Source organism: Paramormyrops kingsleyae, chromosome 8 (assembly GCF_048594095.1).
Source record: "Paramormyrops kingsleyae isolate MSU_618 chromosome 8, PKINGS_0.4, whole genome shotgun sequence".
Classification (NCBI taxonomy): Eukaryota; Metazoa; Chordata; class Actinopteri; order Osteoglossiformes; family Mormyridae; genus Paramormyrops; species Paramormyrops kingsleyae.
The window spans coordinates 8,175,747-8,425,469 of record NC_132804.1 but is presented as its reverse complement, the minus strand read 5'-3'; the positions used below and the strand labels follow the sequence as shown (position 1 = coordinate 8,425,469).

The following is a 249,723-nucleotide window of genomic DNA, read 5'->3' as shown; positions in this document are numbered from 1 at the left end:
AAATAAGAATTTGCATACACTGCTGAAGGAGAATTGACCGGGCAATGTATAGGATATCATTTTTAAAATGACATTGATTTAATTATATTTAAAAAAACTGCTGTAGCATCCATGTTTTACTCATTACAGTAAACTTGATTTGATGTGATTTCACAAATTCTTTCCTTTAAATCTTGAAAATATACATCTTTCTTTCTTTCTTTCTTTCTTGTCTGTTGCTTTAAAAAAACACAATAAATCAGCAATTGGATCAGAATCAGACAATTTTCTTGTAAAAACCCAGCAATCAGAATCAGCCTTAAAAAAATTTGGATCAATCCATCCCTAGGAATGACCTTTGTGTTTCCGCTTCAGAAAGGCCATTCACTATCAAATCTCACAGTCCATTACTTTTCATGACATCTGTGCAGAAACCTCTTGCATTGTCCCAGATTTCTGAATTTTGAATCGAATTCCACTGAACCCTGGAATTGGCTCCATGGGCTAAATTCGAGGCTTAACATTTATGTTTAAATATAACTATTCATGTAGCTTAATTTTGATTAATGTATGACCCACCTACAGGTCTAGGTTATTACCCACTTATCCACTTGCTATAAAATAATTCCTACCATCCAGAGCAAAAGACATCACAAATGATTACCCTAAAGGTCAAGTGTTCAGCACCCATATTTATGACTGCCTGGCCCAATCTGACCTGTGTGACCCAAGAGATGCTGGGACTGACCATGTGTCCCCTAGTACACATGCCGGGAGAGCATTAGAGGAGCCTCCGTTGTCATGGTAGCACTCCAGTTGTCATGGCAGCCAGAGGCACCCATATACATTACCAGAGATTCGGCACAGGGAAAGATTTGTTTGGTTTTGATCAAGAAACTGATCCTGCAACAGTCTCCTCATCAGGGTGGGGGTGGGGGGGGGGGGGGGGGGCAGGATGGGTCATGTCTCATTAAATTAAAGAGTTCTGAGAAATTATTTTCCACTTAGCAATTCCTTGGATGCTTCTACCCACAATCACTTGCATAACTAAAAATCTGTTTCATAAATCATAATATTCCACAGTAGTACCTTTTTCCATGGGTACAACAGTGGCCAATTGAAGCATCCCTTTTTAAGACTACTGTTGTATAACTAGTGAATCAGCAGGGAGTTACTAAGGTCTTCAGTATGACAGGAAGGGTAAGCATTTGGATTGATGGATGCTGTATTAAACATTGATTACAAGCTGCGAACAGCAGCATATGTGGAAGGGCTGTTTCAAAAATGTACACAAATGAACATGCAAATAAAATATTTATGTCAGTCCGGCCAGTGCACCTCAACATTCAAGTTTGCTGGCTTAATAAACTTTTAACATTATTTTGATTGACAGAGAAATTTTGTCCAAAAAAAAATCTGCCATCTAAATTTCTGCTAATCCATTTAGCCGTTTTCAGGGTATTACCCTCAGAGACAACACTGGATGACTACAGTAATTAATCTCAACTTTAAAAAAAAGCTTTATTAAATTCAATCAATTGCTGTGCACATTTTAATGAGAAGGAATCCATTTACAGGCTCCTGTCAGGCATCTCTGACCTCATCGTCTTTAACTGCTGAGAGTCTAAAGTAGCAACATACAATTGGAAAAATTTAGTGAAGTTGTAAGAAAAATTTGTGAATGTTACGTATTTCTGCTTAAACTATAAAATGACAACATTGTAGGAACCAATCATGCAGAAGTCCAGATAATTCCAAAGGTTTCACAATTTTCATTTGATGAAGGTTTGAAAATTATATTAATACAATAAGGTTAAAGCCACTTGGTGCCACCAAAAAGAGCCTTCACAAAACCGAGAGACTTCTCAGTGAACACCAGATAGGTCACGTGTTCCAGGCTCACTGCTCACATCTGGGCTCCGAGCAGAGCTAGTACTCGATAACTAGGATCTCTTATTGCTCATCAAATGTGTTTAGTAGGTCCTGTGTCATTCCATTATCTACCAAAGTCCTTTCTCGGGTTAGGGGGTAGAGAAAAAGTCACCTGTAATAAAAATGTAATAGTATAAAGCAGATCCATGGGATGACACTGAGACACAGAGAGCGAGAGAGAAAGAGAGAGAGAGGGACCAAGACCAATGGGCCAGATTCATTTGCAATACATTTGCCAGTTTGTCTTTGGTCTTTTTTATGCTTTACCTGACTCTCCTACCTATTTTATGCCAAGGCTACCTATGAGATCTTCCTAGCCCCTCCCATGCTACTCCTGTGTTGTGTGGACCTCCAAAGATAAGGTCATCTGGTGTAAATCTCATGAGGCGTGATCTTGCCCATCTGAATGGTTCTGCTAAGAGTCAGATGGACCATGGGTAGCCTGCTATTGCTAAGGGGACAGGGCAATGAAGGGAGAGCCAATGGCAGCTGTCATGGCAGCACCTCTGGGATGCACACGTGTGTGTCACTCCGGCCAGTGGGCAGGTCGGCGTATGCTTGGTGCAACTCGGCAACCGGAAGAAGTACAGCAGCTGCCACTTCATCAGGACCACAGCTTCCTTTAAAATAGTTAGTCTCCTTGAGCAGGCCTTGGGAGAAAGCTGGAACTTACTGCCCAAGCCACTGGCTAAAGTCTGGCTCTTGAAACTGGTGCACTCATTCTCCATTGCTTCATTGTTTCTGTTGTGGGTGTTACCCCTGCCTTTGTTTTCCTTAAGAAACACCTGAAGTTGGTGTTGACCCTTTACCCCTGGGAATTTTCTCAAAAAACTCAGCCACTACAGACCTTTTGCTCTATATCCTACTGTTGGCTGACTGCTTTTATTTAGATTAATCCTATAGCACAACACTGAGTCCACCCTGCTTATTATACCATCATATAGATCATAAAAATTTATAATGAATAATCAATCATAATTTCATTTTTTAATGTGAGTTAGGGATTTTTATATAGTTGCTTGAAAGTCCAAAGCTGCGTACCTTTACAGAAACGGCTCGTGCTTTTGTTTGGGAATATAGGCTGGCTTTCCCTTAGAGATAGTCATTCTACATAAGACGTGAAGAGCCATTTGATTCAATCGAGCTCTGGATTGTGTGTGTATGTGTTTTTTTTAAAGCATCAGAGCGCCCTCTTGTGGTAAGAAAAAACTGCGCCTTTCTCCTTAGGCATCGACGGTGTTCATGTTAAGTAGGATAGTGTTATTTTGACGGTGAGTATAGAATATCGTAATTGATTTCCTAGGATTGACTATTGTTTTAAAGCTTTTGCACAGAATGGGCGATCTGTCAAGTTACTTATGTTTTATGACTAGGCATAGCAGGGAAAAATCATGTGTAGGGGAAAATTCTTTATTAATTTTCTTTCGTTTATTTGGCTTTAAAAATTAAAAAACCACATACACACTCATAAAAACCATGGCTGTTTGTAATAAAGCCTGAACTCATAGTGCTTTTTACAGATTTTCAGCAATATGATGATTTTATAGGGGCAGTGTGGTGGTTAGCACTGCTTACTCACTCCTGTGGGACCAGGGTTTGAGTCCCTGCCATGATTCCATGCGTGTGGACTTCATGTTCTCTCCATGTCGTCATAAGGTTTCCTCTGGGTTCTCTGGTTCCCCCCCCCTCACAATATGAAAACATGCCAAGGTAAATTGAAGTTACCAAACTGCCTGTAGATGTGCATATGTGAGCGATTAGTGAGTGAGTGAGTTGTGAGTGAGTGAGTGAGTGAGTTGTGAGTGAGTACGCCCTGCAATGGGTTAACTCTCACACGCTCCTACAATAATTATACTGAGAAGTAACCTGACATGTGCCATTGGGGTCAATTTGACCCCAGGGTAGGCATGTGAGTTAAATGTGAAGAGAACACAAAGAGCAATCGACATAACAGATACGTTTCAGCAGCTATATTTCACCTACAGTTCAGACTGGGTAATCCATCTGAAGCTATGCAGGTTTGGGCCTGGCCAGTACTTGGATGCAAGACCAACTATGGAAGCTGGGTTTCTGCTGGAAGAGGTGTTGGTGTGGCCAGCAGGTTAGCCTGTCCTGTGGTCTGTGTGGGTCCTATTGCCCCAGTGCAGTGATGGGGGCACTGCAAAAATGGCGCCGTCCTTCCGACGACATGTAAAACCAAGGTCCTGACCCTCTGAGATTAAAAAGACCCAGGACTCCTAATCATCCCCTATATCTGACTGGTGAATTCTCTCCTGCCCCTTCACCACCTTAGCTACTGTGTGGGAGGCGTACTGGTGCAGAATGGCTGTGTCACATCATCCAGGTGGGGGCTGCACAGTGGGGGTGGCTGAAGTGGCTCCCCATTGGTTCTGTAATGTGTTTGGTTGTCTTGAAAAGTGCTGTATATTTGTAACATCCATTCATTGATGAAGAACAATTCTGACTCCTTCGTGGTATCTCGCAAAATAACTGGTAACTCCTCTATTAAGCACTTACCATGGTCAGGGTTTAAAAAAATAATTAATTGTGTTATGCAAAGATGCAAAGAGCCTCTTGCAGTGATAAAATATGTGTGTGTGTATAGAAATATTTTTAAATTTTTCTAGTGAGACCCACTCATCTTTTGTACATGCATAAAATTGCACTTGGGGGATCATAGTTATAACAGCAAACTCTTAAAATAGTGATTCAAGAAAGCACCAGTGCATAAGCATCAACCATTGTCAAAAAATCAGATGACAGCCTTACATTGTGTGTAGACTACAGACAATTAACTTCCAAGACCATGAAAGCTTTGATGTTTTAAAAGGAGCAAAGATCTTTTCTACTATTGATTTGGTGAGTGGGTACTATCTAGTTGCTTTTTCTGAAATGGACCAACACAAGAGAGCATTTACCTCCCTTTGGCATATAAGAATATTTTCGGATGCCATTTAGTGTTTGCAATATTCCGTCACTGTTCCAACACCTTATGCAGACAATGATGAGTGACATGTAGAGAGCCACCCACAGGACCAACTACAGAATCCAATCCAATCTGAATGCACATAGCTCCACCCGAGTGGCTCTTGGAAAGTTACTTATTCTTTTAGGCAAAATTAAATTTGACTCCATTATATTTAAAGAATTGTTTAGAATCTGTTAGTTATGATCTCTACATAATTATGATTGTTCTGATTACTTCTAGACTTTCCTTATTGTAACTAACTTCCAGTTTGTAATGCTACACAGGATTGGCTTTGGCTCATTAAGCAAATCTACCCATTCATTTTCTGAAACTGCTTATCCTGTTCAGGGTCGTGGGGGGTCCAGAGCCTACGGGCACAAGACAGGAAACAACCCGGGATGGGGTGCCAACCCATTGCAGGGCACAGTCACACACCATTCACTCACACACCATTCACTCACACACCATTCACTCACACACACACAATTTGGTAACTTCAATTAACCTCAGTGTGTTTTTAGACTGGGGGGTGGGGGGGGAGAACCCCACAAAACCACAGGGAGAACATGCAAACTCCACACCCATGGAACCCTGGCAGAGACTTGAACCAAGATCCCAGAGGTGTGAGGACACGGGGCTAACCACTGCACCTTCATGCCGCCCCTTAAAGCAAATCTATAAACAAAACATCTGACTCGTTTGAGATCTGCTCAAGGATTGAAGAGTGGCTACACAGTACCAGAATGCCATTTTGGTTGGTTACTTCAGCTCAGTGACTCAGTTTAACTGAATGATTCATCCCGGAGTCTCAACTTGTCTACGGGTTGCACAATAAGCTCAGCTGATCATAGTCTACTTGACTGACTCAACTCACTACAGGACATACTGTAACCAGTGAATCTCCAATTAATCAGAGCCAAATGATGGATGAAGAATCTAAAGTCATCCAGTGGTAAAGCACCACGCTCTTACCCTGTGGTCTAGTGTGTGTCTTGGTCAGCACTTGTAATAACCCTTCCCCTGGAATGTACAACAGTTAGCAATTTCAGACAACCAATAAGTAATCAGAACACAGTTTATCTGCTGGGTAAAACAACATACCAATCACCATTGAAAACCAAGATACAAAGATGAACCTATGTCTACTTACATAACTACATACACACACAAGACAACAATCAAAATAATGGCCCTTGAGGCTGTGTTGGTGAGCCCCAGGGGAGACCAATACCAAAGGACTCACCTTGGAGGATCACCACCTCCAAGTCTGAGGCTATGGTTCTCAACCAGAAAAGGTTTGATTGCTCTCTCCAGGTGGGGGATGAGTTGCTGCCTGAAGTGGAGGAGTTTAAGTATCTCGAGGTCTGGTTCACGAGTGAGGGAAAAGGGAGCAGGAAAAAAACAGTAGTGCAGACGCTGTACCATTCTGTTTTGGTGCAGAGGGAGCTGAGCCAGAAGGCAAAGCTCTCAATTTACCAGTCGATCTACGTTCCTACCCTCACCTATGGTCATGAGCTCTGGGTAGTGATCAAAAGAATGAGATCGCGGATACAAGCAGCCAAAATTAGTTTCCTCTGCAGGGTGGCTGGGTGCAGCCATAGAGATCGGGTGAGCAGCTCAGACATTCGGGAGGGACTCAGAGTAGAGCTGCTGCTCCTCTGCATCGAAAGGAGCCCGTTGAGGTGGTTTGCGCATCTGTCTAGGATGCCTCCTGGACAGATACCTGTGGAGGTGTTTTGGGCATGTCCAACCGGGAGGAGGCCCCGTCACAAAACCAGGACATGTGGGAGAGGTCACCTTTCTCGACTGACCTGGGAACGCCTTGGTATTCCCCCAGTGGAGCTGAAGGAGGTGGTTGGTGAGAGGGAGGTCTGGGCATCCCTGCTTAGACTGCTACCCCTGTGACAAGTAGCAGAAATTGGATGGATGGATGGATGGACCTGATTCATAAATATGTAAACGGTAACTGAATGACCATAAAGCATAATTTTTGTCCAAGAAGTACAGGAGAATAAATTTGGAATCACCATGCTCAGTATTAAGAATTAAATTACCATAATGCTTAATTTCCATCATAAAATTGGTTGAAACTTTGTTTAGACAAGTGCCAGGTCTAGCAGAATAAGGCCAAGTCAGATTGTGATATATTATACCTTTTCACAAGGACTTTAGTGAACAGTTGTGTCTTGCTCGTTGTCCCCAACACTATTGTGCTAACCATCCACACCTGCATTGTGTCAGCCCCTTCTTAGCCAGGTGTGGAGGTGCTTCCCAGTTCAGTAATTAATGTCAGTCCCCCTGATGCCTGTGCTTGAGTCCTTCTTTTCTCGTGTTGTGACACATACATTGCCCAGAGGACACGTGTTTGTACTGTCACGTCCTGCCCATTCAGCCCGTTATGTTAACCATGTTTATATCAACATATACACATAAAACAATAATGACAATGCATGAATACAACATAATACAGGGGTAATGCAATCTATAGTTCAAGTAAGTTGTACTTTTCAACAACCTTCATAAGTTTGACACTACTTTTACTTTTCAGGTATTTTAAAGTTTTACCAAATTACAAAAATTCTTTTTTTTTTTAATATAATCAATATACATATGGATTAAAAAATTAGCTAAAATGCATTGGTTATTAAGTAGATATTGAACATTACTTTCATTAATCCAGAGACCATATTTTACCTGATTATAGTCAGCAGGGGCATCAGAAGCATTTTGAATGTGGGGGGACACACTGGCATAAAACTAATATTTTATATTAAAGGTGGGGGGGTCCAAACAAATAACTGTGACATGTGAGGGGACACGTCCCCCTCACATTTAATGGCGGCGACGCCCATGATAGTCAGATATGTTTATTTTTAGAATTAATTGATTTTTTTTAGATTTATTGTAAGTCCCTCCATGAAATCTTCCCAAAAAACTTGACTATGGACAGATGTTCAGCCATTTCAATACCCTTGCAGAATCGACAATAGTTTCTGTCAAAATTAAATCTAATTCTTAAGAATTCAAAAGAAGGATAAATGTCATTAAGCTACTAGAAATGCAACTCTTTAGCTTTGGGTGAAATAGGGATTTTTAAATATTTTGGTCTTTATGCCTTAAATGGCATCTAAAACATCAAAAAAAACTTTTTTGTTTGTCAGGAAGATAGTTTGTCAGAGAAAAAGTCCCTTATATATTTATTTGAGCATCTGTAACAACATAATTACCTTGGGTTAACTGCAGAATACATCAAATACATCAGATACTTTATCAGATCTGAGATGAAAATGAAAAATGTTTTTCTGTTACCACTCATCAAAAATGCAATGTAGTACAAATCTATTGTTCCATATGGGGAAATTATGTGGAGTGAAATGATGTTTGTGGCCAAGTTTCCAATAGAGAAATAATTGTTTATGAAATTCACTGGTAGTTTGTTTGTATCATAATCATACTTCAATAAACCGAAAATGTAAAATCCTTCCTCATCTGCTAAATAAAAGGGGGCAATTCGGCCCCGCCCAAAATTCACGCAGGCGTCTCGGTGCGGTGCTTTATGGGTAATGCAGTGTTAAAGCCTCCTTGCAGTTCGTCATAGCTATAAGACACCATCAATTATTTGTAGACTCGGGATACTTTTTTCCTTGTAAGTAACTTTTCAATGTTGTTTTGTCTCCATCTAAACAGGGCACGAACGGGATTAAAGCGGGGATACTGGGCACGCAGGTTTTTATGTCGCTTTAATGGTGAATTAAAGGCCAAGCACATACGGGAAATGGGCCGCAGAGGGTGACCGTTCGTCTGAAATGTAAGGTCAGGATTCGTATAAAGAATTACTATTATATATATTTTCTTGCTTTCACTTGCACGAGTGCGTATTGAGGCGATTACTTCCGGTATCGCCGTAATCTCCCATTCAATATCCCGAATTTATGTACCCGAAACAACCAGTGGCCTGTACTACGAAGCGGGGTAACTTGTCGGATTTAAGGTAGTCTGGGCGAATATGAAGTCCAATTAAACTGTGGTACCTTAAATCCGACAAGTTACCCCGATAAGCCAGTAACCCCGCTTCGTAGTACAGGCCACTGATTTTTTAATTATACCATTACATCGTACATATGTCACGCACATTACATTCAACTTATGTTGTATCCATTGCGTATATTTATTAGCTACCTCTAATTTTTTTTACATAAAGATAGTTTTCTTTTTTTCCCTCCTACATAATTTTACTAAATAGCACTATTCCCTAACTGCGAAAAACAACAATAATAAATTAAATTATAGGCACTGTATTGTACGTAGGTTATCTTTATAGAGTCTACTTTATAGAATACCGTAGTAATAAGTAGTTGTCAGATCCTGCATTAATCATTTAATCGATTAATTCTGTTTCCGGATGCTCTATATATTCACATTACAAACGGTTCGTGCTAATTTTGTAATATACCCAGCGATGGGACATAACTTGTACGCAAGTACGCATTCGCCTTTAAAAACGATACGTGCGACAATCGATTGCTTGTAAAAGCGCAAATACGTACTTATTTTATGTGCATTTGCGCTGATATGAAAACAAAATATAATGCATTTTAATCTTTAGATGCTAATTCTATTTCATTTGCGGTATACAGGTTAAAATGCAAGGTATTTTATTGTCAGCGGCGCAAAATGCACATAAAATAAGTACGTATTTGCGCTTTTACAAGCAATCGATTGTCGCACGTATCGTTTTTAAAGGGGAATACGTACTTGCGTACCAGTTAGGTCCATCGCTGGATATATTGTTCCCAAACGCTGCAACCATGACACTTAAATTGTCATACATTTACTGAAACATCTTCGGAGATAAGTATAGAAAAAGAAGCGGAGCATTCGGGATTTCCGCCCTGTAAGTTCAGCCCGGACCCGCCCGTTCATTATTTCCGATTAGGCGAAATGATTACGGACCGGAAAATACGGGGGGGGGGCATGCTACGCATATAAACAGCTGCCAGGTACATCGCTCGTAATTTTTACTAAATTCTCTATCAAGCTTCTTTTCTTTGTTGCTGTTAATACATTTATGTGTCGACTCCCATATGTTACGCCGTGTCATTACAATCTCGAAATGGGGTCTGACACTAACTTTTTCGAAGCTATATAACGGATCTGGCGTGCGAGCAGCGTCCCTTCTTAGCCCCCCCTTCTTCTTCCTCTTCTTTCAGATCAATGCTCGAATATGTCACCGCGACTCCCAGTTGATGGCGCTCAGGCGGACGGCTTGAAGCCGCGCTGGGCGCGCCGTGACTGTGCGCAACGCCTGCTGACCGCCGCTCTTCTATGGTTCTTCGCGGGCTCCGTGAGAGGTACGGGCAGCCGGCCTCCGCTGCTGGTTATATCCTTTTAGGGCGCCTTTAAACAGTGACATCATTCTCCTGTTCATGTTTTCTTTGTTACCCGTGTGGCATCTCATCTCCGGAAGTCCGCGGTGCGAGTCGCTGCTCCGGCTCTAGCTGCGCGTGCGGAGTTTGCGTCTTTTCCCCGTTTCGTCACGGGTTTTTCTCCGGGTTCCCCCACAGCCCAAAAACATACTAGGATAGGGGTCACCAACATGGTGCCCCCAAGGACCACATGAGTCGCCCGCGGACCTGTTCTAAAAATAGCACAACTCACCAGTGAGCAGCGTCTAAATTTAATTTTTTTTAAACATTTATATACATTTGAAAATGACAATATCTAAAAAAAAACGTATTTATTATACATGAAGTTTAGATAAGTTTAGGAGGGCATTTCAAACTAGTAGCCCTTCGTATTACTTAGTACCTGTGAAGTAGCTCTCAGTTTCAAAAAGTTTGGTGACCCCTGTACTAGCGTGAACTGGAGTTGCGAGACTGGCCGTGTGTGTGGACGGGGATGTTTTGGCGCCTGTATTTTCCAAGACAGATTCTGTACCCTGGACAACTGGGTATGGTAAATGGATGGATGGAAATATGTCTTGCAGTTAGATTAATTAGTTAGATTAGTGATTTCCAACGTGTAGAACCAGCATTCTACTTATTACAACCACTTTTACTGTCACCGCGACTGTGGTGTCACGATGTCACATACAGTATATTTTACAGTCGCCACCCCGGTAGGTATAATCTTGTATGAAATGCGTAGATTCCCACATTATTTTCTTTGCAGAAGTAACTGTAAATAACTGCCTGGAGCAATTGGGGGTTATGGGCCTTGCTCAGGGCCCAGTGGTGACCTTACGATCACCTGCACAGTGACTTACTGACAGCATGCACAAAATACACATCTATTTTGCTTTCTGACATAACTGAAGGTGTTTAGGTACGTAAATGGCTGATTTACATGACATAATTTAGGAAGTTTGTCTTTGTACAGTGATCCCCTGCTATATCGCGGTTCAGCTATCGCGCCCCCGCTATATCGCGGATTATTCCCCGATGCATCACAGTTCTCTGCGTATCGCGTACCTCCCTTGTGGTCCGATTGTTTTCATTTTGTTTTAAGTCCTACGATGGCTCCCAAGCATCCTGCATCTTCTAAACCTTCTGGTAGCAGTGAGCCTAAGTGCCAGAGGAGGACCTTGACCATTCAGGAGAACGTAAAACTCCTGGATATGCTTCGGGAAGGAAAGTGTTACGGCTTGAATGAATCGACAGTACGCTACATCAAGAAGGATGAAAAGAATATAAGAGCCACCGCATCACTTTCGTTTAGTCCAGGGGTCTCCAACTCTGGTCCTGGAGAGCTACTATCCAGTAGGTTTTCTGTCCCACTTGGCTTCTGATGAGTCACACCTGTTCCTGGTATTTACCTGAGAAGAGTGTCCTGGACTACGAAGGGGGTTACTGGCTTATCGGGGTAACTTGTCAGATTTAAGGTACCACAGTTTAAATGGACTTCATATTGGTTCACTTACATTTTGCCCAGACTACCTTAAATCCGACAAGTTACCCCAACAAGCCAGTAACCCCGCTTCGTAGTACAGGCCCCAGGTGTGGCTCATCAGAAGCCGGGTATGATAGAAAACCTACTGGACAGTAGCTCTCCAGGACCGGAGTTGGAGACCCCTGCTTTAGTCAAACAGGAAAGAGGGTGGCATGTCCTTGGAATAAAGCCATCATTAAAATGGAATCACATACAAATGCATTACATGTTGTTGTTAATAATAATAATAATAATAAGTTACTCATATCCTTAGCCCGACATCCACATATCATATGTGTTTTAATAAGTTTCCATGTGTTTAAAGCATGTGGGAGGGGTATTTTGAGGCTTAAACTATTAAAAAAAAAAATAAAAAATTATATAGTCTTTCTATATCACGGATTTTCACCAATCGCTGATGGATCTGTAACTCATCTTCCATGATAGGCGGGGGATGACTGTGTCGCTTAGTAGCCGGTGTTACCTAACAACCACACCATTTGTATTTGTCTAAACAGTCCAAACAGTAGCTGGTTTATTGGAAGCTATATTTAACTGCCAATGCTAAATGCAGACTATACAAGTTAAAATTCTCTTTGCCTTTCTCCTTTTATAGCTGACTGCACTTCACCTGATGCCCAAGAAAATATGGTTTTGACTGGGGAAGCCCTTTTGAAAAATAACTTCCCTGAGGCTTCAACTGCTTCCTTTCAGTGCAGTATTGGTTATGTGCGGGCAAGAGGCTCAGGAACCACTTCCTGCATCGGAGGAAAATGGACGAAAGTAACCCTGAAATGCGAAAGTAATCTACTTCTTACTGTAGCTGAAATTAGCGCTGCTTTATGGACATGCCTCTTAGTAGAAACACTGTTTTATTTCACAAATTTATTCCAGAAAAATCCTGTGGTTCGCCTGGGGAGGTGCAGAACGGGAGATTTGATTTTACTGATGGGATTGAATTTGGTGCCATAGTTAAAGCAATTTGTAATGAAGGGTGAGTATTCCGGACATACATGAGTATTAATGATAATAGTAATAATTAATATTCTTTTTGTTATTTATTAGTGCCTGTTCATGTTAATGTGCTTCTGTAGAGGTTTGATACGCTGCTGTCAACACAGTGATAAATCCTATAGTCTGCCTTTCTACAGCACACATGATGTAAATGTAAATGATGAAATGCCAGTGCACAATGTGGGCCTTGGTTTGGTCACGTGTTGTTTCAGGATGCAGTATGAGGATACATGAGTAAACATGGTCTGAAAATGCAAGACGAAAGTGTGGTGCATACATCTCTTTGAATTGTCTTGTTCATCTTTTCAAGCTACGTGATTGTAGGTCAGGATTATAGAGAGTGTCTTGATAAAGGCTGGACTGGAAGAATTCCTACATGTGAAGGTAAAAGACGTTTGCTAATACTGTGTTTAAAGCTCATAGTTTTATGAATTAAGAATGAAATGCTCTCCATTGCTTTGATGTAAAGATGAACACAATTAAGTATTTTTAAAAATGTGCGCCAAAATTGTAAGATTACTAAAATGTCTGTCTTCATTCAATTAGTGGTACAGTGTGAAGAGCCTCCTGAAATCCCGAATGGAAAGATTGTATTTAGACCCTCCAGTGAATTCCCACAGTATCGGGATACCATTCAATACGAATGCAATGCTGGCTACACGCTTGTTGGGAAAATGCATATAATGTGTAATGCAACTGGGGAATATGAACCACAAGCTCCGGCATGCAGCAAAGGTGTGAATTTATTATTTTTTCTTAAACTTCCTACTGTTTGTACTCTGCAGTATATGAACTATTTATATGGCTGACATCATTTTTCATTGAATTCTGTTATTTTTTCCTCATTTAATATAAAACGTGTTTTAGATGAATTGTCTGTAAAATATTTCTAATCCACCAAGTGTTTTTAAGCACAATTTTACTATTGTGATACTCATTGCCAAGAACTAGAGAGGAGATGAAGATTTTGCGTCTTGTCAGCCATGCTGGTAACTCAGAGACACTGTTTCTTTTTCCCGTCTGTTTTGCTGGTTGTAGCCTCTTCTTATGACACTGCTGCAGAAATAAGAATGTGAGAGTTTGTTCAGGCAGCAAAAACAAGTGTGTCTTTGCATCATCTGAACATCTGGTTAATTCCATTTCTCTCTCTCTCTCTCTCTCTCTCAGACATCATTTGTGAAACTCCTAAGGTTCCCAATGGCCACCGGATTGGTGGAGCCCGGGCACCTTATAAATTAGACAATTTTGTCACATTTGAGTGTGACAATGGCTATGAAATGGACGGCAGGGCAGAAATGACATGTACAGTAGATGGCTGGTCACAAGGGCCAACCTGTAAGCCAGGTAGGTGTTTATTTCCCTCTTTGCCAATGATCCAAGAATCGGAGCACGATTAGAGACGAGGGGCTTGAAAACTCAGGGTGGGGGTGGATTAGCTGTGCTCTTCCTTATCCTTTTTTTTTTTTCCTTTTATTCGACTTTGAACTTTAAACAATAACATGATACAAAAGGTACAAATGTTGGTGCTGTTATTAATTCCCCCACACGCATCCCACAAAATAAAATGACATAGAGTAAATAAATAGCATTAACAATGAAAATATAGAAATAAATCTAAATAATTGAAAATAAATTAATGAATAAAAAATAATTATAAATAATAATTACTTAAGAAGAAATAAATCTAGTGGTCTGTATAAATTACTGTTATAATTATGAGTATTGGGTTTACAGATTTGAATGTGTTGATGTGGATAAGCAGTACTAAGGATCAATGGTCAGTCGCAGATTGTATTCAATTTCTTATTTAACAATTAATTAGTTAGTTAGGGGGAACTAACTAATTATGTACTCTAGGGTTTTTACCTCCCCATAAAAAAGATAATCATATTATCAACTGACTGGAAGAATGATTTTGGAAGAAAAATTGGGAGGCACTGAAATATAAAAAACTTGGTAGAATATTAATTTTGACACAATTAATTCTGCCAGTAAGAGATAAGTATAATGTATTCCACCTTTCAAAATCCAGTTTTATTTTATTAAGTAGAGGAGTAAAGTTCTCTTTATGTAAGTCTGTAAAGGCTGGTGTGATATTGATACCTAGGTATTTAAAGCCAGATTTAGACATTGAAAAAGGCAAGAGGTTTTCTGGTATCTGTAGGGTTAAACCGATAATAGGAAAACATTCACTCTTCAGAAAATTTAACTTATAGCCTGAAAAGATGCCAAATTCACTTAATATTTGTATTACTTCAGTCACATTGTTCCCTGGATCTGAGATACACAACAGATCATCAGTGAGACTCAATGTTCTGTTCCTAGCCTTTTAATTCCTTGTAAAGACTGTGATGTTCTTAGCTTGATGGCTAGAGGCTCTATGGCTAGAATGAAGGGGAGAGGGCTTAGTGGGCATCCCTGTCTGGTGACCCTGTACAGCTGGGAAAATAGTGAGTGCAATGTTCTAGTAACAACTGATGCCTTAGGAATGGAGTACAACAGCTTCACGTAGGAAGAAAACTTTGGGCCAAAATTGAACTTTTTAAGTACTGCAAATAAGTAGTTCCACTCAACTCTATCAGATGCTTTCTCTGCATCTATAGAGACAACTCCTTCCAGACTATCTGTCAGTGTACTGGAGTGTATGACACTTAGAAGTCTGCGGACATTAGTAAAGGAATATCCTCCTTTAATGAAACCAGTTTGGTCAGATGAAATAACACGGCGTGACGGGTTCTATTCTACAGGCTAGAAGTTTTGTTAAGATTTTGTTCAATAATGAAATTGGTCTGTAAGATCCACATTCAAGTGGATCTTTTCCTGGTTTCAAGAGGAGTGTAATGGATGCTTCTGTTAGTGTCTGTGGAAGTTTTCCCTGTTCCAATGAATATTCAAACATTTTCAGAAGCGAGGGGGCAAGTCTATCTGAAAAAACTTTATAAAACTCAACTGGATAGCCTTCTGGTCCTGGGGTTTTAATGCTGTGCATTGCTGTAACGGAATCTTGTATTTCCTTTATTTGAAGTGGTTTTTCCAGTTCTTCTTTCTTAACGGATACCGGGATATTCAAATTTTCCAACCCTATCCTTTTTTGAGTGCTGTTTTGTTAGCCCCTGCTAAGTTAGTAGTGAGCATTGCTGGCTCATTTTGCATCATAAAAAAGGCAACCTATCCAATATTACATACAAAGTACAAACAGACTTTTGTAAGCATGTCATTCTGTAAAGAGATGTCCCTGTTTTGAGGAGCCTCTGATCATCAGAACGATACCTTTGTGGAATCTTGTGTTTTTATGTTCGATTAGGATTTGCCGACGTAATGATGATAATCAGACTAATTTAGGAAATGCTTACTGAACCCAGATCTGGGATGTGTGAGAGCTCATGGCAACTCTTCTGCTGCTCTGTTATGCTCTTTATTCTGGTTTTCTGTTCTGCAACTTGGAGTCTCACTAAGATTTTGAGGATGAGCCAAGAACCCTTTTTGTACCAGTCGGCAGAGTCACTGGTATGGAGTTAATTTTGTGCCAAAAGTATTAATCAAAATTTTGAAAACCGCAAGCAAATCATTAAGTATCAGAATGAAAATATGTTTTCAAATATCAAAAAAGTTGAATAAACTTAATTTTTCCTTCTTTTTCTCTAATTTGTTTTGCTTCTGGAATGCTTTTCTTTGCTTTTGAATTTTTTTTTTTTGCTTCTGGAATTTTTCTGGAAAGTGTGATTAAGGCCGTGCACCATGGGACAAAGCAAATGTACCGCAGCTGAATTGCTTGATTACGTGTTTCGTCACATTTAATACATTAGCATTAAGCTTTAGTGTGTTGCCTCAATGGCATGTAATATGGATACAGTGCACTAATTAATACCTGTTAGAGAGAAAATTATTCTGAAAATGTAAGGGGTGTGCATTGTCCCCCAGGTTCCCCTGATCAAGGCAAACTTCAGCTGGAAGCTAGAAGCTTTAGCTAGAAACTTCCCTGGTCAGCGCGTTGGTGGAATAGCGAAAGTTACTGAACTGGATGGGTTGGTGACATTTTATGAACGCGAAATATGTGTTGCATAGACCGATTCCTAATAAAAGTACACTATTATAGAACTACAAAGATGCAATTCCATGCTGTAAACTGGCTCCGGAGCTTCCCGCCATGTTGCGATGTTCTGAAGCGTCATGGAGTGGGCGTGCTCAGATGGTTAAAGGCGTGTTCACTCCAAATTCCAGCTGACCAATAGACGTGTAAGCTGCTAAGGCCCGCCCACCCGTTAAAACAGTGCCAAAAGTCAGAAGCAAAAAAGCATTCCAAAAGCAAAAAAAAATTGCAGAAGCAAAAAAAAAAAAAATTCAAAAGCATTCCAGAAGCAAAACAAATTAGAGAAGAATGAAAAAAATGATTTTATTCAACTTTTTTGATATTTGGAAAACATATTTTCATTCTGATACTTATTGCTTGCGGTTTTCAAAATTTTGATTAATACTTTTGGCACAAAATTAACTCCATACACTGGCCTCTGTAAACATGTATCTGATGCGTGCAGGTCCTGAGCACCTTGTCCTCTCCGTTGCTTTGATGTAAAGATGAACACAAACCAGTATTTTGAAAAATGTGTGCCAAAATTGTGAGATTACTAAAGTATCTGTCTTTATTCACTTAGTCAAATGTGGCAAGCCTCCTGAAGTCCCGAATGGAAGGATTGTATCAAAACCCCCCAGTGAATTCCCACAGTATCTGGATACCATTAAATACGAATGCAATGCTGGCTACATGCTTGTTGGGAAAATGCAAATAACATGTAATGCTGATAGGAAATATGAACAAGCTCCAGAATGCAGAGGTGTGAATTTTTCTTTTAAACTTCCTTTTTAAACTGTTTGTACTCCACAGTATATGAACTATTTATATGGCTGACGTTACTTTTCATTGAATTCTTTTGTTTTTCTCATTAAATCTAAAACGTGTTTTAGATTAATTGTTTGTAAAATATTTCTAATCCACCAAGTGTTTTTAAGCACAATTTTACTATTGTGATACTCATTGGCAAGAACTAGAGAGGAGATGAAGATTTTGCGTCTTGTCAGCCATGCTGGTAACTCAGAGACACCGTTTCTTTTTCCCGTCTGTTTTGCTGGTTGTAGCCTCTTCTTATGACACTGCTTCAGAAATAAGAATGTGAGAGTTTGTTCAGGCAGCAAAAACAAGTGTGTCTTTGCATCATCTGAACATCTGGTTAATTCCATTTCTCTCTCTCTCTCTCAGACATCATTTGTGAATCTCCTAAGGTTCTCAATGGCCACCGGATTGATGGAGCCCGGGCACCTTATAAATTAGACAATTTTGTCACATTTGCGTGCAACAATGGCTATGAAATGGACGGCAGGGCAGAAATGACATGTACAGTAGATGGCTGGTCACACTGGCCAACCTGTAAGCCAGGTAGGTGTTTATTTCCCTCTTTGCCAATGATCCAAGAATCGAAGCACGACTAGAGACGAGGGGCTTGAAAACTCTGGATGGGTGTGGATTAGCTGTGCTCTTCCTTATCCTTTATTTGAGTGCTGTTTAGTTAGCCTGTGCTGGGTTAGTAGTGAGCATTGCAGGCGCATTTTGCATAGACTTGCATCATGAAAAAGGCAAGCTATCCACTATTACATACAAAGTACAGACAGACCTTTGTAAGCATGTCATTATGTGAAGAGATGTGCCTGTTTTGAGGAGCCTCTGATCATCAGGACGATACCTTTGTGGAATCTTGTATTTTTATGTTAGACTACGATTTGCCGACGTAATGATGATAATCAGACTAATTTAGGAAATGCTTACTGAACCCAGATCTGGGATGTGTGTGAGCTCATGGCAACTCTTCTGCTGCTCTGTTATGCTCTTTATTCTGGTTTTATGTTCTGTACCTTGGAGTCTCACTAAGATTTTGAGGATGAGCCAAGAACCCTTTTTGTACCAGTCGGCAGAGTCACTGGCCTCTGTAAACGTGTATCTGATGCATGCAGGTCCTGAGCACCTTGTCCTCTCCGTTGCTTTGATGTAAAGATGAACACAAACCAGTATTTTGAAAAGTGTGTGCCAAAATTGTGAGATTACTAAAGTATCTGTCTTTATTCACTTAGTCAAATGTGGCAAGCCTCCTGAAGTCCCGAATGGAAAGATTGTATCAGGACACTCCAGTGAATTCCCACAGTATCGGGATACCATTAAATACGAATGCAATGCTGGCTACATGCTTGTTGGGAAAATGCAAATAACATGTAATGCTGATAGGAAATATGAACAAGCTCCAGAATGCAGAGGTGTGAATTTTTCTTTTAAACTTCCTTTTTAAACTGTTTGTACTCCACAGTATATGAACTATTTATATGGCTGACATTACTTTTCATTGAATTCTTTTGTTTTTCTGATTAAATCTAAAACGTGTTTTAGATTAATTGTTTGTAAAATATTTCTAATCCGCCAAGTGTTTTTAAACACAATTTTACTATTGTGATACTTATTGCCAAGAACTAGAGAGGAGATGAAGATTTTGCGTCTTGTCAGCCATGCTGGTAACTCAGAGACACTGTTTCTTTTTCCCGTCTGTTTTGCTGGTTGTAGCCTCTTCTTATGACACTGCTTCAGAAATAAGAATGTGAGAGTTTGTTCAGGCAGCAAAAACAAGTACATAAGAACATAAGAAATTTACAAACGAGAGGAGGCCATTCGGCCCATCAAGCTCGTTTGGGGAGAACTTAACTAATAGCTCAGAGTTGTTAAAATCTTATCTAGCTCTGATTTAAAGGAACCCAGGGTTTTAGCTTCCGCTATACTAGCAGGAAGACTATCCCATACTCTAACTACACGCTGTGTAAAGAAGTGCTTCTTCAAATTTGTTTTAAAATGTTCCCCCGCTAATTTTCACGTATGGCCACGAGTTCTAGTAATTAAACTAATATTGAAATAGCCATTTGGCTGAACAGCATCCAGACCTGTTAGAATCTTATAGACCTGGATCATGTCCCCCCTTAGTCTCCTTTGCTCAAGGCTAAACAGATTCAGCTCAGCTAACCCCTCCTCATAAGACATTCCTCTAAGACCAGGAATCATTCTCGTAGCCCTCCGTTGCACGTTTTCTAAGGCAGCAATGTCCTTCTTAAGGTATGGTGACCAAACCTGCACACAGTATTCTAGGTGGGGTCTTACCAAGGAATTATATACTGTAAATGTAACATCACCTCCCTTGACTTAAACTCCACACACTTAGAGATATAACCCAACATTCTATTGTGTGTGTGCATCACCTGAACGACCTTCTCATGAGGTCTGAGTTGTTTCATTCCTTTATCTCTCTCTCTCTCTCTCTCTCTCTCTCTCTCTCAGACATCATTTGTGAAACTCCTAAGGTTCCCAACGGCCACCCGGTTGAAGGAGCCCTGCCACCTTATAAATTACACTATTCTGTCACATTTGAGTGTGACAATGGCTATGAAATGGACGGCAGGGCACAAATGACATGTACAGTAGATGGCTGGTCACACTGGCCAACCTGTAAGCCAGGTAGGTGTTTATTTCCCTCTTTGCCGATGATCCAAGAATCGAAGCATGACTAGAGACGAGGGGCTTGAAAACTCAGGGTGGGGGTGGATTAGCTGTGCTCTTCCTTATCCTTTTTTTTTTTCCTTTTATTCGACTTTGAACTTTAAACAATAACATGATTCAAAAGGTACAAATGTTGGTGCTGTTATTAATTCCCCCCACATGCATCCCCCTTTAATACAAATTAAAATGACATAGAGTAAATAAATAGTATTATAAATAGTAAATAAAGGTGTTTATTTTCCTCTTTGCCAATGATCCAAGAATCGGAGCACGAATAGAGACGAGGGGGCATGGAGCCTGAGAGCTTTTTGGGTGTGGATGCTCACACATTGGCCGTGAGATACAGGCATTTTGACCAGTTCACACACTCACACACCACACTTTGTGTTTCTCACACTGAGAAGTAAGAAATAACGCCCATCGGGGTGTCCTGTTATGTAGAATTAAAGGACAGTACGCAGATGTACGGAGTTGTTTTCCGCCGAGTTCATAGCTGTCCCAGTTAAGTTAGAGTTACCTACCAGCCAATCAAAAAATAGCATTTGTTGCATGTGATCCCGCTGCAAGCAGGTTATTACATGGATGTGCACACATATGTTATGAAGACTGCCATGAAAGGGATGCATCTTTTACTTAGCTTGCTGTGTGATTTTTGTTTTTGTTAAATCACATAGTGACCAAAGTTCAACTGCTTTCTAACTGATTACAGTTTTACATGACTTCCAGTGAAAGCTGGTTTGATACACCAGGTCTAGCTTCAAATAGTCTCACTGACCACTTCATCTGTTCAACTGTTTAAGCACATATCTAATCAGCCTGGCATATGTCAGCAGCAAAATGTTTAAAATCATGGAGATACAGGCCAGCAGCTTCAGTTAACGTTCACATCAAACACCAGAATTGGAAGAAAGGTCATTTAAGTGATTTTGAAAGTGGCATGATTCTTGGTGCCAGATGGGCAGGTGAGTATTTCAGAAACTGCTGATCTACTGTGATTTTTGACACACAATCTTCTCTGGGATTTACAGAGAAAAGAGGGTTACAGAGAAAGAAAAAACATCCGGGCAAAAATGCCTTGTTGATGGTTAAGGTCAGAGATGAATTGCCAGCCTGGTTCAGGCTGATAGAAAGCCAACAGTAACTCAAATAACCGCTCATTACAACCAAGCTATGCAGAGGAGCATCTTTGAATGTACAACACATGAAACCTTGTAGCAGATGAGCTACAGCAGCATAAGACCACGCTGGGAGCCTGCTGTGACATTGATAGTAGGGTCAGGGTTTGGCGTGAACATCATCCAAGCATGGATCCATCCTGCCTTGCATCAGCAGTTCAGGCTGGTTATGGTGGTTCATAGTGTGGTGGATACTTCTTGCTCACCTTGGATCCCGTAGTACCAGTTGAGCATTGTTTAAATACCACAGCCTGCCTGAGTATTATAGCTGACTATCCATCCCTTTATGACCACAGAATACCTAGCTTCTAATGGCTACTTCTTGCAGGATAACGCACCATGTCACAAAGCTCATATCTCAGACTGGTTTCTTGAACATGACAGTGAGTTCACTGTACTCCGATGGCCTCTGCAGTCACCAGATCTCAATCCAGTAGGCTACCTATGGGATGTGGTGGAACAAGAGATCTACATCATGAAGGGGAAGTGGACAAATCTGCAGGAACTGCGTGATACTATCATATCATACTAGCAAGCTGTATCTAATAAAGTGGCCACTGAGTGTATAATGTACTATGATCAGATGAATGAAAAAAGGATTTACTTCGGTTTTTTTTCTTTATATAAAATATATAATTTGCCAGAGTACTGTAAACTACTACTTTTTTGTACATATACATCAGTGTTTCAATAGTGTTTCAGTCCTAGTGGAAATTGGAGACTGGTAATACTCTCTCTTCTCTTTCAGGCAACAGCAATTCTGCTGTTATCGGTCTCGTTATTGGTGTTGCTGTTCTTGCTGTTCTGACTGCCATAGGAGGTAAGTGAAGCTTAACAATAACTGTGTTTGTGTGTGTATACATGTACTTATGTATATATTCTGCATTTGGGAACATTTAACAAACTCGTTTAAGTAGGCTGACAACCTCGGTTACTGCACTAACATTTAGGGAGTTATTTATGACTTTGGGTTGTGTACATGATCCATAACAATGGATGATCTTGGTGCAGTAAGTGACAAACATAGTGAAAGGTTTCACTGGGAAAACCGGTATCAGCGCAACTGGAACCCATCAGTGCTGCCTGACTCAGCCACTGACATGGGAGGCATCAGATGCTGAGTACAAATGGAAATCTGCTGTCAGGATCATTATGCAATTAAACATATTGTAATCAGTAAAGGTTATTTTAATGTTTTTCCAAATTCCTACATGATAAAGCAAATCTGCAATCCCCATGTTTTTTTTTTTTGGTTTTTTTTTTTAAGCAAACATTTTGAGAATTTTTTGTCCAGTGTTATTGATGGTCTCAACCCAGCTGACTATCACAGACCTTGCAGTGTGACTGTTGCATTTGCATGACATGAAATATTGATATTAACATTGCACACTGTGCATTCTTTATATGTGTGTGTGTGTGTTTTATATATCTATATCCAACTCTGACAACATAGCCAGAAAAAATAGTGCTGATGAAATTAACAGATAATTTACTTGAGCAGTTTTATACATTTCTGTAGCTTCATGTGAATTTTCAAGGAAATCTCATTTGTTTTCTTTCTTCCTATCTTAGGATGTGTGTTATATGGAATACACAAAAAGAAAACTGGGTGAGTGGGCTTATTTTAATGTTTTAATATTTTTCTGCTTCACTGCATTGTCCTTTATTTCTGCTCGGTCTCCCAGCAGAAAACCCTCCATCCATCCATTTTCTACACTCACTTTCTTCCTGTCTTTCTGCTGAAAAGCAACCTCTGTGGTTTTTCCACTGGCATACAGGTACTGAGCCGTACCCCGAGCCGTACCGCAAACAGACATTAGAGTGCGGTTCCAGTTCGCTTCGGTTTTCCACTGCAGAAGGGTCAGTGCCGGGTTTGGAGAGCGACAGTGATGTATAACCGGAGACGCTTATTTACTGTTCACACGGTGAACATTGTGATTTACTAAGATTTACTGTGTGCAATCCGTTCAGTTCAGCTGTTCTATATTGCTTTTTAAAGCAGGTGGTTGGAAATTTTCCAATTCTGTGTTTCCTGAATGCATCACAATGTGCAATACTACTAAAAATGAATAATATATAGAATATACACCTTTTCCTTGCGCAAAACACCGGTATCTCCATGCGACCAAACAGATGGTGGTGGTGATGTAACCAGCTCAGTTTGGTCACGCTCTCGGCCCTGCTAATCAGCCAGGCCCTGTCAGTGCAGTCACGGCTCGGGTACAGCTCACATACTTTGTGGTGGAAAAGCTCCAGTTCGAGTTACGGCCCGGTTCTTGGTGGCAGTGGAAAAGCGCCACTGGACTGCTGACTGGCTAGCTGAGACACGGTTATGAAATAAACTATTGGAGGATTTCCCTTGGTAAAGTTTTGAGGGAGATTAAAGGTCTTGGGTGAACTTTAAGATATGTGCCTTCTTTTCCACTAGTTTTACTTTTAGGATTTGCACAACTAGAAGTTGGACCTTTGGAAATTTTTAAACAAAGGTTTGTGTGTGATTCCAAAATGCGGAGGCTGTAGAGTTGCCAAGGTGCTGTTTTCAGACAAATTGTGCCTGATTTAAGCAGGTGATGGATAGTTAGCTTACAGTAGTGGGTCTTCTTTAGACCAAAGTAAACACTGAGGAAAAGAAACAAATGCATAAATGAGGCATGTTGTTTACGGTGAGGTTAATAATAGTGTGACTTCTGTGATCCTTTGGTCCTGCGGCTGTTCCTGTTTTCAAGCTTGCAGCACTTTGCGAAAGGGGGCTTTGTTTACGCATTTTTGCATTTTCTTACATTGGACTGATGGGGGGGGGGGGGGTGAAATCTTTGGCATGTTTACCAGGCCAGACGGCCTGAAGTGTTAGAAAACTGAGAGTATTATATATATGGGCGAAGAACAACAATTTTAGGCATAGTCAGCATCTGGAGGCTGGTCCCCTCAGAGCTGTGGAAATGAAAAGAAACCAGGAAACCTCAAAGTTCAACAAGACGCAGATTGTGCCAATATTTGTGTACAGAGGAAACTGGAGTCTCTGCCAACTGTAAGGACTGTGTAATTTGCTCCTTACTTGCACGGTGACAAAAGTAGTCTTGAGAGTCATGTAAAACCTTACATTTCATAAAAGGTAAATGATGATCACTGGTGTCAGTGTGGAGGAAGGGCAGCTAACCCAGTGACCGGTCTCCCATGTGCTCCGCCAGACAGTGCAGACTTTAAGAGGCCTTGATTAATTCCCTACGGCTTCCTTTTCCTTGCAAGCTTTGTCATCTTGCGGCTTTTAACACAGCTGTGTTTCGTTGTAATATAAGTGGGCAGGACAGAGCATTGACAGAACTGACTGTATTTCCCCTATCTGAACATGCTGTGCAGTGATTACCACACCAGAGAGGAAGAGCTGCAGGTTATGGACATATCTTAGGGTTTGTTCTCAGATTCTTGCTCAAGGTATCAGCAGACCTCTGTCATCTCTTTAGTGTCGTGCTCCTCCTGCACACATTCTTATGAAGTCTTACAAAGCCTTGTGATCTCTCTCCTCTTCCAGCACGAGGGATTATCAGTCTGCCGTTCGTTCTTAGCATCGACCCATTTCTCAAGAAAGAATCATCTTTTTCAACCCGCCGTCTTTGGTCAGAAATTAATTTGTGGTTGTTACTTTTTTTTTTTCCTCCATGGCTGTTTATGTCATTAGTTTTGAATGGGAAATATCTTCTGTGCCCTAAAACGGTGATGCAGTGTGTGAGAGAGATGGAGTATTCATTATGTACATAGCTATATGAATATTTGCCTTTCAGTCTTAAATCTTTAGTTTAAATAATGGTATTTATTTTTGCACCTCACTATTCAATCTGGGTAAAGAAGTGAGGTTGTGTAAAAATATATATATATATTTTCTGTCTGATAAAGCGTGACAAGTTTCGTCGGAAGGGCGGTTGTGACATGTTTTTGCATGGAGGAAGCTGTAATGGAAGGACAAATGCAATGTGTGAAACGATACCAAGCTGAAATGCACAGCTGAACTGTGAAAAGGGGTCAGATTCCCTTTGAATTTATATACCAGTGGCAGCCTATTTTGGCTTTAATACTCCTCCTATTTTGTTAGGCTGAGGTGACATTCTCACTGCCTGAGACCAAAGGAACCATCAACGCTAACATTTGTTCACAATGTTTTTATACTTGCACCTTACTGTACATTTAATCAGCACTGTGTTCTGAGTATCTTATGGCATTTCACTGTGTTGCATTTTATGTAAAGCTGAAAGTTTTAATGCACTTGTTACAGATGAAAATAAAAACAACTTGATTTACTAGAATTCAAAATATTCCAAAAATGTATGTGACTCAAAAAGAAATTGAGTTGCTGTTTTATGGTGATGCTGTTTCGCTGAGAGCCTGCCTTGATGGTAAACACAAACATTCCTCTGTGTTTTATTACCTGCTATGTAGATAGCTAAGTAGCTTTATAAGCTTGCAGAAGAACAATTGTTGGCTACTTAAAGAGATTAGCCTTATCTCCTATGTTAATACCTCAGATTGTTGTCTTGAAATAAAGATCCACTGTCAAGATACGAGTTGATTTATTATTGATTTATCAATACTCTGACAAAAATGGGCAATCACCAAACAAAACTGACTCTGCTTGCTCACCTATTTTATCAGCTGTCACATGGAAAAGTGACATTGACCAGCGACACACCTCTCTATAAGAATTCTCTCTTGTTAAGGACAGTACTTTGGAGACAAATACAATGACAGAAAAGTATTAAGTGGGTAAAGTTCAATTCAATTTATTTTTATATAGCGCCTTTCACAACAAAGTTTGTTGTTAAAAATAAAGTAATAATATCTGATTTGGAGATGTATTTATTGTAGAAAAAGTGACCTCTTGTCCGTTTGTGGTTTCTGAAGGGACGGCATTTGGGTTTAGTTTTAGTTTAAAACAAAGTTGTGATTCAAATCGCTGGTTCAGAAATTTAAGAAATCACACAACTTGTTTTTAGTTTAAAACCCTAAACTGTAGTTAGGCTAATGACAGCAATTGTACCATGCAGTTCTGCTAATTGGTGTCTCTAAAGTTTTATCTTTAATTGTTTTTGAGAACAAACAGAGTGGTGTTTTTCAAAACCCTTTATGTAACTGAAGAACTATCAGCAGAACAGATGCAATTGTCCCGTTACTAGTGTTACTTACGTTTTAGTCACTGACTATCCAGTGCAGTGCAGTGGTGAGGCTGGAGCCAAACCCAGGAAATGATAGACAGCTTATGAAATATCGCAGTCGGTTTAGAATGATTCATAAGGCGTGACGGGGACTGCAGCTTCCTTGCTACCAGCATCACACTCGTTTGGCGACATAGACGTCCTTCAGTCCCCAAGTGCACAACACAGAGTCTGCATTAAAGATGCAGTATTAACTATATGTTTGCAACTGTTACCATGGTAAGTACATTTACATTTACAGCATTTAGCAGGTGCTCTTATCCAGAGCGACTTCCATTTTTATAAATTCAGGGACAGTCCCCCTGGAGCAAGTTGCGGTTAAGGGTCTTGCTCACGGACCCATTGATGGTATTGCCAGAGGTAGATGGGGGGGGGGACCCCACCAGTCACTAATGAATTGAATGAAGTCATGGATTCATGCCACAAAGATGCGTCCCCAAACGTCAACAGCCTACTTCCAGTGTTTGTCACATCGCTTGTTACAGGCTGCTCAGTGGAACGCTTGCTTTCTGTAGTGTATGAAGACGAACTCGCGGAGGATCACGTCGCCCACATAGCATAGAATTAATAGGGATTATTCACTGTCACCCTATCACTATTAGGTACTGGAAGGTTGTGATTGTTCAACGCCACTACTCACAGTTTGGAGCACACATCTACTCACAGCTAGCAGACATACATTTGAGGTGATTGAGGTATTGATTGATTCTGATTGTGTATGGACTAATCATCCTGAAATTCTAATACGTTGTCCATAATTCACCCATAATACTGTTATGCCAAGGTCGAACTACACAAACATGTTTTTCACTGATCACTTTTATAACTTGTTTTTACCAATAATTAGTTTTGCAGAATGCTTATCTCGTCCTAGGATACTTATTTTGGTTTTGGGGAAGAAGAAACGGTGTCGCTCGAGGACGCTTGCCTTAAGAAGGGGAAGTGTTGTCCAAGGATGCTTTATTTTTCTAGAAATTAAAAGAGAAAGTGTTTAGGTATGTTCTGCGGCTGCAGGCCGTTTCACTTCACTTAGATGAGAATTTGGAAAATTGAGAGCGCCTTGCCTGAGGGGAGGAGGGAGTCTGTGATGGCCCTTAACAACAGACCTCTGACCCGAGGACAGGCCGCTCTGATGCCATTAAAAGCACAAACAGTAATGGTGGAAAAGTGTGGTGAACAGCCCATTAAATTTTGGTTGATCCACCCAGAGGCAAAACTGCCGACCAGTGCGCCCCCCCCCCAGTTCAGCTGGACTGGATTTGTTCTGTGTGGAGGCAGCGGTGTTACTGCCTCACACCGTAACAAAGATTAATACAGGCATAGGGGTACAATGTCCGATGGGGCACTGTGGACAGTTTGCCTTTAACATAGTCCTAGCAGGAGTGATTGATTCGGACCATCAAGGCTTTATCCAGATGGTGTTCGAAAACATATCCAATGAATCGCTAACAGTAGAAAACCATGATCGAATTGCCCAGCTGTTGGTTAAACCCGTCCACATCGGCACCGTGGTGGACATTCCACGACCACGACATGTTACTCAGAGAGGAGAAGGAGGTTTTGGGCCCACAGCTGTGAGTGGAGCAAAGGTTTGAGTTCAACAACAAGATGGCCCACCTAAGCCAGCAGAAGTGATGGCTGTGGGACAGGATTACACCGTGGCTGTCATGGAGCCTGGCGCCGAAAGGTGGCGACACGTCCCAGCTAATAAATATTATTCACGAGAAAACTAATGTGCATGTGAGTTCCTCCTTTATGGGTACAGGTGGTTCGGGTGGACGACGTGGCCGGTGCTGCCGATGACCTTCAGCTATGCTGCAGTCCCAGGACTGAGCTGGAGCACATTTCCACCTTCAAGCTTCGGTGGAAAAACAGCACAGATACTCGGCAGCAGGACAACTTCACCTGTCCAGCCAACCAACCCTGCTTCATCATGGAACTAACCCCTGTGAACGGGAGCGAGATGTACGTCTGTAGGGGATGCCACAATGGGAAAGAACATTTCCGTCCTCGCCTCTGCCGGAGTGCCCCCTCAAGTGGGTGTGGGGGTGTGACCTACCTCGATGGATGAATTGGACTGAATGTACTATGGCTATGTTACATGCCAAAATACAACGAAGTGATATTCAAAAAATGTTAATTACATTTAATTGTAGTGCATGGAAGCAATTCTGGAATACAGTAAAATCCCGTTATAGCGGACTCGCTTATAACGGACCAACAATTTGGTCCCCAGGGCTGCTTTTAGCTGTTACAGTTTTGTTCGGCTATAACGGACATGCAGACTCCGCCTACAAGGCGCGTGGCATGCCGGTGATATCCAGTGCAGATACGTAGTCGGGATTATTAATAATCATGCATCTGGTCAGGTTAAGTTGGATTACTGCATGTACAATATAATAATCTATACCACAAGTGTGTCTGCCGGGGTGTGACATGAGTAAATGGTGTCCTGTAGTTGTGTTCTGGGCATACAGCAACTCTGGATATAACGGACTTTGGATAAAACAGACTGTTTTGCCAAGTCCCTCGAAGTCCGTTATAACTGGATTTTACTATACTAGTTCTACTATGTGGTTACATCTAAAGCCTAAAATGACCCAATGTAATGATATTTTATCTACTTGACAATGGGAAATAATAATGTATTATAATGTAACTACTCACCAAGCTCTATGTAGATTCCACGTGTTGCCCATAATAGCTTGGAGGGGCATACTGGACTTTACAGGTAAAGGAAGAACAGCTAGATACCTATACTAACAAAATAAATGGTATACGAGATAAAATGTGATAAAACTGATAGAGGATATATATGTTCATTACGAACAGGTTGTGCTAACGCAGTGGTTCCCAAACTTTCTCTGCAGGGCCCCCCTTTTCTAAATAGGAACATTATTGAGACCCCCCCCCCCCATTCAAACTACACAGGTTCAGATTCAAACTTTATTTGAAATACAACTATCTTTTCTAATTGGGCGAAACAAATGCAATTACAAATGGTGCAATTTCATCACTGGGAGAAATAAAGAGCATACTGAAGTTATAAACAAGAATAAACAACTGTCTCCACAAAAATGGCTGGGAAAATTAACCAGTTCCCAGTCAGAAAAAAACTTAAAAGGTGATCATCTCAAGTCTCTTTCACTGGCTGGTGTGGGCTTGCTTTGTGCTGCAAATCTTCTCAATTCGGGGTTGCAGCTGGGAAACAGCCACTCTTAGTTCCTTTTCAAGGTCCAGTTTTGATCTGTATTTTGTCTTAATAGAGGCCACAGAAGAAAAGACCGACCTCACATAGGTAGGATGTAGCAAAAGGAAGGAGTGTGCCCACAGCTTTCCCTCCTAGCACTGGCTAATCCTTCTCCACTCCAATCCAAAATGCAGCCAGTGTTTTAGACTCAAACTGCAGCCTCATTGATGAATCTGAGGTGACATCAATGAACTGTTCCTCCTCTGCAGTGCTGAAATCCTCATGTGGTGTAGCACTGAAGGGGTCTCGGATCCAGTCAAATTTTTTAGGATCCTGCGTTGGGAAATACTTCTGGAAATATTTTTGTAGGGTGGAGAGGTGAGCTTTAATGCATGGGATAATTGTGTTCTGAAGCTTGTTGAGCTCAATGAATGTTTTCAGGTTCCCAAATGAGTCTATATTTCCCTCAGAAACTCGCTGCTCCCACATCTCCAGTTTTCTTGTGAATGATGTGATCTTATCTGCCAGATGTGGAAGGTGTGTGTTGGTGCCTTGCATCTGCGGATTTAGTACATTGAGTTTCTGAAACATGTCACTCAGGTATGCCACTTTCAGGAGGAATTTGTCATTTTTAAACTTATTGGAAAGCTTATCTTTATGCTTAGGGTGTGTTGTCTTCAAATAATGTCTTAATTTGTTCGGCTTCAAACTGTCAGCAGCGAGTATTTTCAGACACACAACACACTGTGGTCTCTCCTCATTACCCACCATTGTCGATGTGAAACCTAGGACCAGATATGACTCATATTTTCTCTTCTTTGCTTTGGGGCTTGAACTTGCAGCAGATGAAGAGTCAGCCTCTGCTGGAAGCTTGGCTGGGTACACAAACTTGTCCATGCTCGAGTGGAGCGTAGGCTATCCCATTGGTGCGCCCCACTGCAATACCTCTGCGCCCCCCAGTCTGGGGACCACTGTACTAACCCATGTTTTGATATGAAGGGAAGCGTGTGTCAATGGGATTATTCACCCCCTCGCGATATGCTATTTGAAGTTGGCAAAATGCCTGGTGGAGCATATTTGAAGGATGGTCTCCAAAGACCCGACACTTCCTAGATGTGATCATACATCCAGGACTAATAGTCTTAATTGTCGTTATACTGTTAGATACTGTATATGGAACACCTGCTTATGAATCTATACCCGTAGGTTATGTCATAAACCTTTTTGCACAAAAGATATATTGGTGAATCATGGCCGAGGGACCGAATGTATTAAGATGAACACACGGACGATTACATCGCCCACATAGTATACAATTAATAGGGATTATTCACTGTCACCCTATCACTATTAGGTACTGAGAGGTTGTGATTGTTCAACTCCACTACTCACAGTTTGGAGCACCTCCAACTCCAGCTAGCAGACATACATATGAGGTGATTGAGGTATTGATTGATTCTGTTCGTGCATGGACTACCCAGATAGCATCATGTTATTGTTTCAATGTTGAAGTATAGTTAAATGCCTTGAATTATGGTCAGTGTTAAATTATCAATGTTGAAACTGAATTGATTTTTGGTCAGATGTTCAATATTGAAAAATTGATGGTGACAAAACCTTGATTCAATGTTGATATAAAGTGACTTTTTCAACATTGAAAATAATGTGCCGAGTCAACATCGATATTACTGAAAATATTCAACATTGAATCAATTCATGCTCGGGGATGATCAATCAACATTGATTCATGGTGGGTTCTTCAAAACTTGAAGTAGAAGGAAAGTCAGGTGGAAATATTAAGTGATGGGACAAACTGATTATTTTACAGTGGAATGCAAGAAGTCTCATAGCGAATGGACAAGAGTTTAAAGGCTTTATTAATGGTCTCAGAAAGACCATTTGCGCTGATATGAAAACAAAATAGAATGCATTTTAATCTTTATATGCTAACTCTACTTCATTTGCGGTATACAGGTTAAAATGCAAGGTATTTTCTTGTCAGCAGCGCAAATGCACAGAAAATAAGTGCGTATTTGCGCTTTTACAAGCAATCGATTGTCGCACGTATCGTTTTTAAAGGCGAATGCGTACTTGCGTACCAGTTATGTCCCATCGCTGGATATATTGTTCCCAAACGCTGCAACCACGACACTTAAATTGTCATACATTTACTGAAACATTTTAGAAAAAGAAGCGGAGCATTCGGGATTTCCGCCCTGTAAGTTCAGCCCGGACCCGCCCGTTCATTATTTCCGATTCCGCGAAATGATTACGGACCGGAAAATGCTGGGGGGGGGGGACATGCTACGCATATAAGCAGCTGCCAGGTACATCGCTCGTATTTTTTTACAAAATTCTCTATCAAGCTTGTTTTCTTTGTTGCCGTTAATACATGTATGTATGTGTCGACTCCCATATGTTACGCAGTGTCATTACAATCTCGAAATGGCGTCTGACACTAACTTTTTCGAAGCTAAATAACGGATCTGGCGTGCGAGCAGCGTCCCTTCTTAGCCCCCCTTCTTCTTCCTCTTCTTTTAGATCGATGTCCGAAAATGTTACCACGACTCCCTGTTGATGACGCTCGGGCGGACGGCTTGAAGCCGCGCTGGGCGCGCCGTGACTGGGCGCACCGCCTGCTGACCGCCGCTCTTCTATGGTTCTTCGCGGGATCCGTGAGAGGTACGGCCGGCCGGCCGGCCTCCGCTGCTGGTTATATCCTTTTAGGGCGCCTTTAAACAGTGACATCATTCTCCTGTTCATGTTTTCTTTGTTACCCGTGTGGCATCTCATCTCCGGAAGTCCGCGGTGCGAGTCGCTGCTCCGGCTCTAGCTGTGCGTGCGGAGTTTGCGTCTTTTCCCCGTTTCGTCACGGTTTTTTCTCCGGGTTCCTCCACAGCCCAAAAACATACTAGCGTGAACTGGGGGGTATTCCAGAAAGCTTGGTTAACTTACCATTTGGTAAATCTTAACCTCTGGGTTGATATACCCCAAACCCGCATACCATGAGTATGTCCAAAACACCTGTTCCAAAACACCTGAGAAGAGTAAGTTCAATCAACCTCCTATTTGTTACCCAGAGTTAATGCGCGTGCACCGTGCATACATAAAAACTTTTTCAATTGATCGCCGATTTCACGAGTCAGAATGGAAAATCAAAGTGAAAAAAAGAGAGCGGCATTATTCACAGAGGCGGAGTTGGAAGTTTTAATGCACGCATATGAGGAATTCAAGCCAATAATAATGGAAAAAAAGCAATACGGCTGCATCGGCTAAAGAAAGAGTTGGCTTGGCAAAAAATAACGGACAGAGTAAATGCGTGTGTATTAAATTGCAAATTTGACATCGCCTCCCCTTTTATTATAATGCAAAATAATTAAGCACGTAACCATTCCGCATCCTTTTGACTGTTAAATCAATATGAAAGCATTTACTTTTCCTGCCATTCATTTCTTTAGGTTAAAATAACAATGTGTATCGACTAGGAATATATGGTTTCTTATTTAATAAGGTGTAATCCTTCTGGAGCCAGAAGAACTTTGAGCCAAGTCAAAATGAAACACAAAAACATTCTGCAAAAAGGTAATTGATTACACGATCACTTAACTATTTATTAAACACGATTTAGTATATTCTTTTTGTCGATCATGTAGCTAATAGAAAAAAGGCCCACCACCACCTCCCCTCACCCCATCTGAGGGCAACCAATGGTAACCAGCATTGTACTGTCCTGTAATGATTACCTATAGTTAGTGGAAAAAAGTAATGAGTTTGATGATTTTAACAAGGCAAAAAATTAAGGATACAAAATCAAGTTACCTGCACATTGATACTATGAATAGATTTCCTCCGCTATCTCGCTGTACTTGTATAGTGACAATAAAGACATCTATCTATCTATCTATCTATCTATCTATCTATCTATCTATCTATTAACATAGTCTCCCTCATTTATTGAAGGAGCTTTAATAGGAATGTAGGTGCCATCAATGCACCCAATTATGAATGAATGAATGAATGCCTTTTATTGTCACTATACATGTATTACATGTATTCCAAATTACATTTGGAAACCCTGAAATAGAAAGTCATATATGGAAGTATCAAGTGTGTGTGTGTGCAAGATGAATACATGTAGGCTATAGATATAAATAGTATGACTACATACAGGGGCGCTGCTAAGGATTTTGGGCCCCATGAAAAGAATCTTGACAGGGCCCCCAACACAGCTGAGACTTTTTTTGGGGGCTTCTCTGAGCCCCCTCTCAGTCATGGGCCCCGAGAATCGTCATCGTTTACCCCCCCTTTACAGCGCCCCTGACTACATATTAAATATGCATCATAGATTTTACTACAAAGGACAAACCTACCACTCTGTGGAATTCCTCTTTAATAACACGCAGAGCTTTATGGACAGGGAACTGTACAAACGTGTGTAAGAAGCGTTAAGTACCAGACATACTGTGCGAATGGCTCTACACACAGTTGCCTTTCCTACATGCTCTGCGTCGCCCATATTGTACAAAAAATGCCCTGACGCAAAAAACCGAAGTGCTATGCACAGAATGTTTTCTGTGCTAAGCGCAGACCCGCGGTTTGGGTTTGTGACATTTGCAATATGCGGTTTCAAGAGATGTTAAGTAAATGAACGATTCTTTTGAAAACTGATAACGCTTTTTCAAATAATCATCAGGAAATGAAAATACATCAATACGCGGTCTTATAACTCTCTCCTGGCGAAAAAAACCTCGTATAATTTGTGCCTCCACATCCACAGGATCGTCATCAAAAGGGCACGCCATGCTCAGTAACCTTTTGAAACAAACTGACCCTGGAACATAACCTGCTCAGTAGCAGGTTATCTTCAGAGAGTAAGCTGCTATGGTTACGTACATACCCAGAAAGTTAACCTCCGTTTTTGGAACCGAAAGTTGAGGTTATCCACTAACTTACCCTTAAACTTACCCGGGTATGTCACATAACCTGCTTTCTGGAATACCCCCCTGGAGTTGTGAGACTGGCCGTATGTGTGCACGGAGATGTTTTGGCGCCTGTATTTTCCAGGACAGATTCTGTATCCTGGACAACCGGGTATGCTAAACGGATGGATGCATGAATGGATGCATGGAAATATGTCTCGCAGTTAGATTAGTGATTACCAACGTGTAGAACCGGCATTCTACTTATTACAACCACTTTTACCGTTACCGTGACTGCCGTGTCACGACGTCACATATGGGTTAAATGCAGAGGACGCATTTAGTTGTGCTCTGGTGTGTCAACAATAATAGTTTAGGAAGTTTATCTTTGTGTCGCTTAGTAGCCGGTGCTACCTAACAACCACACCATCTGTATTTGTCTAAACACTCCAAACAGTAGCTGGTTTATTGGAAGCTATATTTAACTGCCAATGCTAAATGCAGACTATATAAGTTAAAATTCTCTTTGCCTTTCTCCTTTTAAGCTGACTGCGCTTCACCTGATGCCCAGGAAAATATGGTTTTGACTGGGGAAGCCCTTTCGATTTTAAATGTCATTTTTAGAACCTACTGTACTTGCAGTTAGTTAAGTTTAATGTGAATAATGACGGTTGATTTTCTGACTTTTCCCACCTCTTTTGACAGCAAGTTGCCCTAGACCTGAATCCAGTGCAGATATGGTCTTGGCTGGGGAAGCCCTTCTAAGGCTTCATAAGAATGATTTCCCTGAGGGGTCAACTGCTACCTTTCAGTGCAGTGTTGGTTATGTGCGGGATAGTGGCCAGCCAGACATCTCCTGCATCGGAGGAAAATGGACCGAAGTAACCCTGAAATGCAAAAGTAATTTATTTCTTCCTGTAGCTGAAGTTAACTGCTTTATGGAAATGCCTCTTAGTAGAAATGCCATTTTATTGCATGAATTTATTCCAGAAAAATCCTGTGGTTCGCCTGGGGAGGTGCAGAATGGGAGATTTGATTTTACTAATGGGATTGAATTTGGTGCCGTAGTCAAAGCATTTTGTAATGAAGGGTGAGTATTCCGGACAAACATGAGTATTAATGATAATAGGAATAATTAATATTCTTTTTGTTATTTATTAGTGCCTGTTCATGTTAATGTGCTTCTGTAGAGGTTTGATATGCTGCAGTCAACACAGTGATAAATCCTATAGTCTGCCTTTCTACAGCACACATGATGTAAATGTAAATGATGAAATGCCAGTGACAGTGTGGGCCTTGGTTTGGTCACGTGTTGTTTCAGGATGCAGTATGAGGATACATGAGTAAACATGGTCTGAAAATGCAAGACGAAAGTGTGGTGCATACATCTCTTTGAATTGTCTTGTTCATCTTTTCAAGCTACGTGATTGTAGGTCAGGATTATAGACAGTGTCTTGATAAAGGCTGGACTGGAAGAATTCCTACATGTGAAGGTAAAGGACGTTTGCTAATACTGTGTTTAAAGCTCATAGTTTTATAAATTAAGAATGAAATGCTCTCCGTTGCTTTTATGTAAAGATGAACACAATTAAGTATTTTAAAAAATGTGCGCCAAAATTGTAAGATTACTAAAATGTCTGTCTTCATTCAATTAGTGGTACAGTGTGAAGAGCCTCCTGAAGTCCCGAATGGAAAGATTGTATTTAGACCCTCCAGTGAATTCCCACAGTATCGGGATACCATTCAATACGAATGCAATGCTGGCTACACGCTTGTTGGGAAAATGCATATAATGTGTAATGCAACTGGGGAATATGAACCACAAGCTCCGGCATGCAGCAAAGGTGTGAATTTATTATTTTTTCTTAAACTTCCTACTGTTTGTACTCTGCAGTATATGAACTATTTATATAGCTGATATATATAGATGATTTTTCGTTGAATTCTTTTTTTTTCTGATTGCAGCAAAGCGTGCTTTAGACTAATTGCTTAGACTAAATTTCAAATCCACCAAACGTTTTTAAACACAGTTTTACTATATTGTGATATTCATTGCCAAGTACTAGAGAGCAGAGGAGCTTGGATGTTTCTTTTAGGGTGATGTTTGTGGGGAGAGCCTATATGCTTTATGCGAATACGGGGAGTATAAAGTGTTTTGAATGTGGGGATATCGGGCATAAAATACTCGCCTGCCCTCACAGGGTCGGGAGTGGTGACCTGCTCGGGAGATCAGGGCCTAGCGCTGTACCTGCGCCTCCTGCAGTTGTGGATTCTCCTGAGCACAGTCTGGGGGAGCTACAGGTTGAGGCTGGTTGTGCAGAGGAGGGGGCTGGGGATGGTCTAAGTGATGAGTCTGTGGAGGCTGCTCAAAGTAGTGAGAGTGTGCAGGATAGTGTGAGGAGTGAGGTGTTTGTCGGGGAAGCACAGAGGGCTCGTGGGTTTCTGCTGGAGGCTGGTGAAGCTGGTGACAGTGTTGGTGGAAATGAGGTTCAGGTTGAGGTGACATGTTTCTGCTATTGAAGGTGGATCTTGGTGATGCTGTAGAGGATGTGGACGATGATGCTTTTTATGCAGGGTTACTTTATTTAACTGCATATGATGTATAGGCTACTGTGATCTTAGTTGTATTACTTTGACATGTTTTTTTCCTGCATTATTGGTTTTTCTTTAATATTGAGAATTTTGTGGGTTGTATTTTCTTATAGATACTGATAGAGGGATTGTATTGGACCCTAGAGAAAGAACACCGTCTGTCACAGTTGTAAGTGTTTTGTTGTCAGGTACCTTTAGTTGCTTTTAGATATTCAGTTTTTTTTCCTTTTTGCCAGATAATGTATTCTTGCATATTTCCACTGAAGGATGAAGATGAAGAGACCACATCTGCTGTGACAGAAGTGGACAATGCTGGTAGATCCACTGAGGTATGATGCATACCATTATAATGCATGCCCCCTTTTTACATTAGAGTAACAAACTGTCATTGTCCTTTCACAGTACATACCTGGGGATTTACCCACAGATGAAGGTCCTTCAACCTCAATGCGCGATCTAAGCAGTATAAGATTTTGTGTTAAGTTGTCCATATTTTAATTTTATTGTCTGACAGAATCTCATTTAATTATTTTTGCCTTCCTAGTTGCCAGCAAAGGAGCTGTATAAGGTCCATCTTCAAAAACAAATAAGAAAAAGTGAGATGGAGATGGACCTTATACAGCTTCAAATGGAAGAGAAAAGGCTATCCATTAAAAAAGCAAAACTAGAAATTGAATTATTGGAGCATCGCCTTAAGGTGAGAATTATGTGAATATTAATCTGTTGCATGTTACAAGTGTTGTGTATATAAAGCAATGTAATACATAAAAAAACACATTTTATTTCATTTTACTTTCATTGTTTTTCAGGAAATAAAGAAATGAATTGCACAGCAGACCAGTGCAAACAATTTAATAAAAGTAATTTTGACAAATCCTGTCTCTCAAAAGTCTTCCATCTCTGTGTGCACAAATCTGTAGGGGTTCCTCTGGGTCATCTTCTTCAATACAAGGAGGGTGGCTTTCTCCTCTTATAGTGGCAATGTTGTGAAGCACAACACAAGCCACTATGATGGCATCGTGCACAGATCCTGGCCAATTTGCCTCAACATTAGTAATGATGTGGGTTGCCTCACATATTACCTATAGTTGAAAAGTGGAAAGTAATGAGTTTAATGATGTTAACAAGGCAAAAAATTAAGGACACAAAATCAAGTTGTTACCTGCACATTGATACTATGAATAGATTTCCTATTAACATTGTCTCCCTCATTTATTGAAGGAGCTTTAATAGGAATGTGGGTGCCATCAATGCACCCGATTACATTTGGAAACCCTGAAGTAGAAAGTCATATATAGAAGTATCAAATGTGTGTGTGTGTGTGCAGGATGAATACATGTATAGATATAAATAGTATGACTACATATTAAATATGCGTCATAGATTTTACTACAAAGGACAAACCTGCCACTCTGTGGAATTCCTCTTTAATAACACGCAGAGCTTTATGGACAGGGAACTGTACAAACGTGTGTAAGAAGCGTTTCAGTGCCAGACATACTGTGCGAATGGCTCTACACACAGTTGCCTTTCCCACATGCTCTGCATCGCCCACATTGTACAAAAAATGCCCTGACGCAAAAAACCGAAGTGCTATGTACAGAATGTTTTCTGTGCTAAGCGCAGACCCACGGTTTGTGACATTTGCAATATGTGGTTTCAAGAGATGTGTTAAGTAAATTAACGATTCTTTTGAAAACCGATAACGCTCTTTCAAATAATCATTAGGAAATGAAAATACATCAATACGCGGTTTTATAACTCTCTCCCGGCGAAAAAAACCTCGTATAATTTGTGCCTCCACGTCCACAGGATCGTCATCAAAAGGGCACGCCATGCTCAGTAACCTTCTGAAACAAACTGACCCTGGAACATAACCAGCTCAGTAGCAGGTTATCTTCAGAGAGTAAGCTGCTATGGTTACGTACATACCAAGAAAGTTAACCTCTGTTTTTGGAACCGAAAGTTGAGGTTATCCACTAACTTACCCTTAAACTTACCCGGGTATGTCACATAACCTGCTTTCTGGAATACCCCCCTGGGGGTGTGCGATTGTTTCAGAAGTTGACGAGTGAAATGAGACGGTGTAGTAGTGATTGAGTCCTTGTGGTGGGGGGAGACTGGGCGTATACGCAGATACTACACCTCCGGGATGTGGAGGGGAATGTCACGACAGATCCTGCGGGGATGAGGACACTTGTAGTGTAGTCTGTACAGCGCAAGTGAGTGTGACACATCACACGCTGCGGAGCTTATGCCTGGCTTGCCTACACTAGGAGGAGCTTTTGCCTGGCTTGCCTACACTAGGAGGAGCTTATGCCTGGCTTGCCTACACTAGGAGGAGCTTATGCCTGGCTTGCCTACACTAGGAGGAGCTTATGCCTGGCGTGCCTACACTAGGAGGAGCTTTTGCCTGGCTTGCCTACACTAGGAGGAGCTTTTGTCTGGCTTGCCTACACTAGGAGGAGCTTTTGCCTGGCTTGCCTACACTAGGAGGAGCTTTTGCCTGGCTTGCCTACACTAGGAGGTAGAGGTGGGCGATAAATCGATTTTATCAATTAATTTGAATTTACAGTTCAGGACAATGTGTTTTTATGAAAATCGATTTTATTACTTATTTTACACGCAAGCGCCAAAAGCAGAACTAATGCGACGCACCATTCTTCACGGGTAAATTAGCGTGGCGCGCCCAAACACTCGAGCGGATTCAGAAACAACACGGCAATGGTTCGGTTTTGCGCCGTCGGGCACAGACCAAACTAGTCCTCGTTGCAAAGTCTGTTTAAAAACTGTTGCAACCAAAGGAAGCAGCACGACAAATTTATTCCTGCACCTAAAGCAGAGACACACAGCGGAGTGGGAGAAGTGCAGCTCCCAGCAAAATGAAAATACACACAGCACCAGCACAACATCCAAAGTTAAGCAAGCAACCGTCTCTGGCACGTTTTCGAACTGTGTGCCATATGATAAGAATGGGGCACGATAGAAGGCGATAACAAACATGTATATTCTGTTACGGTCCCCAGTCTAGGGTTGGACATGGTCTTGCAAAAGACATGGTGCCCATACATACTGTGGAAAATCCGTGATTCATTAACATGCTAAAAGTTTTTACAAGTTTCTAAAAGTGTTTTTCAATGGCGTGGTCTGCCATCTCACTTACAAACATCTTTCTTTGGCTTGTCAAATTGCACTTTAACTCTAACTCTAAAGTAAAAAAAAAAAAAAAAGTTAAAACTTGTTTTGAACCATTTATTTGTCATTTGTAGTTTTATTTTGAGTAGGGGAGGGGAAAATCGGATTTATTATGAAAAAAACTGAGATTTTATTTTTAGGCCATATCGCCCAGCTCTACTAGGAGGAGCTTTTGTCTGGCTTGCCTACACTAGCAGGAGCTTTTGTCTGGCTTGCCTAAACTAGGAGGAGCTTTTGTCTGGCTTGCCTACACTAGGAGGAGCTTTTGTCTGGCTTGCCTACACTAGCCGGAGCTTTTGCCTGGCTTGCCTACACTAGCCGGAGCTTTTGTCTGGCTTGCCTACACTAGGAGGAGCTTTTGTCTGGCTTGCCTACACTAGGAGGAGCTTTTGTCTGGCTTGCCTACACTAGCAGGAGCTTTTGTTTGACTTGCCTACACTAGGAGGAGCTTTTGTCTGACTTGCCTACACTAGGAGGAGCTTTTGTCTGGCTTGCCTACACTAGCAGGAGCTTTTGTCTGGCTTGCCTACACTAGGAGGAGCTTTTGCCTGACTTGCCTACACTAGCAGGAGCTTTTGCCTGGCTTGCCTACACTAGGAGGAGCTTTTGTCTGCGGACATTAGCCTTCAAGAGCTAACCGTGGCTGTCATGCAGCTGTCTGCGGGTCGTGACCCTGGGATTGATGAATTACCTGCTGAATTTTGTAAGCAATTTTGGGGCATGCTGGGATGGGACTTATTGGATGTTTTTAAGTTTTCTTTCTGTTCTGGGGTGTTGCCTATGAGCTGCACTACGGCAGTCATATCCGAAGAATGGTGATTTGGGACTTGTGAAGAACTGGAGACTTGTGTCTTTTTTATGCACGGTTTATAAAATATTGCCAAAATGTTTTTCTAATAGGTTGAAAAAGCACATGGATCAATTGGTTCATACGACTCGGTCGTACTGCGTGCCTGGCTGTACCATCATGGATAATTTATTTGAGTTGCGTGATGTGATCGACTTGTCGCGGTTATCTGCATGGGACTTGGGTCTGTTGTCAATAGACTAAGAGAAAGCATTCGATAGGGTTGACCACGGCTACCTCTTCAATGTGTTGAGGGCGTTTGGGCTTGGGAATATGGTGGTCTCCACCGGGTCCGTGGATGAGAAGAGATCACTCGAAGGCATTGATCAGTTGCCAAACAAACTTTATTCCAGCAGATCGATCTGGGAACTCTGCAACACACCGTACCCCCACAGAGTTCGACTTCCTTGTTGTTCACCATTTTTCTTATACCCCATCTACAAGCAGCCCCCGCCCCTGTCAGTACATTTGCCTTCTCTGGAAGTTTCTTCTTATCTGGTTATTGTGGCAACCCTATATTATTTGCCTAGCCACTGTCACCGCAGCCTGCGTCAATAGATTAACTTTGGCACGCACAGAGCCTCCCTATATGTTGCAATCTAACAAAACATTTTGCACGAGCTCGGTTTGCCTGAAGGTCTGACATGAAGTGCCGGGGTGTTTATCTGGGTACTGCAGAATTCCAAGACAGGAATTGGGAGGGCATGGTGGATAAAGTGTGCAATAGGTTGTCTAAATGGACTTGGGTCCTCCCCCAGCTGTCCTATAGGGGGAGGGTCCTGGTTACCAACAACCTGATTGCTTCCATGCTGTGGCATGTCTTTATGGTATTGGAACCCCCAACAACACTGGTGGAAGTATTGCAACAAATATTGGTGGATTTTTTTTTTGGACTAGAGCTTCTATTTTATATTTGCCGATGCAAGAAGGGGGGCAAGGTCTTATAGACTTGCGCAGCGCAGGATTACGGCCTTCCGTTTGCAGGCGGTACAGCATTTTTTGTTCGGAGAGGACTTGATGTGGACAGACACTGCGTGTGCTCTCATGAGGCGAGTGGAGAACATGGGGTACGACAAGCATTTGTTTTTGCTTACCCTGGGAGTGATAGACTTTTCTGCAACGATGCCTTTTTATCGATCAGTTTTAAGGGCGCGGTCTTCCGTTTCTAAGGTAACCAGGGATCTTCGGCAGTATTTAGCTGTTGATGAAGAGCCTCTTTTCTACAGTCCCATGTTTCCGGTTGGAATCCTCAAATCTCTGACTATGCAGGTCTGTTTCACGAGGGCGGGTCTGACGAAGCTGGGGTCCCTCAGGGTCAGTGGGTCCTAGAGAACGTTGGATGACCTGAGGGCTGTGACTGGGTAGGCCTATAGTGATTTCTTCAGAGAGCTCCCCGGTTTCTTTTCCCCCTGATAAGGGTCTCTCCTGCTGTAGAGGGTCATCGGGAGGAGGTGGGTTTGCTGCTCTCTTTCGTGGCTCTTCAGCAGGTGGCTCTTAGGGATCTGTCTAAGAAAGCTCTGTACCAAGCTTGTGTTAAAGTGCTGCATTTTCGGGCACTGAGTGGACTGGCGGTTTCTAGGTGGTCAGATTTGTTGGGGCCTGGATCTTCCCCGTGAGGACGTTGGAGGTCCCTGTACTGTACAAGCCCAACATTGGAAATTTTGATTCTGTGTCCATTTAAGAAGATACTGTAATTGATTTACAAGAAAGTAATAATGGAAATTTGGAGCTTCTAGTCCGCCCTGATGTTTGGAATTCTGTAGAGTGGCAAGTGCGATTCTTGGTGGTTTATTTTTCCAATAAAAGTGAGTTGTAAGTGAATCTAGAGTTTTGAACCAATGGTCTGTGGGGGTGGTCGGGATCATCGAGAAGAGGTAGGTCATTTGTGGAGGGGGTTTCATTTTTACTGCTGCTATTCTGCCTATTAGGGTGAGTGGGAGTTTGTTCCAGCGTTGTTTCTTGTTTTTTTATTGTACTTTTTTTTTTGTTGGTTTCTTGTTTTTGTCTCTTAATTCTTCTTTTTTTCCTTTTTTTGGTTACTTGTTTGTTTCCTTTGTTTGGTTTTGTAGCAACGACCCATCTTACTAATTGCGGTAGGGTTTCTTTCTGTTGTCGACTGGTTTATTACTAGTGTAGCGGAAGCTGAAACCCTGGGTTCCTTTAAATCAGAGCTAGATAAGATTTTAACAACTCTGAGCTATTAGTTAAGTTCTCCCCAAACGAGCTTGATGGGCCGAATGGCCACCTCTCGTTTGTAAATTTCTTATGTTCTTATGTTTAATAAAGGCTGGTGAAAGTCAAGTCTCTCTCTCTCTGTCTCTCTCTCTATCTCTCAGACGTCATTTGTGAGACTCCTAAGGTTCCCAACGGCCACCAGGTTGATGGAGCCCGGCCACCTTATAAATTACACAATTTTGTCACATTTGCGTGCAACAATGGCTATAAAATGGACGGCGGGGCAGAAATGACATGTACAGTAGATGGCTGGTCACACTGGCCAACCTGTAAGCCAGGTAGGTGTTTATTTTCCTCTTTGCCGATGATCTGAGAATCGGAGCACGAATAGAGACGAGGGGGCATGGAGCCTGAGAGCTTTTTGGGTGTGGATGCTCACACATTGGCCGTGAGATACAGGCATTTTGACCAGTTCACACACTCACACACCACACTTTGTGTTTCTCACACTGAGAAGTAAGAAATAACGCCCATCAGGGTGTCCTGTTATGTAGAATTAAAGGACAGTACGCAGATGTACGGAGTTGTTTTCCGCCGAGTTCATAGCTGTCCCAGTTAAATTAGAGTTACCTACCAGCCAATCAAAAAATACTGTAGCATTTGTTGAATGTGATCCCGCTGCAAGCCGGTTATTACATGGATGTGCACACATATGTTATGAAGACTGCCATGAAAGGGATGCATCTTTTACTTAGCTTGCTGTGTGATTTTTGTTTTTGTTAAATCACATAGTGACCAAAGTTCAACTGCTTTACTAACTTGTCATGATTACAGTTTTACATGACTTCCAGTGAAAGCTGGTTTGATACACCAGGTCTAGCTTCAAATAGTCTCACTGACCACTTCATCTGTTCAACTGTTTAAGCACATATCTAATCAGCCTGGCATATGTCAGCAGCAAAATGTTTAAAATCATGGAGATACAGGCCAGCAGCTTCAGTTAACGTTCACATCAAACAACAGAATGGGAAGAAAGGTCATTTAAGTGATTTTGAAAGTGGCATGATTCTTGGTGCCAGATGGGCAGGTGAGTATTTCAGAAACTGCTGATCTACTGTGATTTTTGACACACAATCTTCTCTGGGATTTACAGAGAAAAGAGGGTTACAGAGAAAGAAAAAACATCCGGGCAAAAATGCCTTGTTGATGGTTAAGGTCAGAGATGAATTGCCAGCCTGGTTCAGGCTGATAGAAAGCCAACAGTAACTCAAATAACCGCTCGTTACAACCAAGCTATGCAGAGGAGCATCTTTGAATGTACAACACATGAAACCTTGTAGCAGATGAGCTACAGCAGCATAAGACCACGCTGGGAGCCTGCTGTGACATTCAGATAGTAGGGTCAGGGTTTGGCGTGAACATCATCCAAGCATGGATCCATCCTGCCTTGCATCAGCAGTTCAGGCTGGTTATGGTGGTTCATAGTGTGGTGGATACTTCTTGCTCACCTTGGATCCCGTAGTACCAGTTGAGCATTGTTTAAATACCACAGCCTGCCTGAGTATTATAGCTGACTATCCATCCCTTTATGACCACAGAATACCTAGCTTCTAATGGCTACTTCTTGCAGGATAACGCACCATGTCACAAAGCTCATATCTCAGACTGGTTTCTTGAACATGACAGTGCGTTCACTGTACTCCGATGGCCTCTGCAGTCACCAGATCTCAATCCAGTAGGCTACCTATGGGATGTGGTGGAACAGGAGATCTACATCATGAAGGGGAAGTGGACAAATCTGCAGGAACTGCGTGATACTATCATATCATACTAGCAAGCTGTATCTAATAAAGTGGCCACTGAGTGTATAATGTACTATGATCAGATGAATGAAAAAAGGATTTACTTTGGTTTTTTTTCTTTATATAAAATATATAATTTGCCAGAGTACTGTAAACTACTACTTTTTTGTACATATACATCAGTGTTTCAATAGTGTTTCAGTCCTAGTGGAAATTGGAGACTGGTAATACTCTCTCTTCTCTTTCAGGCAACAGCAATTCTGCTGTTATCGGTCTCGTTATTGGTGTTGCTGTTCTTGCTGTTCTGACTGCCATAGGAGGTAAGTGAAGCTTAACAATAACTGTTTGTGTGTGTATACATGTACTTATGTATATATTCTGCATTTGGGAACATTTAACAAACTCGTTTAAGTAGGCTGACAACCTCGTTTACTGCACTGCACATTTAGGGAGTTATTTATGACTTTGGGTTGTGTACATGATCCATAACAATGGATGATCTTGGTGCAGTAAGTGACAAACATAGTGAAAGGTTTCACTGGGAAAACCGGTATCAGCGCAACTGGAACCCATCAGTGCTGCCTGACTCAGCCACTGACATGGGAGGCATCAGATGCTGAGTACAAATGGAAATCTGCTGTCAGGATCATTATGCAATTAAACATATTGTAATCAGTAAAGGTTATTTTAATGTTTTTCCAAATTCCTACATGATAAAGCAAATCTGCAATCCCCATGTTTTTTTTTTTTGTTTTTTTTTTTGAAGGAAACATTTTGAGAATTTTTTGTCCAGTGTTATTCATGGTCTCAACCCAGCTGACTATCGCAGACCTTGCAGTGTGACTGTTGCATTTGCATGACATGAAATATTGATATTAACATTGCTCACTGTGCAGGCTTTATATATATATATATATAATGTGTGTGTGTGTGTGTTTGTTTTATATATCTATATCCAACTCTGACAACATAGCCAGAAAAAATAGTGCTTTGATGAAATTAACAGATAATTTACTTGAGCAGTTTTATACATTTCTGTAGCTTCATGTGAATTTTCAAGGAAATCTCATTTGTTTTCTTTCTTCCTATCTTAGGATGTGTGTTATATGGAATACACAAAAAGAAAACTGGGTGAGTGGGCTTATTTTAATGTTTTAATATTTTTCTGCTTCACTGCATTGTCCTTTATTTCTGCTCGGTCTCCCAGCAGAAAACCCTCCATCCATCCATTTTCTACACTCACTTTCTTCCTGTCTTTCTGCTGAAAAGCAACCTCTGTGGTTTTTCCACTGGCATACAGGTACTGAGCCGTACCCCGAGCCGTACCGCAAACAGACATTAGAGTGCGGTTCCAGTTCGCTTCGGTTTTCCACTGCAGAAGGGTCAGTGCCGGGTTTGGAGAGCGACAGTGATGTATAACCGGAGACGCTTATTTACTGTTCACACGGTGAACATTGTGATTTACTAAGATTTACTGTGTGCAATCCGTTCAGTTCAGCTGTTCTATATTGCTTTTTAAAGCAGGTGGTTGGAAATTTTCCAATTCTGTGTTTCCTGAATGCATCACAATGTGCAATACTACTAAAAATGAATAATATATAGAATATACACCTTTTCCTTGCGCAAAACACCGGTATCTCCATGCGACCAAACAGATGGTGGTGGTGATGTAACCAGCTCAGTTTGGTCACGCTCTCGGCCCTGCTAATCAGCCAGGCCCTGTCAGTGCAGTCACGGCTCGGGTACAGCTCACATACTTTGTGGTGGAAAAGCTCCAGTTCGAGTTACGGCCCGGTTCTTGGTGGCAGTGGAAAAGCGCCACTGGACTGCTGACTGGCTAGCTGAGACACGGTTATGAAATAAACTATTGGAGGATTTCCCTTGGTAAAGTTTTGAGGGAGATTAAAGGTCTTGGGTGAACTTTAAGATATGTGCCTTCTTTTCCACTAGTTTTACTTTTAGGATTTGCACAACTAGAAGTTGGACCTTTGGAAATTTTTAAACAAAGGTTTGTGTGTGATTCCAAAATGCGGAGGCTGTAGAGTTTCCAAGGTGCTGTTTTCAGACAAATTGTGCCTGATTTAAGCTGGTGATGGATAGTTAGCTTACAGTAGTGGGTCTTCTTTAGACCAAAGTAAACACTGAGGAAAAGAAACAAATGCATAAATGAGGCATGTTGTTTACGGTGAGGTTAATAATAGTGTGACTTCTGTGATCCTTTGGTCCTGCGGCTGTTCCTGTTTTCAAGCTTGCAGCACTTTGCGAAAGGGGGCTTTGTTTACGCATTTTTGCATTTTCTTACATTGGACTGATGGGGGGGGGGGTGAAATCTTTGGCATGTTTACCAGGCCAGACGGCCTGAAGTGTTAGAAAACTGAGAGTATTATATATATGGGCGAAGAACAACAATTTTAGGCATAGTCAGCATCTGGAGGCTGGTCCCCTCAGAGCTGTGGAAATGAAAAGAAACCAGGAAACCTCAAAGTTCAACAAGACGCAGATTGTGCCAATATTTGTGTACAGAGGAAACTGGAGTCTCTGCCAACTGTAAGGACTGTGTAATTTGCTCCTTACTTGCACGGTGACAAAAGTAGTCTTGAGAGTCATGTAAAACCTTACATTTCATAAAAGGTAAATGATGATCACTGGTGTCAGTGTGGAGGAAGGGCAGCTAAGCCAGTGACCGGTCTCCCATGTGCTCCGCCAGACAGTGCAGACTTTAAGAGGCCTTGATTAATTCCCTACGGCTTCCTTTTCCTTGCAAGCTTTGTCATCTTGCGGCTTTTAACACGGCTGTGTTTCGTTGTAATATAAGTGGGCAGGACAGAGCATTGACAGAACTGACTGTATTTCCCCTATCTGAACATGCTGTGCAGTGATTACCACACCAGAGAGGAAGAGCTGCAGGTTATGGACATATCTTAGGGTTTGTTCTCAGATTCTTGCTCAAGGTATCAGCAGACCTCTGTCATCTCTTTAGTGTCGTGCTCCTCCTGCACACATTCTTATGAAGTCTTACAAAGCCTTGTGATCTCTCTCCTCTTCCAGCACGAGGGATTATCAGTCTGCCGTTCGTTCTTAGCATCGACCCATTTCTCAAGAAAGAATCATCTTTTTCAACCCGCCGTCTTTGGTCAGAAATTAATTTGTGGTTGTTACTTTTTTTTTTTCCTCCATGGCTGTTTATGTCATTAGTTTTGAATGGGAAATATCTTCTGTGCCCTAAAACGGTGATGCAGTGTGTGAGAGAGATGGAGTATTCATTATGTACATAGCTATATGAATATTTGCCTTTCAGTCTTAAATCTTTAGTTTAAATAATGGTATTTATTTTTGCACCTCACTATTCAATCTGGGTAAAGAAGTGAGGTTGTGTAAAAATATATATATATTTTCTGTCTGAGAAAGCGTGACAAGTTTCGTCGGAAGGGCGGTTGTGACATGTTTTTGCATGGAGGAAGCTGTAATGGAAGGACAAATGCAATGTGTGAAACGATACCAAGCTGAAATGCACAGCTGAACTGTGAAAAGGGGTCAGATTCCCTTTGAATTTATATACCAGTGGCAGCCTATTTTGGCTTTAATACTCCTCCTATTTTGTTAGGCTGAGGTGACATTCTCACTGCCTGAGACCAAAGGAACCATCAACGCTAACATTTGTTCACAATGTTTTTATACTTGCACCTTACTGTACATTTAATCAGCACTGTGTTCTGAGTATCTTATGCCATTTCACTGTGTTGCATTTTATGTAAAGCTGAAAGTTTTAATGCACTTGTTACAGATGAAAATGAAAACAACTTGATTTACTAGAATTCAAAATATTCCAAAAATGTATGTGACTCAAAAAGAAATTGAGTTGCTGTTTTATGGTGATGCTGTTTCGCTGAGAGCCTGCCTTGATGGTAAACACAAACATTCCTCTGTGTTTTATTACCTGCTATGTAGATAGCTAAGTAGCTTTATAAGCTTGCAGAAGAACAATTGTTGGCTACTTAAAGAGATTAGCCTTATCTCCTATGTTAATACCTCAGATTGTTTAGGGTCTTGAAATAAAGATCCACTGTCAAGATATGAGTTGATTTATTATTGATTTATCAATACTCTGACAAAAATGGGCAATCACCAAACACAACTCACTCTGCTTGTTCACCTATTTTATCAGCTGTCACATGGAAAAGTGACATTGACCAGCGACACACCTCTCTATAAGAATTCTATCTTGTTAAGGACAGTACTTTGGAGACAAATACAATGACAGAAAAGTATTAAATGGGTAAAGTTCAATTGAATTTATTTTTATATAGCGCCTTTCACAACAAAGTATGTTGTGAAAAATAAAATAATATCTGATTTGGGGATGTATTTATTGTAGAAAAAGTGACCTCTTGTCCGTTTGTGGTTTCTGAAGGGACGGCATTTGGGTTTAGTTTTAGTTTAAAACAAAGTTGTGATTCAAATCGCTGGTTCAGAAATTTAAGAAATCACACAACTTGTTTTTAGTTTAAAACCCTAAACTGTAGTTAGGCTAATGACAGCAATTGTACCATGCAGTTCTGCTAATTGGTGTCTCTAAAGTTTTATCTTTAATTGTATTTGAGAACAAACAGAGTGGTGTTTTTCAAAACCCTTTATGTAACTGAAGAACTATCAGCAGAACAGATGCAATTGTCCCGTTACTAGTGTTACTTACGTTTTAGTCACTGACTATCCAGTGCAGTGCAGTGGTGAGGCTGGAGCCAAACCCAGGAAATGATAGACAGCTTATGAAATATCGCAGTCGGTTTAGAATGATTCATAAGGCGTGACGGGGACTGCAGCTTCCTTGCTACCAGCATCACACTCGTTTGGCGACATAGACGTCCTTCAGTCCCCAAGTGCACAACACAGAGTCTGCATTAAAGATGCAGTATTAACTATATGTGTGCAACTGTTACCATGGTAAGTAGATGGGGGATCCCCACCGGTCACTAATGGATTGAATGAAGTCATAGATTCATGTCACAAAGATGAATATGACTGCCTACAGCCTACTTCTAGGGTTTGTCACATCGCCTGTCACCAGCTGCTCAGTCGAACGCTTGCTTTCAGTAGTAAGTAGGATTAAATCGTATAGCAGGACATCATTGCTCACTGCAAGACTGAATAACCTCTGCCTGGTGTCATTTGAACGGAGTTGATTGATAGCCTGGACATTGAGCAAATCATTGATATGTTCAAAACTCAACCATGCCATCTTGCCCTCTCTTGTGATCTCATTCCAGCTCTTAATTAGGCTATGATCTCAGTATTCTGTAATTCTTTAGAGGAAGTGCGTTGTGAGAGTTCACCAATAGCTTGTGGTGAAACATACATGCCGACTAATATAATTGAAGAGAATTCTCTCAGGAGGTATTATGGTCTGCATTTCAAGCCGATGAATTCAAGATCCGGAAAACAAAAACGACGAAGGGTTCTTGGATTGTTACAGCAGTGCTAACAGACCATGAGATAAATACCCCCACCTTTCAATTTGAACAACGGTTTGACTGGCCGGCCGACACTGAAGACAGAAAAGCCAGGGAGAGTTACTGCCTGATCAGGAACCGACTAATCACACCATGTCTCAGTAAAAAAAAATGCTGAGGTTTGTGTTAAAAGCCTAAAGTCATCCATTTATATTTTTGATGGATCGCATGTTGGATAAAATCAATGGCAGTAATAGGGCTCTCTCCTGAATCGGGAGAACACTCTGGCTGCAATTGTGACAGACGGCACTTTCTCATAGGTTCATCTCAAAGGGTCTGATGTGAAATTTGCTGCTTTTGCATAAACTGCTTGATAAGCCTCCTCTGACCTCTTCTCCTTGGCAAAAGCAAGGAGAGACTCAATTCTTTTTTTTGCAGTAAAGAACATCCATAGCCCTTTGTTGGACAATATCAAAGACATCATCTGTCTCAGAGAAGATTTGTTCATATGTTTACAATATGAACACAAACTCAAAATCCTCCAGTTCCATTATGAACCTTTTGGCAGCATCTAATGTGTCATCATCCATGCTCCCATCCTGGTTAAGTCTGCAGGAGGCCATCATACAGTCAGGACCATAAATATTTGGACAGAGACACAGTTTTTCAATTTTTAAGTTCTGTACATTACCACAGTAAATTTTAAAACAAACAAGTCAGATGCAGTTGAAGTGCAGACTTTCAGCTTTAATTCAATGGGTAGAACAAAAACATTGCATAAAAATGTGAGGAACTGAAATAATTTACACAATCCCCTCCTTTCAGGGGCTCATAAGTAATTGGACAAATTAATTTAACTGCAAATAAAATGTTCAATTCTAATTGTAATGACTGCCTGAAGTCTTGAGTTCATGGACATGACCAAACGCTGGGTTTCCTCCTTTTTAATGCTCTGCCAGGCCTTTACTGCAGCAACTTTCAGTTGCTGTTTGTTTGAGGGTCTTTCTATCTGTACTTTAGTCTTTAGCAAGTGAAATGCATGCTCAATGGGGTTGAGATCATGTGACTGACTTGGCCATTCGAGAATATTCCACCTCTTTGCTGTAATAAAGTCCTGGGTTGCTTTGGCTGTGTGTTTTGGGTCATTGTCCATCCGTATTATGAAACACCGCCCAATCAATTTGGCTGGATGTGAGCAGACATGATGTCTCTGAACACCTCAGCATTCATTTGGCTGCTTCCATCCTGTGTCACATCATCAAGAAACACTAAAGACCCAGTGCCACTGGCAGCCACTGGCAGCCATGCACGCCCAAGCCGTCACACTGCCTCCACCATGTTTTACAGATGATGCAGTGTTCTTTGGATCATAAGCTGTTCCAGCCCTTCTCCATACTTTTTCCTTTCCTTCATTCTGATACAGGTTGATCTTGGTTTCATCTGTCCAAAGAATGCTGTTCCAGAACTGTGTTGGCTTTTTTAGATGTTTTCTTTTGCAAAGTCCTATCTAGCCTTTCTATTCCTAAGGCTTATGAGTGACTTGCATCTTGCAGTGAACCCTCTGTATTTGCTTTCATGCAGTCTTCTCTTTATGGTAGACTTGGATATTGATACGCCTACCTCCTGGACAGTGTTGTTCACTTGGTTGGCTGTTACGAAGGGGTTTCTCTTCACCATGGAAATGATTCTGCGATCATCCACCACTGTTGTCGTCCATGGACGTCCAGGCCTTTTTGCGTTGCTGAGTTCACCAATGTTTTCTTTCTTTTTTAGGATGTAGCAAACTGTGGATTTTGCCACTCCTAATGTTGTGGCAATTTCTCGAATTGTTTTTTTCTGTTGTCGCAGCCTCAGGATGGCCTGTTTCACCTACATACTGAGTTTCTTTGACCTCATGTTGTATGTTCATGCCTCAATCTTCCAAATGCAAACAAGATGCCTCAAATCAACTCCAGGCCTTTTATCTGCTTAATTGATAATGAAAGAATGAAGGAATTGCCCACACCTGTCCATGAAATAGCTTTTAAGTTAATTGTCCAATTACTTTTGGCCCCTTTAAAAAGAGGGTGGAACATGTTAACGAGCTGAAACTCCTAAACCCTTTATCCAATTTGAATGTGGACACCCTGAAATGAAATCTGAGAGTCTGCACTTTATGTCCATGCCCATTGTATAACTTCAATTGGAATATATTTCAGTAAACAGGTAAAATAGTGAAACTTGTGTCAGTGTCCAAATATTTATGGTCCTGACTGTAATTGTTTAGTACAGTGCTCACTATCCGTGATGTGAAATTCCATCGAAAAGGATGTTTATATGCAATCTAGAAGACCCCGCAGACTCAAGAAAATACATACTTTTTGTGGTAAACCCAGAGAGAGATGCAAAAAATGTTCTTGATTCAGGCAAGCATTTAGCACCCTGGGACAACACCAGGTTCAGTCTGTGTGTATAGCAATGCACAAACATCACACTGGGGGGGGGGGGCAATTACTCTAACTTTGGCCTGTAGGCCATTGAGAGATGTAGAGAAACACAGCAGCCCCTTCCTTGGTTTGTGCCACAAGTTTTTCTCTAAAACTGTAGCCCTGCATGTTCTCGTTTAAAACTTCAAACACAGACTGAGCATCTTGACCCCCAGACACATCCAAATATCCAGTGAAGCGCTCCTGAGTTTTACCTGCAGTATCCACATATCTAACAATGACAGACAGTTGGGCATGGCAAGATATGTCAGTTGCCTTGCAAAAAAAGGAGCAGTCTGAATTTCACTTTTGAAATTATCAGAAACAGTGGCTGCAAGAGCAGAGATCGTCATTTTGGATTGAGTGAGACATACCAGAAAACACAGCTGATGACTGAAATTGTGTGGCCAAGACAGTCATATTTAGCTACTGTTTCTGTAAATTCCCTGTAATTCCCCTTATTTCCTGATTCATTACTGTCATCGTGCCCCCTGAATGCCAGCTCCTGACAGCCAGGCAGGGACTTCACATCAATCAGGCGGTTTATGAAGACTGTTTTTTTTTTTACTGTTTCTTTATGTTTTGGCACCTGAATGTGAAGACCCTGCCCATACAGCTTAACCGGAAATATGTCCAATCAGGCAAATATCAACTTCTAGAAATAGAACAAGTGACATAATGGGTGTAAATTTCATTTAACAGTAGGGGGGGACAATAAATATAAAATTTCTCATGAGCAAGGGGACACAAATAATACAGTCAAATTGTACTTATACAGTTATGTCCCAAAAATGAAAAACTTTGCTTCTATCATTATTATTGTAGCATGGAGACTGCGTCATTATGGTTATTTTCAAAGTTTTTCTCAGGTTCAATGACAAAGCAGATTTTTCTTTAAAACTATTTATTGCATTGTTTGTTAATGTTGTTTACAGTCAAGCCATAAACATACAATAAAATTTAAACATGACTGTTTAAATGCATAATAGAAATTGATTATACAAAAAAATACAGTGGGGTCAGTTCGGACGTACCAGAGTGCTCATTTAGTAAATGCACAGCTAAACAATATGCTAATTGTGGCCGTTAATGTTAAGTTAACATTATGCCAAGTCGTCACAAATAAAACAATGCATGGGAAACGGCTTTGGCATGTTAGTTGCAGTGCACTATGCAACAAGCTATTGTAAACAAGCTAACGTTAATGTAGATAAGTAATATTTTAATCACTAATATAGCAGATTCATGGAAAATTAAATCGGTAATCAGCATTTTTGCCGCAAATAATTTATGAATGAGTCTGCATCAACTACATTAAAGAGAATCGCTTTATTTAAAGTGAATAATATACCCTACTTACTGGAGTTCAACATTAATTGAGCCGCAGCCACAAACCTGACTCGAGTGTGTAGAGTAGGTGAGATGAACTGGGAAAGCAGGCAGTTGGCCAAACCACTGTGAGGAAGGGGAGGGGGAACTCAACTGTTTCTAAATGCATTTTTTGCGTTTGTTTTTTTTTTCTACTTACAGAATTATTTTAGGTATACATACATATATTTTTCACAATAGATAGTGCGATTTTTTTTTTATATATAATTTTTTGTTGGGGACAACCCTCGGATAGGGGGGGACATGTCCCCTCCGTCCCCCCCGGGATTTATGCCCATGAGTGACATATTATCCTGGCCCAGACTGAGGCCCGGTTTACACTGCAGGTCTTGATGCCTAATTCCGATTTGTTGCCTATATCCGATTTTTTGGACCGTCTGTTTACACGGTCTTTTTAATTGTGACCCATATCCGATTCGTGTGTTTACACTTGCTATAATTTCACGCATGCTCAACGGGGGTTTTTGCACGACACCGTAGCCAAGACGGACGAACGCGAAATTTGTTTTATGATAGCTTTGCGATGTATGCGAAGTTCGCCGAACAACATCACGATTTTGAGGCGAAGGAGGAGGAAAAGGGCCATCATTGCAGCCGAAATATCCTCGAAAACAGATTTGTTTCTGTAGGAACCTTTAATTTTATCCTGAACGGATTCTTCTCCCCACAGGGTGAGAAGGTAGGCTATTTCAGGCGCCGACCACTCCCCTACACTTTCCTCCTCCATGTTTCGTGTGTTTCTTGAATGTTACGCCTCCACACGTACTTCCCACGTACTTTTCACGTACGCTTCACGTACGCAGTTTAATGACGTACAGAACGCAATGCCTCAGAAAATCCGATCTGCCTGTTTACATTACAGTCGCATTGGCCCATATCTGATTTATTTCCACATATGAATGAGGCCTGAAACCGATCTCGAAATATCCGAATGCATGCGTTTTTTTCCCATTTACACTGTCACAGAACAGATCCGATCTGTGTCACATATGAGCAAAAAATCGGAATTAGGTCGCATTTAACAGACAGTGTAAACGGGGCCTGATTTAATACTTTAAAAATCAGATGGAAACAAGGCATGTCATACTATAGCGCACAAAGGGGTGAATGAGAAGCCAGGTTTCCAGATTTTATTTGAGTATTCAATTGTACCATTATAACATTATACTATTTTATTTAAGACATTAGTATTTAAAACATTGAAGCAGATTACTTACATTACTCAAACAGGTTAAACTGCAACTTAAAAATATACTTAAAATGCAAGTATCTGAAACACTGCTTAATGCCAGTAATGTGAGTAGTTCTAATTCGTTACATCCACTCCCTATACACAGAAAGAAGTATTTGGGTCATTTTTTCAGCTTATACAATTCAATTATAAGAAATAAGTTTCCATCAAACTAAATCGTATAAACACAAATAATATTAATAATTTAATATGCATATTATGATTTACAAAATGTATTCAAGCACTGAAGTTGTTCAATTGTTCAAGCACTGAAGTTAACAAGTTGATTCAAATAAATCTTAATAAACCTGGACTAAACAAGCTGTCTCCATAAATCATAAATTAATTAAATGTATAAGCTTTAATTATGAAGACAGCTTGTTTAAGTACGTGTCTAGGTTAATATGAATCGAAAGCCAAATGAAGTTCTGAAGGTAAGCCTCGCTAAATAGGTCCTCCTACAAACGCAATCGCTGCGCAGCACTTAAGGTGGACCGGAAAATCCAAATAAGGAGCTGCGAATGAGGAGTCAACTTCAGCCTCGTGAGGTCCAGTGAAGCTTCGCTTCATGTTTTGATGCACTGTGCTGCACGGAAATGTATGAGAAGAAAATCGCGTCAAACAATCTACAATAAATAGCTGATTCTGAACGAGCTCGTCATGAAGTTGAACGCGTTCTAGCGCATTTTTATTACAACCAATATAAATACGACAGTGCATATATGAGTACAGTCTTTATTTTCTGACATATTAGAGGAAGCGGAGCTTCCCTTGTAGTCTTAGAGCAGTCGCCACTGAATGTAACACTGGTCATAGGTTTGGCCTTTACAAAATTAAAGTCATGTTATTATAGGCGCACATTATTGTGCTTGAATTCTTGCACACGTTGTTTTCTAATAGCACACACAGAGTAAATTCCTGGCTACGCCACTGGAGGGCGCCCTGAATGGGATGCCAGTCAAACACAAGCAACACGCTCGCTCTCTCTGACGATCGCAGTGCGTGTCTGCAGTCTCTGCACTGTCTGACAGGCCCCCATTCGCCATTGTGAGTGTATCGCGGATGTAAACAATACTAAGAACGGAGAAGAAAAACAAGAATAAGAAGATACCGTACAGAGAAAAACTTACGAAGGATGCCTGGGATCGGTATTTGACTAAATTGTCAATAGTCAATAATATAGATCCGTACGACCTCACAGCAAAATAATGGAATTCCGACGCGACATTTTTGCCTCCAATTGATCATCTCTGGATAACAAAAACTTTTAAAAGTGAATTTAAGTGAAAGTGTTAGCTAAAATCTGTCAAGCTTCTCATTTGGTTAACAAAGTTGATATTTCATATTTACTGTTTTTTTTTCTCCACAAAAATGTAATGTTTTATGTAATCAGTAATAAGCATTACCAAAACACACTAGTCATTTAGGTGTTTAAGAAAGGAAAAATGTCATTGGACGTAACTTTATTGGTCATATTTAAAATAAAATATAAGTGGCAAGCAGAATACAGGCTCATTATACAATGTGTTTATACAGATTCTTCCAGACATCACGTAAAACGTTAGAAACTGTATAGGCTACTTGCAAATGTTTCCAAACTTAAACTATAGTTGGGCATTGGTTTGTCAGGGCACAGCACACAGTTGCAGCCTTATCCAGCATTGTGACTTATAATTCATGCTGTTTACTTTTGTCTTAGTTTAAAAGATACTCTGTACGTAACATTAGTTTAACCAGAACAGATAAACACATTTCTGCTACCCCAGTAGTGAGGCTATAGCTTGCTATCTTAGATTAACCAATGTGAAAATACCAACTTTAGAAGACAAAAAAATGCATATTCAGTAATATTACTTAAACAAAAAACATCTTACTTGCTTTAATGAAAATGCCGAGAGCAAACACGCATTAAGGGAGATATCGTGTTGACAGTGATCTCCTTCCGTCTCATATGGCAAGCCGTTTTAACATCTAATCACGTACGTCACACTCCTATCCATAAGTAGGCTACATTTTAGATAGCTTTTCTCCTAGTCAAAATTGCATTCTTACTAGTCAAAAAGAGCATTTCAGATATACACAATGGCATTCTTCCTATCCACAATTGTAATTTCAGTTATCTACATCGTCATTCTAACTAGATGAAATTACGTCACTTTTGCCATTCATGTCTATTGGACTTTTAATTTCAGATAGGCCTATCCACAATTATATGTGCAGGTGGTATCCTTTCGGATATCCGAAATTAAAATTCTGACTAGTAACAATTGGATTGTAGAGGCGGGATTTGCGACCCCACCCTCGGTTGTGGGAGACTACAGTATGCATTTTTTTCATTTATTCTAACAAGCTGTTGGAAGCATTTAAGTGGTTTTACAGCTAAAGGAATCAGTGAATCTTTAACCGCCGAGGGAGGGAACAGAAAATTGCTTTTATTGGAAAAAAATATGCTTTTTTAAATCTCTAGAATAGGAAAACGCCTATGGAAAACATTACTGTGAACCACGAAATATCTGTTGTCATCATTGAACAGCTGGAGTCACTTTATTTCTTCAAACGGTGCCTTTTTTGTTGTAGGGTTAAGAGCAACTAACTTCACCACAGGTAATATGCCTGGGCAGAGGTGTAAAATCTCTTATTACCCTGCATGCAACCAATGCTGGTTAACCCTTTAGGGTACATAAGTGGCCACCTAGGGCACCATCTTCTGAGGGGACACCGACTTCACAATTAAACTGGGCGGTGAAGCTTGTCTAGAGCTCCACATAGCCTCTGACCAGCACTGCTGTAACCCAGAGGGTGAGTCCCCCCCCCAAGCAAGCTTAACCGCCAGCACTCCCCACCCCAATGCAAGGGGGTCAGGCTCCACATTGGTTTTGACCAGCACTGTCACGCAGTCAAGTTATCCTGTTGTTCCATTTTCCCTAAATTTAGGCAATGAATCAGAGACTGTCTGGATGATTTTTTAGCCAAAGATTCAGAGGGGATAACATGCTTCGATTTCCTTGCACAGCACAAAGACATGGAATTAGGTGTATTGACATTCCTACATTGTCCATGATAGATGAGTTTGTGTGTAAGTGTGCGTGTGTGTGTGTGGCCGCTGATGGACTGGCACACTGTTCTGGGTGCCTTCCCGAGATCCCGAGTCATCCCCTGTGCTCCAGAAAATGTATTCTTAAAATGCAATATACTGTAATTTATTTTGATTCATTGCATGGTTGCTGTATTTTGTAGTTTACTTTGATACCCTTCCAATTAGAATATGTTGTATTTTGTATCAAAATACATTTTGATGTATTTTTGTCCATCTCTGCATGTAGTCAATCATTGTCTGACAATGAGGGAGGCAGGGCTGAGAGTCCAGCCAATGTTGAACCGCTTCAACTGCGGCTTCAATTGTTCTAATATTCAGAAATGAGAGGTAAGTTTTTGGATTCCCTGTTAATTACATCAAACCTTCAAACCGTCATGAAAATGTGTTGAAAACGTTACTTCATGTCAGAAACACGCCCCTTTTCCAAAAGACATAATTTCGGAGAGAATTTTGTTGTACAAGATTCCCGTGTCGTCGTTTCAACATGGTGGCTTACACAGTCAACTGCAATTCTATTTTATAAATATTTAAAAATGTTTATTTTGTTAAATGTATTAATAGTTATAAATGTAATTGCACACGGTTGATTTAGAGAATACCATATCATGACCGTAAACAGTAGGCTATGCTGGTATGCAATATCAGATTTTTACCAAACTTGTTAGTGTCTTGTTTGTTTGTGATTTGTTTGGCTTTCGAAAAAAGAATATCGCTATGAATATAATAATTTATAATAAATATTATAAAGCTTTTAATGTGGCTTGACTAGTTAATGTTTCTTGTTTGTTTGTCTCTCGGGAAAAAAGAATCTCATTCCAAATCTGCTAAAATATTATAAAGCAACAACACACAATGACAGCGTATTCCAGGAGGTTGGTTGTGACGTCACACACCTCAGAATTTTTACGTTTTACATCATGTTCCATTGCCGAAGACCAGTCGAATACACAAGCTCCCACACTTATGGTTCTGTGAATCTTGTTACTAACTGCATTTTGCTATTAGGGAAATTTTTCACGCACAAATGTAGAATTTTAAGAACTCTCAATTTTTTCCTGTTTTCTATTAAGAACTGCTCTCCTTTTTTGGAGCATTTATGTACAACGGAGAAAAAAACTGCAACAATTGGCTCTTACAGCAGGCTGAGGACTTTAATTTGATAGAAGACCTGTAATGTTTTTGTTTGATCTTTTTTGTTTTGTGTTCTCATTGTGTTTGGATATTGTTCATGCTATGGATGTTATCTGAATGGTTTTGTGCCTTTGTGTTTGTATAATTGCATTCTGACCATAACGAAACCCCAAGAACAATCGCATCATTCAGATGATGAGCCGTCGTGGGCGACCGTCTGTACATTACCACCATGACACATGATTCCGTCATTTCCGGCGCACCCACCGACGTCGCTAAGATCTAGTTGTGTTTTTCCGGGTAAACACGATTAACTGTTAAAAAAAAACCTACAGAGGAGTAAGAGGAAAAAGCGGTGAACCAAATTAAACTGAACAGTTGCAGACATCGGAGCCCGAAGAAAGATTCCGGACAGAGTGATAATATTTTGGGTGAGGACGGAGACTGAACAGTGGCGATGTTTCAGTTAAGCTAATTCGGTTCGCTCGGTTTAACGCGGCACCTGCTGTCATGTATCTGCCCCACCTAGTCAGCTGAATTAACCAGCTAGCGAGTTAACTAAATGGTGGTATGTCGAGGGTTTGAGACTTTCGGTTTATATGTTTAAGTATAAGGGCATGTCGCTGGCATTATCTTGTCGGCTAACTACCGTCGGGGGGAGGCGGTGTTGATCGCCCAGTGTGTAACTTCAGGTCCGACGCTTCATTTTATGACAAGATCTGTTTGAAAGGGAGGAGACCCACATCTTTCGTGTTAATCGCCTTTTTCGATCAGCATCGCTTCAGCTATGACCGGGGGAGTTACTGGTGGTCCCGCCCTGGCGGCGAAGAGCTGGCCCCGCTGGCTCCTCTTCTGCCTGCAGCTGAGCCTCGGCATTCCCGCTTTGGTACACGGTAAGGCCGACACGCGTCTGCAGAGGTACCCCGGTGGCAACTCAGCTGCCTACTGTATCACTCCCTTCGTGGGTAAAATAGCTTTGCAGGTATAGTAAAGCACGGTCCCTTATGGACATTTTGATGAATCCTAGCAGTTAATTATTCTCATTCGCTGTTGTGTTGACACGGAAATAACCAGTCTGCTACTGAATGAGGTGAATTCTCTCTTTTTATTTCCCAAATAAAATGACATGAATCTAGGTGTTGCTTCTATATGTGTGTTGATGTTTTAGCTTCCCCAGACACTGCATTTCAGTCCTTCAGAATAGTAGTAAACCTGTGTAATTGTTTAGTGCTTGGTAATCAAAGGTGTAATTAATAATACAGAGGCTTAGTTGTCCTGATTTTAAATGTCATTTTTAGAACCTACTGTACTTGCAATGTTAGTTAAGTTTAATGTGAATGATGACGGTTGATTTTCTGACTTTTCCCACCGCTTTTGACAGCAAGTTGCCCTAGACCTGAATCCAGTGCAGATATGGTCTTGGCTGGGGAAGCCCTTCTTAAGAATGATTTCCCTGAGGGGTCAACTGCTACCTTTCAGTGCAGTGTTGGTTATGTGCGGGATAGTGGCCAGCCAGACATCTCCTGCAACGAAGGAAAATGGACCGAAGTAACCCTGAAATGCAAAAGTAATTTATTTCTTCCTGTAGCTGAAGTTAACTCTGCTTTATGGACATGCCTCTTAGTGGAAATGGTGTTTTATTTCATGGTTTTATTCCAGAAAAATCCTGTGGTTCACCTGGGGAGGTGCAGAACGGGAGATTTGATTTTACTAATGGGATTGAATTTGGTGCCGTAATCAAAGCATTTTGTAATGAAGGGTGAGTATTCCGGACATACATGAGTATTAATGATAATAGGAATAATTAATATTCTTTTTGTTATTTATTAGTGCCTGTTCATGTTAATGTGCTTCTGTAGAGGTTTGATACGCTGCTGTCAACACTGATAAATCCTATAGTCTGCCTTTCTACAGCACACATGATGTAAATGTAAATGATGAAATGCCAGTGCACAGTGTGGGCCTTGGTTTGGTCACGTGTTGTTTCAGGATGCAGTATGAGGATACATGAGTAAACATGGTCTGAAAATGCAAGACGAAAGTGTGATGCATACATCTCTTTGAATTGTCTTGTTCATCTTTTCAAGCTACGAGATTCTAGGTCAGGATTATAGACAGTGTCTTGATAAAGGCTGGACTGGAAGAATTCCTACATGTGAAGGTAAAGGACGTTTGTTAATATTGTTTTTAAAACTCCTAGTTTTATAAATTAAGAATGAAATGCTCTCCATTGCTTTTATGTAAAGATGAACACAATTAAGTATTTTAAAAAATGTGTGCCAAAATTGTAAGATTACTAAAATGTCTGTCTTCATTCAATTAGTGGTACAGTGTGAAGAGCCTCCTGAAATCCCGAATGGAAAGATTGTATCAAAACCCCACAGTGAATTCCCACAGTATCGGGATATCATTCAATACGAATGCAATGCTGGCTACACGCTTTTTGGGAAAATGAATATAATGTGTAATGCAACTGGGGAATATGAACCACAAGCTCCGGCATGCAGCAAAGGTGTGATATTATATAGCTCCCTACTGTTTGTGTTCTGCAGTGTGTAAACTATTTACATGGCTGATGTTATTTTTCATTGAATTCTTTTTAATCTGAAATGTGTTTTGCTGCAGTGTTTGTAAAAATATTTCTAACCCACCAAATGTTTTTAAACTCCATATCAAACTCTCAGGTATCATTTGTGAAACTCCTAAGGTTCCCAATGGCCACCGGATTGCTGGAGCCCCGCCACCTTATAAATTAGACTATTTTGTCACATTTGCGTGCAACAATGGCTATGAAATGGACGGCAGGCCAGAAATGACATGTACAGTAGAAGGCTGGTCACACGGGCCAACCTGTAATCCAGGTAGGTGTTTATTTCCCTCTTTGCCAATGATCCAAGAATCGGAGCACGACTAGAGATGAGGGGGCATGGGGCCTGAGAACTCAGGGTGGGGGTGGACTAGGGGTGTCACTTTATTCAAAAATCAGGTTCAGTTGCAATTCATTTGAATATATTCAGATACCTGTGGGGGGAAAAAATGCAACACGGAATCATTCTTTTTAGTATTTCATTACAACAACGTCACATTTGTACAGAGCCCTTAAGAGGTCAGGGTGGGAAAATATTTTTTGAAATAGTTTTACGTTACTAATAATGACTGTACTGTGTCTGTTTAAAGTGCAAAACATAGAATTAAAGGACTAATAAGTATGACCTAAATGATACAGACATGTCCAATTAAGTGACCTTTAAGCATTAAGAATGTAATGAATTTGCAAACGAGAGGAGGCCATTCAGCCCATCAAGCTTGTTTGGGGAAAACTCAAGTAATAGCTCAGAGTTTATCTAGCTGTGATTTAAAGGAACCCAAGGTTTTAGCTTGCGCTATTACCATTCACTGCAGGTACCTGTAAACAAGACTGTTAGACTATTGAATGTGAAGTGCACACACAAACATTGAAATATTAATTAAAATTTGCCCATAAAGAAATCTGGAAAACCGAGGGGTATTGCTTGTTGTCTTTTGTTGAATGTAAAGTTAACTTTACTGTGGTGACAGTTAAGGTTTAAACCCAAACCCACTTTCTGGTATACCTCCCTGGTATTCGTGCTTGCTGATGTATGTGGGGATATTAAGATCAATACTGAAATATTCCAGAAAATGTAGTTTTCTGGCTGTAATATCTTTCAATACTTGTAATATATTTCAGTGTTTGTACACTTCACACTCAATAGCCCAGCGGTGAATGGGCACAGCGCAATTATTAATAAATACGTATAAAAACACATAGTATTAACGTTACATGGTGTACATTGTCCCCCATAGTTTAATGTTTTAATCACACTTTACAGGACATGTCTGTATTATTTAGGTTTATCCATGCCGTCCCATAGCAGCAAAGCAAGGTCTGGCTTATAATGGGAAGTTGTGACTGGATAACCTCTTTACACTCATGAGGGTTAGGGCTGGATGATCCTCATGAATGTGAAAGTTACTGAGTGAGGGGCGAGATTCTGTGTCTGTGGTCCTGTTTAATTCACTCCCTTGGAAGGTATTCAAATTGAACTGAAATTGCCCCAAAAATGCTTAAAAGAAGGTGTACAAATGAGGTGGAACAGTATGTAATCAAAGATTTTTTTTTGGGATACATTTTTCATCTGTATTTACTAGTTTAAAAATATTAATATTATATAGAGATAAATATGTAGTGTGTGTATTTGTGTGTGTGTGTGTGTGTGTGTGTGTGTATATAAGTAATGAGTGGAAATAGGGATGGCTGCGTCTGTGTTGTTTGGTATGCTGGTTAGGGCAGCTGCCAGATGACACATTATGTATTTGTGTCTTAGATTCTTCTTTCTGCTTTTACAGTGACGCCTCTCTTTCCAACTGCTGGTCCGACAAAAGGTACTTTTAAAAATAAAACTTTACATTTTATTCCAACAAATAGCTAAACATTCTGTAAAGACATGTGCCTGTTTTGAGGAGCCTCTGATCATCAGGACGATACCTTTGTGGAATCTTGTATTTTTATGTTAGACTAGGATTTGCCAGCGTAATGATGATAATCAGACTAATTTAGGAAATGCTTACTGAACCCGGATCTGGGATGTGTGAGAGCTCATGGCAACTCTTCTGCTGCTCTGTTATGCTCTTTATTCTGGTTTTCTGTTCTGTACCTTGGAGTCTCACTAAGATTTTGAGGATGAGCCAAGAACCCTTTTTGTACCAGTCGGCAGAGTCACTGGCCTCTGTAAACGTGTATCTGATGCATGCAGGTCCTGAGCACCTCGCAGTCAGGCAGACTTTGTTTTTTTTGAGTGGTTATGTTTTAATGTGACTGGTGGAGATTTTCATATCTCTCCTGCATTTTTTCTTTTACTTTGCTTTGCTATTCTCTGACTACTGGCTTCTTGTGAGTGAAATCTTAGACACCCTTAATGTCTGGAGAAAATCTGATTGGTGCGAGGATGTATTAAATGCCACTCGGCTAAAATGCAAAGCATTTCAAGTGCTTTTCTTGTTTTATTCTTTTGTTCAGATCCAGATGAAGACCGGGACGCCAAAAAGCATGAAAGTAAGTTTCAGTATCTATGATACATGCAGTTTGAAGAAATTTGCCATGGCTCAGTTCCTTAGACTGCTCAGTTTTGTTTGTCTGAAATTGAGTAGTACACATAAAACATACTGTGCTTTTTGTATTGGTGATGCTTTGTTTCTTATTTCAGCTCACTGGGAAATCATTGTGACAGTTGTTGCTGGTGAGTCTTTTATGATTTCAGTATCTTTTCAACACCTCATACTTCTTACTGCTGTTTACATCTACTTAATTTTGTTTCCTCAGTATCTTTACAAATGACTGATGTGATAAACAGTTCAGTAACTAAGGGACTGTCTTTATAAATACAGTAGTACCTTGGAACTCGAACGCCTCTTAACTTGATCAGCTAGGACATCGAACGGGTCTGTTGAAATATTTTTTTTTTTACTTGTACCTTGACCGAAATCTTGGAACTCGACCGTTCCTGCTAAAACTTGTATGGACCGAGATGCGTTCAACTCCACCAATACGGACCTCGGGTCAGTCGAGAAAAGTTTAACCGCAACTTGACCGAAAATTTGGAACACAACAAAACAGACCTGCTATAACTTGTATGGATCAAGATGCATGTCTGATGGGCTGAAACAAAGGCGAACAGACCAACTGGGCTGCTGATACCCTATGAATCGCTCTCAATCTCGCAGTTCCTCTCGCTTTATCTGCAGTACATTTAGTGATACAGTGAGCAGTAATGGCAGCAAGCCAAGGAGGAAAGTAGTGAGAGTAACTGTAGAACTTAAGAAGGTAATGCCCCCATAGAATGGGGAACCACACTTTAGCTTGCACACTATAGCAAGACTTGAAGGTGGCGCACGTGTGTCTGCTCTCGCTTCAGAGTGTGGGATTATTATTTATTTCAAATTTATCGCTTTTGTCTGTCTGTCTGCTTTTTCATATGTGTATTGGTTTTATATTGATTGCCAGTGCTGTTTATCATTAGTTTTTAAATTCAGATTAAATTAATTTACATTAATTCTTATTGGGAAATTTGACTTGGACCTCGACCAAATCACAACTCGACCAGCCTTCTGTAATGAATTAAGTTTGTGTTCCAAGGTACCACTGTATGTATTTACACGTGTTTGTGTGTAATTCGTACTGCCTCCCCCCCCCCCCCCACCCTTTAAGTTTATAATTGTGATTGTGATTTATGTGTCCTTTTCCCTCAAAGCAAAAGTCCCCGATCCTAAACCTGTGCATAATTGTTTGAAAAAAAATATTCCCAAACCCTGGAGCTCCCTTAGTCATCATCTCGTAGACACAGCTAGTTTAATTCACGGTGTTTCCTATGTATTTCAGTAGAAAGGAATTTTGTTTGCAGTTCCCTGGAAAACTGTTTACCTACAACAGCCAAGCAATAATCTTATAAAATATGATGGCTTATAAGTTAAACTTTTTAAAGGAAAGTCAGATGAAAACACCACATGCATTAATGTCTTTATTCCTCACAGTTCTTATTGCTGTTGCTGTTGGTCTTTGTTGTTGTTGGGTCTACTTCTCCCGCAAGAAAAAGGGGTAAGAGAACCTTGTTTTGACCTTTGACCTTTGAGTGGCTGCCTCTTTCTGGTTCTGTGTGGCTCTGTCCTCCATTGTCTGTTTCCCAGTGACCTCAATCTAATTACTCTTCAGCTGTATTGCAGAACTCCTCTGGTTTCTGTGCATATTGTCTAACCCACGGGTAGTTTTACCCGCAAAGGGCCGTAGTGTATGCAGGTTTTTGGGATAACCTTTAAATCAGCTATTCAAACCCAGATGTGAGGACTCTGCTTGAGCACTGACTGGCTGAAATCTAATCTAACTAAACCCACATACCCAACGGCCCCTGGTCTAATCTTATTGGTCAGGTTAATTTGTATGAAAGTCACATGAGGTTACATGACAGTTCTGGGGTCACAGCTTCAGGAATCCGATGTTAAATGACTGCCACCAAATGTACGGCGGTCGCTAAATCTTAGGGCTGCAGCATATTGGAAGAAAATTCACATCACAAAACTTTTCCGATAAGTATTGTGATATTAATAAAACAAGAAATATGTTGATAATTTAAAATGACCTATAGCCAAGGAGATCTTATCTTCCATTAGAGTCTGTTATAGATAAGTTGGAGGTGTTGCCTCGAGTTGTGTCAACAGACGCAAAGCAATGGCAACAAATCAATTGTTTTTGCCCAGTATCATCTCTGTGGAATCTAAAATATTTCCTTACAGTGAAAGGAGAATGTCTTTTGGTATCCATTTCTTATTTGCTTTTCTCCTCCTTACTCGTTTTGGTTAATTTCTCACAAACGCACCACACTGCCTATGAGTTTCAACAGCAAACACGAGAGAGATTGATTGGCTTAGAGAGAACATGCGACGCTCACAATAGAAAAGCGATGATGAACTTTAGACTCTCTTACATATACTAGGTAATCTTGAAAAAGATCAACAATTAGAATTGCAAAGTTTGCTAACTTTTGTTTCCTATGACAGTAAAAATGTCTATTAGATATTTAAACTTGTGGGTTTGTATTTCTCTGGAGGCTGGAATGTCTCCTCGATCCTGGTTTCAGACAGATTATGTATAAAGATGACTTAAGTATGCTATGGCTGATCAGCATTTTTTTGGTGATTATGTTCCATGCAAGTTACAGTAATAGATTTTGTGAGATTTAATTTTTCGGTTTCTTGATAATACATTCAGATATCAGTAGAATTAGACCTAAGTGGTTTTGCAGGCTAGTAAAAACGTGGGCTGGCTTTGTGACACAGAGTGTGAATTTTGAAGATTTAAACTTATTCTGGGTATTATTCCAAGGCTTTTCTGTCTCTCTCTCCTGCTCTATGCCCTGCTGTACCGCTGGCATTTCAGCATTTTCTTGCAGCTTTCTGTGTCTGCCTGGGGACAGGGGTGGTCTGGGAGGGGGCATTTCAATGCAGTGTTCTCCGGTGTTTGGCCATGATAAGGACAGTGATACTGTGGTTTAAAAAACTCTCCCCAGAACATGGAATCATCCACAAGCTAGTTACAAAAGCCTCTCTTCATTGTCCTAAAGTTGTAAAATTTTATGAATATTAGTTTCAAAATTGGATGTTTGTTTATTTGCCCTACCGGAGAACAAAGCGCTCTTTTTGGCATGTGAAATTTTTTCCGACCAAATGCATCTCACACCATTGGTGTAACATGCTTAAGCACAAACATTAATTGAAGGCATTAAATGTAAATACTAAATAAATTAAACTATGCTAACTCAGTCACCACTCTCACAGTTTTGGCAGGTGCTCTGCTCTACCATGCAGATTTAAATAAGCCTTGATTCATTTCCTCCTCCTTTTTTCCTGCCAGCCTCAGTGTTTTGCTGCTTTTAACATGGCTGTGTTTAGTTTTAATATAAGCGCAAAGGACAGAGCATTGACAGAACTGACTGTATTTCCCCTATCTGAACATGCTGTGCAGTGATTACTACACCAGAGAGGAAGACCTCAAGGCTGTGACAACTTATTAGGGTTTGTTCTCAGATTCTTGCTCAAGGTATCTGCAGATTTGAACTGTCTCCTTGAATATGCCTCCCTTTGATCCTCCACCCCCGCAGAGCTCTTAGTTTTGTAACGTTCCTTCTTTTTTTTCAGCAATCAAATGTTCTCTAATTTAACAAGTCTTTCAAAGCCGAATTGTGCATTTCCTTGTCTATTGGACTTTGTAGTGATTGCACCAATATGGAGTCTAATTTAGTTTCCTTTGCCTTTGTTCCAGGACAGCAGCTTATAACCGGACTGCTCCCGCTCCTTAAGGTCATCCTCACTTTAAGAGATGACCATCAAGTCTCACCCAGCTGCCACGGCGGCCCCAGCTTTCACTGTGCAGCCTCCTGTTTTCTCGCTTGACGTGTTACACAGCGGACTCACCCCGGTAGAAGCTTCCCAAGCTAATACAGCCATTTAGACATACTGGAGCTGTTTTTGATTGGTTACAAACCAGCCGGACGTCTTATTAATGACCAGATGTGGATAGTTCAGGTCCAGAAACTAAAAAATACAGACCAAGATTTTATTTCAACCAACCAGTTGAGTATAAAGAGTCACAGTCACAGAGTACTCAGCTGGTTGGTTGAAACAAAATCTTGGTCTGGATTTTTACTTTGTGGACCTGAACTATCCATCTGTTAATGATACAGTATTGTGTCGTGCCACAGGACATTAGTTAATTAGGTTTTTAAATAAAATGTTAATATCACTAAGGCACTTAGAATTTAGAATTTAATAATGATGTACATATGACATTGAGCTTTCTGATTTTGCTGGTTGTGTGCATGTCTCATTTCTGCCGGAAGGCTCAGCAAGTCTGCCTTGTGTAACACAGAAACAACGTCCTTCAGGAGTAAACCGGCCTCCCTAATGGAAGTGCGCTAAAGCAGCTTTTTCAGACGGAATGTGACGTGCCTTTCGTGCCCTGAAAGCGGGGCTCCCGTCATTCCTATCCGTACGCGCCATGATACTTGCTTGCCTAGTGGCTACGAGCAGAGAGCGATTTGCTGCCTTAAAGTTTGGCCGGGTGCTTTCTGTGTGTCCCTTGTGCTCGTTGCTCTGACAGACTTTAAATTTACATACTAAGGGTGGGGGTTGACATGTCCCCACCCTCTTTAACACAACTGCTATGTGTAATTACATCACCGTCTAATCTTTGTCCTGTCTTGCCTATACTGCGTGCTTGCGTGGGTGCGTGCGTGCTTGTGTGCATGTGTGCGTGTGGCTGGGTATATTTATCGATTTAAGGTGCATACATGGTTGTAATCTTTAACCACTACTTAATTGTTTCCACGACTTGTCCTCTGTTATTACTGTAAATATTCTGGGAAAAATGCTTCTCTGAAAACCATCACATCGCCCAAAGTTTGCTTGTAAATGTTTTGATTTTATATACAATAGGCTAATGTACCTAACAAGTTATTTATGAAAGGAATCGCTCGTACATCGCAGTGGAATAGAAAAGTGTCAGGCCTGGGATTAATGCTGTATTCCCACTGCCTATGCCTTTCATGTATTCAATAAATGAAGAGCTTTCTCAGTTTGCCAGCCTTTCACTTCTTGTGGCAGCTGGCACCTGTGCCCGCTTCACAGGACTCGACTGGAGCGTTTTTACACAAGAGTTCAGCCCTCAGACTGGGGCTTATATGAAAACACCAGCTACGGTACAGTGGTGGCGATGTATCAAATCCATGTGTGCTAATGTAGGTCTCATTTTTGTTTCTGTTCCTTTTTTCCATCTGTTGACATGTCATCACCTTTATTGAAAATTTGGGTCTTGTTTTTCTGCTGCAGCCTGTTGATGTAATGTTGGGTTGGGTTCTGGAATACTCTGCCATTTTTGTGTTGAACTTCCTGAGGGAAGGAAACTAAGGAACAGCAAGTGCTGAAGTAGAGTAGTTATGAGCGAGGAGGTAAAACAGGGTTTGTTTTGGTGGAATGTCTGCGAAGTTCCCCTATTTTTGTGTGAAACATACATTAGTAGGCTTTTTCAGGGAGTTTGTAAACCTATTTATTCAGGAAGGGACAAACCTTTTAAGCAGATGTCATTAAATGGAAGCGACGTGGATATAGTTGTAAAGTAAAGTAATCAGTCGACTGCTATAATTGCTGGTAAGGTCACCATAGTTATATAGTTAATCTTCTAAAACTCTTCCACTTTTGGGAAATTGTGAAACTTCAGTGTGGACATGGATATTTGACCAGGGTTGTTGCCAGGCAACAGTGTCCCCCACCCCCAGTGTGGCAGATTGTAATCCGCAAAATTCAATGAACAGGTTCCTCTTCCAAAATATCAGAATGGCGTTTGCTTTTGAAAATACTGTCAAAATATCATATACAGTGGTCTAAGTCTGTATGGTGTGCTGGCTTGAAAAATTAGAAGCTGCCCAAGCCGACGTTGCCTACACGCCTTTAGCTGAAGGTGATGTACGGTGAGGTTGTGTGGGTGGGTGCAGCGGCCTGGTTTCACTGGTTTCGTGGTTCTGCCTGTTTGAAAGAGCACAGATGTGCTTTGAATATTACTCTGCTTACCTGTTCATTCACACCATGGCAAGATAAACGTTGCCATTCCCTCCTCCAGTAATCCCTGTGTCCCGTGTATTTGTTTGCTGTAATGAAAAACTGAGTTTTTTCCCCAACAAACCTCGTTGGTGATAATGTCAACACATTACAGAAACCTCGACACTGAAGTGACTCCATCTGCCAAAAAACTCCTTACCTGCTACAATGTCATGGAGTGCTTATCCTGGAGAACAGGAGACATAACAGCAGAGCGCCCTGATTGGATATATAGTAAAAAGCTATATACACAAATATGCAGAGACCTTGTAAAAATGCACGGGGGGAGGATTCAAACCACCGACTTTGTTGCTACCCACCGAGTCCCCATGAGCCTCTTTAAGTGAGTGAACGACACTGCGACTCTACGTAGTGCCTCATTACTGTAACCCCATGAGCCTCTTTAAGTGAGTTAACGACACTGTGACTACGTAGTGCCTCATTACTGTAACCCCATGAGCCTCTTTAAGTGAGTGAACGACACTGTGACTACGTAGTGCCTCATTACTGTAACCCCATGAGCCTCTTTAAGTGAGTTAACGACACTGTGACTACGTAGTGCCTCATTACTGTAACCCCATGAGCCTCTTTAAGTGAGTGAACGACACTGCGACTCTACGTAGTGCCTCATTACTGTAACCCCATGAGCCTCTTTAAGTGAGTTAACGACACTGTGACTCTACAAAGTGCCTCATTACTGTAACCCCATGAGCCTCTTTAAGTGAGTGAACGACACTGTGACTCTACGTAGTGCCTCATTACTGTAACCCCATGAGCCTCTTTAAGTGAGTTAACGACACTGTGACTACGTAGTGCCTCCTTACTGTAACTTTCACGCCATCCAAGCACATTTCATTTACGCCTCATTCCTGGATCCTTCTATGGAGTCGAGTATCTAGATCAGTACACTAAGCAGATTTGGTAGTTTGGCTCCATCATCCTTTGTACTATGCGCCCTGAGTCCCAGGTCCAAGGCAAAGCGATTTAGATCAGGTTCCGCCTCAAAGATGAGATCCCTTCCAGAGGGGCCTGTGACACCTCTGCCTCATTCACTATGTTCTGTACATATTCACAATAGATTTAAATCGACAGACATAGCTAAAGTTCAAAACCAGTGCTAACATACAAATAAATCAACGTCCTCAGAATATTCCGAGGGATATTTTCCAAGTTCCTTAGAAGAGGTTATTTATCTGTTCACCAAGTATTTTTGAGTTGTGGGGGGAGCACTCATGTTTTCCTTGGTCATGAACTTACAGTTTCCAGTCCATGTGTCGAATTGGAGTAGACTGTGGTATGATGTCATTTCCAATAAGTTTAGCTCTATGAGTGAGAGAGGCAGGCATTTAATATTCACACTGCTCTGCACCCATTGTGGGTTGATTTTTTTTTTTTTATTCTTAATGTCCCTATAATTTCATTGGTTTAGCTGGTGATCTAATCCAGAAGTAAAGTGTCTCTGCGAGTGCGTATGTACACTTTACGTAGAGCATCAGCAAAAAGTATTTTTGAGTGCATACGCCGCGAGCGTTTCTGATGATCAAGCTGCAGTGTACAGATAAGACTGAAGGCACGCTGGTGCTTGGTGGAGGCTGGAGTTTGGAATTCCTGGGTGTCATGGTAATACTCGTACCAGGCGCGATGGTGGATGGATCCAGCTCACAAGGAGGAAATACCGGCTTCATCTGAATATAGGAGCCAGAAAAAAACGATAATGGGTTTGGGTGTGAGAAAGCGGAACTGTCTCAGTCAAGCGGCTAATAATAAGGCGTGGTGGGCAAATGTATTTGTCACTTGACTTCATGTCAGTGAGATGTCAACACCCTTTCTTACCGTTTTAATTTTGTCATTCAGGATAGATTAGTTGATAGACATTAGCTGATGTATGAAAATGTGAAAATGTTCATGTAATGCATAATTGTTTCATTTTTCATTGCTGATAAGGGTTTCACCTTGACGATTCTATAGTCAGAAATGGGTTCTCCCCTCAATTCTCTATGTCGCTCAGAGAAAGCATAAAACTCATAAAACAGCTGAACTGGTGACGACATGAGGGTGGCACCTTTGTTTGGTTTTCTTTTGCATTCTGGTTTTGCTTCCTTCCTGAAACTTACGTTGAAAGCATGTCGACACTCTCTTTCCAAAGGCCAAATAGTTAGATAGGCCCCGGCCCAGCAGTGCCCACGTCATGGAATATTTGTAGTGCTACCTGCTAAACTACTACGTGAAATTCTTACGCTTTGGGAGCCTCAGTAAGCAGAGGACAGAGGTCACATACGCTAACTATGATTAATTTAGAGACACCCAATTCAGCATGCTGTGTGTTCTTGGACCTGGAGGAACACCTAGGGGTGAGACTCAAACACGCATTCCAGGAAGTGCGAGGCTAGTCCTACAAACTGGGAAATACAGTTAGCTGATCTGCCATTAAGGTTACTGGTTTCCGTTTGCATCTTTCAAGTGATTAACGTTGGTGTCTGACTCCATTGATCTCTAGTTTCATTTGCTGATGGGCCGTGGGTACGGAACACAGATGCTTGGTAATTAGTATGTTTTTTGTATTCCCGTTTTTCATCTGCTGTGATGCATTTGCAGAAGCCCCCACTGATGCCCCAGTTTGGGGGTGTCGGCCCGCTTGTTGCCCATTATCTCCTCTCTGCAGACCTCCTTGTCCCATGATGGTGGAGTAAGATGCTCTCGATGTCTGTTGTCCGTTTGACGGCGCTCCCCGCTTCTGTGGGAGTTGCGTTATTGTGTTGAGAATGTGAGACCGGGCTAGTTTCAAAGCACAAACCCGGCCCTTTCAGAAATCCTGTGGCTCCGTCTTCCTTAAAGGTCTGACCTTGTCATGAGGCATGCAGAGCGGGTACCATCCACAGAGGTCAGTATCAACACTTTCCGTGCATAGACCTGAGTACCTTCAGCCGGCACGATAAACTTATGAAAGAATCCTTAATTTTAGGAAGTTAAAGTAAAATGTAGATAAGGAGAAAGAGGTAAATCGCTTGTTTGCATTTTTAATCCATTTTGAAATCAAAACACATTTCATTGTGTAGATGTGTGATGTAGAAGAAAAGGAAAATCTGAAACTAAAAGCAGTGGCATATTACTGCCATTGTTAATGAAGGCCCTGCGGATCCAGCTAAATTTAATTTGCTTCTTAAGTTTACTCTCCTGTAATTCACATGAGTTTTCAGAACACAAACATCTCACTACGTGAATGAATATGTAGAGTATGGTATTTTACCGTAATCCTTTGGGAAGGTCCATGAATTCTTTGTAAGGTCTCTGTATTCTGGTGACCAATGTGAAGGGGTTCATTCTTCTCATGGTCTGCAGTGTGCCAGCAGAACAGTCGACTCGTTAACAAGTAAGCAACTTCCCGTGCAAGAAGAGCCAGACTGTTGTGCATAGTGCTTGGCTCTGCCTGCTGACAAAGGTCCGCTGAACAAGGGCTGCCCTCGTCCAGCCTTACCGTAACGGGATGCTCTGCACGGGAAACAGGCGGCGTGGGGCTGAGCAGATGCTTCCCGAAGACTGAGACAGTATTGGGGAGAGTAGCTTTGTCTGTCAGCATTTCACCATACAACGGATGACAGAGTTTGGGAAATGACTTTGCAGTAAACTGATTAAAGCGATAACGTCAGAATTGTTCTGTTCCTAAGAGCTAGATGAGACCTGAGACTCTTAATTTACTTAACAAAAATCAATGTAGCACTATCAGGTTTTAATTTAACCACCTGTGCTTTTATTTATGTTTGAGGAGATCACTGACCTGTGTCTGTTGTGCCTTAACGTAAACAAACACTTTGTGATATCCCAGTGTCAGCCTTCCAGTCTCTACATGTCACTCATTAGCAATGCCCTGAAAATCTGTATATTTATCCAAACACAGCAGGTCCTTGGCAGGAGGGCATTCTCAGGGCAGGACAAAGGAGCTAGACAGTGGAGATTAAACAACCAGAAAGGTTTTATTAAACAAAGAATGTGACATTAAATGGGAGAAGCCCTATGAGAGCAGAAGACAAATATAATGATTATATATGTACAGCCCCTCAAACAAAATCTCACACTGCTTCCAATGCCAGTACATTCCTCTGGATCTTTCCCCTTCCGTCCCTCAAGGTCTCTCCCAATGCCCACCCACTGAGGAGCCAAGGCCAATGAATGTCATTTCTTGCCATGGCAACACAGGACCGCACCCACTTCCCAGTACAGAAAAGACGATTACGTAATGCTTACATAATGCTTCCCCATGATCAGTAAGTGGTTGAGTTCTATGGTTCCACTGAAAAACATACTGTTTCATTTTTTCCGTGCCTTATTAACTGACCTCATTGCTCAGTAGGCAGAATCCACTCCATACTGATAAGGAAGTGAGCAACAAGCTATCTATTAGGGTACCCTCAGTGGCTCATTGGAAATGGGGTTTACTGGCAAACGTGCCGTGGATCAGCCAAAATCCTGGGGACTCAAACCAACACCCACATAGCAAACATGTTTCTGCAATAATGCAGTAGATACATTCCTGTACAACTTTTTGTTACTCAAAATCCTGCAATAAAATTACCAAATATCTAACCAAAGTATTACCTAATCTTCTCAAAGTTCTTTATAAGATCAAGCTTTTTAACAAGTGTCTTCAAGCTTCCTGTTTTTTATGTCTGAAATTTCACTGATAATTAGTGAAATAAATTAGTGAAAATCCTTCACGGGCAAAATTGTTCAGGTCTGTTACTGTTCCATTCAAACCATAAACTGGTGAAGAAATTACACACAAGCCAACATATTTGTGTTTTTAACTCATAAGTTTCCCGTATTTATCAATCATAGATGAGCCAATTCATGTTGTGTAAAGTCACATAACAGCAGAACCGTGTGTATCTGTACCATCGCTGTGACTACAGGGTCCTCCTTCTGTGAGTCACCCCTGGGAAAGCCAGTATTACACAACCAATCAATCATTAGCCACAAGTTGACTTAGCTCAGAGAAAACTTGCCACAATAAGTCAGACAGCTAACAGGGGAAACTATTACATTTGACTGAACTAGAAGAAAACTATCAAACACCCTGAAACATCCTTTCAGAAGACAAACTTCACCCAAAACAAACCCCACACTTTCATCTGATAGCGATAATAGCAACAGTATTTAGCGGTAAGCAATGAACCTGTACTGAATTATATTTCTAGTCAGAAATTAACTATAATGAACAAAAATGTCTGAACTAGCCAAAACCGCCGTCACTGTTCACCATCATGGAATAACAAAGCTTCCCTCTGCTGCCCTCTGCTGGCTGAGCTGCAATACTTGCTACACGCTTCGGTATTTACGTAGCACGGTGCCATCATGTGCGCGCACCTTAATTCATAACAGCCCCTTATGTTTCACTTATGCCTTCAAAATGCTTTATATTATGCTCACGTGAAATGAATCCCTCAATTAACTGCATTCTATATTATATCACTGCCGTACTGCAAAAGCCAAGGCACTGAAGGGTTGTAGTAAATATTTTAGGTAACTTAATATTTTTGGGTTTGTACCATGTCACAGCTTTGCAGGGCAGGCTTTGGGTCAATGTAACCCTGATTATATTAGCGTTTAACACGAAAGAGATATTTCAGACACTCTTGCCTTCAAATTGTATTACTACATTACAGCAGTGAAGTGCCACCTAGTGGTACAAAAACAATATTACATTATATAAAATATTTATTTCAAACAGTTAGATACGCAGCACACCCGTTGATGTCTCTGTATCGTGTATTGGCTCTCCTGTGCCAAAGACTGCATTTTCAACTGGATCACACCGGTGCCTCTCTTTACAAAGCCTGCAAGTAAATACATGATACGGCATTCCTCGTTTCCTAGCTCGCGATTCCTTCTGGATCTAAATTCCTCTTTGTCCCGACGAATAGAGTGCAGGAGTTCTCTGTTTATCCGTGATGTTCCTCGGAGTGGCCGGAAGCAAACCAGGGCTGGCATGTGCTGAATATGCACAGGGTGCCTGTCTGTTCACAGCTGGGGTGCCAATCTGACTCCGGAGGACTGGAGTCCCACTGGTTTTGCAATTTGTTTTAATTAGTGCCTGTAAGTCCAGGTGAGGCAACTGACGTTCCAAATAATTACTGCAATGAAGATATTTAGAACTGAAGCTGTGTGAAGATACCTCTAAACTGGAGTCTCTGTTATAAACAGAGATGAAGCAGCTTTCGTGCTTTAAGAACACAGACGAGAGGAACCTGTCTTTCATGCCGCCACTGCTCCGGGATTTACGGCCAGCAGAATCCGTGCCAAGTGATGACGTAAGGCGAGTTCAGAAGGTCGGAACATTCTGCTGTTTTCCCCAAATGAAACCTGCGCGTCTAGCGAAGTCTCGCCTGGGTTCCGGAACAGTGACAGGACATGGCGAGAAAGCTGAGCCCACAATACGCGCAGACACACAGCGTCTGCAGGTCTTTTTTGGGGTAGAAAAACAGACACTGGTCAAAAAGTTTTTTTTTTGCCAGACATATTTACCTACCACTGCTTTACCTTTTAGTATGACACCTCACCTTTAACTTTGACTACTCTTACCTCGGGATACCAACCGCAGATGACCAGATTGCCACTTCCTGTAATCGAGGACGGAGTCCGTGCAACATCCTATCCGCCCGAGTCAGTCGCCACAGGAAGCATCACGCCTCAGCGCGTTTTAAATCAAAGACCAAAAAAAGCACAATTTAGGCCTCGCGGAAAATTCCACGATCGTAAGAAGCCGTGGCTCGCAATAGCCAGACGACGGGGTCGCGTCCGCAGAGTCCTTGGGGGGAACGGAACAGGTTCCCGGCACCAGGGGGCAGGCTGTAGCAGGCCGAGCACATGCTCCGTGACCTGCTGCGGAACCAGTCAGGCTTCTGTTTAGTTTTGACTTATTTTTGGTTTTAGAACTGACCTTCGATGACTGCATCCTTTGTTCATTGCACCCAGAGCCACAAAAAAAAAAAGTGCGTTACAGACCAAAACCTACTGAAGAAAAACATTTTCACAAGCTTTGCATGCATTGACGGTTATCGATTGAATCATCTTGGACCACAGACCCTCGTGCAGAGGCGGGCTGGACTGGGGATCTCCCTTCGCCTCCAGTCTTCCCTCCTCCGCTGTCTTTCCACGTTCTCCGTGCCGATTTCCCTCCTACATTGTAACCGATTTCAAATGGTGCTAGAAAGCTACAATGACTCTGAACACCAGAAGAAATCAGTCAGCCCTGATGAGAGATCGCACGGGCCGCCCTTCTGCTGACGTGTGACTTACCAGGCTACTTCCTGTATCACCGCAACACAAGTAAAAAGTATACTTTCTAAAATTCTAAGTATAAAATAAAACAAACGCATAACATCTGAGGTTCTTTTTGCGAATTGGTTCATTTTAAAAATCCCGTCGTTTCCATCCCACAAACAAAAGCTATGCTGTGGGATTTTACGCTAAATGGGTTTTACTAAAAAGTGGAACCTGGACACAAATGTAAATACAAGCGCTGGCCTTTAATTACGCATTCTCCCTGAGCAGGCAAAGGTGTCATTTCCACCCCAAGAACACTGATTTCAAATGGTGCTAGATTCATATTATAGACACTCTAAGCCACCATCTGAAACCAGCTTCCAGAAGCAGACTGTTAGCGTGGCTGGTCTGTTAGCTTACTATCTTTGCAGGTGTATGTCTTCTCCTCAGTAGGGTTCCTGTACAAGCTGCCCGAAACTGGCTGAGACTCGTACACTGAAAACACTCGCACAAACAGCAGCAGCGGCAACAACAACAACAGCAGCAACTACAACAACAAAAATGCATCATTTGCTGTAAGCATGTTTTCATTACATTTTTGCCATATTCCGAGATGACAAAATATTGTTTAAATTGTCATATAAAAACCCACATGATTTTACAAATATCCTAACTGTAAATAATCAATACTTATCAGTCCTTATAAACATTACTGTGATTATTTGCAGTGCATGCTAGTAACTGTCACATATCTACATGCTATATCTATATGCTATTATTATTTTCTACATTGAACTCTTAATTAATTGATTAATCAATTTTAATTATTATCATGCTCTTGATTAAATTCTGCTAATTACTTCTGCTGATTAAATTCTCACCATGATTTTATCTTGAAATTCTTGAGACATGTTTATACCATTAACTATGCAATGCAAATTACGACCATAAATTATTTCACTAAGCAGATTAATTGATTCCTGTGGCAATATACTGGATAACTGGTTGGAAGATGAAGGTACGCATTGGTATTTAATCATCTTAGATGAAGAGATTTTTTTTTACTATTGTTCAAGGACGACAAGCAAAACAAGCCAAAGTAACAGGTTCCATTTTAAAAGACACAATGTCATGTACAAGTCTAATCTGAAAAAACGTGGCCTTAGGTGCGGGCCACCATCGCAGGAATGTCAGTCCAGCTCACATTGGACACAAACTCTTCTAAACCACAATTTTCTGTACTGGACTAACTAATAAAAGTGAAGATAAAGCCGTGGTAGTGGGACTCGAACCCGAACCACAGAGGGGCTACACCTTCAGTGCAAACAAAATTTCACATGGGCGTAGTCCCATTTTCCACCCAATTTACCCAGTGCCAGGTTACATGCAGCCTGGAACCTATCCATTGCAGTACAGGACACTGATCAAAACTTCACAACAGAAACTGGTTTTAACAAAAACGGGTAAAAATTGCAGATACCTCAGGACCAGTTTGAAATCCACCACATTTTCTAATGATCCAATTCATATACGAGTTACAAAAGTAAGAAAGATGTTTGCACTTTCCGATTTCTGAATGGAAGATAAAGATCGTGAGAGTTTCCCAGAAGACATACTGCAATGCACAGGACTTCAAACAGGTGTTTTGACCTTTGAACTCTGAAGCTGCCTTAGACATCTGCTGAATCCAAGCCAGCCAGAAATACAGCCAAAGAGAGATTTTTATTAGCATAACAAAGCGTATAATGGTTTATACCACATTTCAAAGATAGGTTCTAGAACCCCTAAATTCAAAATGTGATATGCTTGCAGTTAAGTGTGTTATGTCTTATTTCTGAATCATTTCTTAAAATCATGTGCCACTCACCTCCATTTCCTGGGTCATCCGTCTGCTGAAGTGTGACGTAATTTGAAAAAAAAAATGCCAAACTAGGAACGACTCTGCCAGGAACCTGATCTGCCCTGACAAAAGAGGAAATTTATTTAATCAGGACCTGGATAGAGCAGACGAAAAAAAAAAAGCATGTATTCCATTACATGGCGGTCCTTGTAAAGCACAACATATCATGATTATTTAGTTTCTTTACACAACACTGTCATGGCAACACCAAACAAGACAGCCATGGGTGACGAAGTACCTTGAAGAAGATGAAAGAAAATGAAAACACAGATGTAGAACTTATGAGCCCAAAAAAAGAACACGAGGAAACAGTTTTTTAAATTAAAACTGCAGCCCTTTTGCCCCCCCGCCCAATCCCTACACATACTTTTCTGCCACATCAGTAGGTACCGACACTTGTTATGTAAGGGCTAATATTTGTTTCGTGACACTGGAAAGCCTTGTCCACACGGTCCCACGGTTCAGATTTGTCATCTGTAGAGCCCAACTCTATGGGGGGAGACCAGAGAGGAAAGAATCGGCCAACAGAGGGAAGATACACAGGCTGTGTGCATCAGGTTACCATATCCTTTGTTCTGAGAGAGAAAGGAAAGCGTGTTTGAACCGGCTGTCTTAAACTCATTCCTCAGAGGATCCTGTTTACTGCACCCCCCCCCCCCCCACACTCATTCCTGCGGCTTAATTGTTCCCCTCTCCAATATTAAACCCCTGTATTTCCGCTAACCTTTTCACTTCTGCTGTAAATGTTTTACGTTTCTTCGCATCGCAGGCTCCTCAATGTCGGAATGTGTATAAGGAAGCCCAAGTGTCTAACGTCCCGTGTAATCCTGCAGTGAAGTCGGAGCGAAAGATCCGAAGAGACCAAAGATCTCCGAGCCAGTCGGCCAGATAGCCAAGCACCCCGAACATGCAGGGGTCTGGCCCCAGCAGTGAGGCCTGGCTCCTCTGGTCTGAGCCCTCTATGCCCGTGTGGTCCTTATGATCGCCTCCGCCCCGTCCAGTCGCTGATCACTGTTTGCCGAAAATAGCATGGGCGTTCTCAGATTTTTATTAAGCGCCAGTAATTCAAAGACGGCATAAGCTGATGGAAATGATTAACGATACGCTTACGTACGTCAGGCTATAGCTGGCCTTGCAGGTTGCCTTCAGTAGAGAGATGTTGTGGGAGGCGGGTGGTTTTTTTTTAGGATCAGGTGGGTGTAACCAGTGGCGGTCTTACTGACACAGTGCCTAGATCCCCCGCCCCCCTCCCCAACACAAAAAACCTTCCAAGTCTTCAGTTGCTGCTCGCTTATCCTACCAATAAAACAGTGCCAGGGTGTTGGCAAGTGAGTCGCTCGTTTAAAGTTCCGAGGGACGCCCTTCGGCCTGAAACTCAACCCTGGCTGATTGTCTACCCCCCCGCCCTCCCCGCTCGCTGGAGAGCCAGTGAGGCGCTGGGCGATGGCGTTAGCGCAGACAAAGGACCTCGATTCCTGTGACCTTCCATTAAGGACCACTTCTGTCCGTGGCTCCGTTTCATGGCCACGGCTGAGGGCTTTTCCAAACCGAAAACCTTAATCAGAGTCCTACCAGCAGTACCTCTGTAATGTACCTTTTATGGAAGCATAACATCTTCATTTAAACAAGCATGACGCACATTCTGTCACTAGCGTTACGATGTGACATAACCCTTTGCCCTGTACTCCTGGCCGTCCATATTGGACACACCTTAGCTCAGACTTTAGACACTGATCCTGCCTGATGATACCCCGTAGGGGCACTTAATCGGACAGAATTGTATGCATGAATATATATATTTTATGGTCTAAGGTAGGGTTATTTATGGTCTATATAGACGGCCAGATTAATAACGTACAAAAAACGCCATACTGAAATCAATGGTCGCAGTTGCAATGGCCGATGACTTAGGCAGCCTCCCCTAAGACCACGTTTGTGCTTGCGTGTGTATTTTTTTTGTGTCTTTGTCGTGACTCGTAAAAAACCCGGATTCTGGCGGCAGTATTGAATGACGGTGTTACAAATAAACCCGGATAGTATCTCCTCCTCCCTCAGCCCTTTGAAAAGCTCCTCATTTGCGAAACACCTCTGGGTCGAGTTTTATCATCTGGAGTCAAGGGGCAAACAAAATGCCGCTGTAACAGAAGTGTTTGGTCAACAATTCGGTAACAGGTTCTTGGCGGTTTTACCGGGGTTATTTAAAAAAAGCATATGACTCACTCTGCGTGTCTTAAATCAGACTAATTCAAATGACCTGAATAAGTCAGTCAAACAGGGTAACGAGTCCTCAGCTCCGACTTCGCGCGTCCTTGGGAGATACCACCAACAAAAGGGCCTTTTTTTGCCAGGCCCTTGGATTAAGTATGCGGACCGTCCCTCCCCAGGCAGTGAGACGGCACGCTTGGAAAGGGCCAGGGCACGGGACGATACAGAAACCAGCCCCCCCACGCCCCATTCCTGGGGGCACCAGAGACATGCCCAAAGGATGAACCGAGCACCATCCCGGCTGGGCCTGCTGACGGGGCCCTCAGGCCAGCGGGAGAAATACAGGCAGATGCGGGTCATTCATTACTCGCCTCCATTACTGCCTCTTGTTCCAGGCCGTACCACTGAAGCGATATGATAGCACTTTCTGAACCTCTCCCCACCCTGCTCTCCGATTGCACTTAGGATCCTCCTTATCTGCATCAGTGCCCTTTGACGAGAGCCACACCCCCCAGCAAATCTGTTGTTGTTTTATTTTTTACTTGCAATCTGACTCGCAACCTCATGAGCGAGGGGCAGGGACTCAAACATGACGTCCCGGACGTGAGTGGCGACAGGCCCCCGCCAGGCGGGGGGAACCAAATAAAACACACATCTTGCGCAAATGGCGAAACGACTCCCTGTCTCTCTCCACCCTTTTCTCACTCTCCTGTGTCTGTTGTTTGTTCTCCTGCAACCCTAAACCCCGGGAACTTCATGGCAGGCGGTACGAGCTCCATGTGTCGCTCCATGTGCCAAGAGAAAGCCGTGCTCACGGTGAAGGTGCCACAGCCGTGAATGGGTTCCCAACACTCAGCCACACCAACTCAACATCAGATGCACAGAAAATAAGCAACGTACATTCAAGAAAAATCTTCAACAGCATCCTTTACGTTAAAAAAAGTATTAAGACACTAATTAAATATTTCTGAAACATTTGTAAAATATTCATCAAATATTTACTGCAGTATTGTCATAAATTACAAATGACACTAAAAATATGTAACTTTTAACTTGATATACATAATATCCATTCATCCACCTATCCATCCATCCATTCACCCTCTAACTACGTACCCTATTTAGGGTTGGGGGGGGGGGGGCGTTGGCTGGCTAGGGTAAACTTTGGAGAGGATATCAGCCTATCACACAAACACACGCAACTACACACAGGTTTGTAATTATATCTTTGTGGGGACTCTCCATTCATTTCTATGGGGAACACTCTAATCCCAACATGACGACCTTAACCCCTACCCAGCCCTAACCTTCGCCCTAAGTAACTAAACAAAATCCATTTTGTTTTTCGATTGCATTCACAGATTTTTCAGGTCCCCACAATGTCAAAAAAGAGGTTTTTATTACATTGTGGGGACCAAATGGCCCCCACAATGTAATAAAAACATAATCCCTACCCAGCCGTAACCTGAACCATAACCAAACAAAATATGACTTTTGACATTTTTAGTTTTTTCATTGCAGTCACAGATTTTTCTTAAATTAAAGTTGGTCCCTACGATGTCAAAATGACAAGTTTTTAATCACATAAGATGCATAACCCACCCTCACACACACAGTCAATCTCTATTGATTAAGGTGTCTAGAGAGACACCTGGAGAACGTAAAGAACATCCACACACCAGAGGGGAGAAGACGCAAACTCCCCACATACCTCCCAATAACAAATCACCACGCCCCAGGTCCCCACGCCGCGCGTACGCTTCATACGAATCAGCGGCACCACTGGCTGTGCTGCTTTTATACATTTAGGAAGCGTCCCAAAGTAAATGCCCCCCCAGGGCTTTTTACATGGGAATTTGGGAAGTCAGAGCCCAGGAGCCTAGAGGGGAAATGGTAGACAAGCTCAAGTTCAGGGGTTAATTACAGGGTAATAAAAATAAAGGTCTCTGTTAAGCTCTGCGGACCCTGAGGGGCTCTCGTACCGCTGGCTTCTCCCTCCTCCAGCTCCACGTCACTTCGTCAGACTTCAGTTGTCTTCCGGCGTCTGACACACATGTTTATTAAGGCTTAAAGGGGCAGTTTTTTTTAGGAAACTAAAAAAATCACAGCAGAGGCTCATCAAGCCCCGCCCTTTTCCAAATGATAGCTGTTCTTTGTGTCTTTTCGCCCGAAAGCTCCACCCAGCCGCTTACTGACTCCATGTTCCCCTCTTACCACCACTGCGGAGGCGGGGGGGGGGGGGGGGGGGGGTTGCTAATTTAATCAAGCGCCCAGTGCAGGCGAAACTGACACGGCTCACAATCGAAGGAAATGATTTTACGTGGCTGTTTGAGAAATTCTAGGTACTAAATTTTTACAAATTTCAGTTCGTCGTGAACAGGTAAACTGTTCGTACAGCACCATATACGACACATTTAAAATCCATTGAGAGGTCTCTAAAAGCCATTTGCTAATCTGATTTTTGCCATCTGCTCTGTACGATGTAATCACATGAACGTGCTTGCTAACTTCCGAGTGAGCTTGCATTTCCCCGTGCGGGTTAATTAAAAATGCCACTCCTGTGATCATGTGGTAATTTATAAATAATACTTTATGCCATTGGCCACTAAAGTCCAACGACCGGCGCCCTGAGTTTAAATGCACCTTCACCACAGGCTTCTTCACCGCCTCTGAAACCATCCTCTGGTCTGATGCTGAAATCTCCCCGGCAACACGGCGTGCCCAATCCACGCTGGGCATCTGCGATTGCGGTGCAACAAAATCATCGGGCTCCACTGGCCGACCAGCGACACCCAGGCCTCGATTTTCTCGGCCCAGTTCATCCACAGGAAGCCAGTTGTCTCATAACCCCAACCCCGAAGAACATATTAATAACTTTGCAAGGGAAACAAACTCTATAATCGAAGTGACTCGGATATCGATCAATGTTTGCTTTCATAGAAATGTTATAAAATAAAAAAGATGCCAAACACTAAAATCATCAAACCTGCACAGGTATCTCCTGATACGTCGGTACTCCGTATATCTCAGTATAAAGTAAATAACTTCCCTGTCGGGTTTATTTCAATGCAGGCTGTGCCTTCAGGTATCTCTCTCATTGTTCCTTTTATCCATTTGTAAATATATACACAGGTAGGTTATGCAGATATAACATTTCTCAGCCTTTAATGTTTAACAGCACATTCTGGATGTTGCTGTCGTCTGCTGGTTCGCTTTAAAAATCCATTACTGTTTGACTATTGTCTGCATGCATCTTCATATCCATGCATTTGAGGCGATTTTGATTAAACTAAAAAAAGAAACTAATTTCTGTATCCCTTGATGGCCACGCATGACTGTGTGTCATTACCGACACAGTCCGACGAGAGAGGCACCGCTGGAAAGCCACTGCGTAAATTTACAGGGTCGGCACCCGGCCGTCTGCCCGGCCTGCAGAAAAAGGGCTCGGGCAATTTATATGGTCCTAACGAGGCACCTCTTGGTCCAAAAGCTGCCTCTCGTCCCATGGAGACAATTCCTCACCCCCCCCCCCCCCTCACAACCCCCTCTGCCGAAAACTGCACTTCTTTCCATAGAACTTCAGGCAGACGTGACAGAAAGAAGCTGGAGGAAATGACTCCATCCGCACGGCGACTCGTTCAGGAAGCCTGTTAGATCCCAGCATCATTTCTGGGAAGGACACTAATTCGGTCATATGTGTCACACCAAGACAAATCAGGCCTTTGAATCATCTGCAGACCAACGTGGGCCATTAGCAGCACCTACACCTCGGTGACATCACGTCCTGGTTATGACCTAATACGGGGAAAACAACAACAACAACAACAACAACAGTACCCAACTGAGGCCCTTCTGGCATCTCAATCCAGAGAAAACGGTATAAATGTCTGAGTTAATTTTTCTACGAGCACGAGGCAATCGTTTAAACGTAAATTATCTCCATATATTAAGGCCACGGCTGTAAAACAGAAGGGCCAATGCTGACAAGAATGTTTTTTTCCTCAAAACGGTTGTTTTTCAGCAAAAACAGAAGACCGAAATGACAACACGTCACGTCTTGGCCAATCGGAATCAGCCGTGCACCTGTCTGCCCCCCATCCAGCAAATGAGGCTTAGACTGCGGTCAGCGGGAGAAGACTGTGGCTCCTTTGCCCCCGTTATGCCGGGATATGCGTTTGGGAATCTGCCGTCATATCTGTTGCCAGGAGAGGAAGGTAAACAACACGTTCCAGCTGACCGGAAGCGCTGCTTCATCTATACTGTGGAATCTTCCAAATCACCACTCCCCCCCCCCCCCCCCCCAACAACGCTCTTGGGGAGGAAGAAACACTGTGTCTCTGCAGTCGTCCCTGCACAAACAGACCCGCCATTGCGAGTAAAGATTCACAGGCGGGACGAGGTGCGACCTGCCCAGGTAACATGTAACATGAGTATCCCTCCACCCCGCCCCAATCGGACCCCTCCCAATCTGCCTAAAATCACCCCTGCCCCGTGCCACAATCCGCAGGTCCTTCGACCCGGCTGAGAGCGAACTCTGGGTTTGTCACTTACCACAGAGTCGTCCGCTAAATCGGGGCTGAAATGAGAAAAATTAAACATTCTTTAAATATGACTTCTTAACTGTTGTGTAGCGATGAGATGCTATTTCACAGGTGATTCAGCAAATGTATACAGACAGATTTTCATGCGTCAACTTGCATTTAGCAGAGCAACAGGTAAATATATGCATAAGTGCCTATTTGCATACCGACGTATGCGGCGTTTACATATGATATTTATACAGTAACACACATATTCCCTTTGCCACAATTGGCGTCACTGTACGTGTATTTGACGATAATGACCTCCTTCTATGCCACTCTCAGGCACATGCTATCCTGACACAAAGAATCTTCCAGAACAGTCCGCCCTGCATTAACCGCTTGCCTCGTACCCCGCTCCGGGTCCGCGTCGGTCCGACCCAAACTGCGCCACCGTCTCCGTCCGCAGCCGCTCGCTCCCATCATGGATGGCGGAGCTGGTCACAGGCTGCGTTAGTGACAGACACATCGGGAAAAGACTGCGAGGGCAAGCAGGTAGCACAGTCTAGGCTTCTGTTATGCTGGCTGCTGCTTCTCCCTGTTGACGTGAAAAAGTGACGTAGCAACTAATCCAGAATGCCTCTCCCGCTGCCGCTCCGGCGCTCGCTCTCCTTCTCAAGCCGCGATGGCAGCAGGAGCTCCGACGCTCCTCTGGATGTCAACAAAGCCCCGATGGCGGCCGGACGGACACAGGGACGGCCGGGCGGACGGACGGCGGGACGCATGGGCCGGCGTCGAGCCTCAGACAGCCGTGCATGTGACTGCCTGTCCTCGCAATATCTCTGCCTCGCTGTGACGCAGCACTTAATTCCCTGAGCCCCCCCCCCACCCGCTGCTCCGGCCCCCCCCCCACCCAGAGTACGGTGCGCCTTCTTCAACAACTCCGGCCACTGGCACTGCTGTCGCACCGACACCGGAGTCCCCGTTAAAGGGACGCTTCTATCCCACCAGCCTGCCTCCACGCCTCCTCTCTCTCTCTGCCTCGCTCAAGCCAGGTCTCTCTTTCCCTCCCTCTCTCTCTCTCTCTCTCTCTCCCTCTCGGCGGTACTCCACTGCGTTCGGTTTCTTCCTGCAAGCTGTGCTGACTGTGTCTCCTCAGTCACCTGACAACTAGTGCTTTTAAAGGCATACCGTCCCACTTTTGGAGTAAGGCAAAAAAAAAAACAAACAAACAATGAAGACGAGAGATAATAAGATGGGTAGACAGTGAGGGGTGGGGTGGAGGGAGGGGGCCTGCGTCACACCTTGCCTGGGGGGGGGCGGGGGGGAAGGGGGGCTGGTGACACAACTCCAGGGATGGGGATCTTCCAATCACAACGATGACCAGAATTAAAAGACTTGCGCAGCTGCAAACGGTCCGAGACCGTCAGCTGACGCTGTGACGCATGGGCCCCCGAGCTTTCCAGAACAATCCAGAACTGTCCGATCTCTCAGAGGGCATGATTCAGCACGTAAGGACCATCTGCGGCTCTCCACTGGGACCGTGCCAAACTCGCCAATCCGCCAAGGTGAATGTGGGAGCCACTGTAAACGTAACAGCTGCCTTTTGCTCTTTAATATTTCAGCGGCCGCAGCCGTAACCGGCATGCGGCTGCTCTGGTTAGCGACCTGCAGGGAGCCCCAACCCTGGACAGCAGACAGAGAAGTCCGAGGTTCTGCTTTTCGCTTGTTGCAGGGAATGAAGGCTTCCGACCGCAACTGCACCAAAACTAACAACTGCAGACGAACTTCCTCCGGAAATGTCACAAACCGGGTTTTCTCAATGATCCCAAATCTGATGCCGCCAGCTTGACCTTCTGGACATATGAGTAGCTTTCTATCTCTGGTGCACTTTGGGATCTTAATGCCGATGTCACTAGCTCACCAGTCACATGACTGGCCCTACCTAGTGAACGCAACTTGAAGCTTCCGTTTGAGAGACATGGCGCATGTGTTAGCCATCGATGCTCTGTGACATTTCCAAATGCCCTTTTTTGGTTTTCGTTTAACTTGTGTACTCAATTCAGGCGACATCAGAAATTCCGGTTTCTCTGGAAAGGCTTTTGCATGATCACCTTGGACGGCAGGCAGGATGTGAAAGGATCACATTTTAGAAATCCCAACGCCTCTCGATGCATCATAATGGCGCTCGGTGGACATGGAGATCCCTGACCTTCCTCTGACATTATTCCTGGGTGTGATCAGTTAATGTGCAGATCTAATAAACAGAGACAAGACATTTTGGGGGGAAGCGCTTGCTTTGCTGAGGTCTTAAATGAAATACGTTCCAGCTACCAAGGTGAACGCTGGAGACCCGTCGAGACGTCAAAGTCCGACAGCTAGACAGTGTGTCCATATGGCCGAGACCCCCTCCCCAAAAGTTAATGTCTATTGTTCTGCTCTCACCGGTTTAATCTCCTGTGACAACTAAGGAAAGTTCTAGGCAGGACTGACACGTTAACAATTTCTTATCAATGAATTTCCAAAAAAATACTTTAAAAGCATTTAGTAACAAAAATTATTTGTCAGCTAAGATATGAGGCAAGGATTCCAAGTTCTAGTTTCACCTCAGTGGGAACATCTGGGCCCGACCACACTCCTCGTAGGCTGTACCATCTCAGAATGGTTACTAGAGCCAATATAATCCCTAACCAGGCCTCTCATGCTCTCTTGTCATATAAAGAGCCTTTCCTCTTCTCCTACCTGTTTGTCTCTGTGCTCTGGCTCCTCACTTGCCAATCCAGGTCCAGGTACAAAGGAGGGGAGCTTCCTGTCATGCGTTGGACTTCCCATGATGCATTGGACTTCTCCATCTGCATGGATGAATGCAGGAAGAACTATAAGCCCTTAACAGATTACAGCTCTGAATTAAAATGTGTGTGTGGAGAAATGATGAGGCTGAGAGAACCCACATTTCTCCTAAGTGAATGTTAGTAGTTCAGAAACAAATCCTCCATTTGCCCTCAAAAGCAACGCTGATGTTTATTTAGGAATAATGATTAATCCAAGCGACGTATTACGTCTTTCTCTTCATGGCGGAAGGCAGATACATGCTAAACTATCGTTTAATTATTAGTCTGGTGTTTCGGAGCAGAACCAAGATGACCTCATCGTGGATTGTCCAGGCCAAACCCTGCCCATGTCTGGCCCTCAGCGTGAACGGCGGGCGCGTGGGCATGTGCCGGGGGGGGGACCCCAAGACTACCAGGCTGTGGTCCAGCAGCTCAGCCTAGCCTGCCCACGTCAGCGCGGACTAGAATGCTGCTTTATTTTCTTAATTTTATTTTTGGTTTGATACTCTCCTTGCATTTTGAGAGCACAGATGCATAGTAGATAGGGCACAGGACTCAAGCTGGATTCTTTTTTACATGACTTTTCTATGCATGTTTCCCCCAAAGATACTCAAGGGTAAACAACGCTTACAACGAGCCCAATAACATCTTCCATCTCCTCCTGATGCACTAATAGGTGACACAGCGCATATAGCTCTGCTCTGGGCCCCCTCCCAGAGCGTTTGATGTGGCCTGTGACTCTGGGTTTGCCGCAGTCACTGGGTTTAGCTTGAGATTGCCAGGTCGATGCCGGAAGAACTGATTTTCACCGCACTACCCGATTGGCCCGGGGGGGCCGAGGGGGCGTGGCTGGTTGTAGGAAGATCAAAGCAGGCAAGAAATGTCCATGGGGATGGCCAAGAGAGAAAGGCGAGGGAGGGTATCCAGACAGGTAAGAAATGTCAACCTCAGGCAGCTGTTCATCCAGACAGCCCCCAGTGCCCCCCCCCGATTGTCCCAAAGTCCCTCTCAGAATCCTCCATCAAGATGAAAACCTGGAGGAACATCCACTTCATGTAAACTGAGCAGAATTACCTTGGGTAAACTGCCTTAGGTAGAGCGCCAGCCGCAAAACGACGAACAAAGTTACCACACGACGGTGACGTCCAAAACAAACCATCGCGGCTCCCCCCCCCACCCCCAGCTTCCTCCGCTTGTCTATTTATACTGAGCCGTTCACCAGGCGGCAGCTGATAATTTTAGATGCGTCGTCGCGTGAAGAGCCGTACCCTACGAGAGACGCGACTCGGCCTCACCCAGGTCATAGCCCCAATACGCCATGTGGGGGGGTGGGGGGTAGACTTACAGGGTAGACATCTGACAACTCACCTCCCCCCCCCCCCCATCTACTTTCAGTAATCACAGGTATTTTTTCGGTCAGCTTGCAGAAGGTTCTAGAAGGTTCTGTGATGGAGCATGTGATCCAGTGAAAGGTCACATAAACAAGCGAAATCTGGGCGACTGGGGATTCAAGCGACAGCTGGTCCCCACCAATAAGAAAGTCGACGTTCTGTGCGGCGAAGTACAAATATACAAGCCTGCGGCCCTCCGACGTTTCGCTTCCTGCGTAGCGTCACCAAGCAGAGAGCGGGGACAGGCGACTGCGATGCGTCACACTTCGCTCTCCTCGGAAGTAGGCCAGCGGCAGAACTGCAAATTCAACTTTCACACCCCCGTCCCACAAAGTTTTAACCAACAAAATATTAAACAGAGGTATTTACACACTGGCTTCAAACGAGGTCAGACGGAGACAACATGCGCAATAGATACAAATATTTGGTTTTGGCACTTGGAAAGTGGCGACAGCACAGAAACGTCAGTCCGGTGACTGTGGGATTGCTTACCTCTTTTACTGGGATTACATGACAATATAAATAAAATAAGATCTTACATGTGCACATACTGTACCACCCCCCCGTCTGCCCTCGGCCCTTTAAGCTTTTGTGCACTTTTATATATATTTTTTTTTACCTAAAGCACACAGAGAATAAGCTTCACCATGAGTCACTGTTAGCTGGTCCTGCCGGTTTTAACTTCATTCACCAGCGTCATCAAAACTTTGTTTTTTTTCCCCCCTGTTCCAATTACTGTCCATAAGGCATAAATAAAGAGGCACCCTGTGGCCCCTGTATTGCTCTACATCTCTCTTCCAAAGTGCTTTGTGTTGTCGAGCATCCTGCCGACCGCTTTCCATGGTGATGAGTCAATTCTCCTCACCCCCCCAACACAGGGAGCCGTGTCTTTGGCCGGGTTCCCACTGCCTCGCTTTTCGGCGAACAAGTGCAACAAACCAGTGTCCCGGTCCACTGGTGGCATCTCCAACTAGGGATGGCGATAGAGTCAAAAAAACGTGCTTAATCGCAGACCGCGCGACCGGCCGCATTCGTATACAAACCTGCCCCTCATGTTTTCCTCTTTTTCGGGTCGTCAGTGCTATATTATTGCTTGACTGTGAAAGGTACTACGCCCTGTTAATATTGACACTGCATCTGTTAATAATCAGAATGCTAAAACAATTGCATGAAACTGATAGCCTGATGGATGGCAGTATAATGTAACAGGCCACCCCTTCATTTATTGTACATGTGTGAGATGATTCCTAAGGCTTTACAGATGACAGTACAGCGGTGTCGCGAAGCAGAACAGCGACCACCTTGGTTCGGAAACATAATAGCAGGTTTCTGTGCGTCTTATCAACTGTGCGCAGCAATTTTAAATCCGCCCATCTATTCTGAGAAACTGCAGGAATAAAGAAAGTAGTTATTTGCGTTTAATAACACAGTTTTCAAATAATTCACGCACATTAATTAACCAGGAGCAACAGCCGTTAAAGCCGTTATCTTTCTTGCGTTAATCGGTTACAGGAAAATCGGTTTGGGGTTGTACTGTGATACGCATGCAGACGCCCACACAAATTCTGTTACTATATATTCAGATAAAGCCACGTAAACATCTTTCCTTCTAAACTACAACTATAACAACTGATATATGATGTTGCGGAGGATCCTGTTTTATTTGCCGTTCTTAAACAGTGTATTTAAATAAAATGTACCGTATATCAATGCATGTTTATATACAAACTGTATATGTAACGCTCACGGTGTCATGGGAAAATTAATACGCACTCCCAATAAGAACTGCGTAACATCCCTTCGCCACCGCCAGGTTTTTACCGATTAATTTACACCCCGCCTCCCTCTGTGCAACATCGCAGTCCAGTGCAGTTTTTGAAAATACTCTGTCGGTTTTTATTGCTATATTGTAATTATTATTACTATTATCAATTGCAACAGATCCTGCGCTTTACTTTTTCCTGACCGAGCAGTTGTCCAGTTTGCCGGTACCTAAGCGCAGATAAAATACCGCACGTATCCGAGTGTTTGGCCGACGGTCTTCTCTCTGACGCAGTGCTCTTTATATAAGCCGTAAGACGGCAAGTCAGCAAGCGCCACCAAGAAGCCAGCAAGCTGGCGTCGCAGTCACACATCCCGCATGCATGAGATACTGGCAGAAACCCGAATAAGGCCAAATTACTACTTTATTAGTACCTTAAGTATGAGTGGATTAAACGCGTGTGACGTATGTGTGCACCTTTGGCGTCGTAGTGATAAACAGAATTTATACATTTCCCCCTACAAATAAAAACACTACTTACATGTATAAACAGGTTCACTGGAGACCACTGTGGATCAGGCGACGGCTTTTTAAGAACCTGGTCTATCACCCCAATTCTGACTCATCACACCGATTCCCACTATTCGCAGTCCCGAATAATAACTCTATTGCTTATCACCGATTACTATCCCCCCCGTCCCGAGTGCCTCTCTCCCTTCCCTAAACGATTTTTCCACAGCGCGTCACATCAGGTCACACCCCCATCGCCACGCCCCCGCATTGCGATTGGCGGACGCGCAGCGGGGACTCTTTCTCTGACGTCAGCGTCACATGTGACTGACGCGTGTTTACAAACATTGGACGGGATCACGTGGCGCTGAAAATCAGCTTACCGAAAATCGCCGGGTCGGCTGCACCTGGGAAAGAGAGAGACAAAAAAAAATAATCAAAGAAAATAAAATAAGAACAAATATCACGTTTCATTGAACGAAAGGTGTAAGCAAGACCCGAAATGCGAAGTAATAATCTTTTTTACATATGTTGTAAAAAATGTCGTATGAGGCATATATATATATGTTGTCGGATATAAATTGCGCAGACTTTTCTGCGTGGTCCTTGGAAAGCATCCGATGATGCGCTAAAATGAAACTCATGTCCTTCGTCGATTGGTTGAAATTTGCGTTAATATACACGACAGAACACGATCTTGATTTTTTTTAAAACAAGTCATAGAAATGTATAGCTTAACTGTGTCTGACAATGCTAATGATACCAAGTAATTGTTTTAGGTTTTTTGTTCCCCTGAGAATATAATGTTAACTTTTGGCGTGTTTTGGAGTTTATAATATCGTTAAGTCAGATTTTGATGGAATTTACCACCTTGTTTAATTTTTAAAGGGAACACTGCTCCATTTTGTTCTGCATGTGAGAACCTGTCAACGCGATGCGGAGTAGGAAGTCTTTGGCAATCGGAAAATGCTTTTAACCGTATCAAAAATGAAACATAAAATTAATGTATTTAGGCTATTAATAGACTGATTGCTGAATAAAACCGGAAAGGTTAGTCACAACTAAAATTTGAAACGTGTTGAATGAGAAATGGCAATGAATAGATTTTTTAAGCACCTGTATTTTATAATGCTGGATTTTGATGCTGGTCTGTTTTTACCGTTTTACCTTCTTCAACTTTTTGAAATATTACCTTGAAGCTAAACTTACCTGATTTATCAGTATAGTTTGTCTGTGGGTGTATGTGAGAGAAAGAACAACGTTGCCTGCTAAATGCCAAATAAGCAGCTTGCTAAAAACGCTAGATGACTTAATTCTATCTAGTGAAATTAAGCGTGTTTGATGCAAAACGTTTAAAATGCACACAACGCAGAACAAGTAAACACAACGGGAACTACGACACCTACGCAAAGCAAATGAGCTGTCTAAGCACAACAAACCAATATATTTTAAAACCCATAATACAAAACACAGCAGAATGCAGGTCATACATGTAGGCTCATACTGTGCTTTTGCACATAATTCAGGTCCAACACTAAAAAGATCACTGACGGCGACTGACCCCTCCTTAGCGCATGAACCTCCCGTAGGTTGGGTATGTGGGAGAGACAGTATGTGTAGCAGGACAATGAGCGTCGTTGATCTCCTGATGAAATCCAATGAGAAAACGGAAAGAACTGCTGAAGATCGGATATTAATCAATAATAGGCAGATGACAATTGAAAGAACTAAGGACAGACACAATAACTCTTTTTGGAACAGTTTGATTCAGTTCATCTATAAGATTTGTTCTGATTCGTTCACCAGCTTGTTCAGTCACACTTCCAGTTTGCATAAAATAGTTTTGAAACACTTGTGTTCCCATATGTCAAAATATTGCCTATTATTTAGGCTAAATGGTGCTAAGAAGTAACCTAAATACTACCAATATGTCATGTGAGAAAAATAACATTTATTGAAGTCTTGGCAACATTGTACCATATATAGCGACTCAGGTTTCCAAACGCTAACGAAGCTTGGTTAAAATTGTTTTGAAAATGCTGCATCTCTAAAATCCAAATGCAGCATCCAGAAGTACATGTAGGCTATTAAACTACACCAGTAGATGGTGTATTTCAGTCACGACGACGTGCGTATCTCTCATTCACTCAAAACCAGAATGAGAGACCCGAAGGAGTGGACCGATTAGGTGAGTGAGTGGTAAACGAGGGACTCTTTTTTATCCACTCGCTCACTAACTCGTTCAGAACGAGGGACCCTAAGACAGGGATGTGACACTGCAGTCCTTGAGGGCCAGAGCCCTGTGTAGCTTAGTTCTTTCCTTGTTCCTGCAAAAATGATTCAGCTCAAAAGCTATGTGGTAATTAACACAAGGAGTTGCATCAGCTATTAAATGAGGGGAAACCCAAAAATATGCAGGGCTCCAGCCCTCCAGGACTGGGGTTTGACACCCCTGTGCTAAGGAGTGACCAAGCTGCTGAATGAGTGGGTGAATGCTTGTTCGTATCCATTCAGTCTCAGGTTTAGTTTCCAGCCAATCATATACTTGCTTACAGCATGCCCTTACATGCCTCACTGGCTCTCACTGGCCAAAGTCTAGGAGGGAAGCAGCATTCACGTCGTATTTCTGAGGACAAGCAAAAGGAAATGAAGGAAAAGAACGGATCTTTGGAGGGAAGTGAACTTGAGCTACACAATTAGGAAAAGCAAATTATTTGTGTCGGATATCCAGCTCCCCCTAGTCATTATTACAGTTGGATAGAACTGTAAAATTTGCAGGAGGAATTATAAGCTTAGCGTGAGATTGAACCCAAATTCTCACCGTCAATGCCAGAGAGCTGGTCCTGAAATTAGGCCCAAAAGTGTTCTAGCGCAATGCTTTTGAAGAGGATGTTACAAAATTACCTCAGTTACCTTTGTTAGGTAATTGCCAGTGTGGGTAAATACTACTGTCTGGATGCAAAAAAGTAAATCAACCTTAAGGACAACCTTAGCTTAAAAGGGCAGAGTATTAGCATTTCAAACGATATAAATTATTTATCGCATCTTTGAAATTCAATTTCAAATCTTTCCTTACCAGGCATCTTTGAAAACAATTAAATAAGTGCAGGTTACAGCAGTAAAAACATTTTAATAATCAAAACAAAAATGTTTATAAAAAAGCTTTTACGAAGCCCTAACGCAAAAAAACAACGTAAGCATGTAAATAAGTTTGAACTTTTATTTATCCATATGTCCAACTTACGTAGAATTTGACTTTTGTAAAAGTGGAACAAGTTGAGACTTGCCTGCACTGTATTTATGTTACGTTATCATCCTTATGTAGTTTGTTTTTGTATTTTCCTGCTGTAACTCATGTAATTTCAGAATTAATGAAATTGTCGATCTGAGCTTGGATTCCACTGTAATGCAATACCTCCCTATCTGCAGCAGAGGGTGCTGTTACCCAAGACTATTAACAAAAATGAGAAAATATTTGTAATGGAATTTCTAATGGAATAATATACGATTCTAACCCTAAGGCTATGCTCGTTAACGGCTAACCCAGAGCTTTACAACGTTACAATGTTTCTGACATTTTATTAGATTCTTTGTAACAGACAAGGTATCTGCATTGCATACATTTCTTTTGTCTGAGACACTTTCATGCAAATCAATATGACTAGCTTACAGAAAAGTGTATAGCTCTGAATGTTTTCACCAGAAGAATTCATTTTTTTTCTAGGTTAACCTTCTTCACTTGCACACTCTCCAAACATCTGAAATATTCTCTTTTGGCAACAAAGTTTTAGGAATGTTGTATGTTTTGCAAGTGTTTTTTTTATTTGATCATGTCTGTGATTTATGCACTCCTAAAGCCGCGTAGATTGCTAAGGGGTGACACAAGAGAGACCAGTGTCTTTTCAAATATGAAAAGACAAACTGAGTTTGTATGTGTTCTCCATTGTTGGAACAGACCCAATTTGTCTCCCTGACCCATAACAACATTTCCTTGATAAATAAAGAGTACAGTATTTCAGTGCGGGATTTTCTGCTTTTCAGAAGCGTAGACAAAAAAAATAATGATGATAATAATTGAACTACTCCTTCAACTCTTACGTTTCCTGAGACTGGACTTGGAGGGTTTCTCCTGCGGGCCAAATTTGATCCCATGCGCTGCCTATTTGGGGAAAACTGCTTTGGGGTTTGAAGTAGCAGGACAATATGATACTCTAGCCTTAGATTAAAGAATGTGAGGCTACTGTCTTGAAATTGGACGAAAGAAGCAGAAAAAGTGCCACATCACTAGATAGACAAATGAACTAGTTTTCATTTGGTCCTCCGCCTTGGAAATGGTCAGGTTAGGCTTAGGGTTAGGCTTAGGGTTACTGCTCTACTTCACCTGTCTTAGCGGAATGAATATTGACCCGTTTTATTGTCTAGGTCCTGTGTTCATTAGAGCTTAATTACGCCCCTGCTTCAAGCTTACAGATTTCTGCAAAGAAACCCCATCAGCTAGCATTTGGCTGTTCCAGTTGATTACCACCAAAAGTAAGAGTCAGCCTTGTTCAACATATACTTATAAAACCTGACCACTGCAATGGGACCATTATGAGGTCTAACCTTACTTGTTATTGTAATAGATTATTCTGAAATGGAGAGAGCCTGTGTATCACATAACTGAAAAAGTACAGTATCGAAAAAAGTAAAAATGAAGAGCTGGGACCCACTAAACGTTTTGCAATATTTTCATTTTTTTAATTTCATATGAGAAACAATAAATTGAGATTACGTTCTGAAACACAAGAGTAGTTAAATAAAATTGTTGCACTTTCACATAAAAAAGGGTGGAAATCAGGATATTGGTCCAAAAAATAGGCCAATAGATAGACTTTAGCAATACTTGTAAATGATAAAATATTTGCAAATGGTTCTGAGGAAGGTTTGCATCCCATGCAGGATGTACCTCAGCCTAGTGCTCTCCGCTGCATGCGATGGGCTGCAAACCTCACTTGCGACGCTGACAAACAGAAGATGGATCAGGAATGGGTGGATGGATTTGAGGACTTTGAAAGGGTAAAGTAACAAAGAAACATGACAGAAAATTCTGACCGTATATTTTCACTGCTGTCAGTGTGAGACTGTTTCGAAAATGAGTCTAAAGCTTGAGATTGAATAAGAATAAGAAGTCAGAAATAACAAAACATTTAACTAAAATGTAACCCCTGGAGGCATTAGAGGAACTGTAAGACTGACCCCCCTGTATAAATGATCATTAGCCAATGATATGTTTGGAAGTGGTGAGTGACAGGGAATGGAGCACTATAGGGCCAATCAGCTTACAGCTGCTGCCAGTAGCCCTGTGGCCCCACCCCATATTTGCCATTGGGGTTGTCTGTGGTAGTAGAGTTCACTGCATTAGACGCTTGTAGTTCCACTTCAGGTGGGGCTTTCTGATGGTCACCGTGTTTTGAAGCTTTACACGGATGACAGTGACGTCACTGTGGAAACCCAGAGTAAATTAAAGCAGTTTAATCTTGCCTTCAGAATACGAAAGGTCTTTTATATGCTGAGCTGTGTTTTTGGTAGGATAATGGTGGAGTGAGACTGAGACCCAGGCTGGGGTTTGGAATAGGGGGTCGTAGGTGAGCCTGGTAAGGAAACCTTAACACGAGCAGTCAGCTGGACAACCTGGAGAGGCGTGTGCACAAGGGTGTAAACAGCAGTGTGTCTCAGCCATCTACTTCTGATCCGTTTGCCCAAGATGCATTTTAAAACCAAGTGTAAACAGGGCCTGAGTGTGCAGACAGATGCTTGTTATGATGGTCTTGTGTCATCTGTGTAAGAAATACATATGGATATTAGAAAGTGACCCAAGTGGAAGCAGACACAACCTGTACTCTATATGAGTATATTGTGTTCAGAAATGCAACGCGTATTTCTGTGCTTGAACACTGATGCTGTAGACAGATTTTCTGTTCAGGTATCCTTATTCACCCCGTCTCTAGCTCCATTAGCGAGTGCTTAGGTAAAATCGCAATTCTCCGCGCCTAACACCACGTGATGCACACACCCTCATCTGACTCCGACAACAACAACAACAGCAACAATAATAATAATAATAAAATAATGACATACCAAGCTAAAAAGTTAACAACTTAAGTATTTCAATCAGAAGCTAACCCTGCAAATCCATTAATCTACGCTACAGACCCCTGGATGTGTGTTTGTGTGGAGCAAGTTTTGGAATGTTTTTAATTACTCACGATTATGGAGATTTACGTGCAACATGTTATGCAACAGTGAAGCTGTTACTCATTTATGCATTTATATATATATATTTATTTTTTGTCTTCGTACGCAGCGATGTTCCCATGAGAGTGGTAACCCAGAAATGTTTCTGCAGAGTCTTTTGGGTGGTTTTACATTCTTCTTCTGTAAGTGTCTCTGTACAGCTTCTCGAATGAAAAGTTTAGGAGGAGATACTCCGGGGCAGCAAAGATACTTTTCTTCCTGATAGTTTCTCCAGAGTCTCACCCCAGCCACAAAAAGCACAGATCTGGGCAGTAACACTTTCCTTTTGGGGTTTCCCAAACATCATCATGGCCTGTTTTTAATTTGTGGTACCTACTTATCTTTCTCTTGTTATTGCGAGTGATTAACATGCGTCCAGCCATCCATTTGTTAGCAGGCCTTCGAGGACGAGTGAGGAAAGCTTGGAGTTCAACATACTCAGTGTCCCTGGGGCAACTGAGCTTAAGGGCCTTTCTCAAGGGCCCAATGTTGATTCAATTATTCTGCCAGCTACAGGATTTGAACTTGTGCCCTTTCAGACACTGTCTCATATTCCTAACCTGCTGAGTTACACTCTGCCCCAGTGCTAAAGCGAGGAAGGGGGCATTTTGCCCTTCAGAAGGACAGACGCCGAGCCAGGGTCTGGTTTTTAGTCACCATCAGTGCCATGACTCATGCCTGGTGAAGCTGGCAAGCAGGCATTGCCCGCTGTGACTCATCAAGCGCGATGTCTCATCCCTCCCGTGGTGATGGTAAAGGCCAGGAAAGAAATACGGGGAGCCTGGGATGGCAGGAAGTCAAAAGTTATGCAATGGTTTTTTTCGGCCCCTTTACACATTGTAGTAATCGCGCAAGTCGTACTACCACCGGTTATTTACTAATTTGTTATTTTCATCAGAATTTTTTGAATGCTGCTGCTTCACCATTACTGAAACAGGACGTAAACCATGCTTAACAGGGTCAATTTGCCTTTAGGTTTATACTTGAAACGTTGGGCTGATTTAGTGCGGTCTAGTCATACTGCTGTCACATGGCCGTAATGATGACAAGCTTGTGTGCTATTTGAAGATGTTTCCTCTTGGGCAACTCAAGAAGGTTACAGTTATGGAGCTGTCTGACCTTCTTTGAGATGAAAGATGTTCTTTGCTTAGGTAACCCCAGCTGTTATATATGTATTGTGTGCAACTGGATATTTTGACTAAATTAATTCACCAATCACCAAGCCCTGGATTAGCTGAGGCAGGCATGGAGGTGATGCAGATAAGTGTGGACTGAGGATATGAGGGACATGGAGAAACAAGGGTAAGAAAACTCATAGTGCGTGGTATCAAAGTATACCATCAATCGCAAACTGGGGCCTGTACTACGAAGCGGGGTTACTGGCTTATCGGGGAAAGTTGTCGGATTTAAGGTAGTCTGGGCAAAATGTAAGTGAACCAATATGAAGTCCATTTAAACTGTGGTACCTTAAATCCGACAAGTTACCCCGATAAGCCAGTAACCCCACTTCGTAGTACAGGCCACTGGTTTTAATGAAATTATGAGCAGGTTAAGCTGGTTGGTGACAGACAGCATATGATAACAACACCTACTGTGGGTTTTGAAACTATAGATCACCCATCGATGGCCAGAGAGGATTGGTGACCCAATAGACGATATGATCAGTATGTTATGGCGGCGAATGACAGAAGGGACAATCGACAGAGCCGCTTGTAGACAAGGGGTTTTATTGGAACTGACAAACAAGAAATGAAGGGACCAGAAGGGGTCAAAACAAAGCCAGGGAAAAACTAGAATGCAACAGGATAAACGGAACACGTGGAACCACAGGTAAGAAACGTGCAGGAACAAATGCAGGAAATACAGGCAACATGCAGGAATCAAATGCACGGAACTTACAGCAAACAGAACTAATGCAACGATTGAGAAACAAAGGAAGGGCAGGCACTTAAATTCACAAATAATGGGAGCTTCATCAAGGCACAGGTGAGGGCTATTATTAAATCAACCAGAACACTAAGGACAGTGATTAACAAGTAACAAGTAAGAGTAACCAATAATCACTACAGACTCAAACACTAGGAAAAACTAAAAACAAGGGTACCATAACATTACTACAACTTGGGAAAGACAACAGGGAGCAAAATCAAGGAACTGTAACAGAAATACACCAATACGTAACTAACCAGGGATATACAAAAAAACAAATGTTTAATTATAGACATAGAACCTGCAACAAAGGTCCACTCCGTCCACTAAGCCATACAGTGGACTGGGGAACAGGAGAACACATTAGGAGGTATGACCAAATGGAATGGCCAGCGACACCTGCTGGCCAAATAGGGAACTGACATACAGAAGAGGACTGATCCTGACACAATAGATGGGAAAATCAGGCAGTCGGATCTGAACAAGTGCCCTATCATTCAGTGAGTTAGTAAATTGCATTAATTATTAGTTGATTACAAGATGTGCGGGCTTAAAGAGCTGAGGTTTATTGATTCTCTAACTGGCTTGGAGCACCAAGTGAATATAAAAGGCATTATGTCATGCAGAACAGATGCTGAGGAAGCCATTGCCAGAGTTTTTACTATGGAAAGCGAAGCCTGGAAATTATTTTCTGCTACAAAAGCGGACTTACTGTGCTCTCTCCCCAAATTAAAGCTGAATGTAGATCTTTATACTGTGTGTGGCGTTACAGTGATGTCAATATGTTTTGCAACAACATCATTAATAACAAGTGGCCTAATGGATCTATGGGTAGTGATATTACTTCACAATTTACAGGTGTGGTTTCAAATGACCCCTACACTGCATCTGTCAACTTTGCTTGTTCGCTCTATGCCGTGTGGAGATACTCTTCACAATTCAGTGATATTCAGCTGGTAAACTGGTGTCTCCAAATTTCACACAATGTGTGAATAAGCCCTGCAATTGACTGGCATCGAGGACATTCCTCTGCTTGTACCCTCTGTTTCTATACCCCTCCCTCTGTTTTAATCAAGGTAAGTGGTTAGAATATAGATTGAGTAAGGAATGATATAATTCTGATGTTAGTGGTTACGTTATGTTAGGTCTGTGTGAGTCTGCCTAACTAATGGAAGTTTATTGCCTAAGAAAATTGGAGACATGTATTGGCTCTGTTTGCGTTTAAATGGGTGTGGCTTTTAAAATCGTCAGGGCTCCATATTGGTAGAAACAAAGTCGTGGGAATATCATTGATGAACAAAATTGGGTCCTGCAGCCCAGGAGATCACTGTCCATATCAGTCAGGTCTGCTTGTGTTTGGGAGCCAATTAGAGCTGATTTGACTCGTTCTCATAAGGCAAGAAGGGAATGTCAGGATTTAGTCCTCGTCCCACACAACACAACTTCTTAGACTTAATCATGTAAACTTTGAGCTGTTCCTGCCTAGGACACAAATACTAATGCAAACAGAAAAATGGACCATTCTTCTGTGAAATGATGTCATTATGGTTCCTGTACCCTGAAGCTCACAAAATGGCTGCTGGCTGGTTATCTTTTGTTTACAGCAGCATTTTCTGTAAAATTTCTGAAAATTTGCTGTAACAGAAACATTGTAATGACATGATTCCAGGAAAGTGGCCTGTCTCCGGGATTCTGGAATCAATAAATTTGGCACCAAGAATGAAACCTTATTCATAGTAATACTTAGCAGCACAGTAACCCAACCTCTCAATGCTGTCTGTATGCTGTGCTCATAAACACGGGAAAGAAGAACAACAAGGGGTCAGAAGACCATTTAGTCAAGCCAAACTGAACAGAATGGACAAGGAAATGAAGACTCAATATTTAAATGCAACATAAATGTAACGGCTCCCCCATGCTCATCAGTCATTTCAACTCATTTGCAGCAAGCAGTCAGCATATATAAAAGAAGAAGAATTTTAAAAATTTTAGGTAATCATTAGTGTGGATAAACAGGCAATTTAATCAAAAACCGTAATGTGATACTGAAATATCTCTACTATTATTAGTGAGACGAAGCTGGTGTGATGCTGGTAAAATTCCATGGATTAATAAAGTCTCTACTGGCAAAACAGTGGTTATAACAAGGAGAGCAGTGGCCATGGGATTGGTCCACGTGACTGTGAGTGTTTGAAGTTGTGCTGCTTTGCCTATTGGCACAGCCAACTGTTAAGTGAGGGGCAGAGCATGCTGTGAGCTTCAGAGCTGCTCCGAGGTCCACCTAAGGCACAGGAAAGGCTTTAGCTTCTGCTTTCAGATCAGAGAACCTTTATTAGCAGCTGCTCCTTACACTGATTATACTGATGGGGGATCAGTCCTATTTATGGGGCTACAGGGACATATGAAGTGTTTGAAGATGCGGCCTGGTTTAAAATCTCGAGGAGATTCGTCAGGACGTCCCTTTACTTAAAATCCAAGTGTCTACTTAAAGCTGAAAGCCATACCTGGGGTGTCCCAATTTCACTGTGCATACGAACACTACGCTCTTCCTGCATGACACTCGTGCGGTCACCTTGATCCTTGCAGACTAGGAAAACTGGGTTCCTGTTAAGAACTCGACACTCTGGATTCCATATGCATATTAACACTATTAGTGAACGACCAGGCATTACAAGCTGAATTACAGAGTGCAGCCATTTTGTCTGTTCCAGCTCTCATTAGACCACATGACAGACACGTGAGTACGGTAGCCAATGAAAATGGTGGAATATGCTAACTGCCTTTTTTAGTCAATTGTCATTCTTTTCAATAAGGACATTAGTTGATACAGTATCAGGCATTCTTGCAGCGAAGGAGTTTTATTTAGCTCTCACATGGCACAGTGCTTAAGGGTAGTAAAATTCTGATGGTTGCTCAAATTCCAGGAGTAACCCGGCCGTTATGCCCCCAATCAATGATTGTAGGTACACCACTATATCCAGGACTGACGAAACAATTTCTGTGAATTTTCACTGTTCAGTAACATACTCACTCTTTCTTTTACACATTTAAACATTTGTCCTTTTCGCACACAAATTCATTTTTTATTTCAATTGGACAGATTTCCCCCGAGTTTTGTTTTCATTGGCAATATAAGATCCGCCAGATATTGCCAGATGACTCCTGGTGGTTTATTAATGATCAATGAAGTATAGAAACAAAGAACAGAAAACCAGCATCTTTACTTATGTAACTATTAGAATGATGTAAATGGATAACGAGAAAGGAAGCTAATAGAGAAGATGACTTGAATATGAAAATTTGTAACGTACTTTGGAAACAAATATACAACTTTAAGAAGTGTGAGGGATTACAATTTCTTTGCTGTTATTAATGGAATGGGGTTGGCTATCATTATCATCACAGATGTTAGCTTTTAATAATCAGAGCCATTCATGTTTATAGCAAGGCCAGATGCAATGCCTCTGCTGGTTCAATACTGACGACAGCGCCTCCTACAGGTCGAGACCCACAGCTGCTGATTAGTACCTGCACATTGTACCTGCAGGTGGGTTGCTCTGATGGTGTGTGTATGTATGTGTATATTAGTCTCTTGTGTCCTGAGGAGGGTGTGTTTATTTTCTGGGAGGGGGGGCCGCGGTGAAAGGCGAAACATCTGGCCACGATCCAGCCAGTCCTCACAGCTCTGTGTCGGCCATGGGGGACTTGGCGGTCTGGTGTCCATTGGTAGGAGGTGGCTGGCATTTTCCACCATCAGGGGACTCTCCGTTGATGCTGGGCTTTGGGGCCTGGGGCTCCTGTGGCTGCAGGGGGGCCACAGACACCAGAGTGTTTCCCTGGTTCTCCTCATCCACCTGGAAGGTCTCGTCGGCCTGTCGACACACACGCACACGTCACGAACGTGGACTCCCAGTTACTCGTGCGATAGGAACAGATATTCATTATTGCTGTTGCTGAAAGGCAGCATTAAAGAGCACTTTGGGAATCCTCAAAAAAGCAATGATGTCATGCCAAAGTTTGAATTAGCGGTGGCGTCAGTTTAGCGCATTTAAATGCTTAGCATGCGCTTTTACCTGGATTGATTTACCCTGTTTTTGGTTTAACCTGTTCATGAAATGCGGTGGGTTAGGGTGTTTGTGGCTGAGGCCTAAAGGTGGCCAACTGGTGACAGCAGGTCCAGGAAAATCGCGGTAATCCTCCCTGCTGCCAACTGGCCGCCGATCAGCTGGAACGCTGAGGCAAATGCTGCAGAGCTCTAATATGCAGAACTCACTGAAAGTCTTGGGACGGCTGCTTAATTTGGTAAAAATTGCTGCAAATCTATTGGTTTCATAACAAAAGTCCATTGACAAGCAATGTTTAACATATCCGCGCATATCTTCCACACAGACATTTTGTTTTTATTGTCAATTGTTTTTTGACAACTCATTCAGTTCTTCATTTCTTGTCATACTGCTATTAATTGCATTTGCCATCACTGACTCCCATAGGGACAATAAACACAGATGTTTGGTGTTTTATGTTATTTCAAAGGTGTCACTAATTAAAAAGTGACCAATCGGACTGCTTGACAATGAACTTTTTAACTCATTTATAATTTGGGTTTCAATTGATCACTGCTTGAAATCAATGTTTTAATTAAAACTACAGGTTGTTTCTAATTTTCCAACAAATGAATAAAGTAATGATTTCTGTTATAAAATTAATAAATTAGCAAATTTTTTACTGAATTAAGCAAATGTCCCAAGACTTTCTATGAGCGCTGTAGCATAGTGTATTAATCACAAAATCAACTACCTGCAGCAAATAAGAGTAGCATTTCGTCATATCAGAAGATGAATCACGAATCGAATTGCAAATATGATGGATTTACTAGTATTGGTTTTTCAGTTTTTTTCAGGAGAAAAAGTAGTGGGTTTGTCATTCAATTGATCAAAATTAGATTTTCTTTTGCCTAAAACCACGGTTGTGGAAATAGCCTGAAAATAGTTCATATATTAGTTAGTCATGTAAAAAATTATTGATATCCTGTGTCATGATATAAGACCAATGGAGGGCTAGAGAAGAAGCAGTTGAGATTGTCTAGTATGGTGATTCCCAACCTGGTCCTCAGAGACCCCTAGATGATCCATGTTTTTGCTCCCTCCCAGCTCCCTTATTTACTGGGATCTGGAAGGGAGCAAAAATGTGGACTATACCAGGTTGGGAAACACTGGCCTAGTAAGTAATATGCCCTGATGATTTGAGACTGCATGAGTGGAGGTAGCGTGGGACTCCATTGCTGGCCTGTGGACGACCGCTGTTTCAAATCCAGCTGGAGCCTTCCCCAAGAATATTAAAGACAATTTGTCGCATGAAGAATTAGTCAGGGTCAGAGCATGAGTGTCACTGTTGCGCTGGGATGCTTTGGAGCTCACATATGCAAACAGAGAATAACACAAACTGCATTTCGCTTCCATGTTATGAACATTGTTGCACATTATTGTGAACGAACACTGACCAGCTTCATGCCCTTGGCGCTGTGCCCGCGGTGGTTCTTCAGGACATAGCAACCAATGAGAAGCGCCGCCAGCAGTAGCCCGGCCAAGAGGAGGGAAACCAGCACTGTGGGGGAGTGCTTGGTCCAATAAGGCACCGCCTCCTTCAAGTCCATCTGCATGGGGGGGGTGGTGGGGGTTATGCACACATCCATCACTTTTCAAGAATGATTGATCCAGTCAGAGGGTGGAAAAATGAGGCAAAACTCCTCAGCCAAGGTAGGTCTTGGATAGTATGCTATTTATTCTGCAGGACATGAAATTCAGTCACAAGCTTAGTCACAAGCTCAGGGAAATTATTCGTTTTATCATCAGTAGTAGCAGTGATCAGAAGTGTAGTGAGAACAGAACAATCCAAAAATTTTCAAACAACTGAAAGTTTTAGATTTTTCAGATTGTGAAATCTAAAATCCAATCCAAGCCTGAGTAGAACTACAACTCTTACTACAGTCTTTGAGTTTTCAGCTAAATGGACCAAAATGGAATTAGAACAGCTTTTGTTGCCTGCAAAGTGTTATAGGGCATAGGTTAAAGGGCATAGGAAGACACAGTCTAGCATTCCACTATGTGATGCTTACGGTGATGTTGTTTGTATAACATCCTCTGGATATTTTTAACAAAGTGCCAAGGAACTGTAGTGGAAACACATTGCCTTCAAATTCCACATGGCCACCAAAGCAAGGCTGATATGCCACTGATGACAGCCATTCATCTGTGGGAAACTGGGAAGTTGGACTGGATGCTAAATACTGTAAGAGCTGTGATTTACGACTGTCAAATCAGAACCATCATTTTGGACAAAGACACTGGACCCCAACCAAAGTTCAGTGTAATGAGCATTAACCCTCCGGATGCTTGAATAACATTGTCTGGGTTGAACAAGCTTCTTTTGTGCAAAATCTCAGTTAAAATGGCTGCCTACCTTATTTTTGACCTTTTCTTTGTTGAGCATCATGGCTATAGCATGTGCATCATCTGTAATTTAAGACAAATCCACATTTTTATCAGATGATTCTGGAGATTATTAGGTGAAAATGACCAAAAGTGCAAACAAAAACTAACCTTCAATGGTTTTGCCTGACATGATTACTTGTTTGGAGTTTTCTTCTTGGAAAAATTCGATCTTGCAGTCGGTTTTGCATATATCTGGTAAGGCATTTAGAATCTTGACTTTGGTTTGTGCCTAAAAGGACAGACGGCACAAATTCATTGAAATGAGGGCCTGCTCAAGCACATACACATTCTGCCCAGAATTCCCTACAGTATCTCCAACATTTCCTTCGAAGATGACTTCATGTATGAAGGACTACTCATATGACTTCTATCTATCTGTCCGTCCGTCCGTCCGTCCGTCCGTCCACCCAAACAACTATAGGTTGGGTGTTGGGTGTCGTTTTTCCCATAAACTTCCAGAATATTCCATTGTCCTCAAATATATTATTCTGTTTTTCTTGATACATTTTCAGTCCAATATTCAGTTGTCACATTCTGAAACTGTAATAGCTCCATCATAATATCTGATTTTGTTTCGCTTGGCTCTCTTGCCATTATAAACATAATGTTTGAAATACTGGGATTACCCCTCCGCTTATTCAATGAGGGGTCATGGTGAACCTGGAATCCTAGGTCGGCACAGTGAACAAGGATGAAGATGCGAGCTAAAGGCAATCGCACACACATTAAAAGGAAGCATTTCACCAAGCAGGAAGTCCAGGGGTAACATGCAAGCTCCACACAAGCAGCTGCAGTCAGGATTCCAACCCATAACCACAGAGGTAAGAGGTCACAGTGCTACCTGGTGAAGCTGCCCAGATCAAAAGACAAAAGAGAGCAACGAGCATGGGACTCACGCAGGTAGATGCATGGTTAAGTGTGATTTTAACTGCATCCCTGTTATTAATCTTCTCCTTCTCCACACAATGGATTTCGGCCTACAGAAAAGAAAAAAATTGCATTACTACAGCTGGCGGTGCGACAACATTCCAAGCAGGGATTAGATCACCGTTGAGCAGATCCAGATTAATCACAAGCACACAGCATTAAAAAGAAAAAGTTGAAAACCAGACCAGGGGGGCGTGGGGGGGAGGGGTGTTCCAAAAAAGTGTTGGCTCAACGCGAGACACAGCGTTTCATTTTTCAGTAAAGGTCATTCCCATAATATACTGTATGCCACAAATAATAATAATTATAGTGTTACAGAGCTGAGGTTAATATTTAAAGTAAACAATAATTATTTTGCTGTTTAACTAAATTAACTGCATTATTAATCTACCATAAACTGAGAGACGTGGGGCGTGGTCATACTGGACGTGCATTTTGCAGCGAAGCAACTAGTTAGTTTAGTATTTTAAGGTCTGCTCTGAATGCCAGGCAAGACCACCAGGAATTCTCCCAGTAATCCTACTGGCCGGTCCCCAAGCCTGGTTCTGAAAATGAAATCACCGCATATGAAAAATATGAGAATAGAATTACCTAATAAATCAATCAATCAAATAATGCAATCAATTTAACCAGCTAATTAAGTTAATTAGTTAACTGTCAGTGGCAGAATCTTACATTTAAATGGACCACCGGTTGCTTATGGTTTGGTATGCGGTGGTGATGGGCATCTGTCATCCTTTACCTTGTGAAGACGGTAGGTGCTGGTCACACTCTCGTAATCCGAATAGTCCATCTCGATGACATCGGGCGGGTCTGTGAAAATGTTGTCGCCACGAGTCTCATCCTTTCCTTCAACGATTTAAAGAAAGCTCACTCTCTCATCCCCCAGACCTTAAAGAAAGCTCACTCTCTCATCCCCCAGACCTTAAAGAAAGTCACTCATTCATCTACCAGACCTTAAAGAAAGTCACTCATTCATCTTCCAGACCTTAAAGAAAGCTCACTCTCTCATCTCCCACATCTTAAAGAAAGCTCACTCTCTCATCTCCCAGATATTAAAGAAAGCTCACTCTCTCATCTTCCAGACCTTAAAGAAAGCTCACTCTCTCATCTCCCAGACCTTTAAGAAAGCTCACTCTCTCATCTCCCAGATCTTAAAGAAAGCTCACTCATTCATCTATCAGACCTTAAAGAAAGTTCACTCTCTCATCTCCCAGACCTTAAAGAAAGCTCACTCATTAATCTACCAGACCTTAAAGAAAGCTCACTCTCTCATCTCCCAGATCTTAAAGAAAGCTCACTCATTCATCTATCAGACCTTAAAGAAAGTTCACTCTCTCATCTCCCAGACCTTAAAGAAAGCTCACTCATTAATCTACCAGACCTTAAAGAAAGCTCACTCTCTCATCTCCCAGACCTTTAAGAAAGCTCACTCTCTCATCTCCCAGATCTTAAAGAAAGCTCACTCATTCATCTACCAGACCTTAAAGAAAGTTCACTCTCTCATCTCCCAGACCTTAAAGAAAGCTCACTCATTCATCTACCAGACCTTAAAGAAAGCTCACTCTCTCATCTCCCAGACCTTAAAGAAAGCTCACTCTCTCATCTCCCAGACCTTAAAGAAAGCTCACTCATTCATCTCCCAGACCCTAAAGAAAGCTCACTCTCTCATCTCCCAGACCTTAAAGAAAGCTCACTCACTCATCCCCCAGACCTTAAAGAAAGCTCACTCTCTCATCTCCCAGATCTTAAAGAAAGTTCACTCTCTCATCTCCCAGACATTAAAGAAAGCTCACTCTCTCATCTCCCAGACCTTAAAGAACGCTCACTCTCTCATCTCCCAGACCTTAAATAAAGCTCACTCTCTCATCTCCCAGACCTTAAAGAAAGCTCACTCATTCATCTACCAGACCTTAAAGAAAGCTCACTCTCTCATCTCCCACATCTTAAAGCAAGCTCACTCTCTCATCTCCCACATCTTAAAGCAAGCTCACTCTCTCATCTCTCAGACCTTAAAGAAAGTTCACTCTCTCATCTCCCAGACCTTAAAGAAAGCTCACTCTCTCATCTCCCAGACCTTAAAGAAAGCTCACTCTCTCATCTCCCACATCCTAAAGAAAGCTCACTCTCTCATCTCCCACATCTTAAAGAAAGCTCACTCTCTCATCTCCCACATCTTAAAGAAAGCTCACTCTCTCATCCCCCAGATCTTCCCAGACTTACACTTTTAAAATGTATTATTTATCATTACTATTACTCTTATGTCAAAATATTTATTTTATCAATATTCTATTTTTTTGGATATTTCTGTTTGTGTACAGTACCACATACTTTTCGTTTGCATGCTGGTTTACTTGTTTGCACTCTGTGTATTGCACTTTGACCGTTTTACACATTTATGTTCATCTGTGCTCTACTTTGCTGCTGAATTGTGCAAGAATTTCCCCCTGGTATCTATACATTTCAACTTAATGTTTTAAAGAAGCCTTAAGGCTTTCGAAAGGGTACAGCAGCAGTATCCCATCATGATAAAAAAAAGTGTTAAATGTGATCTTTGTGCCTTACTTGTGTATACCTCCCACCAGGTGTCTGTAACATAATTAATTCTGGGGGCAGAGGTTCTGCTCTTCAGTAAGTCATCCAGTTTTTCCTGCTCTTCCTCCCCTAAGAACGGAAAGCCTTCCTGACAGTTGACAGCATCTGAAAAAAAGTACATTTTTGTCAGTGAGAAACGAGGAACAGAGTGGGAATTTTCTGCCCAACACCAGCCCATTTTACCTTTGTTCTGGGGGAACTTTGATAAATGAAGCCACAGGTCAAGTCTTATTATCCCGATAATTTTTTTACTTTCATTTCAAGAAGAAAATAAATAATAAATAGTATATTGAACTGTTGAAGCAGTCTGACTCTTTCAGCCCCACCTGGTCTCTTTCTAACATCCATTGTTTGAGAACCTTCCAGTCATTAGCCATAGTGAGCGATTAGCTATGACTCCTCTGCAGATACGCACTGTGCTCAGTCAGTTATAAAGGACGAGCGACCACACCGACACGCGTGTCGTGTATTTGCACGTTTCTCTGTGCAGAGCAATCGTGGCCCATTGCTTGTGTGTGTATGTGTGCATGTGAAGACTTGCTGATTAACATTCTGAAGCGTTTTTGTAGAATATTAAACGTGTAAAATTGTTTTGTTTCTGAATGGCACAACACCTAAGCGGCACAACCGGGAAGACTATCGAGTTTCCTGATTGGCCACTCTGGGCCTGTTGGGAAATGAAAGTGAAGGTCTATAAAACTAGGTCCATATATGATAAGAAGCCAACCAGTAAAATTGCTTTTTCTGCGTTCATTAATTGGCTGCATGTTATGTTAGGTTTAGCATTTCTGTAATTCTGAAATTCCTTCCCCCTAAAAATATAACTATTTTATAGCTTTATAGTGCTTTCTTAAGCCACAGTAATTTTACCTTTGGGGAGGCGCATTTAGGGAAATCATCTATTTAAGTAAACCATGGGATGTGTTATTAAGTAAAGTCAGCGTAAGCAGCGATGCGATTTAAAATGCGATCTCTGTTTGCTGACTCCAGAGCAGCATTTCCGAATGAACCTGCGTATGATATCTTACTGCCTGCGCTTCTCATGTTAGAGATCAAGGCAGAGCTGACAGCTTCACGCGTCTCCAGATGTCCCTCATCAGCACTGGCTGTGGACTGGTGGCACGTTCACCCCACGGTTTGTGGTGTGGATGCCTGAAAGGCAGCTGTGAAGCCAGTAGCTGCTGAGCTACCTGCCAGATGCTGGGCCGTGTCTCTGCACTCGATGACTGCGGGGAGAGGGGGGAGCTCTGCAGTAGTGACTGTTATCCTTGGCTAATCGGTTGCCGTGATTGGTTTAGACTAGGTCCTGTAAGCCACCAGCAAACATTAGCCGTACAGCTGATCTCCAGCCAACTTTCTCAGCATGGCTGCCCCATAGCAAACACATGGGAGCAGAGATCCTCAGCATCCTCCTTAAAAGGACTCCCCCCCCCCCCCCTCCCGCCTTGGTTCTCGTTCATGGACTCTTCTCCTCTCCCTGTGTTCTTGTCCAGGCAGCCGTCTTTGCTTCCTGCTGTTTTCTCAGCTTGAGGTTTTAAGGTTTTAAGAATATTAGAAAGTACACAACCTCCCCCCCCCACCCCCAGACATCACCAGCTTACAACAAACATTAGTCCAAAAAATAACAACGTGTACAGATACCAGGATGAAATAGTCTTGCTGGGCCGAGAGGAGTTTTCCCCAAAATATGAGCATATTTTAAGGATTTCGTTTCTGCTTTCTTCTCTGACAGGGGAACCCCAAGCAGCTATTTGCTGAGGCTTGGGTGTGTCTTTCATCCGCTTCCCCTTCCTCCCTGCGTCATGGTCTCATCCAGGCTGCTTAATTTAGGTTTCTTGTTCACTCGACCCCACTCTGCACCCCCCTCCCTCCTGCCTATACACCCTCACCAGCTTCCAACATTTGTTTGACTGATCCCACCAATCGGCGAGAAAGACAAACGCAGGGCCCCCCCCCCAATGTATCCCACTCTACCCCATCCCAGCTCAGGGGGGGGGGGGGTCCTTGTTAGCAGTTCTATCACATAGTCTTTCTCTGTCCCACTCATATCTCATATGCATTGCATTTTGTTGCTTGTGTGAACGTGGTTAAAATCGCATTTTTTGAGCGGCTGCGGCTTGGCATGAGACTGATTGCGCAAGATGCGATGGTCATGGGGGGGGGGGGGTTTGTATGCATTCCTCAGCATGTGAGGTTTACTATGCTGAAAGCTTTTTATCAGTTTCGTATCGCTCTAGTGAAATCCTGCCTGATAGCAACAGCAGAAACACAAGATAAAGCTTCAACAGAGCCTAGAATCAAGTGTATAAAAATGTAGAAGTTAACAAAAGGATTTAAAAAAAAATCACAAATAGCAGTCTGTGCTTATTTATAACAGGGCTGTTGTATGAGATTTGGGTCTGAAAGATTTACTTCAAACTCGCATAACAAGAAACTTGTTCTTTTGACAATTTGTTATTCTTTGGATATCCCACCCGGTTTACCGTATGTCACCTCACCAGCCTGTCAATCATGCAGTTCATTCAAGAAGCATTCTTGTGTATTGTTTGGTTACTTACGGTTAAAGGTCAGAGTTGGGTGGGGGTTAGGGGTTAGCTTAGCCGAGCTCCCTTAGCCCCCCCGTAATTCGAACCATGGAGTGTACTTACACAGTATGAGTCACACAGCATATTGTTTTACAGTAAACTACTTTGTTTTTATTAAGTGAGAAGAGTACACTCTAAAATGACAATAATTTAATTGATTTAATTGATACTGTTATTGATCCTCGTGGGGAAATTGTCTTTTTTTTTTTTACTCCTCCCTCAACTTGCGATGGGCAGCCACCTGTTGGGGCGCCCAGGGAGCTGGGGGTTAAGGGCCTTGCTCAAGGACCCGCAGACGTGCTGAGGCTGGGTTTGAACCGGCGACCCTGAAATGTTCAGTGATAAGTATAGATAAAAGTTTAGATAAAAAGTATAGTGTTGTAAATACATAAACTAGTAACATACTTGTGTATTATTATCCCCATTTGTGTGTGTGGAGCAGAAATACGCCCTCGTGATGATGATTTTCCATTCGCGGATGCTGTTCTGGCATACTGTGATGTGTGTGGGTTTTCAGATGAATTAAATGCTGTTTGCTGAGCTCCGCTTGAAGATGTGTTGGACATCGGCGTTTCTTTTCACGTTATGAGAGGGCCAGATTGGGTGTGGGAGGGGTTGGATGTAGGCCAGGTTGGATGTGGGTGGGGTTGGGTGTGGGTGGGTGTGGGAGGGGTTGGGTTTGGGAGAGGTTGGGTGTGGGAGGGGTTGGGTTTGGGAGGGGTTGGGTGTGGGAGGGGTTGGGTGTGGGTGGGGTTGGGTGTGGGTGAGGTTGGGTGTGGGAGGGGTTGGATGTGAAACCATGCCCTTCCCACAGGTCGCAGGCTTCTCCCACGTTTAGTTTTTTGTACCCAAAGATGGCATATGGGGTAAGTTAAGAGGACCTCTATTTTATCAGTCTGATGGTGACAGGAGAAGAGGTTATGAAGAGGAAAAAGGCAGAAAGAAAGTATCCAGCCAGGTACTTGCACAGCCATGTACATGCGCAATTGTGACATAGGACTGGGCTAAAAAAAACTGGGAAAGAGAAGCAACCTTATGGTTCCAGTTAAGTTCATAATGCGGCCCTAAACTTTGCTGTCATTGCCCAGGCTTAATTATCGGGAGCTCGAGCCGGACAGGCCCTGCAGAAGAAGTTTTGGCTGGGAAAGCTAAATCTGTTATAGTCCCTGAGGGGGAAGTAAAAACTAAAAAACTCACTGCTCTCTGACAAGAAACAGCAGCATTGTAAGGAAGGCGTTCGGGGGGGGGCTTTGTGCTGACTGCAGTTCTGTCTACACAGTACTTCTGTTTGGTGACTGACGCTTCTGTGAACGGTGAACAGGCTTGATTTATTGTCTGGGAAAGATGTTCTTTACAAAGAAACATGGGGTTTTGCAAGTAGAAAAGTTCTCAAAACCTGCCAATAAAATTCTCAGAGTGTTTCCTCAATATTTAGTCACTAGTAAGCACTTCTGGGGATGCCAGTCACCCTGACCAGAATAAGCAGTTAGAAGATAGATGGATCGATGAATTTAGTACTAGATGCTGTTTATCATCTAATTAGCTGTTTTTTTTTTTATCTTTTTACTCTCTTCTGCATAAGGTGTGAAGAGATTAGTGCCGATGTTGATAATGGTGTTGACTCCAGACATGATTTGTGATCATCGTTTTGGAGAGTGCTTCTGAGTTCCATCAGGTTTCCATCAGGTTGCTGGATCTGATTTAGTTTTATGAAATCCACTCTGTGGCTATTAAACGGCACCAGCAGGTCCAGCCATCAGTGAAGGTATGCTGGTCGCTATGGTTGCTAGCGGACATACGCTTCTGGGGCTGCGCCGTGATTGGCACACAGGGAGTTCGCAGGAAATCACTCTGATGGCGGAGGCCGCCATCTTGAAACGGGGAAGATCTCCACATGGAATTGCATGTGGGTTAGAAATGCTCTACCAGAGGAGATCTGAACCAGATCTCCATCTGCACCCCTCTGGGTGCGCTGTTAGCTGCTGATGGATAATTGCTTTCATACACAAGTGTGTGTAACCACGCTCGTGGGAGTTTTACTTACACAAATATGTTCTGAGGGCAGAATGAAAAATCATTGGTTCAGACAGAGAGACAACCAATGTTGAGCAGCTGGGGCCAAGCAACTAGAGGAAGCGTGGTCAAGACATCAGATTGGTTAGTCCCACCTCCCCAGTTGCTTGGACCCACCTCCGCTACAATCTGATTGGTTACCTCTCTGAACCAATCATTTTTCTTTCTGTCCTCAGAACATTTTTGTTAAGAAAAACAGCTGTAACCACCTGTATGATTTGAGGCCTCCTGCAAGCAGGGCTATTTGTCTGAGACCCTCCTGATTCACTGGCTAGAGTCACCCCCATTTCTGTTGACTTTGGTCATTCACATTCCCCAGGGACTGAGTCACCGCCACTCAGTTCCACTTTGTGGGTGCAGCATGAAATTAAATGGTTTAACCTGCTGACTCACACCACGGGACTCAACCCCCCCACCGCACCCAGGTTGCTGCCAACTGATTACCTCACACTGCTAAAGAGCCAGGGGTGCTCATCTTGGAATCAACTCCAAAGTTTAAAAGGAGCTTCATCAATCCTCTTAAATGTGACCCAGAGATGGGACCTGCAGTTAAGCAAACAGAAATGTCGTAATGATCACTAATGACCAGCTGAATCGGCCGCTGTAGGAAATATTCCAGCAGCTCCACGGACTCCCCAAGAGCTTTAGCGTGGGAAAAAGTCAGCTAAAGCTTTGCATGGTTTATTTAGCAGAAGCCACAGCAGGGCCTTGTTCTCAGGTACGTGGGTCAGCAAAGGCATCTTCACCTTTTCACCACGAGCTTTACGGGTCTAGCGCCAGCCAGGGAATCGAGCACCAACAGGCTAATGGTTTCAGGCTTTCCGATCTGCCGTGAGCTGCTAACCGGTAAGAAGAGATTTGTGCGATTGTGACATTACCGGCGATGCTGCCGCCCTTGAGCTCTGTGGATGGTCTTTGATGCTCTTACGCATCCAAGGGCTCAACGTTTAGACCTACAGTCATGGGGCCGTTTCAGCTGGGGCCCCCGCGGCAGCCTACCATAACCACAATACAGTTTTCATAACGATTCCTTTCACCGATCTCATGTTGCAGCACCCCCTCGCCCCCCCTCCCCCTCCCCCAGGGACGGACGGTGTCAGAGGTAGAGGAATGTCGTGCCGACACGAGATTGGGTTCCTCATGAGGGATACTCCCCACTCGTGTTCCAAAACCCAGTAACCCAGCAAGCAGAAGGGGGTAATTCGTGGGCACCTCACCCTTACCCCGCATTCTCTGACAGAGCTGTGTGATGGTGTAGGGCGGGGTCGGAGGCATTGAAGTGGGAGATATTCATATTAGGTTTCTAAAGTTAAAAAGAATCTAATAACTGTTGGTCAGGAATTTTCCGCGTCTACCCTCAGATGGCGACTAAGCTGCGAGCACTGTAATTATGTACCCAGTGTTGCTGCCGTATGCTAGGTGGGGCAGAGTTTGTTCCTTCCCTTCGCAAACTTTGGCTGCGTCGCCTCCCGACAAGTTCCTCTCTCGGTTTCCTGGGTCTCAGGGCCATTTCAGTCCTGTCACAGATTCCAGGGAACCTCAGACTGAATCTTATGTCAAATTTTACCAAAAAAGCAAAGCATGCTGGCCTCTCATAACTTCACCACTGCCGCTGAACACCAAATACTCTCTCCTGATGCCGACACCTGCTTAGTAATACACCTATCTTAGCAAAAATGAAATAATACAGTAAGTGAATCGAGATGGTCTCCAGCCCTCGAAAATCAGCAGAGCAACTTCCAGCCTCTGAAGCAACGACGGCAGACTCAGAGAAGCTCTGTACAGTCCACACCCAGCTTGGCTCCTCCTACTCTGCTCTTCATCCAGCCTGCAAATAAACTTCTCCAGCCCTTTCTGCTGGCTGGCTCCTCCGTGACACAGTTCTTCCACAGGCACTCGCTCTCCACGCGCTCCTGAACGTTCACATAGAGGAGACGCCCGATCCCACCACAATAAGCGTGCCCACCCTGCACACCCTCAAACTCCGACTTAAAGCGACGCCTCCCATGAACATCAGCGGGATGAGGGAGAGCATCTCACAGGTCGGTTGGAACCCCCCCACCCACCCACCTCATGCACATTCCACCGCGAAGGCCCATTAGAGATCCGAGGAGCCCCAGAGGCTGCTCACTCACCGTGACAGAGCCACATGGACAGCACCAAGATGAAGCCCAACTTCATCCAGTCTCCATTCCTCCCGAGAGACAACGCTGGCATCCTGGCGTTTGGGAAATGTGTGGGCGCAGAGAGGGGGCGTCTGTAATTCGTGTTTTTTTCCCTCCTCGTACCGTGAGACGGACACACATGGATAAAGAGCTCCTTGTGCTGTGGGTATTTTATATAGCCCCTGCCTGTCGCCCTCTTTCCACACCCCTCATGCGCTGCTCATTTTACCTCTTCAACCGAGTCTCATATTTCGGCATGAGGGGAGAGAGAGAGAGGGAGAAAGAGAGAGAGAGAGGAAATGGGTAGCAGAGGATTTTTTTTTCCAAATTTTTCATGACTCTTCGCCTTGTAGTAACTCTCCAGAATAGTGGGCAGTAATTATAGTAATGTTATTTATATAGTTTTTATAATATAAAATATATAATATTATTAATATAATTTAAAATAATTTTATTCAGTGATGCTTCATTTTGCCATTTGCACACATTTGAGTACTTAGGAATCTTGCAGTTTTTGCATTTCCCAGCTTACTTACATACATATGAAGATCGGAGTCCTGGGCTCATAGCGCAGAGTCAGCTAGTTAACTGCCGCACTGGAGCAGTTTTCAGGGACAAGGGTTGTGACCAGTGGCCAACTGGTGATATGATCACTCTGCTGGCTGCAGGATTCCAACTGGCGACCTTCCCAACCCACAGAGCCACACAGTGTTCAAGTAACTACAAGTACTACTCAGTTACCGTGAACCTGACGTTGATCCGCACAATGTAATCAATTCACTTATTAATGCACTGTGCTGTGATGAGCTGTGAAACCGAGGTCTTTACTCTCTAAGGTCATGACTCATCCTTGGGCATCTTTCAAAAGAGTACGATTGGTACCCCGAGGTCCAGGCTAAAACTACCCACTGTGGCCCTATCAGATCTGGCCTCCTAGTCATCTCCTTTATCTAATTGGTGAATTCTCTCCTGCCCCTTCACCACATTAGTTACTGTGTGGGGGGCTTACTGGCACAGAATGGCTGGTGTAGCTGGGGGCTACACAGTGGTGGTGGCTGAAGTGGCTCCTATTTGGTTCTGTAAAGCACTTTGGGTGTCTTGAAAAATGCTACATAAATGTAATGTTCATTAATTCATCATTCAGTATTTGGGAGAAAAAAATACCTCAAATCGGCAGATAAGAAACATTTCAGTGAAGTTATAAGTGAGCTGGAATACCACCATAACACAAAAACAGCCACTCCACCCCCCCAGGCAGCTGCAGCATGAAATAAAATGACTGTAATTGTTCAGTAATTGTGACTGAATCATCTGTTAATGTTACCATAATAAAAGTTGGTTTATAAGCTTCCACACAGTCTCCCCACCCGTGTGAGCTCCATAGCAGAAGACCCCCCCCAAAGCTTGCTTACTCTTCTCTGAATCATGTGGCTTCTCGCCATTCTGCCCCCCCCCCCCCCCCCCAAGCTGTAATGCCTGTCTCTGGCATCCCCAAGTACAGCACCGGCCAACATCTGGATCGGGGGTGGGGGCAGGGAGAGGTGGGGGGAATCCTGTCTCTAGGATTTCCATTTTGTACCACATTCCTTTTCATACCTGTGGTTGCCAGAGTAACAGGAGCCTCCCTGGCCAATTCCAGGCCACACATCTCGACCTCCTCCCCAAATAATTTGTTGACTGCACTATCTAATTAAAAGAAGCGGCACCTTCACGAGAGACACGGCACAGAGCGAGGGCGTCCGCCTGCAGTTTGTGTGCTAGCAGATGCCCCAGGGAGATCTCTTTCTGGAGCACCACTGTGTAAACAGTGGTTGCTGGTGCAGAGTACAAACCAGTTCAGTCCCCTTATAACTCCAGGAGCAATTTTTAAGGCTAGATACGGTGGCAAGAATGCTGTGTCTAACCAGCCATTCATTCTAATTACCCCTCTTCTTGACACTTATCGCAGTTGACCTCAAGTTCCAGATTCATTTTGCTCATTTTGAAAACATAACTGGTTTTATGTTTTCCCCGCAAGGGCGTCTACGTATACATGTGCAGACCTTTCCAGCCTCGATCATTTCAGAAGCAGATCTTTTCAAAGACTCCAATTTAAAAGAAAAACAATCAGCTTCAGGGAAGGAGAATTCGGCCTGCAATCTGGAAGCAGGGAACAGTAGCTGTCTCTGGAGCTCGGCCGGGTTCCCCCAGCCTTTCAGAGAGGGCTGAGTTTCAGGTATACAGGCGAGAAGCAGCCAGGTCGTCCAGCCAATTAAGAAAGCAGAGATAAATGATACTTTACTTTGTAATTGAAATGTAGCGACACTCGACTGGAGGGGCAGGTCTCAGACACACAGGAGCACCCTAACTCCGTCCCTCTCTCTCTCTCGCTCTGAAACACACATAGACCTGTTTTCAATTTCCCATGCAGAAGGAAGCCCCCCCTGTTACCACGTGCTGGGAGTGGATTTTAGTAAGCGGAGTGTTGTGGGTGCCTCATATGGGAACAGCTCAACTTAGGGGAACTGAGGAGAAATTGGACCTGGTCCAGTCAAATGTGTTTCCTGATCTTTTTTAAAAACGGAGTGACAAAGGGCCCTTATTCCAGCCCATTGTTGCTGTACTGGAATTTGCAAACTTCATTTGTGTTTCCAGACCTCTGACCTTTGACGTATGATCTGGCAGGGGGAGTGGAAGCGTGATAGACATGTGAAAGGTCTGCGTTTCTGCCTGCTCCACATCCCAAAGGGCAACTGAAGGAATCCAAGATCTGGAGTAATGTGCCACCCCAGGCCACTGAGACACATCTGCTTGGTTGTGCCGTGGTCCTGTGACGTGAAGCTGTGCTTCAGCATGAGTCTCTGCTTGGTTGTGCCGTGGTCCTGCGACGTGAAGCTGTGCTTCAGCATGGGTCTCTGCTTGGTTGTGCCGTGGTCCAGCGACGTGAAGCTTTTTCACATCTGGTTTCACAGCTTGCTTCGGAAGTGCATTAAAGGAGTGAAAACTTGGGGGGTGGAGGGGGGGTGCTCATTTCCATCTGCGCAAAGCACAAGAGCAAGGACAGGATCTGTCAGATGTCCTGTTTCAAATTTAAAATCAGGAGAATATTATGAAGATGATGATTATGATCCATCTCTCCATTTTCTGTACCCACTTGTCCTATTCAGGGTCACAGGGGGTCTGGAGCCTATTTCACTGGCTATGGGTGCAAGGCAGGGAACAACCCAGGATGGGTCACCAGCCCATCGCAGGGCACAGTCACACACCAGTCACACCTTTTGACAGTTTGGAAACTCCAATTTACCTTAGAATATTTTTGGACTGTGGAGGGAAATACCCAGTGGAAATCATACGACAACACATGAGAACATGCACACACATGGAGCCACGGCAGAGCCCTGATCCCAGGGGTAACACCACTGCATCACCCTGCCAGTCCAATGCCGGCGATGTTAATGGTTGACGATGACAATGATAGCACAGTGGTGCAGTAGTGGGCACTGCTGCCTTACACCTCTGGGACTAGGGTTCGAGTCTCTGCCATGATTACATATGTATGCAGTTTGCATACTCTCCCTGTGTCATTGTGGGGTTTCCTCCAGGTACTCTGGTTCCCCCCCCCCACAGTCCAGGAAACATGCTGAAGTAAATTGGAGTTACCAAATTGCCCATAACTGCGCATGTGTGAGTGACTGCGCCCTGTGATGGATTGGTGCCCCATCCTGGGTTGTTCCCTGCCTTGTGCCCATAGGCTCTGAATAGGATCATTTGTTATGGATGATGACATTAATTATGATTATCAAGAGAGCACCAATGGCCATCAGCTATTACAAAAAGAGAGTCATGCATGCAGCTTTTTAACAACACACAATGGGCTGATCGGTCTATTCTGAGAGACATTCCTTCTCAGCATGTGGGATGCGTGCGTGATTGCAGTCTGTGGGTTACCAAAATTTTAATTATCAGTTTTTGTTCCTTTCTCCTTCATTAGGCATCACTCCTGCGCCTGCTTTTAATAAACATGGGTGGTTACAGGTCGCGCAGATACACACAACAGAATTCACACGGGGAATTTAAGTAAACAAATGCTGAGGCTCAACCACATGGTTGTATAACACTAACAGACATAAATCTCTGTTCTCGAGCGCATGCCTCTGTCACTTCTCATTTCCACATCTGGTCAGGACCAGCATGCTCAGCACTCCAAAGCCTAATGATAAGACTTTAGACCAGAAGATGGGGCTGTGAGACTGGATTTGGCACAGCGATTTACATCTGGCCAGTTTAGCATTGCTACCCTCTACTGTCAAACTTTGGAGAAACAGGCAAAAACACACCCTGAGCTGACTTTCCTCAAAACCAATTTTTTTCAAAAATTGAGAAGCTATATATCTAAAAACTACAATTGATGCATTTCAGGAATATTTTCTGTGAGAGTAGCCCAACCACATGAACTAAATGCTTATGATGAAGAAAGGAATTAATCCTGTGGCACAGTGGACCAGCGCATGTCCCTGCCTCGCACCTCCAGTGCACTGGGTTCAAATCCCACCCCTGCGGTGTGTGTGTATTTACCGGTTCCTCCTGTGTTGTGTGGATTTTCAGCTCCGTTCTGTGGTCCGAAGACATGAAGTTAGGCTAACAGGTCTCTCTAAGTCGCCCAGTTTATTTTCAGGGATGAGGCGCAGTGGGCTCGGACGTGGTACCTGTGATCGGAAGGTAGATGGTTCGAATCCCAGTGTCGGCAGAATGTTTTCACCATTTGGTCCATGAACAAGGCCCATAAACCCCAATTGCTCCAGACACTGCCTAATATTCCTTTCCCCAAAAGACAGTGTACTGCTTCGGATGAACGTGTTTGCTAAATACAGCACATACATGTAAATATAAGTGGGTCGAGACAGCGAGGTACCTGGAATGTGTCAGCCTGCTGTGCAGAGTCTACGTCTATGGAGATTCCTAGTAGGTCCTGCAAGGGTGATGGGGTTTGGGGAATTATCGAAGAGAGAGAGAGACCCAAAGAGGCGGCGTACGTGAGAACCCTCACTGTGTGACACAGGAAATAAAACGTAATCAACACCGAAACATTTCCACAGCCCAGTATCAATTTAATTACAGAGCATTTTACATTTGATTGCATTTTTTTTTGCTTTTATTAGACTGTATCACGTCTCCAAACAGATTTGCAGTGATAGGGATAGGCAGACGTTGTGGGTATTTATTAAGCAGCCTGCACAGTCTGACTCGGGTAGGTGACAGGAACAAAACACACACGCATCGACCCATCGGGTTTCACCAGCTGGTCAGATGTTATTTGATGCATTTATTTAAGCGAACTGGCCCAAAGGGCACTGAGTGGAAATTCATTACGGAGAGAATCGAAACCAAGAAAGGAGTCCTGACTAAAGTGGGCTGACGTGCTCAGTCATTTAGCTGTACTTAATTACCCGTAACATTAAATTGTTTTGTCTCTCTGCCCCACACTAGACATTCAGAATTCAGTGCCCAGCCCATGTGATACAATCTCTGTTTCTGCACTAGTGTGTTAAACCAGAATGCCAAAGTGGCAGAGCTGTCCTTCTGTCCCCAGACCAATGAGGGCTAAGAATTAAAAAACTGGACAGTGATGCAGTGGAGGACAATAACAGGTAGGAACATACGTTTGTAGAATTTAATGAGATCCAATGAGAAGGTTTGTTATAGAGGTCGGTCCTGCACAGGACACACTGTGGTCCCACTGGTGCCACTTAGCACATCAAATGAGAGAAATAACAAAATCTGGCATGTGTGTGTGTGTGTGTGTGTGCGTGTGTGTGTGCGCGTGTGTGTGTGTGTGTGTGTGGGGGATAAGGACCATTTCATCCTGTTTGTGTAAGAGTATCTTCAGACGTGCAGCAGGAGCAGTCTGGGAAGAAGGGTAGAAGGAGATGAACCTCTAACACTGGAGAAAATATAGGCACTGGGGTTTACAGATATGGGAGGCCCCACAGGGAGTTAGGGGGCCCCACGGGGAGTCAGGGGGTCCCTTCACGGGGAGTCAGGGGGCCCCACGGGGAGTTAGGGGGCCCCACGGGGAGTCAGGAGGCCCCGCAGGGAGTTAGGGGGCCCCACGGGGAGTCAGGAGGCCCCGCAGGGAGTTAGGGGGCCCCACGGGGAGTCAGGGAGCCCCATGGGGAGTTAGGGGGCCCCACGGGGAGTGAGCGGGCTCCTTCTTGATGAGCAAGGGGACCCCTTCACGGGCAGTCAGGGGCCCCTTCACAGGGAGTCAGGGGGCCCCTTCACGGGGTACACCAGGAGGCTGTCGATCTATTAGTTTAAATTATCGAAGCGTGTTACGTTGCGTTACGAACCACTGGAAACCAAATGATATATATACATATACCCTTTACCTGACTGGCAAATCTGTCTCACTCAGAGTGTCCAGTTTAAGCTCAAAATACTGGTATGCTCAGAGTGTGGGTCTCACCATTGAGAAAATGATGACACGGTGGCATGCCTGTTATTGAATCGCATATATGGGAGAATTACAGTTTGGAAGAGAATCTCAAAGGAGATACACCCAAAAGTCATCAGAATCAGCTCTTTTTTTGTTCTTGAGGTCGGGGCCTTGTAGAATTGTTTGCGTGCATGATCATTTGTCCAGAAATGAGGAGCCCCCCCCCCCCCCCTACAAAAAAATATTGCACTGGGGCCCATTAAAGGAAGCTGACAGCACTGTGCTGTGATTCCAGGTGATGATCCATGAGTTCTGTTTTATCTCCTGGCCCAGTCTTCTCTCTGAAGCCCTGCGCCCACCCTCCTTGCCCCTCCGCCCATTTTGCTTTCCCATCTCCTCTACCATCCCCAAAGTGCCCATCCACGTCATCCCTGTGTCTGGTTCCATTCACCGTCCCACAATGTTTTTGAATGTTTATGCATTCCAGCTCAGGGGCCCAGGGTCCTGCACTGTGGTGGGCTGCTCTGCGGGCGAACAGAAAAGGGAGGGTCTGGAGGTTCAACTGAGAAGCTGAGAGCTGCCGGGGAGCAGATGCAGGCAGATGAAGGTGATGAAAATGAAAGGGTGTGGTCTGGATATATGATTTTGGGCATCAGTTGGGGCGGAGGACGCCATTTTGAAACTAAAAAGGAAATTGGTGATGTTGGTCTGGAGATGGAAAGAGAGTTAGAGGGCAGACGAACATAAAGAAGGAGATGACTGGTTTGGGGAATGAGAGAAATCCTAGAGAACAAAAGTGACATACTGTAGAGGACAAACAGATAAAACTGGTATATATTGATCTAAGTGTATGCATTCACTTCCAGGGCTGTGACTACAGTGCATGTTGAGCCATTGTACTTGCAAAGACCGTCTCTGTGCTAGGTTATGCATTTTCAGCCTGGCTACAGATAGCGTAAACAACAGAACCGGTGAATCGATACTTTCAATTACCCAGAGCACAAAAAGAATCAAGCAATCACATTGGCTCACCTCGAGCTAAGGGCAATTTCAGACGGCACCCATTCAATCAGCCATTCAATCTTCACTGCATAACATGTTTTTTTTTTTTTTTGTCACAGGTACAAATGTCTAGCGAGGGTCCCTACTTATGCTTGTAGAGTTTCCTCCGACCAAAATGAGGGCCGGATTCTGCCCGGGGACAGAGCTGAGAGGCCGGCGTGCTTTTTCGAGAGCGTTTGTTTCTCTCAAAGTCACGACTTCTTGGATTCCCAGCATTAGCGTTTAGCGGCTTGACAGCGTTGACTGCCTCTCGCCCCTGAATATTAGCAAGGCGAAGGTCAGGAAATGCACACGAAAGACAGTAAAACAGTTAAACTCTTGCATGCAGCATAATGTGCGAACGGGGTCTAGGAGACGATGTGCAGAGACCTTGAGGCAGTCAGGCTGGCTCTCTCTAAACCTCCAGGGCTCCCGATTCTCTGCATTACATAACCATCCATCTTGCCCGCCCTGCCGTTTTTCAGGGCAGCATCATTTAAATATAACTGGAAAGCTGGTTGAACCGGCTTGAACTTCATTATCCCCTTATTTATTTTTGTATATTCCTATCTGGGCCTCTGGAATGGCCCTGAATAACAGGGAGCTTCTAGAAAGGCCTTGACTTAAAAGCCATATGACTATAGTGCTTTTATCATATATAACTTTATTCATATATAACAACAGTACAAAGTGAATTGTCAGCTTGCAAAATAGGTGTGCTTCATATTTACAATAGGTACACAATAATATATTATTGTAAAAACCAAATACAACCAAGGAAGGAAAAAAAAAACATTGACAAGTCATTTAAATACATTAAATTTCTTACATTTTTTCACGACACATTTATAAAACAAGAATGCACATCCAATATATTCATTATCATTATCATCACTGATATAATTTTGCAAAATGACAGAACTCCAGTGTAAACAATGGGCTTAAATAACAGGGTATTTTTGAAGAGATACTCCAGTATTAATGTGTCGAGGGCTCTGGTGGTGACCACTGTCCTTCCTCGTTTTCCAGCTAGAGTGAAGGACAAAATGGTTGTTTTTTCTCACCCCACATTCACTTGAAGGAACTCGAGTAAACCAAAAAGACTGCAATAAAGCTGGGAAAGTGTGCACAACTAAATATTTATCAGTCTTGCTAAGTCAGCACAGTTAGACCTGGTAAGTAGAAATTAATGTAAAAATGACTATTGCCTATATCTATGTATGTGAAAAAGACATCCGTATAATCGGAATGGGTATCATCAGACACGTCTCAATAATTGGTTCTGGAACTTAAATACAAAATTATACTTTTGTTTTAAAGTCATTTATATAAAATTTAAAAGTGACCAACTCAGAGAGTTGTAAAAATATCATCATTTGTGTTATCAGTTACGTTAATTACTTTTTTTTTTTGTAATGAGCCAATATACAGCTTATTAATTAGCTAAATCATGTGACTGTTTACCCCTAGAAAGGTCTTACTTCTTGTGTAATTTTGTTACCAGTTACTCTGAAAACACCTGGTTTCTGTTTCAGTAAAAATTACAGCTAAAGGTTTTGTGGGTGTGAATTATATTCTGACCTTCTGTTAACCTTGTACTAGTTAAAAAGCTGAAAGAATAAAGATTTATTAAATTTTTTTAAATATCTGAACAAGAAACTGAACCATATGTCATAATTGAACCAAATGGAAACTATGGTCATTTTAGGTCTATAAATAAACTAAAATCAAAACTAATTGCGCATCATCTTTTTATTAACATGTTTCTTAAATGGTCTGTATCTTATATTGTTATTAACTGCTGAATGAAAATGCTAACTTTATTAACCAGATTAAGATTTATTTGTTAAGGGAACAGTTGGGACAAATATGAATAATGGTCCCCCAAGATCTGCACTGAACCAAAACCATGCAGACTTCTTAACAGAAAATGTACTGTAGCTTTAATGCCTGGCTTCAGTTTTAACTAGTGTGAGGGTAGCTTACAACAAAGAATCAGCGCTAAAATGTACTCATACAATAAAGCTCGAAAACATGTATAGCTTCTGAATTCAGCACTATTTCAAATTCATACCTTATGCTCAATTCGAAAGCTACGACGTATGGATTTCATATCCAGGATACAAATTTGCATGCATACAGATCCAGCTTCCGTAAACATCACGTAAATTGGTTGGGATTGCGTTAAGATTTCAACGGGTCATTGGAAATTTGGTCAGATGTCAGGAATTGCACAGCGTAACTCACAGTCCAGTAATGACATTAGCTGCGCTTCTGGACACTCAATCACATCCTTCATTTACTCGACATATCGTTGCGAGTGCAGATGGTGAAATCTCAACCAATCATTTCCTGGCTCTCGCTGCACAGCAGCTGGTGGGCAAGAGAATTACAATGCAACAGTACAAATTAGGTAAATTTCCTCTGCTATTCTCACTCTGTAGCAGAGTTGTGAACCTTTGGCACTGAGGGAAAGGCTCTTGGTACTTGATCTATCGGGATAAATAGTGTAAAGTCAGCTGGAATTATGTTTAATTAAACTCTGCATTCAGATGTTACATAAACCTTTCATAAAAACCTCATAGATGAACAAAGAAGTAACACAGAAACACAGCTAATAAGCATGATATGGGCTATTCTTTTGCCTGCAGCAGATTCTAGTTGTCTACCATTTACAAGCTATCTAACTAGTTTACCGCATTCTAAATGTGTTTTGGCAAATTAGAAATTTGTACACCTGCTGACAGCTTCGGCTGTGATCAGCGTGAAATCATAGAAGCTGCCCAGCGTGCAATTAGCTGAAACCGGCAGCGATGTCAATAAACCGTCGATCGGCGTTAATTGTTTGCCTGCCTACACTGTGTTGCGAAGTGTGGTGTGTTTATTTACCATTATGGGCCAGGATTCGTCCATCAGCTCCGAATACTGGCACTGAAGGTTAGGGTTCTGCTTTGGTCCAGATGGTACTGAGCACCATAGCCCAGTGTGTATGAACCGGAAGCAGCGAGGTATAAATGAGATGAAGGTGAGGTATAAACCATTTCCCGCCCGCTGCCTCTCACCAGAATTTGGACAGAGGCTGGGTAAAAAAAGTGGATACGCCACGGAGATGAAACACAGAGCAAGAAGTCCTTTCATGTTTTCTCATTATCTTAACTCCCAATCTACAGTCCAAAGAGCAAATCCAGAACATACTCAGCATTATCACGACCAAGGATGCCGTCCAGCGATTGTGCCAATATCTGAAAACCACCCCAACTTAAAACTCAATCAGAGAAGTCACGAATGCAAAGAGCCTGTGGGTTCAGCAGGCAGTGTGATCAAGGGAAGATTGTCCACCCGAATCACACCACCTTGTCTTGAAGCCTTCTGTGACAGAATAATCTCAAATCATTAGTTTAAGATATTATGGACAATTAAGCAGTGACTTGTCTTGGACGAACTATAGCACAAATTTCAATCAAACTTGGGCATAGTTTTTAGTTTTAGGGTGATTGGAGGATGTATTTCACTTGGCATGTGTTTCATCTATGGCAAGGTGGCTCAGTACGTTCCCTCACACCTCTGGATTTAGGGGTTCGAATTCCACCCCAAAGTTGTCATTCTCCCCGCGATGTTTGGGTTTCCTCTGGGTACGCCGGATTCTGCCTGCAGTCCAAAGATATTCAGCTAAGTGAACTGGGGTCCCGAAATTGCCCCCTTTGTTGCCGTCCTGAAGCCGCTGATGGATGGATTTCTTTGCTTCACTTTCTGTGAACTGGCACCAAAGAATAAGCGTTCAAGGCAGCAGCATGTGAAACCAGACCAAGAAACTTGCATGAGGGAGTGGTCCATGGTGGGTGAGCATAAGAGGTCCCCCAGCCCCACCACCACTGCCAGAGAGGGAGAGGTCCCTGTCCTCTCTCTTCCCTTCACACCTCATCCCAGGCATCAAAGTTGCAGGTCATGGTTGCTGGGCTGTGGCTACGCCCTTCCCTCAAAGCCCATGTCCTGGTGCAGACCAGCAATGAAGTCTGGAAAGTTCTTGCAGAGCTGTTAAACAGTTCTCAGGCTAATACAACATCTTTCAAATGTATTTAAACCATATCAGCTCTAAATCCTAAGGTTCTTTTTGATATTGTATTTAAAAAAAAACATATTTTTGGAAAGTGAAAGAGCAACAATCGTATCTTCAAGATTTACCACGCAGAAGACTCCTGGAATATTGAAGATACACATTCAGTTGACCTGATGATCACAACAGATATTGTTCGATGAACTCTGACCCTTCTGGAATTCACATTAGTCTTTCAGAGTGGTGCTCATTCCATCAGTTTTCCTGTTTTTATTTTTTAATTCCATTAAAGGAAACAGTTTTCACTTTTCGGTGGTAATATCCTCCAACCTATGGCTGCATTAGCAACACTGTTCACTCTTTAGAAGAACCAAAAAAAAAACATGCAGTAGCCGCTTAACCCACTAACAAGAAACCCAACCGATGGGAATAAATTAGAAGTGAAAAAATAAATAAAAACTCCAGAATGCACTAAACCCGACCATACGGCTCTCTCCTGTCCACTGATGCCAGGTGGCCAATCACAGCTGTCCATCCTGCCAGGATCCAGGTTCAAAGACAGAAGCCTGACTCACAAAATCTGTGCTGGAAAATAGGAAGTAACACCTGGCCAATCCCCCGCTTTCCACCATTTCTCCGCCCTCCAGCCGGTCTCCATAGTAACTGCACGGCACTGTGGATGCCCGCAAGCGGCGTGGCAGCAGCCTGGAATCAACTAAAACTCTAAACAGTACATTTTAACGAATGCGTTTCTGAAAAGGCCAGCTGCGTTTCCCCATGATTGGAGAAGGTGTCTCTGATGTTGGGGAGGTGGGGTGGGAGTTGGGGGGTAGCTGCCAGGTCGCCGAGCCCTCAGCTGTCCTGAACCATGGCACCCAGCAGCTGCTCCACCTTGTAGGCCAGCCGCTGCTTCCTGGCCTGCTCATCCTGCTCCAGGGCCGCTGTGATCTGCAACGGAGGGAGAGCAGGAGAAACCGTGAGGTGGAGCCCGGGGGGGAGGGGGGCAGTTTGAAAATACAGGAAAAACACTGGCGAGCTTTAGCGGAAATAAAGAGAACGTCTTTCGAGCTGCATCCAGTGTCAAACAGGCGAGGCCTGATCAAGTGGGAGGAGCCTGTCAAGGTGCGTGTGGGAGAAGATCAGCAACACCGGCTTCACACGCTGAACATCCGCATGCAGACATGCGCTGTAGGGCTAGCAGACGCACACGCATAGATGCAGGCTCCTGCAAGTAGAGGCATGCGGCTACATCTGACAATCACAGGTGTCAGAATCTAAGAGCACATCAATGGTCTGGGTGACCTTTCACCTCAACATCATAACATATAATAACATTATAATACTGTGTATGTAACTTATGTAGCTGTAGGATTCAGAATGCATAGATTATAGTGTTTATGATAAATATGTTTTCATAATCTGGCTTTGTTCCTTTTTGCCTTTGAAGAGTTGCGATCATATAAATTCTAACCGATTATTCCTGACGACACTTGAGTAGTGCTTAATTAAGAATATGTTTGCTTGATTAAAAAATGACAACACTGTTAATTTAATTAACAAATAAGGGCAAAAAACAAGGGCACAAAATCAGTATTATTAAAATTACTACTACAGTTACTAGTGAACTCCTCACAAAATCCTTCACAATGAGTTAAACCTGTCAGGATGCATCAAACTGCAGCCTGCGAATTGCCTGATGAATCATGAATTCATTGAGTTTTGAATTGATTGATGTCCATTGTTCTGACGGGCTTTGATGGCTCCGTCCCAGCGGGTGGTCTGTTTTCCCCGTGGTGGTGGGGGGCGTTCGCTGCGGCCCGGCAGTGCTGCTCACCTCCTGGCTGTACTTGCTGACGTAGGAGAAGATCTCGTTGAGCGCGCTCAGCATGTTGAACTCGGCTGAGTGCAGGCGGGCCTGCTCCGCCAGGTAGGCGTTCATGTCCTGGTCGCTGATCGCCGGCAGACGGTGGATATCTGCATAGTACCTGGAGCAGGGAGGCAGCCACATGCAGCTGTAAAATCGACCAATCATGTTTATTTTGCATAAACTACACACAGTACTGTGCAAAGGTCTCAGGCAGTTAAAGAAAATTCTGTTTAAATGATCTTAATTTTGGTGCAAAACTACGGTATTATTCCCGTCAAAGTGTGTCAGCTTAGCCCTTTAAAAAAAAAATCAACCCAGTGTTTGCAGCAACCATCTAAAACACCAAGGTATTTATTTATTTTTTTTATTTTTTATTTTTTCCCAACCCCTGTCATGTCCGGCAGTTTAGCAAGCAGGATGTTAGTCTGGGTGCTTTATTGTGCCAACACTTTTATTTTGCCAAGTGGAGCTTCGGATTAAGCTCCTCTTGTTACTTGAGATATACTCTTCATTCACCGTTTTAGATTATTGCGCCATTAAGCCGGAGCCGACAGGGGAAGTTAACTGAAATAGGAGCGATAAAGAGAGGAAGAGAGGAGGGAGAGAAAGAGGAGAGGGAAAAAGAGAGAAAGAGAAAAGCGACAGAAGAAAGAAGAAGAAGAAAAAAAAGAAATGGAGGGGTCAGATAGAGAGAGAAAAACAGGGAAAGAAAAATAATATGTGACAACTTAAGAAAAAGTAGAGCAGAAGTAACAAAAGGACAGCTTCTGCATCTTAGTGCTGGACATTGTGTCATCACATCAGCTGCTGTATCTGACAAATAAGATCCAGGTGCCACACAAACAGTATACATACAAAGAAACCAGTGGTACCATTATGATAGAGAATAAACTTGTGCCAGTATCTGCTTCTGGAATTAAATACATTAATACCAAAGAAAAAAATACATAAGCAGACCAACAGGAACACAGTCTGGATGTCGCCGCACCAGTATCTGCATCTGAGAAGAAAGGATGGGGGCCACACACACACACACACACACACACACAAGAAGGAGAGAGAGGGATAACATAGGGCAGAGGTCACTAACAGGCGGACCGCGGTCCGGGTTCGGACCCAGAGGCTGTCCTATACAGACCCGGACCGACAGTCAAAACATTAAGTTATTATTTAAAACCTGACGCTTCTATTTTATCCGGCGCAGCTTTTGTGGTTTTTTCGGTAGTGGTTTAGCAGTAGAACCGCCGTTTCCCACGCCAATGAACGTCAAACACCTCTAACCGCCAAGCTAGACGTAGTTCGGCTTATGCAGCCCTTTGTCTGCGCTGATGTGCCATTAGTGTTAATAGCAGCAGCGAAGCTAAAACCCGCAACCAAAAAGCCGTAATGTTCCTAACAGAGTGACTGATCTGTCCTGAAATCATACAGCTGAAAAGTTTTTAAATACAGTATGTATTATATAACATGTTGGATAAATAGACGTAGTTTATTGTTGATTTCATGTTCGTTGAAGTTTCTGCTTTTTAACATATGTATAAAATAATGTTATCTGTTATATAAATAAACTCAGGTGAAACAAAAATGTACGTTTTCATTGCTGCCAAATCTCAAGCATCTGGCATGATACACGTTTTCAGACGCACGCTGGAAATCTTACGGCAAATCTATATTATTCCATTATAACACCTAAAATTAGCTATGTCAAAGGTGTATTTACACGGTTAAATACAGAAGCAGACTATTTACAAGGTAAGAACTGTTACATGTGTGTGCAGACATCTCGAACTGACCATCTCACTCCAGCCAGCTGGCCGAAGTTCTGTGTCACGTGACAATAAATATTGTCAAAACGTTTTTCAATTGTACTGAATTAATTTGATTTGACAGTCAGGTACTGATTAAATGCAATGTTGATGCAACTAATAGGCTACTTAAATATATATTACACTAAATAGTTATTCCGAATTTTCTCTAACTGGACCTCTTTAAATTTTAGTTGAATACCCCTGACATAGGGCAAGAAGGCCCTGAGCTATCTTGTGTGTGTGTGTGTGTGTGTGTGCATGTGTGTATGTTTGTGTGCTGTGAGTGTATGTATGAGTGTGCAGGTTAACATGGAATGATTCCCAATGAGTGTGCGAGGCCACAACCACGCCGCCCCCGGGCCCCCCAGATGGCCAGCAGAGCCCCGAGCGATCATGGACCCGGCCACCCCACAGCGGCCAGGCACCCGGGCCCCCCGCCACCGGAGGCCAAGGGGGGAAGCCCTGGACGCCCCCCACCGGTGAGCACGAGCCAGGAGCCCCACGGCCTCAGCAAGGTATTTTTGACTTGGCCACTACCCGACCTTGCTTGGCTAATAAATACCTAATTGAGTTATTTAATGAATTAAGTGAATTAATTAATTGAGCTTGTGGTTTAATGGCTGGGGTGCCCCTTGAGGGGGAGTTCGGGAATTGAAGCAGGGCTCTTATAACCACCCAACACCATATCAGCTACTTTTTGGAGAACAAAAGAAATTCTTACTCTTTTATTACTTTCAATTTGCATATGTTCTTAAACTGTTTTGTTCATGAACAGATATACACTTACTACCCAGATAAGCATCCTTAAATATTTTCTTTCACTGCCTACGACTTATGCACAGTACTGTACGAACGCTGTGGTGGCTCAGTGGGCATCACTGTGACTTCACAATTAACTCACAGTTCAGATCCCTCCCCGGCCCTGTGAGTGGGGTTTGCATGTTTTCTACTGGCTGCTCTGGTTTCCTCCAATGAAGGTAGCTGACCGGGTGTCACATGATGAGAGATTAAGTGCATGCGAGTGCGTGCTGTGTGACAGACTGGCATCCTGCCCCTGACGTGCCCAGTCGGTGCCCTGTCCTTACTGCCATAGGCACCAGGCTCACTGTGACTCTGTATTGGTTAGCCGGATGGATGAAAGTTTCTGGTTGGGTATCAGGACACAGTGGGAAACCTGCTGATTATTAGAGGCAGGTATGTGAAGCCAAATCATTGTGAAGCCGAATCATCCCCCTGCAGAAGTTACCTCTCCACCCAGCTCTTGTAGTTGGGGATGTCCTTGGCGTAGAGCAGCTTGTTGGAGGGTGAGTCCTTGCCGAGTCGGTGCTCAGAGGTGGAGCAGGAGTCCATGAAGGTCTGGGCCACCACGGAGAGACAGGCGTCCGTGATGCTGCTCTTGTGGATGTCGAAGACGAACTGTGGATTCTTGATGACGTTTACCCAGAAACGAAGAGGCAGGCTGGGGGGCGGGGGTTGGGAAAAGCCTTGGAGTTATAAACTTCAGAGTGATATCTCAGACCCAGAAAACTTCATCATAGCATAGCTTGATAGCCCATAACTGACCCAAAGCAAAAAGCGATTATTGGTGGCAATGTTCTATCACAGATTCATGGTTGGGGTTCGAATCCCAACTCTACTCTATAGGTAGAGTTTGCACGTTCTCCCTGTGTAGAGTCCTCAGTCAAAAGACCTGCACTTAGATTAACTGGCATCTCAAAATTGCCCAGAATATGTGTGCGCTCTGCGATGCACCATTGCCCTTTGTGACCGAAAATAAGCTCCCTTGGTAACACTGGACTGGATACACAGTAGAAAAAGAATGGAAGGACGTATGGAAAGGACAGAAGGTAGATTTTACTATACGCTATGTTACAGACAAGCATCTTAATCGAATGCTAATCGATACAATAAGAGATAGATACATTGTACATGGAGAAAGAAACCATGAGGAATATGTTAGGCTTCCTGTACTGGAGAAACACTTGCTTTGTTTTTACAAGGGTTCATGGTTGATACTCTGCCCGATGGGAGCAGCTGTTTCCGCAGCTTGCCTGCAGGGGGAGCTCACCAGTTGCTCTTCCACGTGTGACGCACATCCGTGTCGTGGATGCCGTGCCTGTCGGCCTGCTCGTCCAGGAAGTCGAACATGTACTTGATGGCGAGCGGGAGGGTGCTGCCTCGGTGCGCCGTGCTGAAGAGGGTCTCAAACAGGTCGTCCACAAACTTCTGCAGGGTGCCCTGTTGGGGGAGGCATATGTGAGCTCATTCATTCTGCCCCGTCGTCCTGCCCCAGGAGATGTCTGTTGCCAACGGAGTGTGGAAAATCATACGTGTTTGTCTGGTTATCTTCAGTGAGGGCGACGGACAGATCCAGGTGGAATGTGCAGGTGAATTTATTACAGGATTAATAAGCTAGGGTTGAGAAATGAATACAAACGACAGCTTTGTGGCTTCAGCGAGGAGAGGGCAACATACTCGGGCATCGAATCGACAGAGCGGGCTTTTTATGCTCTATCTGCAAGCCGAGAGTGAAAACAAAATTCTGTCTAAACGGGAGAACTTGTCTGTCTTACATAGCTCTCCTCAAACGTGGTGTGTCCCCCCCCGCCCCCCCCCCGCCGCCTTTTGGGGGTTGGTACCTTTGTGGCCAGCAGTCTGGTCAGGTAGATCTCGGACACCATCTTGCTGCCGCGGTCGCCCTCTTTCTGGTCGCCGTGCTCGTGGTTTTTCACCAGGTGCCAGACCTTGACGCCGCTCTCCAGGTCGGGCGTGATCATGGGGGCGCGGGAACGCAGGCTGTCCGGACTTCCCGAAGTGTAGCGGAAAGCAGAATCTGGGCGGGGGGGGCGGCAGGAAGGAGTTAATTTCCCATCATTCCCAGGACATAATCCTCCACAGCAATGCCTTATTGTGTGTTATTTTTTTCCCCTTTTCTCCTGCATAATTTGGGCGATGCTAATCCTCCATTAAAGAACTGCCCCGCACCCGCCTCTTGCGTTCCAAGTCGGCTGGCGTCCGCTCGGTTGATTCACACCCCCGCCAGCTTGCTTTCTGCTTCACGCCGGCGGCCGCGCGACGCCGCGCGGGAGAGCTAGCGGCACACGAAGCAGCAGCCAGTCTCGCACCGACTTTGGCGGCCAGCCCACGGATACCTGGGTGGCCTCTAGGTGGCGCTTTTGAGTGATCACCATTGCCAAATCCCAGCGTCAACTGGCTGGCAATGTACCTGAACCATACTAAACTGCATTAATTAGTTAAGATTCTTAAAAGGTAACTTTTTACATTTCGGAGAGATAATTCTTGCATGTACAATCCCTTCCTATTTAACATAGTGGGTAAGGCGCTTGACTTCAAAACTGTAAAATTGCTACAGGCTATTTATAATTAAATCATTATTATTACTGTACCACTACTATCATTTTATTGCTGGTTTTTCTTCATTACTCTGGTAAATATTATCTGACCCTTGTGAGCAGGCACATTAACATCGGTGAGGATCCGTGTCAGCCTGCGCATGCCTTCCTGCCTAATTAATCTCATTTTCCCCACCTCCTTACATAGCTTGACCGCCCCCCCCCACCCCCACCTCATTCTGCCCCCTTCCTCATGTCTTTCCACTGGAACAGCCACCGATTAACTCCACTGCACCGAGGCGAATGTGACAGCGAGGAAAAACATATCACAAGTGAGACACTTCCTTTTCCCCCTGGGTGGGTGTGTGTGTGTGTGTGTGTGGGGGGGGGGGGGGGGGGGGGGGTTGAAGGAGAGATGTTCTGCTTCACAATTTGCTTTTGCTGGGAACTTCACCATGTGTAAAATATCAGGTTTGCACAGCTGCCGACCCAATATAATGCACAATAGCTGAAATGTTGTACTTGTGCAGCCATCCCCCAAACCCCGATATCGGAAATGAACTCTCAGATGTACGTTCCTGCCTGATCTAAGCTGGTCTGAATGATACATTTACCAGCTGAGGAGTTTAAAACATCCCAGCTTCTGAGATGAGTTGCCAATAATCAAAGCTGAGATGTCTCACCGTATCGGCTGATGGTGCGAGACACGCCCGCCGAGGCGGGAATGTTGTAGGACGAGGTCTGCTTGGGGACTAGGGCAACCATGGAGCGGTCTGATACCTGCGAGGAAAACACAAGCCGTCATTTCCGCTCAGCTCCTGCAAATAAATCTGATGGCTGCTGTCCCACCACAAGAGTGCCATTTGGTTCCCCCAGTGCCAGGACCACGCCCCTGCCCCCCACCCCTTGGGGAGGCGTACAGCGCGGCTGGCCAGCAGCCTGCAGGAAGGAGGTGGAACGCCTGGATGCCGCATCCGGCAGCGGGGTGATTTTTCCTCTTGTTTCACTTTTTTTCTCCTCCTGAGCACCGCATGCCAGTCTGGAACATTCCGCCTCTCCCGCCGGCACTTGCTCTTTTAAATTTGCGATGGGGGTGGCGGCCAGGAGCGCCGATGGACCCGGGGAGCCAGCGCACGCCGGGCGCGTTAGAGTAGGAGCACTAATAACGTTATCGTAAACGCAAACGTAAAGACAGCCAGCCGCTCCGCACAGAACCGCAGCCCTCTCCGGCTGGTGAGAGGTAGCTAAGACACCCGGCAATCCAAGCCGCCCCCCGTCTAGCTGACACTGAGCACTGACAGACACCTCCCCTCCCGTCGTGACCCCTGAGCGCGGACATCTTAATAAGCTCCTTTTAGGGCGACCGCAAAACTCTGGCCTTGCGCTTGACCCTCCACGCCTCCAAGGTCTGGTGAACAACGGTGTGAGCCTGGCTGGAGAAGGACACCCACTGGGGTGTGTTAGAGATGCCCCCACGGACGCATCAGCTTATTAATAATGCATATCCAATTACCCCCCCCCCCCCCTTCCCTCTCCCCCCGGCGTGGCGTGGCGGTACAAAAGGAGAGATTAAAACACACCGGGGCACAGAAACTGCCCTACATTTACGGTGTTCCTCTGACCCGCCCGCGAGCCCCAACAGCGGTGCTCCAGATAATCGGCGCCGCCAGCAGGTGCCTAAGCTCTCGGGGGGTGGGGGACGGGGGCTGGGGGGGGTCACAAAGCACTACTGACACGAGGAAGAGGGAAAAGCCTTAACGACATCATTAGCAGTCAAGGGGGGGGGGTGCTTGAACACCGAAGATGCTGTTGAGAACCAACATATAAAGTCGGATGCTTTAGGGGGCCATGGCTAGTATTAGCATTCGTATGAAAATAAGGTTTAAATGAAACATCACAGGGAGAAGGAGGATAGACACTCTTACAATGAATAGGTGTGAGAACTGAAGCTATAGGAAACCCATCAGTCACTTTCTAAAGGGATAATTTAAAAAGAAATAAACTGTCACCTAAAAACCCATTGAAGACATACTTCATCCTCTGTGTCTTGTAGCTGTGAGCCAGAGCTGTACACCGTGTCCCTTATTGGGTGACACGCATCACATGACCCAGCAGGGGGACATCGGGGACAGGTGTGCCTCACCTGGTAGTGCAGGAGGGTGTTGAGCCTCTTCCAGTCATTCTCGATTTTGGTGGTGATGTCCTCATCCTGCAGCACCACACGAGCCACTCGGCCTTGGCGCCACTCTGGGGGGGGGGGCGGTACAGACAGTGATGCCCACGGTAACATTAACAACAAAAGACCCTTCAGGTCATGTGACACCATGCCAAGAGTGCTGATTGGACAATCAGCATGTGTCTCGTTCCTCAGTCTGACAAGCCTGTAGAGGGCGCTGTCGTAACACCAGCAGAGATAATGTGGCTGTCTTAACTTTACAGAAACTCTTCTGCTGGTTCTACACCAACATTGCTTACATGCTAATCTCCTCAGTCTCACTTGATTGTGCAACCGGACAGTCAATTTAACCTTGTGGTGCTTTGTTGCTGGCTCTGAATTTATTAAACGGCTTAGAAAAGTGGGATTTAGTAGTTTTGCAGTCACATGGGTTGCTTGTGAGACAGACACTCTCCCGGTGGGGGCCGGAGATAGGCTGTAAGTGTACATGTGGGTGGGGTGGGGTCAGCAGAGGTTCACTCGAACAGAAAACAGAATTGTCGGGGTGACGGAGACAGATGGTGCTGGAGTCTGTCCGCTCGCCTGCCTGCCTCTCCATCTGTGAGCTTCCATCTGGGCGAGTCCACCATGCCGGACGTGCACAGGCAGAGCCTCCGCCGCTGCGTCACCACCGACTCCGCGCCCCTCAGCCCATTAAGACGTCGAAGCAGTGCTTCCTGACCGCACTCTTAGGTCCGCATATGCCGGTATATGCAAAAGTGAGCTCTTATTGGCCCTGATGTGCAACCAAACAAGCCACTTAAAGAAAAGATTTTGATTCAAATTGCATAAAATTGAAAATGCGAGCTGAAGGGCACCTCGAATTTTCTCAACCGTGTTAAATTGAATCGCTGGTAGATGTAAAACTAATGGTTAAAAAATAATTGCGTATTCCTAAATATCTTTAGTTTCACCCCTTGCAAGGATTAATAAAATGTTCATTGTTAATTCATGTTTAATGATTACTTTTGAACAGTGAACTGAAGCACCAGTTCAGCTACTAAACGTACTCAGTTTTGTTAAAGTTTCACAAACGATCAAACTAAGGATTATCAGCACAAATATACGCAATAACTTAATTTGGTTTAATAGGATTAAAATGTATGGCAAGCTGTCAGGGTGCAAATTCAGTTTGCAGGAATTGTGCAACTCGTTCAATTAATATCTTAATCAGGAGGAATTAATTAAGAGCTCAGCTGGACAGAAAGAACGGGCACAGAGAGTGTGCCAACGGGCTTGGGAAAAGCGGCGTTAAATAATTCTCTCCGCTCGCCGCTCTGCGCGCGAGCAGCCGTCTAGCACTGGTGACGTAACCTCGCGGGCGCCGTGCATGCGGCAGCGGGGGGCATCGGCAACTGCGCCGGCCTGGCGCCGGTTCAGCTCGGCGATGCGTCACTCGGTCCTGCCATCGTCGTAATTACAGCGACAGTCTGTCGGCCACGCGCTGCGTTGCTGGGGGAGCGATCCTGTCAGATGACTGTCAGTAGGGTATCAAGCGAGGGGAAATGAATGTATCAAGGTGTCAGTGACTGTACCAGTCGGTGGACTGAGATGTATATTTTTCTGCGTGATGACCGGTGTGCTACTTCATCGATGGCAATGCTGGCATATGGTTTAGTGAATGTTGGTAGATTTCCATATGGGTTACAGACTTGGCTGGTATGCTGGTTAGTGATTTAGTGAAGGTATCGGGGAGTCGGTGTGCTGGATCAGCGCGGGATACAGTATGGCTGTTTTTAGCACTATTTTGCACTTTCAGATTTGATGCCAAAATGCATTTTGTTGTCTGAGCAATTGCACTTTGCGCAACGACAATAAAGTGGGATGTAACGTAAGGTAATGAAGTCGTACCCAGGTCCATGTCGATGGCGCGCGGCCTCAGCGAGTACGGCATGTTCTTGTAGACGGCGTCCAGGATCTTCTCCTTCACCTGTGTGACCGTGTCGCAGTTGAGCACCTTGACTGGGATCTCAGGGCTGTTCTCGTTGTCGGGATTCACGCAGTTGAGGATCTGGGAGAGAGGATGGTGGAGATGCGTTAAATGGAGCTTGCCAGCTCCATCAACCACTGCGTACATGCCTCCCCCCCCTCAACCACTGCACAGATGCCTCCCCCCCCCACTAATGTGGCCAGAGCTGCAGCTGCACTGTTTTCTCAAAAAAAAAAAAAATAGATCTAATTTCACACCTTTGCTGAGATACCAACATCCAACTCCAACAAGACACTGAAAAGCCCATGTTGTCTGCTGGGCTGCCTGAGTGATGTCATTGTCCAGCACTGGAGATCCCACCGCCAAACGATATGCTAATAAGGATATGAGGGAGAGTCGGATTTCTATCCATCTTCCAACCACTTGGACGTCGCTGCAGGGGGTGCAGAGCCCCTCCCAGGCCGCAAAGGGCAAAGGGCAGGGGTGTAACCCTGCCCGTCCAAAGCAGGCATCATACACACTCACACATACACTCTCTGACAGATTCAGTGATGCCAGTCTGCATGTCTTCGTAATTCGGTTAGAAACCGCGTGACACCAGGATTCGAACCTGCAAACCTGCAGGTCGGCAATATTACTGAATGAGGCACCATACTGCATCCCCCCCCCCCAATCAGATGGTTTTACAGGTGTTTCCAATCACTCAGTTGCTTTGGGACGTTTTTTAAAACTGAGTTTTCCTGCTGAGTCAGCAAGATTTGAAAAAAATGACCATTGTAGAAAGTGCTAAGAACCTCGGCATTACCGAATCAACAATCTGGAAAAGTCTAAGGGAGGGGGAAAAAAGCTGGAAAATGTCAAGAACAGATGGAAGAAAATAATCTCTTGGTGTGAAGAAAAACAAACAAACTATCTTTCAGTTATTCCTGGGGTTCAAGGTACAATTTTCAAGCTCACTCTGCAAAAAACGTCACCAAGAGAAATTAGAGGGCCGCACTGGAAGGTGCAAGTCCTTCACTGGTCATCAGTACGAAGAGCACAGACTGGAAGTGGCACAGAAACAGGGAGGGAAGCGATGGGAGGTCTGGGAGAAGCTTTCCAGTCAGAGGAGACCAACATAAACATTCGTCAAAGTGATAATGCTGGTATGTAACAAACAATCAAACATTAACCCTAGGAACCGTGGTGGACAGAACATCGTGGTGTGGATGGGTATGGGGGTTTCCGGAACAGGGCAAGGAGTTTTACTGATGATTCAACTGCAGATCGCGGCAAAACATCTGGTTATGTCAGTGGGATGAAGGCTTGATGCATTTACTGCCAGCGAAAGGCAATGACTCACCGCACCGTCTCAACACTTAAAGTAATGCGACTCAGTGGGATACTAACAACAAAATGTGCTTTTGATTCATTGTGATAGCAAACAAATAAAAAATGACCTTTTGAATTTCAGCTTCTTATTCATACAAGAGAAGAGCGGCGACTTGAGATATTTTTTCCTTTGCTGCTATGCTCTCGGGGAAAGCACAGCGTTTGACCGTTTGACCTGTGATCTGCACTCGTGTTGCACGCGGGGCAGCACTGACCAGGGTCTTGTACTCGATCTGCTGCCGGATCAGCTTGTCTTCGCTGAGCGAGTACCGCGCTTCGCCCGTGATGGCATCGATGGGACCCTTCTCCATCTGCTGCTTGATGGCACAATAGAGCATGAAGAGAGGCTCACCGGCGCATTCCTGTGGACAGAGAGGCAGGTGCGGGAAGGCGGATTTATACACACATGCATACACACGCGCAAGAAATGCAGGGCAAGCAGTAAGTGGAACAGCCGGGTACTGCTCATAGACATTCAGCAAGACGGAAATCGACACACACAAACACGCGCGCAGATACACAGATAAAGAAAACAGGATATCATACGTAGTCACGACATCCAGCAACCTCATAATGTAGAAAGATCAACCAACACGCAGACTCCACAGATACGGAGAATAACATGCAGTGAGACTAAAAGTGTGACTGTCAGTTACCTTCAGGAACCTATGAAGCAGGAAGGCAAACCAATTTGTCAGCATCTTCTCAGCCACAGACTCTGTCCTGAAAAGAAATGCATTGGCGTTAACGCGCCATTTTTGTGGGCTACGTTTTACACATCATCTAGACCCCAGGCAGATAACCCTTCCATCTTAATATTGCATATTATTTTGACTGACAGAAAGACCACAAAGAAAACATTAAAGCTTGATCTGGCCAGAATCACAGTCAAGATCAATTCACGCGATCAATTTACGAGATCAATTTAAATGCTATAATGGTGATTATAAACACTGTAATAAAGTCTAGCGAAGGCTTCAAGTTTTATTAAGATCAGAGAAAAAGTGGCGATTGCTTCTGTGCATTTAAAACACGCTCACGCCAAGAACGTTCAGATTTAAAAGCTGGATAATTTTCTAGCATTATTTCAGTTTTGAGTCAGGTCACTTGGGGCAAAGCGGGAAAAAAATGACATTAAAGCAATCAAAACGATTTTTTCTCTAGTGCACAGAGTAAAAAATAGGCTCAGAATTAGAGAAGAATTGATCTTACGTCTCACTCGGCATGAGACTTAGTGTGAGAAACTCTAGAACGGCTTCCCACCTCCTGCTGAGAGAGGAGTTTACGTGGAACCACACTTGTCATTCATTTTCAAGGAGCAATACTGTGATTCTTTATGAACATTGGTCTCTAAGAAATAAGAAAATATCACAAGTCTTAGGTTATGTTTACCGTTCGGATTTCAAGGGAAGCCTGGGGGTGAGTGTGCAGGCGTTGGTGTGATCGCTTACCGAACTTGAGCAGGCCTCTCAAGCATTATTAAAAGTAAGAATAAATCCATGTTCTGTCTCGGAACACAAAGAAAAATCCAACGAGCAGCGAGTGAGGAAAGAGCACAAAAGCAGAGGCTCATTTGGCAAGAGAATGGACAAAAGCATTGGAAAGAATACAAGACGAGCTTGCTTATTAGCATGAAGAATAAATTAAACGAGGATGCTTTTGGCTATAAAATACCGATGTGGCTTTGACACTGTATCTGAAGACAAAAAGAAAACGGCAAAAAAAACTTGTTACTGCAAAAGAATTCCAACGTTACAATGAACAACTTGAGGCCAGGCTAAAGAATGGCACTCGAGATTATTGAACATTCGCAGTTGGGGAGAGCAGCTGTCTCCGGCCCACTTGCCAGAGCGCTGTTCAGTCAGATAGCAGGCTGCACCGGGCCGCCGCTGAGGCCTGGAAAGCACAGCATCACACCCTCTGCTCGCCACTCAGGGGAGAGCTGCCAGCCTGTGATTTACACCGCGGATCGTGGGAAGCGAGAAGAATCTTTCCAGCAGGACTGAAACCTCCGATAATCCCCGAGTCCTGTGGAGGCCCATGTCAATTCTCACGCGAGACATTCCCATGGGAAAAGAAAGGAGTAGAATGGACCTGAAGAATGTTCCATACATATCCTGGAATGTTTTTGAAGATATGAATGGTGGTGTTACTTGATTTGTACAGGGAGTAGACCTCTGTGAATCCCACTAGTGACCTTAATGACTGGACCTCTGCTCTGCTTCAGGTTTGTAGGGTTAAATGGGCAGGAGTGTCCTGGCTGTCCCTTATGACCCTTATTCTTGGTTTCACAAACAAGTTCACGATTCTGTTAGAGGATTGTGAGTTACAGTAATTATGCAATCGCAACACCAATCAGCGCTGAAAGTGATTATTTTTTTCAGATGAATCAGCTGTTATTGCTAATCAAATCACACCTATATTCCATGTGGTTGGGTGAAACTGGTAGTTGGGCGCCACTGTAATGTAAAAGAATGGGGTCTGTGCATAAATGTAGCAGAACATTCACTTATCGCCTAAGGGCTTCTAAGCCTGAGGGGATCAGTTCAAAACCTGCTGCACGAAAAGACTCTTTTCTGTGAGAATCTCTCCAGTTGGGATGGCGAACAGAACAGAACAAGTTTGGGTATGGATGCTTTGAAAAGATAAAAGGAGCAGGTCCAGAACTGGCACCGAGTCCTGAACAGGTTTATCACGGAGAAGAAAAAGCAGAACACATCACTCTATGCAGTCAGACAAGAATGAACCAAAGGCCCACAAAAACTCATGATAAACCCTCAGCTGATTCTGTTTCCTTGGTGATTCCAGGATATGGCTTCTTAGAAAGACACAAGCCCTTCAGCTCACAGGCTACTGTGAACCCCTGTCGATACTCTGGGCCCCAAAGCTCATGTGAAGCCTTCCACCGGATTATATGGAGTCTACGTAGAAAGCTCGTCGACCTTCTGCGGTCTCCGTCTCTCTCCCGCGCTCGCAGGAAGGCATGTGATGCTGACGGCTGCAAACGATTGGTTGCATCTAGTCTCTCCTGAGTCTGGGGGCTTTGTGTGGTATGTGGCACAGCAGTATCTTCAAAGTCGATACAGCAGAACCAACTGGGGGATGAAATTACTCAAAAAAACCCCACCCCCTTGTCACATCTGTGCAGCAAAGAAAAAGGATTCTTGATGTCATCTATTTCTCTAAGAGCAAAAGCATGCCACCTTAACCAAAATCCGTAATTTCACCTGACTCCCCACAGCTCTCTGGCTTGGGAAAGTCTCTGTTTCATTTTCTCTTTCCCTCCCTCTCTCTAAACCCTTGTATATACATGAAACTCTTTCATAAACTATTGTTGTTTTTTTTCCGTTGGAGCTCCCTCCTTGAGGATCTTTGTCATGCAAGTCATGACTAAGGCATACGCAAGCTGAAAGGATCAGGCTGGAGCAGTCTGCATTTAGAGAGGTCGACAACGTTTCACAAATATCACAATAATGTCACCCGTTCAGAGTCTAAATCAATGAAAGACTCATTAGTAATGACTTTAAAAATGCCAGCATAAAGTCCTGTGGCCTTGTTTCTATTGTGGTGATCGAGAGGTAATAAACTTGACAGAGAACAAGACCGACTGAACTCGCTCCTCACAAGCACTGAACAGCTACACCAAACCGAAGTGAAACAGGATGAGAGGCTGAATTCGGGCTTAAGAAGGTGGGAGTTAGGACTTCGCTGGCACTGATGGATGTTCTCCTGACCTCAGCCAGATGTTGAAACATTGCCTCAAAAATGCAACAGATGGGAAGACGCTCTTCAAACAGCTCTCTGTTTGGGCAAATTTGAGGGTCGGAAAAGCAGTATCCCACGTAACATGTAACACTCTTTTTACAAGTTAATGCTCAAATTTAAAACAGGCTGCACTTAACATTAGATACCTTTGGGGGAATGGAACGGGTTGCAGAACATCACAACTGATGGAGGAAAAACGCCTAACAGACCATTGCGATCTTGCGTCAGCTGTCTACGGTATCCCACGGCAACCCTATCTCCTCGTCGGCTGAGATTTCTTTCGGGGGATGAAGGTCCTCTCCCTGCAATACTACGGCAGCCCAAGGCTCCATCCAGCTACCGGATAAACATCTAGTTCTGAACGCACTTCCGACATAAAGTAGCAACATCTAACTTCTTTAATTCAGAGCAGAGGAGCAGGAGAGTAAAGTCTGTGGCTTTTGCAGCTAGGCAGAAAAACACTGTGATATATTTAGTTAATTAGCAGATGCTAATAAAAAATGGATGCGCGGAAAGCAAAAATGAATGAGCAGAGTGCTTTTTATGACTTCCCAGCTAGCATCAGCTAATGCAACCTTAAGCTACGCCTGCGCTGTGATTAATAATTCACATTTCTGTGTCATAACAGTCCCTGCAGCAGCCTGTCCACGTCCGGGCCGGTTCTGAGCATGCGTCTTTGCTAGGGCCATGCATGTTCCCACAGGCTGACCCACGCAGATGTAAACCGCGAGCTCTGTCACCCCGTCCTTTTCCAGCATCCCTTGGAAAGGCTGTAAACTAACGCATCCTGTGTTCGCCCCTAATTAGCAAGGAGTCCCTGCAGTGGAGGTGCATCAGCTTCAGCGTGCTGACAAGAGCTGGGTCAGGAAAGGCGAGAGCGGAAATTATTACCGCTTGTTTGTTTCTGGCCACTAACTCGATACAGTGCTGCTTCAGCGCCTTTAAGATTCTCGCTGAAAAGAACCTACACAGGCGATCAGTTTTTTTTTTTTGTTGCATGGATCCACAAGTCAGCCGGGAGAGAACATTTGACCCTTTCTGGCTCCTTCCTGGGCCGATCTAAAGTAACCATCACACTCTCTCTATGCCAGGCCACGCACAGCAGCCATGTGTACACGGCTGAGCACTGACTGTGTGCAATCGTGGAAAAGAATGAAATCCGTCCTACAAGTAACAGCAGGGCATAACCGATGTGTATGTCTGAGACAATGTGTCCTGTCAGAAAAAATAAAACCACGTTGTATGGAACCTTAAAAAATGATTACAGCAGTGAGTGTACAGTGCAAACAAATTCACTTACATACTGTATTCTGCAAATAATCATGTGTGGAAATCTGCTCCTTTATTTTGTGCTGGTCCTTTGAATATGGAGAAGCTTGGTTTGATCTATTTTTGATATTCACTCAAACAAACCCGGAGGATCCATTTTTGTCTCTTCCTTGGTTTTCTGAAGTAAGTTACAGTGCTTCAGCTCTGGATATAGTCACTGTAAAGCCATTCCCTACGCCTGTTAATTATGCACAAACCCATTAATCCTAATCTCTTCTCCTGTATCTCTGTGACCTTTCAATTCACTGTTATAAACCCCCTGAAACACATGTTCTGTTCACTCCATTCTGTCCTCCCTGGGTCAAACACTTTATTAAAGTCATGCTTAGTTAAGAGAGGCTGTGTGCCCAGATGAAACAGACTGAATAGGTGACATTAGATTTGCAGCCACATGATTTACACATAGGCAGGGGCATAACTGATAAAATATTACGGTAACACTTTACTTAAGGTGACACAAATAGTATAGTATATTGCTATTACTTACAAATTAATTAACCACATATTAAGTGTGAGTTACAAACTGATCCCATATTTGTTCATCGTCAATGAATTGTCGTATCATTTATCCCCAGCAGTTACTATATTTTTTACTAAATCTGTTAATTCTGTAAATCTTAACTACTGAAGGAACAAGAAATGAATAACAAGTTTAATACTGCTCTCATGTTTTGTTCATCATTAATGAATCATAACATCTTCCATCTTAAGTATTGACATTTTTGTTCATGATTTGTTTGTGACTTGTGATTTTTACTTCAGTAGTAACTACTAAGTATTTCTGTCACCTTAAGTAAAGTGTTGCCAATATTACCTTGCACTCTTCTCCAATTTTACACATAATTTTATGTAATGAAGGGCTCCTGTCAAGTGCTGGGACCCCTGAATCTGTTAGCGTGTGAGTAGGGTTGAGACTCAAGTCCACGTGAGGCAGAGAGACTCGTACCTCCGCAGCAGAAGCTTAGGGTGGTTCTTGCTCTCCAGGTTCTTCTCGATGAGATCGGAGAGCAGCTGCTTGAGCACGTCGGTGGCGTACTCCAGCCTGCCCTGCAGGGCCGTCATCACCAGCGAGGCCACGTTGCCGCGGTCACGCATGGAGAAGGAGCGCTGGCCTTCCAGGGTGCGGATGAACGTCAGCAGGAACACCTTGTTGTTGACAAGCTGGCCAAAGAGCTTCAGGGCCTTCTCTACACTCAACTGGCCATTTCCAGAGACCTATAGGGCCGTGAGACACACTGACTTACCACCTCAAGGTCTCAGCTAAGTGAACATCAGATGCAATTGCTGCCACATTGTTTGCACGCTAGAAATTCAAGGCAGAGAAGGGTTGCAGTTGGAGAAAAGGAGACACGCCCACAAGAAGGTCCTCCCCTCACCTCCAGCTCCCTCAACACTGGGTGATCCTCGATACCCGGGAAGAGGACCCGCATGGCGTACGTGCGGTAGTCCAAGTAGGGGATACCGGCGCGGTCCAGGTCGCTGGTCAGCTCATTAATGTCTGTCTGCAGCTCAGCAAAGGCTGTAGGTAGGAGATGAGGAGATGGTTTAGGATGGGATGGCTGCTGAGCCTCCAGCTTGGGCAGATTCTAAATAAATAAACCCTTTGTTCTGGAGATGGTTGGGGAAATACACTGGTCATGGATTTTTGCTGGATTTTTGTAACTTAAATGTGACTCTGAAAAGGACACAAACCACTGCATTCGATTTTTTTTCGGTAAACTGATTTTTATGTGAATTCAGAATTTTGTTCTTCCAGTTCTCTCACACGCAGCCAAACACGCCTGCCCGGGAATCAGATTCAACTGGGAGCCTACAGCTCCTTTTCAGTCCAGCCTCAGTGAGTATAGCAGGTTTTGGTCCTGCACTGTGCCCAAGGCTCCATGTGTCAGCTCACTGCTTCAGCCACATTACAGGAGATGGCTTTGTCTTTGATGGTGGTCTGTTGCCATGGAAACAGAGAGCCAAGCCCACTTTGGGCAGCAAAGTCAAAGAGTCATGAATGAAATGAAAGTGGCAATGGTGGGCAGATAGTATCAGATGCCCTGCCTCTAATCTCAACTATTTGCCCTCTGAAGACTGTGCTCTGTTGACATTCATTCACCCGAGCTGTGTCGCCTTCTCTTCATGTTTGACTTTGCATGATTCAGTGTGGCTGTTGAGGATGAGATGTGTGTGCGTGACTAGTTAAGGCCGCGGAACGTCTCGGTGACCCTGGGCCTCTCCATCTGGCAGCTGTAGCAAAACTGGACATGAATTTAAATGAATGGGTTTGACTTCTATCTCAAGATAAATTGTGAACTTTGCACAGCTAGCTAATCACAGGTCAAGGCGTATAAGGGCCAACTGGGCAACAAATGGAGGGGTTAATGTGTTTGTCTTCCGTTTAGATATTGAATTTTTCCACCTCATTTTTCCCCCTTAAGCTTTCTCTTCAGAGTTCCTCAACACATCAAATAATACTTTATTTAATTGAGCTGTTTTTTCCCTTCATCTGCTGTACGCGTAGGTTCTTCTGTCCCAGATTTTAGAGCTGTCTTTCAACAAAATGGACAGTAGCTGAATGGTTTGCTGCCAGGACTAATCAAAACATTTCCCAGGGCACACGTTTTCCCTGTCAAAGACAAGACACGGTCGTTTCTGTCAAATTAAACGGGTTGCATCTTTAAACGTTACACGCCAGCGTTACACGCCAGCATACTACAGCAGCACAGGGGCGACAAGCGTCCGTAATGTTGACAAAAAAATTAAATCTTTTTGACACAAACTCTCATCAGGAGACTGACTTGATATTTAAGCTATTAAACATCACACAACCGACACCAGTGGCAACTGCAGAAGGCTAAATACTGCTTTTCAAAACCATACTCCCGGGAGAAAGGTTAAAAGAAAATGAACGAGGTGAATTCACTCTATCAGTGGCATTCTGATTTTGAGGTGTGTTTCTGAAAGGGTGCAAAGTGTTTTTGAAAATAATCATTAGAGTTTCAATGTATCCGTTTAGCGTTTCACGCCTGAGTGCTTCACAGAGCCTGTCTGCCAAAACAGCAATGAGTGACTGGCTGAATAGGATCACTTTGGTATTTGGTCCATTGTGAAATCAGGCATGAGTCAATCAAAAGTACGAACCAGAAAAATTACGCAGGAATAAATGCTAGGTTTAAAGCGTAAAACATTGGTCATACTCTTGATCTTGTTGTCTCTGTTCCATTCGTACCTTTGTCTGGATGTCATCGGAGATGTCAGGCTGTCACTAGGTTAAACTCACAGTCTCACACTAAACACATTTCAGTGTCACAAGTGGCTTAACATCAATGCTAAGTGTTTGAGTACTATTGCAGAACATGCGTAAGATCTGTTTGTTTTCCAGAATTAATTATCCACTATAGGGTTCACCACGAGTCACATACACACCATCAAACTAAGGAACAAAATTAAATCTTTGGGCAGAACCAGGGAAAGGAACCTGGCACTAGAATTGATGCTGAGACCCACTGAGCTTGTAGTATAGAATCAGATAACTGCCTTCCTTAATTTGAGCACTTGTCAGACTACAGTGTTTCGTTAATGTGACTAATGGCAAGGATTTCATCCTATGAAAGCTCCAGGGAAATGATGGACAATCAACCAGAAAATGGAAACCCTGGAAATCATAATGAATGAGAGCTTACTTTCGTCTAAATAAACAATTATATTTCAAATACTTGCAATTATCCTCCGGAACCTTCGGAGGTAAACACAGAGAGCAAAGGCAACACTCGGAGGCTGAGTAAGGCTCGTCAACAATCACTCAACGTAGAATCACAAACAGAATGACGTCTTGCTTCGGTGAATTCATGACACCTTTCAACAATTTCTAATATTCGTTGTATTACCAAGCACGACAAACACCAATCGGTCACTCTAAGAATTGCTCCAAAATTGCATCATATATAGACCCAAAAAATTCATAGAGCTGTAATAATCAGCAAAGCCATATGGCTTCCGGCAAACTTTTCCTTGGTTATTCTTATTTTCCATACCCGAGTGCCCAGCCTCACCTTCCTTGCACTCGAGGGCCACCCGGGACTCCAGGTTGTCCATCTGCATCTGTAGCCGCTTGAGGGTGAGGTCGTTCTCGTGGGACTTGCGCCTATAGGCCACCAGGACGAGCACGACGATGACAAGCAGCAGGCCGCCGCCGACCGCCATGCTGACGATGGCTGGCATGGTGAGCGTGCTCTCCGACAGGATGTGCACAGCGCCCGGGGACACGTGGAGGCCGCCCACCTGCACCTGGCCACCCGACACATACACACAAGCTGTTGGCATAACAAACACCTAACGTAATACCAAATCCCTTCTGTGGGATTATAATAAATAGTGCCTGGAAGTTTAGGATGTATTTCCCTTTATCGTGCTGTTGCCTGTTTTCCACACACACACACACGCACACACACACACACACGCACACACACATGTAGGGTAAACATATCCTTATGGGGATTTTTATAAAATAGAATTTGGACCCATAAGGGAAAAAAAACGGATATTTATCACGTTATGGGGACATTATGTGCCCATAAGGATAGGTAAACCCGCTCACACACACACACACACACACACACAGACACACACCTACACTGACACATATTGCTGAAAACCTGCTATTCTCTTGTTCTCTCACACATTCAAAGATACGCAGACTTACATTCAGGGCTGCACAAAGCCTCAGTCAAAGTCACACAGAGAAACGTACTGATAGAACCTCTTGATATTCCTTCGCCACACACATAATGGTGATGGATGTGTAGATGTGACTGCTCGGGGGGGCAGAGGCGGCCGCTCACCAGGACTTTGTGCTGACCCGTCAGGTTGGGTGGCTCACAGAGCAGCTGCGTCTCTGACACTGTGATGGAACAGGGTGTCTCTCCGATCAGCACCGTGTAGTTCAGGCGACCCCCCCCAGAGGCTGGGGGCACCAGGTTTCTACCCTGTGGGTTGAGTGTAGGGGGGAAAATCATGCCCCCATCCAACCCACACCATGATAGACACTAACACATCAATCTAATCAATATTACTACAATTAGAACTACTGCCTTTGAATGATGAACGGAGGACGTCCCAGTGTGAGACCCAAACACCTGAACCTAATTACAAATAATACTCAGACTTCTTTTGTTACCTCAGCATTCCTACACACCCAGACCATGTTTTCTGATGCTAACTGTAGCTCTTCCAAAAATCTGACACTCACATGTTTCATTGTGTTTTCCTTGTGCTGTCTTTTGTTTTAATTTCGCCCCAGCATTTTGTAAGATCTTATACTCAAGTAAAATCCCCATTCTGTCCACCCACCCCTCACATGGTTTTTATGGTTCCAGTTTTCATGGCATCTTTAACATTTTTAGAAGCCTGTAGAACATGAGTAGAAGATCTGGCTGGAAAAGCTGAGGTTTGTTAGATTTACGTGGATATATCTGGTTGTGCTGAGTAGAAGAGTACTACTGAGGGTTCTGTAAAGCAGAAACTCTAACAACAATTCATCTACACGCCTCCAACCACCTTGAGGATAATCGGGGAGCCTGGCTTCTGCTCCAGCACTCCAGAGGCGCTGAGGGGCTCGAAGTAGGGGTTGGGGTAGTAGACAAAGCTGGTGCTGTTGTAGACGAGTAGCGCCTGCACATTGTTGAAGATGAAGCCAAATTCATCCACAGGCTTGACTGCGTCTGGCCCTGGAGGAGACTCGCCCGTCAGGGAGGGGGCAAAGCAGCTTATTGTGGTGGTGTTGAGCACCTTGCATACCTGAGGGAGAATAAGGAAGACAGAGAAAAAGTGAGAATAAGCATGAGGGAGACAGAATGAGAAAATGAGGGAAAGAACGTGAGAGACCGTCAGTGAGAGATGAGAGTCCTACAGCGATAGGTGTCCTTAATTCCTCCTGAAGTCCTGCTGTTCAAAAAGAATTCCTGCACTTCCAACATCAAAGTCAATATGTAGACATGTAAAATGCTCCTCTGACCTTCTAAAAGCTAACAGCCCTGGTCTTCTGGCCCAAAATATCTGCCGGATATCCACACAAACCAGGGACGGGTTTGGTTCGATTTTCTATCCCTGTCTCATGCGCGCACAAAGAAATTAAAGTTGAGGCATAAAAAAACACAAACAACTATAGAATAGAAGCAGGACTGCCAGGCCCCAACGCAGCCGAGCTGTGAGAGTTGACCTGGTTTCTGAATGACAATAATTGTGAAAAGGCGACGCTTTGTCCCCCACCGGCGATCCTGAGGGACCGACACGGACAATGAGGAGATTAGGCGTGCAGCTGTGGCGCGTTCTAGCTCAGCACTGCCTCTCCGCCTCCATGGGGACGAGCCAAATTAGAGTCGAGAGTTTTCTTCATCGCCTCATGCTGAGGGGAAGGGGTTGATGCTATCTCGGATCAGTACATCTCTGTCACCTCTGCCACACATGCTGTGTGTATGAAGGCAAAAAGTCACATTCGTGCTCTCAGGGAACAGGTCAGTACGGGGGACTCGATGCGTAGTGGCAGCAGCAAAGACAGGTTGGCATTTGGCTGCAGTTCCTGCCTCATCCTTCTGCCCAATGTATCATTGGAGTGGGGAGATGACAGTGATTTTGAAAGTGGGATTTTCACAAACACTTGCAAACAGACAATAAAGCCACCACACCAATATAGACACCCCCCTCCCCCCGGACTATTCAGAACAGCCTCCACCCACTTTTACATTGCAGATATGAGCTTATTAACTCATATTCTTTCTGTACCACTGGGAGAGTGATGCAGGGGTCCATTTTCCCAACTTTCTCAGGGTCTCTATGGCAACAGTGGGTACAACTGATGTAAGGAGTGCCGTGTTGAATATTTAACTTCTGCTACAGTCAGAACCAACTACTGACCTATTGACTGGATGTGGTTCAATCTTCACATGATACATTATTAGGAGAACTATCCAAGGTGACTCTTATAGCTAGTAAGCTACTGGTTAAAGACTTTGGCTTGTGACTTGAAGGTTGTTGGAATCCCAGGAGGTCCTCCTTCAGCGAGGCCCTCAATTGCTCAAGCGAAAAATCCACACCATTGAGTAGAAACTATAAGTCACTCTGGACAAATCCATCTGCTAATCAAACAAATGTTACAAGTTCATAGCTGATTATTTCACCAAAGCATTTTCAAAGGATCTACAGTGGACCCCCAAGGTCACATATACATAACACTAAAGGAATAAGGTGGCCTTCTTAACATGCTACTCCTTGTATGGCCACCAGCCATTCCTCACCACCAGACCCGAAGCAACGTATTACCAGATCAAGGCAAGGCGATAGGATATTATGAGCCATTCCAGTCATGCCATGTCCCACATCATTAGGCTTGGGCTTGATGAATTAACGATGAGATTATTCATTGCAGGAGACCGAGCATGCTGTGTGATATCGTTACGGAGATGAGGTGCTGTTCATGAGCCCAGCCAGGGCAGGACTAAGGCTACGAACATGACCTAACCGCTGTAATAGGGCGACTCTTCTGTGATGGTTTACCTCATGCAGTCAGATTAAGATAATGGGTAACACTTCATTTGAGGGGGCACAAGTAACTTAGTACAGTAACTCAACTGTTACTCAAGTACAAATCATGAACAAATATAGTAACAGCATGATATGCATGAAGTTACTATTGAATAATGATGAATGAACATTGGATCAGTATGTAACAAACACAATAGTTTCTGGTTAATTAATACATTAAGCAAGGGTGTACTACTACATTATTCATGTCCGCTCAAGGAAAGCGTTACCAGATAATAGGTCGTAAACTATATTTTTGGCTGTTAACTTAAAAAAAATACAAACAAACAGAAACAACCAGAAGCGTAACCCTAAGATGCCACCAGAGAATTACTCAAGATTGTCTAGGATAAAGGGTCAAATGTCAATGAGGGGGTGCTTTCTATTTTGAGTGCTGAGTGTCTGCTTCATCCAAGACCTCAACTGCCATTCTGCCAAGTGCCCTAAAAATATATGTATTAAAGCGAAAGTATGAAAGAAATTGAACCTAAGAAACAGCAGGGAGGAATTTGTCCTGCACACAAAGGATTGTTTGCTGGTAGCTGTTTCTTGAAACATGTGAAGGCCTCTGAGGAGATGCTTCACCACGAAAGAGCTATGGCCACTCAGGGAGCTCAGCTGCTGAAGCATGACAGGACCCCCACCGTGGAAACCTGGACCTGCTGGCTTACATCGAAGTGTCTCTGGTATGCAGCACGACAGAACGGACGGGAGAGCAAAGGCAAAAAAAAAACAACAAAAGCGGCTTTTATCCCAGTGAAACCGGGATTACGATTATTGTTTCACTGTGGCGTGGTGATAAGCTGCAGGAACTGGACAAAGGGAGGAGCCTCAGATCCTGAACGGCTTTCCGTGAGTGCGGTTGGGGGGAGGCGGGCGAGAGTGGCGGCTGGGGTAGACAAAGGAAAGGCAAATTAGAAACTGACATGTGTGCCAACGGCCTCGATGCAGATCTCTCTCAGTCTGTCTGGCAGCTCTCCTCTTTCCTCCCTGAATTCCTTGGCTCGCGGCGCAGGGAGAGTTGCCGGTGGAGAAGCAGGCGAGTCCCAGCCCTCATTTTAACCAAACTAACGGCACATTTAAGACTAAAGGGATGAACCATGTGCCCACGGTAGCTCTTGGGGCCAAAACGAACAGCAACCGCATAGATGGTCCAATGAGACCACAACTTAGCATAAAAATGAAAACATCCCTCCAGAAAACTTCACTCCTTAAAAGTAGCCCAGAATAAGTATTTGAAGCTGAACAAGCACTGTGGATTCCAGTGCGTATGAGGAACACCGTATGATGGTGTCAGCAGGGACGGTGACACTCACGTTGACGGACTCGCGGCCTGCGTACTTGACCCTCATCCGCGGCTCCTGCACCACGTCCAGGTTGGTTCCCGTGATAGTTAGGGGGGTGTGTCCACTGAAGGAGAGACAGAGACCAGCATAGATCGTTACAAGTTTGCACCTCAAACAAGATATTAAGTCTAAGTTGCTAAGTGCTAAGTTGCTAAGATGATAGCCGTAATGGGGCCGAACATGCCCAAATGTCTGGTACCTTGATCACAACACTTCAGCTCGAGGCTAAAGAGATGTAGGGCTTCTAATCTGTCCTCGTACAGCAATTTTTAAGTTGAAGGCTGTCTCAGATGACCAGGTAGAAGAAAGCTTCTTCAGTACAAGGATTGAGAGGGAAAAACTAAACTAATACAGAATACTAGTTACAACAGTTTGAAAGCAATGCAAAATCTTGTTTTCAATTGTGGATTCAAAGGTGGTTCTAAACCATTTGAACAATCATTTCTTTCATGGATTTTAATCAATGTTTTAGAGAGAGGAAGAGAACTTTTCACTTTCACAGTGGAAGCAGGAGAAAACTTTTAACCTTCAGAGAAATAGAGTGAGAGAGGACTTTTGATCTACAGGGACAGAGTGGGATGTTTAAACTTCCATGAGAGATGGAGACAGGACTTTTAACCTTCAGAGTAAGAGCAGGCAAGAGGATTTTTAACCTGCAGTGACGGAGGTGGAGAGTAACATTTAACCTTCAGTGAGCGAGGTGCTGAGGACTTTTAACCTTCAGAGACTGAAGGAGACAGACCAACACACTTGCACCTCATTCAGACAATAAAAGAGGGCTTTCAACCTTAAGAGAGAATACTTTTGACCTTCACAGAATGCAGCAGATTGACAACCACAGCTGCTTGTTTTTCTGCGAAATGATTGTGGTAAACGGTACTACCTGGCGATGCTCCATTCGGGCTCGACCCGCTGCACCGTGGGGTCTTCAATGTACTCGAATGTCAGGCTCCCCATTGCCCACGCACGGTCCACGGCGACTCGAATCGGGACTGGGCCCACACCAGTCAGCGAAGGGGCCGAGTAGCACACTATCTCTGCTGCAGTTCGCCTGCCGGGGATGGGGGGGTGGGGGTGGGCCAAGGGATGTTGGGGAGGGGGGGTGGGGCAAAGAAGGGAACACCTCGATGAGATCCACATGCCCATGTTGGACCCTGCCATGCACAGGACCCCCCCCAAAACAGAACCAATCACAAATGCCCAATAAATATAAATCACAGTTATCTAGAGCTTCATTAGGCAGAATTGTAAATGTAAATGTAATTGGTGTCAACCTGAAAAAGAGATCTAAGAACATAGGGTGAGACTGCAAGGGAAACCCCAACTCTCCTGTGGGCTAGCTAGGCCATACGCTAACTCATTTATGGCCTGTTCTGCCAGTTAGCATATCAGCCATCCCATTAGCATTAGAGGACAACCATGGAGCTACGTAAATAGCCAATTCACTGCAACCTCTGTTTGAAGTCGCTGTACTGCGTGCACTGAATCGTAATGAGGTTGAATAAAGGCAGTGATGAGGCTCATTTCGCGTTCCCCTTTACTGCTTTTGAACGAAGTTCAAACTGATAGGTTGTCCTAAATTATTAGTGAGCGAGTTGTCACTGTTGTTGAACGTTCAAAAAGGAAGGTGGCGGCACTTCAGAAGCACAGGAATGTGGAAAAACTATATGTGGAGTAACATGGCGCAGAAGTGATGGCGAACAGCATGACGGACCCCCCCCCCCCGCTTAGCACGATATTGGCACAGTTACTTTTTTGTGCTCCAAGTCCCTGATATGACAGCAGAGGTACAGTACAGTAACCCAGAGCAGAGGCAGTAGAATACTAAAAGCCTAAATACAGTAACCCCTTCACGTTCACAAATTTGACATTCGTGATTTCGGTTATTCGTGAATTGGCTGTGACCGATTAAATAGAAATATTTTTGGAGCTTGCCAAAAGAACATAGCAACTCGAACACGACGTGTAAGCCAAAAAAAATTAAAAATGATTTGGATCACATAAAATATAAAGTAAATTAGTAATACATCATTTTGATAATCTAAGTGAATATTACATCATGAATTTTAGTCTTGGCTTGGCTAAGCCACGTATCTTTGACTCAGCACCCAACCTCGCTAAGGTTAGCTGTCTTTGTGAATCTCGTGTTCCTCGCAGTAACTTTTAAACTTATCAGTGCCTTTCAGTGTGTCCAACATGAAGTGCATTCAGAAGTAATTATGTACAAACAGGGGCATTATTTAGATGGTTTGTGTGTTATAAAAAGAAAAGCTCTTCACAGGAAACAATAAAGTAATGTGACATGTAAAATATATAGTACAGTACTGTTTGTTTAGAAATTGGTAATAAATAGACTTTTTATCTTATCGGTCAGTCTAGCAGACTGTTATGATTGAAGTTAGAGGTGCCGAATATTTGCTAAATTTTGCATTCGCGATGATCTTCTACCCCTAACCTTCAGAACTGAGCCGCTGAGTGAGAAGAGGAAGTAACATTCCTCACCTGTAGAACTCGCAGGTCTGGTTCCCGAACAACACTTCGACGTTACTCCCTGCGCTCAGGTTCTCCCCCGTGATGGTGACCTTGGTGGCCCCGGACTCAGGCCCGCGGCTGGGCGCCAGGCCCAGCACATGTGGTGTCTGGGAGACAAACACGTTACCATCAGTCACCCATCAGAACCACCGATGGATGGCCACTCTAAAGGCTTCTGCTTATTCTCAGGTGAAGGGCGTGGATTAAACTTTTTTTTCTAATTTTCACCATTCTGGTCAAAATCAACTGCTACTTAACGATGTTCAAGAGAAGCCCATCTGATAATTCAGACACAAAAATACACAGATGGATAAAAATATAAACAGATGGCAATAAGAACATTGAGAACAGAACAGAATGAACAGAGAGGAAAAAATAAAAATACTGAACACAGTTCCAACTTCAGTATTTAATTAAAAAATAATACTTGTCATATTCAAGGTCTGGGAATAAGGTTTCATTTAACAAAGCCAGCTAGCACCTTGGACACGTTATGTGATGTTAATACTGGGACATAGCCTACATTCAGCTACTGAAGCAACCTCCATGAGTTCTGGAATGCAAATGAACGCTTCACGTTATCCATGGAGAGATTCTCGGGCTTCAAAGGCACGGCCAGATTCTCTGCTGGGCAGAAGGCCTTCATCTCCTGGTGAAAGGGCCACAGGACCCCCCCCCCCCCACTCGTGCGTGGGAGCCCATGGACAAACCAGGCCACCTCCTTCACCGTGTGCAACTAGGACATGGAGAAGCTTGCAAGTGGCTGCCGGAAAACCATGGGAATTGGAAAGCTGTGGACCATGTCACATCAAAGGACAAAGGCTGGCAAGTTCTAGAATGTTCCACAAACAGACTCACACACAGTAGGCCCTGGGTATGTTTGGCTGCCTCAAGCAACACCCCCCTTTTTTTTTTGCACAGTAGAAGTCAACCCTCCAGCAGCGGTGATGTATCATCTGTGCTAGGGAACGGGGGCTTCTGAGAGGTGACACCACATGTGACAGACCGTGACACTCTTGACCTAAGACACCGCAAAACCTTGATCCCAGCTAGGCACGATGTCACACTGAAGCCTACATGAAATGTCCATATAAAGAAAAGTGTCTGTGATGTTCAATTTTCCCAAAGGGAAGGCAGAACAGTGAGGCTGCAAAGTTACTTTGAGAGGGTGGACCCAGGAATGTGTGTCCAAGAGACCTGTCCATAGAGAGTCACAATTACATTAGGTCATGAAAACTTGGTCTTAAAGTTAAACATCAGTCCTAGACAAATGAGTTGACCCTAATGAACACAGGGAAGAAATCCCACGGAATCCACTATAGACTCGGCCTGCTGAGCTGTTTATAAAGAGCCAGGAGCTGACAGACACTCTGGGATGATCGGTGCTTTCGAGTCACATGGATCTAGTCCTATAGGTGCAGAACGGTAGACTTAAGCAGAGGCGGACATTCCAGGTCCAGAAAGTAAAAATCCAGACCAAGATTTTGTTTCAACCAACCAGTTGAGTACTCTGTGACTGTGACTCCTTATAGTCAACTGGTTAGTTGAAACAAAATCCTGGTTTGCGTTTTTACTTTCTGTACCTGAAATGTCCACCTCAGGACTTAGGTAATGGCAGAGGTGGAAAGTTCAGGTTCAGAAAGTACAAATCCAGACCAAGATTTTGTTTCAACCAACCAGTTGAATTTAAAGAGTCATTCACAGAGTACTCAGCTAGTTGGTTGAAATAAAATCTTGGTCTGGATTTATTCCTTCTCAACCTGAGCTTTCCATCTCTGAATAATGAAACATAGAGAATGGGTCATACCACGAAGGAATAGAGCTGAGAGGAGCGGGCTCGGAGTTCAGGTCTGCACTCTCCTACGCAGAGCTGCACTGGGCCTGGCACGGTTGTTGGCGGTGTGGCCTCCATCTTGCATACGATCCTGTCAGAACACACACAAGTTCCACAAAGCCGATTTAAGGTCCCTTCCAGTGTGTCAGGAAGCTCCAGCCCTGGTCCAGGAAAGCCCCAGTTCCACCTTAAAGGCCAGATGCTGGAGAGGTACAGCAGTATCTCAATCACTTCTTGTTAAGCCAGATTCTACTCCCACTGGACCAAAGTGGATGATGCATGAATAGAACAGATTAGATTGGTTTCTGATGGAGGACTGATTTCTAACTTTGTGACGTGGTACAATTCCTTTCTAACCCCATCAACTTGTAAATATGAAACAATAAAGTCTTACTTCGCGGGGAGGCATGTAAAACCAAGATTGACTGGCTAATGTTTTAAGTTTTAATAATGTATGCCCAAAGTTGCTTGCATTCCAGGATCCTGACTATATCAGTAATCACCAAGAACACAGAAATCTGCCAGGTGTATCATTACAATCCCCCAGCACAAATGACAATCAGGGATTACTTCATGAAGGTGAATAGCCTTGAGCGAAACACCACTACCTTGTAGGAGAGTCACTTAATCACTGTGCCATTCATACAGGATAGAGCATAACAACACTTTATTGATCCCTGTGGGGAAATTCCCTTTTCACCTGCCGCATCCTACTTGCCATTAAACATACACAGAGAAGAGCAAGCCAGGGGGGGGGAGCCACCAGCAGCACCCATGGAGCTGGGGGTTAAGGGCCTTGTGATTGTCTTGCCCAAGCCAGGCTCACACCAGCAACCTTCCGGTCTCAGACACAGAGGCTTAACCCACCGAGCGACACGCCGCCCTCCCCAGCTCTACAGAGGGTCTCGTAGCCTAAGTGTTTCTCTGCAGCTGGTCACCTGACTCATAGCACCCAGTACTTTTAGCTTTTAATGTTCCCATTAACATAAGAGGCACTTTGCGCAGCGTTAGTTAGCTATTGCTATACTTCTACACCTCTTATCGTTCATTTATTATATAGTCACTAATTTATTATATATTATATACTTAGACACGTATTTCATTCTGTAACCAGGGCGGCCATTACAACGATAACACAAATCACGCCACAGATACTATACAGTAATTAAACAATTTATGTACTAATTTTTGCTATGGTACTGGTTTGATTGTTGATGTATGAAGCGTATTAGCAGAAGGCTGAGTTTTGATGTTGGTTAGTGCCTACTCTGCTAGCGCTGGACTTACTGCTCTGCGATGACGTAGCCGTCCTCCAGGGGGGAGCAGGGGACTCCTGCCACCTCCACGTTCCCCACCAGCTCCGCGAAGGACAGCCCCAGGTTCATGCCCCGGATTGTCACCAGTGTCCCCCCCTCAGGGGGCCCTGCCACCGGAGTCACCTGTGCAAGACGGAGCCCATGAAGCCGACCGACAAACGGTACCGACAAAGTTTCATCAATTTCATTACAATTTCATTAAAATAAGACAAAAGGGGGGCATTTAAAAATACACTTTTAATTAAAGGCTCAGCAGCCCTCATTAACTTTAAAGATTAATCTTAAATACTGTTTAGCAGTAGATCAAAATGCAAAGATAACTTTGTAAAAAGCAGGATGCCTAAACACGTCGTAAATTCAGGTGAATGTGGACCGACTGCATTCAGTTGATAACAAATGATGTCCCGAATTAAGACCCCGAATGGTTGTCTAGCTCACTGTAGGTCCTGTCGACGTGGACATTTCCAGGTGCTATAAGTTTTTCCAAAGACAGGGTGGGGTAATCTTTTCATTTCCAGTTTTATTCATAATTTTTTTCACAATACTGTGATTAATGCCAATCAAACACTTCATATTTTCACCAAATTATGTGTTTTCCCCACACTAATAAAGCACAATAAAACAACTGAAAGACATTCTCCCCTACAGTACACCCATATGCCATTATCTGCCAGATTTGTTGAAAATATTATAAGATGATGAATATTTATATGAACGACAATATCGATCCACCCAAAGGTCCAATAACTCCTACAGACAGTCAGTTATATATATATATAAATGCATGGTATAATGATCTGCACTGCTTTAAAATTCATTTTCTACTTTTTGTTATTTTTTTTCAACATTTCCCGACCTTTTTCACTAAGCTCCTAAGGCAAAACCAGAGATAACACTAGGGATGTTGTAAAAAAAAAGAAGACTTTGCAATCATTCTTTCTCCTCTCTTCTCGCTTCAGATTCTCGGTAGGATTTGAGTCAGGACTCTGACTGGAGTCACTCAAGGACGCTCAGTTATGCTGTTCTCTGACTGGAGTCACTCAAGGACGCTCAGTTACGCTGTTCTCTGACTGGAGTCACTCAAGGACGCTCAGTTACGCTGTTCTCTGACTGGGTTCACTCAAGGACGCTCAGTTACACTGTTCTCTGACTGGAGTCACTCAAGGACGCTCAGTTACGCTGTTCTCTGACTGGGGTCACTCAAGGACGCTCAGTTACGCTGTTCTCTGACTGGAGTCACTCAAGGACGCTCAGTTACGCTGTTCTCTGACTGGAGTCACTCAAGGACGCTCAGTTACGTTGTTCTCTGACTGGGGTCACTCAAGGACGCTCAGTTACGCTGTTCTCTGACTGGAGTCACTCAAGGACGCTCAGTTACGCTGTTCTCTGACTGGGGTCACTCAAGGACGCTCAGTTACGCTGTTCTCTGACTGGGGTCACTCAAGGACGCTCAGTTACGCTGTTCTCTGACTGGGGTCACTCAAGGACGCTCAGTTACGCTGTTCTCTGAATGGGGTCACTCAAGGACGCTCAGTTACGCTGTTGTCTGACTGGGGTCACTGAAGGACGCTCAGTTACGCTGTTCTCTGACTGGGGTCACTCAAGGACGCTCAGTTACGCTGTTCTCTGACTGGGGTCACTCAAGGACGCTCAGTTACGCTGTTCTTTGACTGGGGTCACTCAAGGACGCTCAGTTACGCTGTTGTCTGACTGGGGTCACTCAAGGACGCTCAGTTACGCTGTTCTCTGACTGGGGTCATTCAAGGACGCTCAGTTACGCTGTTCTCTGACTGGGGTCACTCAAGGACGCTCAGTTACGCTGTTCTCTGACTGGGGTCACTCAAGGACGCTCAGTTACGCTGTTCTCTGACTGGAGTCACTCAAGGACGCTCAGTTACGCTGTTCTCTGACTGGGGTCACTCAAGGACGCTCAGTTACGCTGTTCTCTGACTGGGGTCACTCAAGGACGCTCAGTTACGCTGTTCTCTGACTGGGGTCACTCAAGGACGCTCAGTTACGCTGTTCTCTGAATGGGGTCACTCAAGGACGCTCAGTTACGCTGTTCTCTGACTGGGGTCACTCAAGGACGCTCAGTTACGCTGTTCTCTGACTGGGGTCACTCAAGGACGCTCAGTTACGCTGTTCTCTGACTGGGGTCACTCAAGGACGCTCAGTTACGCTGTTCTCTGACTGGGGTCACTGAAGGACGCTCAGTTACGCTGTTCTCTGACTGGGGTCACTCAAGGACGCTCAGTTACGCTGTTCTCTGACTGGGGTCACTCAAGGACGCTCAGTTACGCTGTTCTCTGACTGGGGTCACTGAAGGACGCTCAGTTACGCTGTTCTCTGACTGGAGTCACTCAAGGACGCTCAGTTACGCTGTTCTCTGACTGGGGTCACTGAAGGACGCTCAGTTACGCTGTTCTCTGACTGGAGTCACTCAAGGACGCTCAGTTACGCTGTTCTCTGACTGGGGTCACTCAAGGACGCTCAGTTACGCTGTTGTCTGACTGGGGTCACTCAAGGACGCTCAGTTACGCTGTTCTCTGACTGGGGTCACTCAAGGACGCTCAGTTACGCTGTTCTATGACTGGGGTCACTCAAGGACGCTCAGTTACGCTGTTCTCTGACTGGGGTCACTCAAGGACGCTCAGTTACGCTGTTCTCTGACTGGGGTCACTCAAGGACGCTCAGTTACGCTGTTCTCTGACTGGGGTCACTCAAGGACGCTCAGTGACGCTGTTCTCTGACTGGCTCTCTGGCTGGCTGGTCTCTCTTCCCGTCACTGCCACACGCCAGCGCCATACTCTTTTCTTTGCTGAATTATAGAAAACGCATCGACGTTTCTTTTTCCTTCCCAAATCTGGGAGTGTTGCTCAATATCGAATTAGCTTTGCACCACAGCTGGTTCACTTCAGCTCTGTTTTGTTAATGGACATGCATGCAGTAGCACAGCAAATGTGTCTGTGGTTACTCTGGGCCAAGCCGTCTCTCTCATATTTTCCTCCGGGGGCTCCCCACACACTGACCACTCATTAGCATCAGGGGGCTGATTTGTATCTCTGTGCCCCCCCCCACACACACATTCTATATTCGTGGCTCTGCTTCCCCATCATTTATCATGTTGGCTCAGCAGCATTGGACTGACAAGTTTTGGATTGATGGAGGTATTGTGAGTGTGTGTATGTGGGGGTGGGGTGGGGGGGGACAACGGGGGGGGGGGGGGGGGGGTGTTCGGGTGGGGAAAGAAAGTGAGAGAAAGAAAATGCAAGATGGTGGACATTTCCGATGCTGTCAAAAGCGAGTGACTCAATCAGAGGTCAGTGAGTAGCAGATGGGCTGAGCTATAAAAGCCTTGCATCATCGCGGGCACCTGTAAACACGCCGTGTACGTGGCAGAGCGAAGCACATCCCATTGAAAAAAAGCCGTCAGCAGCTGATTATCCCCGCTGTTCCCAGGGATAATAAATCCAGCGGGCGCCATCTCGATCCTCACGACTTGCTAATAAAGTACAATATGGACGCCCAGCTTGACCGCGGAGAGGAATGGCAGCGTGCCCTTCTGTGCAATCGCGTTTCCCTGTGTTGGCTGGTGGCTGGCAGCTTTGCGCAGACGCTGACTGTCACTCCTGGCTGTGTGCATGATGCAGTCAGATGGATGGGGGTGGGGTCGGGGGGGGGGGGGGGGGATGGGGTTGGGGAGGCAGTGTTGCCTTGATAATAGGATGGGCTGCTTTTCTGCTGGATGATCTGCTCCCCAGTAACATGCTGCTTTCTCTGAGGTGAGGACATCTAGACGCCCCCCCCCCACCCCCAGCTCAAGATATATGTAAAAGGCACCCCCTAGTGGTCATAGAAAGAACTGGGTCAACTGGAAAACCCGAACACACTCTGGGTGAAGCTCTAAGATCCCTCAAGGCCTACTGAACATCTGGGTGATGAAAGCTGTTGTGTCTCCTGACATGAGGACTGAGAACTGAGAAAGGGAGCAGGGGAGGTAGAGAGGGACCTGAGAAAGGGAGCAGGGGAGGTAGAGAGGGACCTGAGAAAGGGAGCAGAGGAGGTAGAGAGGGACCTGAGAAAGGGAGCAGGGGAGGTAGAGAGGGGCCTGAGAAAGGGAGCAGGGGAGGTAGAGAGGGACCTGAGAAAGGGAGCAGGGGAGGTAGAGAGGGACCTGAGAAAAGAAGCACTCCTCTACTTCCGAGGTCTCGTGTGTCCCAGCAGCCAGAGGACACCTGTCAGGGACCCCAAGCTGCAGAAATATTCATGACCATAGAAAATGTAACGGAAGTTCAAACTTCCATCTATCTGGCTGTCAAAGCAAATCTGTAGACACATCTAGGTGCCGTCTCCAGTCACACATACACGCCTCGCCCACCTCTGCAGGCACACTGGAAGTTCAGTTCCTTCCACACTGTATTCTTTCATTTCTAGCCTACTGGCGTCCACAGACAAACTAGCAGGCAGACAGCAGGAACTTGCCAAATCTACACCATCCTTGTTTCCAATGCCCTTGCGGACCCGTCCTCCTACGCTCCACTCCACTCACGCCATCCAGCTCCACCCCAGTGATGTCATTTCCTCACCTTTCAGAGGTTTAATAGTCTTTATTCTTCACACCTCTTTGTGTGACTTGGGGGGGGGGGGGGGGGGAGCAGAATGTGACTTAAAGGAAGCATGAAAAATTCATCAGGTGCTGTAAACACTCATTCTGATGCAGCACGTACAAATCAGCTTAAGGCCCGCGGAAGCCGTAAATAATTATCTCTGCAGATTTCATTAATAAATGCTGTTCACCCTTCTATGGAAAAAAAAAACAAATAGAATTTATCTCATTAGAGGAATACTGGTCTCTTTTTCCAGAGTAGGGTGGGGCTCTGCAATAAACAATGTGACAGAAGGACTCAAGTTGACTGTGTCTTATAACAAAGATAACACTGAATTCATTAAAAAGAGAGAAACCTCCTCATCTGAGCGACATTCTGCAGTGAGCCAGCCCTGGTGCAGTGGATGAATTTTAACATACAACTGAGGAGAACTGGGCCGGTTTAGAAGGCCAGCAGGTTTGGCTCAGCCTGTGTGTTTATCGCCAGCCGACTGCATCCTCATGTTCTGTCGCTGTTTATCTAAAGGCAGACACACGCATCCCCGAAGTGAACACAGAGCTGCCACTGTGATTTAAAGCCTGAATCTTGGAGCCTAATGAGTCCTAACTATAGATCAGGTGTGATTTTCTTCAGGCGGGACATGCACATGCTTACAAACAGCACAGACTCCCTCCCACACCATGGAAAAAAAGAGCCGGCTGACTTTGCAGGGATGTCCCCATAATGTCTGTTTTTACATTTTGCTGCCTCGTGGGGATAGGACTAAACACCTCAAAATTCCTTCCTGCTTGCTGCCAGAAGACCATTATAAATATGATGGCCCCTTCCTGTGGGGATTTATTTTGGCGCTCCGAGACCCAGGGAGCTGCCTAGTGATAAACACGAGGGGGCCTTGGCCATGCAAGGGATGCTGGGATATGGCTGCTTCCTCATTTATCATTACACAAAAATTCCCAACTGAGAGGAGACAGAAGTAGACACTGGAGCAGGAAGAAAAACTGGAAAAGAGGGACAGAACTCAGCACTAATTATGGGAGGGAGAATATTTACAGAGATGGAGGTTAGATGCTTTAGATATTACCATGCTATCACTCAAAGGCAACCTAGATCTACAAACTTTCAATGTAGAGTAGAGGTGCATTCTGGGATGTGGCCATGCAGTGTACTGTATGTGTTCCTTGCTGGGACGTCACTGACCTCAGTGATGCGGGGGTTGGTGCACTTGACGTTCCGGGCGGACAGGTCGAGCCAGCGGCTGCTATAAGGCGGCCCGGGGCAGTGATGGCGCAGGGTACAGCGGCCCTCGCCACTGCACCAGCCGCACTGGAACTTCCTGTCCACCTTCAGGCACTTCCCGCAGCTGTAGCGTTGCGCCGTGCACTTGTACAGGTGCACTGTGGGACGGAGGGGGAGGGGCAACATTAGAACACACCCAAACAGACATAAGCCACTCCCAGTAGGGTCGGATTTTAAAATTATTAATACACTTCTAAAGGGGGGGGGGGGGGGGGGGGTATTAATGCCAAATACCCATCTAACACTGCTGATCTTCACCATGACAACAAAAGCACCCCTGCGTGTCTTTAAACAGCTGCTCTACAGATTTTTTCCTCTGTTTCTTTTAAGTGTTTCGGTTGAGATAGCAGCCTCATGCCACTCACCATTACTATGTTATTTTATTTTTTTGCACTACAATTGCTCATGTCACACTAAGAGGACAAAACACTCTTCCAACGACTTCAGATGTGACTTCAGAGATAACTACAAAGTCGGTTCTTCCAGTCTTGACCTTGAAGTTACCATGATGCAGTGTAATTTAATTACTGTGAGGAAATGCTTTCCTTCTATCCAACGCCATTCCAGTGCTATGCTGTAGATCAGCAAAGCACAGTCCACAGTCCTTGTCCATCAGATGGACAGAGTGTAAAGTTTTTGAAAATATTTCAATCGGCACCCGATCAACACCTGGACTGACTTTAAAAACACCAAACTCAGTGAAGACCTTAAAGGGAAAATGCTGCCGTCACAGATTCAGGTTCTTCAGGACCAGTTTTATAGGTTACTGGAGTCAACTGTATGAAGAACACTGGCACCTTCTCCAGTTGGCTTCCAGAACCCATGCTTCACATGGACGACTGCGTTCCTGTGGCCACTTTCTCACCAAATAAATTCAAAACCATTTTCCTCTATAATAAATAGCCTCCATTTTCAGCGCTTCGCCTCCTGAATGCAGTGTTTATAAAACACGTGATTGTGAGGGCGAAGCGCTGTGGGAACAGGTGGACTGGGCCGTACCTCTGATGTTCTCGGGGTTGTCGATTACGAAGTTGCCGTTCCACACCACGGAGAAGTCCACCAGCAGGTCGCCGATTTTCATGCCCTCGTAGGTGTACTGCGGGGAGGCAGAGATGGCGGAGGCTTCACGGATTGGGCTGCTATCCGGGGGCCCCGTGTGCCCATCTGTGCCAGTGCACGGTGCCAGGTGTGCAATTGGATATTATCGGGGATCACCGCGGGTGGTGACTAATGTGCCATCGCGCAGTCGTGCCACAGGGGTGTATTGATGCAGCTTTAATGTCAATAGCGTGTAATCTTACCAGCACTTCCAAAAGGGTAACCTGTGGTAATTAAACTCCCTGAATCTGGATGAAGTGGGGGGAGAAGGGTGGGGGGGGGGGTGACCTACTGAATAATGAATAATGACCCAGCGCTGCCATCACAGCGTGTCTCTCTTGGGCAACCTCGGGAGAAAGGAGGGACTAGATTTATCCAGTTTGTGATCAAAGCAGGGCAAACTGGTGGCGGGGGGAGTAGTGGGGGGGGGACTGAATCTGCCACTTTTGGAGGGAAATGAAGGACTCTAAGCAATCCCAAACTCTGATTGGCTTAAGAGGGCAGGCAGAAGGGGCTAAGGTGGGCTAAATGGTGTAATCAGCTCCACAGGAAAGGACCCTCATGCTGAATTATTGACTGACAGCTGAAACTAAAGAAGAATAGTAAGGGCATGCGAGTGAGACTGTTACCAGGGGAGCAGGGTCCTTACCGAGCTGTTCTGGCACTGCACGCTAGAGCTGTTGAAGCGTAGGGCGGGCACGCGGTGAGCCACCCCCTGGATTTGGAGAACGCACTCATACCCGCGCTGGCCCGACTGAGGCTGCGGCAGGTTCTGAGCCCGCAGCGTGATGGGTCGCACCTCGCCGGCTGGAATCAGCAGCTCTCCGGACCGTACCACCTGAGGGCACGCCTGGGGGGGGGGGCACAAGGACCGGTCACCGTGGGAACATACACAGCACACACCGTCACTAAAGACCGTCATCCAGGAAGGAATGTTATACTTATCCGCTCACAGCCAGTGAGGAAACAAATTTGCCAGCACATGATCCAGTCCCCAAAGCCTGATCCACAGTTTCAGCAAATCTACGCTGCCCTTCAATGTCTGATTCACAGCAAATAAATTAGCGATCTCAGCCATCAAAGAAATCTACCCTGCACAAGCTTACAAAAAAAGCCAAACAAAGAAAATCTAAAGTCAAGGCAAGTCTCAGACTTTAGGATACGTAGGGAGGGGTCTGTATATTACCTGGATAACTAGGAACTCCTTATATTCATTACCATAGTCGGTAGCATTAAATGCGAATGTGTGTAGTCTGGTTTCTGAATTTCCCCCCCAGGCAGAGCTAACCACGACAATGCTAGTTGGTAAATTTTCTTTACTGATAATTATGACTGAACATCGTAAATGTAATTTATTTTTTTTGTTCAGTAAGTAAAGAGCCGCAAACACAAACCACTCACTATCTGAGTGTATGATTCTTATATACGCATTTAACTGTATTACCTTGCTAATGCTGGAAGGCTAACGACACGACGGCTTGACGTAGCATAACTTGGTGCAGTTTAGCCTGGTGTAGCAGAACACAGGTTAGCGTAGCATATATCAGAGTGGTTTATATTAGCATAGGATAGCCCACGCTACCTTAGAGGAGTTGACACGTCCCTCCTGGAAAGAGCAGCTGCTCGGATCATGGGTACAGAGGTTGCGGTACTTGCACCAGTGGCAGCGGAAAGAGCTTCTTACGCAGGAGATACACCTAGAAGATGGGACACGTAGATGTAGTCATCATGGATCATGGAGGTTAACTTTGCCTGGAGATACACTGTAATGGGAGAGCCATTGCATGTGGCTGGGCTGGATTTCTGCCGAGTGCCGTTGCATGTAATTGATGCAGGTGGCTGTCCGAACACCCCCCCCCCCCTTGCCCCCCACCATCTGTCTCTGGGTGTCGCAAGCCTGCCGCAATAGGGAAACAGCTCACGAATGTGTGTCTGTACTTGCTGAGGAGAATGACCGTGGATTTCTGCGCAGTTGTGTTTATGTGTGGGTGGCGAGTGCGAGGGAGAGGTCAACCAGCTCGAGAGCCGCGAATGAGGGGAGACAGAAGAGGATGCGGACATGAAAGAACACGGCGTGCGAGTTAGAAAGTGCCTTCCAACTCTCCAGAGTTGGGCCCCGCATTCGGCGAGAAACACAATGACTCAACGGCGGAGCCGCTCGCGGATCGAAGTCCTTCATCGCGCTGGGAAGCTGGAGAGGGATGTTAAAGAGAACAGAAGGAGAGGTGTTTTTGGAAATGCGGGGAGCAGCCGGCTGTTTGAATCGAATCGCGAATCGCTACAAACAGAAGGTGACAGGAATGCCTAAAATGGCAGGTAACTACGGCGATGCCTCCTCCGACAGAGGCGATGAGCTTCAGACGCTCATCACTAGGACGTCCAATCGCTCGGAAAATCTTTGAGAATTCCAGGCAAAAATCCGGCTTGTTAGGGCCGTACGGGGCTGTTTCAGTCTAAGCTGCATGGTCACTGTGCATGGAGGGAGGCCTTACGGAACCACCAAGAAGAAGACAGAAGAAGCAGATACCCACGGTCATTCCTTCATTCCTTTATTGCATTAGGAGCTGGACATGAACTTCACTATGGGAAACAAACAGCAGAATCTTGCAGTATATTAAATACACAACCCAGTGACCCACGTGTCCTGGTTACTGCTGTCCCTTTAATTTGATGTTTGTTGTGGCCATTGCATTGCTTCCTGCTCTCATAGACTCATAGCTACCGCTGTTACTTAGCAGTCTCTGTTGCTGGCCTCCACATGTCCTGTATCATAATTAAGGGGGCTGGAACTCGGTCAAAAAGGGTAAACAAAAATAGTCTAATTACAGGTTTATATTGGTCTTAGGTTTTGTTGCATCAGCTGGCTGTAATCAATGCTGCACTGTTCGTAGGGTCCACAGAGAAGCCAGGCATTCTCACTGTACAGTGGGTGTGTTTTGGTGTGGGCTGTCATCATCACTGCATGATTGTGCCTTGTTAACTAACTCAAGTGTCATGTTTTTTTCTGTAATCTACAAATCAAAGGACCAGGATATCTGTATCCTGTTATTTTAGCTGATCGTGCATCACAAACTAGGCTAGCAAGATCTGTTGGTCTGGTCTGACCTACGTACGGTATGTTTATTTAGCTGGTCTAGTCTGAGATCTGCGGGTTCTGTCTGAGCTGAAGATCTGCTAGTGTGGTCGGATCTGTGTCTCTTGGCCTTCTGTGATCTGCGGACTGCCTGTTCGAAGGGGTCACTCACAGCTGGTGCACGCTGCAGTTGTAGAACTTGATCTCGGTGCTCGTCAGCATCTGTCCCGTTTCCATGGAGGTCAGCCGCAGTTCCACGCTGAACCAGTCTGGGGCGGAGAGAGGGAAGGGGGGGGACAGGACACCTGACACCAATGTCCATACAGCTTGCCGTATTTCCCCCCTGTGGGGCCCGCAGGACTGTCGCCCGCCCACAGCACTCTGAGTGGCTGTGCTTGAGTCTATGTGTGTCAGCGACCATCTGCATGAAGAGTCAGCCTAGGAGAAGCTCGACACAACGACAAAGATAGCAGAAAGCACAGGAGATGCACCATTCTCTTCCCCAAAAAATATCACTCACAATAGATAGACAGTCCTAAATGTACAGTTTTTTCAGTACTAGGAGCTGCTACTTTTTGGGAGGAGATCTTCTGGAAATCACTACTAATTTCTGACTGGATGATGACCATCATGTGACACTAAGTTAAGGTCAAAGGCATTGAGGCTGAGGCGCCGTAAAGGGGGGGGGGGGGGGGACCGTTAGAGCAATTCCAAGAGCCTCTGACTAACAGGGCCCCTACAATTTTTAAACCTTATTGGATTGATCTGGGTTGAGGGCCCAAAATTATACACTTTCATAGAGCCCCAAAATAATCAGTGATGGAAAATGACTCTAAATCTCCTGTTCATCGGGTCATGGTACTCTTACACAGGACATACGGCACTGAGGCCCATGTCGTGGGCTTGGGGAGCTTTCTGTCTCATCGCTTTTCACTGTTTCACTTGTCTCTAGGCTATGGGCTCTCTGTGGCCGTCACTGCCACCTGACTGCATTGGAGTTGGAGTCTTTTTTTTTTTCCCTCAAGTGCGGAGACACAGACAGGGAGGTAGGAGCTGGGAAGGCAGCGAGACTCTTGAAAAGGACATTTTTCCATTCACCGGGGAGGGGGGGGGGGGTGGCTTTGCCTCATGTCTCCGCACTGATTAATGCTTCCTTTCACGTGGACTGAAGGGAAGCCGGGTGTGAGCGAGTGAGTCCACCTGTGACAAGGACAAGCAGCCGATTTTCAGTGGGAGATGCCGCAGTACGGCAGGTGGCCTCCATACTAAGGACGCGAAAGGTGACCCGCGGACGGGCACTGCCCTTCCACTGCTCAGCCAGTGAAATGACAGGTTAGAGCCGAGGGTAATATACTGACCAAGCGGCAAAACACGCTGGACAGACAGACTGACTTGTTGATCTGCGCAAGGTGCTTGTGAGTGGAGCAGATGTGTAACAGACTACGTCTCCGACCCGGGGTCGGGGTCAGCCGTCCCTCTCGTTTCACAGCCTAGATTCAAGGATTAGCAGGCCACAGCAATGTTTTATTTAATGTTTTTTTTTTTTACTATCAAAATGACCCGATTGAAATGGGAGCTTAATTAGATCAGCTGAGAGCGGTTGTTAGAAAATTTCTGAAGTCCCTATAGAGCAGGTTCCTGAATCTGTCACCCGGCAACCAGGCCGGTCTACACCGGCCGGAGGCGGGGGGGGGAAACTGTTCCCTCTGGTGACACCCCAATGCTAATGCTAACGTGCCACTGAAAAACTCTGTTAATCCTCAGATTGCAAAAGATGTCTGGAAATATCCCAGCCTGTGATAGCATGTAGGTGCAAAATGAGAAAAAAATGCCATTAGAACCAGAAACTGCATTTATTGAAGAAATTTTCCAGCAAACTCCCACGTTGTGTGGGAAAATGGGACGCCCACCTTGAGTTATTGAGGAAAAATATCTACAGTCTTATCGCTGCAATAAAACATTAAACGGCATCTGTTGCCAGATTTTCTCTGCCAAGAGTTTGTTTGTATCATCTGGAAAGCGGAGTGTAACCATGCGACTGGCAGGTAGGGCGTCCCGAGAACGGCATGAAATGGCAGCTTCAGAATCATCCGCTTCTGGTACAGGGTGGGGCGGGGGCTATGGTGAAAAATTCTATCTTTATATCACTAAAATAACCGTGACTGTGTTTCCCTGCCACTCACACTTGTCACTTTGCTGCTTTTAACGAAAGATATAAGCACTACTCATTCTCTAAAAAGTTTGCCGGTTTAAATTTCTGGCCTGGTGGACCAATACACCTATATAACTTGATGTGAGACACCTTAAGTGATGTTCCAGGCCTTTCGTGTGTGTAAATGGCCTTTGGCCAATCACAAACGTGTATGTAGCGGGCGTTAGAACACTATAGACTGGGTCAGGGACTCTGCGCAACAAGCTAACAGTTTTCTGAATCGTTAGCGCTTTCGAGGAGAGGTTAGAGGTTTCGCAAAACAAATGTAACACTTTAGCCCAGTGAGAATGGCAGGTCAGCATGAACAGCGTGCGGATTCTGGAGGCTATAAATAATCTTGGGGGGGGGGGGGGGTCGCTACCCAAAATGGAATAAACAACCACGCTCTTATGAAAGTCAAGCTGGCGGTAAATGATGTTTTGTAATCTGCAATTAGACCCCGTTCATGCATATTGAAACGGGCCACTTCCTGACAGCGATGGCGGCAAGCAGCAAACTCGCACCTGAGCTGCGTGTCATCAATTAAACAAAATGCTCATAAACGAACAATTTGGCAGGTTTTAACAGGGCACGTCCCTTAGTCAGATAAATGACGCGTTAATAATAACAGCACTTTTTGCTGTTCGAAAACGGGTCACCCTATGCTTTTCAAAAAAGGCACCCAGATTAAACTGGTTGGCATTTCTGCAGGTTGCCACAGATAAATTTCCTGCATGTACACATCAGTTTATCTGGTTGCTGAAGAGATATTATGTAATTATCCTCCCCCCACCTCACACACCAACACCCCCCGCCCCCAACACACACATACACAAAGTGAGAAAACATTATAAGGACCTTGTAGGATTTGATCCCTGGGCTCACCTTGGTCTTTGGGAATGACCGGAATATCCTGAGCTCCTGGGGACATGCAGGTGATCAGATCCCCGCTCACCTGACCTCGGGCCTCTGTCAGGTTCCCGAAAGAGCAAGTAACCCCTGCGGAGAGGTCCGGGACTCCACTAACTTTCACCAGGAGCTGCGGGAGAGATGGTTCTGGTCAGTATTCTCCTTCCACCCCATCAAAGGAAGGTCTTTGTCCCAGCCAGTCTTATTGCTACATGTACATCATACTAGACAAATGCCCATTTATCATTCATGTGGAGCAGGAATGTGTTGCATTCATTTTCAAAATTTATTGGCAAAATAGAGCCCCGGTGGAGCACCTTCCTAGAAAACTATGTCCCATTCGAATACGGCAAAGAAATGCTAATCTTTGCTGGTGCTTCCATTAAAATTTCCATTATAAAGTATAACTTAACACTGCAACCTCACGGATCCGATCTTTTGTTAGCTGCCCGAGCAAGACTGATACCATTTAATTCTCCTGCTGCCTCGGCAGACTTGCATGGTGCCACGTTTAGGGAGCGAGATCTCAGCTGCCACTGTGACGGCACTAGGAGGAGCGCGACTGGTGCACCGAACGAGGGTCATTAAATATTCACAGCGGCTGCGTGTTGACGCCGTATACAGGCGAGCGAGCGGACACACATATGTGCATGCATGCACACACCAGCACTCTGCTAGCATGCTACACTATCTGCTAATATTTTGTACCACCTTGTTAGCGAACTGGAGGATTTCATTTTAGGCTCGCCTGCAGCGGGACGCTGGTTTTCCGTAACGAATCCACGCATTCCGTGATGCTACTCTCGGCACTCCGACAAAGGTCGCTTAATTAAATCTGTGCTCTCCGCCGCCTATTTCCTCTTGGCAGGGCTCTGTTGTCATGGTGATCCCCATCCAGTGGGATGTGGCATTTGCAGGGTGACCCCCTTGTGGTACCAGGTTTGTCCGTTTCATGGAAGGAGGAGGTATGTCTAGACCCACAATGCATTGTCACGCGAACACCTCAGTCTACTTCAGCTCACTGGTACTAGTGCCAGAGAAACAGCCCAAGTCCAGTGATCACAAGTTCCACACACAGATGCATCAGCTGATTGGCCGATGGAGATTTTTAATTTTTTGACAAGCGGTCGGTGACGGAGTCCAGGTGACCATCGGGCGAATCGACTTGTGCATGTCACAAACCAGCCAACTAGTACACACTGGTGTAAAACTACACACATAAGGCGCTTTCACACCAAAATTCTGGAACCTGGTCCTGATTTACAAGTCCTTGGGCTCTCTCACCCCGAAACTTGCTATGCTTAATAAGCAAGGGAAATGCAAAAAATTTGCAGGTTAAACTTCATACATAATTTCATACAAAACTACACCTCTATACTAAAACAATGGATAAATAAGCTGTTTTGTTAGATATTTGTTAGTTATTTGGGGAATCGATCGTGATCAAAATGGGATGCTGCCTTTTATTTATATTTTACTTATATGATGTGTGACAATATCAATTATTATTATTATTATTATTACATGATTCTTATTCAATCTGGCCAGCAGATCGATCTTTCATCAATTAGAGCTGGCAAGTTGGCACCTGCAAATATTAGACAAAAGTATATTGGTTAGCGATCAGATTTTCTGATGCATAAATATGGGGATGCAAGCAAAAAATGTATTAATTGATGCATTAAATGTAATTCAGGTACAAAAATGGTTACATCTGCTCAATTCTTAATTTGCTACATTCCGTTTTTCTGCACTTCCGCGTAACTTCCGTGTTAGTGCTTCTGGTTAAGCAATCGGCAAGCTATTGCTGTAAGCGCTTCTCCAGCAGTTTGTGTTCAAACACAAAGTACCTAGTCTGGAGTAGGTACCAAAAAAGGGTTCTGGAACTGCCTCCGAGGAACTACAATCGGGCTGAGTTCCTGCGGTGTGAACACAGAAAGGGACCTGATTACAGAAAAAAGTTCTGGCAGTGTGAAAGTTTTGGACACCTATAGCGTCAGATTTAAATTTCACGTTCTTAATGGATGTTTTTGTCCAAAGCAACAGCAAGTGATGAAAATTTGGAGTCAGAGAGAAGGATCAGTTCACTTGGAGCAGTGATGAAACCTTCCTTATGGTACCAATGATGTTATGATCTATCTGCTGGAAACAGGATTTAAAACCACAACCTTCAAAACATGGGTATAGATCCCTAATCCACGGAGTCACACACCACCTGCACACACACCCATACACACCAACGCACAAAAAAACCGACAGTCAACAGCACAAATAATTTACAGTGACACTTCATCACACACGCGTAAGAATAATTGTTGTTTGAAGGCAGCAAGGAAAGAGAAGCATACTGGGTAGAACGTGCTCCATATAATAGTCTTGCCCCAAGGAATGCTGGGAAGTATAGATAAACAGCAGTTGATTTCTGTGTTGGGTAAGAAGGAGTTCAACAGCAGCTACTCCCCCGAGATCATAAAAATGTGCTGGACCCCCCCACCCCCTCCCCCAGGAGCATCAGAATCGGGGCCCACATACAAAGAAGCATCAATGACAAACGAGGCCAAACTGGGGAAGGAGACCCGGATTGGGCACAGGTGGTCCTCTGAGGGGCAGCCCTGTGTCGCAGCTCATTACGGAACGAGCGTAACAGACCGAGAGGGTCGTTTGAAGGAGGCACGCAGATCACTTCCTGACATTTTGAGAGCGAACAGGGACCAGCAGGACAAGTGGCGGTATCGGGGCGTGGAGACGAGCCCTCGGTGGACGGGGGAGGGCAGCTCATCGACTTCACGGCAATAAAGTAACACACGGACAGGGAACCTGTTTGTCCAGAACATTTCGGCTAATAATGGCCCCAGCACTATGAGCCATGGACTGCTTGCCTGAGTCCCATGAGGGGGTATGGGGGGGGGGGGGGGGGTAAGCTGTTAGACCTCTGAAGGAAAATGTGGGGTCAAGCTAAGGTTAAGGATGGGTGTGGGTAATAGTGGGGAGATGGTTAGGGTTAGGGGAGGGTGTGGGTGAGGACAGGGAGGGTGAGGACTGGGGAGGGTGTGGGAAGGGAGAGTGGTCAGTCATCATTCTGACAAAAGTGGAATTGTCCATTATCCTGGATCCTGTCATTAATTTGACTCATTACCAGTGAACTGGCCTGAATTTAATGTAATTGCACATCTGAAATAATCCAACCGCCCCTCACTGGATCTGGTCTCAGAAAGGCCATCAGACTGTGGTTTGAAACAACAACTGTGTAAAGACAGCTGTCATCATCATAAGGTCACTTGTGTTTGTGAAACTGGCTTGAGTTTGGCTGGTGATACTGGTCATGAGGTGACATGGCATGCATTTCAGGTGAGGTTCTGACACTCTGTCGCCACCAGCATTCCCAGCACGAGATACAGGGCCAGACTGGGAGGCTTGCGGAGGCCAGGAATCCCAACTGTACAGCCATGCAGAGTTTGTTGTGCACACATGCACTGCACTCACAAACCCACAGAAACTATCTAACACAATCTTACACCTCAATAAAAATAAGGGGCAAATATTTTAACGTTTTCATCGAGGCGGGGGGGAGTGGATGATGATGTGATTTGTGGAGTGGGTGGGTGGTATTAAACACTGTTGTTTCAAAACAAGACATAGCTTTTTGTTTTTAATTTTTCAGTGTGGGACAATCCTGTAATATATCACCCAAAATAAAAAAATAAATAAACAAGCAAACTAGATAGATAGATGGATAGATGGATAGATAGATAGATGGATGGTCGGATGGACGGATGGATGGTGGGCAGAGGGAGGGTGGTTCACCCACTAATGTGGAGCACACGTTTTGCGTGGTGAATCAGGCCCTGTGTTGCTCATCAATAAAATTTGTTTTCGCAGCATCATCTGTTTGACAGGTGCGTCACCAAAGTCCATAACAGGACTTAATGTATGGCCGTTAAAACCGATAACGGACCAGGTGCCAAAAGTGTTTCTGCGTTGCCGTTGATGTCATGGCAACTGTACTATTTTTTTCAGTGTAAGTATTTGATCAGTCATTAATGTATTTATACATGATGTTTATGTCAGTACGATATGGATGCGTGGGTCTCACAGGGATGCGGGATCATGACGGCCACATTATACCAGGAACTGAGAGGTATAGCGAGGGACCGATCCACCTACACGTTTGCCACTACAACATCTAGCTTGTTTCATTGTCCGATTATTTACAGGTCTGCCCTGAATGGCGGGCCAGGCCACCGGGGAATCTCCTGGTACTCCCATTGGCTGGGTCGGGCCTATGGAAATGGGCGGAGTTAACGAGCCTGGTCAAAGCCGGTCAGAAGGTGGATCTCAATGTCGGATCGTTTCTCATCATTGCTAATTACTACTGGAGTTAAAAGATAGTATTAAAAACACCAACTTAATATATATGTCCACACTGGTTAAGCTGTTAATAATAATAATATTAAGAGATAACAACAACAACGACAATAATAACAGTAATAATAATAATAGTAAACTAACAAATAATAATAAACATTAATAAAAAGATGCTGGTGCAGTTTGCTGATTCATGCTAACTGACTGGGACTCACTGGGATGCTGGGCTCGGACACGGCGATGCTGTCAGGACGCACGCTCGCCGTCACGCACTGGCCGAGGGTGGAGGCGAAGCGCCGGGGCTCCTCCGCTCGTGGACACGCCTCCTTCCTTGAACACCTGTTGTGTGGGATGTGGGGGGAGAGACGCACAGCTGTCCAGATATGCTCACAGAAAATAGATGGGTCTTGTGTGACACATACAATTTGCATATTTTAAATATTCGCTTAGTGGCAGGAAATTTAAGCACTATTTCTCTGCTATGTTCCGGTACTGTAAATGCAGCATTTTCACTGTGACCTAATCCGGGGTTTGGATAAAGCTGTAGGGTTGTGATGCCATGCGCTGTTCTGATGACCACCGGCATGGAGACAGAATGTGTAGAACCCACGGCCGTCCCTCCAGATGCCTGTTTAATAGAACCTCGCCAACACACTCCCAATCACTCCCAGTAGGAATGCGTTTGCTTCTGAATTTAAGACTCTGGCAATCACATCGTCAAGCATGTGATAGTTTGGGGGGATGCAATCTAATCTGTGACAAAGCGCTGAGTTGTGAAGATGGCTCTTGGATAGTATCAAGCAGGAACGGTTAACTTCTTTTAGAAAAGTCACGACACTAAGACACCTGTAATTAGAAAGAAAACCCTTGGGAAACAAATGGGTGGGAGAGGGGGGGACCAATTATATAAGCACTCGACAACTTTATATTGTTGCCATGGTTCCTCCAGACGGCCATTATCTCAGCCTGATTGTTTTTTTTTCCAATTTTCCTCTTAAGCTGCCATTATCTGAAACTCAGAGTGCCGAGCAACTCGCTCTGTTCCAAACCCGTCGTGTGCTGCTCCATTCCCAAACAATGGCTGCTCTTTGGTTCTGACCCGTCCTCTGCCTCAACCTTCTCCAAGCGCAGGGACATGCTTGATGAGTACTAGTGAGGGGGTGTCCGTGGACATGTCACCGTGGCCTGATAAATCAACTCCTGAATGATGAGCCAGGAAACACTGTAGCTCTTGACTTGCACACAGAAGATGTAGGTGCACTGAACCACTCAGAATCTGACCAGGATCTTTATCACGAGAAACCTTCACGCCTGATCAAGGTCAGGATCTCACTGGAAACAGAAATGGGTCTGGCAGAAAGTGATGGGAATGATGGATACCTGGAACATCTTGGCATTGAATAACCTGGATTTCAGATCTAGGTTATTCTACACTGCATATAAAAACTCTGATGTGATACCATTAGACACTTTCCTCAAAACCACACAGTGAATATGCTAGGTACATAAAATATATATATTTTCATGGGATGAGAACACAATTACAGTCACACTACATACTAGAACTGCCAAATCATTTTATCATTTTATCAGAGAGCCAGGTAACTTGATTTATCCAGTCTATGTAAACTGGTCTAACCATTGGAATTATGGGTAACACTTTAAAGTCAGACCACCATGTTTTTAGTAATTTATAAACACATTCATAATGGATTATAATGCATTCATAAAGCATTATAAACATGGCTATAAATATTTATAAAAAGGCATAACATATTATAGCCATATGTCTTTTGCATTATAAATGCTTTACGAAGCTCTCATCTATAATGCACTATAGATAGAATCGTGGTTTAAAATTCTGAGAAATTACCACAGGTTACAGAGATAACTGGCGCCTCCCTCTTGCACTGTAGTTGCTGTTACTTAATCCAAACTGCCATCACCCATCAGGTTCGGCCCCATTTTAACAAGCTTCTGAAACTATGACTGCAGAAAGAGAATCGGCTGATTGTGCTTCAGCTGATTCCCATGACAACACATGAGCTGTAAAATGGTCCAGCTGGCAAAAGAACAGCACCGTGTTTGCTGGTGGGATGGTCTATGGTCCAGACTTCTTGAGAACCTGCTGGTCCCCTCACAGCCAAGCGACTGATGAGATGCAAACACATGATTCGCCTCTAATGAATGTTTAATTATTGCTGTGGCTTGGTCCACAAGTGGGTCAGTAATGTTTGGTTACCGTTTGTATTAGGCTTTGGTAGCAACCTTCGTTATCCCCCATTCCTGGCAATTGTCTGGTGCTCACGTCTCACCTTCTGCAGGGAGGAGATCATTGCACCTACTTTGTCAAAGGGAATAGAGATATAATTTTGTCAATATCTGCCTGTGATTGCTACAGGGCCGCTACAGGACCACTACAGGACTGGTAAGGCAAGGAGGTAGTTTTAATCTGTTCTCGTCTACAATTTATTTGATAGTTCATTTTAGAGCAAGACTGTCAACCAACTCAATATCCAAGCAGCTGCTGCCTTTTATTGGATATTGGCTTGTAATATCAGCATGCAAGCCAGTTGCCTGGATGGTATAAAACATCCCTCGGGCAGAAGACTATGAAGGATGCCGCTGTACAGGCGTGGAAGGGCTCTGGACTTTTGGTATGGGGCAGGAGATGGGGAGGAAAAAAAAACAAAATATAGATTCATAAAGTGCAGTAATGCATGGTGGGTGGAACCACCAGGAACCAATAAGAACAAAGAAAAATTCACCACCAAGTTAAGCGTTATTCTAATAGGCCCAGTTATGCCTTTTGTGGAGACACAAGATCTGCACACATTTCAGGTTGCTGGGATCAGGTTGGAGATCCACTGTTAGACCAGACTGTATTACATAGACTCTCCCGGCTTCTGTGAGTATTGGCTACCCCCCCACACTCCCCATCCTGTTCTTGCCATTAATTCCCATTAAATCAGCGAGGACAGATGCTGGACGAGACATGCTCTCATTTCTAAGGCATTTCCCCCCATTCCTTGCTAATGCTTCTAAAACCCTGAATCGACACCCGTATCAGAAGACCGAGCATGTGGGATTAGTGGTCCCTCATGTTCAGCTGCAGTAGCCAAGGCCCACCACCAGGGGGCCTGAGACTGCCAGGATCCTTAAATTTACTTAAGGGCCTTAATAGGACTAATGTGTGATGTTCAACAGAACAAATCCCCAAGGTTGTGTTTTTTTTTTTTTTTGTCGACCCTTCTGTCTTACAAATGGGGGTTTTTAGGACTTCTGAAACAGCTCAAAACTATTTGAGCAAATATCTGTCTTTTGGATCATTAAACCATCCACTTCAGCCTGGATAATCTAAATCTTATAGAACAGAACTTTCAGCTCTATCAGTGCACACAGTGACTGAAGAAAGGGTGATTGATGGGGTGTAACCACGGTAACCCACGGCGAGATGGGAGACTCACATGTTGTGCAGGACGCACCAGCCGCAGTGGGGGTCCCCTGAGCTGAGGCACTCACCACACGTCCCGTACTGCGCACACCACTCGATGGGCACCTGTGACACCTGCAATGTAGCGACATCATCAGCTCGGCATCTGCACACAAACATGATGTCATGAAAAAGCATGAGGTCATTCATTAGAAAGAATAGGAGCCAATCATATTTTTGCCCCAAAATACTGATTGAGCTGTAAAAAAAATCCCTGCACTTTTTAATTCTACCTATGATCAGCCCAACTGGTCGGCTTTAACTCACAAGCCAATCAGCCAATCGAAGCCAGCTGCTCGTCATTAATCACCAGGTCTGGCTTGTTCCATCACCGTCCAGCTCATGGTGTACTATTCTATCTTTAGAGATGGGTTTTCGTTGCACCGGCACACACCCAGAGCTGAGTCAGTGTTACACACACACACACACATTGGATCTATTACCTAATCCATGCTTTGCAGTTCAGTTTAATGTGATGCAGAGGATTTAATGAACTATGATCAATGCATGTATTGTTTTCAGAAGCAACATTTTAAAACACAATTATGATTTTGCTATTTGTAAACACTAAGGGTTAAATGCTAAACATTGAAGAGCATATAAAAATTATGAAAAAACTAAAGTCAGACTAAAGTCTGAAGCGGAAGGCTTTTGACAAGGAGAGGGGAAAGTAGTCCAGAGTTTCCCAACTCAGTCCTCGGGGATCCGCAGACGGTCCACGTCCAGCTTCCATTAAGGAGCTAAAATGTGGACTGTTTGACTGGAAGCTGGGTAGGAGCAAAAGTGTGGACCGTCTGCAGGTCCCTGAAGACTGGATTGGGAAACACTGAAACAGAGCCTCAGACAGACGGTAGCTACAGCACGGAAAAGGCTAAGCTGTGGCCCATTCCACTTTTAACCTTCAGTACTAATCACACTTAAACCGTTCTGACTCATACCATGTCATTGTATTCCCAGGGTGGGGGAAGGAGTGTTGGACAGTCTATTATCTTTGGACTCAAACATATTTTCATTCTCCTTTAATCACTGATGTTTCAAGTCCTGAAACATTTCTCCATTTTCCTTATGTTACTGCATTTCTGTATTTTTACCCCCAATAACCTGCACATCACCTTTCAAGACAACTGCATTTGCCCTTTAATTGGTGCTTATTGAGACAGGCATGGCTAAGCCTATAGATGTGTAAATGCCTCTGTCTAGGGTATGTGGACCACCTAGGCTGGAGTATTTCTGATCTATGAGAACTCTTCTGCTGATGACAGACATCAGCAGGCAACTGGAAGTGTCCAAACCGACATGCTCGCCTGCCTATTCACTCAGTAGGTGCAGAACAGCAGGGAACTGTGGGAAGAGACCAGCTGTGGCGTTTTGGCGTACTTGGGGGAGGGGGGGGGGGAACAGTTGTGCTCAGATTAGTGGCATTCATCAGACTCTGGTGCAGTGTGACGACGGCAGAGGGGTGTGAATGAAAGCACTTTTTCTGCTGGCTTGATACTCAGATGTACAGAAGGTGGGGGGGGGGGGGTCCTTTTAAAAAATAAATACAATGACCAGGAGACTCTAAATATTAAGCTGCAGCGAGAGGAGAAAGAGGCCCCATCACGATGGCCTGCACCCGCTGTGCCCCCCCCAGGCATTAAAACACCTGTAACAAAACCCTCAGCAGCACTCGGTAGCCAGCAGTGCTCATGCACGCATCAGCACCCAAGCAGAACATGGCGTTGGGCAACCCTGACCCACGGCCACCCAGCCTCACCTACGGGGATCCAGTCAAGCACAGCATCACTGCATGCTTGACCCGAGTTCGTGACCCCTCAAGGAACCCTGAGGAAGACATAAGGAATTCTGCCAACCCTGCCCAGAAAAGGCTGAAGGATTCCGGGAAGGGCCTTTTTAACACGGACACTGTGCCATCTGCGTGGTTAACCATGATCACGGGTCATTCTCGTCCCCGTGGCTCTCGGTTTTTTCGAAAGCGTCTCTGTTTATCCACTCAAGGTGACCGATGCCTCTTCATTCTTCATCCCGTTGAGTTTAGAGCTATAGTTTTTCTGATATAAGAAGTAGCATGGGAGGGATGGAGGACGTAGGAATGATTCTTTTCCATTGCGAATTAAGCTTCTTTAGGATCATGACTGCAAACCGGATTAGCGTCCTCTCCGAGGAAGGGGAGGTGCAGAGGATGTCAGTTGCATGTAAATGCATTAAGCCATTTGCAAATTGATTTTCTTTTTGTGGGGGATGGTGGGTTAGCACGAGGCACACGCAGTCTACCTCCATATTCCACACGCAGTCTACCTCCATATTCCAGACGCAGTCTACCTCCATATTCCAGACGCAGTCTACCTCCATATTCCACACGCAGTCTACCTCCATATTCCACACGCAGTCTACCTCCATATTCCACACGCAGTCTACCTCCATATTCCAGGAGTCTGTTAGGAATGTGGGCGTGGCCTCCATGTAGTTGCTGGTGTCACACAGGACCAGTGGTTTTTTATGGGGGGTGGGCAATATGGCCTCCACCCCACACGTACACCTTTGGCCTCAGAAGAGCTAAAGAAAGAGTCGGAAGAAACATCATGGTCAGTTATGCTCAGGGGCCTGACAGAACTGGACCGTGGGTAATATAACAGTCCTGTGAAACAGAATACTACCAAAGAACGTAACATATCTGGGAAAAATAGGGGAAAAAACCCCATGAGCAGTGAGACTAATCTGCGTAGCGCTCTCTCTCCTCTTCGCGGGATGAAAGGAGCGAGTGGCTGCGGCAGCTGCACACACCGTCCCTCGGCTGCACTGCTTTGCCTGGAGACTGTCTGCGCGGCAGGGAAAGTTGCTCAAGTTTCAGTGATTCAGACGTAGCCCCAGCTGAATGGGTGGTGCTCAAGAAATGGGCGGATGGACAGACGGGCAGGAAGAGATCACTTTCTCCCAGTCTCCCAGAGGTCTTTCCAGCGATTTTCTTTCTTTCCATGTGGTGCTTTTCAAGATTTTTTTTTCCCCTCCACTTTTTAAATGGATCAAGGGCTCTACATGAATCCCGCTCTGCTACAGAGCTGCTGTCACATGCTGCCCCAGCGCGACTAAAAGTTACTAAAGTTACCACGGCGAAATAATCAATCTTCAAAGAAGTATGGCGCGAACAGAAACACACACGAGATTAAAAAGTGTCTCAAAGCAAAAATTCACCACATTAGTCTGTTTTTTTTAATTTTGTGTGTCCGCTTGAGCATTGTTTTGATTAAACCTGGATACATTTCTCAGCCCTTTTCAACTATAAGTATCGCAGTCGTTCACTCATGTTCTTGTGTTCCCACATCCTCAGCAGCTGGGAATGAAAAGAGAGGAGTTCTTTCACGTCAGTCAGCTGCTTAGAGCAGTGTTTCCCAATCCGGTCCTCTGGGACCCACAGCCAGTCCACATTTTTGCTCCCTACCAGACTGTCCACATTTTTACCGGGAGATGGAAGTAAAAACGTGGACTATCTGTGGGTCCCTGAGGACTGGATTGGGAAACACTGGTTTAGAGCAGTGGTCTCTAAGCCGTTTACTTTGCGAGCAATTTTTATAAAGAGTCTTGGAAGCTACCATGTGATCACAATCGACCAGTTGGTGACCACTGGCCTAGAGCAGTGTTTCTCAACTCAGTCTTCGGGGACCCCTAGACATTCCCCATTTTTGCTCCCTCCCAGCTCCCTGTGAGACGGTCCACGTTTTTGCTCTCTCCCCGCTCGCTCGCAGGCAGCCCACATTTTTGCTTCCTGTCAGGGAGCTACCGGAATCTTGGAAGGGGACATCAGGCACACAGGCATGGAGAGAGCAGTAGGGGACAGTGGAGTGGGTGAGTGTCAAACAATATGGAATGAGGAGCAGAGGAGTGTGGTCCTCAAACGGCAGAGCAAACTGCAGGGGACTGTACACACGTGACACTCCAGCGACACGCGGCCTCTCACCTACAGTCACACCTTGACTCACCCCTGGCCGACCAAGTGTCCACATACCTTTAGCTCTCTGTCCCCCCTGACCCAACATCAAATAAGCAGAGAGCTGCTTCCAGAGATCCCTCAGGAGAGACTGGCACTGATCACTGAACCAGGGCTGGGGGGAATCTCCGGTGAATATGATTGGAGCAGGCAGCAGAATGGAGACGGGAGATACGCACTCAGATACCTCACTGCCAGTGTCACATATGATGGACAAGGAGGGGCAAGTCCATGGGCAAACCAGAGCTGGGAACCACCAGCTTAGGGTCACAATAGCCATTTTTGCATAAGAAGCACCAGACTGGCTTTTCCCCAAAGGGAGTGGACGTATTCACAGATTGCAATTACTGTAGTTCTGTAAATGCTGTTAAAATTCTACCTCTGTAAATGCCATGGTTATTACTATTGCTTTTGGAAACACTGTGAGCATTACTTCTGCTACTGTAAACAGTGTGATTATTACTTCTGTCTCTGTAAACACTGTGGGTATTACTATTGCTTCAGTAAACACTGTGATTACTACATCTGTCTCTGTAAAGACTGTGGGTATTATTATTGCTTCTAGAAACAATGTAATTATTATTTCTGCCTTTGTAAACACTGTGATTATTACTTCTGCTTCTGTAAATACTGTGATTATTACTTCTGCCTCTGTAAACACTGTGGGTATTACTATTGCTTCAGTAAACACTGTGATTACTACATCTGTCTCTGTAAAGACTGTGGGTATTATTATTGCTTCTAGAAACAATGTAATTATTATTTCTGCCTTTGTAAACACTGTGATTATTACTTCTGCTTCTGTAAATACTGTGATTATTACTTCTGCCTCTGTAAACACTGTGGGTATTACTATTGCTTCAGTAAACACTGTGATTACTACATCTGTCTCTGTAAAGACTGTGGGTATTATTATTGCTTCTAGAAACAATGTAATTATTATTTCTGCCTTTGTAAACACTGTGATTATTACTTCTGCTTCTGTAAATACTGTGCTTATTACTTCTGCCTCTGTAAACACTGTGATTAATTCTTCTGCCTCTGTACACACCTTGGTTATTACTTCTGCCACTGTAAACACCATGGTTATTTCTTCTGCCTCTGTAAATACTGTGATTATTACTTCTGCCTCTGTAAATACCATGATTATTACGTCTGCCTCTGCACACATCGTGATTATTACTTCTGCCTCTGTAAATACCGTGATTATTACTTCTGCCTCTGTAAACACTGTGGTTATTACTTCTGCCTCTGTAAACACTATGGTTATTACTTCTGCCTCTGTAAACACTGTGGTTATTACTTCTGCCTCTGTAAACACTATGGTTATTACTTCTGCCTCTGTAAACACCTTGGTTATTACTTCTGCCTCTGTAAACACTGAGGGAACTAATGCTGCCTCTTTACAATGATCAGACCGCAGTGAATTTGTTGAATATTAACACCCTATGGCCACAGAAAAGGGGTGCAAAAAAAATCCCATTCGCTGTAGTTCTTAAAACTGTTGTTTTAAGAAGGAGCTGTGCTGATTCTTTCCATCTCACTTATGAGATGACAGAAAGCTAGGGCTGTCTGTGAGAACCAGCTGCTTGATCTCTGAGAGACTAATTTCAGTTTTAGTGGGCCCCCAAAGTGAGTGTGTACATCAATAGGCAAGCTAATTAGTCTGTGCAAAAAAAAGGTGCATAAGAGACTGGTGAAGTGCATGTGAAGAAAGCAAAAAACAGATGTTCACAGATGTGTATGAAATACAACAGCAGTACAAAGGACCAGTGGACAGACACAGCAAAACTGATCTGTTGTTTTTATATCTTTCATAGACTGAATAGAGACAGGATGAGCTCATTATGGTTACTTAAAGTATTGGCTCATTAAACTTTAAAAATAAGTCTGATTTAAAACCCAATCAAGAGGCAACCAGTCCAGGATGCCCCCTGCCATGTGCTGTATGCTTCCGAGATTAAGTTCTAAGCCCCCTGCAGTTCTGGACTGGATATCTAGTTATAGAGAATGGATAAATTAATGGATGGATGGATATACCAAATGAGTGAGCAAAACAATCAAATAAAAGTGATTTGGGAAAACAGCCTCGCGTTAGCTAATTAACTTGACATGGAGATACTAGACTAGTTCTATTGATGCATGAGGCCAATACCGGGAAAACGAGCTCCGCGGCGTCGGGCCTGATCACAGAATTCCAAATAATCCATCAGCTGACAAACAAATCAACGTAAAAAGCACAACTAGCCTTTGGCTAATACCCTTCCACTGCTAACGAGGGCACAGTGTCAGATCACCGAAGATGTTAACAATTAGCATCTTGTCTTTTCTCACGACTGAGCAGGCTGTTTCCTTTTAAGAGTGGATGTGCCTGTAGACTCAGAAGAGACCCTGCAGGTGAGTACATATTACTCCATCATGCAGGTGAGTACATATTACTCCATCATGCAGGTGAGTACATATTACTCCATCATGCAGGTGAGTACATATTACTCCATCATGCAGGTGAGTACATATTATTCCATCATGCAGGTGAGTACATATTACTCCATCATACAGGTGAGTACATATTACTCCATCATGCAGGTGAGAACATATTACTCCATCCTGCAGGTGAGTACATATTACTCCATCATGCAGGTGAGTACATATTACTCCATCCTGCAGGTGAGTACATATTACTCCATCCTGCAGCTGAGTACATATTACTCCATCATGCAGGTGAGTACATATTACTCCATCATTCAGGTGAGTACATATTACTCCATCATACAGGTGAGTACATATTACTCCATCATGCAGGTGAGTACATATTACTCCATCATGCAGGTGAGTACATATTACTCCATCCTGCAGCTGAGTACATATTACTCCATCATGCAGGTGAGTACATATTACTCCATCATGCAGGTGAGTACATATTACTCCATCCTGCAGGTGAGTACATATTACTCCATCATGCAGGTGAGTACATATTATTCCATCATGCAGGTGAGTACATATTACTCCATCCTGCAGCTGAGTACATATTACTCCATCATGCAGGTGAGTACATATTACTCCATCATGCAGGTGAGTACATATTACTCCATCATACAGATGAGTACATATTACTCCATCTATGCACACATCCATTCATCCCTGCATTTCCCAAATGTCTGTTCTGGACTGGACAGGATCGATGGCCTTTTAATCCATTACTTGGCAAAACTCAGCTTTACTCGTATGTGAACATGGCCGCATCTCCTCTTTTAGGTCTTTTGGGTATTACAGTGACCTGAAACAGTCCCCCCCCCCCAGCAGGGGGCGGTGGCGATCAGCCAGTGAGATGGGACACTGCTCAAACCGCAGCGCTGGCTGACGACCAGGTCCGGAGATTGCCTGTATTATTCAGCTAATAATAAAGCTCTTCATCACCTTTTTTTTTTTGGGGGGGGGGGGGGCTGAGGACTGGATTGAGAAGCGCTGAGTTACAGTGACCAGATGGAGTCAGATGCTGAGTGGCTTCCTGTGGGTGACGCCAATGTGCTGCTGCCTCTGTGGTCTGGATTCGCTGCCCATTGGCAGCACGTCAGTGGCGGGCAGTGGAGCTCGGACGAGCCTGGCCGCCTCCTATAGGCGACCGTGGAAGCGAATCTCCGGGCGCTTCTGAAGCGGCCAAGAGTCGGCAAAGTCTGGGGGAGGCAGAAAGGCCAAGACGGAGTAGGCGAAGGGCGTCCAATCGGATGTCATCCGCCGAACATCTGGAGCACCTGTTAAAATTCAGCGTGCTATTCTGTCTGGACGAAGAAAAAGAAAATCTCCACATAGCAAAACCAATTAAAGCGAAGAATGGCAACTTCTTTCCATGAGTGTGCGAATGCGGTGTCAGCCGGTGTTTCCACTGTGAAAGTTGGTGAAAAAGTCTTTTCTTGTATGGCTTGGGCGTGCAAGGGGGGCACCTTAAAATGAGCAGGGCTTTGCTTCTGCACGTCAGAGCTGCCCCCGCTCCCTTTACGGGCCACCGATTCTACATCTGTTTCTGGTGAGAGGCGTCAAAAAAGAAAAAACTGCAAATGTGCTTCGTTAGGGGCCACGGTTTCCCGGGAGACCCGCTGCTGCGAGAATGACATCGCTCGTCTGTTTGAGCGACTGGCACTAAACCTTTGACAGCTTTCCCCGCAATTTGCAAACGTTCTCGGGTGCTGTTAAAAAATATATATTCAACATGTCACGTTGTTTCAAAAAACCGAGACATTTCTTTTCACTGGGGTCTATATCCGTATGAGTTACATGTAAGCGGCATCTGGCCAATCAGAAACAATCATATATCATATAGCAAATTCTGATTGGACATTTTTTAAATCCACCTGGCATGCCTGCAATGTTAACCAATCAGAATTCAGGCCAGGAATATTCAAGTTGAAGAAAGTGAGTAAGATACAGGTACTTTTTCTAACAGGAGCATGAAAACCATTTTTAACACTGAGCTGCTCCTTTCCTGCTGAGATAAAGGTTAAAGGTCAAAGGTTCACCCCAACCACAGACCTTGTGCTGTAGATGGGGACCTGGCTGCCCATCACATCCTCAGTGGCCTTCACCCACAGGGTGAGCTGCTTAGTCTCAGAGCCAAGAATCCACAGAATGATCTTTAATGATACACAGCGGGCTGAATTATACAGTAGGTTAAATGGTACATTTCCCACAGTGAGTACTACGTAGCCTAGTACATTATCAAGAACACATTTTAAAAAGGCACTCGCCCCCATTGACCCTTCAGCCACGTTTTTGTTCATAGCGAATGACAGATTGATTGGGAAAAGCACAAGCAGGTAGAGCAGTCAAGACTTGGAAGACAGACTAAGCAGATGCGGAAGCCCACAGAGACCACAAAGACTCACGCAATCTCACAGCCTCCCCTGCCGCTGGCGTGTAAAAATATAATATGTGGTGTTGAGCATGTTTTATCCATCGAAGCGCTTTGTTTTCAGTGTAGAATAACGGACATGGACGAATAGTTTGGCGGATTTTATGCGATTCCTGGCACAAATGTGAGTGCAGCTATGCGGCCACGAGGCAGTGGCAGATCTGAAGACCGGGAGACTGATGATATGTGTGTATGTGTGTTTTTTTTTTTGCTGTTTGCTCTCACTAGAGAAAGCATGTCACTCTGAATAAGACAGAGACCCCTCTCTGCACCCCATGTCTCGATGAACCGCAGGCAAAGGCGCCTTCGGGCGTTTCTCCAGGGCGTCTGTGATACACACAGATTGTGTGATGTTGGTGGGGACAGCTACACAGGACTCAAAACAGAGATGTAAGAAAGACAGGAACCTGCTTTTAAAAAGCAGATACTGAACTATTGAACTAGTTTGAATCGCTTTATACTTTTTGTAACAAAAACTGTTGTAAGAGTCTCAACAAAGATGTACTCGGGCGTTCATCTGAACGTCCCCGACTCTAACCATACTTTATAAAACAATAAAGTTAAAGGCTTACAAATTTAAACATACAAAAAAATAGCTGATTAAGTATTTATAAGATTTTTTTTTGTGAGGATGATGTTATAAGTCTAAATTTCCTCAGGAAATCCCAATAACGTAGCAAATCCTGTACACACTCACTCCACACACACACACCTGTTTGTATTCATATCTTTGTGGGGATCATCCATTCATTTCTATGGGAAAAACCGTAATCCCAGTTATGACACCCTTAACCCCTACCCAGCCCTAACTTTAACCATAAGTAATCAAACAAAATACAAGACTTTTGGCATTTTCAGTTTTTGTGATTGCAGTCACAGATTTTTATGGAACTGAGTTTCCCCTCCATGCCCAGCTATGCCCCACCCACACCCTACCCATTCCCCACACATGCCCTGCTATGCCCCACCCACACCCTATCCATTCCTCACACATGCCCTGCTATGCCCCACCCACACCCTACCCATGCCCCACACATGCCCCACCCACACCCTGTCCATGCTCTGCCAATGCCCCACCCTCGTCGCTGTAACATGCCATTCTCTCCTTAAGGTGTGACACCCCCTATTCTGCTTCATTTCATCACCAGTGACAAGAAAATAAGTTAACTGCGGAGTGTCGGTCATAGTTAACTTTAAAACAACACATTTACCCAGATTCTTGCCGCCTTTCCTGAACCTGTTAACCCTGCCAGTCCCTTTTGCTTACTGCAATACAGCATGTGAGGCAGGGCCAAATTGCTCTGTTTACTCAGACGAGGTTTTCATTCCGCCCACATTCTGTCTCATCATGGCTAAATGTGCCATCCCTGCTCCCCATCATGCCTCGCTTCGTGTAACTGAACGGAGACTTCACAAATGTCCCTCCACCCCTTTTAAAAAAATACATATTTCTAATAATAAGACACGAGTTTCCTGGAAAGTGTGTGCGATGATGAGCTGATTGAATACGTTCTGCTGAACGTCTTAGACGGAAGGTAACAGAGGTTCTAGTTACCCTACATGTAACAAGCGACAGCCTGTTTCTCAGGGGAAGTTAACCTGCCCGGATCAGTTTCCATTAAGTTGTTTTACATGGAAACACAAGCTAAGATCTCTGTCTTTTAAAAATTAAGTTTGTCACATCCATCATTTAATTGCTATTTATCTTTGAGTTCAGTTTCAGCTGCGGCACCATGTTGAGGTGGTGACCCAACTGGACATGAGATGATGACCAAAAAACATTGACCAGGCCTCCCTCTTACCCTCAGCTCTGCTGCCCTCTGTCTCTCTGGCTCTACTTGTCCCTCCCTCTATTTTGCAATGTGCCAGAAACCCAGCTACCCTTAATACTCATGTTCGATGTTTGTGTATGCATGTGTCGGTAAACGCTCACCTGTGTCCCGGACATGACGTAGAGGAACTTGTGGTCGAGAGAGAAGGCCATGTCGCTCAGGACTGGCTCAGCCCCCTTGATGATGGTCATGGTCTCGTACTGGACTCCTCCGTGGGGTGGCCCATCTACTCTGATCTGAGAAAAGAAAAAGACTCATCCGTTAGCATGCAGAGCAAAGATGTCTTCCCTCCAGATTCAAGGAGCTCTGCTCTGAAATTGCTGCACCCCCCCCCGCCATCATGCATTTGTTATGACACATCTGCTAACAATCGTTTGCTCGTCGTCAGACCCAGCAAGTGAAAGCCAGATTACACTGGGACTGAGGTTACCTGTCTCTTTCAGGGGTCAAATAAACAGCACAAGGAAATCGGGCATCAATCAGGTGATACGAGTCAGTCCATTTCCCTGCCTTGGAATCTTGCGGGAAATTAAAAGAATCAATGCACCTTGTGTTTTCATGAAAGGGACTTGCGTGTTCTTGCAAGCCATGATATGATGGAAGAGACAGACTAAAGATAGACAAGGTGAGCACAGACACCCGAGACAGATACATCTCTTCCTCCGGTTAAGGGTAATACCGCAACCTCAACCCCAATCCAGGTTCACAATACAGTCAAACAAAAGAACCGAAAATCCCTTTAAACTTTCAATGCCCATGAACTCCAGACAGATTTATGGAATTTCCGCTTCAATCCACTGAGCAAGGGTCACGGTGAGGCAGTGAGTTATAGGACGGCTGAATGTGCCACTGATGAAAAACTGTATATCAACCATTACTGAAATGGCCCTAAAGAGTGTCAGGTGTCTCTAAAAACTGAGCGCCGCATCGAGAAGCACTCGCACTTGGGCTCAGAGTACAGAGCGCACGTACCCTCGTATAAAGCGTGTCATCTAGGCACCATTGATTTCTGTCAGAAACGTTAAGTACATCTCAGCCTCAAGAAGTCGTGCCAAGCCTATACTCAGTCCTGACACAGGTGTGTTGATGTCACTGCCCTGCATTTAAAATGTGGCCCCAGAAGGGTGCGGGTAAGTCAGCTGATTCGCCCTTCCATTGACATCACCTGTGCCATTTTATTATAGATCACAGTGACGTGCGCAGACTCTGTTCGGTAGGCAGGTGCTCAAACAGGGGGGCGTGGCCAAGCAGTACTTTTTGTTAGGTAAACAAATGGACCAACAAGGTGTGGGGGGGGGGGGCACTTTCATTCATTCAGGCAGGCGCTCAGGCACCCCGCCCCCGCCTGATCAATCATATGAACTGGCCCCTGTTTGGCCTCTCAGTCCTGAGAAGCCACACCTAGATACCAGTGCCTGGTGCTGCATTCTACTGTAACCCTTTCCCAAGACCCAGTGAACGGTTCATGGTCCTGTGTAGCCAGAAGTGTTTAGTTTAAATCCCCCTCCCCTCATATTAAATCTGTCTCTCCTCCCAAAGGCCAAATAAAGCCTCTATTCCTCCCCCCTGTCACATGGTCCCGTTTGCTGTCCCACATGGGGCAAGTGTCACAGCCCCATAACCCTAGACTGACCAGGTGTGACTCTGTACGGTGACTGATTTTCACCAATTCCATTCAGTCACTAGAACATCAATATTTTAAAAGCAAATTCTCACCTGACTATTTTCTTCTCTCTGTTCTAATGTATTCTGATTAATGATTTATAACAGCAGAGATATTTTCACAATATGGTCCTATAGTGGTACAATCATTTGCATCACTCAGGAAGATAATCACGAAGTTTGTCATAAATCTCCAGTAAACAAATTATTTTCCTCAATTGTTTTGCAGAATTGTTGCTGAATTAATAGGTTAAGATAACATTTGATCTGGGCACAGCTGTAGAATTAACTACCATGACGGTTAGAAGCATTTTGTTTATATTAGATGCTTTAGCACTTTTTGCAAAATTGACTGAGCAGAAGGTAAATCTTAAATCCCAGGCCATGTCAAATCCAGGTGCTCATGCTATAAAAAACTCCTGTCTTCTTGGCGAAGCCCTTTGAGGAAGCGGAAAACAACAAAGTGGCAGAGGCCTCTCTGGCAAAAAGCCTTTAAACTTCTAAACCCGAGAATAGGCAAACATGCGAGGATCGGGTTAATCTACGCCGCATTATGTGATTTGCACATGACAAGGAAATGGAAGACGCCACAGCAGGAAGTCCGGGGGCCAAACGTATCCCGTCTGCGGCTGCACGGCATGAGGATCGCAGAGAGATGATCCAGGTGGGAAAGGGCCCAGCGGCACAGAAACGATGGAAGAAGTCATCTGACTGTCGATGGATCCTTTGGATCTGGGAATGGGATCTCGCATCTCTCAGTGGATTACCAAACATTTCTGTAGGGGATACCGCACGTCACCCCAACCCCTTGGGCCGGCCAAGAGACGGAGGCAGAAATGCTGAAAGGCGTGAGATCCAGCCAAGAACTAATTTTATCCATCCTGCTTTTGAGGGACGTTCAGAAAACCATCTTTTCTCTAACCAGAGCCTCTTGGGGCAGACAGTACAGAGATGAAGCTCGGTTCATTATATATATATATATATACACACACATAATGTACCGACAAGCCTTCTGAGATTTCATGGACGAGTTCAGAGAACTGAACTGCACAAGCCTACAGGAGTTGGAGATAAACTGCATCCCAAATAGTGGAAAGTGCAGACTCTTTACTACACGACGCTCTGTTATGCAATACGATTAAATGTATTTATACGTTTCCCACAGGAATATAAAGAGTACAGCGGGCTACAAGCTTCGAGATGAACGTTAGCCAGTTCATTCCTGAATAGTCACTTTAAGGCTTGGGCAGCGCTGGAGATCCCGCAGTGGGGCGAAGTCAGGTGACAAGGCACGTTCTGCCACCTCTGGTAATATAAATCAGACTCCCAGCCATGCAGACCAGACCAGATACCCACCTTGTTTTCTCTTTGTCTAAGCAAGTGTCAGTGTAGTAACTAATCCGAAGGCCAGGCCCAGGATTTTCACGCCGAGGCTCAGGTGGGGATCAGTAATGCTACCAGGATGCCATCAAGGGTGGGGGGGGGGGGGGGAGATAAAAGTTGTCAAGCAACAGCAGACCACAGGAAGCAAAAGACATTTCACCTGTGCTTGCCTGTCATGTCTTCTCTTTGTGGATCTTTGAGTGATTTATTGTTTTTTTTTTTCTCTTTTGGGGGGGGGGGGACTACATTGGAGGGCTGGCCCTGTCACTCTCAGTGCCCCACCATGGTGGCGACACCAGGCAAAGCTAAACCATCTATTGCATTCCGCCCAACCCCCATTTTATCAAACCCCCCCTCCCCCCAAACCCTAATAAGGTCCCCCTTCCGGTCTCCCACCCTCAGTCGTCACGGATCTGTTTATCCTCCGCTAGGGCTGGCGGCTTGAGGCTCACAGCCACCAGCGGCAGCGGGATCTTCCAACGCATAGTGCTTAAAGAACCATTCACAACACTGACAAAAGAATACTAAAGTCAAGCCATTGCCATTTCAGCCGTTCAGTGAGCATGTGACATCTGCAGTACTGTATGTCTCTTAAATATTTGCCTAAAAATGCTTAAAATGATTGGTAGCCATGGAGGAAATGATGGACCTGCGATTGCGTCAGTCAGAATCATACACAGAGGAGCGCATAAAATCAAAGTAGAAAATACATGCATTTTCTCTCCCACATAGTGATGTCAGCAGCGTCACATGACCAACCAAACACAAGGTCAATATATTAAAACCCATTTCCTTCATCCGAACTACAAAAGTCTGTCCTCCCATCCATTAAACTACACAACCACTGAGTCAGATTTTACTAAATATATAGAGCAGCACAAGGTTTAAACGTAACAGAGTGAATAAGCTGTAAATTGTGGGAGCCTTGCTAGGCCCGGTTTGCCATGTATGTTCTTAATAAAGGCCCGTTATTCAGAGAGGCTCTCTGTATCATTATTGAAATTCAGTGGAGCATGAAGAATCCCCCCAAGCTCATAAGGAGGGAACATGCTGCACTCAGCAGAACTCCCGAAAAGAGGAACAAGCACAGGAATACCCACAATGCCCTGCAAAACCCACTACAAGACACAATGAGACCCTAGTCGTATAGTCTGTGTTACGAGGTTAAGGGTAGTTATACAGCTAGGAATGGTAGTCTTACAAGATGAGACAGCGAACGTTTCTGTCTGTTAATCTGTCCAGACTTACAGAACAGGATAGTACAGTCTGTTTATGAAGATGTCATATTATTAGTCATATTCATAGCTGGAGAGAGAGTAGAGTCTGGTTAAAAAATGTCTGTGGAATTTGACTGTGACATAGTAGCCAAGTCTGGTTACAATGCTTCTGTAGTCTTACAGTAAGTGAGAGATGAATCTGTTTATGAAATGTCTGCAATCGTAGCATACATGATAACTGTGGTCATTAGTGCACATGCAGTTTTACAGTGGGAGCTAGCTAAGTTGGATTATTTCTATAGTTTTTTGATGGGTATGAAGACGTCTGTAGTTATACTGTAGGGAATAACTGAGGATGGTTATAGAGATGTGTGTAGTCCTTAGAGGCAGGAATAGCATAGTCTGTTTATGAAGATATCTCTAGTAGTACGGTAGGGGATAGCCAGGTCTGATTATAAAGACGTCTCTAGCCGTACAATGGAGTCAGTAGATACTCTCCCAGCGCCTGCCTTCAGAGAATATAAGCTTCAAAGTATATAAGCTCACGGTTATCTCTGCCTGCTCTCCATTGAAGCTGTAGCCCAAGAGCACAATGGCTCCCGGTCTGTGACTCGGCGCGCGTGTGATCCGACACCTGGAGTTTGTGCCGCATGCTCCGCACGGCCGAACGAGCCCCTCCAGCAGCGGGACCTCATGCAACCTGGCCAGAAACAAGCCGGCCCCCGTTTATCCACCGCCGCGATGGCCTGGGGAGATTCCTCCCGGCCACGGAGGCCGGAGAACTAAAAAAATAAAAACGGCAGCCGCGTGTCCGTGCGGCAGGCTTCTGAGCACAGACAGAGGAGATTGACCGATTAGGCTAAGCTGGTCAGGCTATCACAGATCTGAGTTAATCCTTCTCAGCAGCCCTTCTTGTCCTGCTGAGACCCTCCCTGTTGGGCTCCTTTATCTGCCTCGTCCGTCGGGTGGATTAGGCCTCACAGAATCGGACTCTTTTGTCCACAGCCTCTCCTGTGACCCAGGGCCAACGGACCAACGTGGAGACTCCCTGTCCCCTACAAACCAAGACCCAGAAAACCGGATGGAGGGGATAGACCCGCAATCGATCCCCTTACAGCGGGCCGTCACGTTGCGTTTCACGGTGCTCCGAAGAGGTATGGAGCTGGATTTCCTCCACTTCATTTTGTTCCATGGCGCCGCAGAGGTACCGGGGGGGGAGATATCATGAAACGCAAAGCGCCCGGGCCAGAATATGCATTCCTAGGTGCTGGACCAGGTCCAGCCGGCTGGAAGTCACGTCCCAAATTGAGCTGGAGCCGTCAGAGAATAAGTGGCGGCCCTGCACTCTCAAGCAGATGCACCCTTATAGATAAAGGCGCTGAGGGAGCCAGTGACGGATCCAGTGACTGAATCCAGTGAGGGATCCAGTGACGGGCCTCCATTGTGCCGGCAGAGTGGCTGCCTCTGCAGCTCCTCTGCGACCGGGAGCTCGGAATCGAATGCTCCTTCTCTCGGACGTCTTATCTCATCCCCTCATCTTACCTGCCCCTCCTTGCTTGGCACCAAAGGCTGCCGGAAACTCCTGGGGCCCTTATTTCGAGCCGGTCCTCTGCAGAGGTGGAAAGTCCAGGTCCAGAAGATACAAATCCAGACCAAGAATTTGTTTCAACCAACCCATTGAGTATATACAGTCACAGAGGACTCAACCGCTTGGGGGAAACAAATCTTGGTCTGGGTCTATACTTTCTGGACCTGAACTTTCCATCTATAGACCTCAGGTACAACAGGGGCCAAACTGGAGAAAGGCTTAGACACCTTTCTTTCCTGACCCTCTGGTGCAGGATGTGCCTCAAACCGGCAGATCATCTAGCTGTGTGGAACTTCTCAGCGGGAGTACAGAGGCATTAAATCAGCGAAGGGGCACCGGCTTTTATTCTCTACTCGAACTCTTTATCGACGTTTTCGGTACAAACAAATGGCAGCTTTAAGGGTGGGAAATGAGTTACAGCAGGCAAGTAAGTGTGCACGGGGATTGTGATGACTTTGTCACGATGCCACAACGGATATATAAACAGCTAATGAAAACTAGTTTTGGGTGTTTACAGTTACACTTTAATTACATTCCACATTGCAAAACATGAGAACAATTAAACTCGATTAAATAGCATTTTTTTTCGGCTGTTAAGATAATTATGCCGCTTTCCCCAGAATGTGATGAGGAAAAGGGATTTAAACCGCAAACATTTCGGTTGTAAAGCTTTCTCCTACCCTAGTCATGTGTCAGCATTTTGGACCTTGGGCATAAAGCTTTGCTGACATCGGGAGTTGTGGACCACAAGACGGAAACGAGGAACCGAAGCGTAAACCGCAAATAAGCAGAGCGACCGTGGTGCCGACTGCCAAAAGCTGCTTTTCGATGCCCACTCCTCAGCTGTGTCCGGCGTTTTCCTTTGAGCCCCTCTCACCCCCGGGAGCTAAACGCTGACCTGGAGAAAAATGATGAAAGTTGTGACGAATACTTGGCCGCGAGTCAATCACAGGGTGAGGAAATCTTCTCAAGGAATCCACTGGTTTACCACCATCGCTCACGTACTTGTGCCAGGATGAGCGCTGTCTTACGAGGAGAGGTTAGCGGAACTGAATCTGTTCAGCCTTGAGCAAAGGAGACTAAGGGGGGATATGATTCAGGTCTATAAGATTCTAACGGGTCTGGATGCTGTTCAGCCAAATGACTATTTCAATATTAGTCTAAATACTAGAACTCGTGGCCATAAGTGGAAATTAGCGGGAGAACATTTTAAAACAAATTTGAGGAAGCACTTCTTTACACAGCGTGTAGTCAGAGTATGGAATAGTCTTCCTGCTATTGTAGTGGAAGCTAAAACCATGGGTTCCTTTAAATCAGAGCTAGATAAGATTTTAACAACTCTGAGCTATTAGCTAAGTTCTCCCCAAACGAGCTTGATGGGCCGAATGGCCTCCTCTCGTTTGTAAATTTCTTATGTTCTTATGTTCTTATGTTCTTAATAGCGAGACGATCTTCCAGAGCCCTCTGACCTCCACGAGAGAGGAACCATGTGAACCTCCTCCTCCATGTCCTTTGGAGGTTCTCCGTGGAGGTTCCCCACGGAGGTTCCCCACGGTGAAAGTCCGCACAAAGTCTGATCTCCTGTTTTCCCTCCATGGAAACCAGATCCTGGTTAAAGACTGGTGGTTAAATTAAACCACAAATAACCTTAATTGCCCGGTGCGCTCAGAAAAGCGAAGGCTTTCAAAGGCCTTTTTAAGAGTCTGCTTTTAATGCAGACCAGAGCTCCTCCGTCTAGATCCACAAGAGCCTTATTCGATCATCTTTCAGAGCCGAGATCATCCCAAACAGTTGCCAAGTGGACGGCCACCCGGCGTGCATCTCGGCCCAAAATGGGCCAGGTGTAGCCAGGCACCCATTCAGGCACCATTGCCTGATCTACCAAGATCAAAAGACTGACAGAACTGCTCCACCAGGGCCAATAACACATTACATTAATATAGCAGATGCTTCCACTCAAAGCGACTGATAAGTGCGAAAACCTGAGGTCAGAGCGCAGGGTCAGCCAACATCCAGCAGCCCACTGGAAGACAGGTTTAAGGACCCAAAACCAATATGATTATTCCACCAGCTATAGGATTGAAACCCATGACCTTCCAGTCTGAACGCTGAATTTCCAAACCCACTGATCTCATAGTACCACAGAACGTGTTTGGATCCAATTCCAGCCTTCAACAGATTGTACATGGTGCGGCGTGGTAAGAGACATAGTGATTATCACCAGGGCACATGGAAAATGAGGCATTATCGCACGGTCCCCAGATGACACCAGTCACTCCTGGATGATGGGCAGCCTTGTGGTGCTCACCAGTATAACCCTAAATCAACACCAGACTGGGACACAGATGCATTGCAACAAACAGTGATCAAAATAATCAATTATGTAAAAAAATGAGGATGATTCCTGCTATGTTAAGATTCTGACAAATCCATTCATGCTCAAAGCTCTTGTTTTGGGTTGTGGGGGGGGGGGGGGGGATGTTTATTCAATGTGTGAAAGGCCACCCCGCACAATAACTTCAAAAGAATATCTTCTTATGTAAAAATTAGACATCAAACAGCAGACCTGTTTTTAAAAGACTCAAATATTGCACAGATATCTAAGAATATAATCCTTATTCAAATTCCTGATTTTCAATGGCAGTAAGGCAGCACCAAACTTTGACGGCACTGGAGACTGGGAGCTGAAGGACTGCATGTCTCTGCAGGTGAACGTCTGAGAGAGGCAGGCTTACGTTGCATGCTGGGAAAGCTAAGAGATGAGCTGGACCTATCACGGCCCACACAGTGCTGCACGGGCAGACAGAGAGGGAAGGCATCCTTATTCCCTTAATGCTGTACACCTTATTCACTTACCAAGTCTTTTTAAAATTTCATAGGATAAAAAATACCAGTGCTGTCCTGTTTTTAGCATCTTGTTTTGGGGGTGGCAGGGTCCCGACACCCCCACGCGCACGCACCAAACCCCACAAGCCCATGGCCATCCACGTCCACAGCCCGTGTGGCTGGTATGGAGGTTTCCATGGCAATACTGTCCCCCCATTCCAGGTGGAGACCTAACCCAAGTGCAGTAACTGCCTGGACATTTATCTTTTTTTCAAAGGCAGAACTTGGTTCAGATATGGGAACGGAAGCGATGACCGAAGTGAGCCAATGACCTGACGGCATCACCCGTAGACATCAAACTGCCACCTCTGTCACAGACATCACGCACACAGAGTCTGAAAGCGACAAAGCAGGTGAAGGCCTGTCTAGGGCTGAGCTGCCGGACCAGAGACTGAGAAGAGAGCCGCACATGGTGATCCGCTTGAGATTAGGAGTGCATGCCGATCTAACGGCTAGGATGACATAGCAGCCATCCATCATCCAGCCGCTTCCTGCGTGTTTGGGGGGGCTGAGCTGGAGAATGGAGCACTTCCTGGGTTTGGAAGGCTGGGGACGTGCTGCATCAAAGCCTCCAGCGAGACGACAGCTGCTCACGTTTGACCCTCTGGCCGCGCGGACATTCCAGCAGAGAGCGGGGGGGGGGGGGTCTCAAATGTGTGTGTCTCAAAGGGACAGTGTGTGTGTGAGATACAGTATCTCTTTCATTTCATTGTTTATTGCACCGACGTTAATTTACTTCAAAATCACTATTAAAGGCCTTTTTAAAATAGTTTTAGCTATACAAAAATGTACTTCATGCTGAAAAACTAGAAAAGAGCATTTTGTGTGTCTGTGTTCATTGACGACTTTGATAGTTCATAGTACAGCAAACACAAAAATGATTGGGGGGGGGGGGGGGGTATGCACAGACTGAGGAAGAGCACGGCGGTGTCCATTGATCTGGCAGGAGACAGTGAGCGTGTGTGAATCCCTCGCTCTCAAACTGGGGGCAGGACAAATGAACCCCCCACCCCCCTCACTGAGGACTGGATTTCAGTGGGACACAGTTAAGTGTCTTCCTGGGGGCCTGGGCTGTACCTGTGTTGTGTAAGGTTTGTGATGTCAGAGTCGTCTAAAATCAATGCTCATAAACGGTGAGTTGGGGTTGCAAGGCCATTTTCAGTGCTTAAAAATGATACACACACCCCCACTCAAAAACGAGCTAGTCGACAACTTTTATCATGGAGTTGGGTTGTGAATTACTGACCAAGGAATAATGTGGGTTCTGAGGCTAAACCAATTGAGTACCTCTGTGTACTCAATTGGGGGGGGGGGGGGGGTGGCTGTTCCATGATGTCACCCCCTCAGAGGACTAAAAAGCTAACGGGTTCAACCATCCACCCAGAAGGGGTCTGTGCTCTGCCTGCCTAATTTAAAGTAGGAATCAGTGAGGGAACACACACACACACACACACACACACACACACATTCATTTGCATCTCCGTCTTTGTGAGGTTTTCCCATTGACAGCCACTTCGCTGTAATAAATCTCTAATCCCTTTGTAACAAAACTCAAAAACAGATGAAAACAGATAATAAGCAAAAAACGTTTTCGCGTTCCTTCTTTTTCTTTTATTACAGTGGATTAACTTGTTTAAAAAATAACCACCGCTGCAGGGAGTGACTGTCTGTGTGGGGAAAATGGCTTAAAAACTCAGCAAGAGCAACGTGCACGCACACACACGTGCACACACACACACACACACGCGCGCACACACACACGCACACACACACACACGCGCGCACACACACGCACACGCGCACACACACGCCAGCCTTTGCAGAGAAGACCACCCCCAGCTCTCCTCAGACCTCACGGGTGGGCTGAACTCAGTGGAGACAGAAAAAAGCACCAATCAATATAATGGATGTTGGAGCCTAAAAACAGACACAGCGCATCTGTCCATTTGGGATTTCAGCTGGATCCAGCCTCTTGCCGTCCATCTCTTATGTTAATCTGTGTACTCTGCCAGCCTGTACTGACACCAAAGCCAAGGCCGACCAACGGCTGGGTGCTTGCTTACCATATAAGGACAGTGCGGGCAGGCAGTCCGAGTGGTTCTGTAAAGAACAGCAGCGGGAACAGGACCACAGTCAAACAAGCACAGACAGACCACATTAATTACACCAGTGTTTCCCAATTCGGTCCTCAGGGACCCACAGACAGTCCGCATTTTTGCTCCCTCCCAGTTCTTGGTATGAAGCAAAAATGTTAATTGTCCTTCAGGGAGCTCGGAGGGAGCAATAACATGGACAGACTGTGGGTCCCCAAGGACCAGATTGGGAAACACTCAGTTAGAGATAGCGATGAGAGAGAGAGACCAGATCGCTCACAACAGACCACAGAAAAACCAGGTCACTGGTAATGGACCGCAGAAAGTCCAGGTTATGGAAAATAGACCAGAAGGAAATAACAGAGCAGAGACCGAGACTAGGTCACAGGAGGAACAAATGAGCAGTGACCCACAGTGAGACCAGGTAATGGATAACAGACCGCAGTAACAGAGCAAACCACAGAGAGACCAGGTCATAAATAGCAAACCGCAGTAAGAGAACAAACCACAAAGCGACTGCAGAGAGACCAGGCCATGAATAACAGACCACAGTGAGCAAACCACATAGCGACTGCAGAGAGACCAGGTCATGGATAACAGACCACAGTGAGCAAACCACATAGCGACTGCAGAGAGACCAGGTCATGGATAACAGACTGCAGTGAGCAAACCACATAGCGACTGCAGAGAGACCAGGTCATGGATAACAGACCGCAGTGAGCAAACCACAAAGTGACCTCAGAGAGACCAGGTCATGGATAACAGACCGCAGTGAGCAAACCACAAAGTGACCTCAGAGAGACCAGGTCCTTTTCCTCCAGGCTTAGAGGAAAACACACTCCAGCATCTTCAGTCACTCGACCTGAGGTTGAGTTTCTCATCTGGCAGATGTCAGCATAGTTCAGTCAGCGCCTTGGCCCGAGCGAATTTAGACAATCGCCGATTACATAACCCCCCCCCCCCCCACCACCACCCATCTGCACGCAGCCGGGGCCCCTGCTGGCTGAGCCCTGCATGTCTAAACCATATTTATACAGCAGCGCAGCTCTTGTCATTACACAGTCTGGGTATGTAGCCAAAAAAAAACAAGCTATAATAATGTAGGGTAAAATGAGACTATTGAAATATTGCAATGCATTTATGAAAGGAAACGCTGTTTACTGTAAAAATGGCTTAAATATGCAGGTGGGTATTCCGTTCAAAGGGAGCTGGGTTTCTCTCAGTGCCGCTCCCCCCACCCACACACCATGTGTTTTTTTCTTTTTAACGGGATAAAACCGACAAATAAATAATAAAACCCTCCGGCTCGCTTCCTCTCTCCCAGCTGGGCTGCAGTTCCAGGCTCCCCTTCCAAAGCACTGCTTCCGGCTCTCTGATTGGCCGGTCCGCGATAATGACGGGGGAGGCCGTGTGAAAGCATCACGCCATGGCAGAGTGGCGAGATGCAGGGGCCCGCCGTCTCCCCCGGTGCGGGTCTGAGGCGGCAGCGTGGCGTGAGATTGTTCACTTCACAAGCGGCCCTTCTGTCTGCCCTTCAAGGTGCCTGCCACACGCGTCTGATGTGCGTTTCAACCCAGAGCCGTTGCTGTCTGAAGTGCTTGTTCGCAAAGTAAAAACCATAACAATAAACTAAGGAATAAACAGCGGTTCTACAAGTCTAATGTCAGTGAGGATTGTACACCCCCGAGGCACACACACACACACACACACACACACACACACGCACATATAGGGTATACTGTACATATCCTTATGGGGACCACTCATTCATTTCAATGGGAAAAATGCTAACGCTGACTATGACAACCTTAACCCCTACCCTGCTCTAACCATAACCATAAGTAACCTAACAAAATACAAGAGTTTTCGCATTTTTAGTTTTTTCATAGCAGTCACCGATTTTTATAAAATAGAGTTTTCTCTTATGGGGACCAGGAAACCGGTCCCCATAAGGGAAAAAAAATGGATATTTATCACGTTATGGGGACATTATGTCCCCATAAGGATAGGTAAACCCGCTCGCACATACACACACACACACACACATACAAACCCGCACACAGCGCAGGGAGCTGCGTTGGGTAATAGAACAGAAATGGTCCCCTGGGTCACCAGAAGCATGAACAAAGTAGACGGTCTCATTGACACCAAACTTTTTTGGGGGTAAAAAATACAAACAAAGCAAAAAACAAACCTTTAGTTTTTATTTGCAGCAGCAGAAAGGCAGGCCTGTAAAAGCAGGCCTGTAAAGGCAGAGGGACTTGGTTCGTGAGATGAATGTGGCAGCAGCATGCTTAGATTCACAGTTCCCCTCCACCGCCTCACGGGGCCCAGACTCCCCCAGGGGATACCCTCTTATCGCTGGTGATAAACACAAACAGAAGCGAACAGGAATACACCTGTAACGGGGGTTTAACAAGCCGGAAACAGCCGCGCGTGACGCCAGGCTTCCATGAATGCAAATTCTTTCAAAATGGCCGCCCTTCGATACGCCCTAATCGTAAATACAGGGACACCCAGATGATTTGGCTTGCCATCTAAATGCTTTTTTTTCTTCCAGGATGGAACTGCCGTATGGTGTCAGGTCCTCTGAGCCGCTGTCTCTCAGAGAGGGGTGAAGGAAACGGAAGGGATGCTATTCAGTTCGGCTGCCATCGATCTCCCCGCCGTTCCGAACCCATGCATCACAGCTCAATCCGGCTCATTCTCCTGCTGGAATCCTGAGCTCATGTAACGACACTGAATGGGGAGAATGCTAGACCATAAACTAGGGGCATACTAGAAAATCTGAGCACCCCTGCCCCCCCCCCCATTTTTTACATATTTTAGATATTGAATCTGCCAGAGAATCCATGACTCTACTGCGTTCCTGCTGTAACATCATCATTCTTTGGAGGGAGGGCAGAGGAGAGAGAAAGCACCACGCTACCCCCCCTCACTGCCAGTGCCCTCTGCAGGCAGTTAACTGTAGCTGCCCTGAGAGCCAGCAGGGTATTAAAACACTGTCAGAGTTTTGGCCCGTTGCGTTTACACTCGGCGAATCCCAGGCTAACTTCTCACTCAGCAGTCGTCGGAGGCACGAGGCCCGCATCCTCCGTGCCTCTAAGCCTCATGTAATAGCCCTTTAATCCCTCACCTGTTGAGGTGCAGTAATCCATTCGGACCCCATTTACCTCCCTACTCGTAGTGTCACCCGACACCCTGAACATCTTATGAAGGTTCAGAGCACTGGGTAGACAACTCGTCCTGCCACATGCGGACGGCCACACAGGCTCTAAACAAAAAGTTAACTTTTCTTCCTGGTAAAGAAGCGAAACTTGTTTTTTTTGGGTCACCACAGAACCTGCAAGATGAAGTCAAGTAGGCAGGGAAGAGAGTGTTAATGAAATGTGATCATTAAAAGCTCATTAACAATGCAGCAACTGCTATGAACTATATTAACAGCTGCGGGCAGCAGGGAAGCCATCATGCAGGTATTTCAGACTTGTGTGACATCATGATGACATCATGCAGGTATTTCAGACTTGTGTGTCTGGGCGGTGGTGATGACATCATGCAGGTATTTCAGACTCGTGTGTCTGGGCGGTGGTGATGACATCATGCAGGTGTTTCAGACTCGTGTGTCTGGGCGGTGGTGATGACATCATGCAGGTTTTTCAGACTCGTGTGTCTGGGCGGTGGTGATGACATCATGCAGGTATTTCAGACTCGTGTGTCTGGGCGGTGGTGATGACATCATGCAGGTATTTCAGACTCGTGTGTCTGGGCGGTGGTGATGACATCATGCAGGTATTTCAGACTCGTGTGTCTGGGCGGTGGTGATGACATCATGCAGGTATTTCAGACTCGTGTGTCTGGGCGGTGGTGTTGACATCCCTCAGATAGGTGATGTGTCTCACAATTAACCTGTATCTCTAAACATATGAAACACTCTTCCGTTTGCCCCACAGTTCACAGACGGTCTGGCCCACATACCAGATCCCAGTGTCCTGGTTTGACGAGCCAGTGTCTTACATCCCCAGCCAGTTGGCCCCCATTGCTAGCTATGAAATAGCAATGCTTTGTGTCCCCCCCCCCCATGGTTATTAAACCTCAATAAGGCCCCAGTTCCATCCTTCCATACTCGTGCCACACCACTCCCACAACATGTACCAGGAGCTGCACTGTAATCGAACCACCGCGACCCATAATGCAACACTTCTCTTACGGAGAGGCGACTTCTAAGTGTGAGTCTGTTTCCCCAGTCAGGAGGGCGTGTTATGTGAGGGAAGGACTCCCTAAATGAAAAAAATAAATATAAAAAGCTACATGTTGACTGGAGTCTTGGGCACAATAAATAATACACAGATGAGTTATTGATTTTCATTGCTTGTATCATTTAATATACTCTAAGGTTTAAGGCATTTAACCTGATGTAAGGGGCTGTTTGTCCCATTTATAAACACCAAGACAAATTCATAATGCTTTGTGAAGCCTAGGTGATGGGGAACATTGTACCACATGATTAATATTTGCCCCCCCCACATCAACTAGTGGATACAAATTATTTTAGCACATAATAAATTCCAGACAATGTATGATTTTTTTAACCAATGTCAGTGACTAATAGTGACGAAAAAACTGTTTTATGACTTTCTAAGATGAGAGGGCCAATTGTACTGTAGGTGCTGTAACGGTGACCTTTGTGTCAGCCTTTCCGGTTGACTCGGCAACCCCGTCACAGTCACGGTATTCCCTTTGGTGATCAAACAGCCGTGACCATTTTTCAAAATAACGATAATGACGGGACAAACAAAATTATTATTTCCAATAGCAGCATGACTCAGGTGTCAGACGCAAACAGGTGGACACGCAAACAGCCGCATAAGCTGCTGTTGACAGAGGTGAAGAAAATTTCAATGATGACGTCACCCGAACGCATGACACGGAGTCACTCTGTGTCGACACAAATGGTGTTATTTACGCACGGCACTTATTTTAGGGAGCACTGGGACTGTGGACTCACCTCACCGCAAAAAAATGGCCTTTCAAAATTTAAGATAAACTGTTGCTGTTTTGAGACGAGACGGCCTAAAACTAGCAAAATTATCTGGCAGTGAAGTAAGGAAATTGTACTCGGTAAGATTTCCTAAAATAAGACAATATACCTAAATGCAAGCAAATTAATCTTATTTATAAGATGCGTTGTTAGTCAGGTTACTAAAGAAATGACCACTAAATATAAGGAAATTATACTTGCTTAGATTTTTTTTTTTTGCAGTGTTCAACCCAGACAGGAGGGTGGGAGAGCCGGGACGAGGAATGGGTTTGACAGAAACGAAGGGCTGAAAGGGGACCAAAGAATAGCTCCAGAGAAGGCACAGACGCAGGCAGGCAAACAGGTACGGGCGTGGGGAAGTTCTGTTGCAGTTGTGGTTGAGGGACAAAATGGATACAGGTTCGAATTCGGGGGATTCATACAGGTTAATATAGGGGCTTTTCCACTGACTTTGCCCTGGCCTGAAACGTCTCTGCCGCCTTACAAGGTTAAAATGATGGATGATTTTAAAAGTGATGCTTTTGTATGCAAGTAAATAACGGGAAATCAGCAGCCCATAATGATATCAGTACAGGTGCTGCTATGGTGATAGTGTTTCTGTGCAATTCTGAAGCCACTTTCTGAGGTTCCATGCTCATTTGCCTAGAACCACAAGGGCAGAACACACGACTCCCTCCACAGCAGCACTGCTTGACGGTCCGGAGGATGTCTGCTGTGAAACACCAAAGTCTGGGCTACAAGGTCTCCAGCTCTCACGCATCCGGCGTGACACTCGCACTTTCACACTCTCACGATCACGCAAGAACTCTTATGGCAAATCTATGTTATTCTATATCTATATTATTCTATATTATTCCATTATAAACTTAAAACTAGCAAACTGTACAGAATATTTACAAGATAATAAAACTGCCACATACATGTACATGCGTGTGCAGACTCGTCACGAATTGAAAATCTCACACCAGACAGCCGACCAAAGTTGGCAAACCTGAAGCTAACTGACCGTAATTTGATAATACAGTCTGCTGAGACAGTGATAGGTGGCTGCATAGATGGTTTTGGATGGGGGGGGGGGTATAGTTTGAATATGGTTGTATTCTGGTCACCTGATGACCTTTCCTCTCGCTTGGAATGTCTTTGACTCATAATCCTGGTCTGAAGACCCATGAGGCCTGCATCCAATCGATTCCGAGCCGTCTCCAATATATTCATACTCTGTCTCAGGAGCTTCTAATCCATTCAAATACATCTCCGGCCCAGACAGGCCCCGCCTCTTGTCCTCTGAAACACCATCTAAATTGGAGACAAGCTCTGCTTCTACTCCATTTAAAACCCATTTTCATCAGGGAAAAGCCCCGCCTCTAATCAATTCTGGGTCCATCTCTAAACAAAGGCTGCCCTTAATTTAGGTTCTATCCAAACACGTTTCAGTCTGCCATTTCACATTAAATGTAATTTTCACTTTTGCGATTCCTGTTGGTGCTTAGTTTTTATTCGCAAATACTAACAGCACAAAAAACACACATGGGCTAAATTAATAAAATTCTTAAAATCTGACTATTCCTAAATATAGCTGCCATCTGTTTAGAAGAATATTTAATTGTAGCAGTGAGTTTTTAGAGCAGTTTAGAACGTTCCAAGTTATTCTATTTAAATACATGCCATCAAAAGAAAGACTCGCATTTTGCTTCTAATCTCCCATCAGATAAATTTATTAAATCTTTTGTTGAGTTTTCCTTACAGCTATAAAGCTTGAAAACGAAATATTAAAACACCAGCCTTATAATCCAAAATTCAATTAAGAAAAGGATACAAGGTGAAGACTTGAATTAAAACAGGAAATTAATAATTGACAGTAGATAACATATTTCAGTCAGACCACTTAAGTTCTCCTGGAGAAAATGCAGGAAGGAAACAAAACAGGAAAAATGAGGAGACATTGGGGTCTGTTGTTTTCAGAGAAACAGATTCCTCTGTATCCCTTTGCTAGCCAACTAGGCGCAAGCCAAGAATTGATCTTTCTAAAAGATTTCTGAAATAGTTTAATTAAATCTGAATTAAACAAAAGAACAACGGGCCACGGAGAAATGGAACAAAACCGTGGTCAGATAAGGGAACGGCTGAGGAGACCCTCATGACAGAAAGGGCAACTAAGATTTAAGTGGACTTTACAGTATATCTAAGCTGCATGGTGATCCTAAGAACACTTCTCAATCAAACATGCAGGGACCAGACGTGGAAACCACCATTCCCAGTTCAGCTCCCCCCACCCCCCTGCCGCACAACATTCCAGTAATGAATCGGCTAATCACTGTTATCTCCCCCAATCAGGTGCTTTGTGAAGGAAACCCAGTTTTTTGTCTGGCAGGAGGCCAAACCTTGGCTTCTCACAGCCAGTGCTGTTAGAGTTTGGCCCAGAGGGAGAGTGAAAACTGGATGTGGGTTTAAGTGAGCTTTTTCCGAGTCACAGATCGCACTTTCCGGGGGGTGCCGACCCGCCTGGTGACTGACAGTGTGGGAGGAAGAACAATGCAGCTCCAAGCATTTCCTGTCCGTCGTCATCGGTCGATGTCATGCACATCCCATGTCATTGTTCTTGGCCATCTTTGACTCAGCATCTTTGACTCAAACCTTGAACAGCGGCAAATGGTAAGAACCCAGGGGAGTTAATCCAAGCCCTTCATCCTAAAGCTACCTATGAGACTGACCGGGGGGGGGGGTGGGGGGGGGGGGGGGTCATGTCTGATAGAGGGACCATCCAAACCCTACAATCAACATCCTGGGGAAAAAAAACACAGACACAAAACTGACAGCAGAAGCCATTAGCTTCACAAAACGTACAATTATCCTGCAAGTCACCCATTAGGCCAAAATGACAGCAGAGCCCAATTATCAGCCGTAATTCTACAACAAATAACTCCTCAATTTTCAAAAATAGAAAATTCCATACAGCGACTCTAATCCCCTTTTAGATACACCATAGGCTATTTATCTCTGATTATGACAGTGTTTTTTCTCCATAGAATCATGACTAACCTCTTTATGAAACATCAAAGTTACATAAAAGCTCCTTAGTTTGTGCCATTCAGGGGTTGCAATAGAAAATTAAATAAAGCCTTGATAATTTTAAAAATGTGATTGTTTAGGCTTAGATTGCATTAATCACACTGCGACCTCATACTGGATGAGGGGTGTAGAACACGGACGGGTAAGTAATAATGTAATTAACTACGTTTAAAACCTGGTTTCGCGTAAACCGAAGTGTTGCTGCCCAGTCAAAAGTTCAAATTTCTACCAAAAAAAATGTTTTAACTGTACTATTTACAGAACCATCTTTTCATTCGAATAGCTGTAACTCTTATCAGAACATCTGTGAGGGGAGAAGCTTTAAGTTTTATGGAGACGGACAGCGACAGAAGGACATGCAGTGAATAGGACCCATCCTGCGTAGAGGGGCCCTGCAGAGACCCAGGGAGGTAGAGAGAGACACAGAGCAGCTCAGTGTATAAAAGGCACTAATAAGGACACAGTGGGAGAGCCGCTTTGGTGTTAAAACGGCGGCTATGCACAGAAGGTCGTGAGCTGGGTCTGAAACGCCCTGTCACTGACACGGGGGGAGGACGGGGGAGTCGCGATCCACTGCGGCCAATCAGGTGAATTTAGGGCAGGAAATCATTTATTCTGCATGGGGAAGACATTTCTGCAGTGTCCAGCCTTCTACACGACAGGTTTTCGTCTAGTTTTATTTGGACAAGGCGGTTCAACAGGCCTAAGATTTATACTGAAATCCACACTATCAAACACAAGGTCTGACTTTAACTCGGTTTACAAGCATGGTGGTCCCTGGGGCCTAAAATCCACACTGTCAAGCACAAGGATATGACTTCAACTCAGTTTATAGGCATGATCATCCATCAGACACGGAATTCACACCACCCAGCTCAACACTTTCATTTATTATGTCAACTGTAAAACTAAGTGCAAAACCAGCGTTGCACTCAGCTCATATTCAACTATTGAAGTTCATGCTTTAAAGGGGTTTGTCTCACAACAAAGGACACTGCACATAAAAAAAGATAAAGCTGATGTCTAGGAGCAAAACCACCACAGCAAAATATCACGGCTCCACTCACAAAGGAAATAACGAAACCCGTTTTCTATTTCCAGACGTTATAGTGACTCACGTCTGAACCGGGTGGTGTCCTGGGTCAGAATCAACCATTATACTGAATCGATTGGAATGTGAGGGAAAAAAAATCAGAGAACTGATTCCATTCTGTTGGTCTTAGGAGCATAAGGGAGAGGTTGACTGTCATGGGGAAGGACCACCTGCAGCCTGAACATTAACTACGGTTGGGAATATCTGCCGGGGTGTGAAGCTCCCCGTCTGGGTGATGTGTTTCTCAGACGTGTACAGAGCTAAAAAAAGCTACTGCCCCTATCTTACATGAAATATGACTCTTTGGCACCCTGCCCGCACTCATAATGGAATATGTACGTTTATGGAGAGTAAGAAGGGGGGCTTCAGGCTGCATATCATAAAGCGTAGCCATGTGTACGCCAGGCGCTCCTGTGAGCCAGTCTGGTGACCCGCGGTAATGGCCAAAGTCAGGGCTAAGCTACGGTTTTCAGGAGTGACATGAAGCTTTATTTGCGATTCGCACAAGTACAGGTACACTGGAATGCTCTTTTTCTCATATCCCATCACCCTCTTCTTTGTGAGTGAAGCTTGGGGTCTGAGCGTAGGGTCAGACCATTTATCCAGCGCCCCTGGAGCACTGTGGCGTGTTAAGGGCCTCGCTCAATGTTCAGGCTGCAGGTGGGCTTCAGTCAGTCAGCCTCTCCTTTATGGTCCTAAGACCGGCAGAATGAAATCAGTTCCTCTGTTTTGTTTCTCACATTGCAATCGATTCAGAGTAATTAATATCTGATTGTGTTCAAGGACACCACCCAGAACAAATGTGAGTTACTGTAACATCTGAAAATAGATAAAAAAAACAGAACCCTGCTCAAGGGCCCAACAGAGATGTGACAATTCATGTAAGGCTGGGACAGCGATGTTCTGATTACAATACTAACCCTACCCACAATGCACCACTCCTGCCTCACTGTCTTTCTCACAGGAAGCCCACACCCTGTATGCCAACAGCATGACAGTTATCAGCTGCATTTGATAGGGCTCTGAAAAAAAGAACCATTGTAAAGGTCAGGGATGTGACCAGAGATCCCCCCCCCCTCCAAGGCTTCCACACGTGACCTCTAACGGCGCCGGGTTTGCCTTGGCACCGCACTCTGCTAACGGACCAGGCTGGACGCCAGCATAGCTGGTTGGCACCAGCGGGGTGAGAGGTTCCCGCTAAGCCTGCTTCCCAGAGAAGCATCGTCTGGTAAATAACGCCTCAGAGATGCCCACAGCGGCCCCTGTTCAACCAATCAGGGAAGTAGGAGGTACAGTGGTGAAGGACACAAAGTGGGTCACAGTCAGTTGCTCTGGATCAAAAGCCTTAGATAAGGTGAGGCTTCCAAAGTGCTGCCCATCTAAAGGAACTGATGATCATTTGCAAATGGAGGTTGTAGAGATATTGAGCTGCAGTTTGACAGAATCCCACCAATGGAACCCAAGCAGCATGAGACACAGGTACTTATACAATTGCACCGTTTAGCTGTCAATCAAGTGCATCATCCAATCCGTAAGCCAAGGTATTACAGGCAAGGACGTCGACACATGCATGAAACTCAGTTAATTTTTTCCTGACTTCCCAAAATCACCTAAAAACTTACTCAGAACCAAGTTATTTATTTAGCTTGATAAAGCTGATGTAATTCTTTTGTAACATAGAATCATGCTGAAAAGGAGGCCTAATGGGCAGCTGGTGGGGTCAGATCTGGAGCTACGGAATCTCATTTCGCACACCTTACAAATCAGCAGAGCGGCGTCGAAGTGGCAGATTCGCGGCGGTCAATGTCATCGGCGTGAGCTAATTTCACGTTCTGCTGTGTACGTCAGGGGGTGGAGACATGGAGGAACCTTCCCTACATAATGGCTGCAATGACACCAGCTCCCCTTCGCTGTCAACGAGCCAATCTCTATGGCTCCCTGTGAGCCGGGAGCTTTTTATTATTCTGGTGGGGTGGCCTGGCCTGCTTTCCCCTGCTTGGAAGAGCACGGAGCCCAACGGAGACCTTTGTGTGCTCCCCGAACCGCAGGGGTTGCTCTTCAAGGAGAAAGAGGGGATTGGAAAGAGGCACGTGTGAGTGTGGAAGGGAGGGTGAAGGGGCATGGGTGGGGGTTGGGGGGGGGGCACTGGGAACGGTGCCAATCCAATTACAGGCCGCTGGGTAAGCTGGGTAACATTGACTGAGCTGTGTTTGCTCCCATTCTCTCTCCCATTATCTCCTCTCCAGCTCTCTTCAGGGTCAGTCATTGACTCAGTCATGCATCCATCCCTCTGCCATCCAAAGCAGTTCACAGCCCCCCTCCCCTTGCCTCGCAATGCCACCTCTCTCTCACACTCACAAAACATGTGTTTTTACCACAGAAATGGCCACCAGAGCCAGTAAACTTGTGCCTTTTCAACAACAAGCATGCCTAAGCCACCTGTCACGTCCTGCACGCCTCCCTAAGTGGCCCTGAGGAGCCGCCCCAGCTGCTCGTTACCCCTCGTTACTCTCTGTATTTAAGTACCTGTTTGTCTCGTCAGTCCCAGTCCTGCCATTGACGTCGAACTTTCTTGTTGCCTGTGCCCTTTCTTGTTCCACTCCTCCCGTTTTGTGATCCCTCGCAATCTTCTTTTATTTCTCTGTCCCTTGAGTTCATTGAACCCCCTTTTGTTCTGCTACAACGCCTGCCCTCAAGTCCTTCATCCTTCAAGTCATGACAGAATGATCGCACTCCCAAGGAAACCCAGCGGCTGTTACCCCAGTCCCTGGTTTCAGACCTTCCTGCATCCCGCAGACTGGATTCCTCATGTTCCCGGGCTCCGACAGAGGAGGCTTGGCGTTTTATGGGGGAGATGCGGCAGCTTATTGAATGTGAAGCCTCTCGGCCTGCTGTGGTCCCGCCGCACTCTGCTACTCCACCCGCTGGCCCACCACAGATTCGCCCACCAGCTTCTCGCAGCTCGCTGCAGCTCTGCCCACTGGCTCCCTGCAGCTCGCTGCAGCTCTGCCCACTGGCTCCTTGCAGCTCGCTGCAGCTCTGCCCACTGGCTCCCTGCAGCTCACTGCCACACTGCCCACTGGCTCCCTGCAGCTCGCTGCAGCTCTGCCCACTGGCTCCCTGCAGCACACTGCCACACTGCCCACTGGCTCCCTGCAGCTCACTGCAGCTCTGCCCACTGGCTCCCTGCAGCTCGCTGCCACACTGCCCACTGGCTCCCTGCAGCTCGCTGCCACACTGCCCACTGGCTCCCTGCAACTCGCTGCAGCTCTGCCCACTGGCTCCCTGCAGCTCGCTGCAGCTCTGCCCACTGGCTCCTTGCAGCTCGCTGCAGCTCTGCCCACTGGCTCCCTGCAGCTCACTGCCACACTGCCCACTGGCTCCCTGCAGCTCGCTGCAGCTCTGCCCACTGGCTCCCTGCAGCACACTGCCACACTGCCCACTGGCTCCCTGCAGCTCACTGCAGCTCTGCCCACTGGCTCCCTGCAGCTCGCTGCCACACTGCCCACTGGCTCCCTGCAGCTCGCTGCCACACTGCCCACTGGCTCCCTGCAACTCGCTGCAGCTCTGCCCACTGGCTCCCTGCAGCTCGCTGCAGCTCTGCCCACTGGCTCCCTGCAGCTCTGCCTGCCATCTCCAGCCGCAGGACGAAGAAATGCAGGAAGCTGGCTGTGCCCTTGGCTGCCTCCTCGCCTGACTCAGTGCCTCCAGATGTCCATGGTTGTGCTGTGCGTCCTGTCCTGTCTGGTGGTTCTGCCCCTTGGGTCTTGTGTGCTATCTACTCTATGTACCCTGTGGGTCCTGCAATGCTCTGTTCAGCCCAGTGTCCCTTCTGTCCCCAGCCCTGTGCATCCGCCCAGGTGTCTGGTCCCCTCGGTCCCATCCCTTGTTCATCCTTTTTGCCGGAGTGCACACTTCAAGGTGACATCACCATTCTTAAGTGCAACTATATCAAGCCATTTTAAGCACACCATGTTGGTTTCTTCACTTCTAATCAATTTTGCTTTTTAATAAGCATCAGATTAAGAATAGTGTGGACCTGGATCTTTACGTGTTCTTTCAGTGACTTGATTGAGATACATCAGAACTCAGCATCACCATGGAGGCGACAAAAACGACAACAACACCTGACCAGAGGAGAAGCCTGCTTCTGAAATGTCTCAAGCCCAGAATCTTTGGGCAACTAACTGCGTTGAGGTTGTGACCAATCACTCCGCAGAAATGCAATATATTAATAGTGCATCGAGAAGTGATCAGAAAGTGTTCATGAATAAACAGGACAGCAGACCTTCCCTCTAGACCCAATCAGCAGCTCCCTTAAACCTGCACAAATCCTCCAATCAATGCTCTCATTCCAACAACATCCTATCCCATTCGATTTCAGTGCCTCTTCCAGGCTTGTTCTGATTGGTCCAATACAACTAAAGGACACATGCAGTGCGATAGTCTCTTTCTCCCTGCCGGGACTCACCTTCTTCAGCCGGCCCTTTCTGGTGCCCAGAAAAGCCACACAGTAGCCATCGTAGTCATAGGCTGCTACGGAGGTGAGGCGTTCGCGGCTCTCGGTGTACACCACCAGGCCGGACACCAGCTCTGAGCCTCCCAGGGGCTGGTTAATGTCCAGTCCGCAGAAAGAGTCGTCAATAGGCACGGGCTGCGACAGAGTGAGAGAGACACAGAGAGAACACTGATAAAACCATTATTAAACTTAATTTGCACTCACCAGTCAGAACAGTTCAAGTCACAAGTGTACTCAACAACAATAATCTCTGGCATATTATTTACATATTTTGTGTTGATAAAGCACAACGAAATGAAATTAACTGAAGGAACCAGAGTGAGCGAGGGTGTGGGGGAAAGGAAGGGAAATGAAATTTATTTCTCAGGTGCGAGGGAAAGTGAGACCTTCCAAAAAATCAATGACCTTGTGTTTATTATCATGTATATTGTTTATGCCACTTACCAATTCAACGTGTTCGGTTTATTTTTTGGCAAGAGAGCTAATTAACATTAGATGCTACTGTGATGTTAATTTTTCAGTGATTCTGGGCACAACAGCTATGCATATGTAAATGTAGAACAAGAATAGAGTAGGTGTCATATATAAACATTTCCACACATATATGACACACAGAGACAAGCACTGTTTTCAGTGTTCATTCTGTATGTCTGTTTCTGTGGCTGCTTTTTATTATTACTATAATTATAACGATAATGAGGTGTATTTCCATTTCTTCACATTTTGCTTTGCAGCACATCATAAGACACTGAAAGGATCCAGAGAATGCCTTTGGGATTATCATACAAAAGAAGTGGACTATGCATTTGGGATATTTCTGTTCTGCAATAATATTTTTAGAATTTCTGATGTGCTGATAAACACTAGGAGAATGTCTTTCTGCTGTAAAATACACAGAGTTTTTACTATTATTAATATCTTACCCAAGAGCACCACTGCTACAAATACATGAGTGTGCTCTAGACACATTTAACAACTATTCAATTGATTTCCTATTAACGCTCTTGGATTTTTTTTTCCCACAGAATGCATGGCGACTTCAAAGTCCATTTTCAAAGGTTGTGTGTACATGAAATGTAAACTAATTTGCAAAGCCATCCTTAGATAACGTCTGGCAAGTGCGGCGCTATCAGGACATGCTGAAATGCCTGCAAACATAAGGACTGTCTCTGGCGAGAGTAGAACCAGTGTCACATGCTGGAAAAGCTTAAAGCCTGCATATGGCGTACGGACTGGGACTCGGCAGTAACCATTGGCATGCAGGAAAAGTCAAGGGTCTTACGCTAAACCTCGAAGCAGCATCACAGATGATGAGTGACAATGTGCGTGTCTGTATGAAGTCTTACAGCACAGGTACTGAGAGCAGCAGCAGTGTAACTGGACCAGCAGAATACAAATCTTTTCCTGAATAGCAGTTAGCAGATACTTGCTCACACGCCTGTTGGTACAGAAAAGGATTTTTTGAGGTTAAGCAGCCTTTGGTAATAGCCACTGGGGCAGCCCTCAGCACACGTGTGAAAAGCATTTCATATCTGCCGCATCCAAAGGCGGATTCACTCACTCGGAACATTACGGCCCAACAAGCTGTCATGGAAGAGTGAAGCTTCGGTTAGAATGGGAGATGGGACCCATAATTCTCTGCGTCGCCCAATCAGGGCCACATCAAAATCAAGACATCAGTTTTTAAAAAGGTCATTCTCATAAAAACATTGCCATTTGACCGGAAATGTCTGGGTTCTGTGATTAAAACTAGCAGGACATTAAATTAGCAGGACATCATAATTAACATCCTGTCAAAATGATGTGCGAATCTGGGGTCTTACACATCTATCTGCCTAGATAATCCTTGCTATATAAAGATATAGTATACAGACACAGTTATAAGAAAATTTTTAGTCGATGACCCTAACCTTAGCCATGATCTCTGAACCTCATCCCCCTGTTTAACTGAGAGGGTAACAGGACACCTGACAACAGTGACTCTGATTTGCCCTCAGGAACACGAGCTGAACAATACCAGGGGTATTTAAACCCAGCAGTTTAAAGTTAAAGGCACAAATGTCGCCTCATTTTAGGAAATATTCATCATGCAGTACATTCCCGATTTTATCAGTTCCATCAAAATATTGAAAATATCTTTTGCAGTCCATTTGCTAAAGTCCATTTAAATTTGCACACAAATATTTTAACATGAACTAAAGAAGATGTCTAATTCATCTCGTGAACCAAACAGTGTACTGAATAAGAATTAGCAGGATTTCATGAAACACACCATTCACATTCTCCACATTCCAGTTTTGGGTAAGTCTGCAAATAATTTACAACATCTACTGTAGCGAAAACAGCATATGTTGGGAGGGTGCTTGATTCAGGGGTCAGTGCATGTACAGTATGTATGTCCACAATCACAAATCCCTTAGGTTCCGGCTTTGAAAAAGGGGCATTTCACTGACGGCCCTACCCTATAATCGTCGATAATCCCATGTGGCTGTTTGAGAAGATTTCCTTCATTGTGGTAACACTGACAGGATGAGCATTTATAAACCTGTGGGGATTAAGTTCTCTCGAGGTGATGTTTGACCTCTGAATTCTGGCCTCTCCCTCTTAAAATGGGAGGAGACGCAGATGGTACAGGCTGAGAACAGCACCCCCATCTGACTGGGTCAATCCCTGGCACGTTGCTAATCATTCAGGGATACTGAAAAACACAGCCAAGAAAGATCCCAGGAGGGGTCGGTTTAACACAAAGGCAAAATGGAGCTTCTCATCCAAGAGAGAACGTTATTAAGGAGAAGATCCAGCACACAGACACACACACACACACAGACATACAAACAGACACACATACACAGTTTATGGGCCAATTAGTGTTTGTAATTGTCTTTTAATCCATTTCAACAATTAAAGAACTGCAACACAAAAGGATAGTAACCCCTTGGGACACATCTCAGAAATAACAGTGCCAACAAGATGTCACAGACGCACATCCCATACTGCAGAGAGGCAGATTATGAGGAGAACACCCACGTAAAATCGTTTCATATTCCTCTTCCCCTCCATCTCTTTCTGTCTCTTTCTGTTAGCCTGTCTCTCTGTCATTCTCTCTCCTTTGTCTTCCTCTCTGTCTCCTTTCTCCCTCCTCTCTTTTATTCTCTCTCCCCTCTCTCTCTCTCACTCCCCATTTCCCATTTTCTTATTCTCTATTTCCACCTCTCTCCTTCAGTATCCTTCTCTCCCTTAGTCTCTCCCTCACCTCTTCCCTTCTGTCGACTTTCCTCCCTCTCTCGCCTGTCTCCTCTCTCCTTTGCTCAGGCCATCGTTCACTCTTGCTGTCTCCATCTCTCTCTCTCTCTCTCCCTGCCTTTCTATCTCTGCCTCCTTCTACCTCTTCTTTACCATCCTACTCCCCCTGTCTCTCTGTCACCACCTCTCTCCCCCTCTCTTCTTCTCGCACCCCCCTATTCTGCCTCTCTCTATCACCCTCTTCTCTCTCTCAGTGCCATATTTATTCGATTGCATTGCGAAGTGACTGCATCTCTTTGATATTTGCCAAGAAACGCAAATCCCCTCTCTAATTTGCAAATGTTTTTTCAGTCATTATAGACTTAATGTGTGCCTTGCACCAGTGCAACTGCTAAGCCGTTATTGGCAATTACGCGAAGAATAGTTCATCAGAACCGTCAGATAATAAGGCCCACAATAGATACCACAATAACGTGTGTCATTACAAATTGGCCCAGTCCTATTCCTCTCAGCGGGTGAGGCTTATAGAGTTTACTAGCTTGATCTGGTTAGACATGCAGTGGCAGATGAACATAACCCGTGAGCAATTAACACATGTTAAACTTTTTTTTTTTGATGCGTGAGGACTGAGCACGACTTTGGGACCCCCCTGAGAAGCTGGATCAAAGCTGCAGTTGTTCTGGAAAAAGCCAAGAAATTATTCTTGACTCTGGATTGTGTTTTTGTGATTCGCAGCTCTGGCTGAGCACATTAGCGGGATTGCAGTGGTTCTTGGCGGTGTTTGTCCAGACTGGCATGCACACGTTCTCCCTCAGGGTAAATTCTTGCGCACACATGCTTAGCACTGCATCTGTGTGCCTACGTATGTGTGGCATGTCACCCTCCTTGAAGACCATAGCAAACTGACCTGAACTCTTGAAAGATTTCTGTACATCAACAATTGTCAAAGGCAAAGCAAAATAGGGGCACTAGACCAGGCAGAAAGAATCATAGCATCATCGAGAGAGCAAACGGGAGGCAGGCCCTTACCGCCTTGGTACACTGCACGTCCTTGCCCAGCAGCCAGTGCAACTCCAGGTTGCCCTCGCCCTGATAGCAGGACTGGAGGCGTTCCTGGATGTGGGCGTTGATGTCCCGGATGGCGAAGACGCAAAGGGCCGAGTCATCAGGCGGCCGGTGATACTGCTTCTGGCCCTTGGAGAACACGGCAAACAGAACGTCGTCCTCGGGACTCACTCCAAGAGTGGCACCAAGTCTGCGTCCCGCCTTGGCCAGGAAGGCAGCCTGCAGGAGACGGTACTCAATGCCGTGGCTCAAGCAGCCCAGCGGGAGGGAGACGTACGAGTGGAATTTGTGATCGCCCTTGCAGAGGCGCACGACGCGGGAGGTGTAGAAAAGGTCACCGGCAGAGCCAGCGGCCGCAGCAGCGCCACCCTCAGGGATCTCAGGCTGAACGGTGAGGAAGTAAACAAAGGGGCCGCTGGAGAATCCGTAGATGTAGTAGATGTCAAAGTGCGGCACGAGCGCCAGCGTGTCGGAGGGGATCTTGATGAGTGATGACACAAAATCGGTGTGGAGCTCGTAGTCCAGCATGGCTGAGGACTCGGGGTCGCGAGGTAGCTTGCGGCTGGAGACCGTCGGGAAGTAGTCCTGTTTGCCACCCACTGCAGTGCCAATAAAGAGCGTTCCAGCCCCACTCTGGGAGGGCACGATCACGCCAAACGTGGCTCCCGTCCGGTTGACACTGGAGAGGTAATGTTCCTTCTTGTGAGAAGGTTCTGCCAGGATGAAGAGGTCATCCAGACGGAGCAACTTGCACACGCCCTGGTAGAGGCTTCCACAGGCGAGGAGCCGGTTCTGGGAATAGTCAACCAGGAGAAGCTTGTTGACGTTATTAGTGGGTGCCAGCGGCTCGGAGCACGGCTGCACAATCAGAGGTGGGTAGCAGTTCTTATTGTCGTCCTCAGGGCCCGTGTTGTGTGACACCAGGAGCGTCAGGTTTGGCGATAGCTTATACACCCGATTCACGGCGCCGACATACACATCCCCTGTGCTCTGGTGCACCGTCAGGTGGTTGAAGGACCACTCCTGCCTCTCGGGGTGGAAGCTGTTGAAGGACTGGCTCCCATTGGCTCCAGGGGTGAAGGACACCAAGAGCAAGACCCACCACACTAGGGACCACATTCCCCGAAGTGTCCGATGACAAGCCCGGTGGCCCTCCATACCTCCGGGGGCCAAAACGGGCAGCAGAAAATGTGTCTGGATTAGAAACAGGAACAGAGATGGTTCCTAGTGTATTCCCACTGCCTTGTATGTGGTTACTCAGGTTGCTTTCACATCTCAGGCTCTCACATGATTCTGGAAAAGAAACGGAAATACAGAGTCATATGCCAGTTTGGGGGGGGACAGGGGGCGCTTCAACTCAAACTGTGAATATGAAATAAAAACACGTGGGGGAAAAATGTGTCATTCACTGTTCTGACTCAAGTTCCTTCCCCAGATAGGATACAGAGAGAGACTGCTGCTGACATGAATGACAATGGCAGGAAGTTTCGAAAGAATGTCTTTTCCAGAGGAAGCACTTCAAAGAGTCCAGCAACCATGAAATAATTTGCAAAGTCACACTCGCCTTCAAATCATTTCGCTGAGATTTAACCAGATGCTTTTAAATATCGCCGAAATATCTGTGTTGTGCTGCAGAGCTAATCTGGATGAAGAATGTATGACATCAAGGAGAAATGACCGTGGTTTAGTTCTGCCCCTCAGCCCACAGCCTTTACACATATGGAACGCTATTTCCTGTCAAATCACTAGGTTCAGTTTCTCATAGTTTAGAGCTAAGGAAACACGCTATTCCTTTTCCTTTCCCTCAACTAGGAAGCAGATCTGAGTCTCAGCAACACGTCAGAACTCCAGCCTGTCTGTTCCCACACCATCATGCTTGCAGACGGTCAGCGGACTTGCTCCATTCACAAGAGCCATAGGGTTTATGTGACTGTGGTTTCACCCAGGAGTACATGGGCGGATTGTGGCGGAAGCAGGACATCTATACCGAACGACCATGTGAGTGGCTAGAGAGACCCTCTAATTCTGGTTGAAGGCCCCGCTTCAGCACATCGTACTCTGACATACTCTAATTAAAGGCTAAGATCATTGGATCAACTGTATCACCTTTTCAAAAGCAAAATAAACTATGCAGCTGCCCTTTGAAGTCAATGTTAAGAAGCCCCCGTCACCAAAAAAAAAAAGCAAAGGATTATGGGAATGCTCCCTTAAGGGAAGAAGAACATGCGTCTAAGGTCGGTGGGGTACAATGAAGGTCTGTTCATGCCTTGAGGGGAAAAGGTGTCATCGTGCTCAAAGCTCTGGGCGCACTCCCAGTAGTGTCTTGGTTTACATCCTTCCGGAGGCATCGTGTTTACTTACTGTATTCGCCTGGCTGTGTCATGACTTTGCTGATTCTGAGCCGGATGTGGACGCTTTGAGAGTGGAAAGTGATGTAACACATGCGGAGTAGCTTGTCACGGAATCTGCCGTCGCGGAATCGCTCATCACGGGATCCCTCATTGTGGGATTGCCCGTCTAACAACGGCCTTGGGCCACCTGTCCGTCTGGACACTCAGACACACTATTCTGAGATCTGGCTGCCCTGCCTTGCCTTAGTGGATGGAAAAATGGCAAACGAGGCACGCTGACAGAGGGACTCCTTTCAGGTTTACCTCTTGTTAAACCACAAAAGCACCTAAGCAGATAGTTCATCGCAAGCAAGCCTCCATTAACTCAAGGGTTAGAGATATTGATCAGGAAGGTGGTAAAAACATGGCCTCTTATATTAAGCTATCAGACCCTTTTGTGCTGTTAGCCCAGGGGGAGATATGCTACTGTATAAACTGGTCCCTGGAGAAGCCATTTGTGAAGGGGGGGGGGGGGGGAGGGGAGGCACAAGCCACCTGTCAGCTGTCTCACTCTGCTTTTCTAAGGGGCGGGGGGGTTTGGAACACAGCCCCAGGGAGATTGCTAAAGGTGTGGTTTTATCAATTACAAGATTTAATTATCAAATAGTCCAAAGGACGGACAAACAGTTTGTTACCTCCGTGATGCTTTCCCAGTAATGCTCTTTTCCGCATTTTCAGATGTGGTTCCCAACCGTTCACCGACATGAAACCTCCCATTTTAATGAGAACTGCCTATTTGGACAAAACTCTTTTATTTACTGAGGTGCACACAGATGAACTCTTTCAGGTGACTCGTGTCCATCCACCCAAGCATCCAACAGATCCAGTATGGGGTTATAGTAAACATGGAGCCTGTCCCAGGAGACACTGGGCAAGAGGCAGGGGGAACACACAAGATGACAGGATAGGATGCCAGTCCATCACACACACACACACACACACAGGTATGTAATTATATCTTTGTGGGGACCATCCATTCATTTCTATGGGAAAAATCCCAATCACGACACCCTTAACCTATCCCAATCATGACTACCTAGCGTTAACCTTAACCAAAAGTAACCAAACAAAATTCAAGTCTTTTGGCATTTTTATCTATCTATCTATCTATCTATCTCTCTATCTATCTATCTATCTATCACCTGTGAAAACACGGCTGTACTTCTTCCCTTCAGATACGGAGTTGCCATCACCATAAGGGTAACTAGGCTCAGCACTGCCTTTGCTCACAGCCTGGGGTTAATAAGTGCTGACAGGGCCAAGAATTAAGCCGCGTCTTCCTGGTGTTGTGTGGCATTGTGGGTTAACCGGGAGGACTTTCGCGGTAAGGTGTAGGGGTCGACCATGTTGGACCATTGGCTGGATCTCTCGAAACGCACTCTTTTTGGGAATTAATGGAGCACTCAGGGGTAGGGGTCGGGGGGGGGGGGGGGGGGGGGAAGGTTAGCTGAGGCAACCGATTAAGCTGAGACTGAGGTGGAGTGAAGGAGAAACAACTGACAGCAACACATGGGGGCTCATTGTGACTGAACCCCCGGCCACAGCAGGACCCTGCAGCTGCAACAAAACACCCGCAGCTCAATATTTCCAGAACTTCTGGGGCGCAGGTTTGATTTTCATTTAAACTGCTCCTACAAGCCTCCGTACAGGACTGAGTTGCCATGGCGAAGCGGGAGAGAGCTGCCGTTGAGTCAAACAAGGGGACGAGTTCTCATCCCGCATCAGCAATGCATAAATTTAAATTACTGAACAATAATCACCTATCTGTCTTCTAGCTCAGTGTTTCCCGACCCAGTCCTTGGGGACCCGCAGACAGTCCACATTTTTGCTCCCAGCTCCACGTTTTTTTTTTTGTGATTAACATTTTTATTAGAAAATACAACAAATCATGAACATATAAACCACACAATACAGTACAGATAGTGACCATGATCGATTACAGATATTTGATACAAATTTCAGCTCCACGTTTTTGCAAAAATGTGAACTGTCTGACAGGGAACTCGGAAGGAGCAAAAAGATGGGCTGAGTGAGGGTGCCCGAGGACTGGACTGGGAAGCACTGGTCTAACTATTTATTTTGGTCATAGTCAAAGTGAGGCCTGGAGCCTATCGCAGGCCTTAAGCAGGGATCACCCTGGATCACTGATCTAAAAACTGTCCTCATGTCCTTTGGGTTCTAGACAACACACCCAGACCTTGTTACCTGATCCTAGTTGGAGCCCTTCAGAAGACCCAACATCTCTTATCTTCTTGCATGTTTCCCTTGTGCCAAAGTCACAACGCACATTTTCCTTCACCCCAACTGTTTGGTTAAGTCCCTGCCATTGAGTGTCAAAGGGTTCTATTCACTGTCCAGCCCCGGGGAGAGTCAAACATGAGATGATTAGCAGGTCCAGAATGAGAGAAAAAAGGAGGAGAAAGAAGGAATGATTCCTCCATGGTGCAGTGACTGACTTGTGCTTGTGACCTGGGGATTATCTGCAGGAATCCCGCAGGGCCTGAATTCTCTTTGAAAAGAGACAAACCCCTGCAGCTCTGAGCAGCGGGGGGGGGGGGGCGTCACCAGGCCCCCAGCATGCACACGCCGGGTCCCGAACCCCTTGCCCGAGTCTCTGCCGCGTCATTTAATCCCATCCACCTGCTGGCCTGATCTGCTCACGTCAAAGAGCTGAAAATAAAATTAAATGCATTTATAAATTCCGCTTTTTTTTTTTTTTTTTTTTTTTAACAAATCCAAATTATCTGTCCAAAAACATTAGCAGGATTATGAGAAGAGGGACTTGGTCTCCTAAAATGCAAGTCTCCTGTTGTGAAGACTGCAGCTCCAAACAGCCGTCATAGCAGTCCTCTCCCAGGGGACCATTTTAGTCATCATTCCTGGGGTGTGGCTGACACACACACACACACACACACACACCCAATTGTATGTAGCTCACACACAGACAGACACACATATACAGGTTTGTAATTATATATATGATAAAAGATATATACACTGCCCGGCCAAAAAATAGATCGCAATTTGAATTTATATCAGCAAATAATTAAGGGCCAATAACTGGATCATTATTACAGCTCAGCAGTGTTATGCAGCAATAAAGTGAAGTCAGCTGAGTACCTGAATCTACTGAATGGCCAGGTTACACCTCCATCCATCATCAATGGATTGTTTTCTTCCCTGTTGGCATGGGCACATTCCAGGACAAGAATGCCAAGATTCATTGGGTTCGAATTGTCGAAGAGTGGTTCAAGGAGCATGACGAATAACTTTCACGTATGACTTGGTCACCACAGAGATGTGACCTTAACCTCATTGAAGGTCTTTGGGATGTGCTGAAGGAGGCTTCATGGAGTGGTTCAACTCACTTGTCAATACAGGATCTCGTTGAAAAATGAATGCAAATCTGGATGAAAATAAAGGGTGAGATGTTGCATAAGCTTGTGGAAACAATGCCATGACAAATGTGCACCATAATCAAAGCTAAAGGCGGTCCAACGAAAAATTCAAATGGCGACTTGTTTTTGGCCGGGCAGTGTATATCTTTGTGAGGACCATCCATTCATTTCTTTGGGAAAAACCCAAATCCCAACAATAACACCCTTAACCCCTATGTAACCCCTACCCAACCCTAACCATAATCATAAGGAACCAAACAAAATACAAGATTATTTGGTGTTTTTTGATTGCAGTCGCAGAACGTTGTGCGAGGTGTCACACATTCGTGCAGCTCCTGGTGACCTCACACTGACCCACCCATCTGAATTTGAGGAATTCAAAAACAGGAAGTGACAGGGGACCACTATTTGCAGAAGGCCAAAAACACGAGACAGAAACACCCCGAGAGGGCACCGGAGGAATCCCGGAAGCTTCCAAGAAAGTTAGTATGATCGGTGGAAGATTATCCTGAAGGACGGCTGGGGACATGGAATCTCGGCAGGAGGTGAATCATGGGTAAAACCTCAGACACCGACAATTAAAAATAGCACATATATATGCAGATGGAGAAACAGGGGGACAGGGAGAGAGACAGAAGGACAGGGATGACTGTGATTGGTTAAAGAAGTGAAATGCAAGCCCCTCCCTTGTTGACCCAGGGACACATCGAACTCTGCAAAATAAGGAAAAACACACCATTTTCAATTATTCCATCTGTCAGTCACACTGGTTTAAACATCATGCCAGTAAAAGCCATGGTTGTCAACTGACCCTGTTACCCAGACAACAGTTTCACCCAGTCACAAATCCCTGATCAGAAATATCTGCCCTTTTGCCAAATTAGCTGCCTCTAACGGTGGTTGCTATTCATTTATTAGTATTTCAAGCTACTTTTCTTATAGCTACACCAGCAGTGATGTGCATGTTACTGAAAATTAGTAATTAATTACAGTTACTAGTTACTTCACTAAAAGTTATTGGTTTCTGAGGAAAGTAACTTTTGCATTACTACCGTTGTCTTATTAATGAATACTCGTAGTTCTGTTATTTTAGTGTTGCTGCTGTGACAGCGCAATTCAGCTGTCAAATTTTATCTGTCTCTGTACCTGTAATACTTTCCATAGATCACGTCACCATGAGGTTGGATGTTGTTTGGTCATAAACAGGAAATTATCGGAATGGGCTGCATTAGTCCATTAATATTTTCACACAAGGCAAAAGGAACAAATAATGAGCCTATTTAAATTTCTGTACTTTTAATTGCATTCATTTAAAAAGGTAGTCACATTATTTGTTACTGACAAAAGTAGTGGAATTATAGTAATGTGTTACTTTGTAATGTGTTACTACCAACACTGTACACCAGTAGGTGCTTGGGTCCAGTCTGTTCACTCGCTGACATACCCGTCACAGAATGGTTTCGCAACCAGCCAAGAGCCACCGTCCTGGATCAATCATTGTCCGTGAAAGGAAAGAGGAAGCAACGTTACAAGACCCCTTTCAAAAACAGCAAACAGGATGAGATCAGCAACACAGTAGATAAATGAAGGCATTCACCCAGCTGTGGAAAGTAAAATGGGCGAGGGAGGGAGAAAAGAAAAGACAGGAGACACTGGGTGACACTGGGTGACACTAGGCACCCCATTTCCGGGGTGAAATAACGACCTACTGGGTCTTTTTTTAATTAGCGTGAATAATATTTGGATTCCTGCATGACTCCCAATTCTTAACGGCAGTGTGGAATGACCAATCCTCACATACTTCCAGTCCTGTTTTTATGTATCTGAAAGTGACCAATGGGAGTGGCCTGTTCAGTTCTGCCCTAGTAAGACCGACCCTGAGATTAGCAAATACAATTTCCGGTACTTTCCGTGTAGACCGGCCAAGTCGAGGGCAGGAACAGCGCTGGAAGCAGCCTTCCTGCCTGCAAGCAAATGACCGCCTTGTCCCTGAGCAGGAAAGGAAAGGCTGGTGACTCAAAAAAAAAAAAAAAAAATCGATCGATGCTGTTGGCAAGCCACTCACGTTTTCTGCTGCCGTACCATGAGAACACTGTCATGGAGATGTGTTGCTCGCAGTAACTGAGCTGAGGTGCTGGGATGGTGGAGAATGTGCAGAAATACCCCCCCCCCCCCAACCTCCCCACAGAAAGGTGCTTTAGGAAACCCGCCCACAGGATGTGTCAACACAATCATTTACGGATCTTTTTAATCAATTCTGATCTCAAAATGTTATTTCAATAAGCCATCTAATGAATATGTAATGCTTTCCCGTTTGCTTGACTTTTTTTGATTTAAAGATGTTTAAATTGTGATTAAGCTGCCTATAAATTATTTAGTGAATAACAAATTTCAGTCTGACACACAGCAAACAACTTAGCATTCAGTGATCTTTGAAAGTAATTTCGGTTTTAATATTTTTTATATGGCTGGACATCTTGAAACATATGTAAATTATTTCCCAGATCCATAAATCTTTTAGATATTCTGTAAACAATTTAAAAATCTGAAGGTAATTTATGGAGAAAAAGCAGGCTCATGCATGGAGAGGAAACAAGGCACTGGGAAAGGCCTGTGGGGACCTTGGGGACCGACACACGACCCAGTGGGCTGCCACTCCTCATTCGGGTCTCTAGCCCATTGGACTTGGTTTTACATTTTCCAAGCAAAGTGGGTGGGTACTGGTCTGGCAGGAGACAAGGCACAGGTGTAGGAGAACCCAAATAAGTAGTTGGGGGGGGGGGAGAGACAGTAACATTTGCAAATGAGGCCCAGTGGAATGCTAGCCATGGATCAGTACCAGAAGACCTAAAACACTAACCTCAGAGGAATCGAGGAACTGGTCAGCAGGCACCCAGAGCACTGGTCCAGATACAGGTCCAGAGGACCCACTTCCCTGGATCAGGAGGAATCAAAGTGCAGGGCCAGCTAAGCCCAGATTCATGACGGCAAAACCCATGTGTAAACACGAAAAGGCACATTCTGCATTACTCCAGAGGTGGCTAAACCTACACCTAAGGTGAGCAAAAACAAATTAGCACTGAACAAACAAGGATACGTGTGCCTCCCTGGGGTGCAGTGGCCAGGGAGCCAAGACCCCCCCCCCAGCAGAATTCATGATGGCAGACCTGGCCTTCATTTGTGCTCCCCTGCTAATGATCTCGGGCAGCGACTATTAGCTTATTTCGGATGTCCATGTCGCTGCAAATTAGCTAAAAGAAAAATAATGCAGGACCAGGAAAGGAGCAGAAATTACTTTTGCTCCACTGCTTTTTAGGATAGAAATGGATGACAGGTATGTCAAATTACGGGGGGCTGAGGGCAAGCAGTTGACATCTAAATGACTAAAGCATATGCTAAGACACGCTAACGTAATGTAGCGAACACGTGGAACTGTGCAAGTCGTTAATGATTCCTGCTTAGCCTTATAGGTAGTTCATCTTACATGCAGAGCCTTGACAGAGGGTCATCGGATTAGCCATGGTCGGCATGACTGTGCATCAGTGCTCTAAATGGCGTAATGTAATTCCTCCCATAGATTGGCCACCATGCAGTTACCAACCAGCTGCACCCTTTACGGCCCCGAGGGTCATGGCTGCCTCCATCTTTACGATTCCAATTCCGGTGCAGGCCAGGAAAACTGCAAAGCCAGTCCTCTCCCCCAACCTTGACTCATAGAGGGCGACCCGCGAGAGGTATTCCCAGTGTGCAAGGAGGTTAAAATTAGTGTCTGTACTGGCAGACGGGAGAGGGAGGGAAAGAGGTGGATGGTTCCACATTTTTTTTCCCCTCGACTGACACGGTGAGCCATCTGGAGGGGCGGCGGAGGGACGCGTGAGGAATACGGCAGCTTGTGTCACCGTCAACGCAATCTTCTGTAGCCTGACAGTGCAACCTGTCACGGCAGACCGCCCGTCGGGCGAACGCTGGTTTCCCTAAACGCCGGCTGACTAGTCTGACTATGACCAGTCGGCAGTGGTGCAGGGTGGGGGGGGGGAGTTAAACGAGGAGAACGGCAAGCGAGGTGTGCCTGCTAACGGTCCTTCAGTCAGAGCAGTGCCATGACGGTCGGGGTGCGCAAAGACCCCCATCTTCTACCAGACAGTCCCATCAGAAGCAGAGAAAAGGCAATTCCAAACCTGACATGATTTCCTAAGAGTACAAAGGCTAAGACTTCAGGTCACATCTGTTTTTCGAGTTTTTGACAAAAGGCACAGACTTGGCAATACTCTGGTGGGTGACTGGTGGGTATGTTATTGCAATTCAGTGTCTCGTAACTATTTTCTATCCCTATCATGTATCTTGATTTTTAATTATTTCTCGTTTTTACTGCTGACGCTAAGAGCTTTGCACGGAAAATTCCCATGCGCCCATACTGTCTGTGCGTTTACAAATGGCAAATAAATCTCTTGAATCTTGACTGGCAGGAAGTCCTGGAACCTGAACATTGGGCCCCCTTGACTTGGCCTAGCCATGGACAGCTTCAACAGTGATCGCGGCTGATGGTCGCTGTTTATAAAACCTAATTTTTATTAAAGATGCATTTCCAGTGATGCAACACCGGCATATCCCTCTGGCCGTCAGACAGCACCAAAGGACCTCTCTAGAGTGGTGTCCCCTGCGCGGGACGGATGCTCTCGCGGGCGGAAGAAGGTGCTGGGGGGGGGGGGGGGGGGGAGGCTGAGCAGGTCGGAAGCATTTCAGGACTGAGCCCTCTGGAACGTAAGTGGTTTTCTTTCATCGTCTGAAGCCCTGTTTGAAGCGGGGAGAGAAAATGACAACGGGAAACAGGAGGGGACCACTGGAAAATTATAGGGGCCTTCAGATCTAATATTGCCACATGAGTGCTGGGAACTGTATTAAAGGGATTGAACAAACAGGAGGTGTAATGTCCAGCACTGCGGCTCGGTACACGGCACAAGCCGAACACGACTGTACCTAACTGGGTCTCACGATGAAAAATAAATTAATGATTCTGTGAATGTCTGCCCCTAGCTCGAATCTTTGAGGGGGGGGGGCACTCCTTCTGATTGCTTAAATCGATATCTCAGGCAGACAGTGAAGTCCTCAGGAAAACTGCCCCCCCGCCACATCCACTTAATTTGCTGGTTCTGACCCACATTACTGCTAGGCTGCAAATTATGAATGATATCACCGTTTGATTATTCATTGCTCCCGGATAATTGAAGTTGACCATATATTCACATCGGCTTCATGTCAGATCACAAGCATCCAAAAGCTGTGGGGAATTCAGTGCAGATTCAGATTCGGTTATGCAAGTGTTTGTCATTAATCTACCAAAATAATAATATAAAAGTAATAAAACCTCCTCTATCCTCTTTACCTAACCTAAAGCTTTACTATATAATGAAACTTCGTAGTTCGGATTTATTTAAAAAAGAAAGCTCAATAAACAGGAACAGAAAGGGCCTTAAACAATCTGTGAAACACCATCACCGCTTACAACACGGCAGCCACTGTGCATCAGAAACGTGGCCGGAAACCGCAGCAATCATGCTAAAGGCGAGATAAACACAAATAGTCACCTTTTTAACAAGGCTTTCAATTCTGCCGCTCTCACCGGGGGCCTGAGGATCTGCACCGTGCTTCCTTATGAAAGATTGACATCTATAAGTGGCTCGAGCGACGGCTTCCACCGCTGAGAGCTGCCTGTACTGTTATTCTGTTCAGATGGTAATGTGGCTGATAACCATAGCATAGATGGTTCTGTTTACCTCGACTGGAGCAAGCCTCATATACACAAGGCCATGTGCACTTCAAAGCCAGGCGCCACGGTAACGCCGCGACCGACTCAAGCACAAACACCTGACTGTTTCCGGCAGCTGGTAAGATTTGGGAGCCGCACCATTCAAATCCTCTGGTGACGGCAGGCACACACTGAATATTCATCACCCCTGCCAACACTTAAAATAGTTGTAATCTGCAACTAGCGCTCATGAATATTTAACTGCAAGGCCAAGGATTTTGCACCCGAGCAGTAAGAGAGTCAGTGTGCAGGAATGTGCCCCCCCCAGGGATAGTTTACATTTTTTCTATTATTTAACAGCCTTCTTTGAGACTCAGAATGTAGCTCGACACTCTAAGTCCAGGACAAAACAAAGAAAGTCTTCACTGAGATGGCAGTCCGGCCTCATGGCAAGGCCGACGGTGTTTACAGGGTGACATTCTCCGGCGAGGCGGACTGGGGCCTTGTTCTGTAGCCCCCCCCCCCCAAGCCCCACCCCATTCAGCATGCCACCCTCACTGAGACAAACCTGCCTTTGCTTCTGTCAGGAAGAGATACCGGATTTCGCGATTCGCTTTTAATCACAGCCCAGTTCAGCTTGTTTTGCTCTACGCTGTTGTGTTCATATGGGCTTTTTCAGGAGTTGGGGGAACTATGCGGCTGCATCAATTTTCAGTGCTTGTCTGAAGAAGTCCGTTATCTCCCTCTCTCTCTGGAATGATTCTGCACCCTTATCTCTAGGCTTCCTCAGCTACTGACGCTGTATGTGTCAGGACTGATGTCCTCCCCCCCACCCCACCCCGTAGGCGATGGGAGATATCTCCACAGATAAGGGCCTAGCCTTCTCGAGGATTGGAGCTAAGCAGGCAGTCCGGAAGCCGGCGGACTCATAAGATTAAGAGTCCTCCTCCTGCGCATCCTATCAAGCTCCATTCACAAGGCGCCGTTTACGCCACATCGCATTCTTAATGAAGAACTCAAAGAATAACCAGTGAATATCTATTCTCACCAGGGCTGATTCTAGGATTTTCTGAGGTGAGGAAATAAGAAGGGCTATAATCCATACAGAGAGGCCAAACGAATTTTCAGCCAATGATATGTTTTGAGTCTGTGAGTGATGGGGAGGGGGCACTCTTGGGGCCAATCAGCTTTCAGCTGGGGCAAGTTTCACCTGTGGCTCCGCCCCTCTAAATGTCCCTAATTCTCAAGTACAGTAGTATGGGCGAACATAGAAATACAGTTAAGGCATTCTGTCCAGAGGCTGTAAATCACCATGAACCTACTTGGCATATGGTTACACAGATAGAAAAGCAAAATACTGCTTAGCAAATGCTGCCTGATTAGCTGCATGGAATGTTTTCACCCACTATGAAGACTAAATGACCTTATTCCACGTGTGTTTCATCACATCCATGAGGAACTCAGAAGAACCTAGAGAAGCCCCTTTAGCAACATGGGTTTTGGTCCAGATTCTACCCAGTTGCCTTAGACTACACGTCATCCCATGGGAATCGTCGTTGTCGACGACGTTCTGGTTTAAAGTCTAATTCGAGATGTCCCATGGCTCCGTGTGTCTGTCGCCACGGTATCACCATCGCTTTGCTTTCGAAGCTGTTCCAGATGGATGGACTGACTGTCTCGATGGTCAATTTTGGCCACAAACCTTTTCCCCAGCAAAGCTGCGGACAGAGAGGCCAGCTTGACTTTGGAAGCTTCACGGTTAGTGACCAGAGAGAGAGCATGGGGGTCTTAAACAGGAACACGGAAAACCCACCATTTCAGATACGTCTGTCAAGGCAACCCAAGACCTTCTAACCTCCCCCATCCCCCCCCCCCTCCATGACAGCTGTTTCTCCTCATGACAGGGCTTCTCTGTATCAACCAGAGACCCAACCCAGCAAATTCTCGAAAAAAAAGAGACCATATCTTATTGTAATCCTCCCCGTGCCAATATGCTGTAATGTTCAGCGTATGTTTATTGAGTTCTCACCTTCCCATGTTCAGTGCTGCTTAAATGGGGCCAGATTTCAATCTTCTCTAGCAGCTTTTGCCCATATATGCAGGTTTTATGTGTATCATGCTGACAGCAAGCAAACATGGGGGATAAGAGGAGGTGTGGCTTTATCATAAGGGAAGGGCAGGTGACCAGGATCTGCTGATTAACTCCACCTGTCCCTCATTCCCTGCAACGTGCACAAATTGGTGCATGATTTGTCCAACCCCCCTGCCCTCCAGTAACCTGGAATAAGTCTATACGTTACAACCCATATAAAGAGAAGCTTTCCTGTCTCCGTCCTGGCCTGTCTGTTTTAGTCCCTGTAGTTTTCCTTCCGTGTTCAGCTGTCGTCTGCTGTCACCACCTACTCTGCTTCCGCCGAAAAGGACGATCTTCCAATGAAGGTCCCTACTTCCTGCCCTGCCACATGTCATGGCACTTCTGTTTGCCATCCTGACCGGAGACATACAAATAAACACACACACACACACACACACACACACACCATGCCAATCAGAGCTACACACACAGATCACAAAGTAGGTTTCCAGCTACATAAAAAGTTCCGACAGCACATTTAATAAACCTGTAGCAACTATTACAAAACTGAAACGCAGGATGATTCTCAAGGTTGGGTTCAAATTCAAGTTCAGCGTGGCTCAATGCCTGAGCAAGGCTCTCTACCTGTTAATAATGATCTCTTCCCAGGAGATAATTCAAATTTATTGCTTAATGTCCTAGTTGCTTAGTGAACATTACTACGAAGAATATTTCGCCGTCAATAGAAGAGAAACTATTTTACCACTTAATGTACCACAGAAAAATGACCTCATTCAGTTTGAGAACTGGCTGAAAACAAGTATAATCGATTTAATGGTAACGGTAGAGAGCTGTCTGTCAAGGACAAACACCAGTGTGTATGAATTCCCAGGGGGTTTTCCGGCTAATTTTCATCGCTATGCGGGATTGTTAAACACCATAAACGCTGTTATTAAAAAAGGGAGGGCTTGGGCTGGAAAAAGTGTTAGTGTTTCAGATGGGAATATTAATGAAAGGAAACAGAAAGCTGATATACGTTCTAGGACGAAAACACGGACAAATAACCCAAACTACAGGGGAAATCTAGAGATTTGGCTTAAAACTCAATTTAGGCTGTTAATCAGCAGAATGAGAGCTGTTAACTAATTTAATTCTAAAGTGCCGTCTGACATTTTCAAAGAGCCTTGCGGGTCATCCTGCGGCTCAACAAGTAACTGGGCTCGTTCTTCTTAGAGAATGCCAACGTGCTCTGCATCATCATCGACTGGAGATCTGAGCTAATCGTCCCCTGACAAGAACATGACCGAACATGAGGAGCTTCAGCTTGGGCTGACACCTTCATCGCCCCCAAGTATCTTTATCACCTCATGCTCACCAACGGTCGGGCGGGCAGACAGCTGCGCATTGATCAGCTTGCGTATTTAGATGTGGCCTGTCTCTCTGATGACACGCCGTTATCATGTCACACGCTGCTCAATGTGTACGTGTCAAACAAATAATCAGATGTGAAGTTACACGAAAAAGACCCCAGTCCTGCGGTCAATTAATCAGAATCGGGGCTTGTTTCAAGTCTTCCTGGGATACTAGCTAGCAGGTATGAACGCACACACACGAAAGGGTCCGAAAGGGCGACCCCGGTTATCCAGTCCCTGTGACAGCCACCCCCTCCCTGTCGAGTAGTACAGGACAGAAAATGAAAAATGGTATTTCCAACCTGCAACTAGGACACTGGGTGTTTAAAGAATAAGATGGAAGAAGAACCATATCCGGGGGGGAGGAAACCCTGTGAGACATGTGCGGGGGGGGGGTGTTTTTAGTTGAAAAAGGCTACTGAATGCATTTGTTCCTTTTACAAAAAGCAGGTTAGTAATCTTTCATGCAGGCTTGGCAGGTCGGTAGAGCTGAGCACCTCCTAGTCTGTGCTGATATCCAACTGGAACCTCTGAGGCTGCTTCGGGGTTTGAGGTCACAGTAAGACAAGAGGTGTCAATCATGTGGGGGGGGGGGGGGGGGGGGGGGAGGTGGCACCTACATCATTTCATCTCTTTCCAGTTCACCAGCTTCGTTCCTGCCTCAACCACATGGAGATAAGCATGAAGTTCAGGAATGTAACCATGTTAGATTACACAAGTCTTAGTGTTATCAAGCATCTCCCAAGCCTCCAGGAAAACATGTAGACATGCATCTAAACAAATCACATCTCGTATTAACTTATAGGAACAAACCGAAGGGATTAAGACTGAGCCCCTTTAAGAAGTGAGGGTATCTAAATAAAGAGCAATCAGCGAAGCATGCCTATTGGATGGCCTTTGATTGCGTGTGGAGCAATCACTTCAGTGGGGTGGGGGGGACGGTTGGGGCTTTGGCAGGGATGGTTAACACTGCAGCCAGGTCAGTGGCCAGTCAGAGTTTTTACAGAATGCTCCACCAATGCTACCAATTTGCCAGGCTAAGTCCTTATCAGCTGGCCCTAATCAGCAAGGAAATTAGTTCTTGGAATCAGGCTGAATTCACTATGGGAGGGGTGGCAGAGGACATCGAACACTGGGGGGAGAGATGAGACGGTGCAACATGAAGGGGGGGGGGCAAATCCACAGGAGCCGCACCATTTTGCCACCCACTGTGACCGCGGGAGTAAATCTCTCGTTATTCCCCGCTGATTTCAACCTCTGACAACATTCATTTTAAGCCGGCGTACTCTGCATGGCACGGTTTAGCGTCCTTAAACCGGCTCGGAGAAAGATCACTGGATCCCAGCACCTACGGATTTCACTGGCCCTCAGTCTGGTATCTATACCAGCGTGAGGATGACAGCATTTCAGAAATAAGACCAAGATTTTAAAGTCCTCCTCCACATTAAAACAGCATGACTGAAATAGCCTTTAAGCACACAGATTGTTTTAACTGCTCTCAATCTAACCTGCGGGGAGCAGCTAAAGTTCAAAAACATTAAACCGACAGATCACGAACAGAAGTTGATAGAACAAATGTTTCTCAAAAAGCACACTCTGAGAAAGCAGAGTTCAGCATTCCTCAACACCGCCAAACACACACATTATAAACAACACGTGAGTTATATGTGGTCATTGTCCCTCAAGAAGCCATTAGCTCCTCTTTGTTCCATCAACCACATTGATCAAATAGCCTGAACACCAAAATGCAGCAATGGGGATGATGCCCCTTCGCAACTGCCTACCTAACATTTAATCACCAGCAGCTGTGTGATTTACACACGGATGGCGAGGAGTCTAGCTACACATTAAGCGGAAAGCTATTGATTTTCAACGAAGGCAACGAAATAAATCTGATTTGATATACCTGTCAAAGACGATCGATATTAAAATTAAAGACGTGAAACAGTTGTTACTTTAATAAGCCTGGATTAATGCATGCGTATTTTTAGTATTTCTCTTGCGGGCAAAAAGTGTATTTCTTTTTTCCAATAAACACGACGATAATGTAACGCAGGTAAGCCTTTCCGGGTCCCCAAGGATCTGGAGGAAAGGCGGATGAAAACGCATAACCTTGAAAGGAGATGTCGTGGGGAAAAGATGATAAAAGAAAAAAAACGAGGAGCCGATTAAAGTTTAATCACTGTTCTTCTTCATCCTTTTTTTAACTTTGCCACTCGTTCGTGTAGCCTGCGGTTTATGTGTATCTGCGAAAATCACGTTTTTCTGCGCCCCTGTCAGCCGCGGACTCCCAGTCGGTTCTCTGTGCGTCACCCAAGGTCCCCGCTCAGAAAAACGAGAAACCAAGAACATGCCTCAGCCTTATTAAAACCCCGGTGATTGACTTGTTTTTTCTGGTGGTATAGCACTTCATCACAGTTTTATCTGCCAGTCACTTTGTTTAGCATAACAGGCTTAATGGATGTGATAATTTAATGCTGTCACTATCTGTTGTGGAGCATGTTAATTAACACAATACTTTCCCTCCTTATCCTAAGTTCTTCACGGTCAAACCGCTGCTTCTTGGTGTAATAATTCAATGGGGGGGGGGGACAGTCATATTTTTAACGAAATGACCAGCTAAAGGGAGGAGGTTTGATCGTGTATCTGCTGTGTGCCGGCGCTGTACAGCCCTGTGTCAGGTACGACAGAAATTCAGGCTCATAAATGGATCAGTTTTTCCATCGCACACCAGACGGGGGACCTCACGGTACCGGTCAGATGAAAGGTGTTAACAAGTGCGTCTGCAGAAAAAGATTCACTTTGGTTTTGTTAAGCGCCGCGGGCATTTTAGGAGCTAACGATGGTGACGTAACCCTGGCCAAGGCGTAAGAGCAGAAGCACGTGTGGGACTCGATCTCACAGCCTTCGGCGTGGAAACCCAAAAGTCTAATGATCAAAAGCCAAACACCTGGCTCAAAATCTTAATTGAGGGAAAAAAATAATGATTGATTTAAATTCTGCAAATATAAAGTGTATCGCATTATTCACAACTTGCACTTCACCGCATACTGATAGATAGTAAGATGTCAATAACTAGCCTTACAATAACTAGCCTTACTTTTTAATAATATTAATGGGATTAGATAATGGCAAATGGCACACAAAACATCAAGCGCAAACTGTACCTAGTCTAATTGTACAACCTATAATATCGAGATCGCGTCTACGAGGTCTGTAAATGTCAAATATATGCTGGGGGTAATAAGACAATTTCTAAGTCAGTGTTCATTGTTCATCGCTCGCGCTGCGAAGGCGGACCGTATGCGACTCCGAGATCGGATGGCATGTCACCGAAACGTTGTTTAAAAGACAGCGGACTGGCAAAGCTCTTACGAATCCAGACCAGTCATTTCTGCCCGTTGCCTGCAACTCCCATATGAAAGTCCGTGTACGCTACACTTTACTCGAAAGCCGGAGATCATTTTAACCCAAGGGATATTTATGAAGTGCATGGGAAATCATTCTGGCTGCGATCGATGTCTATGCACCTGGCATTATAGTGCAGACCATATAATGTTTAAATAAGACCCGACTGCGACGCGAGTCAATTATATCAACCGGCAACGGGCATCCTGTTAATGGACACGTACCCACCAAATGTACCCACCTTGACAACCAGTCGTGTGCATGTAAATGACTGAACTTCGAAACCCGAAGCTGAATACTCACTGCTAAAAGGGTTGTCCCTTTTGATCACCTTCTGAGGTCCCGTCGGTCTCTCCTCCTCACTTCCCAGGTCACTAATTCATATCCACGTTCAGAAACGATCCGCAGAGGTAAAGTCGCCTTGCCCAGGTGCGCCCCTTCCTGCGTTCAACAAGAAACCTCCCTGAATTCCATTCATTCGCACGCACGTAAAGCCGGCCGGGTTTCCTCCTTCCCAGTCATTTACAGCGTTACTCTCGCTATTCTCTCCGGTTCTGGCTGCAAACACGCCGCCGACAGCCGTCTCTCCCCCCGTCGCATTACGCCGTTCCGACGTCTCAGTATGAGCCTGCCATGGTTAGACGAAGCTCCTCGCAGGAAGGTATCAGCTGCTCGTACGCAGCTTCATTTAAAACGCCCCCCACACAACCCCCCCCCCCCCCCCCCCGCCACTCACTCCCAAAACCCCACACTCCCCCTTAGCAGCCCCTTAACCGAGTCGTATTTTTTAATGTGTTCTGCTTTGCTTAACCTCAGTAGACCTAGAGGCCATTTAAGGTATCCTTTAAAAAACAGTACTATTATTATTATTATTATTAAAATTGGATACCGCGAAGGTTGATTATGCAAACCAGGGTACATCTGCCCACTAACGATTTTGGCCGAAGACCAGGGCGCTGCTTCGGTCTTTGCATTTCAAGACTCCGAAACGCGGCACAGAGATGCTCGCTGTTCAAGATGCATAGATTACAGTACTACCAGACAGATCAGATGGACTCTTATATGCACAAAATAATAATAATAATAATAATAATAGTAATTAAGTTTGTTTCTTTTGAACGAAGTCATCATATTTCTTTAAAATGATTACGTAACAAATAATTTGATTGTACTTTAAACTTATTGTACCAGATAAATGTATCAGTTAAAAGCTTTAAGCAGCACCATCTATGACTGGTACTTCGGGCATCATCCTTTTCCTGTGTATTTTTAGTGGAGACTATGTAACCAGTCAAGGGTCTTAAAATAAATGCTCATTCTTTTCGATTTGCATGAAATTATTAGACTTCAACGGAATGAAAGAAATAAGAGTTCTCGCTCTACTATTAATTGATTAGCATAATAATTACGCCGAATGCGCTCCAGTAGAGAACTTAATCACATGCCTGAGAAGCACTTTTAAGGCAATCCCTTCGTTTATCCCCTACGTAGGTTACTTCGGTGTATAGGGAGTAAGATTTTTTCCCCGTATCAAGCGGCTTTCCTCCTGGTATTCCGGTTTTCTCACACAGTCCGAAAACCTCTGATTTAACTATCCTCTCTTAAACATGCTCATGTGTGCCCATGTGCCCCTTCCCATAACCCTGACCAAGACAAGCGGTTAGAAGGTGAATGGATGCTGCCACATTTTGTTTTTTATGATGCAAATAAAATTAAAGATGTATTAAAAATCAAAAGGTAAAGAGAAATGATATAACTATATTGTTACCACGAGTTTCTTATGTACTATAAAGTTTCAAATTGCATTATCCTGACAATTGTAAACGGTTGAAATATAAAAGCATGAAATAAAACAGTGACACCTATGGGTTATATTTAATAATGACACCTATGTCTTTCTAATTGTATCGCTCATTTTGTATTCGGTTCGAAATGAGCGGGACTGAGTGTAGCAGAAATTGTGTAGTTCGGCGTTAGTCAGCACAACAACAATCCTGGAGTGTACCTAAAGTTTGTAAGACTCTCAAGTTAGGACTTACAGCGAGGTCTAATTTTAGCCTGTATTTTCATTTTCTTTTTTTCTTAATTCTTTCTTTCTTTCTTTCTTTCTTTAGTTCTTTCTGACAATAATAATAATAATAATAATAGTAATAATATCATTAATAATAATAATAATCGGTTCCATTATTGATTCAATATTGTTATAATTATAGGTATTCTGTTACACCGTGTAAACCTAATCGTTTTATATTTGAGTTGTTATTTATCGTATATCATTTGGTAAAATCATACTTACTAAATAATTGTGTGTTCCCAGTTAATCTCAAGCGGGCGATAAAGCCGTCAGATCGCCCTAATACTCCACGGTATTTAACGGGTCCCCGTTTTGGTTTTGTAATTTTTTACCTGCCGTGGGGAAGCAGACACAGAGCACCCCTTTAATGAGAGGCGGCACAAGCGGCGATGTGAGTCTGTTGGCTGCCATATCAGCGTTGTGTATCACTGCCTCTGAGACAGGTCTTTAAAGGTAGATATAATCAAATAGAGCGACAGATTCAATTATTCTGGGCTTGGAGTTGGACAGAGCTGATATTTGTTACAGTGGAATATAATTCAGTTGTAATACAAGGTTAGTCATGCCTGGTAGATACTCAGACATGCATCTCCAATCACCTGTGTCTGCCAGTGCAAGTCCACACTGCCCCCGGGGGTGTTTGTACAATAGGATGACCTACTCTTGATTTTTTTTGTGGGGGGAGACTCGAATGAAAAGAAAGCATTGCTCACTCTTGAAAAAAGCAAGACAGCCATGCAAACGAAGCAACGAGCCTGGACTTGAACTGCAGCCCGGGTAGTGGCAGTACATTTGGAACCTTACAACAGCATAATTTCATCAGCTATTATTTTGTCTTTATCCCTGTACGCTACACTGGCGGGAGCTGGGGGGGGGGGTGGTTGGTTATGGAACAGCAACACATGGATAAAACAAAAAAATTACCACAAAACATGGATGACAATTTTCCACCAGGGCGTATCAAAGTTGATATTAAATCCGGTCCCCGCGGGATCACGCGGCAAGGCGAGAAGATCAGCATCTCCCTGGAAACAAACGAGGCCCCTGGAGACACAGGTGCCCTGCTGCGGTCTATCGGGGCCCCGCATGCCATGCCGTGGTGCCTGCCCAGAGAGCACAGGGGTGCATTGCATTGCGGCCCCTGTAAGGATCATTACCGCCGTAATGCATGCATGTCTTTCACTGCTCCCTCCATCCCCTCCCATTCTACAACTGGTTCTGGAGTCATTTTCAGCATGAAATGCACTCTATTTTCGTGGGTCTCCCCTCACAAACGCAAAAACCTCTGATTCAGGCGACGGGCTGAATGGCGATTGTGGAGCAGAACTGTATACAAACGGGAGGTGTGGCTCAGAGGATAGCACAGTGACCTCACACACACGGGCTTGTGGGTGTAAGTTCCACCCCTGGTTCTACATTTGGAGTTTGCATGTTCTTTCTCTGGTATCTCTAAATTGCCCATGGATTGTGTTCCCCGTGATGGACGTGCGTCTGTTTAGGGTCACTGACTTGTCCGTTAAGCATTCTGGGGTCTTTATTCTCCGTTCTGGCTCTGACTACGTGGTTATGGAAGATTAATGAATATATGCAAGTATATGCTAAAAAATGTAACAATTAGCTGCACAATTCAAATAATGCAAGAAAATATCAAATGCTGTCCATAAATGAATAGCGAGAATCAGATTATGCCTGTAAGTACTGTGTCCATTTGCCAGGATTAATGTGTCGTTGCACATGTTGTAAATGTCATTTAAAACCTAGTAAATATTGGTTATTCTTGACACAATCACTAATTAATGCTATGTAGCAGTATCTAGCTCTGGTACTTTCTTTTTATTTTCACATTTGTTTTGGAATTTTGGAATAAAATCATCTGTTGGTAAATTACAAATTTGAGCAGCCTGCAAAAATATAACGTCGTTTCTTGAACTTAATTTTTTTTAAAAGAAACACTCTCAATCTGTAAAGGTCAAAAATCAAATGAATTTAATTATGAATACTGATGAAATGCAAATGTGTTTTGATACATATTTACAAGATATACAAGAGTTTCGGGCTGTTACAAGAGTTCATTGCAATCACATTTTTGTCGTTTTGTTTTTCAGGAAATGGCAAAAATCAGGAACTATCTGTCAATGGTAAAAGTAAATTCTTCATCCCCACCTCCCCCCCCCCCAGCCCACCCCACACTGCTTATATAGTGCAGGATCGGAGAGGAGCTAGAAGTCTATTTCTGGAAACACAGGGCTGGGGTATACCATCAACAGGATGCCAGTCTAATAGAGGGGGCACATATACACACAATGGGCAGCGGGCAAAGACTGCCTGTCTTTGGGTTGCAGAAGGTCCACAGGAGCCCCACATAACAGTAGGAGAACTTGTGAATTTCTCACCCACAGCGTAGGACCAGGATTTGAGCACCCAACTCTGGAGGTGTCAGGAAACACCGCAATCCTCTCAGCCACCACAAACACTTCATAAAGCTTAAAGAATAATTCCACATTAAAGCCCCTCGTCAGGACTAAGCGATGTTTACGCCGCCACCCTGTCTTCCCGACACGCTCCGCCTTTGTCCAGCCAAGCTTTCACTTTAAAGTCGGCTTATCCAGGCAAAGGTCACTGGAACCCAGAGCTCCATGCAGTGGCAGTCACTCGCCACCCTTCCAGCATTTCTGGACAGCGTGACCCCAGCCTCTGTGTCCAGATTGGCTCCCATTCCTCCACTATCGCCCTGACACCCTGTCACCAGTAACCGGGTGGCGGCGTAACACAGCCACGGGGTCATGTGATGCTTTTTGTGGTCAAGTGACTCCTGGAATTTAGCCTAAGCTCTTGGACATATTGCTTTATTGTCCTTATTATTCTGATGATTATGGGAATAATAATAATAATAATAATAATAATAATAATAATAATAATGGCCAAGAATGTCTGAGGGTGTGGGCTTGAGTAACTGAATGATTCGACCCCCACCCTGGGATATCCCCCCCCCCGTCTCACAATTTTGTTTCCCAAAGCCGTTGCTGTGACTCTTTCCTGGCCCCGATATTCCATTATCCATTTTTCTTCTCTATTCCTTTAATCAGTCTTTCTGTTTGAGAATCACTCAACAGAACTGTGTCTTCCACTTATTCATTGACATGATTGTTTGCAAGAGAGCTACACTGAACTATAAAGTCTACCTGTTCTTTTAATTACGAAGGCAATTAATTACCCCCGTTTTGCATAATGTTAAAGAGCGACGGCATATGGAAAATTACAGTATGTCGTACATATGCAATGCCAGCTGATGTTAAGAGGATGTAAAAAATCATGTTGGGGATATGATTAGATTAAATCTGTGATTTCAAAGGCAGGCCTCAGGCTGATACACAGCTAAGGTTCTAGAGATTTTGGGAAATTACAGGCCTTACTGTAGACCACTTATCAGATTCTCCGGAAACATAATCGGGAAATACAGACTGTATTGCTGACGCGGGCTGGTGAGTGACTCTGCCACGGATACCTGCCACGGTGCCGTGAGGGTGAGGGTGAGGGTGAGGGTGAGGGTGAGGGTGAGGGTGAGGGTGAGGGTCGGCCCGGCACACCGCCGATGGTGCTCTTTGGGACGCGCAGAAGACCCAGATGATTCACCTCCCTTCCAGGTCACAGAAACCTTACAACCGCCTCTTAGGTCTACAGCAATGAAACCGAGAGTCTCTCAAGTGTTGACTGGGTTGACGGAGACAGAATAGGCTCTCAATTTATGTGATATGTGGAATGGAAATCGGTGCCCAGACATCCGGAAGACATTGGAAGGCAAGAAGGAAGGAGGAAAAGGGGAATTAGGTGCATTTTAACACAAAACAGAGTGATGACTTCCTGAATAGTTGTCAAAAGTCAAGTGCTCTGATATATATATATATATATATGTGGATTCTATGCAGTATTTGCATTGCACTGGCAGTTGCGGTGAATGTGAGTGAAGGTGAATCAAGGCGACTGATTTCTTCATTATCCTGGGCCACTGGGCAGTCCGTTCCATATACTATCAAGGGGTCCAGATGTCCGGATCTTTAATGGTGACAGTGCCAAAGCCACGAAGTCGGGAGGGGGGAACATCGAGCACTCGAAAATATCCCGCTCTGTCTTTTGCCCTGAAAATAGAATCGCTCGCAACGGTTTTTCTGACGTAACGTGTGAAAAAAAGGATTGGATTCCTGTTTTCTGGAAGTGCAACCTAGATGAGAGGGCAGCCTTCGTGATGCTTCTTCAGGGTTCCTCAAACCATGTGACAGGAATGTGGGAGCCCAGAAACATCTAAAAATGGAGCCCACTTAATGTACCGTTGAGGGGATCGTTTCAAGGGACCACACTTACGATCCATTTTGTTCCCAATCGAACTGTAAGATACATATATTTACAGTAAAAGTTGCATAAACACATCTGGTAATGGACTGGCATCCCATCTAGGGTGTCCCCTGCCTCGTACCCTGAGCTGCCTGGGACAGACCTCTGGGTCACCACAGCCCTGCGTCGGATAAGAGGTTCGGGAAAATGGTTGGGAAGATGGATGTCACATGAATAAAACATGCAGGCTTTTAAGGACTTATCCAGCTGTTTTTCAAGAAAAAAAATCAGCTGTAATAAACAGGTAAAATTGTGGGTCACTGGGGATAATGGTGCTGGCAAGGCCTCATAATGGCATAAACACAGTAGTAAGAGCTTGCCGAGGCACTGTGCTGGATACACGCTTACAGAAGGTGGCTGGATGAATTACTGAAAGCTCACAATTGGTCCCAAAAGTTTTTCAAAACAAATACGGATCCAAAAACTTCACAAGCTCTCCACTTCCCTTCCAGAACGGCGATGGTCATTATGTCATCTGTACCTTGCGTTCTACAGACATAGTATATTGGTAGTAAAATATTTGTGAGGGTGGTGTGGTGGTGCACAGGTTAGCATTGTTGCCTTGCACGTCTGGGACAAGGGTTCGAGTTCCCCTTCATGGCGCCGTGTGTGTGTGAGTTTGCATGGTGTCATCGTGGGGTTTCCACTGGGTACTCTGGTTTCGCCCTCACGGTCCAAAACCATGCTGAGGTTAATTAGATTTACCGGGGGGGGGGTGCCCTGTTCATTGCAGACCATGAGGCAGGGGGACACCCTGTAGGGGACGCCAGTCCAGACTTTATATCCACTAAAGATCAAGCTTCCATCGTCATCATACACACGGCATACAGATTTATATCTGTACATACCTATATATTTCCATATATGGCAAACCTTATACAGACGCCTCCCAGGTTACGATGGGGTTACGTTCCGATAAACCTATCATAAGGGGAAAATATCGTAAGGCGAAAATGCATTTTAATACGGTGCATCTAACCTTACAAACATCATAGCCTACGTTAAATATGCTTAGAACACTTACATTAGCCTACAGTTGGGCAAAATTATTAACACAAAGCCTATCTGATAATAAAGTGTTGAATATCTCACATATTTTATTGAATAATCACACCCATCGTAAAGTCGAAGTATCGTAACACCGAGCATCGGAACCTGGGAAGCGTCTGTATACCCTTCTGGTTTCTGTACATGCTCTACAGTCCTGCACTGTATTGTACATTAATATGGTGCTTTCTGTAGGTAACGCTCTTCCTGCACTGTATTGTACATTAATATAGTGCTTTCTGTAGGTAACGCTATTCCTGCACTGTATTGTACATTAATATGGTGCTTTCTATAGGTAACGCTGTTCCTGCACTGTATTGTACATTAATATGGTGCTTTCTGTAGGTAACGCTGTTCCTGCACTGTATTATACATTAATATGGTGCTTTCTGTAGGTAATGCTGTTCCTGCACTTCTGGTCAGATGCTCACTGAATTTCCTTGGCATTGTACTCGCACACTGCATTATGACAATAAAGCTGAATCTGATTCTCAATCTCCTGGGAGGGGCGGGGGACTGTCTCCACTCTGAAATATCATGGATGGATGGATAGGTTGGGGTGTGGGAGGTCATGTCCAGTGATTTAAATACCCTGCTCTA

The 249,723-nt window shown here is 44.5% G+C and overlaps 4 protein-coding genes and 4 long non-coding RNA genes across 17 annotated transcripts; 4 read left to right on the top strand and 4 right to left on the bottom strand.

Annotated features, from left to right (window-relative positions):
* The first annotated feature begins 8,462 nt into the window (after positions 1-8,462).
* Positions 8,463-26,130, top strand: LOC140592250 (C4b-binding protein alpha chain-like). 6 transcript variants are annotated; one of them, XM_072715119.1, is made up of 15 exons: positions 8,463-8,525; positions 10,090-10,230; positions 12,423-12,608; positions 12,701-12,800; positions 13,131-13,204; positions 13,367-13,555; positions 13,988-14,164; positions 17,473-17,652; positions 18,075-18,251; positions 18,941-19,120; positions 20,184-20,360; positions 22,326-22,397; positions 23,150-23,186; positions 24,935-25,009; positions 25,107-26,130. In XM_072715119.1, exons 2-14 carry the CDS (start codon positions 10,104-10,106, stop codon positions 24,981-24,983), a joined length of 1,725 nt encoding a protein of 574 aa, XP_072571220.1. In that variant the 5' UTR covers positions 8,463-8,525; positions 10,090-10,103; the 3' UTR covers positions 24,984-25,009; positions 25,107-26,130. The 6 variants fall into 6 exon arrangements, with proteins under 6 accessions (XP_072571220.1, XP_072571225.1, XP_072571224.1 ...); XM_072715123.1 differs by lacking the exon at positions 8,463-8,525 and adding an exon at positions 8,565-8,687; XM_072715121.1 differs by lacking the exon at positions 8,463-8,525 and adding an exon at positions 8,570-8,692.
* A 6,032-nt stretch (positions 26,131-32,162) lies between these two features.
* LOC111858611 (uncharacterized) lies at positions 32,163-70,405 on the top strand. The gene is made up of 17 exons (XM_072714921.1): positions 32,163-32,298; positions 32,513-32,653; positions 35,596-35,790; positions 35,881-35,980; positions 36,310-36,383; positions 36,546-36,734; positions 37,596-37,651; positions 37,749-37,811; positions 38,027-38,179; positions 38,403-38,535; positions 43,861-44,037; positions 64,630-64,665; positions 65,300-65,335; positions 65,487-65,519; positions 66,811-66,874; positions 68,795-68,869; positions 69,092-70,405. Exons 2-16 carry the CDS (start codon positions 32,527-32,529, stop codon positions 68,841-68,843), a joined length of 1,485 nt encoding a protein of 494 aa, XP_072571022.1. The 5' UTR covers positions 32,163-32,298; positions 32,513-32,526; the 3' UTR covers positions 68,844-68,869; positions 69,092-70,405.
* On the top strand, positions 44,059-49,573 carry LOC140592251 (uncharacterized). Its single transcript, XR_011992549.1, has 3 exons — positions 44,059-45,821; positions 46,596-46,632; positions 48,550-49,573. It is a non-coding gene; the product is annotated as an uncharacterized lncRNA (long non-coding RNA).
* Positions 70,406-75,373: 4,968 nt separating the features above from the next.
* On the bottom strand, positions 75,374-94,037 carry LOC111858620 (uncharacterized). 5 transcript variants are annotated; one of them, XR_011992553.1, is made up of 4 exons: positions 93,832-94,037; positions 89,421-90,158; positions 80,549-80,643; positions 75,374-80,359 (listed from the first exon to the last, which is right to left on the bottom strand). It is a non-coding gene; the product is annotated as an uncharacterized lncRNA (long non-coding RNA). The 5 variants fall into 5 exon arrangements; XR_011992552.1 differs by having other exon boundaries at positions 75,374-80,643; positions 89,421-89,563; positions 90,049-90,158; XR_011992554.1 differs by having other exon boundaries at positions 90,049-90,158.
* Positions 94,038-104,834: 10,797 nt separating this feature from the next.
* On the bottom strand, positions 104,835-119,050 carry LOC111858622 (uncharacterized). Its single transcript, XM_023840553.2, has 8 exons — positions 118,809-119,050; positions 111,986-112,120; positions 110,163-110,269; positions 109,390-109,470; positions 108,602-108,722; positions 108,462-108,514; positions 107,503-107,655; positions 104,835-105,874 (listed from the first exon to the last, which is right to left on the bottom strand). Exons 1-8 carry the CDS (start codon positions 118,888-118,890, stop codon positions 105,680-105,682), a joined length of 927 nt encoding a protein of 308 aa, XP_023696321.2. The 5' UTR covers positions 118,891-119,050; the 3' UTR covers positions 104,835-105,679.
* Positions 119,051-121,793: 2,743 nt separating this feature from the next.
* Positions 121,794-123,829, bottom strand: LOC140592248 (uncharacterized). The gene is made up of 3 exons (XR_011992547.1): positions 123,730-123,829; positions 123,393-123,523; positions 121,794-121,854 (listed from the first exon to the last, which is right to left on the bottom strand). It is a non-coding gene; the product is annotated as an uncharacterized lncRNA (long non-coding RNA).
* A 490-nt stretch (positions 123,830-124,319) lies between these two features.
* Positions 124,320-126,713, top strand: LOC140592249 (uncharacterized). The gene is made up of 3 exons (XR_011992548.1): positions 124,320-124,465; positions 125,741-125,860; positions 126,375-126,713. It is a non-coding gene; the product is annotated as an uncharacterized lncRNA (long non-coding RNA).
* A 3,881-nt stretch (positions 126,714-130,594) lies between these two features.
* Positions 130,595-242,279, bottom strand: LOC111849400 (plexin-A2-like). The gene is made up of 32 exons (XM_072715118.1): positions 241,917-242,279; positions 223,150-224,478; positions 218,830-219,012; positions 194,431-194,565; positions 183,581-183,681; positions 180,329-180,452; positions 175,725-175,878; positions 172,821-172,917; positions 171,158-171,272; positions 170,225-170,425; positions 169,477-169,573; positions 168,379-168,575; positions 162,546-162,697; positions 161,232-161,349; positions 159,395-159,531; positions 157,776-157,943; positions 156,863-156,956; positions 153,525-153,764; positions 152,810-152,953; positions 152,021-152,255; positions 149,360-149,502; positions 148,930-149,198; positions 143,546-143,612; positions 143,105-143,251; positions 141,440-141,599; positions 139,517-139,620; positions 138,057-138,153; positions 136,660-136,853; positions 136,089-136,258; positions 135,267-135,479; positions 132,183-132,333; positions 130,595-131,296 (listed from the first exon to the last, which is right to left on the bottom strand). The coding sequence occupies exons 2-32, from the start codon at positions 224,341-224,343 to the stop codon at positions 131,201-131,203; spliced, it is 5,697 nt and encodes a 1,898-aa protein (XP_072571219.1). The 5' UTR covers positions 224,344-224,478; positions 241,917-242,279; the 3' UTR covers positions 130,595-131,200.
* Positions 242,280-249,723: the final 7,444 nt, after the last annotated feature.

Excerpts from the sequence above, each read along its gene's own strand:
- LOC140592250 (XM_072715119.1), top strand. The coding sequence starts at position 10,104 with ATGTCACCGCGACTCCCAGTTGATGGCGCTCAGGCGGACGGCTTGAAG. Across the intron at positions 10,231-12,422 it reads CTTCGCGGGCTCCGTGAGAG|CTGACTGCACTTCACCTGAT; the intron begins GTACGGGCAGCC and ends CTCCTTTTATAG. Across the intron at positions 12,609-12,700 it reads AGTAACCCTGAAATGCGAAA|AAAAATCCTGTGGTTCGCCT; the intron begins GTAATCTACTTC and ends AATTTATTCCAG.
- LOC111858611 (XM_072714921.1), top strand. The coding sequence starts at position 32,527 with ATGTTACCACGACTCCCTGTTGATGACGCTCGGGCGGACGGCTTGAAG. Across the intron at positions 37,652-37,748 it reads GAACACCGTCTGTCACAGTT|GATGAAGATGAAGAGACCAC; the intron begins GTAAGTGTTTTG and ends TTTCCACTGAAG. Across the intron at positions 37,812-38,026 it reads ATGCTGGTAGATCCACTGAG|TTGCCAGCAAAGGAGCTGTA; the intron begins GTATGATGCATA and ends TTGCCTTCCTAG.
- LOC111858622 (XM_023840553.2), bottom strand. The coding sequence starts at position 118,890 with ATGCCAGCGTTGTCTCTCGGGAGGAATGGAGACTGGATGAAGTTGGGC. Across the intron at positions 110,270-111,985 it reads CTGGTGGGAGGTATACACAA|GAAAGGATGAGACTCGTGGC; the intron begins GTAAGGCACAAA and ends AAATCGTTGAAG. Across the intron at positions 108,723-109,389 it reads TTAACCATGCATCTACCTGC|GCACAAACCAAAGTCAAGAT; the intron begins GTGAGTCCCATG and ends CTGTCCTTTTAG.
- LOC111849400 (XM_072715118.1), bottom strand. The coding sequence starts at position 224,343 with ATGGAGGGCCACCGGGCTTGTCATCGGACACTTCGGGGAATGTGGTCC. Across the intron at positions 153,765-156,862 it reads CAGGCCGCGAGTCCGTCAAC|GTATGCAAGGTGCTCAACAC; the intron begins GTGAGTGTCACC and ends ATTCTCCCTCAG. Across the intron at positions 131,297-132,182 it reads TCAGCAAGTACAGCCAGGAG|ATCACAGCGGCCCTGGAGCA; the intron begins GTGAGCAGCACT and ends CCTCCGTTGCAG.